Source organism: Thermothielavioides terrestris, chromosome 2, assembly GCF_000226115.1.
Source record: "Thermothielavioides terrestris NRRL 8126 chromosome 2, complete sequence".
Taxonomy (NCBI): Eukaryota; Fungi; Ascomycota; class Sordariomycetes; order Sordariales; family Chaetomiaceae; genus Thermothielavioides; species Thermothielavioides terrestris.
In genome coordinates this window covers 7,327,402-7,580,978 of record NC_016458.1, presented here as the reverse complement: position 1 = coordinate 7,580,978, position 253,577 = coordinate 7,327,402, and the positions used below count along the sequence as shown (strand labels likewise).

At 51.3% G+C, this 253,577-nt stretch overlaps 55 protein-coding genes and 1 non-coding gene across 56 annotated transcripts; 28 read left to right on the top strand and 28 right to left on the bottom strand.

Moving 5' to 3' along the window:
• Positions 1 to 14,935: 14,935 nt before the first annotated feature.
• THITE_2115527 (uncharacterized protein) lies at positions 14,936 to 16,670 on the bottom strand. The gene has a single exon (XM_003653229.1). It carries the CDS (start codon positions 16,427 to 16,429, stop codon positions 15,026 to 15,028), a length of 1,404 nt encoding a protein of 467 aa, XP_003653277.1. The 5' UTR covers positions 16,430 to 16,670; the 3' UTR covers positions 14,936 to 15,025.
• Positions 16,671 to 16,831: 161 nt separating this feature from the next.
• On the top strand, positions 16,832 to 18,222 carry THITE_110219 (uncharacterized protein; the record flags this gene model as incomplete). The annotated part of the gene is made up of 6 exons (XM_003653228.1): positions 16,832 to 16,896; positions 17,173 to 17,323; positions 17,423 to 17,446; positions 17,515 to 17,745; positions 17,855 to 17,979; positions 18,084 to 18,222. The coding sequence occupies 6 exons, from the start codon at positions 16,832 to 16,834 to the stop codon at positions 18,220 to 18,222; spliced, it is 735 nt and encodes a 244-aa protein (XP_003653276.1).
• Positions 18,223 to 48,901: 30,679 nt separating this feature from the next.
• THITE_2115525 (uncharacterized protein) lies at positions 48,902 to 52,272 on the top strand. Its single transcript, XM_003653227.1, has 4 exons — positions 48,902 to 49,068; positions 49,126 to 49,377; positions 49,443 to 50,845; positions 50,905 to 52,272. Exons 2-4 carry the CDS (start codon positions 49,217 to 49,219, stop codon positions 52,014 to 52,016), a joined length of 2,676 nt encoding a protein of 891 aa, XP_003653275.1. The 5' UTR covers positions 48,902 to 49,068; positions 49,126 to 49,216; the 3' UTR covers positions 52,017 to 52,272.
• Positions 52,273 to 53,189: 917 nt separating this feature from the next.
• On the bottom strand, positions 53,190 to 55,771 carry THITE_2115523 (uncharacterized protein). The gene has a single exon (XM_003653226.1). It carries the CDS (start codon positions 55,666 to 55,668, stop codon positions 53,320 to 53,322), a length of 2,349 nt encoding a protein of 782 aa, XP_003653274.1. The 5' UTR covers positions 55,669 to 55,771; the 3' UTR covers positions 53,190 to 53,319.
• A 392-nt stretch (positions 55,772 to 56,163) lies between these two features.
• Positions 56,164 to 57,812, top strand: THITE_2115522 (uncharacterized protein). The gene has a single exon (XM_003653225.1). It carries the CDS (start codon positions 56,808 to 56,810, stop codon positions 57,708 to 57,710), a length of 903 nt encoding a protein of 300 aa, XP_003653273.1. The 5' UTR covers positions 56,164 to 56,807; the 3' UTR covers positions 57,711 to 57,812.
• Positions 57,813 to 58,141: 329 nt separating this feature from the next.
• THITE_2115520 (uncharacterized protein) lies at positions 58,142 to 61,634 on the bottom strand. Its single transcript, XM_003653224.1, has 2 exons — positions 61,035 to 61,634; positions 58,142 to 60,822 (listed from the first exon to the last, which is right to left on the bottom strand). Exon 2 carries the CDS (start codon positions 60,304 to 60,306, stop codon positions 58,171 to 58,173), a length of 2,136 nt encoding a protein of 711 aa, XP_003653272.1. The 5' UTR covers positions 60,307 to 60,822; positions 61,035 to 61,634; the 3' UTR covers positions 58,142 to 58,170.
• A 2,963-nt stretch (positions 61,635 to 64,597) lies between these two features.
• Positions 64,598 to 65,925, top strand: THITE_2115513 (uncharacterized protein). Its single transcript, XM_003653223.1, has 6 exons — positions 64,598 to 64,802; positions 64,885 to 64,900; positions 64,982 to 65,066; positions 65,179 to 65,337; positions 65,419 to 65,751; positions 65,815 to 65,925. Exons 1-5 carry the CDS (start codon positions 64,790 to 64,792, stop codon positions 65,551 to 65,553), a joined length of 408 nt encoding a protein of 135 aa, XP_003653271.1. The 5' UTR covers positions 64,598 to 64,789; the 3' UTR covers positions 65,554 to 65,751; positions 65,815 to 65,925.
• Positions 65,926 to 66,294: 369 nt separating this feature from the next.
• THITE_37801 (uncharacterized protein) lies at positions 66,295 to 67,086 on the bottom strand (the record flags this gene model as incomplete). Its single annotated transcript, XM_003653222.1, has 4 exons — positions 66,295 to 66,594; positions 66,735 to 66,799; positions 66,913 to 66,939; positions 67,056 to 67,086. The coding sequence occupies 4 exons, from the start codon at positions 67,084 to 67,086 to the stop codon at positions 66,295 to 66,297; spliced, it is 423 nt and encodes a 140-aa protein (XP_003653270.1).
• A 250-nt stretch (positions 67,087 to 67,336) lies between these two features.
• On the bottom strand, positions 67,337 to 68,701 carry THITE_2115510 (uncharacterized protein). The gene has a single exon (XM_003653221.1). The coding sequence runs from the start codon at positions 68,599 to 68,601 to the stop codon at positions 68,401 to 68,403; it is 201 nt and encodes a 66-aa protein (XP_003653269.1). The 5' UTR covers positions 68,602 to 68,701; the 3' UTR covers positions 67,337 to 68,400.
• THITE_2115508 (uncharacterized protein) lies at positions 68,702 to 69,820 on the bottom strand. The gene has a single exon (XM_003653220.1). It carries the CDS (start codon positions 69,677 to 69,679, stop codon positions 69,068 to 69,070), a length of 612 nt encoding a protein of 203 aa, XP_003653268.1. The 5' UTR covers positions 69,680 to 69,820; the 3' UTR covers positions 68,702 to 69,067.
• A 4-nt stretch (positions 69,821 to 69,824) lies between these two features.
• Positions 69,825 to 70,476, top strand: THITE_2115503 (uncharacterized protein). Its single transcript, XM_003653219.1, has 5 exons — positions 69,825 to 70,000; positions 70,063 to 70,119; positions 70,189 to 70,233; positions 70,291 to 70,375; positions 70,440 to 70,476. The coding sequence occupies exons 1-5, from the start codon at positions 69,998 to 70,000 to the stop codon at positions 70,466 to 70,468; spliced, it is 219 nt and encodes a 72-aa protein (XP_003653267.1). The 5' UTR covers positions 69,825 to 69,997; the 3' UTR covers positions 70,469 to 70,476.
• Positions 70,477 to 70,653: 177 nt separating this feature from the next.
• On the top strand, positions 70,654 to 73,698 carry THITE_2115499 (ARP5-like protein). Its single transcript, XM_003653218.1, has 4 exons — positions 70,654 to 71,113; positions 71,200 to 71,520; positions 71,576 to 73,338; positions 73,490 to 73,698. Exons 1-4 carry the CDS (start codon positions 70,933 to 70,935, stop codon positions 73,517 to 73,519), a joined length of 2,295 nt encoding a protein of 764 aa, XP_003653266.1. The 5' UTR covers positions 70,654 to 70,932; the 3' UTR covers positions 73,520 to 73,698.
• Positions 73,699 to 74,257: 559 nt separating this feature from the next.
• Positions 74,258 to 76,928, bottom strand: THITE_2115495 (uncharacterized protein). Its single transcript, XM_003653217.1, has 3 exons — positions 76,706 to 76,928; positions 75,005 to 75,432; positions 74,258 to 74,935 (listed from the first exon to the last, which is right to left on the bottom strand). Exons 2-3 carry the CDS (start codon positions 75,134 to 75,136, stop codon positions 74,465 to 74,467), a joined length of 603 nt encoding a protein of 200 aa, XP_003653265.1. The 5' UTR covers positions 75,137 to 75,432; positions 76,706 to 76,928; the 3' UTR covers positions 74,258 to 74,464.
• A 1,416-nt stretch (positions 76,929 to 78,344) lies between these two features.
• On the top strand, positions 78,345 to 79,860 carry THITE_2115493 (uncharacterized protein). Its single transcript, XM_003653216.1, has 3 exons — positions 78,345 to 78,886; positions 79,091 to 79,153; positions 79,412 to 79,860. Exons 1-3 carry the CDS (start codon positions 78,722 to 78,724, stop codon positions 79,727 to 79,729), a joined length of 546 nt encoding a protein of 181 aa, XP_003653264.1. The 5' UTR covers positions 78,345 to 78,721; the 3' UTR covers positions 79,730 to 79,860.
• Positions 79,861 to 79,904: 44 nt separating this feature from the next.
• Positions 79,905 to 81,578, bottom strand: THITE_125790 (methylsterol monooxygenase). The gene is made up of 4 exons (XM_003653215.1): positions 81,390 to 81,578; positions 81,213 to 81,318; positions 81,011 to 81,154; positions 79,905 to 80,951 (listed from the first exon to the last, which is right to left on the bottom strand). Exons 1-4 carry the CDS (start codon positions 81,404 to 81,406, stop codon positions 80,298 to 80,300), a joined length of 921 nt encoding a protein of 306 aa, XP_003653263.1. The 5' UTR covers positions 81,407 to 81,578; the 3' UTR covers positions 79,905 to 80,297.
• Positions 81,579 to 82,621: 1,043 nt separating this feature from the next.
• THITE_2150534 (uncharacterized protein) lies at positions 82,622 to 87,493 on the top strand (the record flags this gene model as incomplete). The annotated part of the gene is made up of 9 exons (XM_003653214.1): positions 82,622 to 82,638; positions 82,728 to 84,421; positions 84,486 to 84,834; positions 85,175 to 85,196; positions 85,261 to 85,305; positions 85,559 to 85,646; positions 85,899 to 86,112; positions 86,221 to 86,488; positions 86,587 to 87,493. 7 exons carry the CDS (start codon positions 82,622 to 82,624, stop codon positions 85,958 to 85,960), a joined length of 2,277 nt encoding a protein of 758 aa, XP_003653262.1. The 3' UTR covers positions 85,961 to 86,112; positions 86,221 to 86,488; positions 86,587 to 87,493.
• Positions 87,494 to 87,682: 189 nt separating this feature from the next.
• THITE_2115485 (uncharacterized protein) lies at positions 87,683 to 94,715 on the top strand. The gene is made up of 2 exons (XM_003653213.1): positions 87,683 to 87,782; positions 87,858 to 94,715. Exon 2 carries the CDS (start codon positions 88,000 to 88,002, stop codon positions 94,192 to 94,194), a length of 6,195 nt encoding a protein of 2,064 aa, XP_003653261.1. The 5' UTR covers positions 87,683 to 87,782; positions 87,858 to 87,999; the 3' UTR covers positions 94,195 to 94,715.
• A 242-nt stretch (positions 94,716 to 94,957) lies between these two features.
• On the bottom strand, positions 94,958 to 95,644 carry THITE_31960 (uncharacterized protein; the record flags this gene model as incomplete). The annotated part of the gene is made up of 1 exon (XM_003653212.1): positions 94,958 to 95,644. A coding segment is annotated over one exon (687 nt), but the record flags the coding sequence as incomplete, so codon positions are not given.
• Positions 95,645 to 95,807: 163 nt separating this feature from the next.
• THITE_2154729 (uncharacterized protein) lies at positions 95,808 to 98,234 on the top strand (the record flags this gene model as incomplete). Its single annotated transcript, XM_003653211.1, has 2 exons — positions 95,808 to 97,395; positions 98,072 to 98,234. Exons 1-2 carry the CDS (start codon positions 96,089 to 96,091, stop codon positions 98,232 to 98,234), a joined length of 1,470 nt encoding a protein of 489 aa, XP_003653259.1. The 5' UTR covers positions 95,808 to 96,088.
• A 38-nt stretch (positions 98,235 to 98,272) lies between these two features.
• On the bottom strand, positions 98,273 to 99,685 carry THITE_2115482 (uncharacterized protein). Its single transcript, XM_003653210.1, has 2 exons — positions 99,400 to 99,685; positions 98,273 to 99,339 (listed from the first exon to the last, which is right to left on the bottom strand). The coding sequence occupies exons 1-2, from the start codon at positions 99,435 to 99,437 to the stop codon at positions 98,604 to 98,606; spliced, it is 774 nt and encodes a 257-aa protein (XP_003653258.1). The 5' UTR covers positions 99,438 to 99,685; the 3' UTR covers positions 98,273 to 98,603.
• A 31-nt stretch (positions 99,686 to 99,716) lies between these two features.
• On the top strand, positions 99,717 to 102,479 carry THITE_2115480 (uncharacterized protein). The gene has a single exon (XM_003653209.1). The coding sequence runs from the start codon at positions 100,131 to 100,133 to the stop codon at positions 102,306 to 102,308; it is 2,178 nt and encodes a 725-aa protein (XP_003653257.1). The 5' UTR covers positions 99,717 to 100,130; the 3' UTR covers positions 102,309 to 102,479.
• Positions 102,480 to 103,471: 992 nt separating this feature from the next.
• Positions 103,472 to 105,191, top strand: THITE_2045895 (uncharacterized protein; the record flags this gene model as incomplete). The annotated part of the gene is given in 4 exon segments (XM_003653208.1): positions 103,472 to 103,732; positions 103,839 to 104,052; positions 104,066 to 104,630; positions 104,711 to 105,191. 4 exon segments carry the CDS (start codon positions 103,472 to 103,474, stop codon positions 105,189 to 105,191), a joined length of 1,521 nt encoding a protein of 506 aa, XP_003653256.1.
• A 1,656-nt stretch (positions 105,192 to 106,847) lies between these two features.
• Positions 106,848 to 108,207, top strand: THITE_2115477 (uncharacterized protein). The gene is made up of 2 exons (XM_003653207.1): positions 106,848 to 108,077; positions 108,155 to 108,207. The coding sequence occupies exon 1, from the start codon at positions 107,013 to 107,015 to the stop codon at positions 107,892 to 107,894; it is 882 nt and encodes a 293-aa protein (XP_003653255.1). The 5' UTR covers positions 106,848 to 107,012; the 3' UTR covers positions 107,895 to 108,077; positions 108,155 to 108,207.
• Positions 108,208 to 108,982: 775 nt separating this feature from the next.
• On the top strand, positions 108,983 to 110,173 carry THITE_2115476 (uncharacterized protein). Its single transcript, XM_003653206.1, has one exon. It carries the CDS (start codon positions 109,164 to 109,166, stop codon positions 109,914 to 109,916), a length of 753 nt encoding a protein of 250 aa, XP_003653254.1. The 5' UTR covers positions 108,983 to 109,163; the 3' UTR covers positions 109,917 to 110,173.
• On the bottom strand, positions 110,174 to 113,429 carry THITE_2115474 (uncharacterized protein). The gene is made up of 3 exons (XM_003653205.1): positions 113,184 to 113,429; positions 111,761 to 113,128; positions 110,174 to 111,707 (listed from the first exon to the last, which is right to left on the bottom strand). Exons 1-3 carry the CDS (start codon positions 113,293 to 113,295, stop codon positions 110,431 to 110,433), a joined length of 2,757 nt encoding a protein of 918 aa, XP_003653253.1. The 5' UTR covers positions 113,296 to 113,429; the 3' UTR covers positions 110,174 to 110,430.
• A 2,843-nt stretch (positions 113,430 to 116,272) lies between these two features.
• Positions 116,273 to 121,246, bottom strand: THITE_2048914 (uncharacterized protein; the record flags this gene model as incomplete). Its single annotated transcript, XM_003653204.1, has 4 exons — positions 116,273 to 117,919; positions 117,976 to 119,553; positions 119,634 to 120,706; positions 120,769 to 121,246. 4 exons carry the CDS (start codon positions 121,244 to 121,246, stop codon positions 116,273 to 116,275), a joined length of 4,776 nt encoding a protein of 1,591 aa, XP_003653252.1.
• Positions 121,247 to 121,593: 347 nt separating this feature from the next.
• Positions 121,594 to 122,954, bottom strand: THITE_2115469 (uncharacterized protein). Its single transcript, XM_003653203.1, has 3 exons — positions 122,858 to 122,954; positions 122,715 to 122,780; positions 121,594 to 122,589 (listed from the first exon to the last, which is right to left on the bottom strand). Exons 2-3 carry the CDS (start codon positions 122,752 to 122,754, stop codon positions 121,823 to 121,825), a joined length of 807 nt encoding a protein of 268 aa, XP_003653251.1. The 5' UTR covers positions 122,755 to 122,780; positions 122,858 to 122,954; the 3' UTR covers positions 121,594 to 121,822.
• Positions 122,955 to 123,303: 349 nt separating this feature from the next.
• THITE_2115467 (uncharacterized protein) lies at positions 123,304 to 124,675 on the top strand. The gene has a single exon (XM_003653202.1). The coding sequence runs from the start codon at positions 123,458 to 123,460 to the stop codon at positions 124,574 to 124,576; it is 1,119 nt and encodes a 372-aa protein (XP_003653250.1). The 5' UTR covers positions 123,304 to 123,457; the 3' UTR covers positions 124,577 to 124,675.
• Positions 124,676 to 125,053: 378 nt separating this feature from the next.
• THITE_2045585 (uncharacterized protein) lies at positions 125,054 to 127,668 on the bottom strand (the record flags this gene model as incomplete). Its single annotated transcript, XM_003653201.1, has 5 exons — positions 125,054 to 125,146; positions 125,189 to 125,431; positions 125,486 to 126,759; positions 126,815 to 127,051; positions 127,110 to 127,668. 5 exons carry the CDS (start codon positions 127,666 to 127,668, stop codon positions 125,054 to 125,056), a joined length of 2,406 nt encoding a protein of 801 aa, XP_003653249.1.
• A 1,364-nt stretch (positions 127,669 to 129,032) lies between these two features.
• On the bottom strand, positions 129,033 to 129,994 carry THITE_110245 (uncharacterized protein; the record flags this gene model as incomplete). Its single annotated transcript, XM_003653200.1, has 3 exons — positions 129,033 to 129,120; positions 129,295 to 129,811; positions 129,934 to 129,994. 3 exons carry the CDS (start codon positions 129,992 to 129,994, stop codon positions 129,033 to 129,035), a joined length of 666 nt encoding a protein of 221 aa, XP_003653248.1.
• A 404-nt stretch (positions 129,995 to 130,398) lies between these two features.
• On the top strand, positions 130,399 to 132,704 carry THITE_2128899 (uncharacterized protein; the record flags this gene model as incomplete). Its single annotated transcript, XM_003653199.1, has 4 exons — positions 130,399 to 131,029; positions 131,180 to 131,786; positions 131,843 to 132,605; positions 132,681 to 132,704. 4 exons carry the CDS (start codon positions 130,399 to 130,401, stop codon positions 132,702 to 132,704), a joined length of 2,025 nt encoding a protein of 674 aa, XP_003653247.1.
• A 7,549-nt stretch (positions 132,705 to 140,253) lies between these two features.
• On the top strand, positions 140,254 to 141,136 carry THITE_2115466 (uncharacterized protein). The gene is made up of 2 exons (XM_003653198.1): positions 140,254 to 140,515; positions 140,772 to 141,136. The coding sequence occupies exons 1-2, from the start codon at positions 140,451 to 140,453 to the stop codon at positions 140,929 to 140,931; spliced, it is 225 nt and encodes a 74-aa protein (XP_003653246.1). The 5' UTR covers positions 140,254 to 140,450; the 3' UTR covers positions 140,932 to 141,136.
• Positions 141,137 to 141,614: 478 nt separating this feature from the next.
• THITE_2115461 (uncharacterized protein) lies at positions 141,615 to 145,846 on the bottom strand. The gene is made up of 5 exons (XM_003653197.1): positions 145,488 to 145,846; positions 144,117 to 145,401; positions 143,990 to 144,061; positions 143,863 to 143,931; positions 141,615 to 143,811 (listed from the first exon to the last, which is right to left on the bottom strand). Exons 1-5 carry the CDS (start codon positions 145,762 to 145,764, stop codon positions 141,720 to 141,722), a joined length of 3,795 nt encoding a protein of 1,264 aa, XP_003653245.1. The 5' UTR covers positions 145,765 to 145,846; the 3' UTR covers positions 141,615 to 141,719.
• Position 145,847: 1 nt separating this feature from the next.
• On the bottom strand, positions 145,848 to 146,957 carry THITE_2115459 (uncharacterized protein). The gene has a single exon (XM_003653196.1). It carries the CDS (start codon positions 146,637 to 146,639, stop codon positions 145,995 to 145,997), a length of 645 nt encoding a protein of 214 aa, XP_003653244.1. The 5' UTR covers positions 146,640 to 146,957; the 3' UTR covers positions 145,848 to 145,994.
• Positions 146,958 to 149,153: 2,196 nt separating this feature from the next.
• THITE_t66 lies at positions 149,154 to 149,232 on the top strand. Its single transcript has one exon. It is a non-coding gene; the product is annotated as a tRNA-Arg (tRNA).
• A 405-nt stretch (positions 149,233 to 149,637) lies between these two features.
• Positions 149,638 to 157,231, top strand: THITE_2115457 (uncharacterized protein). The gene is made up of 4 exons (XM_003653195.1): positions 149,638 to 150,643; positions 150,709 to 153,167; positions 153,269 to 156,847; positions 156,998 to 157,231. The coding sequence occupies exons 1-4, from the start codon at positions 150,007 to 150,009 to the stop codon at positions 157,049 to 157,051; spliced, it is 6,729 nt and encodes a 2,242-aa protein (XP_003653243.1). The 5' UTR covers positions 149,638 to 150,006; the 3' UTR covers positions 157,052 to 157,231.
• A 272-nt stretch (positions 157,232 to 157,503) lies between these two features.
• Positions 157,504 to 157,861, bottom strand: THITE_2088386 (uncharacterized protein; the record flags this gene model as incomplete). The annotated part of the gene is made up of 2 exons (XM_003653194.1): positions 157,504 to 157,644; positions 157,778 to 157,861. 2 exons carry the CDS (start codon positions 157,859 to 157,861, stop codon positions 157,504 to 157,506), a joined length of 225 nt encoding a protein of 74 aa, XP_003653242.1.
• Positions 157,862 to 158,263: 402 nt separating this feature from the next.
• Positions 158,264 to 159,008, top strand: THITE_2115456 (uncharacterized protein; the record flags this gene model as incomplete). Its single annotated transcript, XM_003653193.1, has 1 exon — positions 158,264 to 159,008. A coding segment is annotated over exon 1 (482 nt), but the record flags the coding sequence as incomplete, so codon positions are not given.
• Positions 159,009 to 160,350: 1,342 nt separating this feature from the next.
• Positions 160,351 to 161,687, top strand: THITE_2115455 (uncharacterized protein). The gene is made up of 2 exons (XM_003653192.1): positions 160,351 to 160,705; positions 160,766 to 161,687. The coding sequence occupies exons 1-2, from the start codon at positions 160,528 to 160,530 to the stop codon at positions 161,461 to 161,463; spliced, it is 876 nt and encodes a 291-aa protein (XP_003653240.1). The 5' UTR covers positions 160,351 to 160,527; the 3' UTR covers positions 161,464 to 161,687.
• Positions 161,688 to 163,165, bottom strand: THITE_2115452 (uncharacterized protein). Its single transcript, XM_003653191.1, has 2 exons — positions 162,752 to 163,165; positions 161,688 to 162,672 (listed from the first exon to the last, which is right to left on the bottom strand). The coding sequence occupies exons 1-2, from the start codon at positions 162,933 to 162,935 to the stop codon at positions 161,912 to 161,914; spliced, it is 945 nt and encodes a 314-aa protein (XP_003653239.1). The 5' UTR covers positions 162,936 to 163,165; the 3' UTR covers positions 161,688 to 161,911.
• An 11,702-nt stretch (positions 163,166 to 174,867) lies between these two features.
• THITE_2115447 (uncharacterized protein) lies at positions 174,868 to 175,484 on the bottom strand. The gene has a single exon (XM_003653190.1). It carries the CDS (start codon positions 175,365 to 175,367, stop codon positions 174,900 to 174,902), a length of 468 nt encoding a protein of 155 aa, XP_003653238.1. The 5' UTR covers positions 175,368 to 175,484; the 3' UTR covers positions 174,868 to 174,899.
• Positions 175,485 to 177,423: 1,939 nt separating this feature from the next.
• THITE_2115445 (uncharacterized protein) lies at positions 177,424 to 178,684 on the bottom strand. The gene is made up of 2 exons (XM_003653189.1): positions 178,181 to 178,684; positions 177,424 to 178,110 (listed from the first exon to the last, which is right to left on the bottom strand). The coding sequence occupies exons 1-2, from the start codon at positions 178,368 to 178,370 to the stop codon at positions 177,593 to 177,595; spliced, it is 708 nt and encodes a 235-aa protein (XP_003653237.1). The 5' UTR covers positions 178,371 to 178,684; the 3' UTR covers positions 177,424 to 177,592.
• A 585-nt stretch (positions 178,685 to 179,269) lies between these two features.
• Positions 179,270 to 181,036, top strand: THITE_66464 (uncharacterized protein; the record flags this gene model as incomplete). The annotated part of the gene is made up of 4 exons (XM_003653188.1): positions 179,270 to 179,407; positions 179,489 to 179,579; positions 179,663 to 179,886; positions 180,118 to 181,036. 4 exons carry the CDS (start codon positions 179,270 to 179,272, stop codon positions 180,784 to 180,786), a joined length of 1,122 nt encoding a protein of 373 aa, XP_003653236.1. The 3' UTR covers positions 180,787 to 181,036.
• A 628-nt stretch (positions 181,037 to 181,664) lies between these two features.
• THITE_2088378 (uncharacterized protein) lies at positions 181,665 to 182,348 on the bottom strand (the record flags this gene model as incomplete). Its single annotated transcript, XM_003653187.1, has 1 exon — positions 181,665 to 182,348. The coding sequence occupies one exon, from the start codon at positions 182,346 to 182,348 to the stop codon at positions 181,665 to 181,667; it is 684 nt and encodes a 227-aa protein (XP_003653235.1).
• Positions 182,349 to 182,375: 27 nt separating this feature from the next.
• On the bottom strand, positions 182,376 to 183,386 carry THITE_2115440 (uncharacterized protein). The gene is made up of 4 exons (XM_003653186.1): positions 183,262 to 183,386; positions 183,180 to 183,199; positions 182,891 to 183,073; positions 182,376 to 182,831 (listed from the first exon to the last, which is right to left on the bottom strand). The coding sequence occupies exons 1-4, from the start codon at positions 183,262 to 183,264 to the stop codon at positions 182,741 to 182,743; spliced, it is 297 nt and encodes a 98-aa protein (XP_003653234.1). The 5' UTR covers positions 183,265 to 183,386; the 3' UTR covers positions 182,376 to 182,740.
• Positions 183,387 to 183,504: 118 nt separating this feature from the next.
• On the top strand, positions 183,505 to 185,426 carry THITE_2115439 (mitochondrial 54S ribosomal protein YmL3). The gene has a single exon (XM_003653185.1). It carries the CDS (start codon positions 183,786 to 183,788, stop codon positions 185,025 to 185,027), a length of 1,242 nt encoding a protein of 413 aa, XP_003653233.1. The 5' UTR covers positions 183,505 to 183,785; the 3' UTR covers positions 185,028 to 185,426.
• Position 185,427: 1 nt separating this feature from the next.
• On the bottom strand, positions 185,428 to 188,411 carry THITE_2115438 (uncharacterized protein). Its single transcript, XM_003653184.1, has one exon. The coding sequence runs from the start codon at positions 188,048 to 188,050 to the stop codon at positions 185,636 to 185,638; it is 2,415 nt and encodes an 804-aa protein (XP_003653232.1). The 5' UTR covers positions 188,051 to 188,411; the 3' UTR covers positions 185,428 to 185,635.
• Positions 188,412 to 190,374: 1,963 nt separating this feature from the next.
• Positions 190,375 to 194,235, top strand: THITE_54464 (uncharacterized protein). Its single transcript, XM_003653183.1, has 6 exons — positions 190,375 to 190,544; positions 190,848 to 190,920; positions 191,711 to 191,719; positions 191,834 to 191,968; positions 192,038 to 192,504; positions 192,568 to 194,235. The coding sequence occupies exons 2-6, from the start codon at positions 190,917 to 190,919 to the stop codon at positions 193,201 to 193,203; spliced, it is 1,251 nt and encodes a 416-aa protein (XP_003653231.1). The 5' UTR covers positions 190,375 to 190,544; positions 190,848 to 190,916; the 3' UTR covers positions 193,204 to 194,235.
• Positions 194,236 to 194,699: 464 nt separating this feature from the next.
• On the bottom strand, positions 194,700 to 196,589 carry THITE_2115426 (uncharacterized protein). Its single transcript, XM_003653182.1, has 3 exons — positions 196,200 to 196,589; positions 195,686 to 196,126; positions 194,700 to 195,611 (listed from the first exon to the last, which is right to left on the bottom strand). The coding sequence occupies exons 1-3, from the start codon at positions 196,242 to 196,244 to the stop codon at positions 194,802 to 194,804; spliced, it is 1,296 nt and encodes a 431-aa protein (XP_003653230.1). The 5' UTR covers positions 196,245 to 196,589; the 3' UTR covers positions 194,700 to 194,801.
• A 544-nt stretch (positions 196,590 to 197,133) lies between these two features.
• Positions 197,134 to 198,744, top strand: THITE_2075584 (uncharacterized protein; the record flags this gene model as incomplete). The annotated part of the gene is made up of 3 exons (XM_003653181.1): positions 197,134 to 197,616; positions 197,708 to 198,520; positions 198,655 to 198,744. The coding sequence occupies exons 1-3, from the start codon at positions 197,341 to 197,343 to the stop codon at positions 198,742 to 198,744; spliced, it is 1,179 nt and encodes a 392-aa protein (XP_003653229.1). The 5' UTR covers positions 197,134 to 197,340.
• Positions 198,745 to 199,359: 615 nt separating this feature from the next.
• THITE_2115422 (uncharacterized protein) lies at positions 199,360 to 203,438 on the bottom strand. The gene is made up of 3 exons (XM_003653180.1): positions 202,502 to 203,438; positions 201,493 to 202,448; positions 199,360 to 201,431 (listed from the first exon to the last, which is right to left on the bottom strand). Exons 1-3 carry the CDS (start codon positions 203,052 to 203,054, stop codon positions 199,461 to 199,463), a joined length of 3,480 nt encoding a protein of 1,159 aa, XP_003653228.1. The 5' UTR covers positions 203,055 to 203,438; the 3' UTR covers positions 199,360 to 199,460.
• Positions 203,439 to 204,120: 682 nt separating this feature from the next.
• Positions 204,121 to 206,557, bottom strand: THITE_2115421 (uncharacterized protein). Its single transcript, XM_003653179.1, has 3 exons — positions 206,350 to 206,557; positions 205,690 to 206,298; positions 204,121 to 205,631 (listed from the first exon to the last, which is right to left on the bottom strand). The coding sequence occupies exons 1-3, from the start codon at positions 206,416 to 206,418 to the stop codon at positions 204,372 to 204,374; spliced, it is 1,938 nt and encodes a 645-aa protein (XP_003653227.1). The 5' UTR covers positions 206,419 to 206,557; the 3' UTR covers positions 204,121 to 204,371.
• A 155-nt stretch (positions 206,558 to 206,712) lies between these two features.
• On the top strand, positions 206,713 to 208,508 carry THITE_2115418 (uncharacterized protein). The gene is made up of 3 exons (XM_003653178.1): positions 206,713 to 207,188; positions 207,262 to 207,844; positions 207,904 to 208,508. The coding sequence occupies exons 1-3, from the start codon at positions 206,985 to 206,987 to the stop codon at positions 208,347 to 208,349; spliced, it is 1,233 nt and encodes a 410-aa protein (XP_003653226.1). The 5' UTR covers positions 206,713 to 206,984; the 3' UTR covers positions 208,350 to 208,508.
• Positions 208,509 to 209,373: 865 nt separating this feature from the next.
• THITE_2115417 (uncharacterized protein) lies at positions 209,374 to 211,869 on the top strand. The gene is made up of 4 exons (XM_003653177.1): positions 209,374 to 209,789; positions 209,858 to 209,931; positions 209,988 to 211,420; positions 211,504 to 211,869. Exons 1-4 carry the CDS (start codon positions 209,544 to 209,546, stop codon positions 211,608 to 211,610), a joined length of 1,860 nt encoding a protein of 619 aa, XP_003653225.1. The 5' UTR covers positions 209,374 to 209,543; the 3' UTR covers positions 211,611 to 211,869.
• A 1-nt stretch (position 211,870) lies between these two features.
• THITE_2115414 (uncharacterized protein) lies at positions 211,871 to 213,402 on the bottom strand. The gene is made up of 3 exons (XM_003653176.1): positions 213,140 to 213,402; positions 212,685 to 213,027; positions 211,871 to 212,359 (listed from the first exon to the last, which is right to left on the bottom strand). Exons 1-3 carry the CDS (start codon positions 213,221 to 213,223, stop codon positions 211,941 to 211,943), a joined length of 846 nt encoding a protein of 281 aa, XP_003653224.1. The 5' UTR covers positions 213,224 to 213,402; the 3' UTR covers positions 211,871 to 211,940.
• A 26,747-nt stretch (positions 213,403 to 240,149) lies between these two features.
• THITE_2088364 (uncharacterized protein) lies at positions 240,150 to 241,942 on the top strand (the record flags this gene model as incomplete). Its single annotated transcript, XM_003653175.1, has 3 exons — positions 240,150 to 240,268; positions 240,336 to 240,559; positions 241,899 to 241,942. The coding sequence occupies 3 exons, from the start codon at positions 240,150 to 240,152 to the stop codon at positions 241,940 to 241,942; spliced, it is 387 nt and encodes a 128-aa protein (XP_003653223.1).
• Positions 241,943 to 253,577: the final 11,635 nt, after the last annotated feature.

The following is a 253,577-nucleotide window of genomic DNA, read 5'->3' as shown; positions in this document are numbered from 1 at the left end:
GGTCCTGGATCTGGATCGCGGTCGACCATGGTACTATGCGGGCAAGAGGCAGGAAAATGCGACCTCAGACCTCATAGTGCACAAGTAGTGGAGGTAGTTCGCAATCGAAAGCATCGGATCAATGACACGGTAGCATCCTGCGGCGCTGTGATCCCTAACCGCTGGTTATTTCACACGATAACTGTGTCTGCAGCGAGTGGGGGGCCATGGTATACTGATTGAGATGCGTGCAGGGAGTGCCTCACAGACTTCGTTGGATCATCCGTGCTCGTCCTGTGAGGTGAGCTGAGCATCGATATTGGTACCGTGTATTCCGGACGGAAGACAAAGTACGGATGAAATACAACTTCTCCTCTCTTGCCAAGCAGACTGCGCCGGCCCATCCAATTTCTCGGCGTATCAGGTATTAATGACACGACAAGTCCCTTGCGGATGCCCAGGCTGCACCTCGCCATCCTTTTTGGGTAGACCTTCGCGAGGTTTCTGAGCCACGCGGCGGATGCCTCCCCAAGCTGACTGGCCCAGGCCTCCAATCGCCTGCTCGGCCTTGGGATTTCGAGCATTGAGAAAGGAACGGAACTTAGAGTCACACCCGCAAAGCGTTTCTGAGAGTAACCTGAGATTTCTCTTAATGAGCTTTGCGATGCCACACCATTCCCGTTAGCGTAGTAAGTGCCTATGTACCTGAGTTAAAATATTTAGCTCGTCCACCTGGCGGTGATGGTTCCAAGGAGAAGACAAACAGGACGGTGGAGACAGCCGCCGTTGATGTTTGGCAATCTGAGCGGGCTAGACAGCGATGTGTACCGCACAGTATGGCTGGATCCATCCGTCCGTTCGTCAATCCCTGGCTTGCTGAGCCCATCCTTGGCTATCGCAGTAAGTGCGGAATAGTGGTATGTGCTTATGATGCAACCCAAAGAGTTCTTACACGGGACGGAATAGACGTGCTCACGGCCTCTGCGATAAGTTCCCAGTCGGAGGCTTAGTCGGAAGGTTTGTAAAACAAAACCCAGCCTTTCACGTATGTGTACAGTACGGAATACATACATCCACGGCACTCAGACCTAAGCCCTGTAATTTACGGCCTGCCCACTGCCCACTCTGAAACTTAAGCGTAAGGTACCAGCCCTTTCAGGGTTCAAGGGTTGACCTTTGTCGCTTCCAAACACCAGGCGAAAGTGGGTCCAAGTGCCTGTAACACACCCCAATTTGAACAACAGTAGCCAACAGTGGGCAACCATCGCCATCGAATTTGAAGCTGTAGATACTGCAAAAAACGGCCTAAATAGCCATTTTCTGGTGTTTTTGTATGCTTGTTGATATCCGCAGCTTAGTCAGCATAGCTATCGAGCCTCTAAACCCAGCTATCGAAGCCCGCCTTCGAACCGCCCGGGAGCCCGCCTTCGAACTGCCCGAGTGTGCGCCTTCGAACTGCCTGGGAGCCCGCCTTTGAACTGCCCGAGTGCGCGCCTTCGAACTGCCTGGGAGCCCGCCTTCGAACTGCCCAAGTGCGCGTCTTCGAACCGCCTAGGAGCCCGCCTTCGAACTGTCCGAGTGCGCGCCTTCGAACCGCCTAGGAGCCCGCCTTCTAAGCACTATAGTTCGATATATCAATAAGCGCTAGAGGCGGTTGATCGCAGTTATACTATACGCTAAAGAACCGCTATAGGTTATTGCGCACGAGGTAGAGGTTAGCCTTGTGTAGGTATATCAATATAAGCGGCTGTTCGACCTTATTAGTGACCCTTTTCCGAAGCTAAAGACGCTATAGAACGCCTATATACTATAGCCCTAGGCTATAGAGGTTTATATCTTATTAATATACTATTGTTAATGCTCTTTAGTAGTTAGTTAACTTACTATAACTTCTAGGAACTCCTTAACTACCTTATAAGCAAGTCCGACCTTTACTTTAACGAGATATAGACCTTCCTTTTCGAAGAATACTATATATTTATAGCTATTAATACGATATTCTACTATCTATATATAGTCGATTAGAAGAAGAAAGTAGCTATATAGAGAGGTATATAGTAGAACTATATCCTTTAGGTAAATTATATCTATAAGGTAGCAATGTTTATTACTAAGATGTTTATATTTTACAACGAATTGGGCCTAGATCGAAGAGATAGTGTTCGTTGTATTAGCTAAGCGCTATTAGGCATTATTCCTATTGTCGACGACGTTGTTAAGCAAGGTAAACGCTATTATATCCTCTCTACTATTATAGTTAATAGTGTTTTTAATCTGTTGGTCTAATAGGGTTATAGCAATTAGGAAGGCTTTGTTATATAGCTTAAGGACTACGTTCTATCTAAGATAAGGCTATTCCTAGACCGCTATAGCATTCTTATTATAGATAATGTATCGTAGTATTAGATCTATACCGTTAAACAACTTTGCTAGGAGGCTAGCGTTCTACTATAGTATTTACCGCTATATTTGCCTAATTTGAACCTGATCGAGGCAACGTTCTATAATATAAAGGCTTATATCTATTGTAACTATTAGAAAGCGCTTCTATAGGACTATTTAGAAGAGGACTTTAAGGAGTTCCTTTATAGTGCCTATACTATTGTTGGTAATAACCTTCTAGCGGTATATAGGTACTTTAAGAAGGCGATAATATCGTTTTAGGAGGAGGACGAAGCAGTAGATTATATAGTATTGTACTTAGAGTAGTTCTATAAGTTCTAGAGTACTAGAACTATTGGTTGAACACTATATCTCGTAGATAGATTCCTAGTTATAGTTCGCTATTATTATTATCTATGTATAAAGCCGTTGTCGAGCTATCTTCTACCTCTTGTATTATATTTTCCTAGTATTCTAGCGCTATATTATCTAGATCCAATAGCCCGAACCTAGGTATATAATAGATCGAGGAGTTGAAGAGGGAATTGTATAGTAGATTAGTCGACGAGTCGGTAATTAAAGAAGCTAGTATACAATTAAATAAACATTAGTTATATAATTATAATATCGTAGAAAGAATATACTATCCTGCTCTATACTCTATATAGTATATTTAGTGCGCTATACAACCTGCTTTATATATTCTATAGCCTATTCAGCGCGCTATACGATATATTCAGTGCCCTATATAGTGTATTAGGTCTAGCGAGTTAGGTTCTTATCAAAGCTAGCCAGCTTTACTTCTTCCTTTAGAAAGCCTTTTATAGCGCTATAGAACGTAGCGACAAGGTGCTATAGGAAGCCGTTGTTAGAAAACTATATATCTGGAAGCTAACGAATATCGCGAACCCTTTTACCCTTGATATATAGAGACCTACTAACTTGGTAGAGAGCTATTATTATATCCTTCTAACCTAATAGGCTATATTGGCGAGCGAAGGTTTTAATAAAGTCATTGACTATATTGGAGGGATCCTTTCCTTCTAGTTTAGGCGGTGGCGACGAAGAATATAGTAGTAGGATAATCTCCTATAGGTTTACGATACTAGCAATAGATAGAGGCTTTCCTAGGCTAACGGCGCCTATATTTGAATAAGGGGGTAGGAATCCTATTGGCTAAGGTAGCTTAGGTACATCGTTCCTTGCTATATTCGAAGGTACTATAGGATATAGCTAATACAGAGGATAGTATAGTAGTATACTATAGAACTACGGTAGTAGGTAAGGTAGTGCTATTATTTTATTCGGATTATTCAAGTTGTTGCTATTGACGTTGTTAATAAACTAGATTCCTCCGCCTAGTAGTCGCTTAGTTATAACCTCGCTATTAGGGCCTATCTAAATGCTTTAATCAGCCTTATTCTTTATAGAACTGATCTATTTCTTGACTAGGGTACCTAGGGCGCTATTAACAGTGGCCTTCTAACGTTCAATCTATATAGCCTACTCTAATATCTCTCGAATAGTAATAGGATAGCGGGTACTATCGCTATTTATCTAGTAATAGAACTAGAACCGGATATCTATATCTTTGCGGTAGTTCTAATAGGCTATACCTAGGTTATAGCGCTATTTATCCACTAGGAGATAGAAATACGCCTTGTTTAGCTCCTAAGCGTTATAATCTTCTACCTTTTGCAACATTATATTCGTAGGCGTCTTACGCTTAGCTGCCGATCTCTAGCCTTCGCTAGCGAGCGTAGCTGGCTCGGCTAGCTATATAGATCGACTAGTGTTGGCTAGTACTATAGCAGTACGATCGAACAGTTAGCGAGTAGGCGTTGACATAGGAGGTAAAGGTATAGAAGTGTTATAGACTAGGCTATACCTAGGCTAGGTATATAGGGCTACGCCTAGGATCCACAGCGGTCCTATACTAGACTCGACACAGGCCCGTAGTAGGCTTATCTCGCACTTGGAATAACGTCGGTCCAAGCCCCCTATACACAAGCCCCTAAAAACTCTATACGCGAAGGCCGCTACCTATACTTCTCCTTTTCTCTCCTTAAGGTAGTTGAATAGAACATTGTACACTTATCTGCAAACGCTATAAGGCTAGTACATTATATTTCAACTACCTTTACGCTAATAGAGCGACTTCTGCTTCTAGACGTAGACGAGAACAGTATACTAGGGGTATCAACGTCGGCAACGAGTAGACTAGACGCTAATATAAACAACCCTAGCGCCTTATAGGTCCCGAACCTAGATTAGGTCTACAAATACCTCTAGCTCCTATAGAAGACGATAGCCCATTAAAACACAACTATCGAAGAGCTTTATATAGCCTAGACTATTATAGCTTATACTACGAACGTCCCTATAGTAGCTAACACCCTAGCTCTGATAGCTAACGCTATAGTCCTAGCAGCCCCTAGGACATAGTAGAAGCGCCTCCTAGTAGGACAGCTCTTTAATAGTAAAAAGGAGCTCTTCGCTATCTAGAGAGCTACAATAGTATATATTCTAGAGGTAGACTAGGACTTTATTGGAGGTCCCTATAAATAGTAGATATTCGTTTAAAGGAACCTTAGCTAAGGGGTCTAGTCTAAAGTCGTAGCCTACTACAAGTTTAAGGGCCCTTTTAATAATTATAACTTATATACGTTCCTTAGGTACCTTAGGACGATCTATATAGACCTATATAAGTAAGTTATAGCCCTAATGAAGTTAGACTTATTTCGTTAAGGAGACAATGAGCTATTCTCCTCTTTCTTCGTTTACTTTAAAGTGAAGTTGTCGAAGGCTAGGGGGCTTAAGTAGACTAATAAGCTATAGCTTACTAAGCTACAACGATACCTCTCTCTAAAGTTAAGATATATTGTAGTTAAGCGAGGAGGTCTTATAAAATAACTATACTATAGTAGTCGAAAGGTACTATAAGATCGCTATCGACTTAAAGGCCTTCTATCTAGAGGAAAAATAGTAGTAGCTTAGAGGTAAGTGGCCTAGGCCTAATATAGATATAGAGAAGGACGTAGAAGGAGATATACTAATGACTAAGATCAATACAACCTATATTGCCTCTACCTAGGGGGGAGCTAACTAAGGTTATAGAGGGAAGTAGTAGCGGAAAGGAGGGAAATACAATATAGACACGTTATAGGCGAAGTAGATAAGCAACGAGGTATATATAATACATTAATAGGCTAGAGTCTATATTTATTATAGGCGCTAAGGTCACTTTATAGCTACCTATCTCTTCGCCCTAGCTAAAAGGCTAGCTCCTTAGGTCGATATTAACAAGTTGGAGGCTAAGGACTAGGTAGAGGAGGACCCTTCCTCTAAGGAGGAGGAGGGAAAAGAGTAGCCCCTATATAAAGTCTTATATAGGGGTTAAAAGGACCTAACTACTTATAGAACAAGTTTATAGAGATTAGAGAGAGAATAGACAAGCTACCCTTTCTTATCCTAGTTTTCCTAAACTCCTCTAGTTTTATAAACGTATAAGTAGATAATAGGTACTAAAGCTATAAAGCTATTAGCGAAAGAGTATATTAGAGGTTAAGGATTAAGTAGATGAGCCTATTAACTCTCTATATCCTAGGCGTTGTCGTCAAAGGGGTATAAATTACAAAGAAGATTATATATATTACCTATATTACAATGGATATTAATAGATAGATAAGCGTTGCTATATTCTATATAGTCCTAGAGCTAGCCTATAACGTTATATTAAGGCTCCTTTAAATAAACTACTATAAGATTATACTAGACCCTACTAATAGAGTCTTTACTATTAATTTATAAAAGGGGCTATAGATATATAAATACTCTTTATATTAGAAGGAAACTAATACTACTCTAATTATAGGCGCAATGTTTATAGGCCTAGCCTATAGAGTATAGAGGAAGAAGTCTAAAGGGGCCTAGGATACGTTCTTTATTACTAGTATTCGTAAGATAACTACTATCCTAGGAGCGACTATCTCCTAGCCCAAGGACAAACTAGACTTGAAAGTTGCTCTGCTAAAAGAGCTACGTAACTTCGCCGACCTCTTCAACAAGGAAAAGGCGAATGGCCTACCTTCCTATTAGGGGGAAGCCAACTATTATATCCGCCTTAAGATAGGCCTAGACGGAAAGCCTCCTAAGCTCCTTTAAAGCCCCTTATACAATATACTAAGGGACTACCTCCTAGAGATTCGAAAATAGGTTATAGACCTAATAGATAAGGAGTAGATTTAAGTAAATTCCTTATTAGCAGCTACCCTAGTCCTCCTTACAAAGAAGCTAGAAGAAGGATAAAGGTTCTATATAGACTACTAAGCCCTAAATAAGATTACTAAGTAGGACTAGTATCTACTCCCCCTAATTAAGGAGACTCTTTGGTCCTTAGCTAAGGCTAAATAGCTTATAAAGCTAGATATTAGGGCTATATTCTACTATATCTAAATAGCTAAAGGGGATAAGCACCTTATAGCGTTTTATATAAGGTTTAGACTATTCGAGTAGCTAGTTTGCCCCTTTAGGCTTGTAGATGCCCCTATAATATTTTAGAGATATATTAACAACGCCCTTAGTCTAACGCTAAAAGACTATATAATAGTATACCTCGACAACGTCTTAGTATACTTTGATAGGAGCTAGAAGGACTATATAAAGAAGGTGCGTAAGGTTCTCCGAAGACTAAGAGACGTAGGTCTCAACCTAGACCTTAAGAAATATATATTTGTAATAAAAGAAGTTAAGTACCTAGTGTTACACGAACAAAGTGGGTTGCTGCCCAGCCTCGTCAGCCAAAGCAGCGGCGCACTCAAACTAAGCAGGAGTTTTGGAAGAGTGCAAGATCGTCTATTTTTTGCAAGAGTGTGAGATGCGGGCAAGTGCCCTCCTAAATACAGGAGTGTAGTGGCCTGTGCGTAAAGTGGCCTATGCACTGTTGCGGGGCCCAGTGCTGTTGTAGGGCCTAGTGCTGTTGTGGGGCCCAGTGGGCCCACACTTGCACAGTTGGCCACAGGTGGCCACAGGTGTCCTACAACTGCGTGTAACACCTAGGGTATATTGTAGAGGTAGGAGTCTATGTCTATCCCGACCCTAAGAAGATTAAGGCTATCTACGAGTAGGAGGCACCTTATAGGGTTCGAGGAGTATAGAGCTTCCTTAAATTTATAAATTTCTACTACGACTTTATCCCCAACTTCTCTAAGAAGGCGGCCCTATTAATACGCCTTACTTATAAGAATATTCTATTCCACTAGGGCAAAGAGGAATAGGAGGCCTTCAATACACTTAAGACTACGTTTATATCGGAGCTAATCCTTGTTTAGTAGGATCTAGAGAGGGAGACGATTATAAAAGCGGACTATTCTAGTATAGTGCTTAGAGGATACTTGTCCTAGTAGGGAGAGGACAAGGTCCTCTATCCTATAGCCTACTACTCTATAAAACTAAGCCCTACTAAACGTAACTATACTATCTACAATAAGGAGCTATTAGCTATTATCTCCTACCTTAAAGTATAGTCGACAGAGCTCTAGAGCGTAGTAGCTCCCTTTACTATTCTAACCGATTATAAGAACCTTAAGTACTTCTCCTAGCTATATCCGATTAGCGAACAATAGGCCTAATAGGCGGAGACGCTTTTCCTATTTAACTTCGAGCTAAAATACCGACTAGGGTCCTAGGCCTTACGCTCTAATATACTCTCTTAGTATAAATAGGACAAGCCTAAGGATAGCTAGCGTATCGCCTAGCTACTCCCCCCAATTAAAGTATACTAGACTAGCGTATAGGAGGAGGCTAGGCTATCTATAGGGGAGACGCTCTTCGAGGACAAGTAGCTAGCTGCCCTATAGGACGAGGGTATCGTTGAGGATAAGCACTACGTTTACTAGCTCTAGGCCATTTATAATAGAGCCTAGAAGTTCCTAAAGGAGGTAAATACAGTATAGACCTAGATCGTAAACTACTCCCTCAATATATAAAGCGCGCTCTTATTCTATAGCTAGCTCTAGCTCCCTATATAGGAGCCCCTAACTACTACGATCATTTAACGAATCTATAACTCGACTATATTAGGGTACCTAGGCTATAATAGGCTATTTAAAATGCTCTAGAGGGATTACTATTAAGACCTTATATCGTCTAATACAAAGTAGTTTATTAGGAATTGCAACTAGTACTACTAGAGTAAGATCTCTAGACAGTTGTAACAAAGGCTCTTATAGCCCTTGCCTATTCCTAACCAATTCTAGAAACAGATCTTTATTAACTTTATAATCGACCTCTCTATAAGGAATAAGGAAGCGCTCTACTACCTTATAGTAATCACCGACCACCTTTCTAAATATATATAGCTCAAGGCTATATATTCGATAGAGGCGGAGAAGTATACTCTACAGTTCTATAACGTTTAGTAGCGCTTTTATAGGTTTTTAACCTAGATTATAACCAACTATAGATCAGACTAGCTAAATAGGTTCTAGACTATACTTTATAAAGTAGTAGGGGTAGAACAGCTCTTGTTGACCTTCTACTACCCCTAGATAGACAGGGGTATAGAGTAGGTTAACTAGGAAGTATAGGCAATCTTCTAGATCTTCGTCTCCTTTATATAGTATAACTAGCCTAAATACCTCCTAGCCTACTAGTTCGCGCTTAATAATAGGGACTTGTCTATAACTAGGGTAAGCTTGAACTACCTTCTCTATAGGTTTAATATAAGTCCTATACAGCTTATTACAATCCTAATAGCGCCTATAGCGTCCCTAGAGGGTCGCGCCGCCCAGTTTCTACACTACCTAAAGGAGGGAATAGAGTAGATATAGGCCGCTATCGTATATATATAGCAACGGTAGTAGACGGATATAAACCGCTCCTACTACCTAGCTAAACGGTTTAAGGTAGGGGACAAGATATAGCTCTCTCTATATAATATAAAGACGAACCGCCCTAGTAAGAAGCTCGACTAATTGAACGCCAAGTATAAGATAGTCGTAGTACCTACTCCTTTGACAATGACGCTTAATATACTATATAGCCTATATTCGACCTTCTATATTAACCTAGTTAAATAAATAGCCTTCAACTTACTCCCTTTATAAAAGGTTATAGATAAGCGGCTAGACCCTATATAGGTTATATTAGAAAAGGGTATTCCCTAGTAGGAATATAGGGTAGAAGCGATTCTTAAGGCTTAGAACATATAGAGGAAGGGGAAGAACTACAACGTATACGTTAAGTAGATAGGTTATAACAAACTAATATAGGAGCCCTTAGAGAACTTCCTTAATATAGTTACGCTTAACGAATTTAAATAGGAGTAGGGAGACGTACAATACAACGACAGGCCTATATTGAATAGGAAGAGAGTAGGAAAATGCAATGTTTATATATAGACTACCCTATAAGAACTGCCTATTTAGACAAATGTAAGCACTTAGGCGTAGAGAAACTATAATACACCTAAGTCCAACTACTCTCCTAAATCTAGATAGAACGTAACTATATATAAAAGGACAATAAGATATATAAGCGGTATTGACTACTCTAGTTCTATAACAGACTCTACATCTAGTAGATCCTCTTCCTTATCCTCGAATAGATATATAGGTAGAGCGGGCACGTATAGGGCTAGAACAGGCGTATAGGGGGTATAGAGCAAAGGCGGTATATACACTTAATAGGCGTACAAGACGTCCTCTATAGGGGAGGATAGGCGTCGCCTATAGTGTAGGTCGAAGGAGGGTATATACATATAAGGTGAGAAGCAGGGGCGGGACCTCTAAAGAGTATATATAGGCGAGGGGGTAGTAAACGCAATTATATAATCCGCTAGGTGTAAGTTCGTCTCGAGGACAGTGGCCTAAGACTATACTATTGTATAAATAGCGTTTACAATACGACGGTTCTCCCTATAGGAGGATTCGAAGTGCTTTATAATATACTTAACTAAGCGGCTATTTTACTGTAAGGCAAGGCTGTCCTAAGGAGCCTAGTATAGAACTAGGGCTCTATAGCAACCTAGAGTCGAAGGTATAGAGGGGGTAGCCAGAGGCGTATTAGAGGCGAAGGCTAAACGTACTAGAGATTGGTACTATAGAGCTATGCCAATTACATTATAAAAGTTGTATATAAATACAACGAACAGTGCCTTTAAAATAGTGTAGTGAGCTAGCTCGGTTTTAGTCTTCTTTTAGGTAAGCTCTACAACGACTTAATTATTAGTATAGAGTTTAACTAAGCGTTTTAAGCCTAAGTATAGGGAGGCGTTAGTAGCCTAGAGTGCTAAATCCTAACGGCACTTAGTATATAACTTTGTATACTCTATATAGCTCTCTCTATAGCTTTAGACGTAATTAACGAAGTTGTTATATAGAAGCTACTTAATATAGTTTAGGTAGACGTCCCCCTCCTCTTTAGGAAGGGCGTTGTCCTTGTTATTAGAATCGCCCTTAACAATATAGCCGCTAATAGCGTAGTAAAAGGAGTTACTATAATTGTTATAGTTCTGTCTAAGACACTGTTAGCTTCTAGTTTAGGGCTAAGGTAGGCCTAATATAGAGTGATATATATTATAGTCCTCGTTGTTATCCCCTCTAGGATAGCGCCCCTTGCTACTACTACTAAGCAAAGCGGTTATAACCGACATTTTAGTGGATATAGATATAAATGAAATAAACGATCTTTAGGAATACATTGCTATTGCGAAGGGAATAGGGAGCTATTATAGAGGCTAAAGGCGAGTAATCGCAGTATATATAGGGTATATATATAAAGAAGCGATAGAAAGTCGAGTATATATAAGTAGGAAAAGTTGTAGGGATAAACTAGGTATATAGCGGGTTTTTACTAGGTCTACAATAGGGTCGAAACAGTATTATCGTAGATATAAAAGGGTTATACAAAAGATAGGGGCATTGCTAGTAGGATATAGCGTAAACGTATAATAGAAGTAGTAAGGGCGACATAGGCGTTGCTATATATAGAAAGGTTGAGAGACGTATATAGAGTAAGAGTATAGTGGACAAAGAGCATATACGAAACGAGATTAAAGTAGGAAGAGCCTATATATAGAGAGGATAGAAAAGGAACTACGAGGGAGGGATAAGAGCGTACGGTAGTAGCGGGGAGTAAATATAGAGCGTAAGGTTCGTAGGAGGAGGAGGAGTTTTAGTGGGTAAGAGGGGCCTAGGTCGTATACAACTGGTAGGTAAGCCTTGTATAGTGTAGCTACTATAAGAGAAAGCGTAGTTAGGGAAGAGGCTAATTAGCGTCCTACTAAAGCGATATAAATAAATAGTTGGCAAGTACCTAGTAAGCAACTACGCTAGACTACTCTAATTCAGCTCCCTATCTAGAAGGGGGGGGTATATTATAGACCGGGCTATACCTAGGCTAGGTATATAGGGCTATGCCTAGGATCTATAGCGGTCCTATACTAGACCCGACACAGGCCTGTGGCGGGCCTATCTCGCGCCTAGAATAACGTTGGTCCGAGCCCCCTATACGCGAGCCCCTGAAAACTCTATGTACGAAGGCCGCCACCTGTACTTCTCCTTTTCTCTCCTTAAGGTAGTTGAATAGAACATTGTGCGCTTATCTACAGACGCTATAAGGCTAGCACGTTACAAGAAGTAGCTAGGGATACTACTCAAAGTATATTGGTTAGCTCGAATTTATACTCGATACTAATAAAATAGTCCTTCGTAGGTTGGCTTAATAGCGCCTTTATTAGTTTGTCGATGCCGCTAATATATATTAGGTATATTTATAAAGAATGTACCCTCTTCGAATTTGACTAGACTGTTAGGTTAGCTTTTACGTTTATATAGGCAACTATACTTATAGAAGTAGCTATATATTTGAGATCTAATGTAATACTACTTCGTTAAACGTTATTGACCACTTCGTTGTATAGGCTAGATATAATATCCTCGATCTTTATACCTAAACTATTGCTAATAGCTAAATCGTTAACCTTATTGCCCTGTTTAATGTATTCTACCTAAACTTTATAGCGATAGGTCCGCTCCTATAGAAGTGGTAGCGGTATTCGAAGGCTTCGGTAGAACGTATTTAGGAAAAACACAGTAGTATAGGTAATGTTGACGATAATCGCGTTTAGTAGGGTAGGCTATTCTACTAACGTATTGTTGGCTCAACAACAAGGGGAACGTAGTATATAAGCTAGTAGCGTAGTATCTAGCGTAGACGATTAGGAGCAGTCTTAGGTTTAGGCCTATAATTGTACCAATAGTGGCGAGGCATCTAGCGTAGGCGATTAAGGGCGGTCTTAGGTTCAGGCCTACAATTATACTAATAGCGGCAAGGTATCTAGCAATTGAGAAGACTAGTACGATAAGCGTAATACATTGAACCATTGTAATAGCTATAGTAGCAAAGATAATAGCTTATTATATATATAGATATTAATATCCTCCTTTTATAAGCGGCTTTACAAAGTATCTACTATATTAAAACCTTCCTTTAAATCAAGTATTTTAATTAGTTTAGAGGGCGGTAGTCGAGACCGTTGCAACTAGCGATCTAAACGCCCCTAGGATATAGAACGTAATTTCGAATATACTTAGGGCTTTAAATAAGACGTAGGCTTCGACTATAAACGTAAACAAGTAGTAGATCCACTACTATTATATAGCTTCAATATATTATAAGCTTAGCGACGCTAGATCAGTTCTATAGCAGTAGCAGCTTTAGTAGTATAGTGTAAAACGACCCTAATCCGCTTATTGCTAGTAGGCGTTATATCGGCTAGGGCCTTAGTAGTAGGGGTAGCGGTAGCTTTAGATATAGTAGCTTTAGCAGCTTTAGCGGTATAACACGAGACAACTCTAATCTACTTATTGCTAATAGGCGTTATATCGGCTAGGGCTTTAGTAGTATAGCATAAGACAATTTTGATCTGACTAGCGGTACTAGCAGCAGGCTTAGAGGGGTTAGGAGGTTTAAGAGGTTTAGGAGCTAGGTAGGCACTATAGCAAGATAGCTTAGGCGCCTCACTCCGTTGCGAAGGTATACGACTACGCTTTAAAGGCGCTATCGAGAACCGTATTAGGGCGCAAAGAGGGCGAGATCGAAGGATTATACGCGGTAGATCGCCTAGGCGCCTAAGCATAGAGTTAGGAGGTCGCTAGGCAAGCTAGGCAATGCTAGGAGGTATAGAGGGCGCAATACTACGGAATTCTATACAGTGCCTTTAAATAAGGCATTATCTATAGCTTCAAAAAGGCCAGAAGATAGCGATAAGCTATCAAAGTATACTGAACGCCTAAGAATAAGTCGGTAGCTAGGAAGCAGGGGTTTAGGGGTAAGTATTCGGCATTGCGCCCAGTATTCGATTGATCGCTAGCTAACTAAGCTAGAATAAACCGTAGAGCCATCAACAAGCACGTAAAAACACTAGAAAATGGCTATTTAGGCCGTTTTTTGCAGTATCTACAGCTTCAAATTCGATGGCGATGGTTGCCCACTGTTAGCTACTGTTGTTCAAATTGGGGTATATTGCAGGCACTTGGACCCACTTTCGCCTGGTGTTTGGAAGCGACAACTCTCAACTCAGAGCGGTTGTTGCCGTCTGTCGTTTCCAGTGTACCATGACTTGTCAAAATCAGGCTCAGCTCTGACCGCACTGGAGAACAAAAGGTCCGAGCAACAGACAGTTGAGCGGAAACCCGTCCTGGAAGAGGGAGTCTTATCTGGTACCTATCCAATGGAGCTATCATGCTCGCTTCGGAACCAACCAAGCCAAGCAGACGACGGGAACCAAGTCCTGTCATGGTGAGAAGAAGTGGGAACAATCCGCCCCCAACACAAGGCGGTGCGTCATCCCAGGCCAACAGACGACGCACACAACCGTCACGACCGGGATCAATTGGCTGGGTTACGGAAGCCCGGCAGCTCTTGCAAGTACGGTTCCCTGGCTCGGGACACGGCAGGCATGCAAGCGTAGCGGTGAGGTCGCCGGCGAGGCAAGAAAAAAAAAGGCGCCATCTGCGCTACTGCAGAGGACTGCAGGAAGGATGACCCAGCAGGTTGGGTCGAAAACAGAACAGTACAGATTGATAATCTGCAGTCAGCATTGGGAACTCATTGCATCAAAAAGGCCCGCATGCACGGGTCCTGTGTCGTGATCATTATCGGCTGCCAGCTATTGACAAATGAACTCGGTGCAAGATAGCACCATAGTGTGAAAGGCAAGCCAGGGAGGCAGGCGACTCTGCTGGTCCCTTCTCAAACGGGTCCCGCCCAGAAATGGCTCCAGCTGATAACCAAAAAGGGCCTCCACAAAAGTCTGAGAGTCCATCGCAAGCCTAACATGTTCCAGGCACCGTCCCTCCAGCCCAATTCTAACTGCCCAAGACCAAATAACACTAAAGCCAGTCCGCAGAAGAGAGATCCCAAAATGTTTTAATGCCATATCATAGAGAAAGCCACGGTGAAATAACCAAGAACGCTTCATAATCCAGAAATGACCAACGCCAGATTAGTGATAGTCAAACGCAGATGATGCTGATTCCCTGCGCGGGCCGGACTTGAAACAAAGGAGATGACAGGCAGACAAGACAGAGTGTCTTAAGTGACGATGCGTCCTAGCAAAAAAAGGGTACCTGCCCAGGCGGATATGGCCAGAAATCCATGCTCAGACGGCCACGGCAGTGCTCTTGCTGTTCCTTAGCGACCAGCGGTTCTTCTTCACCAGCTTCCCGTTCACCGCTGCGGGGCCCTTGGAGAGCTTGCCAGGTTTGGAAGTGGGCAGAGCAATCTCCTTGGGCGTGGACAGGGCGCTTTCGTCAAAGCTCGTCGGAAGGGCCGTGGCTGTCGACGTAGGTCGTCTCTTCTGCTCTTTCTCTTTTGTCGCCTGCTCCGGCAGGGGCGTGGTCGGCTCGAGGGTCACCGTTGTGTTGGATTTGATCGGCTCGAGTTCGGCGAACCTGGCTATCTTCGATGTTCTCCGTGCCTTTTTCGGGGAGCCGACCACCGCCGTCGGGACGCTCGAAGCAGCCGGGGTAGCGGGCGCAACCTCTTCCTCGCCCGAGGATTCTCCCGTGACAAGCTCCGCCTGCCGGGGCGCCTCCACTTCCTCCGTCTGGAGCACAGTTGGAGTTGCAATCGCTGGCACAATCTTGGCGGAAAGCGACGCACTCGATCCAACGGGCGCCGTAGTGACCGAACTGGCGCTGGAAGTGGCCGATGAGAACGCCTCCGGCGTGGTGATGGCGGTGCCGAACTCTATGGGTGGAAGCGCCGGAACAGGAGGGATATCGTCAGCAAGTGGGCGTCGGGGTGCCGCGGCGGACTGGGTCGGGTCGGATACTCTGCGCGAACGACCAGGATGCAGTCTGTGGATGTGTTCGGTGCCGCTCGTAAGTCTGGCAGGCTGGGCAACACTGGAGGGCGGGGGAGGGACCGGGAGACTGTGCCTAACCACCGGCTTCATCTCCAAGTCGTCCTGCGAGCTGGTCGAGTTGCCCGAGCTTTCGACGGGTGACGGTGAGCCATCGACACTTCCCAACTGCCCACTGGGCGGGAGCGGGATCCGGCCAGCTGACACCTTGCTGGAGGACCGGCTTGTGCGCGACGAGTCGATGATCCTCTCAACCTCCTTGCCCTTTGGCGAGGTGGTCGCCATGTCGATGGGGCTGTAGCTGAACTCCCTCGAATGTAGGGCCCAGCCCGGCGGCATGCTGCTGTAGCTGTAATTCCGGGGCACATGCACGACGGGCGTCGCGTAGGCTGACGGGTATGAGACGTTGGAAAGAGCGCTGTGCACGCGAGGCATGCCCGCATGCATAGGCGTCGAGACGCCGCTCATGCCGATGCCGCTAGCCGTCATGGCGCTGCGTCTCCGGTTCTGCTCAAGTATCCTTGCTCTGTCGTTTTCCCTCCAGCCGGCTGGCCCGCCTGACAGGGCGTCGATGGCAGCATGCGTGGGTATGTGCTTGTAGGGAGGCTTTTGTGCTTCATCCTTCTCCTTCTTGGCCAGCTCCGCACGATGCTCCTTGGCAGCCTGGCGGCCTTTCTTGATCATAGAGAACACCGACATGGTGTTGACTGTGCCCACACCTGGTGCTCTGGAGGGCGGCTGATATGTCGGAGTCCGTCAGGCGGCGGAGTCAAGTCGAGGCTCTCTTCGACCTTGCGCACTTCCAGGTTGGATCGGGGTAGCAGGGAAGGCCACGAGAACAACTGAACAAGGTAAGGGTTCGCGGGGTGCAGGATGCGTTTGGAGAAATCAAGTCATCATCGGCTGCATAAATCGGGCGGGATGGAGCGTGGCGGCAGGCGTCAGAGTTGCTATCTTGAAGCTCGTTGTTAGGGTCCAGCAAAAGGCCGACAACAAGGCGGCAGCCGGAAGCAGTGAAACAACGGCCTGCGAAGGGATGGAAACAAAAGCTCGGGACGAGAAAGCCGTTGCGGTCCTCGGGCGAGTTGATCGAGTCAACAGATGGGCTGGCAGGCACAAACACTCAGCCGGCCCAGCCAAGCTCGGGCTTTGATTGTCGAACTAACGTAAGTAGTGGGGGGATGGATCGTGGGAGAAAACGACAGGACAAAGACGCCCACTCCAGTACCGTCAACTGTCAATGCGGAAGAGTGCGGCTGGCAGCAATGAGAGAGAGGCAGAAACAGCAAAGTGGTAGGGAAGACCGAGAAGTAATAGCCCGAGCGAGAAGTTGGCGTTGCCTCACAACGGGAAGAGGAGGGCCGAAGTAGCAAGAGCAATTTTTAAAGAGTCGCCTCGCAGAAACGAGCATGCACTATTCGTTGGTCTAATGCAGCTTTCAGCCCTCAACTGTCGAGGGCGCGCTGCAACAGCCCGAGTGTCATCTGCGGCAGCGAGCAGGGGGAAGAAGCAGCCACGCGGGGGCTCGGGCGGATACCGCACGCATCCTTGACAGCCTCGACCTCTGCGGTGTATCCCTGGGATAATGGGAAGGTAATATGTGGCTTACAGGGTAGCACTCCGTAGGTACTGCAGTGGACGGAACGATAGTGTGCCAGCGGGGTTGTCAGAGTATAACCGTATCTCTGCTAGCTTCACCACCGCCAGCAGAGGCAGGTGCGTTTGCAGGATCGCCAATTGCTCACTCGCCAATGTGAACCAATCAAAACGGTGCTTCTCGGCAGCAGCGGGCAGCGACGATGCCGCTGGAAACCCAGGTCCAAGACATGACGACAGCAAGCGCGCGCTGTGTGTGGGAACCGCGCAATGTGAGATCCAAGACGGAGGCCTGTCTCATCAACATGACAGAAGCACACAGGGACTCGCATCCGTGGCTGTCCATTCCCTGCTTTGCTTGGAGCCACGCACACAAGAGGGCCCAAAGGAAAAGCGGGCCCTCGTATTGCTGGATCGATGTGTGTAGCGTACCCTAGTGTACACTACACTTGCGGAGTTGTCCGTACACTTACGGATTACCTGACTGGTGGGGAATATACTAGTGTAGTATACTTCCCGATACGATAGCACGCCTTACCGCCAGAGCGGCTCGCGATGGACCAGGGACCTGGAATGATCGACGACCAGGCGGGATTCGCTAGTGTATCTCAGCCGCACATGGTTGCCGGTGTGTCACTCGATACCTTCGAGGGGTTAGTTATTGCAAGCCCGTTGTCGCACACGGGCCTGGACAAATTTAGAAAGAAAAGAAAGTCTCGAAACAGCACCAGACGCAGGACACAGTACACTACCTTAGGTACCTGCATGGATTTCAAGCCCCCAAAAAGCCGAGAGTCTTCTTGGCCGACTCGGCGCACACCGAAACAAACCCGGATGCTAGCCCACCTAGGCAAGTCCAGCCGTACACCTGGCAGCCGTTTCCGAGCGCCTCCTGACACGCTATAGCGAGCTACAAGGCGTGGATGCAACGGTGGGATCGTAGCAGAGCATCGGAATACAAAGAGAGTGCGTTGTTCTAGTACAAAGGAAAGCTAAAGACTGAACAGAGCGTGGTATATATACATCCAGGAGTAGGGAAACTATGGCCAATGCGCTATACCAAGCTCTAAGCCCCTTACCCCTGACGTGACATACCCCCTAATTGTTCAATAGAGCGCCTAAGTATATATAGTTGAATAACTGTACTACGAAAAACTAGAATATAGGAAATCCTTATAAACAGTAGATTGTATAGGAGTAGGTTATATAAAGCTATAAGAAATTCTAAAACGTAATTCTAGCCAATTAGAGCGCCTAGATCTAGGAGGAGGTATAAATTCCTGCCTATAGGAGCTTAGGCTTCCTTCTTCCTATATATATCCTTTTGTTTATATATATGGTAGCTACTACTACTATTATTATTCCTAGCTCCCTAGAGTATATAAGACTACTATACCTCTATACTTTGATATCTTTTTAGACGAATCGCCTATACCTTCGCCTACTCCTTTAGAGGAGGGTAATAGCGCTGAAGAGCTTATAGTAGAGCCTACTACCCTATATACCGTTTTTAAAGAGCCCGCTATACCTTCTTCTAATTAGCGTTATAGTCCCTTAGTCGAGTAAGTTATATACTCTTTCTTCTAGCTCACTACTATATCGCTCTAATATACCCTCTAGTTATACTTTATAAATGACTATAGAGTGTAAGATCCTATATCTAAGTTATATATATATTTGTTATAGACTAGGCTATACCTGGGCTAGGTATGTGGGGCTGCGCCTAGGATCCGCAGCGGCCCTGAGACGGACCTGTGGTGGGCCCGCCTCGCGCCTAGAATAACGTCGGTCCGAACCTACTTCGCGAGCCCTTGAAAAACTCTGCGCGCAGGGACCACAGCCTATACTTCTCCTTTTTCCTTCTTTAAGGTAGTTGAATAGAACATCGTGCGCTTATCTGCAGACGCTATAAGGCTAGCATGTTACAATATTGTTCTTATAGGCTCCTACGATAGAACCTACTATAACTATAATAGCTATAGTATATATTGCTAGTACTATAAACGCTTTAACTATAGCTATAAGCCGATTCTATATACTACTATAGAGAAGGTACAAGCTCTAACTATAGCTATTAACGACCTTGACTAGAAGGTAAGTCCCAATTATTCACTACTCTATATCTACTATCTAATAGCCGAGTAGGCTATAAAGAAGATTCGCCCTACGCTTTATATACTTTTGAACGATCCTTAGGAGGTTAAGGAAGAAGGAGAGTAGTAGAATATAGAGATAGTAGAGCCGGAGGAGTAGTAGCCTTAGTAGTAGGTATAGGTATAGGAGTAGGCGTAGGAGGTTCCTATAGTCGCCTAGGGTAGAGCCTTAGATAACCCCCTTGGTTTTATACCTATAGCGTTGATAGAAAGTGAGGTATAGAAGGTGCTTTCTAAGTAGATAGAGAGCAATAAACTAGTTGATAATTAGGAGCTAGAGCGGGTTATTATATATATAATAGAACTAGCAAAGCAGTTAGAGATATAGGCGAAGATCTTTCAGCTTTAAGGAAAGGTAGCGATGATAAAGCTTATTAATCGCTAGAATATATAAAGCAAGAGCGTAGAATAGTAGTAGTAGATAGTCTTTAAAAAGAAGATAGTTAACTCCCTTGCTCTTTTCTTACCTAACGTATATTTTAAAGGTTCAATAGAGTATAGAAGTGCTCGAACTTCTATCTTAAGAGTTGCTTTGTTAAACTGTCTGTAACAGGAGTCTTCGAGTGCTACTGGTAAGATGCCTCAAGGTGGAGAGTTACAGTGATCAGGACGAGCAGCTATAGTTTCTAAGGCGACACTGTCTACGTATATCTCCTATTATAATTAGAGGCTAATCCTTAGAGGATTAGGAATCTTCTCCCGCCTTAGTAGGCAACTGCCTACCCTTTTAGCTACGGTTCCTAGGCTCCGAGTATATACGTTATATTGTATATTATAAATACAAGCTTCTAGGTTCTAGGTGCTCACTCCGTCTTAGAGCTATGCTAGCTCCTACTCGATAGCGGTTTATATATATGCTATAACAGTTTATCCTCCCCTCTATAGAACCTGTCCTTAGGTTCAGACTTCGTAGTCGATAGTATACCGCATTGCCTAATCTTTAGAAAAGGTCTATCTACCTATATAGACTTGTCGACCAATGGCGTAAAGGGTAATAGGTTGTCTACCTAACTATAAGCTTCGCCTAGGATTTAGTAGAGTGTCCTTGTAGGGTTAGACTAGTTACTAAGGCAATATATATAGCGTACTTTACCCTTTTTATAACAATTTGTATTTTACTATTGTATATAGACTACCTACGCCCTACTTTAAATTCGTATTGTAGTAGCTATACTTTGCGTTTTATATTTTCTTTTCTTTATATATTATCAATCTTTTAGTTGTAGCGCCCTCTTTCTCTTCGCTTTCTTGCCTTACGTTCCTATCTTCATTACTACCTATATATTGTTGTTTCTCCTTATCTCGTCTTTACTACCTACTCTTTGTCAACTCGCTATAGATTTAAAGGAGTTTCTTATACTTCTAGCTTATAAAAAGTCGCCCTACCTTAAATGTTTATATACTATATACGAGAACCTCTTATATAATTCGCTAATACCTATTATTCCTAAATACGTTATTACTAAGTCGTTGTTAAATTGTTGTAACCAGTATATAAAGAGAAAGGATATTTGTATATTAGTAAGTAGCTTAGGACTGGTGTTTAGTAGTAGCTCGCCTATTAACTTAGTTAGACTATTAGTATAATATCTAGAGATTTGACTAATCTAATGATCGGTTTATATATTATACAACTCCTCTACGAAGCTAAGGAGAGTTAAGTTTTATCTGATTAGAAGTCCTTTAGCAGTTAGAAGGACAACGAAGAGTACACCCTTTTAGACGATATTTACTATAGCATTGTACATCTATCGAAGAAGTTAGTTGATACTTTCTATACTATAGACGAGGCTTACCACTATATCTATAGTATTACACTGAATAAACGCCTTATAACCGACTAGCAACTAGCCTTTAAGGCTATAGTTATTAAGTGTATAGAACTTAACGTTTCCCTCTTTCTACAGCCTATATACTTAGATGATATATCTTCGTTGGCGGTAGGTCGCTCCTATCTATCCCTTAGGTTGGTTACTAGGAATATTGATAGCGATTTAGTATCGATATAAGCTAGAAGTGTAGGACTTGAAGAGGGCTTGTTGCCTTTGCCCTAACAACGTAGACTACTTTACTTAGATATAGATGAAATACGATTTTACTAAGGAATTGATCTTGTTATTTACCAATGAAATTAGCGATTATAAAAATGCCCTAGACCTAATAGAGCAGGTCTACCTACTCTATAAGTCGCTAACCTAGCGTTCTCTTATAGTTTAATCGGGGTTTTAGAGAAGGGGTTTAGCCGTTTTATCTATATATAACTATATAAATTAATTTATATATATTAGTCTCTGGCTACAACTAAGCCAACTTAATATCGCTATATTGTATATTACTTAACGCGCTTTAGGCGTCCTCCCCTTACTTCCTTTTAGTAGTAGCTTTATATATCTATTAAAACTAGTAGATTATCCACTATATATTCGCTATATTGTCTTTATAGACCTACTAGTTATACTCTAATAGCTAACTTACCTACTTTACTTAAAAGAATATTTTACCTTCGATTCGCTATTTAGCCTATACTTCTTCGACTTCCTATTCTTCATTATCCTCTAGGTCTAGTATTAACATCTAGGTTTCTTTAGCTATAGTTCATATATACTAGGGCTCTAATAAAGCTACTAGGAATATATTGTACAGCTTTACATACTTATATAGCAGGGCTAACCAATATACTAGCGATCCTACTTAGTCTAATACTTAGAACGGCCTAACGAACTAGGGCTTTAGCTTTTTACTAGTCTTAAGTTTTAGATTTTAAGTAGACAACTTAACTAGGGCTCCTTTCTAGAACTCTATTAGCTTATATTTTTCGTTATAGTACCGTTTCTAACTTGCTATAGCGTTGGCCTAGTGTTGCTCTAGCTATTGGTGCAACTCCTTAAGCTTCTTAATCCGTTCTACTACGTTGGGGTATAGTACCCTCCTCTATCGAGCATTGTCCTCGATATAGTGGGAAATTGTAGGGTTGTAACCTATAAGTACTTGAAAAGGGGTAATACTAGTAGTTACATTGACGGAATTGTTATAAATGAATTCAGCTTTAAAGAGGAGTGTTACTTAAATAATGGGATTTAAAGAGGTGAAATATTAAAGGTATTAGATAAGGGTTTAGTTCATTTGTTTAGTCTAGTTATCGGTTTAGGGGTAAAATGCTGTTGAAAGTCTATAGTTTACTCGGTTTAAGTAGCAAAGATCACTCTAGAATTAGAAGGTGAAGACTAAGCCTCGATCGCTAAGGTATTTATAAGGTACTTTATACTTAAGCTTAATCTCTCGGTAGAGGAGTTCTACTAACTCTTAGCTACGAATAGAGGTCGAGATAGGGAAGAATCGACTTATCTTTATATACTAGTCGACTACAATTAGGATTATATCTTTTTCACTATCTAGTTGCTCTACTATAGGAAAACCTATAATAAAATCTATAGCGATCTTACCCTAAGGTTATATTGATATTAGTAGTAATTGAAGGTTACTATAAGGTCGATACTTTAATAGTTTCTAGTATTAATATACTAGGTAGGTATTATAGTATTTGTTTACTTCTCTATCGATATTTAGCTAATAGTACTTCCGTTATATTAACTCCTTAGTTTAGTTATAACCAAAGTGTCCTACTAGGGGATTATTATAGTATCGTCTAAGGAGCTTTTACTTTATAGCCTCCTTAGTAGGGATATAAAGCTTAGCTTGATATAGCAACTTATTATTAGGTCCTAACTCCTACTTAGGGGTAATGTTAGTTCTTTACTATAGAGTCTATAGGTGGTCTTTAATTCTTTACGTTATTAGATCTAAGTTCTACAACTCTAGGATTAACTCTCTTATTGTTTTAGAAAGTACTAAGTTATATAGGGCTTCGCCTTATATATAAGTAGCTACGACCTTTCTAGGTACAATTTGCTCCTAACCGAGCAATTCTTCGAGTTCGTCTATACTAGGGGGCTTTTAAGTACTCTACTTTACTAGCTAGGTAGTGACTATCTAACGTTTTATAGCTATCTTAGGGCTAATATATAGTTAGCTCTCTATACTATTAGGCATCTAATATCCTATGCCTATTTATATAATGGATTAAATATATAGAAGCCTCTCTTTAGCGAACATTTACTAAAGTCCGACCATCTTGTTCTATAAAGTTGGTAACTACGTTATATATTCTAAAGCTAACCCTTCTTCGTAGTTAGGTCTCCTCGATAGCCTATCGGCTAGGTTTCGTTTACTCGCCTAGTATTTAATAACAAAATTGTACTCTACGAGGTATATATACTATCTAGCTTAGCGCCTATTTAGGTGTATCTACTTTATAAAGCTCTATAGATTATTGTAGTTAGAAAGGACAGTAACTAGAAAGTTACTCCTTTTAATGTAATAGCGTTAATGTTTAAAGGCCTTGATAATCGCTATTATTTCCTTGTTAGGTATCCTATAATTCTTAGGCGATTTAGAGAACTTGGTTAACTAAAAGGCTATAGGTCGTTTTATCCTATCGTCTTCTTCTTAAGATAGGACTGCTCCTATAGCGAAGTTGGAGGTATCGGTCTCGATAGTTACCTTCCTCTATAGGTTATAGTAGTATAATGTTAATACTTCTATAAAAGCTCGCTTAAGTTGTTTAAAAGCCATTTATTCCTTACTAGTAAATTGGAGGGACCCTAGTTTCCTCCCCTTTTCTAATCCCTTTAGTAGGGCAGTTAGAGGTAGTACTAATTCTAAATAGTAGGAGATAAACCGTTAGTAAAAATTATAAAACCTAAAGAAGACTTGAATGTCCTAATAAGTAGTAGGCTCTAGCTATTCCTAAATGGTTTAAACTTAGGTCGGATCTATAGTAATTCCTTTAGGAGTTACTAAGTATCTAAGAAACTCGACTTTACATTAGTAAAACTGATATTTACTTAGCTTATAGTATAACTATATAGCTTATAGCTTTTTAAGGACTTACTGAATATAAGAAGTGTAAATATTATAGTCCTTTGAAAAGATTAGAACGTTATTAAGGAAAGCTATATAGAAATTGTCTATAAGTCGCCCTAGTGCCTAATAGATGTAACTTTAGAAGGTTGCTAGGGCGTTAGTTAACCTAAAGGGTATAACCAAGTATTTGAATAGGCTATATTAGGTATAAAAGGCGGTTTTCTATTTGTCCCCCTCCTTGATGTAGATTTGGTAGTAGGCCTCTTTAATATCTAACTTGCTAAAGTACTTAGTATCAATTATATAGTCTAAGATCTCTAAGATTAAAGGCAATAGGTAACGGTTCTTCCTTATAATTTTATTAAGCCCTTAGTAATCGATATAAAGTTGGAGGGTACTATCCTTTTTAGGTATAAACAAAACTAGGCTTGTAGCTAGGCTCTAAGATTCTTAGATACGCCTCTTTGCTAGGTTTTTACGAAGGTATTCCTTAAGAATATTCAACTCTTTTCAAGCCAATAGGTAAATGGGCTCTACTAGCGGTATCGTACTTAGCAATAGCTTAATAGTATAATTAGTCTTACGATATAGTGGTAGAATATTGGCCTTAGTAGGGTCTAATACGTTGGCAAAGTCTTAGAGCCCCTTAGGGATTTCGTCCTTGCTTTAAGACAGTTTTACCTATATCTCTTCGTCCTCTTCCTCTTTAGAGAACAGAGTTTACAGTATATTAGGATATATAAATAGAGTATAAACGTAGGGCTTTTAGTACAACGTTTTAGCGAACCGCTTTAAGCGTTTAAAACGAACTTTGGTAGTCTTAGGTATAAACTACTATTCTTTAGCTACTAGAAATAGCAAGATATATTCTTCTACTATTATAGGTATCCCTAGAATAATAGCTAACCCTCCTTCGATTAAGGGGTAGTCAATAGCTATATAGGAGACGTTGAGCCTCTATATTACGTCTCTTCCGTCTAATAGCTCTAGGGGTATAGAGAACATTCTATACAACTAGGACACCTAAGCGTTTACTATATAAGTCTATAGTAAAAAGGGCTTTACTATAGGAAGATAATACTACTTTGTAAACTCGAGGCTAACTATATTAATCTCAGTATAGGTATCTAAATCTACTATAACCTCCTAGGGTTTCTTAGTATATAGGGTAGTAGTAGCTTAGAAGTATTCTATAACTTAGTCCCTATATAGGAAGAGTACGCTAGTAGTACTAGGGTCTACTACTAGGTATAAGCTTTTCCCTCCTTTTCACTATTGTTTTACAAGTAACTAGAGCTCGTTTTATACTTGGTTTTTAGAGTATGACGAGTACCTCTATAGTCTCGACGTCTTACACCTCTAACCTTGCCTACGCCCTTAGGCTTCTTAGAGCAATTGTAGGAGAAGTGACCTATCTTACTATAGGTCTAATAGGTAAAGAAATTGTTACTCCTATCCTTTACCTCCTTGTTGTTATAGCTCTACTTTTCTTTCCCTACTACATTGTTAGAGTAGGGCCGACTATAACGATCCTAATATATAGATTGCCCTCGACCTCGCTATTTACAATTAGAGAGCCGCCTAGATCCTCGATTGACTTTCAAAGGTCTTTAGCGAATGTTATACTATTTAACGTTCTAGATCTAGGTTGCTAGCTAAACTATAGCCTTATAAATCTTAGGTTTTTTAAAGAAATATTGGTCGATATACAACTAAATCTATAGCGATAATTTAGAGTAGAATAGGAGAGCTCGTTTCTTATTGTCTTAGCGCTTAGTTTAGGCTTCTAAGGAATTAAGGTATTGATAAAAGTTCAAAGGGCTCTAGCCCTCTTGTTACTTCGTCTAGTTAATAGCTTTAGCAATTTCTAACTGACTATTAGTAAGGTCTTTAATATATAAAGTGGTCTAGTCTTTAAAGACCCTCTACATCGACTCTACTATTACTTGTTCTTCTTTTAGCAAATTGTCGTAGTAGCTATACTAGTAGGTATATAGTATTTACTTTATCTTATTGATAGTAAAGAGGATCTAATTCTTTTCTATTTTAAAGCGTTTAAAGTTACTTTCAAAGGCTTAATAAAGATCTTAGAGCTAAATCCAATGTTTTTAAAAGGTAATATTCTCTTCTAATAGTATAATGTTCTTAACCTTAATAGCTTAGCGATCCTACCCTCTGTCTTTGCTATCGTCGGTTAATCGAGTACTGTTCCTCTTCCATTTACTAAGTAGCTCGCCTATTTTTAACGACTAAAGTAATTTCTACTCCTAGTCTTTAAGCTCCTTTAGAGCCTAAAGCTAAGTAATATAGGCCTATACCCTTTGTAGTAGGTCCTTTATAGAGAGCGTCTCTCTTTATAGTAGAACACTAGGAAGTAAAGGAGATAGGTAGCGAGAGCTAGGAGGAGACTCTATTTTAGAATTATAAAGTTGCACTAGATTTATAGGCGAATTGACAGTAACTAATAGCGATAAGCGGGACGAGGATATAGGTATCTAAGTTAGAGTACTATAAATAGATAGCATTTTAACTAATAGAGGAAGAAGGATTAGAATCTGTAATAGGAGTCTTCGAGTACTACCAGTAAGATGCCTTAAGGTAGAGAGTTATAGTGATTAGGACGAGTAGCTATAGTTTCTAAGGCGACACTGTCTATATATATCTCCTATTGTGATTAGAGGCTAATCCTTAGAGGATTAGGAATCTTCCCCCACCTTGGTAGGCGACTGCCTACCCTTTTAGCTACGGTTCCTAGGCTCTAAGTATATACGTTATATCGTACGTTATAAATACAAGCTTCTAGGTTCTAGGTGCTCACTCTGTCTTGGAGCTATGCTAGCTCCTACTCGACAGCGGTTCGCGTACGTGCCGTGACACTGTCTATAGGCATCTACGCTATAGGAAAGTAGAGTACGTTGAACTACTTATTCTAATACTTTTAACGAAGCTATATATTGTAAATATCTATATAGCGTAGACGAGTATTAATCTTTATATACTCTCTTACTATAAGGCGAATTGTTTATCGATTATTATAGAAGATCTTTTAAGGCTCTTTAGTCTTGAACGTAAGGTCCTTAAATAAGCGTTTCAAAGTAATTGTCTTAGCTATAGTAAATAATAGAGCTTTCAACTCCACTTTAATAAAAGATATAGTAATAGTATTTTGCTATATAGCCTTCTAAGAGATTAACCTACTAAAGAGTATTATAATATAGCTTTACAAAGAGTATTGTATATCTAGATCGTTAGTATATAATACGTTAGATATAATCTAGAGCACCTAGTAAACGGCTCTACCTTTGTATTATATATTAAAGAAGTATATAGTATATAGGTACTAGATAACTCGTTTCGCTATTTTAATATACTTTGGTCCTAGATTCGTTAGAAACTAAGAGAGCTTTATAACTATAAACGTAACGTTGGGCTAGATTATAACTATAGAGTAGAGGATTAAGCCTATAAGCTTTTAGTATAGTTTGACCTATTTAGGAGTCGCCTCTCCTTCGAACTTACAAAGCTCTTTAGTAAAGAGAGGAATAGCTAGAGCGTTTACGATATTAGAGAGACTATACTTCTTTACAATCTTCTCGATATACTAGTTGTATATAAGCTAGATTTTATATACTCTATAGTTATAGATAATCTTAATCCTAAAGAAGTATTCGACATTACCCTACTTATATACCTTATATTTCGCTTTAATACCCTTTATAATACACTCTATAGCTATAGCGTTATCTCGATAGTAAACTACTAAGAAGTCGTCGATATAGAAGATGAAGATTATCTTCTTCTTAGGGTCGAGGAATAGGTAGGGTTCTTCTATAGAGGGCTATATACTAAGCTCTTTAAGAGCATTATAGAACTTATTGTACTATAGAAGTAGTAAGTCCTTTAGCCTATAGAGAGCCTTTAGGAGCTCTATGTAGATCCTTAGTTTCTTAAATCCCTTTAGAAGCTTATAAGTCACCTGCTTTATATCTAGCCTCCTCGCGTTTAGGAACGCCTACTTGACATTGAACTGCTTTACCTCGAGGTCGAAGTATACTATAAGTGCTATAATAGTACGAAAAGAGCGTATAGCGAGGGTAGCTATATATATATTTACGATATTAGTAGTATCTTATAGATCGCCTTATATATAGATATATACTTTGCACTTCTTAAGGTTGCTATTCTTATCGAACTTATAGTCGAACACCTATTTTAAAGGTAGAGGCCTCGTTTTTATATACTCTTGCTTAATCTCTTACTACGTTCCTTTATATATAAGATTATAGATCTCCTTATATATAGCTGCCTTAAACTCTTTCCTATATAGGTAGTTCTCTAAGTCTTTCTAGCTCTTTAAAAGAAGGGGGAGCTCGGTATTATAATATATCATTGACATCTAGCTAGTAGTAGTAGTAAATATCGTATATAGAGTTTGAAACGACTTTGGGAAAAGCGTTTTAATACCCTTCTAAGATATAGAGAAGAGCGTCTTATTATTATTATAGTATTCTTAGGGAGTAGGATCTAGGTAATTAGTCTAGAACCTTAGCCCTAGGTTCTCCTATATTTCTAACGACCTAATAAAGAAAATATATATACACTCTAAAGCTATACTTAGAGCTATATTTTTATACGCTTTTATAGAAGGCTTTCAAATCTATATACTCCTCTTTATAGGTATAAGATACTCCCTAGGCTTACGTTATAGTTTTAGTATACTTGTTCCTAGCTTATTAGTCGAAGGTTATATTTATAGAGCTTTAGGCTCTATAAGCTAAGTATTTTACTTCGCTATATATTCTATCGTATTATAGAATATATCCTCTTCCTTACTTTATAGAGCTATAGGCTCTATAGACAGAGACGCCTCTTTATACTTGCTTTATAGAGCTAGGGGCTCTATAGGCGGAGAAGCCCTATATTTGCTCCTAGGGGCGACGCCTTGTAGGATAGCTATAGCTAGCCTAAAATCCCTAGGTACTTTACTAGTCTTTAGAAGAGTACTAGAATTATCGACTAGACCCCTATTTCCATTATTATCTCTATTTATAAGCTCTTTCTATAGCTAAGCCTATAGTTCTAGTAATATCTTAGAGGTCAAGAGTCTACTTTATATATACGCTTCCCCTACCCCTAAGTCTTAACCTAGTAGTATACTTTTATATTTAGGAACTACAATAGTAATAGACTTAAACGTTAGTCCTTTATACTTAAGTTTATAGAGCGCTTAAAGAATTGACCTAGCGTCCTAGGTCTCTTTAACCCCCTCGTCTAGGTGCTCTGCTATCTCTTTGACAATAGTAACTTCTCGAGCTAGAAGCTCTTCCTTACCTAGACGGTAAAAGGTCCTTTCGTCGAACGTTACATGTCAAAGAGATAGATTGTTATTGTGCTAGAGGAGAGGGTCGGCACAGGAGGGCAGGATTGGAGGTATACACCGAAAGTGTAGGGTAAGTCGATCGGGAGGTATTGGAAGGTTCGAAGGTTTAGGAGGATGCCCTGCAGATGTAGGGTAAATAGCTCGGTAGGAGGGTTCGGAGGATGGTTCGGAAGGTTGGGAGCAGGATAGCTAATCGCAAGCATATAAGGTCTTTAGACCCCAATGCTATTGTGCTTCGTCACAGAGAGTACGTAGCGCAAGTGGTGGATATAGCATATACAAAAATAGATTAAGTAAACAGAGGCTACGAGTTCAACTCGCAAAAGGATCTATTTAGTTCAAGGTTCTATCTTCTAGAACTAGGAGGCATTGTAGTATTTATAGTTCTAGAGCTACAGTACGTACCTTAGCTAATTTGGCTAAGGTTTAGCTAATCGGAATGTTCTAACGGAGCTACACTAGCTGTATTTAGCTAAGTTATCAAAGTATAACGTATAGAACCAATTAGAGCTGCATTGAACGTTCTAACGGAGCTGTACTAGCTGTATTCGGCTAAGTTATCAAAGTATAACGTTCAATATCTATATACTCGAATCTGAATAGCTCCGATCCGACAGTTCGAATTAGATACATCAGTTCCAACAGCTCGGATCCAATGACTTAGATCCACTTATCTAGATTCTATCTTAGCCATTGTCAACTATCAAGGTTAATAGCCGTTAGCAGTTGTTATCGAAAGCTAATAGCTATTACCAACTGTTAGTAACTGCTAAGGTATAAGTTATAGTACTATAGTAGTTATAACGTTATAGAACCTTTAGAGGAAGCTTTGTTATAGAGAATGCTTAGTATTAGTTATTTATATTGTTATATATTAACACTCCCCTATAATCTTAGCTCTCGCTTAGATTAGTTATTTATATTGTTATTTGTTATAGCTCCCCTATAATAGGTATACTGAGAAGAGGAAAAATTGTAAAAACCTCTTTAGATTATAGGGAGAAAACTCAGTGTAAGAAAATCCTTTATTAGTTATTTAGGGAAAACTTATATAGGAAAAACCCTATTGTCTTATTAAAGGAAACCTTATATAGAGAAAACCCTTTTATCTTTTATATTATTAAAGGAAACCTTATTTAGAGAAAAACCCTTTTATTGTATTGAGGGAAATCGTATATAGAGAAAAACCCTTATTATACAAACTAAATATTTTTCTTCTACTATTCTAGCTGTGTAATAGGTATTGTTTTTATAAGAGAATCTATAAGATTTTCCTTTAAAGGAATATATTTTATTTGAATCTCGTTATTTTCTAGTAGTTCTCGAACAAAGTGATATCGAATATTAATATACTTAGTTCTTTTATAAAATTCAGGGTTATTAGCAAGTTTTATAGCGCTAGTGTTATCAACTAGTATAAGAGGAAGTTGTTTTAGAACAGGTATAGAAAGCTCTTTTGTTATATAGTTAAAACTGTTATATATATATAATGCCTCTTTACAAGCATCGGCCAAAGCTATATATTCTGCCTCTATAGTTGAGGTTGCAACAGTTTTCTAAAGAGTACTACTCCAACTTATAGTGTTATTAGCGAGCATTGTTATATAGCCAGTTACTAATCGTCTAGTATTAGGGCAGCTTACCCAATCGGAGTCATAGTATATTTTTAATATTAACTCTTTTATATTGGAGCAGTTATAGAGTATTCCTTCCTTTAGGCAGTTATAAAGGTATATAAAGATATTATCAACGGCTAGGAAGTGTTCCTTTGCTAGATTTAAAGCGTATTTAGCACACCTTTGTATAGGATAAGCAATATTAGGGCGCGTTTTAACTGCTAAGTATAATATTAAACCAACGTATCGTTGATACTCAACAGTCTCTTTATAGGTGGCTTGCCCATTATTTTTATACAGCTTTATATTTCGAGTTGGACTCTTTCTCAATGGAAGTTCCTCCTTATTATACTTCTTTATTATATTTCTAGTATATTTTTCTTAGTGAAAGAGGAGGGTTTTATTCTTCTTGTTTATCTTCATTTATATACTAAGAAAAGTATTTACTTCGCCAATGTATTTGAGCTCTATATCTATAGAAATCTTTTCTAATATCTCCTTTATCTGTTTATAATTTAGGCTAGTTATTATTAGATCATCTACGTAGCAAAGCAGTATCATCTTATAGTTATAATTTATAAAGGCTCCTTTATTATATAGTATTGCTTTGAAGCTAAGTTTATTTAGGATATTAGAGAGGTATTTATACTAAAGTCTTAGTGATTGTTTTAGACTATATAAGGCCTTTTTCAGTTTAAGGCACTTTTTATTTTTATCGAGGTCGTTATAAAAACCTTGTAGCAGAGCAATATATATATTAGTATCAATATCTATATATACAAAGGTATTTTTAACATTAAATTAGTGAAGTATCTAACCTAGGGCAGTGGCTAAGACAAAGGTTATACAATATATCTCTAGACAGTATATTGTAGAGAAAGTTTCTAAGTAATCTAGTCCTTCTATTTGTTTAAAGCCTTAAACTACCTATCTAGCCTTATATTTTATTATATTGTTATTCTGATCGGTCTTTAACCTATATACCCAACGGGCACCAAGTGGTTGTCTATCTTTAGGAATATCAACAATATCTTAAATATCCTTGTCGACGAGCTCAGATATCTTAAGCTTCATTGCCTTAGACCAGTTATTAGTATAGGGACTAGTTGTTGCTTAGTTATAGCTATTTAGCTCGTTATTCCCTTCTTTTATTAGAAATATATCTAGATATTTATCTATTATCTGTGCATAGTGGTGTATCTTTTAGAATTGTTTATAGTATTAGTCTTCTTTACAAGAGATTTCAACGACAAGTTCTTTATCGTTATTATTATCATTATCTTATATTACTATAGTAGAGGAGTTTATACTTATAGTCATTGATCTCGTTATTATCCTTAGATTTCTCTCAACTATATTATCCTCTTCTATTTAAGGCTAAGACTGAGCTAAAGTCTTATTCTAAGAGTTATTTAGAGAGTTATTAGGTATTTCTATATCCAAATCTGCAAGTTGGTTATTTATCTCTTTATTTTTATTATTAAGCTCTTTATTAGGGAATTGGCCTTCAAGTATTTTAATATTACAGATCTAGAAAGCCCGTTGTTTATTTGTGTTAAAGACTTTATAGATATAACTATCTTGCCCAAATCCTATTAATATACCTTCCGCAGCTTGTTTAACGAGCTTATTATTGCTATTTAGTCCCTTTATCTTATAGTAAGCTTTAGATCCCTAGATTCTTATATTATTAATATTTGGTTTTATTTTATATTTTATCTCAAAAGGAGTTTTATATTTAAGACTCGAATAGGGAGTTTTATTATAGATATTGGTAGTAGCTAATAGAGCTTCTCCCTAAAGGTATTTCAGAGCTCTCGAATCTATTAACATTGCCCTCACTCTTATAAGCAACGTCTAATTTATACGCTCTAGAAAGCCGTTTAGCTCTTTGGTATCGGCTAGTGAACGTTGATGTATTATACCCTCTCTAAGAAGGAAGTCTTCGAATATCTTAGATATATATTCACTACCGTTATTACTTTGAAAAATGCGTATCCTTTTATTATCTTCATTATTTTCTGACCTTACTTTGAATTTGACAAAGGCATTATAGACTTCGTCTTTAGTACAAAGCAGTTCTACCTCTAGGAATCTAGTTCCTTTATCTAGAAAGGTTATAAAATATCTATATCTATTATAGGTAGGCGTTTTGAAAGGGCTATAGAGGTCACTACTTATTTTATCAAGGTATTCGTATACTATGTTATTAGTTGATGCTTGGTACACCTTATTTTTAAAGAAAGCCTTAAGATAGACTTTACAATAGTTATCTTTATCCTTATTCTTCTTCTTTATATAGGTGTTATTAGAAGAAGTATTTTTTATTAGGTTATCTATATTTCTTTTATTTAGGTGACCGAAATGCCTATATAGTGTCTCAATATCTACTGCCCTTTTAACGTAATTTATTAGAGGTAGATTTTTATTCTAGTTATTGATTATTGGGATATAGAATAATTCGTCTCTCTTTTCTCCTTAGGCTATAGTTCTAAAGTCTAAGGTCCTTACTAAGTATAAATATCTATTTGTAGTTATTGTCAACAACTGTGGTAAGGCAGAGACACTTATTATATTTATTCCTATCTTAGGGATATAATAGCAGTTCTTCTAAGTGACTATAGTTATTTTATTTATTATTGGATTAAAGAGAGCTATTTTGATATTCCCAATTCCAGTTATATTTATAGTTGTTACCTTACCTTAAGCAACTTATTTCTTTATAGGTTTAAATAAGGAGAAGAGTCTTCTATTAGCTATTACACTTATCTAGGTACTAGTATTAGCTATAAAGCTATCTAAGTATACCTTTGGAGCTAAAGACTTTCCCTCCTTTTCCAATCTCTTAAATATCACTTAGAGGAGTCGATCTAGGTTATTGTTATTAGTATCTATTGCTAAAGAGGTATTATTTATTAAAATATTAGAGTTATTTACCTCGAAGTGATCCTTCTTATTATCTAAATCTATCTTGCCGATATTAAGGCAATCTTCGAATTCTAAATCGGCATTCGAATCGTCATTGGTATCTATCTTAGTATTGGGATTTATAGCAGGGGAGGCTAATGAAGAAGAGGCCGAGGGAGGTTTATTAGTATTGAGGATTTACAGAGAGCTAGAACTGGTGTTCGACTCTGTGTTCGTATTATCTAACAAGGCCTAACTAAAAGGAGCTTCTTCGCACTTAAACGCCGATTGCGAAGGAACCGTTGAGCTAAAATTGAATCCGACAATGCGAACGTACTTAGCGCACCTGATTACCCCTATCTACGATGCCGCAGAGGGGGCGTAGTAGCCGAGCGGGTCGCAGTGGCGATAGCGGTAGTCTAATAGCGGGCGCTACGAATCGCGATACTGCGGTTAACGCGTATAAGCACCCTGACCGACGCGATTGAAGACTTAGGCTCCCTCCTACAGGAGCTATAAACGATCGGAATATATATACTAAGGGCGCTAGCGACAAGAGATCAAGGCTTTTATAAAAATTCTATGCCTTAGTGTCGCTAAAGATATAGCTATATGTATAGGCTACTATATATATATACTACCGCGAGGTATTCTAAGACGAGCTAAACTGTCTCTATAATACGTATAAGCTATATAAAAACGTCGACTATATAAAAGAGGACGTTATATAGATTAAAAACAAGGTTAGGCTATAGATAGGCGCTAGGGGTATATAAACGAGGACCTAGGCCTAGGTAGTAGAGCAGGGTATAGCTGCGACGTCGGCGTCCTAGCTACTCGAGAGCTATATATAGTATATACTAAAGAAGCTGTTTTATAAGCTTATAGTCGACCTAGGGCAAGTACCTATAGATATTGTCAATAGGAGCGTAGAGGATATAGTCTAGGCGATAAATATAGCTATAGCTACAACGGAAGCGACTATAGAGGGCGGTAGAAACGACGCTATTGTAGTATAGAAGCTACCGAAAAGTAGGAACGTAGTAGTTATATTTAAAGAAGATCGCTAAGCGTAGTTCGCTAACAAGGACAATAAGGCGTAGGTCACTACTATATTCAAGGTAACTACGATATTTAAACGCTATATATTCACGGTATTAGCGAAGAGTATATAGCTAGCCGCTCTAACGAGGTATAGGGATGACCTTAGCCGCTTAGTAGCAGACTTAGCAAAAGAGAATAAAGTCTAGATCGTATATACGAGGCTATATACGCTATAGGGTAGTACCAAGGGCGATTAGGGGCTATAGACAATATATATATTAGTCGAGCTTTATATAGTTGAGGAAGTAGCGAGGCTTATCGATTAGGGTATTCTGCTCGACTATATAGTCTACCTTTATAAGCACTTCAAAGGCGCAATATATACAATCCTATACTTCAAATATAGGAAATAAGGACATAAGACGGTATTCTATAAAGAGGAGGAGGTACGCTATCTAGTTTACATCCATATAGCGTATAGCGATAGCAATACTACAAAGGAGCAAGAGGCGTAGTACCTAATAAAGACTAACCTAGCTAGGCACTAGCCAAAGTACATTAACTATAGGGGTATCTATATAGCCTTCGATATAAGCTACAAAGTTGCGTAGAAGTAGCGTAGACGTATAAGAGAGCAGTTCCTTAACTACCTACTCACATTCTATATACCCCAACCTTGAGCAATAGCGATAACGAGGGCAAATATATAGTATAGAAGCTAGGAAGACGAGTTAGGGAAGCAACGCCTAAGGAAGCGCTTTACCAAGGTAAGCTAGCCCACCGACATCCAGAGGGTAGAGCGCTCTAATAGTATAGACCTATTCTAGTTTAGGGTACTCTTACAAACGTTCTAAGGGGCTAAGGCGTAGAATAGAAGCGCTACTTATATAGCGCCCCTATATAATATAAGTATAGAGCTAGCTTTATAGTCTAACGTAGTTATAACCAAAGGCCCCTACTCTACACTAAGTATATCGCTATAACGCTAAGGGTACTCTACTAGAATACCGATAGTAGTAGACACTGCCTTAACTAGGCACTAGAGGGGAAAGAGGAGTTTGACCTAATAGCAATTTAAAAGCCGCTAATCTATCTAACTACAACCTCGCCTACTCCGCTCTATAAGCGAGGTAGGCGATATAAGATAATATATAGTACTAGTAGGGTAGCGCTATATATAAGTAAGTACTTCGACTATATAACGTAGTCTACCGAGGCTAAGAAAGACTAGGTAGCGATAACGTTTAAGAAGGAAGGGTTGGACCCCTTTACAATATAGTCTATCTATTCATTTAACTAGGAGCTAGGATAGTAATCGCTACTCTATACCCTAGTAGAGTAGGAGCTAAGAGGGCGCAATATACTTATAGGCGACTTTAACGCCTACTACCTAATATAGGACAAGTATAATAGAATCTCTTAATCGGTAGGTATACTACTCTAAATTATAATAGAATAGGAGCTCGAGCTCTATATACCTTGTAGTATACCTACTTAGGTTCGATAGGGCAATAGAGACGATATAATTAACTATATCTAGGCAACGTAGGGCAATGGTGCCTAGTAGCTAGGGCTACTCGACTTAGTAGGCTTGGACTATATACCCTAGATAGCTAAAGTACTACTAAAGGAGAATAACGATAGAGCTACTATACTACTAGGCTATAGCTAGGCGCTACTAGACTATAAGAGGTATAAAGCTAAGGCGTAGTTCCTTACTCTACTAAAGGAGGTTAGTACAGTAGAGTAGCTTAAGGATATAGTAGATACTCTAATATATAAGCTGACTAGTATTATAGATATAGCGGCACTGCGCTATAAGCTTAACCAAGGGTCCTATACACTATAGTAGAACCTCGAAGTTGACGAAGCAATATAAGAAGCGAAGAGGGCCAAATACGCCTAGCGGTTAAGCTGTACAACGAGCTCCTAAGCGCATTATTATAAAGCAATATAGCGTTTCGAATGCTACGCCTGTTGGTCGTAGACGCTATACTAGCGCTACTCGCTCGCTAAAGCGTCGAAGGAGCAGAAGCTAATATAGGATATCGAGAGATAGATATAGCTTTATAGCTACCAACGCCCTAAGCCACTAGCGCTACTAGCGCTCTAGCTAGGACCTAGCGAGCCCTAGAGCGCTATAACGTATACCTAGAAGGCGGAAACGCTAGTAGGGCGCTTCTTCCCTGCCCTATAGGCACAGTATAACAATATACCTAACTAAGATTAGCCTAAAGAGTCTTTCTACAACACTATACCTATCAACTAGGAGGTCTACGATACTAAAATTATAGAGATCATAAGCTATATAAGATTAAACAAGGCGCTTAGCGAAGACCTCTTTACTAACAAGTTCCTTAAGGCCTATAACAAGGAGGGCAAGCTATCAAAGGTGCTTATAGCAATTATATATACCTATTTTAAGCTAGAGCACTTCCTATATAGATTCTACGCTATATAGGTAGTCGTCCTTAGAAAGCTAGGGAAGTCTCTAGAACAGCTTACAAAGGTAGGGGTGTACTACCTAATATTGCTACTTAGTATAGTAGGTAAGATTATTAAGGTGGCTATTATAGACTAAGTAATATATATAGCTAAGGCGTATAAACTGCTTCTAGAGATATAGATAGGCTTCTAATAACATAGGTCTATAAAGGTAGTAATCTAGGTAGTAATTGATATAGTGAAGACAACGTAGGTATATAGCGCCTACGCTTCGCTATTGTAACTAGACTTAAAGGGCGCCTTCGACTAGGTCGACTAGATCTAGCTACTATATATACTCTACGAGCTAGGCTTCGAGAGGAAGTTGATTATACTCCTAAAAAGCTACTTCGAGGATTATACAACGCACCTACAGTTCGATAGGATTATAGCCAAGCCTACAACTCTATAGCAAGGTACACTACAAGGCTCGCTATTATCGCCAACGCTATTTATCCTCTTTATCACTCCCCTATTCTATACCCTCGAGGTATATATTGGGCTCCTAACGGTTAAGTATACAGATAATACTAACCTCCTTATATTCAGATAGGATATACTAGCGTACTACTATATACTAGAGAGGGGGTTTACCAAATACGAGAAATAGGCTATAGAATAGGGGATATAGTTCAAGTCGACGAAGAGCAAGCTTATCCACTTTACAAGGATATAGCGGCTATATATAGAGGTCGTCAATATCTTTAGCGAAGGTTAGTTGGGGCTCGTACCTATAGAGTTAGTGAGGTTCCTAGGTGTATAGCTAGACCGTAAGCTCTCGTTTTAAACGTATAAGAAGGCAATTAAAGCTAAGATAGCTATATAGAAGTTTACCTTTATAAGACTTATAGCAAAGACATATAGGATATATATCGTATAAGCTTAGGAGATCTATATAAAAGTCATTAGAAACGTCCTTTCGTATAGGGCAGTGGTATAGTATACTTTAACGCCAATTAGAGGGACTCCCTATAGGATCATATATAGCTTTAACGTAATATAGTCGGACTACCTCTAGGTAGTTGCTAGTATATACAAGGCTATGCTAGTCTACAACCTAGAAAGTAAGACCTAGGTGCCCCCTATCGATCTATACCTCAACCACTAAGCAGCATATACCGAACAAAGGCTCTAGAAAACTAGGCTTACATAGCTTCTATACAATGTCTATACGAAGGTAGCGTTAAGGTTAAAGAAGCAACGCTATATACGCTACGCCCTAGCAGTGGGACTAGCTATAAAGAAGTCTCCTATAGAACAGAGGCAACTATAGGCCAAGGACTAGCTCTTTATACATTGCCTAGCGATAGTAGTAGAGGTATAGGATAAGAGCGACGAGGACGACGATTAGAGGCCTTAGAAGCTATAGCTATATACCAACGTAAATATAGCTATAGTAAAGGAGTAGAAGGTACGTAGAGAGATATAGATATATCGTATAGACGCTAGGAGGCTAGAGAGGACGCGCTACAGAGAAGTAGCAGACCTATATAACTTAGAGCCCCCTACCTAGGTACTATAGGTATATAAGGATCTTAACAAGGTATAGAGCTCCCTCCTTATATAGGTATATACTAGGGCTATTAGCCTTAGGCAATTCCTATTCCAAAGGGGGGTACCAAATACGCCTATACTACTTTGTTACTATAGCGAAGCACTTAAGACTATCGCCTACCTTATAATATACTATAGGGATCCTATAGTTACTATAGAAAAGCTTTATATCTAGGATCAATATACACTACTTACACTACTTAGGAGTAGGAGAGGCGCCTAGAGGCTTATAAGATGGCTAATATATACTAGGCGCCTATAGGAGTACTAGCTAGCGCTTAAGCTAAACGTCGAGGGCAAGGCGAGATATAGGGGATTAGCGGAAAGCTCTGCGAATACGCAGTAGGAGCGTAGTAGCTAGGACAGCGTAGTAGAGGAGCCGCTAGCGGCTAGTTATAAGAACTGGGGTATAGGCGAGAAGCGTAAGAGGAAGAGGAAGAGGCGTAGAAAGGTCGGCCTCTAGCCACTCCCCTCGAATATATAGCGCGCCTAGCGGCTACAGCACTTACGCTAGGAGTGTATCGTATACGTAAGTAGCGTGCAACGGGCTGTGTAGGCCGCTATATCTCCGTCGCCACTAGGCTAGAAAGGTGAGTTCTAGCGAGTTAGAGAGAAGGACTTAGGAAGGCCCGCCCTACGTAGCGGGAACATAGCGTAGGCGCTATATATAAGTGGTGTATATAGAGGTGGAGGGACCGCTTACCCTCAGTGGCGAGGCACTAAGTGCCTCTTCGGTGTAAGATTAATAATAATAATAATAATCTAACAAAGCCTATTTTGCTATAGCTAAGTGGATTTTCTTCTCCCTCTCTTCTTTCCTTTTATTTGGTTTTTAGATAGCCTTCGAAGTAGGAGAGGATTTATATTTCTAGCCCTTAGGAGCTTTCTCTAGGTGTAGAAAGGCATAGTTATCTATAGTATGCCTAAGGAGCTTATAGTAACTGTACTTTATTTTCTTCCCCTTTCTCTTTACAACACTAAAGACTTAGCTATCCTTATTTATATTATAAGAGATACTAAGCCTCCTAGATTTATCTAAAAGGCTAGTGGAGAGAGAATTAAAGGTGTAGGCATTAGGATTTTTCTAGAGGGTCTAAATTATTAAACTAGCAAACCCTTCGAATTCCTCCGTTAAACTAAACAACATTTAAGCGATATTCACTTCCTTAGGGAGTTCAACGTCCTATGATTTTAGATCGTTAATACTCTCCTTTACCTTGTTGAGGTATTTTTCTACTAAATCGAAGTTTTCTAATTGGTAGTTGAAATACTCTTTTAGTAGGAGGTATTTAGAGGTAAAGCCTTTAGAGTAATATAGCTCCTTATACTGCTCCTAAACTTGGAAAGCGGTTTCAATGCCCTTTATTTGGTAGAGAGGGCTATCTTCTACCTAGAGCTTTATCTCGGCTAGTGCTTTCTTTTAACACTTTTTAGTATCGTTATTAGTACTCTTAAGGGCATCTTTAAAGCTGAGTTTTATTAGGCAAGCCTCTATTCGAAGGGCCTATATAATATAGTTCTTTGCTCCCTTGAGTTTTTCGAAGGTATAGATCTTTTATAAGAAAGCTATTGCCTTATTTGGAATCTCCTAGTTAAAGGAAAGACTAAGGGAGGTTATTGTTTCTAATAGAATTTCCTAGGAAAAACTAAAGGAGATAGGATCTTATAGTGAAGGAAATCCTTATTCCTAGATATAGCTCTAGGCTTATAACCTATTAAAGAGACAGATTGTTATTGTGCTAGAGGAGAGGGTCGGTATAGGAGGGTAGGATCAGAGGTATATACCGAAAGTGTAGAGTAGGTCGATTAGGAGGTATTAGAAGGTTCGAAGGTTTAGGAGGATGCCCTATAGGTGTAGGGTAAATGGCTCGGTAGGAGGGTTCGGAGGATAGTTTGGAAGGTTGGGAGTAGGATAGCTAATTGTAAGCATATAAGGTCTTTGGACCCTAATGCTGTTGTGCTTCGTTATAGAGAGTACGTAGCGTAGGTGGTAGATATAGTACGTGTAAAAATAGATTAAGTAAATAGAGGCTGCGAGTTTAACTCGCAAAAGGATCTATTTAGTTTAAGGTTCTATCTTCTAGAGCTGGGAGGCACTGTGGTATTTATAGTTCTAGAGCTACGGTACGTACCTTAGCTGATTTAGCCAAGGTTCAGCTGATCGGAATGTTCTAACGGAGCTGCACTAGCTGTATTTAGCTAGGTTATTAAAGTATAACGTACAGAACCAATCAGAGCTGTACTGAACGTTCTAACGAAGCTGCACTAGCCGCATTTAGCTAAGTTATCAAAGTATGACGTTCAATATCTATATACTCGGATCTAAACAGCTCTGATTCGACGGTTCGGATTAGATGCATCAGTTCCGACAGCTCGGATCCAATGACTTGGATCCACTTATCTAGATTCTATCTTAGCCATTGTCAACTGTCAAGGTTAATAGCCGTTGGCAGTTGTTATCGAAAGCTAACAGCTGTTACCAACTGTTAGTAACTGCCAAGGTATAAGTTATAGTACTATAGTAGTTATAACGTTATAGAACCTTTAAAGGGAGCTTTGTTATAGAGAATGCTTAGTATTAGTTATTTATATTGTTATATATTAACATTACGTTCCTTATTATAATGACTTTATCGAGCTTAGGCACCTAGATATAGTAAATATTAGATGCTCTATACCTAACTAGGTACCTGATTCGCCTATATAGCTATACTTTGAATTCTCTCTTCTAATACCTAGCCTTATACTCTTTATCTAAAGGGTATACTCTATAGCTGTATATAAAGATCCTAGACTAGTTGGGGCGTAGATCCGCCGTTAGCGCTTAGTAGAAGGTCGGCTCCTATTAGTAAAAGTAGTTCTTAAACTAGGAGTAGAGTACCTCGTTAGGGCTCTAAAGACTATAAGTATAGCTAGGCGAAATAGAATATAAAAAGGCTACTGCCTTTACTCCCTTCGGCTAGAGCTTTGTAGGTAAGTTTATAATAATAAGTATCTTTATACTTTTAAGCTATAAGACTTATCCTACCTACTCTAAAGCTTCGTTTAGCTATAGAGTATATATTAGTGTAAGCTCTAAGTCGATACTTTCGTTATATACCTAGAGCTAGTAAGCTGTTGGTCGACGATCTTCTAGTACAATAACTCTTATATCGTTGTTTTAGTAGATCTTATAGATATTAAGTCCCTACTGCCGTTTGACCTAGCGTTCGAAAGCTCTAACGGTATTAAAGAGCTCGGTTTAACCTTTGTTAGAGAGTATAAAAGCCTAGATCCTTCTACTGAATTCGTCTTTAATCGTAAGGAGGTACTAGGATCCGTTAAACCTAGAAGAGAATAAGAAGAGGTCCTAGGAAATACACTAAAATAGGCGTAGAGCGCAATGCTTTATCTTATAAAGTGTATTGTACTCCCTAGTATATAATAGAGTGTATATTTTATATTCAATTGTTGGTGTTCCTTAGATCTTAACGTTCTTAGCGCTCTATATCAATACCTAAAGAGCTCTCTAACTTAGATATCTAGATCTCTTATACTAGAGCTCCTTAGTATCTTCTCTCTCTTAAGATATATATAATATATATAACCTTGTATTATCCTTATAAACAACTGTATTTATTGTTACTAGGCCTATAAAGCTCTATAAAGGTTAGAGAGTATAAAAGTAAAAGGAAAGGTTCTTCGATTTAAAGAAAACTATATTAAATTTACGAACTAACTATTTGACCTTTATACTCTTTTTAAACGTTCTACGCTATAGAGAGTAGTCTAGACCCGAATATTAGATACTAGCTATATATAAAGCGGTTTCTAATATAATATTAGTGTAAAAGCCCTCTACTATAGCGACGTTCTTTAAATAGAGGTTTATAGTTCCTTTCCCTTGCTCTCTATCTAGTACCCCCTTTATAATACACTCTCCTCTTCTTAAAATAGAGAAAGTGGTAGTACCTACTTCTATATAATTACTGTCTCCCAATAGTACAAAGGTACTAGGAACTAAGAGCTTCTTATCGTTGACGATATATAGAGTAGTATAGTTGTCGAGGAGAGTACTTTAAAAGAGCTAGTAAATAATAGCGGTTAAGAATATAAGTAGGTAGTAAGCTCCTTTACTAAAAAGGCTTAGGTCAATAACAGTATAGACGATCTTATTAGGAAGAGCTAAGTTAGAGTTTTCCTATTCTATAGAGCTAGAGCTATACTACTTTTAGAGGCTCTTTTAAAGGGAATGCTACTTTAGTTTGTTAAAGTACTCCCTAATTTCGGTAATCTATACTTCTAAGAGCTTATAACAGCTCTTCTCTACCTTAGTAATTACCGTCTAGAGAAACTAGTACTCTATTAGCTTCTACTTATACTTGCTATTAGCCTTATAGAGGTATAGGTAGAGCTTTAAGCTATAAAAGTCTATACTATCTAAAGAACTATTGCTTTAAGCTATTCCTAGAGAGGTAAATACGCTATAGCTAAGTCCCTTAGAGTAGGTATTGTCGATCTAAATACTAAGGTGAACGCCTAGCTTATCGAGAATAGAAATTAAGCGCCCTTTAGCTTTAAATACCTCGATCTTAGAGAGCTAGTAGCGAGCCTAGTCTAGGGCAATCTAGTGACTAACTACCTTAATAAGATGCTTAGAAGCTCTAGGTCCAACAACCTCTAGGATATCGAAGCTTTTTGTATATAAGTATACTTCGTTCTAAGAATAGTACTATTTATATAGATTAATATCTACTTTATAAGCTTCTTATAGGACTATTATATATTAGTAAGCGGCTATATCCTCTATAAGAGCGTTAGTAGGTATAAGCTATTTACGAAGCTTATAAATAAGGGCCTAGGGGCTACTAAGGCTAGCGTTCAAGATAATAATATATATAGTATTAAATAGAGGCTAGTAGATAGAATATATAATCTACTAGTTGATAAACGAATATAATTTAACCCTACTCTCCTAAATAATAAAGATTATAAAATAGTCTTTATATATAGCTTTGAGCTTAGTAGCAATCTCTTGTTCAATAGAAGTTTAAACTTACTTTAGAAGAATATTTAATACCTTAGTACACTTTTTATAAAGCTCTTTAATTACATTTTCCTTTATAGGGACTTTTGGTCGTTTATTCTAAGGCTTATTAAAAGTATCTAGATCGCATTTATCTTAGATACTATTACTTAAAGCTAAGATTTTAAGCTCTATAAACCACTTAGTCCAATCTATATAGGACTAGAGTATAACGGTTAAGTTGCTCTCAGTAGTCGCTATATTAAGATATAGAGTATAAGAAAAAGAGAGAGAGAAAGCTTACTATAGGTTACTTGCTATATACAATTATAGAGCGCCTAGGCTTATAACTAATACGCTATAGCGAGCTATAAGGCATAGATGTAACGGTAGGATCGTAGTAGAGTATCGGAATATAAAGAGAGTGCGTTGTTCTAGTATAAAGGAAAGCTAAAGATTGAACAGAGCGTGGTATATATACATCTAGGAGTAGGGAAACTATGGCCAGTGCGCTATGCCAAGCTCTGAGCCCCTTACCCCTGACGTGACACCTCCCGAAAGGGCAGTGGTGCCTGACGGCACGCCTGGCAATTCCCATCTCACGTGAAAATCGCATTACGCCTGTCAACACACCGCGATCTGTTGTGCTCGCCCAAACGCCACGGTCTCGCATGTTCGACAGACGACAGATTACACAGGTATGCGATCCCCTTCCAGGCCCTCTTCATGGCCTCTCTCCTTTCCATGACCAGCACCCCTTCAGATTATTACGACTCCCGAACAAAGGCCCGGCAGGCGGTTAGCGGGCTCACCTGCGGGCACCGTTGGATGCCCGAGACTTTGCAATCATCCGGATTCAACGGTCGCTGCTTGCTCTGCCACGGCAGAATATCCCAATGCCCGCCTATGCTCTCATGGTGGATTCAATAACTAAGGTACCTAGCTAGCGCCAGCTGTCTTGGTCTTGGTGACCTGGCCCTTATCGGTCCCGGAACGGGACGTGGCGAAAATCATCCACAGCGCTAAGCTGAATCGAGGCGGCTTCCTGTGCCGCGAGTGTTCCCCTGAATCGCCTGAAAAGTTCGGAGCGCCACGACGACAGAGAGTGTCCCTTGGAAACGCGTGGCAATGACCGTCGCTGCGGAGACGGTTGGATCTTAAGGTCCACAAAGATCGCGGGTCGCCGCATCTGGGAATTCGCTTTGGTTGTTTCTCTTTGGTGTACAAAACTTGCGAAGACGTCCAGTGCCGGCAGGCTGGACACAAGCATGCCGGTAAGGTTACACTACCCGAGGGCTGAAGGAAAAGTGGGGATTTTCGCAGCCCTTCCCCTTTGAAGGGAAGGGCTGCGAAAATCCCCACTTTTCCTTCAGCCCTCGGGTATAAGTCGCTACAGTAATCGACTTTTTTAAAACGACAACCCCCTTTTTTTTAGAATGACAACCCCAAGGGGCGGTCCGTGCGTCTCCCACCAAATTTTGCAGCGCACGTCACCCACACACCCTAGCAATGCGTCGCTATAAGAAATGCTGCAAATCCGTCGGACGATGTTGCTAGCCTTGTTGAAGAGGCTGGAAAATGCAGATTTGGTGGAAAACGCAGAATTGGCTACAAATCTTAGAATTGCAGCAGATTCAGCTTTGCACAGCACGGTACAAGATACTGGAATACTGCCGGTCTTGACCGCCTTCCCTATCTAGTGAAGACTGCAAGTCACGTGATCATTCCTTATCGATAAGATGTTGCATTGAGCTTCGACCCGAGTATAAGGTACTTTGCAACTTTGCATCCGTCTCTGTAAGTGCCCTCTTTGTCAAATAAGATAGCGATTGAATACTGGGATCTTTCGACAATTCAAATCGCGATTACTGTAGCGACATCTTAGCTAGGCCGTGTGGTGACGTGCGCTGCAAGATTTTGGTGGGAGACGTACGGGCCGCCCCTTGGGGTTGTCATTCTAAAAAAAAAGGGGGTTGTCATTTTAAAAAAGTCGCTACAGTAATCCGTACACTGGTGTAAAGAAATGAAGCCATACTGTGTAAGAACGAAAGCAGCAAAGGCCGCCCTGCCGATTATGCGGCTCTTGCGCTGATGGAACCCTGTCTTACTGGCTCGGATGATATTGAGTGGATCCGCCCGATAACTCGAAAACTCGCTGGTATTCGTACAGTGTTTGATAGCACTCGATGAATTCAACTGACCGCAATGAGACTTCCCACTCCGACATCAACCGTGACATTGCTGAGATCCTTCTTATCTACGAGCGCCAACAGACCAATCTCATCAGAGCGACGTATCGGAAGATATCTTCACAGACGCGCGCAGTATGGAAGGCGATGCGCTCGCATTGCTGTCCGAAGAACGGATTCACGCGATGCACCAAGCAAAGAGCTGAACTGACAAACGCCCTGTTTGGGTGCCGGCGTGGCCGATGTCTCAGTTAGAGTCCGTGGCTTGGGACATCCAGAAGCAATTGTCGCTTGCATGCCGCCTCGAAAGTGTCAAACGCACTTCACGTTGTCTCAAGGCTCGAGTTTCGGGCACTCGCATTTCCGACAAGCAGGGTTGGCCTCCACCATCAAAGCAGCGATAAAAGCAACGCAGCTGCAAGCGGCAATTGCATGCGAGATGACCAGCTCATTAAACGGTCAGCCACAGATGTTGATAGTGTCGGTCCGCTTTCGGACTAACTATCAAGGTGGCTGTGCTGGACGAGCAAAAGTCGAGTTCACGGCCGACGCCCCATCTTGTCCATACGCCTTCAGCCGCATGGGCCAGTACTGATCCGGCTTGGAGAGCTAGTACCATTCCTTGTCTGGTCGCGGCGTATCCAGGGTTGGCCATCACCATGTTGACACGTCCCTCCCTTTCTGCACCGCCTCTAGCCGTAGAACATATATTCTCCGCGGTCCCCTGGCCTGAGCTCTCGCCGTGATTGAGTCCGGGTCGCGTTAATTGGCTTCCATGGCCTTGGGCCCTGTAGTCACCCGGCGTAACTCTATATCAGCGAACGCACCAGCGCACGCACAAGTTCCCGTTTGATTCATGGTGCGGCAGAGAATTGTTGGCAACAAGACCGAGCTTGTCCCATGCTGGCAGACCTGCATCAGCGCATAGAGCACCTCGGCGCATGAGAACTGAGTTGTTGTTACTCTTGACCTTCGAATCGCCTGAGAGGTTGTCAAGGGGCCATGAGCAGGGAGCTCGCTCACCTTGACTCTGAGAAGGGTGGGCGGTATGAAGCCTCTCCGGGCTCGCCGGCCAGCACCCAGCGCAGCCTTGGTGAAGGCTGAGGTGCAAAGGTCACCATGATCGAATAGTTAGAGGTGCTACACTCCTGCAATGCTCCCGCCGTTTACTGCTGGGGACGGTAGTTTTCATGTCTGAGAGGGGGCAGAGAGCAGCGGACCTGCCTCCAAGCTACGACATCCACAATCATGGACCATGATCTAGGGACTTTTTACAGCAGCGCCTTAAGCGAGCGAAGAGCCGAACAAGCATCAAGTACACATTATGCAAGTGACTTTTGAGATGCAGAAGAAGCCGAGGGCCAAATGTGGCGTTCCATTCTGACGAAATGGCGACCAGAGAAAGCCGGGACGGCGACGGAACAAGCAGTTCGGATGCCGCGCCGCTGCCACGGCCCGATCCGAGGTGAAGCGGAACTTCGGCTCTTGCCAAACCAGGCACTCTGGTTTCGAAGCAGGCGCGGGAAGGCTCTTTCGTCCACAAACAGTTCAGATTCGTTGGACGGGCGGACGGTGGTGGGGGAGGCGAGCGGCGTGGGGTGGCGCTGGGTCGGACGAGCAGGGAAAGGGTGATGTCAGTGTCAGTGCGCGCTTATTTCTGCTTGGCTTAGCGCCTGAAAAGCCGGGGGCGATGGCTTGCCGCTAGCGTAGGCTGCTTCTGGACCCACTTGAGCCCCAGCGATCACGCACTCCTCCCGCTCTCTCTCCATCGCAACCTTGCGCCTGCAGCATCGGGCCCTGGGTTGAACAATTTCGTTCGCGCCATTTGGCTGTCGTCCAGTCCAGTCGTCCGAAAAGAGCAAGAAGCCCATCGCGAAAGTCGCCGCTGCGCCCCGCATCCCGGCGCACCCGAATCGAACTCACCGCCGCCGACTTGAAATTTCGGTCGGTTACGCAATTGTGAGCCGCGCTGCAAAACCCGAGCTGCGCCCGTTGTGCCCGATCGCTTGCTTCGCGCGCCTCCCGAAAACCTTTGCGAACCCCGCCGGGCCGTTGAGGACATCCGCTATCCTTTGTTCTGAGCTCGACGTCATACCGTCATACCGTGCCCCAGGGTCTTCCTAGACTCCGAGCTAGACACCAAGACACCGGCAACCGGCCCCACAGGTCATCGCACACTCTCTCCGCACCTTACTGAAGGAACGCGCTCCCTCGGGGATCGCGCAACCGTCCGAGACCGTGGCGGCCCTTGTTCTTCTCAGCCCAGCCGAACCCGATCTGTCGTTTTCGACCCATCAACTCGACGCTGCACCACCGCACCTGCCCATCGACACCTGCGTCGTCCAGGAGGCGGCGCCCGAACCGTTGATGATGGCACAAGCCGTGCCTCATCAGACGTCGGATAAGAGGCGCGTCAAGGTCTACGAGCTCCGCCACAATGACTGGTTCGACCGCGGCACTGGTTTTTGCTGCGCCTACTTCGTGCAGGTATGCTCGGCGCTCACCCGCTCAGCTAATGCCCTTGCTGACCTGCGTCATTCTCAGGCCGAAGAAGGCCAGCCCAAAGAGCCCCGCGTAATCGTCGAGTCCGAAGACCACCCCAACCGGCGGCTCCTCGACACTAAGATAGTCAAGGATGATGGCTTCCAAAAACAGCAAGGCATGCGCTACCCTGCCGTCATCGCGCGCTGACATCTCGTTTCTGACACCCTCAGCAGAGACCCTCATCGTATGGACCGACAATGGTGTTGACATGGCGCTAAGCTTCCAAGAAGCCGAAGGCTGCGCCGCCATCTGGTTTGTGCACTCGGACATGGTCAAGCGCATGCGGGGGGCGTCTTCTAACTGTGTCTCCCATGCAGGAAATTCATCGACGGCGTTCAGCAGACGTTTCAAGGAGGCATGCTCGGTCCAGACGACAGCTTGTCTGACGACCTAACCATGGACATGCCCGCTTCGATCCAGCTCCCGCCCGCCGACTTAGGGTCCTTGCACGAACTGGACATAGCTGTTCGAAACCTGTCACAGTCACCCGCCGGCCGCGACGTCCTCGCAAAAACGATCATGAATGAAGAGTACATTGACAAATTGGTTCCCCTCGTGGAGCTGGCCGAGGACCTGGAGAGCCTGCCGGATCTTCACCGGTTATGCAACATCATGAAGACGATTTTGCTGCTCAACGACACGGCCATCATTGAGTACGCCGTCTCGGACAAGTGTGTCATGGGAGTGGTGGGCGCGCTGGAGTACGACCCCGATTTTCCAACACACAAGGCGAACCACCGGCAGTGGTTGAACAACCAGGGCCGCTACAAGGAGGTCGTCAAGATCCAGGACGAGCAGATCCGCCGCAAGATTCACATGACATACCGGTTGCAATACCTCAAAGATGTCGTCCTGGCTCGCATCCTCGACGATCCGACCTTCTCGGTGCTGAACTCGCTCATTTTCTTCAACCAGGTGGACATCGTTCAGCATCTTCATACCACCCCAGGGTTCATGCAGGAGCTTTTCGCCATCTTCCCTAATCCCCACGAGCCGGCATTGCGGAAAAAGGAGGCGGTCCTCTTCATCCAGCAATGCTGTGCTATTGCGAAGAATCTCCAGCCACCAGCCCGGCAAGGCTTATACGTGCATTTCCTAAAGGAGGGCCTTCTCCCGGCCATCAACTATGGGATGCGCCATCGTGACGTCTCGGTGAGGGTCGGAGCGACTGACATCTTGGTCTCTATGATCGACCACGATCCGTCGCTCGTTCGGCAAACGATCTATGACCAGATACACAAACGTTCGCCGCCGCTAACCGACACCCTAATCGACCTCCTCCTCGTCGAGGTCGACCTGGGCGTCAAGTCGCAAATATCGGAGGCCCTCAAGGTTCTCCTCGACCCATGCCCGTCTCCCATGCAGCAGCAACAGCAACAGCAACAACAACAGCAGCAGCAGCAACAAGACGCCCGGGGCGAGTTTATGGCTGGCCAGAGGCTCCGGGCTCATCCGGTCATTGACCCGCAGCAGGACGTGTTTTTAACGCACTTCTACGAGCAATCGGCGACCAGGCTGTTCAAGCCACTTCTCGACCTCGAGAAGCGAGCCGAGATGAATTTTAGCCCGTCGGAGGAGGGGGTGTTCAGCTACCTGAATGATATTCTCTGCTTCTATATCCAGCGACATCAGCACCGCAGCAAATTCTTCGTCTTGACGCACAACATAGCCTCGCGCTTCGTTCAGTTGCTGGCTTGCAAAGCGAAGCATTTGCAGCTCGGTATGTTGCAGGCGCGAGCCCGAGGGTTCATACTTCCTTGCGCTAACTCTTGTGTGCAGTTGCGGTGCGCTTCTTCCGGAACCTCGTGGCCATGAAGGACGAGTTCTACATCAAGCAGATGACAGACAAGCAGGTGCTCGGGCCGATCCTCGACGTGCTGCTGCGGACGCTGCCACGGGACAACCTGCTCTGCTCTGCCTGCCTCGATCTCTTCTTGGTGATCAATAAGGAAAACATCAAGGAGTTGATCAAGCAATTGGTCGAGAACTACCGCGAAAAGATCATGGCCCTCGCCTACATCGACACCTTCAACGAGATTCTGAACCGGTACGATCAGACGCAGGGCTTCACGATCGTCGACCCGTACTTCGAGTCGGAGGACGAGCTGGGCAGGCCGCCGCCAAACGGCGCCGCACGTGGCATGATGGAGCACCTCGTCGTAGACCAGGCGCAGGAAGAGTACTGGAACAGCATGTCCGACGAGGAGGACGAGCTCCCGAGCACCCAGGAAGCTGGCCACGAGGGAATCCGCCTGCGGCTCACTAACGGCAACGCCGCCGGCTCAAAACCCCTTGTCGAGTACGACTCAGATGACTCCGACGACTCCGACGATGCAGCAGGCGAAGACGCACTCATGACGCCGGCCGACTCAACCGCCGCAGAGGACGACACCGCCAAGGACGCCGCCGTCCCGGCAAACAACAGCGGCGGCAGCACCAAGAACGACAAGAGCCGCGCCCCCGCACCCTCCGCATCCGCAGCCACAGCAGCCGCGGCCGCGGCCAATACGGCCCCGCCGCCTGAGCGACTCTCCGAGAAGCGCCGCCGCGAGGAGGACGAGGAGGATGTGCTCGACAAGCTGACAAAGAACAAAAGACGGAACAGCAGCAGCGTGGCCGGCAACGCGGCGGCCACTGTCGCTTCTGTGCCGTCGTCGTCGTCGGTGGCGGCAACAGGGGTGTTGCGAAAGGGGCGGAGCGTTTCGGCGGGGAGCCACGGCAGTGCCGCTGGTGGTGCAGCAGCAGCTGGTGCTGGTGGTGGCGGCGGGGTGAAGAAGATCGCGATTAGCATCTCGCCCGGCGCGGTGAAGAATGCTGTTGCTCCTGCTGCTCCTCCTGCAGCCGCCGCTGTGAATGATGAGGGCGGTGGTGGCGGGGCAGGCGGCGAGTAGATGGGTTCGCTCGGCTGGGTCTGGGGGTTTGGGTTTGTTTGGGTTTGAGTTGGGGCCTGTCTGGTCTCCGGTTCCTCACCCACCTCACCCACCTCACCCACCTCACCCACCTCACCCATCTCAGCCCATCACTCTCCTACCCCCGCGCCTCGGTTTATATCCGTCTCGTTTTTCTATTCCCAACGGGCAGAGATACCCCTTCCTTCTTCCTGCTTGGTCGGCTATGCCTTGCTTACTCGACCTTGCTCATGGGTTGTCTGGTCTTCTTCACATGACGGGTTAATGTTCCCCCCCTTCCACGGAAGGGTCTCACATTCTCGGAATGGCGTTTCCAACTCTGGGGAAAGGGCGTTGATTTTACCACCCTTGTTCTTCGGTCTTCGGCTTTGGCTTTTTGCTACACTCGGTCGGTTGGGTTGGTTGATCGGTTGGACGGTCGGACGGGCGGACGGCGACGGGGTTCGGGCTCGGTTTTGGTTGCGGGTGGCGGCGGCGGTTCCCTCATAACCTTATGCGCTTTATCTTCATTCTTCGTCTTTACACTCGTCTTCGGTTATCTGTGTTTTTTTTTTTTTTTTTCTTTTTGCCTATGACTCTGTCTACTCCTACCAGGTTCTCCCCTCGGCCTTGCTTGTCCCTCGTTGACCCTGCCTTGGTCTGGCCAGGTTTTGGGGGAGGGAGGGGATCCGAGATGGGGCAATGCGCTTGGAGGGCGGGTAAGGGACGATGGGGCCCTGGGCGAAGAGGATTGGCGCGCTCTGTTTCAAAGTTCTACCTCTTCCCCCCCTTCTCCCCCCCTTCCTTGGAGCGGGACGGGGAGGGTCACTGCTTAGGGCGACTTCTTCACATCCCGTTGACCCGGCGGATCATGATGACCTGCTTGGTCCCTCTGCTCGCGCGGACTCCCTGGAGGCAACCCGTGTGGTGTTGGCGGGGTCTTGCCGAATTGCGGAGGAGAGGCAATGGCCGAGGTGGAAGAGGACCGGTAGGCCCCTTCGGGCCGTGTTTGTTGTGGGGTAGTTGGGGGTTACGACCCGTGTAGTATAGCAAATTGGCCTTCGCCGCGCTGGGTGTTGGGCGCAGATTGAGGCCGGGAAACGAAGCCCAGTCAAAGGAGGCTTGGCTCCTCCTTGCGTAATGGGTTGAGCATGTCCTCGAATACGAAATTCGGGTTCGGCGATCATGCGAACAAATGGGTGCCGGTAACCGGTGCAAATGAATGGGTGTATCTCCGTCAACATCAGATTTTCTCTCCTTATAATCCTGCCTTCCTCTATATCCAACATGTTGAGACAAAGACTCATTAGTACTTCCTAAACTGCCGCTCCCACTCCTCATACCCGTTCAGCATCTCCTTCGTGATCTGCTTCTTCTGATTCCGAATGGCGCTCTCCAGGTCGTGCATGGTGATGACCAGCTCGCCGCCGGCCTCGTAGCGTTCGTAGGCGGCGGCGCCGGCGGCGGCGCAGATGCCCATGATCTCGGCGCCCGAGTAGCCGTCGGTGTCGCGGGCGAGCCGGTCGACGTCCACGTCCGGGTGCATGCGGCGGCGGGCGGCGACCTTGGCGAAGATGGCGCGGCGCGCGGCCGCGTCCGGCGGGCTGACGTAGATCAGCTCGTCGAAGCGGCCCGGCCGCAGCAGGGCCGGGTCCAGCGCCTGCGGCCGGTTGGTCGCCGCCAGCACGACCACCCCGTGCAGCGCCTCGAAGCCGTCCATCTCGTTGAGCAGCGTGGTCAGCACGTTGACGCCGTGGCTGCTGCCGCCGCCGGGGCCGCTTGGGGAGGAAGACGAGGAGGAGGAGGAGGGCGAGGAGCCGAAGCCGCTGCGCTGGCCGGCGATGCTGTCGATCTCGTCGAAGAAGATCATGCTCGGGCTGACCTCGCGGGCGCGCTGGAAGAGGCGGCGCACGGCGCGCTCCGTCTCGCCCACGTACATGTTCAGCAGCTCGGCGCCCTTGACGGCGAAGAAGTTGAGCCCGGACTCGGTCGCCATGGCTTGCGCGGCCATGGTCTTGGAGCAGCCGGGCGGGCCGTACAGCAGGAAGCCCTTGGGCGGGCGGTCGAAGACGCGCGAGAGGATTTCGGGGGGCTCGCTCGAGAGGCGCACGGCGCGGCGGAGGGACTTCTTGACGGATTCCTGTCCGCCAATGTCGTCCCATCTGACGGGCGGCGGCTTCAGGTTGATGTCGTGCATTGCCGATGGGCGGACCAGACGGAGGGCTTCATGGTAGTCGGCAGGAAGGCAGGTGAAAGGTGCTGGCGTCGAGGTCGCCCCGTCCTCGACCTGATCACCATCATGTGAAGACACCCCGTTCATTTGGGGCTCGTCCGGGGGTGCCGCGGATGTCCCTCTGCTGCGGATGCAGGCTATTTGATGTGCCTCGCCGACCAGGCGGCGGAGGTCTTTGCCGTTGTAGGCGTGGGTGCGCTCGCTTAGGTGGCGGAGGAGGTCCTGCTCCTGGTCAGGGGTAACGCGGAGGTCGAACGAGGCGAGGATCTCCCTGCGGCTGTCTACATCCGGCAGTGGAAGATAGATCTCGCTGGTGAAGCGGCCAGGGTCCTTCAGATCTTTAGGCACGTCGGTGGTGTAGTCGAGACAGGTGGCGACGACGACGACTTGAGGGATCCCCCAGCCGGTTGCTGCGTCTGTTGCGAGTGCGTCGAGGGCTTGGCAGAGGGCGCGGATAACAGCGGCGCGGTTGCTGCGGTCCTTGTCGATCAGGCGCTCCAGCTGGTCGATGAGCACGATGCTCGGCTGCTGCAGCATGGCTCTCTGGAAGATCTCTTGGATCTCGGAGAGCTTTTCATGGTACTCGATGCGGAAGACGGTGCCCCAGCCGGTGCGGGCGATGCTGTTCAGTAGCATCGTCTTGCCCGTGCCGTTGCCGCCGTGGATGACGATGCCCGGGTACAGCAGCTTCGCCCGGGAAGCGCTGCTTTCGTCGAAGCAGCCCAGGATCTCATTGAGACGCTTGATCTGCGCGTCCAGGCCGCGGATGCCCGTCACTGCGAGTCTCCGCGCGGAGGAGGAAACACCGTCTGTCGGGCGGCCAGCCTGGGCAGCAGTGGCGACGGTGAGCCTAGTCTTCCTATCCAGATAGCGGGCATTGCCAGTCCTCCTTCGGTTCACCGAGGCCACGACGAACGACCTCTCGGGTCCCCTGAGGAACAGGTTCTTGAAGGCCAGGCCGCCGTGCACGTGCTCAACTTGGGAGAGCCGGCCGGCCAAGAAGACCTCCCAGCCGGGCAGATCTTCGAGCGGGAGCGGATCTGGAGGAGTGCCTTCCTTGGTCGGGATCTGCTCCAGGACGACGTCTTCGGCGTCCGGCAGGGATCCCCCTAGCGCAGTGATGCGGACCGTGTCTCCCAGGCGGAGGTCGCATGCGTCGCGGAACGCATCGTACATCTGGGTGACGGACTTGTCCAGCTTCTCCGGGGCCTTCCAAAGCGTAGCCTCGTGGCGCACCGGCGGCTCGTCGGGCGATGCAGAGACCTTCTCGACGTAGACCGGGTGGCCGCCATCGGCCGAGGCCGTCAACTCGATCAGAGCGTCGAGGTTGACATAGATGCGGGAGGGCTGCCGCTTTTGCAGCCGCTTGTCGGCGTCCGTGTTGACGTGGAGTTTGCGAATGCGGAATTCGAGTGACTTCATTGCGTTTCCGTTTTGGGGAGGTGTGATCTGGGCCTGGGTGGTTTGCTATTTTTTTTTTTTTTTTTTTTTTTTTTTTTTTTTTTCTCCCTTTTTTGCCCTTTTTCGCTCTACTGTTCCTCCGCCCCGTTTTTCGCTGGGCAAAGGAAAGTGGCACAACTTGTAAATCTGAGTTGAGGCTGGAACAGCAGGAGCATCCCAATTTGCTTTACGAATCCGGGTTCAACCATCCGTCCAGCGTGCTGCGATAGACGGGCGCATTGGCATCAAACCTCGGAGAGTGTGCTAACCTGAAAAATACTGCCCAACAGGTCATTGGCACACCCCTTGACAGGACATAGATTTTTGCTGCGAAGGCAGGATTGACAAAAGAAGGCACAGCCCTGCGGGGCACCCGCTCAGCTGTACACTAGCAGCCTCTAACGTTACGTTACAGGCCCCTCCACAGCACAGGGGCCCCTCCACAGAACTGCCTACCTAGGTCGGGTGTGGGCTTGACTGCCCGTTCATGTCCTTGACCCACCAACCCGTGGACGCCCTGCACTACAACAGTACCGCAGTACCTATATCAACGTGAGGAACCAACGACAGGCCCCAGAACCAAGACTCCCACGCTGGTCGCCCGTGGTCTCGCCCATCTCATCACGCCGACCTGACAGATGCTGGCGAGGCGGTTACGACTGCCGCAGCTACCAGCCCGGCAATGTTGCTCTTGCTGTCACGAATGCCGCCGCAGCGGCGCCGTCGCATGGTTTTCTGCCCTGCGCGGCGATGGATCTGCAACTGGAACAGGAGCGCGTGGCGAAGAATCTGTTGGAGCAAGCGAGGCGAGCGAACCAGGCCGAGATTCACGCTCATCGCAGCCCACGCTTTTTGAGCAGTTGAATCTCGGCGCAGCACCTCCGCAAGCCTCCGTTCGCTCCGCAAAACGCTCCGCTGCCCGCCTACGGGCTGGTCTACGTCGTGCGCAGGCCAGGGAGCATCGCGACGACTATCAGGCGGTCCCGGACTGGGACGTCTCGGCGTCGAGCGACCAGCTCCGGGCTTGGCTCGAAGGTGCCGCGTATGGCGTCAGCGAACAACCGAAGCCTATCCGCAGGCCTCAGGAAGTCGACGGCAGGGCCGTGCTCGTTCTCAGTAGCATGCCCCGCTCGCTCGTCGAGTCGGATTTCTACCGCTTGGCTCCCCAAGGCCGACACCTCGCCGGCTGGGCCGGCGGCATCAACAAAGTCGTGCAGTCCATATCCGGCGCCACTAGAGAGCTGCGCGGCCAGTACTTTCTGTTCTTCGACAACGCCGCTGCCGCCGCTGCCTACAAGGAAAACCTCCGCAACCTGTTCTTCGAGCAGGCAAAGCACACCGGGAGCCACCCTCCAGCTTCGGATCCGAACATGGTCCCAGGAACCAAGGCCTCGGCCCCGACCTGCTTCAGCCTCCTCCCGCCGGACGCCAAACTGAGCCCGGTGCAGCTGTCCATACCCCAGCTCGCCGGCGCCATCGCCGCGAACCAGGCCAAGGACAAGGAGGAAGGCTTCCTCGTGCGGGGCAAGCCCGGGGCCCCGAACCGGTCATCCCAGCAGCCATCCTACAGCACCACGGTGCCGTACCAGCTGCCGCTCGAGATGGCGCCCGACGGCGAGCCCACGCTCGTCGAGCGCAGCCGGCGCGTGCTGGTGCGCCTGGCCGGCAGCAAGATCACCGCGGCGGCCATGGCGCGGTTCATCGAGGCCGACGGCGCCGAGCGCAACCTGCCGTGGCGGCTGATCGAGGAGCGGCCGGGCGTGCGGAACTGGCCGCGCCCGCTGCAGGCGCTGCAGGCGGGCAGCGGGCCGATCGCGTGGGGCGCCGAGGGCGCGTCCGAGGGATCCAGGCAGGAGGAGGGAGGCGAGAATCCGCCGCCGCGGACCCGCGGGTATACGAGGTTCGTCGTCACGTTTGCCGATGCCGCCGAGGCGAAGCGGTTCGCGCGCACCTGGCATCGCCGAGAGCTGCTGGACGAGCGGACCGCGCGGACCATGGTCGTGAATGCCCACGCGCTGTGGTAGCAGGCTGGTTCAGAGCTGGGTTGGAGATGGCGTGTGAAATTTGATCGTATCGTGTGTATTATACATATATGTTCGGGGGACGTGTACAACTACAGGGTCCATGGCGCACTGGAAGATGGGATGAAGCGAGATTTGCTGCGAATAGAAGGGACTCGGGCGAGATTGGTTTGATTTATCTGGAGTTCTGTATAACCATCTCGCACTATGACGAACCAATTCTCATTACGCCACAGCTATATAACCCAGACCGCAATCCTAGTCGGTATCTCGAGCAGAAACAGAGAGGTATCACACGACGCCGTCAAGGCCGTCTTCTATAGCAACAGAAAGAGTCACGCACCAAGGAAACGCCCCGCTCAAGGAGAGGAAACACCAGGTGACAAAAGGAAAAGAACAGAATAAGGAGCCAAAAATGGGCCAAACAGCGTCAAGAGGAGGTAGGCAAGGCAGGCAGACAGGGTCAGCGAACAACGTCCAGCACGACCCTCTCGCTCCTCCGATCCCCCGCGCCGCCGCCGCCCACCATCACAGGCGTGACCCGCCCCTTGATAACCCCGACCGTGACCTGTCCCTGTGCCTGTCCCTGCCCCTGCCCTTGTCCATGTCCCTGTCTCTGCCCATTGCCATACCCATTCTCCCACCCGCCCAAGCCCAAGCCCACGCCGGCTCCCTTCCCCTTCCCATTTTTACCACCAGCAACACCGCCACTAGCACCACCAGTCTTACCACCAGCACCACTAGCACTACTAGCAGCAGAACCAGCACTGAGCGCACCCTGCCCCGGCCCAAAAGGCCTCATCAGCAGCTGCCGCTGCTGCCGCGAGATGCTGATCTGCCGCGCGATCGAGCTCTCGACGGCCGCTTTCAGCGCCGCGTCCTGCTCGTCGACCGAGACGCGCGGGAGCGCCGCGGCGGCGGTGCTGTCGTCGTCGGTGGAGGGGCGGGAGGCGCGCACAGAGCCGGAGGCGGAGGCGGAGGTGGAGGTGGAGGTGGATGCGGAGACGGTGGCTGATCTGGAGCGCTTGGCGGCTGGTGTGGTTGCTGATGTTGTTGAGGCGGCGGTGGTGGTGGTAGTGGTAGTAGCGGTGCTGGCATTGCTGGCAGTGCTGGCGGAGCCGGCGGAGGAGGTGGAGGAGGGCGGGGTGAGGATCTGCCATTCGGGTTCGGGGATGGTGGGCCTGAGGGAGGGGATGACCGCGGGGCCGGGTTTGGCGCGCTGCGGGGAGGAGGCGGAGTCGTAGCCTGAGGAGGCAGGGGAGGAGAAGGGTGAGGAGATGCTCTCGGGGGAGTCGAGAATCAGGGCGGATTCGTCGGGGTCGAAGTGGAAGGTGGCGGTTGTGGATGCCATTGCGGGCTGCGGGTGAGACCGCAGTGGATGCTGTTGGTGTGCTTGCTGTCGCTGTTGCTGCTGCTGCTGCTCGCGCAGCTTCTCTACCTTGGCCGCGCGGTCGCGCTCGTCCATGGTCCGAGGCGAGACGATGGTGACCGTCTTCCTCTCCTTCCGGGCGAGGTGCTCTGGTGCGCTGGGCTGCTGTCCAGCCTCAAATGTTGCTCTCGCCGGCGACGGGAGATAGGCCGGTGATGTGTTCGAGCGCGTGAGCCCACGCGGCGGCGGCGCCAAAGATGTCGATACCGCCTCCACCCCCGACTGCCGGGTCGGCGTCTGCGGGAAGAGTGAGAAAGCGGGTGACTTGCCTGGCTGCGGTGAGGTCGCCCTGCGCGGTCTCGTCCTCTCTTCCACCATCTCGTCTTCTCTGCCGTCGCTGATGGTCTTTAGCTTTTCCAGGGTGGCCTGCCGCCTTTCGAGCAGGGACGACTTTGTCCCATTGGCATTCAATACGCCGCTGAACATGACGCTGTATCGCTCCAGCCTGATATCAGGGATCTCAACATCGAGCAACCCGGGCTTGTTTGTGGAAAGAGAAGAAGAGGTTCCCGAAATACTCGGCCAACTTTCTTGCGGGACTGCGGCGTCCGGAAATGGCTCCGTGTTTGACCTGATAACGATGGGCTTGTGCTTCGGCGTCTTCCTGACAGTGTTGCTTCTAGCCGGAGCAGCGTCGTTGTTGGCACCCGGGGCCCAAGTCGACGAGACGCTGCGGTTCACATCGCTGGCTTCCGTAGCCTTGGGTGGTTCTGCCTGCTTCCTCCCGAACAGCGAGCCAAACAGCCTCCGCTTCTGCGTCTTCGTCCTCTGAATCGGGGGCTCTGGAGTCTGCGCTGGGGATGGCGACGAGCTGATCTGGACTGATACCTGTGACTGCGGCTGCCACCCAAAGTACGGGCGGCTGGTGGGGGGACTCGGGGGGTATTGTGCTGAATCCCGCGTCGGACTTCCCAGCGCCTTCCCGATCTGGATCTCCCCAGAGGTCGACGATTGCGGCGTCAAGAGTCTGGCCGGAGGCGACAGGACGGCCGGCGGAGATGGCATGCGCCTCGGGTAAGGGCTGGGCTCGGGTGTAAGTAGCCCGGGACCCTTCGCACCAGTCATGTATGGCTGTAGACCCCTTTCCCTGCCCTTGCCCATGCCCATGCCCATCAGGGCCAAGTCATCTTTAGACATCCGCTTGTCGAAGTTGGGCCGCGTGCCAGCCATTTTGCTCGACCCGGGGCCCGAAGACGTGCTTGGTCTCCCCGTCGTTTTCATGGCGGGTCTCGTTGTGCTGGCAGTCGCCGCGAAGTTGCTCTTGGATGGCGGGGGAGGAAGAGGGCGATCGAGATAAGGGTTTCTTCCTCCGGGAAACGTGACGGGGGGGATGCCAGCATTATGAAGGGGCCGTCTAGCGTGCTGGCTTGCATCTTGCGGACGCTGGGCAGCATCTGATACAGAACCTTGTCCTTGGTCCAGGGGGCCTGCTGCCGGACCATGCACCCCTCCCCCCCCATTCTGAGCCCGGGTAGGCTCTCCGCCTTCCCAAACCATGCCCCCCAGCCCGGACCCCGGCGCTGTCCCCGCCCACGGGGGGCTGTAGAGCCTAACCGCTTTCATCATGGCTGCTCGCTGCAGGCCGAATGGACTGCAGCCATTCAGCGGGCTGCCAGGGGTTGTTGCTGTTCCTTGCCCCCGATGGAAGCCTGCGGCAATGGGCTTTTGATATTCCGTTGGTGGTTTCTGAAGTGTGGCCTAATCTCAGAGGAGTTCCGTTGGACGAATCGAGAAGGCGAATCGACTCTGGGCGCAGCGGACGCCGCAGAGATGCAAGTAATGCAAAAGAAATTAAAATGAGAGCTGGCAGCCCCGTGGAAGGCTCGCCGCCAAACGGCGCGAAAGGACTGGGGAAGGATCCCAAGCGGGAAGAGAACGGGAGATTATCGCTTACATACCCTCCTGTGCCTGCTGACATTTCATCTCCCTCGCGGCGAAGTTGAGCCTGAAGTCATTTCACGTCTCATAGCATTTCCGCGCGATCGGAAAGCCATGAGAAGCGCGGCGGTTATGTTGAGCCTGGTTGATCGCCAGCAGGGTTCGGGACACAACCGCCCAGCGACGGGACGGCCGTCATGCTGGCAAACTGCACGCCACGCCGGCAGGCCTGCCCTTTCCAACGGGCCATCGTGAAGGGTGCCGCAAGCCCTGTTCGCGATTCGCGATCTCCGGGGCTAACGCAGCGTTAGCGTGGATAGGTACTGTACACTATGTACCCGTAATTACCGGGGTGCTCCCCTGGATGGCGTCTCAGAAAATCAGGCGACATTGCACAGCTGGCCCGTTGCAGGAGCGGAGAGGAGCACTACCGGTCTGAGACGGCGTGGTTGTGAATAGGCTCAATATTGGTGGAATGCGATCGTTTGCTGAAGATTGGTCCGACCAGAGTCAGACAATCCGCGGGCCCGGTCCAGAGCGGAAGAGGCATCTCGGCGTGGATCCGTGACGCAACAACACCACAGGGACCCCTCGTCACGGCGGGCGAAGATACCCTTGAACAGAGGCGGGTTTTGGGAGTTTGAAATCGAATGACGGGGCAATCGCGCTAGCATGGGACAACGTCAAGCTAGTATAGTACACGTATATTCTGCCGAGGTAGGCAACTCAGGTAGCTTGCCTGTCGTTTCCGGTTGTCAGTTTGAGGCCAAAATCGCCAAGGTCGGCAATGTTCCGAGAGACCTGGAAGATCGATCGTTGTTGCGACCACGTCAAGGAAGCCCTTCTCAGCAGCTGCGACGTTGTCGAAATGAGAGGACTCTCTATGGAGTAGCGCAGCCGAGCGATGATGTGCGGCTATCTACCGTATGCACCCCGCAGTCTGTCGGTTGGTTTTCAAAGCCGCCACAGAAGTCGTGTCCCCAGTTTCCATGCTCGGCCAGATGCGGGTGTTGGTATTTTTTGGTTGCCATCGCGTGAAGTTGCCAGCCGGGAAGTGGATGGCAGAGTGACATTCGTCACCGGTACCGAGAACGAGCAGGGGCATCGAGCCGCGAGGCTATGTCTCAGAAATACAAATCCCCACCGGCCCGCTGATGCACCCCCGTCCACTGTTTGGTTCCGCCGCGATCTCAGGACGGGTACACGAAAGGGATGAAGTTAATAACAACCAGACCGGCACGTGGCGACGGCCGGAAACGCAGTCTGGCGAGAATGAGTTGCTGCAAGTCCGCGTCCCAGTGGGACGAAGCAATTAGTTAACGCCACCCGCTTGGACGGGTTCATCGGGGGCTCCTTTCTACACTCCCTATGTACATGCAGTTACACTGGTGTAGGTTAACTTAAGGTAACCTTCTAGTATAGAACGTGTTTGAGCAATGTGCCCACTCAGAGAGCGTGATTTGCGTGATCTGCCTCTGCTTGTCTCGGGCTCGTGCCATCCCCACGAGCCTGCAAGGGGCACCGTTAAGGTATAGTTACTAGCTTCCTCGGCCTGTGCCTGCGCATCATTCTGGCGGGTAGTTATCTACATGGCAAGTCAAATCGGCAACACCGAGATGATTCGGTAGAAAGCCCCTGGAATATCGGGTAAAATCTAAGCTTGGTGTGCAGTGTGTCCCTCGATGACGACGCACCCAACCCGTCGTGAAGTCAACACAACCGTCAGCTGGTTGTCAGGCCATCAGCCGTTCCTGCTTGTTTCGGGCTTTGGAAGGCCCCGCAAGACAGCAGCTGCTGTCCGACAACCAGGCATTGCCAAGTGTGGACAGTTGTCGTTGTTGGCCTGTAATTTGCCAGTTCGACGACTGTTGCGACAAACAACATTGAGCAGCGTGCGCTTTTGCTTCCTCCTCGCAGACGTAGAACTTCATCACCTCAAGAACTGGAATGGACACGGCCATGGGTGGCCATGGCCATCTTGGGCTTTATCCCTGGCATCTGCCTACACGGATCTGAAACTCCGGCGCGAAAGAGTAGCCGTATGTTTGCGAAATAGTCAGGCATCTCCCCGATCGTTTCTCGTCTGCCCAACACGAAGGCACGCCGCCCTCGCAGTCTTCGGAGACGCGGACTCGACCTCTTTTGGTGGCCATACTCGGCCATCTGCCTTGCCTCAGCTCGGCAATCCCATTACTAGGGTCGGTGCTATTCGCCGTGTCGCCGTCCCGACTGCCACCACTGCGCGGCCTCGCCCGAGTTCATTCCCGTGCATTACGACTTCTTTGGCGTCTTCAAGCAACGTTGTCCAGCCCCCGGATGCTTTGCACCGCCTCTGGATTTTGGCCATTTGGAGAAGCCCGTGGCGCCGAGCCTGGCCAATGCATGTCCCGAGCCTGGCGGTGGATAGGACGGTCGTGAGGGCGATTTCTCAATCTTATGGTATATCGCTCCTGTTTACACTGCCGCAAGGAGCTCCTTGAGATGATTCGCCGACATTCTCAACATTTACTCCTTTGGAGGTGCATTTCAACACTTCGACTAGCCGACTATGTCTCGGCCACGGCCCCCGAGCCTCTTCTCACCCTTCCCCCCAGGATCTCCATCTCTGGGAGCGCAGTGGGAGGCTTCAGCATGTGACGAAATTTCAGTCGCCGCTCCCGATACTAAGGTTAACCGTGGACTCTGCCGGTATCAGCAAAGTTGAACGCCTTCCTGACTGGCCACAGAGATATAGGTGAGTGGACTAGTCGATTTGCCTTCATGGTTGTGCAACACGAATGCACGTCGGGAGTTCTGGTACAGCTCGAGGAACCCAGCTGAGCGGCGTTTCCTCAGCAACGTTCTTCTACGATGAGAGCAGGATGGGGCTTGCAGAGGCATCCGACTCCGCTAGTTGCCAGAACGGGGTTGCCCGAGCCGTGGGCGAGTGCCGCCTCCAGGTCGACCCCGCAGAGGAAGTCGCCCAACCGGTTCGGTTCTGTTTCCGAGGAGACTCGCGTCCTTCCACCTCCGGCCGCATTCGTTGCGCGCTGCATATGAAATTCAAGCAGATCCCCCGAGCAAGCGGGAGAGTGGAAGACGAGGGATGGCAGTCGCACGATATGGAGGGTATGCTGAAATGCTGGTTTATCATGGAACCCTGCTTTGTGCTCGTGGAGGCCTGAGTAGGGTTCTCGGATGAGGTGACGGTGTGCCGATGGCAAGATCCAAACCACCCAGCAAGGCGGTCAGTCACTTCATACCCAGGTGTTCAGCCACTCAGACGCCCAACTGTGCAGATGGACACCTTTAACCGTAGGAAAGGCATGCCGCATGCCAAAAACCTCGAGGGAAGCTGGCTGGGACAAAACCAAAACCGATCTGTATTGTGTAACGTGCAAAAGAGGATTGTTGTCTTAGTTAAGGTTGTAACGGGCATAAATGTAACCATGGTTTCGAACGAGTTTGAGCTCGAGACTGGTGCAGATCGCCGCGCTCACGATGGCAGCGATGGCAGCGGGGCATCAAAGGATGGCGTTCAGCGGGGCAGAGGGAACCGCGGGGGTTGCTTACATAATACCTAGCTACAAGCTCTCTTTCCCCGCTAAGAATCCCCTTCGATCTGGCGGGGTCACTGAGAACCAAACAACCAAAACTGACCGTCTTCCGGGACACTTTCGTCAACACCGCCAGATAGGCCCTCCGACCCGGTCGCTGCCCAACATATCTGTTCTGTTGCCACCAACATCTTTCCATACCTTGGCTTCTTTGGATTTGCGAGGATAATACCGCCATCATGTCCTGGCAAGGTGCGCGCTTCTGCCGTCGTTTGCTGCACGAAACCCCACCTTCTGCTCAGGATCGGGAGCTAACACTGAGCTTACCACACAGCTTATGTTGACTCGAGGTACGCCATCTCTACCCGCCGCCACGGAATGGGGATGTCTTCGATGACGCCGGAGCCAAATGACTAACGCGCCGAACCCAGCTTGGTTGGCTCCGGCCACATCGACAAGGCCGTCATCGTCAGCGCCGCAGGTGACAGCACCTGGGCCGCGTCCCCAGGTTTCACAGTAAGCTGGAACTCCCAAAACTCCGCCCACGCCATCCGACCTCCCTATCGTCGCTCTCCTGTATCTCTGGTCATGGGCTAGGAAGCAGGGCCTAACATCCAGCGTTTGGCAGGTCGGCGCCGACGAGCTCCAGAACATCGTGAAGATCCTGAACGAGGAAAACAAGGAGACGGGTCCCGCCGTTTCCAAGGCCTACTCGGACGGCATCCACGTCGCGGGCGAGCGCTATGTGGCCACGAGAATCGAGGACCGCCATGTGTACGGTCGTCAGGTACACCGCCCTTCCTCCCCACCCACCTCCTCCGATTGACGCAACAGCTCGCTGAGACTGCCGCACCTTTCAACACCACAGGGCAGGACAGGGATTTGCATCGTCAAGACGAAACAGGCCATTCTCATCGGCCACTACGGCGAGAATGTCCAGGCCGGCAACGCCACAGCCACCGTCGAGTCGCTCGCCGACTATCTGATCAACCTCGGCTACTAAGGGCGAAACCGTTTCTGTCGTGCACGGCGAGTGGAGGCGGCTTCTTTTTTCAGCGGGGGTGTTCAGATGGATAAGTTTGGGAATTTGACGCACGCCCATGTTTGTTTTTTTCAACCAGAATTTGCTGGGAGGAACTCTCGGCACGCAATAGACTCGAGTCAAGGGGTTGCGGATATGACCGCCGACACGACACGCTAGGTGACGACCCTGCTGGAAGGACGCACTGATTGTGGACGGGGGAATCTTAATCTGATGTTGCAGGCTGCTTCGCACAGCTGATCTGGGCCAGAGGCCCAGAGGCTCTCCCGCGACCCGCGTTTTCGCATGTCCGATCCCCTTGTGGTCCGCCTTTTCCTTGCAGCTTCTGAAGACCCAGCTTCCGCCGTGGCCAAAATGTTGTGTGATTAGAAGCACTGCGCTCGAGGCGCTGCCGTCATCCCCGTCTATCCCAGCTCTTTTTATACAGTATAAGCCCCATCATCGAATGCCAAATACCTCCTTATTATAGCACGGGTATAACGTTGCCCCAAACGCCGGCCATTATTACCCTTTTACCGTGGGGGAAACCAGCCGCCGAGTTGTATGGAAACCGCCCGATCTCTTTTCACCCGGCCAGTCCTCCCAACAACCAGCCGACCTCACTCGAGACACTCGTTCTTCCGTTTTCCCTTTTTGCCCCTCCTCCCCCCCCAGCATGCTTCTTTATTATTACTTCTCCCGGGGCCCTTTTCCCTTTATTTTTCAAACAGGCAACTCGGCGTTCCGCCTGGCGCCGAGGCCGGCGCGGTCGACGGCCAGGCCGATGTACGGCCCGACGACGGGCAGGTTGCGGGCGAAGGCGGCGATGGTGCCGAGGAAGTCGCCGAAGAGCACCAGGATGCCGTACAGCTCGACCAGGAAGCCGACGAAGGGCCAGCGCAGCAGGATCAGCGCCAGCCCGCCGAAGAAGGCCGCGCTGCCCTTGAGCTTCTGCCGCCGCGCGAAGAAGACCGCCGTCTTGGCCGGCCCGATGATGATCGCCAGGCCGATGAGGAAGAGGATCTGTTGTTCGTGGTGGTGGTAAGCAAGCGGGGGAAAGAGAAAGGCGCGGGGGTGGTGGCTACTTGAGTGGGGGGCAAAAGGGGGGGAAGTGAGGGAAAGGGGGAAAACGGGGAAGAAGGGGGGGGAGAGGGGGGGCTTACGTTGCCCATTGCTAACATGGCGCGGTCGAAGAAGAGGAGGACGCCGCCTATGAGGAAGAACCCGCCTGTTCGACACCGGTTTGTTAATGGGCTTGTTTTTCTGTGGGCAAGCTGAGTTCTGTCGAGGGAAAGCTGGTGGTTGTTTTGCGGATTCAGGGAATCAGGGGGTCCCGCGTACCCCCAGAGCAAAAGGCGACTCCGATTTCTGTGGGAAGGCCATGTCAGCTTTGCACTTGGAGAGAGCCCTGCAATGCGCCGAGAGGATGGTGCTCTTGGTCGAGGCGGGCCCTGTCCAGGACATACAAGGCGCTCTGCACGCACTTTGTGAGTCTGATAGCCACATGGTGGGCATCTTGTCTATGATGAACTGCGACGGTCGGAGGATATATCTCGAGGTCGGCGCTAGGGTCGGACGGCGGGCGGCGGGCGGCGGCAGACGGCGTCAAATTGTTGTCTGGGAGGGCGAAATGCTTCGTTGTACTGTTCTTCCTTTGCCTGCTCTGCGCGGCGCAATTGAGACACTGCAAAGGGGTTGACACGCAGCGCTGCCAAGCCAAGGCTGGCCTCAAGGGTCCCCGGCCCGGCAGGCAACTGCCTGGTGTCAGGTAACGTTAGCTTGTCTCCACTGTGAGTGATAGTGACCGATAACAAGCGGACGTTAAACAGGCCCAGTTGTTGGGGCTGGAGCCCCTTTGGGACTGGCTGAACATTTTTCCGGCGCAGAATTCTCGCGTTCAGCTTCACCTTGCAACAGGCTCTGCCTTTGGTTCTGATATGCGAGTCCGCGAAGACAGAGCGCCTCGTAGCCGGATGAGATGCGATAACCACACAGACCAGGAATTTGAGGAATATGCTCTTTGAAAGCAAACGTGCAAACAGTTACCCTAGCTTTCGCACGAGATGCCGGGCTCTTTCGTTCCTGGGCGATGTACTTCCGTAGACCTTCCTGAACACTGCCCGTTGAGACGGTAGGTCTGTGTTTGTTTCCACCTTTCTAACCCCCTAATTCCAAAACTTGCCGCGACGGCTGCAGCACCTGCTGGAGCAACTGGGTTTGGGTCTCTTCATCCCTTCTCGGTGGTCTGTCGAAACAAAACATCAAGGCATATAGCAACCTGATCACGATTAAGCCGGAGCGTCGACTGCCATCTTGCTGCCGAGAGGCCGCGAGTGCATAGTCGGGGCTTGACTTTGTTGGTCACACACGTATGTTTACACGTATGTTTACGTATACGCCTATCCATGAACTGTATTTCTGTGCTTGTTCTCATCGTAGTGGCAGCACCGATCCCAATGATTCAACTTCACAAACGCCCACCCAAAACGCCACGCCAGCGCCGTCCTCACTGCACCTCCAGACCCCCTAAGCCAAACATGACGCCAACGTCCTTGCGCCTGATACCCGTAGCGGAGAGTCGTTCACCCGTCAACGCGTGACATGCCTCAGATATTCCCAGATCGGCAAGGGCGGCCAACCAAAGATGCTCGAGCATGTCACGACCAGGGCGGCAACGACGGAGAGCAGACTGGCATACCAGTACACCGACGCCTTTTCCTTCCCTAGCATGCACTCGTTGACCACCGAGAAGAAGCGCCGCCATCCGGTCCGCTTGCTAACCGAAGGCTGGGTCAGTGACGAAACCGGAACCATCGGGGAGAGCTTATCTCACCCCTTGTGTATGCTGCTCGGCGTGGGAGGGACCGGGTTATTTGTCGGCAGCAGCGGTCCGTCTGTCTGAGCACTCGGGGTCGGCGTGACGGTTCCATTCGGCGTGTACGGGTTGTACGGGGCGAAATCACGGATCTGAGAAGCCGACGAGATTTCTTGCATTGACTGCCGCGGCGTCACGGGCGCCAGGACCGCCATTGTTGCCGGGCAACGGGCTTTGCCGGGAGAAGCTCGAAACTCGGCGTGCCGGATGCTTTGCGTGGTGGGAGAACCAAGAGAGGCGCAGGCGTAACGGCCAGACGCGCAGCGGGGTGGTCAATAGCGCTTTGTTCTCTCGGTTTCCGTGGGCTGATGATGATGATGGCCAGACGGGAGACAGCGCAATAGCCTGGGCTAGTCCGACTCCGTGACACCAAGGGCTCGCTCTCCGAAACTGGCACTCGCTGGGGTCCAGGAAGGCACGAGTCTTGACGAAGACAAGACACGGAAAGCGCAACTCGGGAGTGATGTCATATTTTGGGCGGCGATTGGGGGTGTCGAGGGTGGTTCCCTCCCCGCTTCAGAAGTGCTCCTGCCCAAGACCGCAGATAGCTACGAAGCCCCAACCCAATGAACGGCGGCGTCCCGATCTGGCTGGCACGATGCGCGTAGATCAAGCATTCTTTTATTTTAGCACCGTATGGGCACCTCTCGCTTCGAGAAACTGCTCAGCGACGCCCTGCGGCAGACTCCTGATCATGGCAAACACCTCGCGGTTGTGATATCGCATCCTCGTCTTGGGATCCAGGTAGGGCGCTGGCAGGCCCGTCACGTCGCAGTAGTGCTTCAGTGGCGCCAAGCTCGGCGCGCTCTCGATGTTGGTGTAGGTGGCCGTGGGCGCGGACGGAGGGGCGCCATTCGGTGGTTTAGCGGAAGGCGCAGACAGCGACTTCTCGAGCACGAGTTTGGACAGGCTGCGCGATGCTTGCGCAAGATTCGGCTGCAAACTGGCGGTGCCGCTCGCAGAGGGAACGGCTGGAGTTGAAGTGCCACTCGTGGAGAGGCCGTCGTTGTCTTGCACCGCCGGAGTCGCGGCGCCGCTGTCATCTTGCGGCGTTGCGATGACGGAGGCTTCCTTGCGCGAGGCGTCGCCCAGGATGGTCTTGATGTTCTTGTTGCGGCGCTGGTTGGGCCGCCAGTGCGGGTTGCGGAACGTCTTGTGGATCGAATGGATGTCGAGCAGCTCCATGAGCTCCTGGTGCGCTGCCTGCGCGGCCTGGGCTTCCGGGTTGGACATGTTGGGCAATTGGCGGATGCTTGCTTGCCTTGAGCTTGATGGTAATGGGGAGCGGGCGGTTCGAGGCGCGCAGTTGTCCCCGGGGTTGCAGGCAGCGATAGGTCAGCTGGAGTGTTGGAAAGATATTGCCGTGTCCCTCCGCCTTTGATATTCGCACTGTCCCCTGTCGCGGTGGCTGGTGATGCGGGTGATGTGTGTTTGGTGGGGTAACTGCGCTATCCGTCTTGAGGTACTGATCCATATCCGTCCTCTTTAATCCGTTGTTTACGGTCTTTTGAACAAGAACAACAACAGAGGCATCGCCGTTGCGTCGCTGCAATGGTATGGACCTTTAGAGCTCAAGTACAATCTGTGCCAAGGCATCCTATTAACATTCCGAGCAGGAGAGTCCCCACGAACATCAACAGAACTTGCTTCTGTCGCGCATCATCACCAACGTGGTATGTATGCTTAACGTGTTGGCCAGGCTCAGCAGTTACCCCGCCATGCTGATCGGTCTGGAATCCCAGGAGAAACTGAACGAAGCCATCGTGGTGATGAACAAGACGCTGCAGGTAAAAGCTGCTGCAATCTCAAATGCCGTGCGGCTCCCACTGACATGACGTTTCCAGGAGATCAACATCCAAAACATGAATATCGAGCTGGTTGCCCAGATGTTCAAGAACTACCAGTCGAACGTGCTATTCCACCTGGAGGGTAAGCATCCTGTCCATTTGACCAGCAACATGCCTACCTACTGATACGGAGCCACATCAAATAGCAACTGAGAACCTTAAGGACCCGGCATGAAGGCGTTGTTGGCCGCTATGGTTTGTTCTTGGTCTGCGCTTTCGACTGGGGAATGCGAAGGATGTACGAGAAGTCGCGTATTTTACGGTAATTGAAGTGTAACACACCAGCGATACTGTGCGCTGTGGACGGCGCTGTGAGGCCTGGGGTCTTGTAATTCGTTCTCATTGCAGCACGGAATACACCGTGCATCGTATCAACACTGTACCCGAGACCGTGAGACGCGATCCCTTAGTTCCCGTCTCCCGACACCAATTACAAGCTCAAGGCGGCGCCAGCTTCCAGGGAGCTCGGCTGCATGCGAGTCTTGGGTCATAGCAACGCAAGCGCCACCGCAGCCGGGAAATCCCAGGAGCAGGATGCGCCCTTCAACGCCCCAGTGCTAGAACCGTCCATCGCTTGTTCCACACGCCACCATCGCTCTCGACCTGCGGCCCTCGACTCGCAGCGAACAATCACTAGCGATGGCGCCCTCCGCGACAGACGAGACGGTCAGCCAACGGGACGCCTGGAAGAACCTGCCCCCGCCAACTGTGTATCCGGTCAAGGAAGCCAAATTCGAGAAGTACCTGCCGCCGCAGTTGGATGGCCGAGAACGTGCTCTCGCCCGGCCTGAAGGACAGGCCGCCATCGTGATCGACAATGGTGCGCGCCGCCTCAGGTCTCCTCCCCGCACTGCCGAGCTTGCTTCCGGTGATACTCTTGCTAACGTGTGCCACTGCGCTCTGTAGGCTCGTCTACCGTCCGCGCGGGCTGGTCATTCGAGACCAAGCCGCGCCTGGCGATTCCTCCCATCATGTCCAAGTACCGCGATCGGAAATTCGGCAAGACCTTCTCGTTCGCCGGCCAAGACTGCTACGCCGACACCACCGCCCGTGGTCACATCCGTAACGCCTTCGAAGCAGGCACTGGCATCGTCAGCAACTGGGACGTGATGGAGCACGTCCTCGACCATGTCTTCATCAAGCTCGGCATGAATGGGGTGGAGGGGGGCATTGACATGCCCATTGTCATGACCGAGGCTGTCGCAAACCTCCCATACTCGAGGAAAAGTGAGCCGGTGTCCACGTCTCGCCTGTCGCTGCCGCTTCGCTGACTGTCATCCAGTGATGAGCGAGATAATCTTCGAGTGCTACAGCGCGCCCAGCGTCGTCTACGGGATTGACTCGCTCTTCTCATACCGCCACAACCAGGGCAAGACCGGCCTGGTTGTGTCTTCCTCGTACAGCGCCACCCATCTCATCCCGGTCTACAACTCCAAAGCCTTGCTGTCCCAGACAATAAGGCTGAACTGGGGTGGCTGGCATGCCGCCGAATACCTCCTCAAGCTCATCCGGCTCAAATACCACACCGGGTTTCCGGGGAAGCTCAACTCCTCACAAGCCGAGCACATGATCCGTGATTTCTGCTACGTCTCGCTGGACTACGACAACGAAGCTGCGCGGTTCATGGACTGGGCGGGGCTCGAGGACAGGGAGCGCATTATTCAATACCCCTATACGGAAGAGGTGGTTGTGCAAAAAAGTGAAGAGGAGCTGGCGCGAATCGCCGAGAGGAAAAAGGAGAGTGGCCGCAGGCTGCAGGAACAAGCAGCCAAGATGCGCTTGGAGAGGTTGATGAAAAAGGAGCAGGAACTCGAGTACTACAGGGACGTACAGCGCCGGCTAGCCGACCAGAACAAGAAGGAGGCGAAACGGCTGCTGGACGAAGCCGAACTGAAGGACGAGGCCGCCCTGGAGCGAGTGATCCGCGATCTCGAACGCTCCATCAAGAAAGCCCGGACGAAAGACCTCGGCGGCGAGCAGGAGGAGGAGCAGGAAGCTCCCGATTTCAGCCTGCTGGACGTGCCAGACGAGCAGCTCGACGAGGCGGGTTTGAAGCAGAAACGCCAGCAACGGCTGCTCAAGTCGAACCACGACGCCCGGGCACGGGCGAAAGCCGAGAAGGAAGCCGAAAAGGCCAGGATAGCAGAAGAGGCCCGGCTCGACGAGGAACGGCGCATCAACGACCTGGAGGGCTGGCTCGAAGAAAAGCGCCAGGCGCGCCTCGCCAAGCTGGCCCAGATCAAAGAGCGCGAGCGCCTCAAGGCCGACCTCGGCAACCGCAAGTCCCTCGCCAGCCAGATCCGCATGAAGAACATCGCCAACCTCGCGTCGGACGCGCCCACGGGCGCCGCGGGGAGCCGCAAGCGCCGCCGCGGGGGCGACGACGACGACTTTGGCGCCGACGACGCCGACTGGGGCGTCTACCGCAGCGTCGCCATCGGCGCTAACAGGGGCGACAGCGACGACGAGGAAGAGGGCGAGGAGGACCTCGAGGCCGCCGTGCGCGCGCTCGAGGCCGACCTGCTCACCTACGACAAGGACTTCACCTACGAGCAGACGCTCGACGCGCAGAAGGACTGGTCCAAGTCCCTCCTGCACGCGTTCCGGTACGGGCCGCGGCCCTTCGACCCGTCCTCCCCGGCCGAGACCCACCGGCTGCACCTCAACGTGGAGCGCATCCGCGTGCCCGAGGTGCTCTTCCAGCCCGCCGCCATCGCGGGCGTCGACCAGGCCGGCGTCGTCGAGATCGCCGGCGACATCCTCACCCAGCGGCTGCCCCCGCTCCTCGGCCGCGACGCCGCCGGCGACTTCCTGCGCGACGTCTTCCTCACCGGCGGCGTCACGCTCTTCCAGAACTTCGACGAGCGCCTGCGCCAGGGGCTGACCGCGCTGCTGCCCGCCGGCGCGCCGCTCGCCATCCGCCGCGCCCAGGACCCCGTGCTGGACGCCTGGCGCGGCGCCGCCGGCTGGGCGTGCACCGACGAGGCGAAAAAGGCCTGGATCACGCGCGAGGAGTACCTCGAGAAGGGCGGCGAGTATATCAAGGTGTGTTTCTTTTCTCTTTTTCTTTGCCCTCGATCCACACACTTTCTGTTTTTATTTCATTCTGCCTTGCCTCGCTTTCCCTGCCCTACCCTTTACCCTTCAGGCCTTCGTGGGTATGTATCTGTGGATGTCTGACATGTCTTCTCGGCAGGAACACGACCTGGGCAACGCCTTCCCTTGACCGGCTGGGCAGGAGGAGTGACATAATAAGGACGGACGATCGATGGCACTCGAGTGGAGATAAGACGGGTCGAGGTTGGGAAGTGATTGATTATCCGGGGCGTTGGTTGGTTTTTGCCGTTTGGCCTGCGTTCTTTCGGTTTCCTCACGCTAGCAATCGGAGTTATGAAAGTTACAGGCCATAAAAAGAAACGGAGGGGCGCGTGATAACGCTTACGGATGTTTTTGCCATACGGTTGTTGTAAAACAGCAGATAGACGCCGATTCGATGTCCTGTTCTGGTGGCGTTTCTTGTCTAGTCCACCCGTTCTCAGACAAGTTCTGCGCCTCCCCTCCCGACGTCGAAAACTAAGGCACAGCTATCCCTGGGACACCGAAGAGCTCTGACGCCCTTTTGCCTCTCCGCTTTCAGCTACAGCGCCCTGTTGGGCCGTGAGAAATAAGACGGCCAACTGTAGGTATGTACGATGCACTGGCAGATGTCTCGTCCGTAGGGACCGATTCGAGATTCTCGAGCCACCACAACCATCCATGTGCGCGCGATGTGGCAACGAACCAGTCTCATAACATGCCCTAACATACACCGACACAGGAGCTAGAAAAGACTGAAAAAATGCAATAAATACCTAGCAAAACAGGGCGATAGCCCGCCGCTATCGCCAGCGCCAACCTTCCACTGGCTAAACTCAACGGAACGCCAAGGCAACAGACACAACAGCACCCCTCTTTACTCCTAGAGAACGGGACGTCTCTCCACCGCGAGAAAAGCGAGAAAAGTGACCACCCCTTCAGCAGGTTGCCCGCCTCGAGATGCGCACCAAGTCGTCAACGCCTTCCTTTCCTTTTTCCGCCTTAACAAAAAAAGAGGGAGTGGGAAGCGACCACAGGCAGACCGCGTCGTGGCGCAGGCGACCCAAGCTTCCAGGATTGAGGCGAGCCAGGTCTCTCACATTGGTGCGGTGGGCAGCCCGTCGGGGTTTGGCTCGGCCTGCAGCTGCCGGGTGATCGCCTCGGCCGTCCTCGCGTCGTCGTCGTTGCGGACAGGCGGGTAGGCGTCGCGAGCGGCCAGGTGCTCGCCGCGGGTGAGGCCGGCGACAGCCTGGGCGGCCACCTCGAGCGAGTTCACGGCGGGGACCGCTCCGGCCGCTCCCGCCGCAGCGGTCTCGGGCGCGTCGGCGTCGGGGCGTATCGGGGGTGGTTGCGCGTGCGGGTTGAGCTGGGCTGGGTCGATGCCCGGGGGCGGCGGCGGATACTCGCCTTGGGTTTCGAGCAGGCGGGCCTGCAATGCCATGACGTACTGTCGCAGCGCGTAGTTTTCGGACTGGAGCGCCTTGAAGCTGATCTCCATTTCGCCATAGTCACGCACTTGCTGCTCCAGTTTCTTTATGTATCCCTCTTTCCGTTGGCGGAATGCCCTCTGTGGTGCGCAGATCGGGGCGGCTGGGTCAGCGTTGTCACAGGAGCCAAAGGGGGGCTGCTTACTAACCTGTGCAGCCCTGTTCTGCGCAGCGCGCTTAGATTGAGACAGCTCGCGCTTGGCCTTCCGGCCATCCGTCGCACCCTCTCCAGCGGGCATTGCGCCGGCCGCCGGGGCGACCGGCGCAGAAGGCCCGGACATGGCAACCGCTTGATCCGGAGGCGCCACGCCAGGCGGAATCATATTAGGCACGGGAGGGTAGGCGGAAACTGCCGCAGGCGGCTCGTGACTGGATCGCAGTTCTGGATGGATGTCGACCTCGTTGGATGGGGGTTGCGGATCACTATATCCATGTGGCAGTGGCTGGGAGTTGTTGGATCCGGACCCTCCGGGGGCCGGCTGCGAGTGGTTTCCAAAGCTGGGGCTTGCGTACGCGGCGTGCTGTGGTTGAGCAGCAATGGGCGCGACTCCCACAGGTTGCTGGTGAGCACCCTGCTCTGATCCTCGGAAGGCCCGTTAGTACAGCGAGAATAAGAATGCGTGATGTAAGAGTATGTGCAGGTCAAGCCGCCGCGGGAAGTATATGCGGATACTCGAAGGTGGATCAGCCAGGGACGAAACGGGGCGAACCGTCCGTCAAGTCCGATGAGTAAGTGGTGTTGATTGAACAGGATCCAGGCTGCAGCTTGAAATCCGAATGCACAGGGGTGGCATTGAAATCTGAACCGGAGAAAAGAATGAGGGGCGCTGCCAGGTCCGGGCCGTGCAAGAAGATGGGTCTTTGGGGGAGGGGGGGGATTGTGTTCTGCAGATTATAAATCCAGGCGCTGTCGCCAGCTCGAGCAGGGCCTCGAGAGACGGCAACAGAAGCGAGCTTCTTCCAAAAAGCGGAGTCCTCTTTGCTGCCTCGGGAACCAGCCAGCGAGCAGTTCTCTGGAGTTGGGGAAAACATTTGAAGGTATCACAAAAACGGCGCGAGGAGGGAGATGCACGGAACGGCACTGGCCGGTTTGACTTACAAGATGCGCTATAGGAGGTAACTTGAGGAAAGTTAATTGGTAAATGGGGGAATTAGGTAAGATGTCGGGGCCAGGGAAGGGATGCGCCGTTCTTGTAGCTCATGGGAGCAGCAATGAGATGGGTTATGCGCGCCGCGGTGCCGTGAGCGTAGCGAAGAGCGGGGGTGCTTGTGTGAAGTGTAGCGAGGTAGGGGACGGCAATCCGGGATCACTGGGGAGGTTGAGGGTGACGTTTAAGTGCCAAATCGGCAACTTAACAACCTGAGGGACCAGTGACCGATCTTGCCCGCGACTGAGAAAGCATGAAGTAATAATAACTTCCACTTGGAACAGCTGGGCCGTCGGGGTACTGTTACTGTACGCAGGACACGGTGCACAAGGTACCTTGGTGGTGATTTGGAAGGCGGAAGCAAAAAGTGTGAAGCGAGGCGTGTAGATGATTGCAGATGGACTCCAAGCGGGCCTTGCCCATCTCGGTCGGGGTGTCCGGGGACTGTCCAGCCACTGCGTAGGCAGGCAGAAACGCCAGGATGGTATGAGGCGAAATCCGAAATCCGTGCTGTCTAGGTAGGCATCGCACGTGCCTGTCCGACTTTGATGTGCGATGCGCGGGATGTTGGCACCGCGCCGCGGCCAGGGTGAACGACTGCAAGGAAGGTGAAGGTGGGAGGGTGGCGCGCAAGGGAAGTCGGGGAAAAGCATAGCCGCATGGGCGGGTGTGCTGATCACAAAGGGAAAACCGACCACTCACCGAGTTTGACGTTGCTAGCCATGTTTGCGGCCAGCTTCCTGACTCAGCACGCAGCCTTAGCACGTCGCAGATGACCGCCAGAATGACAAAACAGCTTCAGGAGTTGTCGCCAGCTCGGCGGGGATTAGGTAAGAGACCGACCGAGCTTGGGTTGGCTGCTCAAGAGAGTTAGGTAACGCCAAGTTATGTCAGCACCGGTGGATGAGCTCGGGTCAAAACAAACCTGCTGGGCGATTCGTCGAGTTGCTCTTCTTTTGTTGCTGACCCCGATTGTGGCGGAACAATCCGAGTGGCTGGGCAGCCTCTGTCGAGTTCGGCGAAAGAAGGCGCGAGTTGGGTAACGTTATATCCGTATGAAGTGGAGTGGAGGTGCGGAATAGTTCCACACACTTGGCCGTTCCTTCGCGTTGCGCGTCGTCGAAGGAATGGAAGAATTTGCGCTGAAAAGCCTCTCTTGCCGTGGATTCGCGCAGGGGACGGACGCACTGCGACGCGGCTCAACCCTTTGCAAGTTATCCGCACATCAACAAGCCCCCTGTTCACTGCCGGGGAGGGATCTTTGTCAGATGTCGGTTGGGCTGCTTTGTCAGCAATTGCGATGCCTGCGCGATAAGTTACTCCGGCCGGGTGGCGGTGCGAACAGCGCCAGCTCGCGGCGGGCGAGGAATGCTGGGCATTCCGATGGAATCAACAAGGCCGCCTCCGCCACCAGACTTTTTCCGAATGCCGAGGCGGCATGCATACCTGATTCCGTACGGAATACGGAATACGGAATACACCACATGGATACCTAATGTACGGAGTACTTGCCTTACATATTCGGGCATGAGTGTAACTCAGGTTCAACTGGGTAGCCATGATTGTTCGCTTTTCGGTTCAGATCATCAGGCGCAAATCTCAGTTTTCTTTACGCTTTCTTTCTCGAAATCGGGCTGAGTTCATGCCAAATAAGGGATATCAGCTCTTTCAGTAAGTCCATATCACTTCTAGCTTGCATACTACAGGCATGTACTTGGTCTGCAGGGCCGGGACCGAGGAGATCAGTAATCCTTCCAATCTTATACGAACAAAGCTGTGGTTGCCGGAGATGAGCGTGTTAGTCCACCCGGCTACAGAAGACTTCCCCTTGAGGCCGCCAGCACGAGCAGAGGCTTTGAGAAAACGCGCCGTGATACAGGGACGGACGTGCTGCTCCCATGCACTTGGCATCTCGGAAGCCCATTGTTGGCAACGACTCGCCTCCCCGCCGACCTCCAACCCCGTTTGAACGTTACTGTGGTGGAATGCCTAAGACTACCCTCCCAACATCGCCGGATCTTCTCCTACGGAGTGCGAGTTACATGCGTAGTATGAAGAATGTTTTATCTATCTGCCGTGGGCTGGTGCACTCGCGGGTTCTCCCACCGGGGTTTGAATCAGCAATGGCCGTGTCCAAGGGAGCTATAATCTTGAATATTGCTGTGATAGGACGTTTGCGGCTGCCGGGCCTGAGCAAGCTCGCTCCGCGATCCCTTGGGGAACGGTCCGTTCATCAGGCGGATGTGACAAAGAAAGCAGTAGCATAGTCTCGTCCAGGAACAGTGACCAGTGAGTCCTTCTGCTGCTTCGGAGTATAGTGATGGGAATCAAGAATTGTAAAATAACCAACAATACTCCATAGGTACGATACACAACACGTTTCAAGCCTCCACATCAGCTTCGGGCTTTGGATACATTACACGTAATTACGACTCTTGCTTGCTGTCTGCTGCGGTATTGAGATGTATTCCATACTCCGTGCGTCTGGTGAGCGCACAGTTAAACGAATCGTCTGAATCGCGAGCCCATCCAGATCCAACAATGCGGCCATCTCTCCTTCCCAGGCGGAAGCTAGCTTCATTAACCACTCTTTGCCCGAAGCAGCCAACCAGACATTTTGTCCCCATACCCAACATCCACCGCCGCCAACATCAGTGTCAGCCATATACCCGCCTTCTCACGACAACGACGACGACCACTCCCCTGCGAAGCATCAACATGAGCAGCAGCCCACAGCCCCGGTTCTCAGCCGGCTCCGACCCAGCCGCCCTGGAAGCCTCGCTCTCTCCGCTGCTCACAAGCAACGGTGGGCGCTGGACACTGGCCGCCGGCGGCGAGGCGCTTGAGCGCGAGTTCAAGTTCAAGACGTTTGCCAAGACGTGGGTAGGTAGCAGACATCATCACATTGTCGCCCCGTTGGCGATCTGTGGAAATCATCGCCCTCTGGCACTCTTTCAGCTTTACCGAGTCTGCACCTGACAGTCCCGACCTCACCCTTGTACCTTTGTTGGACAACCCCGTCGTTGCGCCGTCTTCCTCAAGCCAAACGCGAGGTCGGGCCCCGTACTGACAGCCCATGCTTGGCAGGACTTTATGACGGCGGTCTCTTTGCAGTGCAAGCTGAAGAACCACCACCCGGAGTGGTCGAACGTATGCCTCGCCGCTTACTCTCCTTCCCAAGCCCTGTAACTGTAAACACAAGACATCCCCCCTTCCGTTCCAACCTACCTCCTAAGTTGTCTCCCGGACATATCGAAAACAACAGCAGCCCCCACCTCCCTTCCTCCCCTTCCTCCTACCGCCTACCTCCCTATCCCTCCCTATCCCCTCTCCCTCCTCCCCCCCCCACACTTTCACCAACCAACAAAACCACGTCACCCACTCGTTAACCCCCATGGGAACGCTCAGGTATTCAACACCACCTTCATCCGCTGGACGACCCACCAGCCCAGGGGGCTCTCGGCCAAGGACGTCGAGCTGGCAGCGGTGTGCGACGCGCTGGCCGCCGACTTTGGCGAGGTGGTCGATCAGCCGCAGCAGCCACAGCCACAGCAGCAGGAGAAGAAGCAGCAGCAGAAGCAGCAGGAGGGAGAAAAGGGAGAACAACAGCAGCATCAGCAAGGAGCGCAGCAGACAGCCGCCCCTTCCTCGTCGTCGTGTGCGATGGCCGGGCTGGCTGACCGGGCGGCGGGTTCCGCGGGTGAGTGTTGCGTGCCGAGGAAGTGAATTCTCAAAAGGGGGGCAGACACATGCGAAAGATGAAATGGGTGGGGCTTTTGAGGCAGTTGATCAGGGCCGGAGGCAAAAGAGTAATAACCAAGCTAAGGATGAGGAGGAGGCGCAGGAGTGTATGCAAAAGCCATGGGTCCTATGGGGGGACAACACATGTACGAATAGGGGTCGTTTCTTTGATTCTCTAGGTTGTATTAAAGACTGGTAAGGTAATGCCGTTATGTACACTTTTGAAAGCAGGGGAAATGATTAAGGATGAAGGATGAAGGCATCGCCAGTCCAACTCAACGCCGTTCATTACGACTGCGCCGTTTTCCTCACCCGTTGTATATATGGTGTTCCCCCCCGGTTCTCGTGCGTTGCTGGTTCGTCAGACGTCATGTCCACTTGTCTTTCCAAGCGCTCTCTCTCTCGCGCATCAGACACTCAGAGCTTCATTTAGAAAACCCCAGCGGTACCAATTCTCAGCCCGCGGTCTGGCTCGCGCCCTTTCTCGCTCCTCCTTGCCGCAAGGCAATATCCTAACCTGCCCATATTGACCCGCAGAAGCGAAGCTTGCAGCTCACTGGGCCTTCTTGGCCCGGATCTCGGCCAGCTTCCTCTCGCGGCGCTTCTTGCTGGCCGCCTCGCCGGCCTCGGTGTCGAGGAAGTAGTCCCACCAGCGGAAGCTCGACGCGTAGTTGCCGATGAAGCGCTCGTGGTGCAGGTCGTGGTGGTCAGCGCCGGCCCAGAAGGGCAGGATGTGGCGCAGGCTCCATGGGAAGTCGTAGCCGCTGTGGGCGTCGATGGCCTGGAAGAGGCGGAGGATGATCCACAGGTACATGGTCAACAGGTGCATGTCGCCCGTCAGCGAGACCCAGACGATCGGGGACCCGACAATACCGAAGCCCAGAAGCATGACCTCGATCGGGGATGCGTACTCGGCCGCGAGGCCGAAGGGCGCGCTGTACGTGTGGTGCATCTTGTGGATCGCCTTGTAGAGCGGGCCGTAGTGCAGCGCACGGTGGAACCAGTAGTGCCAGGCATCCTCGATGACGAAGAAGATGGTGATCTGCATAGCCATCTTCCACGCCGGCGGGAACGGGACGCCGTACTCCATGCCGAAGTAGGTCGCTAACGGGTGGAACAGCCAGATCTGCGGGAGCTCAACCGTGCAGTGGCTGAACAGGACGAGCGCGGCGCACTCAAACTGCTCCTTCCATGTTGGCACCTTCGTCTGCACGCCTTGTTAGCGATGGTTGAGAGCATCGGCCGGGCAGGGGCGCTGGCACTGACATTCTGCAGTTTGTACTTGTTGAAGTACGGGATCGCGTCGATGATCATCCAGGGCAGGCACCTGCCGAAGTAAACAATCTCGTGCATCACAAAGCTCATGATGCCCGTCGCGATCGTGTCGTTCTGCATCCAGAGATACCAGGACTGTGGCGCGAGTTAGGACACTTGTGTACACGGCAGGCGAGAGTCGGATTACACGTACGACCCAGAGGCGCTCGAAGACATTCAGGTGGACATTGTACTTGGAAACCTCCTCGAAGACGGTCGTGAGGGTGGCTGTTGAGCCTAGGTCCGCGATTGTCGAATTCCTGGACACGCCCGATCAGTACCAAACCTCGCGTAACACGGAGTTGACGAGTTCGAGAAGTCAGAGCCATACAGGACTGCAGACGCCATCTTGGGCGATGCTTGTGGGGGAGGGGCGCGCGACGACGGCGCAGACGGGAGATTGGGACGGCAACAAATGAAGAAAGCCCGAGGGGCGCACCAGAGCTGGCAGAAGTGAGGGAGGAAGAGGAGGAGTGATCGCCTCACAAGGTTGATAGCCCGCTGCGATGGAGTGCTTGCGATGAGTACCGAGTAAAGGAGGACAGCAGAGTTGCCATCAGGGGTGAATTGGATTTTTATCGGCCTCCAATCTGGGGGCCCAATTCCAAGGATCCCACCAACCAATCGAACCAGACTCAGAGAATCGGCCCATGCTCGAGGACGGCAGTTCCGTCTTCCGAAGACGCCATGTGGGGCGGTCGGAAGCTGGTCATTGGCTGCCAGAGCTCAGTTGAACCAGCAAGCTCGTGCCTGCCAAGCTTGGAGCAACCGGTGGGTGCATGTATGCAAGAAACCGTCTATTTGAGATGGGGGCTGAGCTGGCTGGAGGTGCTTCCGGAAGACCTTCGCCCAGAGGTTGACATGGCATGAAGGAGCGTAGTTTCTGCCAGTGAACATTGGCCTCGGTGGAGAATTGGTTCTTCTGGCCAACGAGTTTGTGATACCCAACTTCCTCTAGCATAGTAGGTACAGTATTGTGCAAGGACTGCTTTCTTGGCCACCTGTTGCTTCCAGGTTATGCAAATAAGCGAGAGTTTTTACCCAATACCCACAAGGACAGCCGGGACGTGCCGCAAAAGCTTGGAAGCTGAGAAACCTATGAAATCATAGCCCAGTTCTTCCCTTCCACTTGAGCACCTTAACGCTGTTGCTTCCATGCCCCCCCGGGGGACTGTCGCAGTTGATTTCCCAGCAATTGCATTTCCCATCCGTTAGTTGCGACTACTTGAGTTCTGCAGGGTCAGTTTCGGCTCCGGGTTAGATCCGGTGGTGTGATCTCATCATCCCCTAATCACAGAACCTCCCGTCTGGCCAGAACCCACAACACCAAACGGAATTCCCTTGCCCAAGAACCACCCTCCACTTCGTGGGTTTAATCCAGTCTTGCGCCCCCCTCTCCCCCGCCCTCGGAATTCGCAGCATCCGGAACCACACTGGATGGGCTGATCGGCCATTCGCCATTTGTGGGAGTGTTGTCAGCTCAACTCGCCACCCTTTCACACTCGTGCGCGTCTTCTTGGCCCCTGACTCCGAGGCGGACCGGCCCACGATTGGAGCATCACAATGTCGATTGTGGCCGAGTTAGTACACCTATTACGGGCCCAGTCCCTCTCACACCAGTAGCCAAGCGCAGACCGTTAACTTTTTGGGCACCTTCGCTTTCTTGTAGTCAGGTCCGCTGTCTGGATGCACGGATCGACCGGTTTTCTTTGGTGCCGCTGACACACGGCCCGGATCACGATGCCGAGCTGCAGCCCGTGGAGGGCGTCGCGGCCTCTGCGCTCGCGTCGCCGCGCATCGACGAGCTGCTGCGCATCGTGAAGGCTCTGTCCTCCGGCTCGGTCTCGGGGGCGCATCTGTCGTCCGCACGCATCCAGCGGTTGCTCCAGCAATCCGGCCTGGCAGGAGAAGTGCCGCCGGCCGAGCTGCTTGAGGCGAAGAGCCAGTATGAGATTGACGTCGAGTGGCTCCTGGTAGGCAAGGCGACCGTGCAGACGTACGGCCTCCTGATGAGCACCCTTCTGGACCAGATCATCCCGCTCAGCGACGATATATGGTACTGGGATGAGGTGCTGGGGTCCTACCCGCACAGCTTGGTCTATACCGTGCAGACGTCGCCCCTGCGGATGTGGAAATGGACGCGGGAAGTCTACTCGGAGAGCGTCGACCGCTTCCAGCGCCTGTATCGGGAGGAAATTTTCGGCCAATCGTCGGAAGCGGATGACTCGCCGTCTACGCAACGGAATGGTAGTGGCCACGGCCCCAAGGCGAGAACGAAGGGCTTTGCATCTTTATATCCTCAACTATCCAAGCATTGGCGCCAGTTCTATGGCATTGTAAGGCAAAGCGTCGCAGAGAGATCCATCGCGGACATCCAACGCAAGATCCTCTCCCGCGTGGACATTGGCCGCTCAGAAGCGCGTTACAAGCAGGCACGGCTGCGGAAGCTGCGAGAAATGACCGCCACAGGGTTGGGAATCCTGTTGGACGAAGGGCTCAACTTCGGGGGAGCGGACGAGACGCAAAGCGAGGAGTGGAAGGGCATGCTGGAGCGCAGCGTGGCGCTGATGGACATGATCCTGCAGAACGTCCTTCACTTGGACATCAGTGTCTCGGAGTTTGAGGACAAGGTCTTCACGGGGGTCGAGGAAGACCCGGAGCTATCAATCCACATCGAGGAGTCGCATCCGGCCGAGAGACCCGCCGTCCTGGCGCGGCGGCTGCTTGGGCTCCTCCAAGCCGAATTACCTAATCACCGCGCCGCTATGGGAGAGGTGGCACGGCAGAACGGACGGCCGTCGAGGCTCGTCAGATACTGGCTCCCCGCAGCGGCGCTGCTTGTCTCGTCCTCGACGATTCTGCGCATCCTGGTCAACCGACAAGACGACATCATCAACTGGATCCGGGACTTCGGCGCCACGACACGCGACTTCTGGCTCAACTGGGTCGTCGAACCCGTCCGCAAGATCATCGGCACGATCCGGCACGACGCCAACAGCGAGATTGCCATCATGAGCCGGGACAGCCTCAAGGCGGACCGAGACAGCCTGGAGCGGATGGTGGTCGAGTTCGCCATGGACAAGCCCGACATTGCCGTGGGGAACGCGTCCATCACCGACAGCCAGATCCTCGAGATCCGGTCGAAGGTTAAGGAGGGCGATGTCACGCCCGTTTTAAAAGCGTACGAGAAAGACCTGAGGCGGCCGATCGTGGGCGCCATCAGGGGCGATCTCGTCCGGTCGTTGCTCATCCAGGTGCAAAAGACCAAGGTCGACCTAGAGGTGGCGATAAGCGGGATCGATGCGCTGCTGAAAAGTCAGGAGTTGGTCTTTGGCTTCGTCGGGCTGACTCCTGGCATCCTTGGTGAGCCTATATTCCCGTGTGATTGTTATTTTCCTGTGCTTTTGCTAACATAGCTGTCCGCCAGTTTCAATTGGGGTCTTCCAATATCTGAGGACTCTCTTTGGCAGCCGCAAAGGCCTGCGCCAGGGCCGGAGAGTCAGACGCAGCGTCCGGGTGCTGCGGAAGATTGACCGGATCCTGTCCGAGGCGACGACTTCTCAGAATAACGTCATCTCCTACCGCGATCACGGTCTCCTGGTGTGCGAGGTCCACGTGCTGCGCGGCCTAGCTCACGGCGTCCTCCCTGGCGATGTTGAGAAGGAATTCATCGAGGATCTCGATGAGCTGGCAAACCTCAAGGGGATCCAAGTGCAGATGAAGGCGCTGGAAAGGATTCGCTGGGCTTATGCGGAGTGGTTGAGCAGGATGAGGTAGTGAGTGGCCTGCTGTCTATTCTTGATGCGGGAGATCTGTGCCAGCGCAAGAGCATTCTGGGAGCATCTTGAGACATAGATCAACGTAGCATCTCCGGCGTCCTGGCGAGCGTAGAGTGTACAATGAGCAATTCATGAGGGCGACACTCGACGTGCCACTGATGATCGACTTCCATTCGTGATCAGCATGCAGCTGATGTGAGGTCGGCAGAACATCGCACGGTGCCTCTAGCCGCAGCGCCGTATGATGCGGACGTCGAAGTCTAGCATACCTGTCATCCCGGTCATCTGGTTGGGAAAAGAATCGTCTGGCTTTGTTGCACTTTGAAGCGTAGTACAGTGTCGAGGCAGCTCTCGGTAAGGTATGTTTTCGAGTACAGTACGCAGGGTATGCAGTAACGTAATTTACACAAGGACACGTTGTAGCGTGCAGGTACCGAGGGCGGGGCAACCTCAGTGGACCCTGGCCGAGTGCGTTTCCTGGGGCCGTGTCTCATCCAACCCCAGAGGCTCGTGGCAGGCACGCCAAGACTCTGCGACGCTTCTCCATCTGACACGACCTGTTGCGGCTCACCTCCTGAGTCGACGACGATTCGACACAGGCTGCTTGCCTTCTTGAGCTTGGAGCTTGCACGTTTGGTTTCTTTCCCTCGGCCGTCTGATACAGCATCAACAGAGAGTGCTAATTCCGGCAGAAACGGAGAACACCGGCAATTCACAACAGCTAGGCAGCGTTCCCGTCACGTCGACGACGGAACCCAGGGCGCTTGGGAAAGCAACCGGCTGCTTGGTTCCACGCGTGGTTTCTGCAGGTGCGTCAGCCCTCCATGGCCCCGGCCGATCAACCCCGTTCCCGTTGTCCCGACTCTGGCCTTGCCCCGACACCGCGCACTGCCTGGTTTTCGGTTCCAACCTGTCCCGATCCCTGGTCAGCTTGGTTGCTTGCGCGGGCCGTGTTTTGTCGCACTGCAGCAGTAGCCGCCAGATTGAGCGACTTAGCCAGCACCGGACACGCACGACCGAACGACCGAACCGTCAGCGCTAACTTGATTTCTGCTGCCTAGTTCGGCCTGCATACGTTCTCGGATCGCTTCTGGGCTTTGCATATCCGGCAGGCACGCCCTAATAACTACTCCATTCGACGTGATTTCGCGCCTCTCTCGACCGAGCCGTCCTCCTGAATATCCCTCCTGAATATCGAAGCGAGCTGCCCCGAACGCGGCGCTCCGCCTTCTCACCTTCACCATGTCGTCGAGTACCAGAAACTACGACTTCTTGGTAATTGCACCCTCTGTGATGCCGTCACCCCTCGTCGCACACACACAAGTACCCTGCAATGCCGTCGATGGATGCGGTCGTGCGTGCTGACACGGGCCGTTGGTGCAGATCAAGCTGCTGCTGATCGGAGACTCGGGCGTGGGCAAATCATGCTGCCTGCTACGCTTTAGTGAAGACTCGTTCACACCATCCTTCATCACGACGATCGGCATCGACTTCAAGATCCGGACGATCGAGCTCGATGGCAAGCGGGTAAAGCTCCAGATCTGGGACACGGCCGGGCAGGAACGGTTCCGCACCATCACCACCGCATACTACAGGGGCGCGATGGGGATCCTGTTGGTCTACGACGTGACAGACGAGCGGTCGTTTAATAGTGCGTTGCACACTCCTTTTTGCGCCGCCCCTCCTCCCTACTCTGCGTCGAGTACCACCTGGGACTGAGACTGACCTGGAGAAACAAAAACCAAACAGACATCCGCACGTGGTTCGCCAACGTGGAGCAGCACGCGACAGAGGGCGTCAACAAGATCCTGATCGGCAACAAGTGCGACTGGGAGGAGAAGCGGGTGGTGTCGACGGAGCGCGGGCAGCAGCTGGCCGATGAGCTGGGCATCCCGTTCCTCGAGGTCTCGGCCAAGACCAACACCAACATCGACAAGGCGTTCTACAGCCTCGCAGCCGACATCAAGAAGCGCATCATCGACACGTCCAAGCCGGAGCAGGCGGGCGCCGGGTCCGCCGTCGCCGTCGGCGAGCAGGCCGGGGCCGGGGCCGGGGCGAAGTGTTGCTGAGCAAGCAGAGAAGCCGGAAAGAGTTGAGGGAAAGTTGTGTGGCAGTTTTACGTGGCGGGCTCTGACGGGACATCGAAAGCGCCGGCTGGGCACATTGTGCTGCTTTGAATTTTGTTGCACCACCCACCCTGCGGTCTCAACCGGTCCCGACCGACGGCTTCGATCTTAAGATCCCGATTCTGGCACCCACCCGACGAATATTCCTATGCTGCGGAGGCGGGACTAGGCACTAGAGAAAGGGGGAGCTAGTTACTGGTGGAAGCGGACCTCGACGGAGGGACGGGAGGGACAGGGAGACAGAGCGGCGGAGGGTCAGCCGCTCTTGCCTGCCCGCCCGCCCCTGCAACCTGACTCCTTGCAAGATGCTTTGTTTTGCTTTTCTGGCTGCTTTGCTGTTTGTAGAAAGCGGGGTTCCTTGTCTGGCAGGCGAGCGGGTAGATGGGCTGGCAGGCAACCACTCTCGGGGGGTAGGCAGGCAGCAGAGCCAAGGGGGGGAGTGCTGGGGCAATATCTATCTGGTCTGGTCACGGAGTTTGGGGCCCTTCTCTTGTATTGACGTTTTGGCACTAATATATTTACCTCCTGAATCTTGTGCTGTGCAGTGCATTTTCATCGGCGATTCCTGGAGTGGGGAGGCTCAAGGGGTTGCGACACGGCGACGGCCAGCCAGTCGTAACGGTGTGTAAGATGCGTAAGATACCAGTACAATACCAAGGATACAAGTGCGGCCTTCCTTTGCAATGAAGTGAACTTCTGGTTCTGTCCAAGTCAAGAATTGCTGGCCCCTGGACCGCCCTGGATTGACTGCACTACTCCAAATCGAACGTCTTCCAGTTTGTCTAAGGAGGAGATACTCCTGTGAAATCAGTTGCGCCTCTGTGGTTTTAGCACCGGATTAGTGGGCCGCCCAAGCATGAGCACAACCCGCAGCTTAGTGCAAGTGCCACTCACATCGTTCCTTCACCGGGCTGACTCAAACGGGTCGATTCTCTTTTAGCAGCGTTCGCCAGAAACAGAGAACGTCCCGCGCGGCTCTGAGCTTTCCGGTGTATGAAAGAACGCCGGATAGCAAGATTACAAGCAGAAACCAACGATGGCGGGACCATCCGTATCAGCATCGCCCGGGAACTGCTTGACTTTCGAGGAATGGCGGGCACAGGCGGAGGCCATGAAGACGGCTGTTGCAGGGCTGCCGACGACTGCACGGAGGCCAGAAAGCGCAGATGAACTGGATGCGTCGGGTGCATCGGACTGGGACGACGACGAGATCGACCGGGTCTGGGAGCCGCGGGACGGGCCGCGCGATGTCTGGGACTTCATCTCGGACGACGAGCTGGAGGGTATTGAGTTTGACAGCGGCGACCTGTTTGACGGCGTTGTCGACGGCGAGCCCGCTGCGGGCGCCTTTGACGTGCACTGGCTGGCCGCGAAATGCGCCGAGGTCTCGTCGCGGAAGGCCGGCCTCTCCCCGGCTGCCCTGCGCGAGCAGATTACGGATATCCTCAGCGCCAACCGGCCCGAGGGCGAACTCCAGTCCCTGCTGACGGACCTGGTGGGGTTTGACGACCTGGACTTCATTGTCGACCTGGTTTCCCACAGGTCCGAGATTGTTGCCTCCATTGCTTTGGAGAAGCTCCGCGACGGGCAGACTGGCCAGGGGCCGGTTCTGTTGACCAAGTCTCAGCGGCAGGAGGCCCTCCGGCGCCGAGACCTCGAGCACAAGGCCACGCCCCTGGCTGCCGCGCGGGAGAAGGAGGAGGACTATCCGCACGTCTACAGGACGTACAGCGCCGGCAACACGCTGAGCCACACTGGGGCCAGGTACAAGCTGCCCGTGGGCAGCCAGCGGCTGGAATTCGAGAAGTACGAGGAGTATGTTATCCCCGCAGGGAAGCCGGGCACGCTCTGGCCGGGCCAGAAGCTCGTGAAGATCTCGGACCTGGACGGGCTGTGCAGGAACACCTTCCGGGGATACAAGACGCTCAACCGCATGCAGAGCCTGGTGTACCCCGTGGCCTACAAGACGAGCGAGAACATGCTGATCTGCGCCCCGACGGGTGCCGGCAAGACGGACGCCGCCATGCTGACCATCCTGCACACCGTCGGCCAGTACCTCACGCCGAGCCCGTTCGAAGACCATCTGGCCACCGACTTCGCCGTGCAGGCCGAGGACTTCAAGATCGTCTATGTCGCGCCCATGAAGGCGCTAGCCGCCGAGATTACCGAGAAGCTCGGCAAGCGGTTGGCCTGGCTGGGGCTGCGCTGCCGCGAGTACACGGGCGACATGCACCTGACCAAGTCCGAGATCGTCCAAACGCAGGTGATCGTGACGACACCCGAGAAGTGGGACGTGGTGACGAGAAAGGGTACGGGCGACACGGAGCTGGTGCAGAAGGTGCGGCTACTAATTATCGATGAGGTGCACATGCTCCACGACGAGCGAGGCGCCGTGCTCGAGTCGCTGGTGGCCAGGACGCAGCGGCAGGTCGAGAGCACGCAGTCGCTGATCCGCATCGTCGGCCTCAGCGCCACGCTCCCCAACTACGTCGACGTGGCCGAGTTCTTGGGCGTCAACAAACGAGCCGGCCTGTTCTACTTCGACGCCTCCTTCCGCCCCGTCCCGCTCGAGCAGCACTTCGTCGGCGTCAAGGGCAAGCCCAACAGCAAGCAGTCGCGCGACAACCTCGACCAGGTGGCCTTCGAGAAGGTGCGCGAGATGCTGGAGCAGGACCACCAGGTCATGGTCTTTGTGCACTCCCGCCGGGACACGCAAGCGACAGCCAAGATGCTCTACGAGAAGGCCACCGACGAGGCCTGCGTCGGCCTGTTCGACCCGAGCGGGCACGAGAAGTACGAGATGGCCATGAAGGACGTCAAGTCCACCAAGGCGCGCGAGATCCGGGACCTGGTGCCCAAGGGCCTCGGCATCCACCACGCCGGCATGGCCCGCTCGGACCGGAACCTCATGGAGCGCCTGTTTGCCGAGGGCGTCATCAAGGTTCTCTGCTGCACGGCCACGCTGGCCTGGGGTGTCAATCTGCCCGCCGCTGCCGTGGTGATCAAGGGCACGCAGGTGTACAGCGCCCAGGACGGCAAGTTTGTCGACCTCGGCATCCTCGACGTGCTGCAGATCTTCGGCCGCGCCGGTCGTCCTCAGTTCGAGGACGTCGGCATCGGCATGATCTGCACGACGCACGACAAGCTGGCCCACTACCTCACGGCCGTGACGGACCAGCTGCCCATCGAGTCCCGCTTCTCGGCCAAGCTCGTCGACAACCTGAACGCCGAGATCGCGCTGGGCACTGTCAACTCCATCTCCGACGCCGTCAAGTGGATCGGCTACTCGTACCTGTTCGTCCGCATGAAGAGAAACCCGATGGCGTACGGCATCGAGTGGGCCGAGTTCGACAGCGACCGCAACCTAGTGCAGCGGCGGCGCAAGCTGGCCATCCAGGCCGCGCGGACGCTGCAGCAGAGTCAGATGATCATCTTCAACGAGCGGACCGAGGAGCTCCGTAGCAAGGACATCGGCCGCATCGCCAGCCAGTACTACATCCAGCACACAAGCATCCAGATCTTCAACTCGCTGATGAAGCCCGACGCTGCCGAGCGGGACATCCTGATGATGATCGCCATGAGCGGCGAGTTCGACAACATCCAGTCCCGGAACAACGAGGCCAACGAGCTGATCAGCATGCGCAAGAACGAGCACTTGGTGCCGTACGAGGTCAACGGCGGCATCGACCAGCCGCAGACAAAGACCAACATCTTGCTACAGACCTACATCTCGCGGGGGCAGCCCGACGACTTCGCGCTGACCAACGACCTGAACTATGTCGCCCAGCAGGCCGGCCGCATCTGCAGGGCCCTGTTCATGATCGCCCTGAACCGGCGCTGGGGCTACCAGTGTCTCGTCCTGCTGACCATGGCCAAGGCCATCGAGAAGCGCATCTGGGCGTTCCAGCATCCCTTCCACCAATTCGATCTCCCAAAGCCCGTCCTCAATAACCTGGACGCCAAGGACTCGCTGTCCATCGAGTCCTTGCGCGAGATGGAGCCCGCCGAGATCGGGAACCTCGTCAACAACTACCGCATGGGAGCCAAGATCAAGAAGCTGCTGGACAATTTCCCGACGCTGAGCGTCGAGGCCGAGATCGCGCCCCTGAACCGCGACGTTCTACGCATCAAGCTCTACGTGACGCCCGACTTCCGGTGGAACGACCACCTCCACGGCACGTCCGAGTCGTACTACATCTGGGTGGAGAACTCGGACACATCCGAGATCTACCACCACGAGTTCTTCATTCTCAACAGGAGAAAGCTGCACGACGACCACGAGCTCAACTTCACCATCCCCCTGGCGGACCCGCTGCCGAACCAGATCTACGTGAGGGCCGTCTCGGACCGCTGGCTCGGCGCCGAGACGGTCACGGCCGTCTCATTCCAGCACCTCATCCGCCCCGACACCGAGAGCGTCTACACAGACCTCCTGAACCTGCAGCCGCTGCCCATCTCGGCGCTCAAGAACCAGGCGCTGGAGGAGATCTACGCGCAGCGTTTCCAGTTCTTCAACCCGATGCAGACCCAGCTGTTCCACACGCTGTACCACCGGCCTGTGAACGTCCTGCTCGGCTCGCCGACGGGGAGCGGCAAGACGGTTGCCGCCGAGCTGGCCATGTGGTGGGCCTTCCGCGAGCGGCCCGGCTCCAAGGTGGTGTACATCGCGCCCATGAAGGCGCTGGTGCGCGAGCGGGTCAAGGACTGGGGCGCGCGTCTCGCCCGGCCGCTGGGCCTGAAGCTGGTCGAGCTGACGGGCGACAACACGCCGGACACGCGGACGATCCAGGACGCCGACATCATCATCACGACGCCCGAGAAGTGGGACAGCATCTCGCGCAGCTGGCAGACGAGAAGCTACGTGCGCAAGGTCAGCCTCGTCATCATCGACGAGATCCACCTGCTGGCCGGCGACCGCGGCCCGATTCTCGAGATCATCGTCTCCCGCATGAACTACATCGCCTCGTCGACGAAGAACGCTGTGCGTCTCCTGGGCATGTCGACGGCGTGCGCCAACGCCACGGACCTGGCCAACTGGCTGGGCGTCAAGGATGGGGAGGGCCTGTTCAACTTCCGCCACTCGGTGCGCCCCGTCCCGCTGGAGCTCTACATCGACGGCTTCCCCGAGGTCCGGGGCTTCTGCCCCCTGATGCAGTCGATGAACCGCCCCACGTTCCTGGCCATCCTGAACCACAGCCCCGACAAGCCGGTCATCGTGTTCGTCCCGTCGCGCCGGCAGACCCGGCTGACGGCCAAGGACCTGATCAACCTCTGCGGCATGGAAGACAACCCCAGGCGGTTCCTGCACATGGACGAGGACGACCTGCAGCTGAACCTGGCACGGGTCAAGGACGAGGCGCTCAAAGAGGCCATCAGCTTTGGCATCGGGCTGCACCACGCCGGCCTGGTCGAGTCGGACCGCCAGCTGGCCGAGGAGCTCTTCCTGAACAACAAGATCCAAATCCTCGTGGCCACCAGCACGCTGGCCTGGGGCGTCAACCTGCCGGCGCACCTTGTCGTCGTCAAGGGCACGCAGTTCTACGACGCCAAGATCGAGGCGTACAAGGACATGGACCTGACCGACGTGCTGCAGATGCTGGGCCGCGCGGGCCGGCCGCAGTTCGACGACTCGGGCGTCGCCCGCATCTTCACGCAGGACGCCAAGAAGGACTTCTACAAGCACTTCCTGCACACGGGCTTCCCGGTCGAGTCGTCGCTGCACACGGTGCTCGACAACCACCTGTGCGCCGAGATCTGCGCCGAGACCATCGTCACGAAGCAGGACGCGCTTGACTACCTGACGTGGACCTTCTTCTTCCGCCGCCTGCACAAGAACCCGTCCTACTACGGGCTCGAGATCTCGGCCGAGGAGCACAACTCGACGGCGGCCCAGCAGCTGGCCAACGAGTTCATGATCTCCATGGTCGATGCCTCGCTGGCCGAGCTGGTCGAGTCCAAGTGCGTCGAGGTGTACCCCAACGGCGACGTCGACCCGACGCCGCTCGGCAAGATCATGAGCTACTACTACCTCTCGCACAAGACGATCCGCTACCTGGTGCGGCACGCCAAGCCGCAGGCCTCCTTCCTGGACGCGCTCTCGTGGATGTGCCACGCCAGCGAGTACGACGAGCTGCCCGTGCGCCACAACGAGGACCTCATCAACGCCGAGCTCTCGCGCAACCTCCCCTTCCCGGCCACCGCCTTCGGGCTGCCCATGTGGGACCCGCACGTCAAGGCGTTCCTCCTCCTGCAGGCGCACATGGCGCGCATCGCTCTGCCCATCACCGACTACGTCGGCGACCAGACCAGCGTGCTCGACCAGGCCATCCGCATCATCCAGGCCGCCATCGACGTCATGGCCGAGCTGGGCTACCTCAGCTCCATGCTCGCCTTCGTCACCCTGCTGCAGTGCGTCAAGAGCGCCCGCTGGCCCGACGACTGCCCGGCCTCCATCCTGCCGGGCGTCGCCCCATCAAACCCTCCTCCCACCACCACCACCAGCGGCACGAAACCGCCGCCCACCTCCCTCAAAGAGATCGCCCACCAACTCACCACCACGTCCCGCGCATCCCAGAAGCCCCACCAGCTCCTCCAAGCCCTCGCCATCCCGCCCCCGCTCCAGCCCGCCTTCCTCAAGGCCGCGGCCTGCCTGCCCGACCTGCACGTCAGCGTGGCCGACCCCCCCGCCACCACGGCCGCCTCGCTGACCGTCGTGCTGCGGCGCAACAACGCCGTCGCCGAGCGCGGCGCCCGCATGTACGCGCCCCGCTTCCCCAAGCCGCAGACCGAGGGCTGGTTTGTCGTCGTCGCGGACCTGGCGAGGGACGAGGTCTGGGCTGTGAAGAGGGTTGCGTGGCGGCCTGGTGCTGCTGCTGCTGGTGGTGGTGGTGGTAATAATGGTAATGGTAACGGGAATGGGAAGGGTGCGAGTGCCGGTGAGAAGAGCGTGGTTGTGGAGGTCGGGGAGCGGCCGGTCGCGAGGGCGGTGGTTAAGATTCCTCCTGCTTTTGGCGCTGCTGGGGGCGCTACTTCGGATGAAGGCGCGGTGGGCAGGACGGTGGATGTGCTCGTGCTGAGTGACGGGTATGTGGGCATGGAGTGGCGGGTCGAGGGCGTGCGGTTGCCTGCCCCGCCGAGCGTGGCGCTCGGAGTGGTGGAGAAGATGAAAGAGGAGGGCGGCGGTGGAAGTGGTGGTGGATGGGCAGGTGAAGGCGGGGCTGGGGGTGTGTGAATGGGTAGAGAGCCACAGTTCGTGAGGGTTACTATGCATAGATGGCTGGCTGGTTATCTGGCTGGGTTAGAGCGAGTGGCGGATACACTAGGATACAGCACTCAATTGTTCTGAGATATCTCAGGGGGTATGCCGCAATGACTACTGCTGGATAGAGAACATATAGAGAAATCTATGTTCATCCGTCAAAAAACATAGTCCTTGCCGTTGAAGACCCAAACGCCATTTTCATCACCCGTCGAATCTCGCAGACCGCTTCCGTGGTGGGCTAGGCCATTGATTTCCCCGACAGACCACGCCATCATTCCCAACGGGGCCAACGTCGAGGTATGCAGGATATAATCAAGCCCGGGGCTCTCGTCTCGCAGAGCCCTACGCAGCTATGGGTTTGGGTGGGTAGGAGTGGAAAGCGACTTGACTGTGAGACATGCCTGGGAACCCGGATAAGAAGGTAGACTCCCGTAACCAAGCTCGTTCTTGCCGGCTTCCAAGATAGTTAGAGGGAGAGAATGGGTCTCTCACCAACCGATATCCGGGGAGGGGGTTGGGGTGGGGGGAAGAAGATACTGTCTGTATCACTTAAAGGGTGCTCCTTGGCTGAGGGAGCACCTCGGTTTAGGGACAGCCGTAGTCCAGTTGAATTCGAAGAGGAGGCGTGGATGTGTCACAAGTCCAGGCACTGCTGGCAGGCACAACGGATTCCCGCCCAACTGACGCACGAATGTGTGCGCGGCGAGTAGCAGTGGCAGGCAGCTCGTCACAGCGCGCCCGGGCCGAGGTACTTCTCCAGCCTGCCGTCGCCAAACAGCTCCTCCCGGATCCGGGCCGCCCGCTTCTTCTCGTCGAGCGCCATCTTCCGGACCTTCTTGGCGTCCAGCAGCTGCTCCTTCTTCTTGGGCGGCGGCGGCGGCGGCTGCCCCTTGGGCACGTGCATGCCGACGCCGAGGTTGTCGTCCTTCGGCCTGGGCTTGATCGGGTACTGGATGCCCTGCTGCGCGGCGCCGAGCCCCTTCCGCGCGTCGGGGTCCCAGCCGTAGGCGGCCAGGTAGGCGAGCCCCATGCGGGAGCGGTCCAGGGCGGACGGCGGCTGCGAGTGCGGCAGGCAGACCTGGTGCGCGAAAGACTGCTCGTGCGATGCCCGGTCCGCGCCGACGGGCAGGTTGCAGACGGCGCATGTTTCTTCTGACGGCGGCGGTTGGCCGTCGTCTTCTCTGGTGCGGCTTGCGGCCGGCGGCGCTGATTTGGACCGCGCGCTGTCCTCGGGCAGGACCATGCTGAGGTACAGGTCTGCCACATCTGTCTTGGGCTTGTCCGCGGGCGCGTTGTCGTCGACTGACTTGAGCTGGCTCTCGCCAGTCGCCGAGACGAAGGCTATGGGTTTCCTATGCAGCCCAGCTCCAAACGGCCGCTGGTGCTGCAGCGGCACGTCGTCGAAGTCATCGTCCTCGTCCGCGTGGCCATCGTCTTGTTTCCTCCTGCCTCGGGGCAAGCTCATCTGTTTTGAAGTTTCAAGATTGACTTTCCGTCTGGGTTTTCCTTTTCTGTTGTCTCTCGAGTGAAACAGTGGTGTATCGGGCTTAGTTTATCTCAATGAAACTCAACAGAAGCAAAGTGAGTTGCTCATCAGTCACTTCAGCCAGGTCACTCCAGGGCCACCCCCCCATACCGTGTGGCGCTAGCAGCTAACACGGACCCCAGTCGCCGTTAGGCCCGCCTAAATGGCCTGGCCCACACCCCGTCAGGGGGTTTGAAGCACCTCCTACGTCAGCGCCCCAATTGAACATCATCCTGGCGAGGCTTCTTTCGTGTTCAATTTTTCTTGCAACAACCTGACCCAAGCTTCCATATCTTTCCGACATGCCCAGAATATAGCAGCTCCGTAAGACTGCCGACGATGCCCATTCAGCTCATCGCGTCGCTCTTCCTCGACGGCCCGCCGCCGTGGTTCCCGGACCCGTACCGGCTGCTCAAGGTCGGCGCGGCGGTGGGCGCCGTCGCGCTGACCAAGTGGTACGCGTCCGGGCGGCGCAACCCGTCGGAGCGCAACATGCACGGCCGCGTGGTGCTCGTGACGGGCGGCACGTCGGGCGTCGGCGCGCAGACCGCCTTCGAGCTGGCCCGCCGCGGCGCCCAGATCGTGCTGCTGACGCGCCAGCCACCGTCGGACCCCTTCCTGGCCGACTTCGTCGGCGACCTGCGCGCCCGCTCCGGTAACCAGCTCATCTACGCCGAGCAGGTCGACCTCGCCGACCTGCACAGCGTCCGCCAGTTCGCGACGCGCTGGATCGACAACGCGCCGCCCCGCCGGCTGGACATGATCGTGCTGTGCGCCGCCACGCTGACGCCGCCCGGCCGGCCGAGGGTCGAGACGGCCGAGGGCGTCGAGATGACGTGGATGGTGAACTACCTGGCCAATTTCCACCTGCTAGGCATCCTCAGCCCGGCGATCCGCGCGCAGCAGTTCGACCGGGACGTGAGAATCGTGGTGCCCACCTGCTCGAGCTACATCTCGGCGCCGAAGCTGGATGCGGACGAAGTGATCAGGGGCGGGGACGACAAGGACTGGACGCCGAGCAAGGCGTATGCGCGGAGCAAGTTCGCGCTGATGGTGTTTGCCAAGGCATATCAGAAGCACCTGGATGCGCACAAGAGGCCGGACGGGCTGCCCACGAACACGCGGGTCGTGCTGGTCGACCCGGGGTATGCGCGCACGCCGGGCATGACGCGGTGGCTGACGCGGGGTTCGCTCTGGGGCTTGCTGCTCTACGTCTTGCTTTACCCGCTGGTATGGGTCCTGCTGAAGAGTGCTAACTCGGCCGCGCAGTCGCTGCTCTATGCGGCGATGGACGGGAGTCTGGGGCGGGGAGCCGGGGGCCGGTTGATCAAGGAGTGCATGGAGGTGGACTGCGCACGCAGGGATGTTGACGACGAGGAGGTGGCCAAGAAGCTGTGGGAGGAGAGCGACAAGCTGATCGAGCGCGTCGAGAAGCAGCAGGCGGTCAAGAGGGCCAAGGCAAAGAAAGAACAGGAGAAAAGGGATGAGGAAGCAAAGCAGGCTGCCCAGATCGAGGAGATTGAGGCCCTGGTCGGGGCCATCAAGAAGGGCAAGGCCAGGGAGGCCAAGGCCAAGGAGGCCAAGGAGGCCAGAACACCGCCGAAGAAGAACGGGAAGAAAACCAAATCTGGCGGGGATAATGCCAGGTAATTCCGTGATCTTGACAGGTTATATCCTCATATTCTTGTCTATCCCCTGGAGCTACCCCACCACATCGGCGTACTCGGTGAGAGCAATTCCGGAGCTACCTAGGTAGCTCCCTGTATTGCGTAGCTGGACACTGACCCACATGAGACCCGGCAAAGCGGGACTGCATCGGCAGTCGCAGTAGTGTAATCCGTACACTAGCAAGTACCACCTGAAGGCGGGACGTCATCGATGGGACCGACACCTCGCATCGCAACCCAGCAGCTTCCGACACCAATTCAGGATCAGGCATGTATAGCGCCCAATTGACTGGACCCTAGAGAGCCTCTTGTTAATCGTTTTCCCAACCCACTTACGTCGGTGGGACAGGTTCAGCAGATTCCGTTTTGAACCCCTCGTCTCACCAACCTCGGCAATCAAATCAGTCCCCCGGAATCATTGTGGTAGTCCTCAGGTTCCATTCCCGGCCTGCCACCGCAGGACCCAAGCACGCGACAAGACACAGTCAACCTTCACCATGGCAACCGCCCTTCAACCACACGCCGCACCATCACCGCTATCACCACCACCAGCATCAACACCACAATCACCAGCACACACGGGCTTCACCGTTCCCTGTCAAGCAGTCTGGGCCAGACAACCCCCGCCGCAGTCGCTGCCGTCGCCGCCCCGCAGCTCGTCGCACTGCCACCCCGTCTTCTTCACAGACAAGCTCCGCCGGCAGCCGCCGTTCCGCGTCTCGGCCAATCCGCACCCGCACGCGAGTCCGGTCGCGCACGGCTACGTCTATCAGGATGCGCCGCGGGGCAGTGCGAAGTCGGCTGGGCCGCGGTTATGAAGGACGGATGAATGGCGATTGGGGGGGGGGGGGGGGGGGGGGCAGCTGTATGAATTATTGAGGGGGGTGAAAGCGGGTGGGATGGCATTGTTTGATAGTTAATTTCAAGAGTTGTTGGCGTCGAGCCTTCCTGCGCCCTCTGCTTGAACAAACTACGGAGGATTTGGTGTGCGGACTGAGAGGGATGCTGTCTTGCGTATGTTCAAATTCAAGAGAAGTCGAGGCTCTGGGATAGTGTGCAATACAGGAACGGAAACCAAAACTCCAACCGTTACGCTTAACGGATATACAGCATATTCCTGGGTAGTCCCATCAACAGTCCTAGAACGCCAGAAACCAATCAAAGCAAGCCCAAGATGCCGCGCCCCCCTACACGCTGCTCTTCACCGACACCACAATCGTCACCAAGATCAACACCACGACAAACACCAACAAGCTCATGAGCTTGACATTCTTCCACCACATCCTCCTCTTCAGCCCCCTACTGCGCACCCGAAACTCCCTCGCGCTGCCCCCCAACCGATCCGTCTTGTCGACGAGCAGATCAATCCTGTCGCCCCGCTCGAGCAGGCCCTCGATGTTGCGGGTCATGATGCCGCGCACGTCGTCGATCTCGCGGCGGACGTGGCCGAAGGCGTCGTCGCGTCCGCCGCGCCCCGCCGCCGTGCCGCCGTACTCGACCATCAGCGCGCGCAGCTCGGCGTTGAACGCGGCCGCGCCGTAGTGCGGCAGGTCGGCGAAGTCGGTGGTCGCGGTGGGGAAGTGGGCCGCGCCCGCGCCCGCGCCCGCGCGCGAGGGCGTCGGCGACGGCTCGTGGAAGCGCCGCCGCAGCTCCACCAGGAAGCTAAACGCCACGTGCCGGCTCACGGCCGCCGCGTCGCAGATCACCAGGTACGTCAGCCCGCCGGCGCTGGCCTCGGCCGGCGGGTGCTCCGACGGCGCCGAGGCGATGTAGTGGATGTGGTGGCTGCCGTGGGTGTAGGTGAGTTTTTGCGGGCTGGAGTGGTCAATCTTCGGGAGGATGAGGGACGCGAGGGAGGAGGCCTGCGAGGCGGCCGAGGTGGTGCATTCCGTGAGGATGGTCGTGTTGTGCGCTATGCAGGCGCTGGAAGGGGGGGGGGGCTTGTTAGTGACCAGCAGCAGCGGGGAGTCTTGAAAGCCTTACTAGAGCAGCGGCGTCGCTGGCGTAGAGGAGGACGCCATGCTGAATATCGAGTGGGCTGCAAAATTCCTGGAACTGCGGCGATGCAGATGACGCCGATGTGGCTACCGTGTAGATGGCTTCGACGAGGTTGTTTGAAGACGACGATATTCGGGGTTGGGGCTGCATGATGACGGAGTCAGCCAACTCCACCACCGTTTTCGATGGTGGAAGAGTGGGGCAACGCCAAGATTTGGACTGGTTAGCCGATGGACCCTGGCTCGCCCCTGGGCAGGGCGGCAGGGAGACGTGCAGCTGATAAGATAACGAAGTTGCGCAGACGAAGAATTTCGACTTCGAATTGGGAAACGTGGGTTAGCCGTCATCAAGAAGTCTAAATCTCTCTGTTCCCGAACAGGATCAAACCGAACAGGATCAAACCGAACAGGATCAAACGCTCCCGCCTCGCAGACTCTCCGCGTCGTACCACACGAGACCAGCATGGTGCTGCCGTCCGCCCCCTCGACGCGGCCATGATTTCACTGCTTGGGGCCAGATGGAAACCTCCGAAGCGCGCAGGATACGTCGTGCGCCGATGGCGCAGCAAGAAGCCCAGCCAACCGCCGCCCAAGCGACCATTCAAGCCTGTTGAAGTGAGTGCGCGTTCGGCTTCGGCTTCGGCTTCGGCTTCGACTCCCATCTCTCTTCAGTTTCCCCAGTCACCCGCCCAGACACTTCCCCAGCCACCCGACATCATGCACAAGGCGCTGCGCCACGGCCTTGAAAATGAGCATGGGTCTCCCACGATAAGGCGGCCGGCCTTCATGATCACGCGCAATTACCAGGTTCTCGAGAAGCTCGTCGAGTCCCGCTTGCAACATGTCATCGCGTCCATGGGCGACTGGGCCAAGAACCAGGCCGAATGGCGCTCGTTCGGCCTCACCAGCCAAGCGCAGCTGGATCGCGAGGTCGGCCTGTTCCGGATGGTGCTGGGCAAGTCCTTCGCCCTCGCCGTGGAGGAGGGCAAGACCAGGCGCGCCGAGAACCCGCTCTTCTGGAACCTGCGGAACGCCTTCATCCGCTCCGACAGTATCGGCCTGGACCGGGAGCTCAAGTACGCCTTCCAGACCTTCCTGATGCGCTCGCGCTTCCCCAAGGCCGTCAACGAGCTGCACATGGCCCTCGCCGACCTGCGCTTCCCTTACGAGTGGTACCCGGCCACCCGCATGCTGCAGCGCACCATCCACCTGCACGTCGGCCCCACCAACTCGGGCAAGACGTACAACGCGCTGCAGGCGCTCGAGAAGGCCCGCACCGGCATCTACGCCGGCCCGCTGCGCCTGCTGGCCCACGAGATCTGGAACCGCTTCACGGCCAAGAAGAAGCCGTGTGCCCTGGTCACGGGCGAGGAGGTGCGCATCCCCACCGACGCCGACACGTGGTTCCACAGCTGCACCGTCGAGATGACGCCCATGAACGCGCGCGTCGACGTCGCCGTCATCGACGAGATCCAGATGATCGCCAGCGAAGATCGCGGCTGGGCCTGGACCCAGGCCTTCCTCGGCGTCCAGGCCAAGGAGGTGCATCTCTGCGGCGAAGAGAGGGTGGTGCCGCTCATCCAGGACCTGTGCGCCCGCATCGGCGAGGAGTGCATCGTGCACCGCTACCAGCGGCTCAACCCTCTCAACGTCATGGACGAGAGCCTGAAGGGCAAGTTCAGCAACCTCCAGAAGGGCGACGCCGTGGTCGCCTTCTCCCGCGTCAGCCTCCACCAGCTGAAGGCCGGTATCGAGAAGGAGACGGGCCGCAGGTGCGCCATCGTGTACGGCAACCTGCCGCCCGAGACGCGCGCCAGCCAGGCGGCGCTGTTCAACAACCCCAACAACGAGTACGACTACCTGGTTGCCAGCGACGCCATCGGCATGGGGCTCAACCTCGAGATCAAGCGCGTCGTCTTCGAGGCGAGCTACAAGTTCGACGGCGTCACCTTCCGCCCGCTCACGGTGCCCGAGATCAAGCAGATCGGCGGCCGCGCCGGCCGCTTCCGGACCGCCACGCGGGAGACGGCGGGTGACACGTCCCAACCGTCCCCGGGACTGGTCACCACGCTCGACGAGGAGGATCTCGACCTCATCCGGGCCGCCTTTGGCAAGGAGGCCCCGCCGATCCCGACCGCGGGCCTCTTCCCGCCGCCCGCCGTCATCGAGCGCTTCCACTCGTACTTCCCGCCGCGCACGCCCATCAGCTTCGTGCTCGCCCGGCTGCGCGAGATGAGCCGGCTCTCGCCCCGGTTCCACATGTGCGACTTCACGAACGCCATGGACATCGCCGAGATCATCAAGCAGTACGACCTGAGCGTCTCGGACCGGTGCGTCTTCCTCAACGTGCCCATGAACCTGCGCGACCCGAGGCAGGTCGAGGCGCTGCGCGCCTTCGCCAAGTGCGTCGCCGAGATGGGCAGCGGCCACCTGCTCGACTTCCCCGAGATCGACCTCGAGGTGCTCGACCTGGCCCGCCCCACCGCGCCGTCCCAGCAGGTCGAGTACCTGCACCGGCTCGAGTCGCTGCACCAGGCCATCACCATGTACCTCTGGCTCAGCTACCGCTACCAGGGCGTCTTCCAGAGCCAGGGCCTCGCCTTCAAGGTCAAGGAGCTGGTCGAGGCCAAGATCGCCGACCACCTCGAGAAGCTCAGCTTCGTCGAGGAGCAGCAGCGGTCCAAGCGCCGGCGCATGCGCAAGCTGGCCGCCCGCAGCGAGCGCAAGGAGCGCAACCTGCTGGCCATCGACGAGGAGCTGCTGCCGCCCCACGATGAGGGCGCCGGCCAGTGGGCCGAGGAGGGCCACGAGGAGCCGCTCTTCGATGGCGAAGTTGCTGCCGAGAGGCCGCCGGCTGCTGCTGCTGCTGCTACTGCTGCTGACGCCAAGGTGTGAGGTCCGGGGGCAGTGAGCAATACATCGTGTGTATGTTTGGGGGGTGTATGATACGATATACCGTCGCCTAGCGCGGCCGGTTGTATTTATTTATGACGCAGAAGCGCCGAGTTGCCATGGTCAGGTGTGTATAATAGAAGGTACTCTCCTGTTGGGACGCGTCCCGCATATGGCGGAGGCGCTGGTAGAAGGGACCGGCGTATATATAGGGGTCCCGGAGTTGGCATACACAAATCTCAAGCGATTGGCAAGTTATGTTATTGGCGGGGCTGCACGTTGAGGACTCTGCTCTGGCCTGGCGGGATGTAGAGTTGTGCTAGCTCGGAAGCCACAGGATTACGTTACTGCCACAATAGACGCTTTGGAAACCTGGAGACCCGGGGTGGCATTGGCAGGTGCAAAGAGTATAGCAGCCAGCAACGCCATTTGCACTTAGCTAGCATATAGCCTGTGAACCTGCTCAGTTGCCACACCTTTACCTCGGCCCTCTTTAATACATCCCTCTCTTTTCTTTCTTTCTTTCTTTTTTTGGCCCCTCCTTTCCATTTCCTGTGCGGCCGCCCCCTCTCGCGGGTTGGGTCCCCCACCTTTCTCTCCCCTCTTCCTTCTTCTTGCCCCTGTTTCGCCCTTTGCATTCACATGCTTTCCCGTCTCTCTCCTACCTTATCCTCTATCGTTTTTCTCTTCGGCTGGCTGAGACGCGCGACAGCTGGGGCGAGGGACGTAGCCGCTGCCGAATGAGACTCGATTCTGCTCATCGCAGGATGGCTACACAGCACGGAATAACTGTCTGTCCATCCACCATTCAGCTTGTGTTTCAGACTTGGACCCCAACTCAGCCTCCCTTCTTCTCCCCCCCCCCCCCTCCTCTTCCCCCCCAACAGCTCATGAAATGCGGCCTAGTTTCCAGTTGATTCGGAGATACCTTATGACGGCAAAGCATCTTTACTACACTAAATACACCCTTCGCGCGTCTTTGCGCTCTCCTACTGTGTGCCCTGCAGTCATCCATGCATACGTCTCTATCTGCTGACGTAGAGACTCGTTACCTTAAGTACCTTGCTCCCGGCCCAACAGGGCTTCTCCCTCCTTGAGCGTTTCCTTTCCCTCAGTCCACCACCACAATCATCGCAATCCACCTTGGCAGTCGTCACATCCTCAAGATGGCGAGTCCCGGCAGCGATCCAGTTCAGCTCCTAGACGCGCTGACCACGGTCCTCGGGGACGACCCCAAGGCGCTCTCACAGCGTGGCAGCGACGAATATGACAAGGCCAACGGCTCCTACTTCAGCGCCTTTGAGAACGAAGTCAAACCTCTGTACATTGCCAAGCCTGCTACCGTGGAGCAGGTCCAGCGTCTTGTCGAGGCGCTCCGTCCGCATGTCATCGCGGGTTCGTGCCGCATTGCCATCCGCGGCGAGGGCGTAAGTTCAGGAAGGAATTCAAATAGACGTTGCTTATTCTCCCTCTTCCAGAAGCTCATTGTGCCTCCGGGCGACGGACTTCTATGGCTGACACTGATTTGGCTAGCACGCGCCGTTTGCGGGCAGCGCGAACGTGCAGGACGGTGTGACCATCGACATGAGACGCCTCAAGGGAATCACTTTGAGCGCGGACCGGTCTACGGTGGAGATAGCGGTTGGAGAGACGTGGACGACGGTGTATACCGAGCTGGAAAAACACGGCCTGACTGTTGCAGGCGCCCGGGTTGGCGGCATCGGCGTGGCCGGCTTTATCTTGGGAGGTGGGTTTCCAAGTGGTTCTACATGGACACGATGCGATGCCGTCTGCTGACTCGGATTTCCCATCATATACCACACATGCAGGCGGATTATCCATGTTCTCCACGCGTACTGGATTCGCCTGCGACTCGGTGGTTGAGTTCAAGGTGGTCTTGGCCTCGGGACAGCTTGTCCGCGCGTCCGCGGATGAGAATGCAGATCTGTGGATTGCCCTCAGAGGAGGGCTGAACAACTTTGGCATCGTCACCTCAATCACCATGACGACGTTCAAGGCCGGAGACATCTGGGGCGGCATCACATACTACCTTCCCGGTGCCTTCCCGCAGCTCCTCCGGGCCGTGTGCGACTTCGTGCATAATGAGGACGACCAGGACGTCCACGTCATGTGCGGCACTGGCTACGGCTTTGGCCACCAGGCCGCGAGCTGTTGCATGTACCACACAGCCGGCAAGGTGAACGCGCCGTCCCTGCAGCGCTTCACTGCGGTCCAGCCGCAGATCGAGCCAATGGGGACCATGAGAACAGCGACGCACCTCGAATTCTGCGACGAAATGGGCAAGTATAGCACCAACGGCTTGCGGTATGCATTCATTCAGCAGAGCTTGTGTGGGATGGGTGGCGGAGATGATGGCGCGTGCTAACTGTTTTCGCAAACCATAGGCAATTCTGGGCTACTCTAACTATCAAACCGGACGTTGCCCTGATGGAGATGTTCCACGACGAGTGGCAGAAGACGCTCGACAGCATCAAGGACGCCGAAGGGTTCATCGTCTCCTTCGTGTACCATCCCCTTACCAAAGCACTGCTGGAGAACTCGGCCAAAGCGGGCGGAAACGCCATGGACATCCCACCGGCAGACGGGCCGCTGTTTGTCGTCATGCTCAGACCGACGTGGACACGAGCAGAGGACGATGAGCGCATCTTTGCCGCCGTGGAGGCGCTTGTGGAAACCCTCAAACGGCTCGCGGCGGAGAGGGGACTTCTCCACCGCTACATCTTCACCAACTACGGTTACCCGAAGCACAACGTCATGGCCGGGTACGGGGATCGTAGTCTCGCCAGGCTCGCGGCGACGAGCGAGAAATACGATCCCGAGGGCATCTTCCAGAAAGGCGTCCCCGGCGGCTTCAAGCTGCCGTGACGGGGTTTTGGCGTCAACCGCGAGGTTTGAAAGAAGGGATCTCATGCCATGATGTGATGATTATTTTCCGCCTCTGTTATTTCATGCTCCCAAGTCGCAGTAAGCAGTTGACTACCAACTGCCGAGCCTTGCTCATCCCTATACTCACATGAACCACCTTACACGTTCCGACCCGGGTGATCCCGCATGCGCGAAGACGTTTTTGCACAGCACCTAACTCGACCATCTTGCGAATTACGCGGGGCCGTTACGGATGATATTACGTCCATACCGGCAAGCAGAATCCTACATAGACATTCCAATCCGTCTCCCACACCGTGCGCGGCTGCCAACAGCATCGTATATGCGTGACGCCGACGTGGCAAAGGCTCGGCGAACCAAAACCAGATACGACCAACAGACCAAGGCGTCCATAGTGAGACATCAGATTGGGGGCCAAACGGTCACCCAACCGATGATTAGCTTACATACCCTTATCCAGGACAGGAAAGACATCTCTCCGAGAACACCAACAGGCTACACAGTAAGCTGCCGCCGAAGCATCCGTGTGTGCGGAGTCGTGTCTCGTTTTCTCGTAACGCTAGCCAACCGTCGTGGGCATTGCGTGGCTGCCGAACCCGCCGGTGCAACTGTTGGGTGAGTGTGATGCAGGATGCCGCAGTAACTATGCACTCAGCTGACGGAGTCCGGGGTGCTCCTGGGCATCTTGTGGGATTCGTGGGTGGGACACGCGTTTAGTGGTGTACTCCTTCACTTGCAAACAGGAGAATCAAGGCCGCATGTTGTCAGGTGGGACCCTCGTCTGGACCACAGCGTCTTCATTGGGCAAAGAGCACTCTCCTAGCTAACGATGAACAAGGCTGATACACCGAAAGCTGCTGCGGATCGCCCGAGTAGCCGAATGGCCCGGGTGTCTCCCCTGAGCTCATCGGAGACGTTAAGAATGGCACCAACGAGCAGTTGTCTCTTCACGCCGCCACCAAAAAAGTTGCCGATTTCTGTCCTGTTTGAATTGCGCATCGACAGACATAGCTGAGCCTGACGGGCGTCGAGTCTGAAACCGGAATACACGATGAACGGCTTCAACCGGCACGATCGGAGAAGCATCGAAGGAGTCGGCTTTGTTCGTGTCGCGATGTGCTCTATTAGATCAAAGGCGACTCTATCTGGGCATCGACGACGCTGCGCGACAACGCTGCTGCGCGACAACGCTGACCAAAATCAAATTCAAGTATAATCGGCAAGAGTGAGTGATCTCGATGATTGCAGCAAAGTTCAGGTGCCAAATCAACCACACCACAGTGTCGCACTCGTCCTGCCAATAACGTACGCATATGTTAAGTATATCTATCCATTTGACAGATGCGATCCAACAGCGGTAAGAAGCTAGTCGGTGTCAGTGGTGTAAGTCGAGCGCTAGCCACAGAAACACAATAGATCAGAGCATGCGACTCCCCGTGGCTTGTTAGCAAGAAAAACCACATAGAACTGTTCATGGTTGAGATTCAGATAGCATTGAAGCACCAACATAGTCTGCAAGCCAATCAGGCAGTTGCGACAGGCCACGGGCGCTGAGGTGTGATGGATGTTGGCCGCTGCTGACGCTCGGTGTTGCTGCAGCAACGCCGAGGTTGGCAAGAACATCAGCAGATCAGAGCATGCTGCATAGCAACCCAAAGATCGGAAACCGCAACTTCCCATACCCAATGAATGCCGAAAACACCAGGGACCTTTCCAATCGGGCGTCAATGACTGTGATATTATTGACACGATAAATGAATCACCGCCTCGCATGAACCCTCCCTCCGCCAAGCAAATACCATGTCCGCCCCCGAGCCCCAACACCCGGGCGAGCGACTCGCATCCTACTTCTCCGCCTTCTTCTCCACGATTGTCGGCATCTCCACGCTGGGCGCCTCGATCTCCTTTTCCAAGGTCGTCCAGACGCCGGTGAAGCCGTGGGTCGACTACGGGGTGGCGGCCGAGACCATCCAGAACCACCTGTCCGTCGCCTTCGTCCTCTTCCTCATCGACCTCGCCCTGACGTCGACCGCCGCGTCCGCGCTCTCGCTGTACCGGCCGCAGGCCGTCAGCTACTTCGGCCGCCGCGACAGCCACCAGCGGCGCGTCGTCATGTGGTGGGCCACCCTGGTCAGCGTCGTCCTGTTCGGCCTCCTGTTCGCCGCCTTTGTGTTCCTCGGCCTCGTCGTCGCCGCCTACGCGGGGCCCATCGGCTGGGTCGCGGTGGGCTTCTTGTGTCTGTTCGGCCTCACTATTCTGGGTGTTATCGTCTGGCAGAGCCCGATCGGATCCCCGAGCCCGGAGGAGGTGCTCAGGCGGCAGCGCGAGCGTGACATGCTTGATCAGGATGGCTCGCCGTCTCATGTCTCTTCCCCAGAGAAGAGTCCCGTCCGCAGACCCGCCTATCCTCCTGGCCCCGGGTACGACGACGTGGACGACGGCGGGGAGCCAGGACCGCTAGGTCACTACAAGGATGACGCAATATCGGCCACTCCAAGGGTGCCGGCCGATCCCATCCCGGGCTACGACCCTCTCGTCCCACCATACATGGCGGACCTGCGGAGACTGAGATCGCTCCGGGCCGAGAAGGAGGAGAGGTCGCAGGCGAGGAGAGATTCGTGGCGTGACAGTGGGAGGCCAGGGTCAGATGTCTACACTTATACATATGCAACGAGGCATTAGCGGTGTTATACGGCAGGCAGCGGAGGGAGTCACAGCGGGAATGGGCGTTTTTGCTGAGACGGGGATCATTCAGTTGGGACTCTTCCCTTGCTAACTAAATCTAACAATACTCGGACGTCCAGGGCCAATGCATGGCCCTCTGAGATGCCTGTCCCATGTGTGGACCCGCTGAGCTAGATGCATGTGAGAGAATCCCTCCCCCTGTGCCATCCAATACAGCTACTCTAGCTCAGAGGGTACCCTAACACGCCAGAGACTAGGCAATGAAGCACCGTTACTCAACGTTTGAATTTGATGCAGTATTGAAAGTCCCTAACATCCCAGCTGTTTCATTGCTCCCTGGAATCCACGCGCACATAGTGTTTCCACTGATTTACACTACGACACTGCTGCGTTAAACTCACCGCCGCTGTTGGTTTGGGCAGGACAATGAGACCGCAGTTTAGTCCGCCTTGATAAAAAAGGGAAAAGATAAGTTCAACTCTCTGAGTTTTACTGCGTTTTTAAGCGACTCAACTGACAGAGAACTAGGGAGCTAGGGATCTAGACTGCGGAAGTACGGAAGAAAAGATAGGAGAGGAGCCAAGGTTGGGGTTATGTGTAGGTCAGTTCATGTAGTTACAGTATGTCAGGTCCTGTAGGGGGAGAACAGTCTAAATGCCTTCACTTCTTTCTTTGGACAGGGAAATGTGAGGCAACCGATTCTTCACGGGGCACAGACTATGTCGACAACCCCCTGTGGCGCGCGATGGTATGTAGGTGCTTGGTGCATAATGCGCCCCACCTTCGTGTCGATTTAAGCCTGAAGCAGTCGCCAAAGTCTTGAATATATCAGCCGACATGTTTCGATCTTCTCCACGATGAAGGTCCCTCTCGTATAAATTCCTGTGAAGCACAGACTCCGTTAGCTCGTCAACTTACTACTTTGAAGTAAGCAATAGGTGGAATTCGAGCCTCATCTGGTTGTTCCTCCTACGAAGGTATGGTAACGTACCTACTGATAAGGTCATGCTGGTAAATTACGGCCGTACGTGGTGACAATGTAACTAATGCATTCTGTGACCCACCTTCACGTCACCACCCCCAGTGTTCAACCCCACCACCACCTCTCCAGTCATCAGCTCGGTTGTTGCTCCGCGACTCACCACGATCCAAGCCGCTCCACATAGGAGAAGAACATCCCCGATCTCTCAGACAATTTCAACTTGCCCCAGCAACCAAAGACACTGACCAGTGGTACTGGACATACACATACCCACCAAAAAAAAAATGTCCACCACCGACGACCCCCCCGCCGACCCCCCCACCACAGCGCCATCCTTCATCCCGCTCGAAGCCAACCCGGAGCTGCTCACCAGCCTGCTGCACAAGCTGGGCCTCTCGCCGGCGCTGGCCATGCACGACGTGTACTCGCTGACCGACGCGTCGCTGCTGTCCTTCATCCCGCGCCCGGCGCTGGCGCTGCTGCTGGTCTTCCCCCTCACCGCGGCGTACGAGTCGCACCGGCTGGCCGAGGACGCGCTGCAGCCGGCGTACGAGGGCGCGGGCCCCGCCGAGCCGGTCACCTGGTTCAAGCAGACAATCCGCAACGCCTGCGGCCTGGTCGGCCTGCTGCACGCGGCCGCCAACGGGCCCGCGCGCGGGTTCGTCGGCGAGGGCACGCCGCTGGACGCGCTGCTGCGGGAGGCCGAGCCGCTGGGCCCCGCGGAGCGCGCGGCGCTGGTGGAGCGCGACGGGGCGCTGGCGCGCGCCCACGGCGAGGTGGCCCGCCGCGGGGACACGGCGGCGCCCGACGCCGCCGATGATGTCGATCTGCACTATGTGTGTTTCGTCAAGGGCCGCGATGGCGGGTTGTGGGAGATGGATGGCCGGCGGAAGGGCCCGCTGCGGAGGGGGGATCTCGAGGAGGCGGAGGACGTGCTGAGCGAGAAGGCGCTCGCGCTGGGGCCGCTCAAGTTTTTGGAGCGGGAGGCGGCGGATCTGAGGTTCAGCTGTGTCGCGCTGGCGGGGAGCTTGGACTAGGGTAGGGGCCGGGAAAGGGGTGAGTGGGTAGGAGTTCGAGCGGCAGGATACTGGAACGGTTGTGTATGGGTCGGGGATAAGGACAACGGGATTGGAAGCGGGTTCTCATCGGCTTAGCCGGAGTAGAAGAAATCTTCTGGCCATAGGCTGCCATACCATGAATTTGGTGCACCATAGAGGGTAGCCGGGATTTTGATTCTCATACGGAGTAAACAATTAGATTTATATCTCGGTCGAGTGAGCGACTACTGTACATGTACGTCTAAGCCACCTCCAATAGATAGTTGTATGTATCACCGGGGTATCAAGTCCATGTGCCGTCGCCTATTGACCCCTTTTGCGCCCCTGACGGCTGCCATCCAAATGCCCCAGTTCAGATCCAATTACCGCCCGCATTGTACCCAGAACGCCACAGGAGAGCACAACTCATCCCAGCGCCATCCATCACCGACCATCGACAAAAAAAACATCCCATCCACCTCTAAAAGAGTGTCCTTGACCGCAACCCCGCCGCTCACACCTCTCCCTCCACCCGCAGAACCGGCAGCGACATCCTCGTTCTCGCCCGTCGCACCCTGGCCGACGACACCCCCCCGGCCAACCTTTGGGCCCTCTTCACCTCCTTTCTCAGCCTCACCGCGGCCACAACATCGGTCTGAGCCTCGCGCTTCTCGTCGGCCGTCTCGCGCTGCGGCGGCAGCTCCTCCTGCTGTTGCTCTTGCCGCCCCTCCTGTTGCTGACCCTGCTCCTCCTCCGCGCACTTCTCGGAACACAGAGCTGATAAAACCCTCGTCCGCTTCTTCGTCGTCCGGCGGCGCGAGGTCGTCTGCTCCTCATCCTCCACAAAATCCGCCTCGTACCCATCATCGTCATCGTCATCCACCCTTCCACCCATCTCCTGGTCACCGGCGCGCTCTGGACGCCAGTTAACAGTATTCCAGTATCCCTCTCCTTCCGACGCACTCTCCTCATCGGCCGCGGTATCAAGCACAAAACGCCTCTTTTCCCTGCCCTCCAGCACCCGACCCAACTTCTTCGGCGGTACCCCTCTCGCAACCCGGGTACCCATGCTATCATCCCAGCACATTGCGCCAACCAGCTCGGGGTCCAGTGTCGCTTTCAGCAGCACCGGACTGGATCTCCCGCGCCGCAGCGCTTTAGCTCGCGGTGCGGCAGCGGGAGAAGAAGGAGAAGGGAACGAATCCGGCAGCCCAGGCAACTGCATCCCGCCGAGGCCATAGCCGGCCTCATTGAACAGGAGCTCCTCCTCGCCCTCGGCAGTGGGGCGGCGGCTGGGCGTGGTAACCGAGTCGGCGTCCGACGAGAGGTAGTCGTCTATGTTGAAGGCGTCCGACGGCGGCGGCGGGTTCAGGTTATCGCCATGCTCGGGTTCCGAGTGAATGTCGCCGGTGTCATGTAGAGAGTCCGAATGAGCAGGACCGGGGCTTGCGTGTTTCAACGCGGGGGAGGCTGGGCCGGCGTCGAGGTCTACAGAGGTACCTGCCGTGTGAAGAGAAGGGGGGCGGTGGAAGGGGCGGGAGCTGGCGGTGGTGAAACTGGCGGTAACTGTGCTTTCGGAAGCGCTGTGGGTGCCCGAGGACGCGGACCATCCGCGCATACTGCGCGTGCGAATGGGCGGCGGGTACTCCAGAATATCGTCCGGCAGGGCAACGCTGGTGGTATTGGCCATCATCTCCTGGGGTGGCATCACGGGGAGGCTTCGAGAGGGTGGACGGGGTGTGGTCGTGCCCTCCTCATCAAGTTTCCTGGTCTTGGGACGAGCTTCGACAGCTGGGAGGGGGCTGTCAGCTGGGTCTGAAACGAGGGAACCGAAATCTACTTACAAGGCGATGCTACAGACATAAATGGCATCGAGGTATCGTCATTTTGCAAACCCGATGGGTCCAAGTCGGCGGCGGGACCCCCATGTATCTCTCGACCTTGGGGCTGAAGGGGCGTTCTGCGGGGATGAGACAACGCAGTAGCATGAAGAATCGTGTCTCGGCTGGCGATAGACGACGAGACAGATGACCGTAACGTGTGCAAACTTTGGTGCTTGCGAGAGAGGGAAGCCGTAGATGCCATTGTTGATGATCGGCACGAGCGAGTGGCTGAATGAAGGGACGAGGCCCTCGAGGTCGAGTCATTGACGACATGCTCGGGGGTTGGCATTTCGACTCTCGTTTTTGCAAGCTCCACTGAGTCGCGCGGAACCCTTGTAGTGCGGACTGTAGGGGCCGGCGCAGTCTCGGCGGCGTAAGGAGTGCTTGGTGAGGCCGGCCCAAGGGCCGAGAAGCAGACACCAGAATCTTCACTATTTTGAGCGAGAGGTCGCTGCAGCACGCTGCCAAGGCTGACTGGTGACCGATCTGGGTACGAAAAGCCCCCCAGATTTTCGGAGTCGCACGGAACATAGGCGTTCACAGACCGTCGGCGACCGGAGTCCCGCATCTTCAAGTCCTGATGAATACCCGATGGCGGCGTGTTGGATTGCGGCAGATTGCTCGGCGCCATGGGTCTCGCAAGCGGCCTTTGGCTCGAAGAATGAAGCAACCTTTGCCGCGCAACCGTTTGGCATGTACCTAGCTTCGAGTTGACTGCGGGAAAGGGCTCCGTTGTGTCTCGTGATGTGACTTCTTGGGACTGGCCGTAGGAAGGCTGGACATGGGCCGGCCGGGGCTTGGAATGATTCGTCGCCATGTTTCTCTCCGCAACATCCTCGCCATATTCTCTGGCACCGGATGCCTTGATCCTTTCCCTGAAATCGGTGGGGTAAATCTCGGACTGGGCGTCGAGGATGTCCTTGAACGCTTTGCCAACACCACTCCGGATGGAACTGGAGCGGGACTGGCCGCGAGCTCGGTGCAACACACCCGTGAGCGAGCTTATGGAACCCCGCGAGCCCGGCCGGGAGCCTGCAGTCGCAGTCTCGGATCGAGGCGTGCGAAAGGAGAGGGGAGGCGGCCTTCTCGGACCGCTCCCTTTCAACCGCGGGCCTACAGCAGGAAACGATGCGCTTGAGGGATGACCATGGGGGGCAGTGCTCGGTCTCTCAACGCTCTCTTCACGATATCGGGGTACTCCAGGGGCGGCAGCTGGCAGCTCATTCTCTGAGGCGCTATCCAATGGGAGCTGTGACTGGGTGAACTGTGGTCGTCCCCTGGTGAGAGGATCAGGGAGATCTAGACCGTCGCGGCCCTTGGAATATTCCTCTGCACGGCGTAAGCTTACACCCTCTCCAGTCCTGTCTTGCGAAGACCCCCTTACCTTGTGCAGCAAGCGATGCAAAGTAGGAAGTGTGGGAGACAGGCGGTTTCAGCCTGGTGCCACTTTTGGCTTTGTTGCCATTCGTCTTCGAAAGAAAGTTGAAGAGGCCCATCGCGATGAACAAGCGGCCATGGGCTCATGGGCAAGAGCCACACCCGGCCTGAGGATGGTATCTCAGTCTCGGTCTCGGTGCTGGTTGCCTGCTTGGGTTAGATCCGCCGTGATGCGGCTCCAGGACAACTCGGCATGAGGTCGAGAGTACAAGTTGGGGAAAAGTTAAGGAAGAAGTAGTGAGGTTTAAGGTGCTATGGGGAGGATGGGGAAGAAGAAGAGAGGTCGGCGGGGTCAACCAAAGTTTGGCTGGCAAGGATAGCCAGCTCAATGACAACAGAGACTGGGACGGGACTCCGACGGTGTGGTCCATCTGGCTGCGCCCGGCTGGGGCTCCAAGGTGGGACAAAGCCGAGACCCCTGGAACGGGAGGCGCACCTCCCCTGTCAAGTCTGCTGGGATGTGACAACCAGTCGCAGCCTGGAGCCACACGTGGAGGTCTGCTGCAAAGGCCGTCGCTGCTTTGAGTCGCAGCCACCCCTGTTCTCTATATTCGTCGCAGCAAGCAGTTATCCGTCCGGCAGAGGAGGTCGGTACGGCAGCAAGCAGCTGAGCAGAGAAGGCAACCGAATTATCTGAGCGGCTCGTTGCTGCGCCCGAGCAGAGCTCTCCCACCTACTACGAGTCGCCTTACCCGCATGGGCGTCTGCAGACTCGAGGCCAGGGACAGGTACTACTAGGTGACTACCTCAATGCACAGACGGATCGGCAGCGTGCGGACGGGGCGGCTCTGAGGGTCCCCGGGGTGGCAGCAGGGCCGTTTGCCCGGGAAGCAACAGCGACGGCGTGTTCTCGACGACTCTAGCGTTGCAGCAACGGCCCAAACAGCCATTGACCTCGTGCTCGTGAGAGCCTGGGCCGTCCGTGCGCCTGCATCTCCTGTCTGTCGCAGGAGGGGTCGAGCCGCATTTGGCAGGTCTGATCGTGTTTCGTTAGTAACGGTAGTCCCCAGGTGTCACCATACAGCCTGGCAGGTTGGAGTGCGGTTGACGACCTCGACAGCGTGCAGGTGCAAGCGCGGTGGCTGCCGATTAGCTGTGATGAGACATTTCGCCTGTCCCGCAATTCGTCAGTCCGTTTGGTGTACCACAGTTGCGTTGGCACCGCAGCCGGTGACGCCAGGACTGGAGGTTGAAGAACATGGAGGGGGGCCCGAATGAGCATGATTCAGGAATCATGCACAACACATCGAGATCGATCGGGAATCGACCCTTGCACGAGGAAGAAGGATGGCGGGTCTTTCAGCTTTGCTTTTTTTTTTTCCCTCCCCCAGATTGCGCAACAGGAACAGTAAAGGGATCAGCCTGCCCCACGGATCCGCATGCCCTGGTCGTAGTGTAGATCCCGGGGATATGATTTGCTTCTGGCGATCCGACTGGCCAGGCTGACCAGGGGTCGAGCCGATAACGATCTCTCTCGAAAGGCAGGATTTTGGTCATTCCCATCCCGTGGCAAAGTCGGCCTGGCTGGCTCACCACCAGCGGAATTGCGATAGTCGTGTCAGTTGATGCGCTGGTTCTCTTGAGTGGAGCTGTTGTTGAGGTGTAGGAACCGTGAGACATCGACAAAATCATGCGGCAGACCGGGGACACCATGGTTCCGCCTTCGGCGATGGTACAGTACGCGGCAATGAGCATTTCCATGTTGCCACCGCGCTGAAGACGGCGATCAGCGAGTCAAACAATCAGTGACAATATGGGCGTGCCCGGCGTGGTGCGTTTGGAGCCTGGCTGGTCTTCCATTGGTGCCAATGACCGGGGTCAACGGAGCAGTTGTCCAGTGGCTCAGTTGCCGAGTGCATCCAAACGAGAGAATGTCCCAGACGACGGCACCCGACGGGAAGGGTTCGATTCGAGACGGGATCGCTACCGAGCCACCTAATCAATTCCATCCCAGATGGAAGGTACTCACCAAACAACGTTCACTATTCGCAGATGCTGGTCATCGGGCTGAGGCAAAGAATGGGGTGGGAGGGTCTGAGATGAGGAAGGCACAACCGTCACGCAAGACCACGCGAGTTGCTGCCTGCGAGAGCAGAGCAGGCTTTCGGATGCATAGTGGAAGTACATCTGCTAGCATCTCCCGTTTTCCGAGACATCGATGCTCCCTCCCTTGTGTTGTCCAACCCTGTGTTGTCCCGGCGTCGGCGCCCATTCAGGTCCCTTGCCCACGTGCTGAGCAACCATTTCACAACCCCTGCCTGACCGAGTGGGACAAACTGTCGTGTACTGTAATTTGACGTTAATACTCCAAGATTTGCCGACCACAGCCTCGGGTCCGACCCGATATTTTCTGTCCGGCTTTGCCACCAAGCCGCATATTGCGATGCCCGAGTAATGCATCATCAAAAACGCGCCGTTTGTTGAGCTGCTGTTTGCTGAACTCTCATTCCAGCCGGGTATCCATTCGCCCCGACAACGGCAACAGATCGAGGCTGGATTTTCAGGATTTCTCATTGCGCGTGTAGCACAGTCCCTGCAGGGCTGAATGGTGCTAGCACTTACTAGCGTGTGCAGGTATGATGTGGGAATCCTTCCTGGCACAACCTCGTATGCTTCGTGGGGGTTTCCTTGCGTATGCAGTACGCAACGCACCGCCATCGCTCATCTTACACGACCACTTGTTCAATGAAGCTCCCCACTTCGGAGATCCGGCATCGCTCCCGTCGGCACGGGCACTGTCAGTGTCGGGTCAGTCGGCTGCAATACGGACATATCCTCAGGCATTCTGTAGTCGTTAACTTCCCAGGTATTGGCACCGGCGTCCCAAGCCGGGCAAGTTGGCGGGAGATGGGAAACAGGGCAAAGCCATGTCCTGTATGCTGTCTGCGCGGAAATCAGTGTCCAGATGTCTGGCTTGTATTTGTGTCTACATTACAATGATCTCCCCCTCTCAAGGGATGCAGAACAATCCAGGACAAGAGGCAACGAGATTGAAGCCGAATCGGCGGTGAACCAGAGTCCAAACCTCAAGGCCCCTTAAATCGCCGTGCCATGCGCACCCTCCTCCTCCTCAAGGATCTCCCCATCCAGAGCACACGCGCACCCATACCGCTTCCGGAACTCGTCCGCCTCCAGCTCCTCCAGCACCTTCAGCGCCTTTTTGGCCGCCGCGGTCTTGGCGTACCGACTGCTCGCCGCGACCGCATGCGCGAGCGTCTGCCCGTGCACGCGCACCGCACACACAACCTGCGGCGTGCCCATCAGGTCCATCGCCGCGGCCCCAGCATCAGCACCAGCACCATGACCCTCTCCGACCCCTACGGCAGGCGGCAGCTCCTTGGCCAGCAACCGCCAGTCGCCGCACCGCAGCCGCTGCTGCATGACGCCGGCGAGGAAGGTAACGGGGTGCTTGTTGGCGAACGTGTCGTACAGCCGCATGTCCTCGAAGAAGGGGCGGACGTGGCGGGCGAAGAAGTCGCGCACGCGGCCAAAGTCGTACTCGCTGTCGACGAACACGGCGCCGACGTACGCCTCGACTGTGTCCGGCAGGCACTTGGGCGGGCGCGAGCAGTCTACCCAGTAGTCGCGCGAGTATTCGTCCTCGCGCCGGCCGTGCCGCGCTGCGTCCTCGCGAGCGCTCTGCAGCGCCTCCTCCATCTCGGCGACGTACTCGCCGATCTCGCGCTGCAGCGCGGGCGAGCAGTAGGTCAGCGCGCGGTGGAAGCCGAGCTCGACGGCGAGGCAGCCGAGGAACTGGTTCGAGACCATGGCCATCTTGTGCTCGGTCAGCCACTGCGGGTCGGCCCCCGGGAACCGGTGGAACAGGAACTCAACGCTGGCCATGTCGAGCAGCGCGTCGCCGAGGAACTCGAGCCGCTGGTACGACGGCAGCCGCTCGTACATGGACGGGTAGGTCGGGTGCTGGAACGCCGACCGCAGCAGCCGCGGGTGCTTAAAGGCGTAGCCCATGCGCGCGTGGAAGCGGGCGGCCATGTCGAGCTGCGTCGAGTTGGCGGGCGCGGTCTGCCAATCGGGCTTGACGTATGCGGCGTAGTAGTCCCGGTAGCTGGTCATGGTGTGGTTCTTGTCCTTGACCAGGGCGGTGACGGCCTGGACGGCGAGGTCAAAGTTGTTAGGGTCCTTCTCCTGCGCGGTGAGGTAGGCCGCGCCGATGAGCGCTTCGCAGACGTCGGCGATGGTCTTGTCGGCGAGCATGTGCTGCCGGGTGATGTCCTTGCGCTTGCCCTTTCTCAGCACCAGACCCTCGGGGTACCAACTGCGGCGGTCAAAGGCCATGGAGCGGATGTATTCCTCCAGCTTGACGTTCAGCGCGTTATTGAAGAGGTTGCGATTGCAGACCATCAGCATGCGCTCGACGTGGTAGTCGAATTCGGCCTTGTCCGGGATGAGCGTGAAGATGGAGATGGTGGTGGCCATCTTGAGGAAGCAGTCGCCCAGGAACTCCAGTCTCTCGTAGTTGTTGCCCATGCCGCCCTGGAAGTTGACCTGCTCGGCGTCGCGCTCCTCCGTGTTGTCGCTGTCCTTGGTGAAGGCCTCCAGCGCGAGGTCCGGTCTGATGTCTAAGCCAAGCATTTTGCAGGCATCGAGCGCCACAAGGTTCGAGTCGATGCGGTGAATGATCGCTGGAAAGTTGTAGGCCATGGCCACGACATCCACTGGCAGCTGTGTGTTCTGTTAGCACTCCGCTGCCATCGGACTTAGAGCTCCACGAGGCTTACCGGTGAGATTCTTAAAGGTTCTAGGGCGAGGAAGCACGGCTTCGGCTCAAGGTCTTCATCCCCAACGTCGTCATCCAAGAGGTTGCGGCGAATGGGCAGCAGCTCTGCCTCCACAACCGGCTGGTCCTCCCGCAAGCGCATTCGACCCCGTGAGCTAGACCACGCGCTGAGACTGTAGTTCAGGATATCGTGGTTTCTGCATGTCACACGCCAGGCCCTATGGCGCGGCGGGACGATGCCGTCTGGCACGGGGTCCGTCGGCTTCATGCCGTGGCAGCGGCCCAGAAGGAAGAATTTCCGTGACCCGTCAAACGGGTCAGTGACGTACTTGTCCTTGTAGAAGTCGTCAGGCTCGTCGAAGGTGCAGACAATGTGCTCATTTGCCTGGACAAACTTCACCGTGGCCCAGTCAATGATGTGACAGGGATCGGCCACTGACCCGAAGTCGAAGTGGTGGTCCTTCCTTGTCGGGGCGAGAAAGTATGGAAGCTGAGATGCTGTAGCTTCGTACTCCTTGCTGAAGACGTCCTTGAAGATCATCAGGGTGAAAGCTGCAAGTCCCTGGATGAGGCTGTCGTCATTGAACTTCACTGTTCCAAGAGCCGGGACGCAGCTGACAGCGGATGAGCGGTCCGGCCCAAAGAAGAGAGCGAACGGAGCAACCCGTGGAATCGGCTGCCGACTCAGCAGCAGGAGCGGGGAGGAAGCGTGACCCAGCGCAGCCGGGTCGGCGAGAGTAAGAGCCATGACATGGAGCTCTGTGGGCTCGCCCAGGTGGGACCAAATCTCGGGCTTAATGCGCATTTTGTATTGCTCTTTCTTCTTGGAGCTTACGGCGAGCCGGGCGTTGCGCATGGCGGGAAGCTGCTTTGTGAAGACGGGCCGGAGGTGCTGGTCGAGATATTTGCCCTTGATCAGCAGGAGGCACATCTCAAAGGCAGCCGAGCACTTGGCCACCACCTTGCTCAGGTGGACTCTCCCGGTCACGCTTCTGATCGGAGACGATTCAGGCAGCGTCACCTCGCACTGGAAGCCCCCGGGAACAGGCAGGACGAGGTAGTCGGCCGTCAGGCTGACCTCGGGCGGGTGGGGCAGCGAGGCCACGAATGTCGCTAAACAGGCCATGCTCTGCTTGTAATTGAGCTTTGCTCCGGTCTCGGGGACCGTGTACTGCCGCTGATCTTTCTCCTTGCGCAGGAAGTAGTCCATGTCGAAGGTGTTTGCATTCAGCTTTCTGTCTTCCGGCATGGCCTCGCAAAACTTTCGCAAGACGTCTTCGCCCTGTTTGTTGAGCGACAACAGCCTAGAGTGATCCGCGTTGCCTTTCTCGGCCATGTGTATATATACAGAACCCGCCTGTCGTGCTCTCCCGCGGGACTGGATGTACTGGATCAAGGTGTCGTTGAGGTCGTATCGTATGATGACGTTGCAATCCGGGATGTCAAGGCCTTCCTCGGCGACGGACGTGGCGAAGATGCAGTTGAGCTCGCCCTTTTTGAACTTGATAATGGTCAAGACCTGGTCGCGGTAGGTCACCTTTTCGTTGTCCCAGCTCGCCTCGGGCCGGCCGCCCCCGACCTTTTTTTCCTCCATTAGCATGCGCATACTCGCCAGGCTGTTGAAGAATTACTCCGACACGTGAGGAGACTGCATCTTACCAGTACTCCAGGTTTGAGGCCTGGGATCTTCATCTCCGGCTGTTGCAGCAGGTCAACTAACAACGTAGCGACATTTCGCTGCCTGACGAAGACAATACACCGCCGGTTGGTATCGCCGCCGTTGAATTGATCCCAAAGGATCCTAACAAGCAGTATAACCTTGGAAGACAGCAGGTGCGGACTGAGACCGGGGCGGGGAAAGCGGTGCTGATTCACCAGCTGATATGCCTGTTTCACCTTGCCGATGTGCTCGTCCATGCTTTGGTGATAGGCGAACTCGCGAAGCAGCTCTCTCTCGGTCCTGGATTCCAGCTTTACCGCGTTGTCTTCTCTAAAGAACAGTTGCCAGTAACGGTCAGCGCACCAGGGGCCAAGCTCTGCGGCTGCGGTGTCGGTAAAGGCGAAGGGCTTCTTGAAGATGCGGTGGCCGCCGACGAGTTCCTTCAGAGCTCGGTTCAGATCCGTTTCCCAGTCTGGAGGCCTCCGCTCGTACTCAACCAGGAATTCGTGCTCTGGCTTGGCGGCGGTGTGCTGCAGGACGGCGGTGTCAGCAACCGTGGCGATCTGGCTGTGGAGGAGTGCTTCGAGCTCCGCCGCGGCAACCACAGGGTCGATCTGGGCGTCGACAGGGGAGGCAGTCATGCCAAAAATGCGCGGCCGTTGGCCCTCGTCCTTGACTTCGATGTAAAAGTCCTTGATGATGCGGGCATACGGGTGGTTCTTCTTGGTGTGGTGGGCCTCATCGAAGACCAGCAGGTTGATCTGATCCATACGGATGTAGGAATGATGGAGGCACTGGTAGAGGATTTCGGCGGTGAGGACGATGGCCATGTTTTCGTCAAACGTCTTATCCCAGAACTCCTTGGACGAGACTTCATCGACCATGTCGCCGCAGAACTTCTCGATGGGGTAGTCCAAGTTGCAGGCCAGCACGGCGTGTTGCTGAAACACGAGCGCAACCTTGTCGACGAGGAAGAAGGCGACGCGCTTGGGCAGCCCCTTGGACCGGTTCTCCAGTTCGTTTTGGATGGTCCATCGCAAGAGCAGCGCAGCAATCAGCGTCTTGCCAGAGCCTACGACGAAGATGTCAGTAGATGGACCGAATGTATGGTCTAGCTCATTCTAAGAGTCTTACCGGTGTCGAGTACAGCAATGGTATTCTGCGCCTTGGCCCGCTCGAAGAGTTCAAGTTGGTAGTCGCGGGGGCTTGCAATGATGCGCTTGTTCTCAAAGTCCCTGACGAGAGCCTGAAGAGACTTGTCGTCGTCGATAACCAATCTGTCCGGATGCCTGGAGAGAGTCTCTTGGTTCTCCTCAATCCACAGGTCGAAAGCGGCGTTGTCTGCGCGCTTCCTCTCGGAGATCTTGCGCCGCTTGCGCGGAGCGTTGACCTCCAATCTCTCTCCTCCGTCTTCTACCTCGTCTGATTCTGCGTCCGCGTCCGCGTGGTCGGTATCTTCCTCTTCGGCCGCATCGTGACCAGCGGCAGCGGTGGGTGACTGCCCAGACGGCTCAAACACTGCCGGCTCATCGAGGTCCACGAGGTCGCCGTCGATCAGTGGAGGCCGGCATGCCGGTGGCACGCGCAAGGACGTCGTTCCAGTCACTTCCATCGTGGCGTGCTGCAGTGATGGAGCCGAGTGTGGATGGGAAGTTCAAGTCGGGTGAGGGAGGCGGAGTAGATAAACCAGTAAGAACCCTTCACGATGTAAAACGAATTTTGTGTTGCTCAGCCGACCTGAGCGTTTTGAGTGTAATCGTGTTTTCCAAAGGGAAGGAGCGACGAGGAGACAAACCACGCAGTATCGCTGGAAGGTAAGTTTGGTTGGTTTGACTGTCGGGTTGGTTTGTGTTTGCGTTCCGGGGAAGCGGTAGCAACTTCCTGACAATGGGAGTGGAGGGCGTTCTTCACCGCAGCTTATTCGTGGCAGTTGAATTGATGAATCGAGAAAGCGATTGTACCTGGAGCGCCGGTGGGAGATGCAATATATAAGGTACTTCTTTTGGTTGCCCAGTTGCGGTTGTTTTCATTCATGGCGGCAGCTGACACGAATTCAGATGATTCCGGAGGGGTGCGCAGCCAGGTGACCCAGGAAAGTAAGGTAACGCTCCTTGCAGAGGAGCTCCGTTGGCAATATTCCTTTCCAGAATCTGCGATGGAAGATATATATCACTCGCCGAGTCCCTTGTCATGGGCTCAATCTCTCCAACGTCCAGGTATCCCGACCGGCCTCTTCACCAGCACGGTCGTAGACAAACCGATCATGCAACCGGTTCGCTCGCCCCTGCCAGAATTCGAACCGCTCCGGCACGATCCTCAGGCCACCCCAGAACTCGGGCACAGGGATATTGTCGACGCCTTCGAACCTGGCCTCGGTCTCCTTGACCCAGTTATCCAGCATGGCGCGGCCGTCGTCGCCCTCGATACCCTCATCCGGCCGCAGCACTGCGCTCTGCCGGCTTGCCCACGCCCCTATGCGGCTCCCACGGACTCGCGTGTCGAAGTAGACCTGGCTCTCCGCGGCCGGGAGCCGCGATGCCCGCCCTTCCACCCGGACCTGCCTCTCCAACGCCTCCCACCAAAACACCAACGACGCCCACGGGTTCCCCGTGCTCGTGCCGTCCGCGGTGCCGAACAAGTCGCGCGCCTTGCCGCTCGTGCCGAAGTTGCTGTAGATGACGAAGCCCTTGGCGTCGAGCTCCTTCATGTACACCATGCGCGCCGAGACCCGGCCTGAGGGCAGTTGCGCGGTGGCCAGCGTGCACGTCTCGGGGTGCGGGACGCCAGACCCGGGCAGGGACGCCTCGCGGAACCAGGCATGGAACTGCGCGATGGGGTCTTGCGGGTCCAGATCGCTCCGTTTCAGGCCACCGAGATGCTCTGTTTTGAGGAACTGCCCTGCCTGGCCGGGGCCGGTAGGGATTTCAAGGTGCTGAGAGGTGCCCGCGGGCGCGACTGGGTGCGACGAGCAAAGTTCGGTTAGTCAGAGGCAAACGATAAGCTTAAACTGACGAGCCAGCGGAATGTTTGACCCTAACTCCAAGTGTTTGTGATCGGACTCACTCACTCCTCTCACTTACAGATCAGCTTGGCGCCGTCCTGGGTTGGGTAGAGCGCCATCCTGCCTGGTCTCAGGGGCCGGGATGCTAGGGCGCAAGCAGGGGTTAAACGCAAAGCCCGCAGGCCAGAGCTCATGCAAATGTGGGAGGCACAGGCAAGTTACCTTGGCTATGGAGACATCAGATGAGACGAAAATCACGGAGACCAAACTGCTGGCCTTCTGCTTCACACACTTGCGTGGAAATCAGTCATCTGGCGGCGGCCAATAACAATTTGGAAGGGGAATGAGTGAGCCCCGCTTTAAGCCTGCTTGGCCAATTGGGCTAAGGACCCACAGGGCTGGCCCCACGGACACCTTGTTGTGACGACTTTGACAGCAACTCGAGACTCCCAGTCTTCGGAATTGAGAATGCACAGGGAGGTATTGTCCTGGTCGTGCAAGTGATTGGGAGATGCTCAAAACTACCTATACAAGGATAAAGATGGGGGGATGTTGACAAGCAGGGAAAGGGGCTACCCAAGCTACTGTAGCACTTATTCCGGGCCGTCTTACCCCACATCAGGTAGCTACCCCGCCAGATGTTGCGATAAGATAAGCTCGCGCTGAGAGCTTGATTCGCGTCTCCAGCTCCAACTCCAACTCCAAGGAAATTAGAGATCCCCGTCCACATCGGAGCTCCCTGTCGAGTCAAGGTATTATAGACCTACCTAACTCCTGATTGGACTTCCCAATATTGCCCAACCAAAGCAACCCACAAAAGCCATGGACGACGAAACCCGCTCGCTCAAGGCCATGTTCGCCGACGCTGAGTCCAAGCGGCTTGCGATCGAGAACGCCACGTTCAGTCCCAATTCCTCAGAATACGCCGACGCGGTGTCATCAGCAATAAAACTCTATCAGACCTGCCTCGGCATGATCAGCGTGCTCGCCATCTTCAGTCCAAACGAGTCCCTCGAGGACCTCTCGACCACCGACCTGCCCTTCCTCCTCATCCACTTCCACCTCGCCGAACTAACGCAGAGGCTACCCTCCTCGTCCCCGCAAGAGCGCAAGCGCATCCTCTCAGCCGCCCGCGACGCCTACGAGCAGTACCTCCACCAACTAGACTCCTATGGCCTGCTGTCGCCAAGGTACCAGAAACTCCTCGAGCAATACACCGACTCGCCGACCACCTTCAGCATGATATCCACCTCAGACCCCGCCGCCCGCCGCGACGCCAAGATCGCAATCTTCAAGGCCGAAAAGGAGCTCCGCGCCAAGCTCGACTACCTCCGTCAGCGGCCAGAGTACGGGACCGAGGACGGGGGCGGAGACGAAGGCGCCGTCCGGCAGGCGCACCTGGCCCACCTCGACTACAGCACCCACATGGCCTTCCAAGCGCTCGAAAGCCTCAACCGGGAGTGGGAGATCCTCGCGCTGGCGCCGTCCGAGGAGTCGCCCTCGCCCGCGGGGCCCAACGCGCAGGAGCAGGAAGACGCGCGGCGGCGACAGCGCGGGACAGCCGGCGGGTTGGGCGACAACTACAGCGACCGCCTTGATGCGCCGCTGCGCCCCGTCCGCAACCTGCCCGGCGGGCCGCTGCTCTCGCAGGAGGGCAAGCCGCTGCAGCCGTTCACGCTGCTCAACACGCGGCAGGAGCTCGCCCGGGGCGTCTTCCGGCCGGGGCACAACCTGCCGACCATGACCATCGACGAGTACCTGGAGGAGGAGAGGCGGCGCGGCGGGATTATCGAGGGCGGCGGCGAGGCGAGCTTGCAGCAGCCGGAGCCGGACGAGGATGACATCGAGAAGGCCGACGCCGAGACGATGAAGGCGCGGGCGTGGGACGAGTTCGTCGAGGCGAATCCGCGCGGCAGTGGGAATACCCTGAATAGAGGATAGATTGTGAGGCCTGGTTGTCGATGAGTACCGGTAAATGCGACCGCAGGATGGCATGTACGTCGTCGAATACACTCGACTTGATGCTTGTATAATTGCGGTCCCACTTCAGTGCTATGAAAGCATATTCCGAGAGTCTATCTGCTGACTTAGCTGCTTTCCATCCCAAATCATAAATTGTAAACCACAACAGCAGCTGATCATATCCTTTGCAAAGCCCCCCTTTTGTCGACAACTCCAAGAATATACCACAAGAGAGCCGAGGTGGGTAAGAGATAGAGACCGGGAAAACGACAAGAAAAATGACATACCAGGTTATCAACCCTCAACGAGTCCACGCCCAAGCGCCATTCAGCCGTCGTACATTCCCTTGTCCCACCCTTTGCCCAAACATCCCAAAGACCCAGACAGCGCCTCAGACCACGACCCTTACCCTTACCCAACGCGAGAACCAAACAGACCGAATCAAAGCCCAAAAAGTCATAACGCCTCGCCCACATCGACCTCCTCAAACCCGTACAGCGTCGAGCTCCCGTCGTCCGAGTCGTCCCACTCCATTTCCACACCCTCGTCCTCATCCCCGTCTTCGTCCCCGTCCAGGTCCATATCCTCAACCCCATACCCGCCCCCAGCCCCCGGCCCGCCGACCGCGCTGCCCTCCTCATCCGCCTCGGCCACATACTGCTCGATCGCCTGCCCCTGCGGCTGATGCGCCGCCGGCTGCGCGAACCGCGCGGCGGCGTACATGTCCTCGACGTCCCCGTCCTCCGCCGTGAACGCCTCCGACGGCGCCACGCCGCCGCCGCTTCGGCCCGTCGTATCGGTCACGGACAGCCCGCTCCGCTGCACATCCAAGCTCTCCGCACCCGGCACCCGACCCACACCCTTGCCCTTGCCCTTGCCCCCGACCACAACACCCCGCTCGGCAACGGCAGCGGCAGCGGCAGTGCCGCTGCCACCGGCATCGCTGCCCAGCGCGAGCGCGCCGATGCCCAGATCGGACGGCGCCACCGTCGACGCGGCATAGCGCGTCACGGTCGCGGCGGCCTCCGACGCGGTCTCGCCGTCGGCGTCCGTCGCGACCGTCAGGCCGGTGTGGTAACCCGGCCCCGGCTCGCTGGGGCCCATGTCGGCCTCGGGTATGGCGTCCTGGAAGACGCCGCCGGAGCCGTCGTCGAGGCCGTCGGCCCAGATGGGCAGGTAGTTGAGCTCGTGCTCGTCGAGCGAGAGGAGCAGGTGGTCGGACAGGAAGAAGGGGATGCCCTGCTGCTGGTCCGGGTCCGGGTCGCGGACGTGGTGCAGGTGGGCGGTGCAGAGCTGCTTGAGGGCGGCGCAGAGCTGGGTGTGGAATTCAGCGAGGTGGAAGCTGGGGAGCATGTCGGGGAAAGGTAGGGTGGGGGAGTTGGCGGCGGCGACGAGGGTGGGGTGGGTGAGGTCTACGTTGAGGAGGGGCGGAACGGAAGTGAGGGCATCGCGAAGGTGACGCTTGAAGTTCCTGTCGTAAATGGAGAGTCGATGGCCGGCGTGGAAGGTGGCGGCGAAGCTGTCGAAGGATTCCGTGAACAAGAGGCGGTCCCAGAAAAAGGGGGTAAGGACCTTCTGGGACGGGTTGAGCTGCCGGTAGAGGTCGATGAGCGGTTTGCGCTCGGACTCCGGGATGTAGTGCGCGCGCTGAGCAGCTGTCAAGTCTTGGATCCGGCCGGAAAAGTAGTGAGTGTTGAGCGCTCTGTCGATCCATCCGTGAAAAACGGCAAGCAAAGCAGCTGTCAGGGCTTCGTAAGCATCGAGAAGAGGGCCGGGACCGAGCGATGTAATGAGAGTCCCGAGATACTGCAGCTTATCCCACTCGGGAATCCGCGCGGGAAGGCGAACAAACACTTCGTCGGATAGGAGCATCTTGAGCTGGTTATTCATGCGCTCTGCGAACGCGCGGCTGGCGTACTCGACCGGGTCGGAGGGGTAGTCCCCGTAGTCATCCCGGCGGCGTTGGCTCCACGTAAGCTGGGGCCGACCAGGCGAAGGGTCCGAGGAGGCGTAGTCGATAGCGAGCTCGTTGACGAGAATCTTGAAGGCCGCGATCAAGACGCTCGGAATCTTGAGTTCGTAGGCCAGCTGGAAGGCCTTCTCCGGGCAGATCTCAATGAACTTGGTGTTCGGCGGCGCCACGAGCCATTGGGCGACAGGGTCTCGCTGGAGTGTGTGTTAACCAGCGGCCTTCCACAGACAAAAGACATGGAGAACTTACCACGACTTGCGGCACGTCGAGGGATATGGCCACCTGAGCGACGGTCCACAGGCGCACGGCCGAGTTGAGGAGAAGGCTGTCGCCGTTGATGGCCCTGAGAACTCGGATAATGGCCACACGGTGCCGAATGGGGCAATAGTCTTCCACCCTGCGCCATGCGGGCACGTGGTCATTTTCGTCGGTGATTCCAGACACGGCTTCTTTGGTCTGCCACTCCCCAAAGTTCGTGAGACCTAGAGTAGCCGGTCAGCAGCAATAACTCTACAAGGACAGGCACGGGTCTGTACCCACATGAGACGCCCTTGCAAACGTCGTCGTGGCCGAGAGCGAGGATCGCACCGACCGCCTTGTCAGCCAGCGGCCGCGTGTGAACGCCGGGACCGGCCTCGAGAACGTGGTCGGGCACAAAGTGGCCAGCCAGGAACCAGAGCTTGGCGACCCGGGGCAGCCAAAGGGCCGCTGTGAGGTCGGCCAGCTCCGGGCCTTCCGGGGGAGGGGTGAAGTCGACTACGTACTTGATGCCGGTCGGGAGCTGGTGCGGCTGCTCGAGCCCCAGCCGTCGACGGAAGCGGGCCTGGGCTCGTGGGGTCAACATGTCCTGGATCTTCCCGGAGCCCAGACTGACGAGTTTCTCGTAGCTCATGCGGATATGAACATCTTGCCATGGGCTCCCATCACAGGCGCAAGCTGAAGAGCTGTCCTTGGGAAACGTCACGACGGCCAACACTGAGCCGTCGGTCGTGTCGTCGGCTTCCGCCATGGGCCGCCGGAGCGAGGCGATTTCTACCACATGCGCATCGATGGCATTGAGGGTGGATCCATTGAGGCTCGCAACGTTGGGCGGCTCCATGGCGTCTGCCGGCGAGCTGATCGTCGCCTTGAATCTTTGAAGCTTGGACTTGGACACGAGCCGAGTCGACGAGGGTGACAATGGTTAAAGGGCTGATTGAGGAAAGAATGGAGGAGCTTGGTCCAGCAGCGCGGTAGGCCTCCGGAGGCACTCGATCTCAAGCCGCCAGTGGTCCCGATTGGATGCCTACCTCGAGGTCCGCGCACCGGGAACCCAAGGCAAACAGGAATGGTCGAGCCTGAGCTGAGATTACCCCAGAGGACGGGAGGTCATCAGCGGTCCGGATCTCGGAGCCTTGCCAGAAGGAAGTCAAAAAGGCAACAAGAAGAGTTGTTCGGAGGAAGGGGGCTTCATCAACAGAAGGGGAGGCCGTTAGGCAGAATCCTCGTGATCGGCCTAACGCTGCGTTCTCCCCAGGACGGGAACGCTGGAACTGCTCTCTCAAATCGCGGGGCTCTCAAGGAGGAGGGGTTCAGGTTGCGGCTTGGTGGTTCTTGCACCCCCTGCGCATCCAATAGCACCTGCGCCAGAGCTGCTGCCTGATCCAACGGCTGGTTAAGGAGTACGCGACGGAGCACTGAGTCACAGCCTTTACCTCGTTGTCACCTGCCAATGGGCCGAACCGATTGAAAGTGAGTAAATGCTGGCTTACAAGACCCAATCAATCAACGGCGGCAAACCTACACCAATATAGCATGAAACCTATCCATTTGTGACAACCCGCAGCAGTGTCCCAGCTAGCGCGCGGGAGAAGCTACACTAGTGAGGCCACTATCACACAATAATACCTTTGAAAGATGACGGGATGCCTGATGCAGATAGGTAGAGGTAAGTAGTTGCTTTTGTTTTACGGTCTTCATCGCCGATTCATGAAATACTTAGCCACAAAGCTGAGTAAACCCTTCGACTTTGTGGGCTGAGAATTGGAGGGCCACGGAAGTACTTGGGGGATCCTTGAGGGTTGCAAAACAGTGTTTAAAAAAAAAAAAAAAGAAAAAAGAAAAAAAAGGAAAAGACCGGTTCCAATGCCGCGCTTGGGAGGCTATTGAGACATCTCCTCATCAGCAAGTGCCTAATAGAAGCGCTCGTACGGTACATTGTGGACAGGCCCGTGAAACACAATTCCCCCTATGAGGAGGGTCTAGTTCCTAGTTCTCAGAGTAAGACAATGCCCATGAGTTTAATTTCGGTTTCTGCGGCTTGATGGCTGGTTCTCCCAACCGTCACGCTCCTATTCCAACCTGTGTGAACAGGAAATTACGAAGGAGACAGCCCGGCGAGCATTCAGGCCAGCTCGGCATCGGAGTCGCAGATAATGATGGAAAGTCATTGTGAGTACCTAATTATTGTCCTATGGTGTCGGCTTATGAGACCACGGAGGTGTAGGTATCTCTCCACGCCGCACCCGAGTACTCGAAGAAGGCGCCAGTCGGACCAGGTGGAAGAATCAAACTACCTAGCTAGGCGCACAGGGACAGGTTTGCGCGAGGGGGGTTATGCGAGGGTGCATGGTGTGTAAATAATGCGGATCTGCTGACCGCTCGAGATAGTCACCGTGGGTACCACTCCACTATATACAACCATACATCTTCCGCCTGCTCTTCCCGATGAAGAGACTGCGCATACCTGATCAGGTCTCGATCCGGGACCTGTAAGTCCCGCACCGCTGTCCCCTGCGCGAGCGCTCGGCGAGACTCCAGATCCGCGAGCATGCGCTGGCCAGGCGCGATCAGGACGAACACGTCGATATCCTGATAAAGAGAGAGATGGCTGCTCTTGCTCACGCTCGGCACCATCCACGCGGTCTGAAGCCCTCCTCCAGTGGTAACCTGGTATCGAACGTCGGCGTCGGGCCGGAATGTCAGCAGCGTGCGCTTCCTCGAGTCGAGCCGGAGGCGCGTTGTAACGAAGTTGCGCGGGCCAATGCTGACCTCGCGGCTGGACACGACGAAGGCTTTGCCGGCGGCTGCCACGCCCAAGGAAAGGAGCTGGTTCCTTTCAAACTCGCTGACTCCCTTCGAGCGGTAAAGCCGGGAGGTGATCGAGGCCGAGGCCTCGAACGGGACGGACGGGTAGCACACTGCTTTGTGGGACACGTCCTCTTCTCTGCATTTTGCTGAGCAGTAGAAGGCCACTTTGCAGTCTAGGTCTCAGGTTAGTCTACTTCATGGCAGTTCGAGCCATCAATCCGAGCTCAAGCCTTGGGCATGATGCGCTCTGCCCAGACAAGCCCCTGAGACTAGGGACCCAAAACTGCATACGTACCCATGCAAACGAGGTTGGGGATTGTGCGCTCATGGCAACCGGCACAATCCCACGTCGGCATGGCCGCTGGAGTCGCTGTTTGAAGTGCTATTACACAACGCAACGGGCTTGACTGGGATCGGGTGTGCTTGATCTCAGTGACCATCCACTTATGTACGGGAAGTGTGCACCCTGCGGCAGCCTGTCCTCAGCTGAATGCCTCGCCCCCCGCGCCTTTTGCCGTTTCGAGCAGGCTGCATGTGGCTATGTAAGGACCAGACTGGATGGGAAACCTCACCGAGCCTCGTTAACCCAACCCCTTCTTTCATACACATTGTGAAGCAGCCTATGCCCGCTCGACGTTTGCTTCGCACGAGAAACTCCCTTTCTTCTCGATTCCTACTATTTCGAGCTGCAGTTACCTGGAAGGAGAACTGAGAGGTATTAGCGGACCTAGACCTCGCCGTCACTAGCCACGCAAACAACATGGATGCACAACGGAACAAGCTTTGCAAATGCTGCCAGGGAATTCCCTTCGACAGCTTGCCCTTCGAGAGCGAGCCGGGCATTCCTCACCAACATAGCCTTGCCGCCCTCAGGGACTCGGCGTCGAGCTGCCCCCTCTGCCACCTCATCCTCAGAGCCGTCAACCTCACCAGGAAAAAAATTGAGCGGGGGCGGAAGAATAGGTTGAACGAGATTGGGGGGATCCGCGCATTCCACCCCGACGGTGAGGTTTCGTATATCGGCATGTACAATCCTGGGACGTGTATAAGCTCGTTTCCAGAGCAAGGACGCGACGACGAGGAAGAGTCCCAATCCTCGGAAGCAAACCCAACAGGCTTTGCAGATGACCGCTCTGTCAGACCTTGGCTGTTTGGCAACTGGTGGAAAAACAGCCGCCAGCAAACTGAGGTGACTAGGGTTGCTGCTCCGTCAACCACTGCATCTTCGGGTCTTGCTCAGACCAGCGGTTCCCGCGTTCGCAAAGACGAGCGTCTCCTGCTCATCGGGCTGGGCGTGCGCCTTGCTCCTACGCCACAGATTCGCGACGCAGAGGGAAACGAGACCACCGTGCACCACCGGGGCACTTTTCTCCGCCTTCGAACCGATGACGGTAGGTAAGGCTGGTCGGCAAGTGGCAGTTTGAGCCTACAACGAGGACGCACAGCCAGGCGAACTAGGGGCTGACCGAGAACACAAGATACACCCATTGCCTCCATAGTGCCGGGAAGACTCCGGACGGCCAACCCATGGTCCCCCCTAGGCATACGGCGGATTCGACGCTGGGCACGGGCCGCGGACAGCCTGCCTGTCGGTTTCCTGCCCTCGCGCGTTCTGGATGTCGAAACCCACACCGACGGCGAATTCGACGGCGTCAAGCTCGTCGAGACCGGGGGCCGACAGCGCGGGAGGTACATCGCGCTGAGCCACTGCTGGGGCAGCTCGCAATCGCTCACAACCACCCGCTCGACGATCGCGGCACGGCGCGCGGGTGTTGTACTGGCGGCGCTGCCCAAGACGTACCGCGACGCGGTCGCCATCACGAGGGCGCTCGGCGTGCGCTACCTGTGGATCGACTCTCTGTGCATCGTGCAGGACGACCCGGCCGACTGGGAGCGCGAGGCAGCCCGGATGGCGTCGGTCTACGGCGACTGCTACCTGACTATCGCGGCATCGTGCTCGACTGGCGACGACAGCGGGTGCTTCCCGGACTTTCGTGACCGCATCCAGACCGCGCATCCGTCCCCGGACGAGAGGTCGGTAGGGATGGTGATCCAGCAGGACGCCGCGCCGTACGTCGTCAACGACTCGGCCGACCCGAACGACGTACACTGGATCGGGCGGCCCCCGTTCGTGTACATGGACGCGCAGTACGGAGGTGGAAAGTGCCGGATCTATGTACGCTGGAGTGGATGCCCACGTGGAGGAAGGGCGAGCTGAAGGAGTACCTGATCCCGGAATTCGGCTGTCCCCTGGACCCCATTGCGGAAAATCCGCTCAATACGAGGGCGTGGACGCTGCAAGAAAGACTGCTGTCGCCCTGCACCTTGCACCTGTGCCGCGACCAGATGTACTGGGAATCCGAGCTCGAGGGCTGCATCTCAGCTGAGGACGGCTCGAGGATCCGGAACACCTGGTTCCATTCGACGTGTCTGATGGTTCGCGAAAGCCAGTCATGGCCCAAGCACGGACTCCCGAGGGATGGGGGCCTGTCGCTGATCGAAGGCTACCCGGCCCATGTCGACCCCCAGGGACATGGGCGCTGGAACGCCGGATGGCTCGGGTTGATTGAAAATTATTCCAAGAGAAAGATGACGAGGCCGGAAGACAAGCTTCCCGCGCTCTCCGGCGTTGCCAGCCTCGTCGCCCGGGAGACAAAGGACACTTACTACGCGGGGTTGTGGAAGAGCCACATGCTTGAAGACCTGGCCTGGCGCGTGTGTACTCGCCGAGAGGTCAGGGTCCAGGTGTCCGACGGCTTTGACCACGAGTATCGCGAGAAGCTGTGTGACGTTGTTGTGCCCGCAGGGTACCGCGCTCCGTCCTGGTCCTGGGCGTCGCTAGACGCGCACATACAATTCGTCCCTCTGGATTTCGCACGACTCGTTGCCGAGTTCCTATACTGCCATGTCGAACTAGCCGGGCAGGATCCGTACGGGAAGGTCTGCGGCGGCCGGATTAGGCTCTGGGTAAGTTCTTTCTCGAGGACGTCCCCAATCACCCAACCTTCCCTTCTCGAGATTGACTTCTGCTTCGACCTTTAGGCACCGCTCGTAGAGGTGTTGTGAGCCTTCATTCCGGCCCAGCAAGCTGGATCCGCTCGGCTTCGGCGTCCTGGTTCAGTTCACGCTTTCCCACGCCGTCTCGGCGGACGGGACGGTGTACTCCGGCGTCTCATATGGAGAGGCCGTCTTTGATGTGGAACCACGCTTCCCTTGCTTCGCCCTGTTTCTGGATTCATCAAACGCCCTGTTATTGCAAAACACGGACAACGGATCACGGGATGTTTTCAAGCGCGTGGGACTCGCAAAATCTAATATATATACTACACAACTAGGCAGGTAGTACGATCCTCCTTTTTGCTATAAAACAGGGGTCTTCCTTAACTAATTGTTACTGCTCTCCACCTCTTTGGCCTTGCACTCCTCCTCTTTAGCCTTAACAAATAACAGATGCAGGGTACAGAGCTGTTAATGATTTTTCCTTGCCCTTCTATTGGCTTACGGCTAAATCGTCATTTCCTTTCCCCGTTGTTTTGTTTTCCTTTTTCCTCCTTTTCTCTACGCGCCTGTATCGTAGGCTACGCGCCTGCACCGTCGAACTAGGGGAGCCGTACGTAGGAGCCCGGGCAACTGGGCCAGCCGTAGGCAGGTGGGCATCTGGGGGAGCCGCGGCCAGGTGGGCAACCGGGGGAGCCGTACGCAGGGTATACCATGGGCGGCACTAGGGCTACAACGCGGGCACCGGGGCCACAACGCGGGCACCGGGGGCATACCGTGGGCACCAGGGCCACAACGCGGGCACCGGGGGTATACCGTGGGTACCGGGGCTAGAACACAGGCACTAGGGCCACAACGCAGGCACCGGGGGCATGCCGTAGGCACCGGGGGCATGCCGTAGGCACCGGGGGCACAGCGCGGGCACCGGGGGTATAACGCGGGCACAACGTAGGTAGGTAGGCAACTGTGGGAGCCGTAGGCCGGGAGGCAAGCCGTGGGCCAGCAGTTCGCAGGTAATGCAGGTAGCTAGTAGTAACAGTAAGCAAGTCATGTGATGTAAAAATGCAGATAAAAAACCCACGAGCCCGCGAAGCGGGCTCCAAACCCCTAGTTCCTACGCACCAGCGCTCAGCGGGAGATGGAGCCAATGATGGGCCATGGCCACAAACCACAGGGGGTCCCTTACTGAAGTGGTGCAAAACCTCCACACCAACCTACCCCACCACACCCAGAACCAGGCGTGCAAGATAGCTTCCAAAGGAATACAGTGTCCCTCTGGACGGATGAAGATAGTGCGTATCGAGTGGTGGGAAGGCTGTCTTCCGAGAGGAAGACACGTAGCTCAGGTACATCTAGTAGGATGTAGCGGAAATACAAGAAAGGACAACAAGAATGCGGTCAGAGCTCAACAGCTCGAATGCCCATCGTCTAGACAGAGGTAGAACAATAGAAGGAGAGGCTCAACAGTTTTCCTAGAAGAAGGGGGACCACCAACGTAGTATCAACGAACGTATATTGACAACTACTTGATGTCTTGCCTCCTAATAAAGAAGATAGGCTTAGCCTACTTAAATATATATGACTAGAGGGTCAGACCTCCCCTAGCAACGAATGCAATGCTCTGAGACAAATAGAAAAATAGAAAAACTAGGTCCTCTATGTCTAGGTAGTCCATTACCCTAATTCACACTTCCCTTTCGAGCTTGCTATACGCTCCTATGGGCAAGCTCGTACCTCAAAAGCTCTCTGATATACGCCTCTCATCGTCGCTACTCCTTGAGTTGCTCTCTATATATAGCTCTCTCGGCTTACGAAGGTCCGGCTAGCTATAGTAGTTGATTATACTGTCTCTCGTACTCCTCTATCTCCTTAATATATATATTCTAGCCTTGCTACTATACTAGATACTTATACTTGTAGGCAAAGGTACGGTTGTATAGGTCGTATAGTAGTAGGCGAAGTAGACGTCTAGGTTTCGTTAGCTCCTTGTAAAGGCACTTGCTATAGTACTATACTAAGGGTGACGTTCGGCTAGATAACGTAGATAATCCTTGCGCCTAAAGATGCTTCTATACTAGAATATAAGGCATCTCGAGGTAGTCTAGCCTCCTTATAAGCGTATAGACGAGCGTCTCCTCTTCCTAAAGGTAGGGATCGAATACTATCTTTTTAAAGGCTATTCGTACCAGTGCCCCGAGGTTCTTGACTAGGTTACTGCCGAGAAGGCGCTTATAGTCCATCTTGTCCACGGGGGTATCGACAAGCCTTTGTATCGTGGTCGCTTATAGCGTAGTAATCTCTATAATCTTAGCTTCAATATTCCACTAAGTCGATATATTGTTAAGATCCTCTACGAGTGCCGTTAGTGGACCTGAAGCAACTGGCTAGTCCTCTAGTCGGAGGGGTGGAACGGCGCTAGGTGCTAGAAACGTGCCTTATAGCTGTCGTCCAAGGTCGCCTATAGGGTCTTACAAGGGTAGTACGCCACTAAACTGTCCGTCTAGTAGGAGTCCTACGACCCTACGATAGTATGCCTAGTACGTTACGTCCTTCTTTGACTAGGGCGCGAAGATGATTTGGGTAGTAGCGATTACTCCTTCCTCGCTCTAGCTAGGGAGCTAGGCTTCCTTGAACGCTACTAAGTACATAGCTAGGATCCTAAGTTCTACGTCACTAAAGTGGTCGCGGAGATACGTAGGTAGGTTATCGAATTCGGGGGTATTAGGTGTAAACACGTCGTTGGCTTAGAGGACTTCGATCACCTTGTCTTCGTTGTACTCTGAGAGTATAGGCTATATAGGTTCTTAGGTCGGAGACAACAGGTCTAGAGGGAGCTTGTACGTCTTCCCTTTCGTCCTTAGTGAACCGACGCTTAGTAGGTGGTATACGTTGAAGTATAGTCTCCGCTTCCTCGTCCGCTTCCTCCTTAGCTTCCCCCTTAGCTTCCCCCTCGGTCTGGCCAGAGAGAGGAAGAGGTAGTCGACGAAATTCGTTAGCCTTCAGCGTAGGTCGTAGGACAACCTTCTAAGTCAAGATACAACCTCCTTCTAATGGGACTATATAAAACGACAACTGATTAGACGCTATATAATAGAAGGTGGAGATAAGCTTAGACTCCCCTTCGTATATAAGACGATTGATCGTCGTCTAGACGGTCGTAGGCTCCTAATATAGCTTAGGCTACTGGAGATAGTACTTGTTTAGTACTAGGGATATATCTAGCTTAAATAGGCGACTATTTAGACGCTTGTACTCGTAATAGTACACTTAGTACGTAGGGTAGCTATTATATCGTAGGCAATAGGCTATATACGTAAGAACGAGCTAGCCAATCTTACCGACCTCTTGTACACTGTCAATATCCGCCTTCGTAAGGGTGATCGTCTCGGCTAGTATATAGCCCTTCTTACTCCCATCACCAAGATAGTAATCCGTACCTTTACAATATATTAGACCTATAGCTATAGCTTTTGTAGCCTCTATATACTCGAGAACTATATAGTTAGAGTCACTGTAGTAGTAGCAATAGCTAGAACTTATAGGTCTACTATAGCTAGGGGGACGACTGTCAATATATAGACCAGTGACGAAGCCAACGTGTCTCTCCTATAAGCGACTCCGCTACTACTGGAAATACGTTTAGAGAACCTCGATCTTATTAGAAATAGGATCGATTCTATGTAAACGGAGGGCCTCGATCTTCCACTCGAACTGCTTGACAATCTTTTGCTTTTAGATATATAGACGCTAGAGCTAATTAGCTAGATCGTCGATATCGTTGGGCATAGGTATAAGAGCTCTCTTCAGCTCCTCTTCTTCCTACTTCTATAACTTAGGAGTCGTCTTGATAGTAGACGTAGCTAGAGGCGAGTAGTACTTCTATAGATCGATCTTACGCTCGTAGGTCTTAAGGAAGAGGTCTTCTACGTTAAGACCCTTCTAAAGAGTATCCTAAACGAACTCAAGGAAGTCTATCCACTTTATAGTATAGATAAAGTCCTTATCGTCCTTCTTTAGGGTATACCAACGGTCCTTAAGAGCTACCTAGATCTGCTAATCAAGTGTATACTATACCGTTAGAACGATTATATACTATAGCTCTTTACGAACTTTGGTAAGGGCGATAGTATATATATAGTCAATCAACTCGAAGTAGTCGTAGATAACCTTACTGACCGGCTAGCATCTCCCTTCGATTAGATTACAAAGGTAACCTCCGTTACTATATTGCTTAGGATCGTCGCTCTTCTAGCACTTTAGGAACTTAGCCTTGAAAGTAGCCTAGGTGTCTTAGTCCTTTTTCTCCTAGTAACGGATGATAGGCCAGATCGTAGTATTGTACTAAAGCTCGAACAGGTATATATAGGTCTTGTTATTGGTGACCTAATAAGCTTCGTACATCTCCTCGAAGGTCTCGATCTATTATATGGTATTCTGACCAGAGAAGCGGCCCTAAAGGCTAGCCTTCGCTAGGGTCAGAAAGGTTGCGCTAAGCGCGATAGTAAGAATGTACTTAGCTATCTTCTTTAGAGCTTCGGCTTTGGATTGACTAGAAGGTGTTACTATAGGTACCTCTATATAGATAGGCGGAGTAGAGGTATTTAGCGAAGACGGAAGGGGTATCTACGTTGCTTTGGCTAGGTCTTCTTCGCTTAGTATACCTTGGAAAGGCTATAAGATAGATACGTCCTCGGACTCTCCCTCGGAGGTTGGCGTTAGGATTAACGGTGTTGTAGAGGTCGATAGAATTCCTAGAGCTTCTATGGACAGTGTACGTATATATCGCTAGAGTCTAGTTATCAGGCGCTTAGCTATCGTCTTCGAGAAAGGCAACAACTATATCGATAGACTATAAAAAGACTAATGTATATACTTCTATAGGAATGTCGACTCCTTCGACGTCTATCTAAAGGAAGAAAACCTCTTAAGTAGCCGGATTCCTTTGGAATATACGGTCTAAAGGCCCTAAAGGATGACTATAGGTTCCTTATAGATCACCTAGACATCCCTGGCAACCAATATACTAAACCTAACTAGTATAATAGCGGTAAGAGTATAGCTCTTAAGAAGAAAAGTAAACGTCTATGCTAAGACCTTATATCCGATATAAAACAGTACTAGATATACTGTTAAAAGGAGCTAAGTATTATAAAGGTGTAGCCCTAAGCTTAGAAGCTTATAAGTAGCTACTACACTTGATCGCTTTTATAACTAGTTTGGCTAGACTAAAGAAGAAAATGACGATCGATGAAAATTTTGCCTTTGTCTCTGCTTAGGAGGACAGGACTATCGTCTTTCGATTAGGTTAGCGTTTTACAACTGCTACGTCGATAATGACGAAGCCTCAACAGGTCTTCAAAGTGTTAAGGATAACAGGATATCTTTTCAATGCCCTATACCGTCTAGGCAAAGGAAGGTCTCCTAGGACAAGGTCTCAATAGACCCCTGGAACGTATACGCCTCAATAGGCCTCTACGCCTCTTAGAGATGCCGGTATCGGTATACTAGAGCCTCAATAGGTCGGCTATATCGTCGTTGTATAGCCATCAATATAGTATTGTATAGCTCTGCGATCTTAGAAAACTTCGTAGTCTATACTATCCCGTTTAGATATAGAGCTAAGCTTCTCCCCGATTGAGCCCCCATTTAAAGTGGTGTAAAACCTCTATACTAACCTACCCTACTATACCTAGAACTAGGCGTGTAAGATAGCTTCTAAAGGAATATAGTGTCCCTCTAGACGGATGAAGATAGTGTATATCAAGTAGTAGGAAGGCTATCTTCCGAGAGGAAGATATGTAGCTTAGATACGTCTAGTAGGATATAGCGGAAACATAAGAAAGGACAATAAGAATACGGTTAGAGCTCAATAGCTCGAATGCCTATCGTCTAGACAAAGGTAGAACAATAGAAGGAGAGGCTTAATAGCCTTCCTAGAAGAAGGGGGACCACCAACGTAGTATCAACGAACGTATATTGACAACTGCTTAATGTCTTGCCTCCTAATGAAGAAGATGGGCTTAGCCCACTTAAATATATATGACTAGAGGGTCAGACCTCCCCTAGTAACGAATGCAACGCTCTGAGACAAATAGAAAAACAGAAAAACTAGGTCCCCCATGTCCAGGTAGTCCATCACCCCAATTTATTACAGCCCTATCACCGACTTGTATCCGTGCCGCTCTATGACCATTGTCTGACTAGAGCTCTGACAAAGGGCTGGTGACCCGAGACTGCTAATGATCTGAACATGGCAACAGCGGGTCAAGGGTAGACGTTAAAGAGGTCCCGCCAAGACTAATTTCGGCCAATTGTCGGCTATGTTTTTACAACGTTTTTATATAACCCCGATCACCAAGGCGTTTGCTCTATCGCTAAGGGTTAGTTCGCCGAGGGTACAGGAGCGGCGCTAGCCCCCCGCTAGTTAGGGTTTAGGTTAAGGTTAGGATACAGGTTATAGTTAGGGTATAGGTTATCCTCGTTTTCTTTTTTTTCGATTTGGTTAAGTTTTTATAGAGTTGTTACGACGAGTCTTTACGATTGTTGTTGTTGATGTTGCTCGAAGTCGTCGTAGCCTGCTCACCCCTTGGCGATTTGTAATTACTTATACGCGGTAAAATCCGAAATTAGTCTTGGCGGAACCTCTTTAACGACGACCCGTTAGGAGCTTTGGCTACTAAGCAATTAGTTAGGTCTCCACTTATTCTAGGCAGGCGAGCACCTGATTGGTGAAATAGTGCTACTAACTGCACTAAGTGTACACTTAATCCGGGTAGACGTTAAAGAGGTCCCGCCAAGACTAATTTCGGCCAATTGTCGGCAATGTTTTTATAGCGTCAGTACCCCGCCAAGACCGCCAAGGGGTTTGCACTATCGCCAAGGGTTAGTTCGCTAGGGGTACAGGGGGCAGCGCTAGCCCCCCGCTAGTTAGGGTTTAGGTTAATAGTTAGGATTCGGGTTAAAGTTAGGGTGTGGGTTAACCTCGTTTTCTTTTTTTTCGATTTGGTTGAGGTTTCGCAAAGTTGTTGCGACGAGTCTTTGCAATTCTTCGTTGTTGATGTTGCTCTAAGTCGTCGAGGCCCCGCTTACCCCGTGGCGATTGTAAATACTTGTAAGCGGCAGTCTCCGAAATTAGTCTTGGCGGGACCTCTTTAACGACGACCTCCCAACGGTCTAGGCCTCACACGACGCAGCACAGTTCGTCCCACCCAAGCTGCTTGCCCCTCAGTGCTTGGCGCAAGTGACAGCCGAACCGAAGCCGCCCCTGCCCTGATCTGGCCGGGTCAGGACCTGGGATTCCTGCAGGTGTCGCGTGCCACTCACCCCCAACCTTATTTCGAGAAGCTACAAGGGGCAAGGCAGCAAGGAAGGGGCTTGGTGGCTCGACGATGGCGGCGAGACTCCTGTTGACCACCGGACTTCTCGTCTCTTGGCCTTATCGACTTCTTCCCAGACAAATTCCGAGTTCGCTAGTGCCGTCAAGCGCTTGAGGATTCTCGTTGCAAGGTTGAACTTTAGCTAGTTAGTCATTGCCATTGGGAGAGCTCCGTCGGTTCGGTCTCGGCCCTCATCTGCACACCGCCACGGGTTGCCTGAGCTCTCCAGCCCAAATACCGAGCTCATACATTCATCACTCTTCTCCGTCACCACACCGCCGGCCTGGCCTTACCTCCGGCCTTATCTCCCACGCAAACCACACACAAACTGCCTACCTACCTAGGTAGCCTACCTTCGCTTTTCACAAATCAAGGGCGTTTCCATCCATCATTCCACCAAATCGTATCTGTCGAACTCGCACAACTCGCGGCATCCATCATGAAGCCTACCCGTGGCACGACATTCACTCCCTCCGCACCGCTCTCCGCTCTGCGCGTGTTCCGGTAAGTATCCAGAGAACTTAGCCTGTCGTTCATCCCTCGAGAACAACCAGCATGTTTCCCAACGCCGAGCCCGACTCCGTCACTCACCCACCCACTCCCCCCCACCCAATATTGTGATCCTCTTCCAACCAGCCCCCCGGAGACGAAGCTCCATCACGCCTCCTCATCGAGATCCCCACGTCGTGTTTGCCCTTTATACGCTGGGTAGCTGGCTAGTAGCTGACGAGACCACCACCACCCCCACCCCCCACACCAGCCGGCACCCGATCCTGACCGCCACCGGCGTGTTCGTCGCCAGCGCCTGCCTCGGCTTCCGACACATGGCGGCGCGGTACCGCGCGAACCAGGAGAAGTACGCCAGCGACCCGGACAACCACTGTTTCGTCCCTGTCGAGCGCAGCGGCGGGGGCATCTGAGTCTCTCTTTTTCCATGGTTCCTTCCGGCCGGGCCGTCTTTCTGTTTTGACAATTATTGCGCGAGTTGGAGTGCTATGATGATGACGCAGCTGCTACCTGGGGGTTTGTTTTGTTGAGGGTGGACACGGATTTCCCAAGGCATGGGTCTATGCACGATTATGATACCAAACGGCTGTGTTCCTTGGGCGGAGAACTGGGGTCAGAAATGGGACTGGAGTTCACGTTGTCCGTCTCGCGATACCATTAGATGTCGTTGCTGGGATTAAATGGGAAATTCATTCAGCACGGTAAGCTCACCACGCTGAGTGTCAGGCTCGCAGACGAACCACACTGGGAAGGTTTCCATGAAGCAAAAATTGGGTGGGCAATGAAGTAGGTGGGCACTGAAGCACACGGAGAGAAAACAGGTACGTCACAGAAACGAAGTCAGAAACGGAGTCACAGAAACGAAAAGCTTGTGAATCACAAGCACGCCGAAAGCCACCGCATTACATGTGCGGGCTGATAAGCAGACCGTTCCAGACGGTGTCCGTCCACACCCAGCCCTCCCCAGATAGTGCCGCGCAATCCCAGGCATCCAGATATGCCTTGCTATCGTACATCAGAATGCTGCCACACCATTATCCAAACCAGGAAGAGTAGAGAAACCAACAAATGCACCCGAAACGCCGCCCAATGAATGCAGCCCGTGCCATGCGCCGGGAATCAACCGCAACTGGGAAACCCCGTCTCCCACAACGCAACCTGTCTGAGTAGAGCGGAGGTGCAACAACTCTGCACACCCGCCTCACAGAGACAGCCGCTTCGCCAAGACCACCAACTCTTCTTTCCCAGGGGACATGCTTGGACGGACGCCCTCCTCACCGCCCGCTCCCGCAGCCCGTTCCCGTTCCTTCCACTTCGCCCTACTGTCACCACCACCGCCGCCGCCAATAGTGTCCGTAATCCCCAAACCTGACGCACCAGCGGTTCCTTCCCTGTCCTCGCGCGGACTCCGCCAGACCCCCGGTCTCCTCCCCGGTACTATGACCCTCCTCGGCGTAGCCGCGGTCGCCGCTCGCGACTTCCTCGGCCCGGCGACGCCACCAATCCCAGATGCGCTGGCCCGGTCCCGGTCCCGGTCGCGGTCCCTGCTTTGCGCAACAGCGACTTCAATCATCGCCTGCGCACCCGGTCCGGGTCCTGGTCCCGAAACGGACGTTGGATCCGACCCGGGTGAGATACGTGTCCGGTGATGCAGCTGGTGCCGATCCTGATGCTGGTGGTGGTGGTGGTGGTGGTGGTGGTAATGTTGGTGGTGCTGGTGCCTACCCCAAACCTTCGTCGCCGCAACATCGTCACTGCCACGGCCATCGCCGGTAACAACGGCGGCTCTGTCCAAAACATCGTGCGCCGACCGCCGGCGGCGCAGCGTGCGCATCTCGCGCGCCATGTCGCCCAGGCTGTCCTCGAGCGTCTTCATCTTGGCGAGCATCAGCTTGGTGATGCGGCTGCTGCTGCCGCTGCCGCTGCTGTCGCCGTTGTTCCTGTTGTGGTTATGAGCGGTGATGCTGGGCGGTGCGCTTAGGGCGTTGGTGTCGTCATCGAGCGCTCCGAGCATGTCGTCGTCGAGGAGGTGGTGGGCTAGAGAGCGCCGGCGGGCTTGGGGGTTAGAGCTGGCGTTCGTGGGGATCTCCAAGGTCAAGCTTGCCCGGTTGGACGACGGCGCTGTGCGGGGTGCCGTGATGTCGCCTGGCTCGATCATCGAGCGCGGACGGGAGGCGAGGTAGAGCGAGCGGCGCGGGGAACGGCGGCCGTCGGCTCGCGTGGGCGTTGCGACGGGGGTGGGGCGGGTGCTGATGGGGCGGGAAAAGGGTCGAGACACAGGCCAGGCCGAAGCGGACGACGAGCTGCCCGGCCGGGTGTCCTCCTTCGGCGCGTAGAGGATCGTGTTGGTGGACAAGGTTCGGGTGTGAAGCGGCACCCGTCGAGACGTGGCTGGTCGAGGGGAGTCGGTGGCGAGTTCGGCACTACTCGTGAATCGAGCCGTGATCGGGGTAGTGAAGTAGTCCTCGTCGATAGCCGCTTCCCCAGCCACTCCACTCTCATCTAATGTGTTGGTCGCATTGTCCTCCTCTTCGTCGTTCGTGACTAGTTCGTCGTCCCCATCCGCATCCCCATCCGTGTTGATATCCTTTGTATCGAAGGCATAGTCGCTCCGTGCAATCCCATCATTGTACAAGTCCGTTGCCATCGGAAGAGGAGGGAAAGGGGCATCCAAGATCAAGTCTGCAGGATCGCTGGCCGCGGACCTGACGTCGGAGTAGTGCTTCGAGAACCTGGAGGGCCCCCCGCGATTCATACTCGGCCTCCTGTACCAGTGGCTTCCTACCCTGCTGTCAACGGTCGAGTAGTTCTTGGGAGAGTTAAATCCGGCATCGTGCTGATCCATCCGAGTCCGAATCGCGGTCTGGGTTGTTCGGCGATCATTCCGCCGCTGCGTCCGCATGTCAGGGGCGAGTCGGAAGACCTCCTCCAGAGCCCGGTCTTTATGGTATCCAAGCACCGATTGTTCACGAACGCGAATACTAGGACCGATAAAGACCGACCTGCTGGCCGGGTCTGCAAACGGATGCTGGCGACCACGGTGAGGTTTATCAACCAGGTCCGTCGGTTCATACATGTCGGGCGCCAGGAAATATCTCTCGTACAGGTAGATGCACAAAAGCAGCGGGAAATGGGTGACCTTGATTGCTGCACGGTTGAGCCGGACATACCGCTCTTGCGAGATGCAGAATTTCAGGGGCATGAGAGCCCACGCGAAGATGTTTCCCGGAGCGACGTACGAGAAGAGAGCGTCGTTCTTCGCCATCGATATGGTATTGATAGCAAACGTAAACCTAATGCCTGTCAGCTCCCGACTGGCGATGGCGTTTCCGCAAAGCGCTCACTGGTACTCCTGGCAAGCTCTCGGGGCAATCGACATGAACGAGTTGGTCAAGACCGTGATGAACATGGTACTAATTCATGAGTCAGCTCGACCTGTGGTAGCATCATAACTCGGTTGGCAGTTCTCACAGAATGATGAAATGGCTGATGACGAGGAACAAGCCCATGAGGATTTTGCCCATCCAGTTGTACGACGGCCACCTAGGGGCGCGGTAAGTCTCCCGTGTTCACTATTGGCGCACCAAGCTGCACTTACATCTCCCAGGCAAACGGCGTAAAGCCAACGAAGATCTGAAACATCCTGTATGCCAGCGCGAAAGGGTCGTCGGGGCTATTAGAGAATACGAAGAAAACGAAAAAGCCGCTACAGCAGATCAAGCTGAGAGCGAACACGGCCGCCAGGTCTACTGCTAGCAGTCGGAGAGCGATCAGCAGCCGGGAGAAGTAGCGGCAATGGTCCAGGACGCTGAATATCCTGGGCAGCAGGAGGATGGCGTTGACGGCCAGGACATCGTAGGCGTTCTGGTTCCACCGGTGAGGGTCGAGAAGGAACACGCCATAAATGCGCATACAGTAGTAGACGATCAGCAGCAGCAAGATACCCAGGTCGAAGATGTTCCACAAGTTCATCACGTAGAACGAGACGCCCTGCTCGCTGAAGCCGACGATCTCATCCAGCATGCAGCCGGCGCTCCAGAACCAGAACAGCAGCTCCAGCGAGGTGATCCTGGTCGACCTCTGGCCGAGAACGGCGAGGAACAGGAAGATCAAGACAGCCAAAGAGCAAATAGAGATGATCCGCCGGTAGCGGGGAACCCTTAGCCGGGACAGCTTGAACGGTGAGGCGGTGCGCGGGTCGTAAAGGACCACAGAACGCCGGCCAGGGGGCGCCGAGAAGCGGGCAGGCTCCTCTTTTGTCCGCTGTTCACCTAGCAGCGGCGTACGAACAGTGCTCTGGCGGCGAGATTGGTTGCTCCCGGCAGCGCCCGAGGCGGAGGCACGGCTCGGGGGATCCTCCCGGTTGGGAAGGAAGCTGATGGCGCCGTTCCAGATGGCCTCGAGTTGCAGTACCACGAGAGGGTGAGACAGAAAATGCTTGGCGGCAGCCCGGACGGCGAGTTCCAAGGTCGAGGTCCGGAGAGCGGCCGCCTCGGGCCGGCTCCCTGGGATGAGGGGTGTCTGTGAACCTGGAATGCCCTGGAGGGGGTAGAAGTCATAGCAGAGCGCATCGACGAGCTCCCGCGTGGTATACTCCTTGAGCAACTTGATGGCCAGCAGCTCGCAGACCCTTGCTCTGGTGCCACTCGTGCCCGCGGTTCCGGGATACGTCTGGCCCTCCTTCTTAAACTGTAGGCAATTCGCCAGCAAGGCGTAGAGGGTGGCGGGCGAGAAGTGCTGGGCTCGAATCTGTTGCAACATCGGCTTGATCAGGAACTGAAACACCTGCAGAGACCTCAACTGTTCCAAAGATAACGTGGCCTCGGTCCTCGCTTGGACAATGCTGCGAATCGCGTGGGTCAGGCTGTAGACAGGTAGTGAATCTGCGGAATCCAGAGTCAGCAATCCTATTCATTTGAGGACCACGAATTACGTGGGGTCAACCCTACGAACAACGGCGGACGCTCACCTAGATGATCAGCGGTGAACAGAGGCAGGAGGCCGGCAGACCGAGCGAGGCCATCCTCGTCCTCCTCGGTGCGGGTCCCTCGCGCGGGGCGGGACTGTTCACCGTCAACAGATTCCTCGTCATCGTCGTCTGCCTCGGTAAAATCGGCCGTGGCGTGAAGGTGCCGGTGGTATTCTGCAATCGATGGTCGGAAGACAATGTCCTGTTCGAGGTCGGCGTGGTCCTCAGCTCGCGAGCTGCTGCCCTTGAAGAAGGGTCGCAGGAGGGCAGATAACATCCTCTGGTCGGGCTGAGCGTGCCCCAGCGCGTCAGTTCAGGCCGTGCGGCAGCGCGTCAGTTCAGAAGTCTAGACGCCATGGGAGTGGACAGAGAATGAGGAGGGTCGGCGTCCCTGGAGGGGGCGGGAGGAGGGGTTCAAGAGCAGAGGCGGATGGTCACACAGTAGAACGCGGTCTGCCGCGCCCTAGATAGGCACCACTGCGCTGTCCGACAGCAGCAATTGGCGTGTTAGCAGGACATCTTGCCTTCCTCCAGGCCTCTCCAATTCCGTCGACGGGCCTCCCGAGTAGAAGGGAAAACAGGGGGCGCGTAAAGCGCGATTGGGAGTGCCAGGAGGTCGGCGACGGAGAGTGCGGGCGGCAGGCCGGGGCTAATAAGGCCCGTTGCCTCGACTGCCTGCCTTAACTGAACGCCTGAGACAGGCCAGGGGTCGATAAAGGGGGGGTCAGCTGTGGAATCCCTGCGCGGCGCTAACGCAGCCAGATAGCCTCCCACCCTGCCAATACCCCACCCAGAAAAAGGCCTGGGGATGGGATCTTGAGCTTCCAGTCTCCGTCGTACTTTCTTGTCCTCTACCTTGTACTTGTAGAGCTCACCGCCAGACCGCCGACCTTTCGCTTTGTGCATCTTGGCGAATGGGGGACCGATGCTGCGCGGGCGTGGCGACAAATCGCGGGGTAGAGGATGGGCGCGCTGCCAAGACGGCTTGCCTTGCCGAGTGCGTCGAGGGTTCCACTGCATTGCAACTGGCGGCTCCAGACGGAACGCGGCATGCTGTGCTGCGCAGTCTGCCCTTCCAGCGGATAGGTGGTCAATAACGCTCGCTATCCCTACCCCGCGGTGGTCTGACTTGGGATCAGATGATGCCGCCATTGTCAAGTCCAGCCAGATCGTCGTGAAGCGGCCCCATGACCGGAGGCTCGGTGGACGGTGGATGGTGGACGGAAGGAGGAGCTGCGAGTCGCTGCACGGCTTGCAGCATCGCCTATCAGGCCACAAACCAACCCTCCACGTTCTGTGTTCCGTGCCGCATGGATGTGTCGAGCCTGCACGTCGATCCAGTTTTGCTTCCTGTGCAACTTGCCTCACCGACCGGGCGGAAAGAAATAGGTAGAGCATGATGGAGGCAGCAGAAAATCTTTAAGGAAGCAGGAAGCGCGGTAGGCGAGTCGAACAAGATGGTCACTCACTGCAGGAGGCAAGAACGACCTACAGGTAGAGACCATAGCGGGTTATGCTGGAAGTTATAGAGGTCCCGCCAAGACTAATTTCGGCCAATTGTCGGCAATGTTTTTACAGCGTCAGTACCCCGCCAAGACCGCCAAGGGGTTTGCACTATCGCCATAGGTTAGCCACAGGTTAGTTCGCCGGGGGTACGGGGGGCGGCGCTAGCCCCCCGCTAGTTAGGTTTCGGGTTAAGGTTAGAGTAAGGATCAAGGTTAGGGTACGGGTTAACTTCGTTTTCTTTTTTTTTTGATTTGGTTAAGGTTTAGTAAAGTTGTTGCTATAAGTCTTTGCGATTGTACATTGTCAATGTTACTATTGTCGATGTTACTTTAAGTCGTCGCGGCCCCGCTTACCCTATGGCAATTGTAAATACTTATAAGCAGCAACCTCTGAAATTAGTCTTGGCGGGACCTTTATAACCACAACCTGGGTTATTCTTAAAGAGATCCTGCTAAGACTAATTTTAGAACCTACTGCTTACAAGTATTTACAAATGGCTACGAAGGGAGCAGGGTCGCTACGACTTTGAGCAATATCAACAACGAAGAATTGTAAAGACTTGTAGCAACAACTTTGCGAAACCTTAACCAAATCGAAAAAAAAAAAAAAAAAAAAAAACGAAGTTAACCTATACCCTAACCTTGACCTATACCCTAACTATAACCCGAACCCTAACCAGTGGGGGGCTAGCGCTACCCTCTATACCTTTAGCGAACTAACCCTTGGCGATAGTGTAAATCCTATAGTGGTCTTGGCGGGGTATTGACGTTGTAAAAATATTGCCGACAATTGGCCGAAATTAGTCTTTTCAGGACCTCTTTAAGATCTAGCCTATAGCGAGCAGTTGCTGAAATAGTCCAAGGGCCTGTCTCCTTGTCTCCTTAGCTAGGGACCGTCCGACAGATCGAAATATTTCCCCTTAAAGAAGAACGTACGTTGATCCCTCCTTCCGTAAATAACCTTCAACCTAAAATATTTTCTCTTAAAAATGATCCCTTCTCTTAAAGATGTTCTCTTACGTTGAGAGATATTCTCTCAAGTATATCGTGCTCTAAGAGGTAAGAGAATTTCGTTTAGGCGACTTTCATAGTGATGATCTTAGAAAATTGGACATCCTCCTACGACTATATAATCTAGTTCGTGCTCCAAGATGGTAGTGGAGACCATGTCGACAACCCCCCGTGGCGCGCTATGGGAGGTACCTACTTGAGGTACGCAGGACACAAGACCATAGCGCTCGGCACAGGAAAGCGCGACACTGTGAGGGAGATGGCTGATTCCCTGTCCGAGTCATACTTCGGCGGTCAGCAGGTGTGTAGCTCACCCCCACGTCGCCCAGGTGTGCCACTGACTAGCGTAGCGTCTCTTCGTCGGCTCCAATCCCGCGGCGGGCGACGAAGCGGTGCTCCCTTAGGTAACTGCAACTTCGGTAACCGCCTAGGAACAATCTCGCAGGAGGGAGTAGGTGAAAGAGGACATCAGCGCGCATCTCCAAGGCGGACATACAACCTACTCTTGCACGACTTCTGCCGTGAAATTCGAACTGTTGAGTGCGGATGCTAATACTACATAGGTGCCGTACTCAACACCTGATGAAGGAAGGTTGGAAGCCGATGACAGGCCGAGTTCCCAGCGCGACAGCGTGGGCCCTAACTTTATCTGTCAATCTACCCGGACGCGAGTAGAGTAGCTGCAGTACCTCTGACCCGCCGCAAGGGGGCGCTCAGAGGTGGATTTCGTGTCTGCTTCGAGCAGCCGCGAGTTCACGAACATCGGCAGTAGACAGAGCAACCGGAGTGAGCGCCAGACCCAGTCCGGTCGGGCCGGCACCGCAGGGCCGGCGCCGCACCGCACCGCCGGGCTCCACAATGCCCAGAAGCCGATTCGGATTCTCAGCGGCATGAGAGACTCGCTGCTAGTACTCGTGGCACCCCCCCACCGCCCCACTTATCTCGACCGCAGCCTCGAACCGCGGGGCAGGTTGGTGCCACGAGTATATCTAGGTGGTGGGCCGTGCGTCTCAGCCCCACCTCGAATCACGGGCCACCATCTGATCCTACCCATGCCTCAGTCAGACCCACTCCGAACGCGACGCTGTCGTCGAAACAAGCTTCTTTAAGCCCCGGATATCTCTGCGTTTTCCAACAAAGCTGAATGGCGGGTCCGCTGGCTCAATGGCAGAGCGTCTGACTACGAAGGTGTAATCAGGAGGTTCCAGGTTCGACCCCTGGGTGGATCGCAAGGGGAAGGCATGAGTCTTTCCATTTGTTTATTTATTTCCAGACTCGACAACAGGCGTGTTTGGATTCATCGGATGCGGAAGAGACTCCTTTTTCCAAGAGACCACCGTCCGCAAAAGTTGGGTGAGCCATGGGGGATTGACGGCGCACCAAAGGTGCGAGGAGTGGGCGATCTCAGGTGAAAAATCCGATCTCAGAGGCGGTCACAGAATCGAAGTGTGCTGCAGCAGAACCCTGCCTGCCACGGCCGAGAGCCCCACGCGAGCGTCTCCGCCCACAGCTGCCCCGGCGCGCTGATTGGCCGGTGGCAGAAAAACTTGACGGACTCGGTAACTCACAGCCAAGCTGTTCAACGCTCAATTCCCACACCCTGGAAAAAGTTTTGGTGAGGAGCCCATTCTGCCTGTGGCGGGGCAACCTCCGAAGTCGATACAAATTTGGTGTCACGGCCAACTTACTCGCCACCCCCTTCGCTCTGCTTTTTTGTCTCTTTGTCCATGCAGAAGAAGTGCTGGAGAGGCTGGATCATGACGGTTTATGAGTGGTGAAGATTGATCTCGCTCTCTCTTCTGCTGGCATCACCAAGCCGACCCGGAGCTCCACGCTCGCTCGTCACACCCCTTCCACGACCCCCGCCTCGCGCACTCGCATCTCTCACGCGACGTGCAATTGCTAATTTGTGGCTGCAAACGAGAGCCACGCAGTTCTCAGCCGCATTCTCCCTCCATCTTTGCCGGCCCTCTTCTTCCTAATTTCGTTCAATTCCGGCCGCAATGACTGTTGCGGCGGCTGCGCTCTACCGGCCGGCCACGGCGCGCGTCGCCCACGCCGAGTCCCAGGGGCTGGTCACCCTTGAGCTCGAGGACGGCTCGGCCTACCAGGGTTACAGCTTCGGCGCGCCCAAGAGCATCGCTGGCGAGCTAGTCTTCCAGACCGGCATGGTGGGGTACCCGGAGGCCATCACCGACCCCTCATATCGCGGCCAGATCCTCGTCATCACCTTCCCGCTCGTCGGCAACTACGGCGTCCCGCCAAGGGACGCGCTCGATGAGCTCCTCGGCGACCTGCCCGCCCACTTCGAGTCGTCGCAAATCCACATCGCCGGCCTCGTGACGGCCACCTACGCGGGCGAGGACTACTCACACTTCCTCGCCACTTCGTCCCTCGGAACATGGCTGAAGGAGCAGGGCATCCCAGCCATGTATGGCGTCGACACCCGCGCACTGACGAAGCGCATCAGCGAGAAAGGCAGCATGCTTGGCCGCATGCTACTGGAGAAACAGGACCTGGTCGACGGTGTCAATGGCGACGCTGAGGGTTTGGCGCTGCCTGGCAAGATGGGCGACTGGAGGCCATTCTTCGAGTCGATCGACTGGGTCAACCCCAACGAGAAGAACCTTGTAGCAGAGGGTGAGTCACAGTAGGATGTGGTGGAAAAACCTGGGCCTGGTGGTTGTGCTGACTACCCTGCCCAGTTTCCATCAAGGCGCCGAAGCTGTACCGGCCGCCCCAGGCCTCCGCCCTGAAGCACCCATCGGGACGCCCGCTCCGCATTCTATGTCTCGACGTTGGTATGAAATACAACCAGCTGAGGTGCTTCCTCAAGCGCGGCGTCGAAGTCCTGGTCTGCCCCTGGGACTACGACTTCCGCGCCGAGACCTACGACGGCTTGTTCATCTCCAACGGGCCCGGCGACCCGGCCATCGTGGAGACGACGGTCAACCGTGTCGCCGCAGCCCTGTCGGAGAACCGGACGCCGATCTTCGGCATCTGCCTAGGCCACCAGCTGCTCGCTCGCGCCGCGGGAGCCCAGACCATCAAGCTCAAATTCGGTAACCGTGGCCACAACATCCCGTGCACCAGCATGGTGACGGGCAAGTGTCACATCACTTCTCAGAACCACGGCTACGCCGTCGACGCCGCCACCCTGCCCACCGGGTGGCAGGAGCTGTTCGTCAACGCCAACGACGGCAGCAACGAGGGTATCATGCACGTCGATCGGCCGCACTTCAGCGTCCAGTTCCACCCGGAGAGCACCCCCGGCCCGCGAGACACCGAGTTCCTCTTTGACGTCTTCATCCAGACCGTCTTGGGGTGCGCTGCTGACAGCACCCTGCTGCAGAAAGCCGTCCAGTTCCCCGGCGGCACCGTCGAGGAGAACAACCGGCTGCACCCCCGCGTTTCCGTCAAGAAGGTCCTCGTTCTCGGCAGCGGTGGTCTCAGCATTGGCCAGGCCGGCGAGTTCGACTACTCCGGCAGTCAGGCGATCAAGGCGCTGAAGGAAGAGGGCATCTACACCGTCCTCATCAACCCCAACATCGCCACCATCCAGACCTCCAAGGGCCTCGCCGACAAGGTTTACTTCCTCCCCGTCAACGCCGAGTTCGTGCGCAAAGTCATCGTCTACGAAAAGCCGGATGCCATCTACTGCACCTTTGGCGGCCAGACCGCCCTGCAGGTGGGCATCCAGCTCAGGGACGAATTTGAGAAACTCGGTGTCAAGGTCCTCGGCACGCCGATCGACACCATCATCACCACCGAGGACCGCGAGCTCTTCGCTCGCAGCATGGACTCGATAGGCGAAAAGTGCGCTAAGTCGGCCTCGGCCTGCAACGTTGACGAGGCCCTGCGGGTCGTGAAGGACATCGGCTTCCCCGTCATCGTTCGTGCCGCGTATGCCCTTGGTGGTCTCGGCAGCGGCTTCGCCAACAACGAAGCCGAGCTGCTAGATCTGTGCAACAAGGCCTTTGCCGCCAGCCCCCAGGTTCTGATCGAGCGCAGCATGAAGGGCTGGAAAGAGATCGAGTACGAGGTGGTCAGGGATTGCCAGGACAACTGCATCACCGTGTGCAACATGGAGAATTTCGATCCCCTCGGCATCCACACTGGCGATTCGATCGTCGTCGCCCCCTCCCAGACGCTCTCGGACGAGGACTACAACATGCTCCGTACCACGGCCGTCAACGTCATCCGCCACTTGGGCGTCGTCGGCGAGTGCAACATCCAGTACGCCCTGAACCCCTTCTCGAAGGAGTACTGCATCATCGAGGTCAACGCCAGACTGTCCCGGTCCTCCGCCTTGGCCTCCAAGGCCACCGGCTACCCTCTCGCATTCATCGCTGCCAAGCTCGGTCTCGGAATTCCCCTGAAGGAGATCAAGAACTCCGTCACCAAGGTGACGTGCGCCTGCTTCGAGCCCTCGCTCGACTACGTCGTCGTCAAGATGCCCCGCTGGGACCTGAAGAAGTTCACCCGCGTCTCCACCCAGCTTGGGTCTTCCATGAAGAGCGTCGGCGAGGTTATGAGCATTGGCAGGACCTTCGAGGAGGCGATTCAGAAGGCCATCCGGGCCATCGACTACCGCAACCTCGGCTTCAACGAGACACCGGCTCTAATGTCAATCGACGACGAGCTCCAGACCCCGTCGGACCAGCGCCTTTTTGCCATTGCCAACGCCATGGCCGCTGGCTATTCGGTCGAGCGGATCTGGGATCTGACCAAAATCGACAAGTGGTTCCTCGACCGGTTGAAGGGCCTGAACGATTTCGCCGAGAAGATGAAGGAGCTCAAGGCCGCCGGCGGCGCCCTGCGGCCTGGCATGCTCCTCCACGCCAAGCAGCTCGGGTTCTGCGACCGCCAGATCGCCAAGTTCTGGGGCTCTACCGAGCTCGCCGTGCGCGGCATGCGTCTCGAAGCCGGCATCACCCCCTTCGTGAAGCAGGTCGACACCGTCGCCGCCGAGTTCCCCGCTTACACCAACTACCTGTACCTCACCTACAACGCCAGTGAGCACGACGTCTCCTTCGACGACCACGGCGTCATGGTGCTCGGCTCCGGCGTGTACCGCATCGGCTCCTCCGTCGAGTTCGACTGGTGCTCCGTCCGGGCGATCCGCACGCTTCGCGAGACCGGCCACAAGACCATCATGGTGAATGTACGTGTGCCACGTCACCGTTCCTCTTTTCGAGCAACATCTCTCGTTCTGGCATAAGATTTTTTGGACACAAGAGATTGCTAACCACGTCTCTCTTTCAGGTAAACCCCGAGACCGTGAGCACCGATTACGACGAAGCCGACAAGCTCTACTTCGACAACCTCGACCTCGAGACGGTGCTGGACATCTACGAGGCTGAGTCTTCTAGCGGAGTCCTGGGAGCCATGGGCGGACAGACGCCCAACAACATCGCTCTTCCGCTGCTGCGTGCTGGCGTTCGCGTTCTGGGCACTTCGCCCGAGATGATCGACACGGCCGAGAACCGGTACAAGTTCTCGCGCATGTTGGATCGGATTGGCGTTGACCAGCCGACCTGGAAGGAGCTAACGAGCTTCGAGGACGCCAGGGCCTTCTGCCAGAAGGTCTCGTATCCCGTGCTGGTGCGGCCGTCGTACGTGCTGTCGGGTGCCGCCATGAACACGGTCTACTCGGAGGGCGACCTGCAGAGTTACCTGCAACAAGCCGCCGACGTGTCTCCCGAGCATCCCGTCGTCATTACCAAGTACATCGAGAATGCCAAGGAGATTGAGATGGACGCCGTGGCCAAGGACGGCAAGGTCGTGTGCCACTTCATTTCGGAGCACGTCGAGAACGCCGGTGTCCACTCGGGTGATGCCACGCTCATCTTGCCACCGCAGGACTTGGAGCAGACGACCATCCAGCGCATCGAGGACGCGACCCGCAAGATCGGCGACGCGCTTAACGTCACCGGTCCCTTCAACATCCAGTTCATCGCCAAGGACAACGACATCAAGGTGATCGAGTGCAATGTGCGCGCCTCGCGATCCTTCCCGTTCGTTTCCAAGGTCATGGGTGTGGACCTGATCGAGATGGCTACCAAGGCGATCATGAACATTCCTTTCGAGGAATATCCGAAGATCGACCGCCCTACCAACGCCGTCGGCGTCAAAGTGCCCCAGTTCAGCTTCGCGCGTCTGTCTGGCGCCGACCCCGTACTCGGCGTCGAGATGGCGTCGACGGGCGAGGTCGCTTCGTTCGGCGCCGACAAGTACGAGGCGTACCTCAAGGCTCTGCTGTCGACGGGCTTCAAGATTCCCAAGAACAACATCCTGCTCTCCATCGGCTCCTACAAGGACAAGGAGGAGATGCTGCCCTCGGTCAAGAAGCTGCAGGAGATGGGCTACAAGCTCTTCGCGACGGCCGGAACCGCCGACTTCCTCGGCAGCCACGGCGTGCAGGTGCAGTACCTCGAGGTGCTCGGCAAGGAAGAGGATGACCAGAAGTCCGAGTACTCGCTCACGCAGCACCTGGCCAATAACATGATCGACCTGTATATCAACCTGCCCTCCAACAACAAGTACAGGCGCCCGGCCAACTACGTGAGCAAGGGTTACCGGACTCGCCGCATGGCCGTCGATTACCAGATCCCTCTCGTCACCAACGTCAAGAACGCCAAGATTCTGGTGGAAGCCCTTGCCAGGCACTTCGAGCTCGACGTCGGCTTGCGCGATTACCAGACGAGCCACCGCGCGATCCAGCTGCCAGGCTTGGTCAATATTGCCGCGTTCGTGCCCGGTCTCGTCTCCAGAGATAGCGACGATCTCGAGCGCGTGACCAAGGCTTCAGCCGCTAGCGGCTTCAGCATGATCCGCGTCATGCCGGTTGCCAAGGACGGCTCCATCTCGGATGTGAAGTCGCTCAAGATCGCCCAGCAGAACGGCAAGCGAGGCGCGTATTGCGACTTCAACCTATCCATCACGGCCACCTCGGACAACGCCCACCAGATCAGCCATGCCGCCGGCGAGGTCGGATCGCTGTTCATCCCGTTCAATCACCTCTCGGACAACATCAGCAAGGTCGCTGCCGTGCAGGCGCACTTCGAGGCTTGGCCAACGCACAAGCCCATCATTACGGACGCGAGGACCACGGACCTGGCCTCGATCCTCCTGCTTGCCAGCCTGCACAACCGCCGGATCCACGTCACGGCGGTGACGATCAAGGAGGACATCAAACTCATCGCACTGGGCAAGCAGAAGGGGATGAAGGTTACCTGCGATGTCTGCATCTACTCGCTGTACCTGTCGCAGAAGGACTACCCCGGCTGCCAGTTCCTACCGACGGCCGAGGACCAGGCCGCCCTGTGGGAGCACCTGGAGACGATCGATGTCTTCTCCATCGGCAGCCTGCCCTACCAGCTCGCCCACTTCCTGAAGCAGCCGACCGGTGTGGCCGTTGGCATTGCCGATGCCCTGCCGCTCCTCCTCACTTCGGTCGCCGACGGCAAGCTGACGATTGAGGATGTCAAGACCCGTCTGCACGACAACCCGAGGGAGATCTTCGAGCTGCATGACCAGGTCGGTGCGTACCTCGAGGCGGAGATTGACCGCCCATACACGCTGAAGGTCGCCGACGCTTGGTCGCCTTTTGCGGGCAAGGTCATGAAGGCCGCGGTTCAGCGGGTAACCTTCCAGGACCAGGTCGTCTGCCTCGATGGCTCCATGCTCGCGGTTCCGCCCAGGGGCAACGACATGTCCACGCACGGGGCAGCGCCTCCGACGGTTGCCATGACGTCGCCGGCAGTCCGACCCATCCACCACCCCATGTCGCCGGTGGTGGATGAGCGTCGCCAGAGCCTGGCCGGCGTTCGGTCGGTGTCTGGCAGGTCGAAGGCCGCTGAGAGCGCCGCAGCGGCCCTTGCCGCCGCGGCTCGGGTGCCTGTCGTGGAGGATGTCACTCTTCCGTTGACCACGCAGCCAACCATCTCACCGCTGCAGGAGATGCTTTCTGCGCCGTCCTCCTTCAAGAAGTCTCACGTGCTGTCCGTCACGCAGTACACGCGTGCGGACCTGCACCTGCTCTTCAACATTGCGCAGGAGATGCGCCTCGGCGTCCAGAGGGAGGGTGTCCTCGACATCCTCAAGGGCCGCGTGCTGTGCACCCTGTTCTACGAGCCGTCGACCAGGACTTCGGCCTCGTTTGATGCGGCCATGCAGCGCCTAGGCGGCAGGACCATCGCCGTCACGACATCGACCTCGTCCGTCCAGAAGGGCGAGACGCTCCAGGACACGCTGCGGACGCTCGCCTGCTACGGCGACGCGGTGGTGCTCCGCCACCCGGACGAGAAGTGCGTCGACATCGCCAAGAAGTACAGCCCCGTCCCCGTCATCAACGGCGGCAACGGCAGCAAGGAGCACCCGACGCAGGCCTTCCTCGACCTCTTCACGATCCGCGAGGAGCTCGGAACGATGCAGGGCCTGACCATCACCTTCGTGGGCGACCTGCTGTACGGGCGGCCGGTGCACTCGCTCGTGGCGCTGCTGCGTCACTACCAGGTCAAGGTGCAGCTGGTGGCGCCGCAGGCGCTCGCGCTTCCCGCCTCGGTGCGCCAGCAGCTCGTCGACGCCGGCCAGCTCATCGGCGAGTCGGAGACGCTGACGCCCGCCATCCTCGGCCGCACCGACGTGCTGTACTGCACGCGCATCCAGCGCGAGCGCTTCCCCTCCCTCGCCGCCTACGAGGCCGTCAAGCACGCGTACCGCGTCGACTACGGCACCCTCAAGCACGCCAAGAGCTCCATGATCGTGCTGCACCCGCTGCCGCGCAACGAGGAGGTCGCCGAGGAGGTCGATTTTGACCAGCGCGCCGCCTATTTCAGACAGGTGAGTTCTCGTTCCCCGCTTTAACCCCCCTTCCCCCCGCCCCCCTTTTCCCTCCCCTCCATCTCTCTCTCCCCTGACGGGGTGAGGGGGATGAGTGAGTGGTGTCTGCCAGATGAAGTGGCCTGGTTGTTGCTGACAGGCGTGTTGCAGATGAGATATGGTCTCTACTGTCGCATGGCTCTGCTTGCGCTGGTCATGTCGTGAGATATTCAGTTTTGCAAACCGTTCTTGTGCTTGCCGATTTTCCCATGCTGTTGTCTGATCTTTTTCTCATATATACGGAACGGAAAATATGTGTGGCATGGGTCATCACCGATGCTCGCTTTTTAGCTAGACTAAAGGATTTGTATCTGTCGTACTAGACCGTAACGGCTCGCGCCGCTGGATCATGATGATGATGTTTGTGATACGTTTAGTGGGCGGTGGCGTACGGGTGGTATATGTATTTGTTTTTCGTTGGGTTGATGTTTGGTTAGATAGATTGTGTATGTTTTGAACGCTGTATGTATGTATACATATGTGTATAATAGTATGTTCTAGATTCATCCCAGTGGTTGCAACTACTTACCTCCTCTCATCGTGAGTGTGTTTCGTCTCAACACAACCCGGCAGGCAGCTCAGATCCGAGCTGCACCACGCCCCGCGCATGCACGTAACTATTCCAGACCGGCGGCAACATCCCAGGCCATCTGCAGACACACGGCTTCGGGAAGCGCCGTAATCGCCCGAATAAATTGCCGCACGTTGCCCAGCGGTGTGAGCGCCAGGCGCGGCGAGTGGATGCCAGAATGGATCTCCTGGAGACCAAGACCGAAACATCGGAGGACGCGTGGGTGGTCACCAAGATGTTTTGTAGATGATAGCTTCAGTAGCCAAGGATTCCTCGCAGCTCTCTTCTCAATACGCCCGCCGCCTCCCGCTTTCCCATACCTCGTAGCCTTTCAGTACGGTTGCGTTGTCAGTGGAGAACGCGAAGCGCGAGCCGCCGATGCCGATGATGGACAGCCACGGCATTGTGGAGACTCGCTGTGGAGACTCCAACACACATCCGGGAGGCTCCGATTCCTCCGCTGGAGTCTCCCCAAGCACAGTACACTGGACAGGAATTACACTATGCGCGCACTGTGTTAAGCATCTTTTGCAGATGCTCCTACCTCGGGTACAGATGAGAGTATTCACACCACCTACCCCGAGCTCCCTGCCAACCACGAACACGACGGCGACCTCGTTCAAGGCCGAGCACATGGTTGCCATGGTTTAATGCATGCTTTGCCGGAGCATTGGTATGTTCCACCCACCCAATTGATCCCTTCCGCATTGTTCCCGGTGTATGCAGGCGCAAGTTACTGATCAATTCTCGCAGCTTGCCTGGTTTCTCGATCCACCACGCCACTACCGACCGACCGACCACAACCTGGAACGCCAGTTCTCACCCTCTCACCTAGCCCGTCCCCCCCTTCTCCCGTCCCACTCTCCAAAACAAAAAAGTGGTTCTCCCGACCCGACCCGATCCTCTTCGCAACCCGTGAATCCCCAACTCGACCGTGGTGATCCAGGCGGCCCGAGAGCCAGCCAGCCATGCCGACGCCGCACCTGCACCCGCGGTCGCGCATGACCTCGTCGCTGTTCGCGACCACCCTGCTCGCGAGCTTCGTCGTCGTCGCGCTGCCGCACGTGCTGCCGTGTCCCGCGCCGCGGCGGGCGTTTGCCGACGACGGCGGCGGCGGGATGTCTTCTTCTGCTGCTGGGGCGTCGGCAGCGGGAGTGGGCGCGGACCGGGATGCGCCGCCGCCGCCGCCGCCGCGGAGGATGAGGAGGAGGACGACGAGGCGCGGGTTGGACGATGGGGCGGGCGCCGGCGAGGAGGGCGTGGCGGTTGTGGAGTTCCAGCCGGGGAGGACTTCTTCTTCTTCTTCTGGCGGAGAGGATGAGAGGGCGACGCGGCGGGGGCGGCGTGCGAGGGAGTGTCCGGTGCCGAAGCCTGGGGGGATCTTAGGGGAGTGGTTGGGGTTTACCGGCGGTGAGAGGAGGGAGGCGGGGGACAAGACCAGGCCGGATAGGTGACGGGAGGGTGGGAAGGAAGGATGGGCTGGAGAGGATGTTTCAGAAACGGGGGTTATGATCTGGAATAGGAGAGGTTGTACGATTTTAAGAGGCGGAGGACGGCCAAGATGCGACTACAGCAACTGGTTTTGGGCGGATATACCCTCGGATGGCCATCTAGTGGTTGCCAAATCAACCCAGAAGCTCACCCTCGATGTACCCAGCACCCGCCACGCAAAGCTCCGGTTCACGGCTTCGGTGCCCAAAGGAGCGAAGAACACACAGCGGAAAAAAAGAGAGAACAAAATGCGAGTTAGTTGGGCCTTGCTCGCCAACAGGGAGGCATCCTGCACCTGTAGCCAGCGATCGAGGGAGGAGGATTCATTGACCCGCTCATAAAAAATTGAATATAGTAAATAATAATAATAATAATAATAATAATAATAATATTAAAAACCTGATCAGTTCTTCTATACGCTTATCGTCTCTTTTGTCTTAGGGGCTGATCCTCGAAGCAGCACGCAATGAATAAGCGCGTTGCAGGCCTGGCTACGAGGCTAGGCGGGAGAGCTGCACGGCTGAGGCGCGCAATGACGACAAATGATGACAATGGGAATCCTACGCAGTAAGTGTGGCTCAATGCTACGCAACGCGTAGGATGCGAATGATGGATTGATTGATTTGAGGATGACGATGATGGTGGGATCTCCACCTCTGTGTCTATCTGGTCGTTGTTAAAGAGGTCCCGCCAAGACTAATTTCGGATTTTACCGCGTACAAGTAATTACAAATCGCCAAGGGGTGAGCAGGCCACGACGACTTCGAACAACATCAACAACAACAATCGCAAAGACTCGTCGCAACAACTCTATGAAAACTCAACCAAATCGAAAAAAAAGAAAACGAGGATAACCTATACCCTAACTATAACCTGTATCCTAACCTTAACCTAAACCCTAACTAGCGGGGGGCTAGCGCCGCCCCCCGTACCCTCGGCGAACTAACCCTTAGCGATAGAGCAAACGCCTTGGTGATCGGGGTTACGTAAAAACGTTGTAAAAACATAGCCGACAATTGGCCGAAATTAGTCTTGGCGGGACCTCTTTAACGTCTACCGTCTATCTTGCATAAGTACAGTACCATGTCTGCGCCACTCTGGGCTGTGGGGCTGTAACGGATGCCCCTGCCCTGGTAATGATGCCTGAGATGCCTTGTGGGAAGTGCTTCCCACAGTAAGTTCACTGCTTGCCCTCCAGAGCTCGGGCATGTGGGAAGGTGCAGTGGGCCGTAAGTGGGTACCTACCTAGGTATTTGAGGGCACTCGCACTGGGCTTTGGGAGTTGGAAAACCATCCCCCAACCAACCCACCAACTCGTTCCCGTCAAGCCTTTCTGCCGCTGTTCTTCAGGCGTCTCAGCCAGCTCCAACTCTCAACAGCTCCAAATCCGACAAGATCAAGCCCGAGCGTGACGGGCCGCTAACTTTGGCCGCCTTTGGTGGCGTTGCGTTTCTGCCACTTTTCGTCAAACCGAAGATGGAGATCCATTCTGGCCTGCACGACCAGCCACATGCTCGCAGTCTTGCGCTCGAGAAACCCGAGACACTCATTGCCTACACCTCCCGCCAGAACAACAATCATGTCTACTCCCACAAGCGCTGAATTGGCGTCGGCTACGCCATCGTCGCCAGCGTCAATGAATCCAACGCCCGCAGGACCAGAGCAAGCTGGCGAAACGCCGACCATCAAATTCACCCATGTCGAAGATGTCTTTCGGGTGATCGATTCTATTTCGACGGACTACCTCACCATTACAAGTACTTTACTGCTTATATTCTTTTCTGATTAATGCTACCTACATACTAACGTTTATTTAGATGTTTCCTCGAGTGATCTCGATCAACTTGACCACGAAAGAGAGAAACAAGGACGCAAGTTCCGAGTCCGTCGATATCATAGCGATTCCGGGATCCTTATCATCTCGATCCCATCGGCAGTTCACGAAGCTCTTCACCGCGAGCTCGAGGTTTGCTTTCATCGCCAACTTTTTCGGCAGGGTCTAGACCGAAGCTGGCGGTCAATGGGCTCTCGGAGACTCCACGCAAGCGGCCAGCCAAACCGGGATGGCGGAGAAGGTGATTCTGCTGGTGGGCCGTCTGCAGCACGTCGTGGCCCCGGGAGTTGGCCAACTTTGGTCATAGAAGCAGGGGCTTCCGAGACTCTACCTCAGCTCCGGGCTGATATGAGATGGTGGTTCTCAGCATCGGCGCACGAGGTGAAGATTGTGCTTCTTGCTAAATTTGATCAACAACAGCAAGTCATCATCATTGAGAGATGGGAAGAGGAACAGGGCGGCAACGCGCTACTTGAGCCTGTGCGGCGGCAGGAGATCACCATTCGACGGGACGGGACGGCTCGTCCAGCATCGTACCAAGTCACTAGAGGGGCCTTGGTACTCAGCTTCCAGCTTCTGTTCCTTCGAACCCCCGATCCCCAGCAGGGCGAGGGAGATTTCGTCATCGACGTTCCCGACCTGCAATGGTATGCAACGCAAGTCTGGGACAGCGCTCCATAACCACCTGAGGATGAGACTTGCGATACCACATCTGGAAAACAGCAATGACACCGTTGCATCCTGTATTAGATTATACTCGCTTGACCAAGTCTCTCAAACATGGGCATCTGACAGCCCGGCTCCAGTATCCTCCAGCAACAAGCTAATGATGCCAAGTGTTGATGTAGTTGTTGTGCTTCGCCGAACGCCGTGCTCCTTGTCCCAGTTTCCGTTTCGGTACCATGTGTTGCTGCCGAGAAATAACCCCAGTGCGCCGAGCCAAAAGCCGTAGGGCCGGTTGCCATATTCGTGTTCGTATCCCATGCTGTTCTTGATTCCCATTCCCTGCCCCTTTTGTCTGGCGATGCCGCCCAATCCCTTCCAAGCTCGCCCGTAAACCCAAAGGTGTGTTCCGAATTCGCGGAAAGCGATGTCATTGCTCCATGCCCATCCGAGACAGCCAATCTTCTCAATCGGCTGCAGGGATCGTCTTCCGCTTCGCGCATTGTTGCGAGTCCAGCATCGAGGCATCGACCGGGACAAGACCTTCGCCGCCGAATCCAGCCCCCGCAGCTTCACGCACAGGGGTAAGCGTCGGGCCGTCCTCCAACACAGGCGTTTCTGCCGGCGTCAAGGGGAGACAGGGACCCGAGAGCACCACGGCCGAGCTCGCGGACCGCTTGTGCGCCTCCCCACTTCTGGGCTGCGGCCGGCGTGCCGCCTGCTTTGCCGCACGTTGCATGTCGTTGACGGCGTCGGCGATCAGCACCGGATCCCACAGCGGCAGAATCCGATAGCCCAGGCTCTCCATGATGCACCTCTCCGTCACGTTGATCTGGTCGCATGTCCACATATTCTGCCCCCACGCCGACCGGTAGTAGTTGGTCGGCTCCTGGCAGTCCGCCAGGAACTTGGAGGCGATGATGAGCGCAGCGAGGATGATCACCTCCGGGTTGACCGAGTCGATGTGAAGCTGGGTGGTGCCCGCGGGCCTGGCTTGGATCGTGTGCCGCTTGGTGATCTCGTTTACGGGCTCGTGCTGCGCCAGAGGGCAGAGCAGCCGCCAGTTTAGCGAGAACTTGGAGTTCAGCGAGTCCAAGATGCACACGGCCAAGGCAATGGCGTCCATGGAGAGATTCGAGCGGACGAGCATCTCGTGGACAAGCGGAACAGACGGCACTGCGAGAGATGCCGCAGGAGGGACGAGATTGACCAGGTGGATAGCTGGGCCTGTAGCAAGAGCGCTCGTCAGCAGGGAAAAAAAAATCCAAACACAGCGGATCGAGCCCGGGAGCGGTCTCTCACGAACCCAGCAGGGCCGAGTCTAGCAGCCCTCCATCTTCCAGAAGGGCATGCGGGCTCTGGTCGGCCAACGATTCTCGCGACGAGGGCGGCGGGGTTGGCAGATTCGAGAGCGGCTGATACGTGCGAGAGAAGTATTCCTCGTCAAAGTCGAACTCGTCGTCCGAGTACTCTGGGGAGTGGGAAGCCATGGCTTCGGATCGATGGTTCAATGGGTGCTTCGTTCCGTTCAGGGCGCCAGAGTTCGAGGCCGTCGGTTGCCGGTGCGACCAAAAAGCAACAGTTCAGGGGAGCAGCAGACCGGCGAACTGCTCATATCGATGGGACAGCGGCCGAAGTAGGCTCTAAATCAAGAAATTACGCGGCGAGCCGCAACCAAGTCCGCAGTGTCCCGCGGACTGTCCGAGGAAAAAGAGGCCGACACAACAAGCCCAACAAGGTTTGGATGCGGGATCCGCAGACACGAGAAGTCGAGTAACACAGAAGGACAGGCGGTACGCAGGTACCGGTATCTACGGAGACTTGTCGTGGCAGCGTGGATGTGACGCCAGAAGGAAGGTGGAAAGCAGGTGGACGGCGTTCTGCCGTGGAAGAAGGAAGCCAACTAACGAAGCCCTCAGCAGCTCTGACAATTATATACCGAGTTTCCGCATGGAACAGCCAGTGCCCAAAGGGGTGAGGAAGAGGCTATGTCTCGGCGGTGGCCCGGTTGTGGGTGCGAAGTGGATCGCCAAACGCTCAGTGACTGGGGTCCAGATCAGATGGATTTGCGGTGACGATACGGCGTCGTGTTGTCGAGGACGCCCCTGTCGGTTGTGGCTCCGCCTGTTGTGTATGCGATCCCCGGTTGGGTCGGATGCGAAATGGAGTAAGCACGAACCTGGAAGAACAAGCACGCTTGGAAAAGTTGGCCGCAAGAGAGATCAACCTCCCGGGCAAGGGCTGCTCTTGCCATTTATAAATGCACAGGAGAGCAGGCACGCGATCAGAATCAATGGTTTGTCCCAATGGGCAGGCGGTGGGAGCTCGCAATGCAGCACCAAACGGCAGCACCAGTGCGGCGAGTGCGGCTGCGGGGGCCATGCGACTCCTCCCGGCCGGAACCAGTCACCTTGCTGGCCTGAGCCCTGGCGCCCACTGCTGGCGTGCAAGCCACCTCAAGCAACGGAGCCAGTGGGCGTTTGACCCGCGGCCGGGTAGAGGGTCTTGGCCCAAACTGGTAGTCCTGCTCTCGGGGCGGGGATCTTGCGCGCCTCACCGTCGATGCGTATGTCCTGGGTCCGGGTGCAGAGAGGGCCGGCTGCGGAGATTTACCAAGTAGATGAGAATGACATATGACGGGGACACGGCAGCAACACTACCGGCTTCGAGACCGATATGCAGACATTGGCTGAAGCTCGGAGCTGCGACTGCGCAATCTGGATGAAAGCGCTGCGTTGTCGCTTCACCGTTCGTGCATCGGCATTGTTACACCTCCAGTGTAGGTCCACGAGAGGCATAGCGTCCTCCCTACTGGTGGGGCCAACAAGGATGGCAACCCTGCAGTTCCAGGTTGGGCCGCCTGGACAAGGGCCATCCAGGCTTTTTGCACAGAGAGTACACTCGGTGTCTGCTTTCCCATCCGCTGTGCGCTGCGGAAGGAAGAACACTGAGGTGGTCTCTCTCGCACATTGGCCAGGCGGATGAGAGGCAGGCAATTCATCCATGGATCCCTCTATCCGTACCTCGTACGATGGGAAATACCTGTCTGTAGGTACCTCTAAATAGATTAAAGTCCTTACCCTCATCGGACAATTCTTGGATGATGTTGCACAGTGGGACTTGGAAGCACATAAGAATTGCACTCGGTATTGACTTCACAAAAGGAAACAGTTGCGGGGACAGGCTAGAACAACGCCACAAACAGCTAGTGAATGTTGGCGGAGCTGCCAGGTTTGTTCTGCAAACCCCTTTTTCTGGCCGCACTAACTTTGTTATAGAGGATGATTTCCAGCGTGCTGTATGTCTACACTCCAAGTTCGGTTAGGACGTGCCATGAGCATGTTAGCAGTGGATTACTCCTTGTTGTCCAGTGTCCTGTGTCGAGTAAGCAACCTCAACGCAGCTGTCCCACTGAGAATATTCCGTACCTCGAGCTGTTTATGCAGCCGGATTCCAATTCGGAGTTTTTTGTTCGTATTTGCCCCACGTCGACGGCCGGCCGTTCCGCGGCCGGGTGCGACCCAGGCCAGGCGCGAACACGCGGCGCTGGAGCCATGATCTGCGTGCTGCAGGAACAAAACAGGCCACTGGCCGCAACCAAGATCTGGCCGCTTCCACCCACCGCCTCCCTCCCTGCAGTCACGAGCCGGCTTCGCAGTTCGCACAACACAACGCTCCTATGGATCTCCTGCTGTGATCGCAACGCGCACGCCCAACGAACGAACGCGATCCTATCCATCCCGATGAGATGATGAGATGACGTGTCGTCTGAATAACCCGGATTCTTTCAATATCGCTACCACATTCAGGACGGCCGCACCCGCTTCTCGGTAGCTCTGCATTTTTATCCAGATTGCCCCCGGAGACGGCGCGGGGAATAACTTAGCTACTCACCTGCTCTCATCGTGCTCGGGAGTCGAGCTTGCGCAAGCTGTGGCTTGCCATTGCGTGCCATTGCGTGCCAGTCGTTCGTCTACCGATCCAAGCTCCCTACAGCGCCGATGTATGCAGTGCATTTCCGGGGTTGCCCCAGCTCATCTGCCGAAGTGTTGTACCGCTGCGTTGGACGGCTGGTGGCTGACCTCTCGGCAGCTCTCGGGCCATTAACTTGTGTTGTTGCTGTGCAAGTAAACTATTCCGGACGTATGCCGTGCCAATGAACACTGGATCGAAGGGTTGGTGTAGGACTGTTCGTGCGTTCACGTTAGCAGTCGACGCGGGCTCCAGAATCGGCGACAAGATCGTCAGCATCGGCGCTGAGCCGTCAGGGTTTGAGCAGCTTCACATGACGGACAAAATCACTCTCGGATGGAGACATGCATCTCAGTTCCAGAATCTCTGATTCCGTCTTTCGCTGCACTTCGACCGTGTTCCTCCTGTAGCCACTGTTACGGAGGCTTCGAGCTCGGACTCTTCGAAAACCTAAACCACTCAACCAATTTGCAAGAATCTACCTACCAACCCCGCCCCCGCCCCAAAATTTTCTCTAGCCAGCATAGAAAACAAATTCCCTCCACCTACTAGCCACCTTGCCCCATTTTCTTCCCGCGCTGCCAAGCCCTCTAGCCGACAGAGCGATTTAGCTACGTGCTTCCTAGCCTCAATTACACTCGATCGAGTTCAATTGTAAGTGTCTAATATTAATTCCCTACCATTAGAATATTCTAAGTGTAGGTTGCTAATAGTTTTTATAGTCGTTTATTATCTCCCTTTGTCGCCTTTGAGTCACTGTCTATTAGAATATCCAACCTCGATCAACTGTTACTATAGCGCCTTAGCTTAGCGACTTTACATTTTCTAGTACGCCCTTTACCTTAACGTAGACTGAGTATAAGAACTGTAAAATAGCCCTAGAGCTTACGATATAGATTATAAATGAGCTACGTCAGTCTAAATAGAACAATGTCTAGGCGTTACTAAAGAAGTATTAGGTAGAGGATCCTAAATTATTAATAATTTTGTAGAACTGTTTTCTAATTTATTTCTAAGATATTAAACACCTTTTTATCGTTAGAAAATACTTTAAAGGCAAAGAAGAAGTTGAATATAAATAGGACTTATATCAACTTAAGTATATCTTTATAATAATAATATTTATTTTTCTCGACCGTCGTAACCTAACTGTCAACTACCAATAATATAGTAAAGATCGGAGCCTATAACCTACTTATATCTATTATCTATCGTCTATTGAGTATAGTAAAAACTTATATACTAACTACTTCTATTCTAGCTATAGCCCTAAGTATTTGTTTGTTAAGAGTAGATTTCCTTTATATTTTATAGCTCTAGAGCAATGCTAACTAAACAATAGAGGCGAAGAAGTTTAAAGAGCAATAAGAGTATAAAAAGACTAGTAATTCCTAGCTATTTACATTTGCTATAGCTATAGCAACGACGTTAGTCCAACGTAAGATATAGAAGAAGATTTTAGAGGAGACTATTAAAGCGTATATAATAGAGGTTATATCGAGCTAAGTAACAGTATCGATAAACAATAATAATAAGCTAGAGGACAATACTATAGATAGAAAGCTAGAATCGATCCTTTAAAGATAGATATATTAGGTATAGGGATATAGGCTTAGATTTAGAGCAAAGACAATAGATCAAGATAATAGATATACAATTGTCAAAGGGTTATCTCAACGCTAATATAATATACCTTAGATACCGACGATAACTATCAACAACCTACAATAACCATCTCTACTCTCTAATGACTATCGACCCCCTAGAATAACTATCTCTACCCTAAGATAAATGTCCCTACCCTATAATGACTATTGACCCTCTACAATAACTATCTCTACCCTATAAGCACCCTCTCTATCTAGTGATCACCCTCCCTACCTTATAATCACCCTCTCTACCTAGCGAGTACCCTCCCTACCTAGCGAGTACCCTCCCTACCTAACGATCACCCTTCTTACCTAGTAAGTACCCTCCCTACCTAGCGATCACCCTCCTTACCTAGCGAGCACCCTCTCTACCTAGCGAGCACCCTCCCTACTTAGCGACGTCTACCCCTACTATATAGTACCTAGCGACACTCTACGACGCCTACCTCTACTACATAGCACCTAGCAACACCCTATAACGCCTACCTCTACTACATAGTACCCAACGACACTCTACGACGCCTACCTCTACTACGCAATGACTACTAAAAGCCCCTAATAATAGGTATATCCCTAGAATACCTAGGCAATATATAGGTATACCTATATATACCTAAGAACTTTATAGACCAAATGTAATCGAGGCCAATTATATATAATCGAGTTTGCTAAAGGTAGGACAAGGCAAAGTTATATTAGTCTAATAACATTTTCAACCCTATATAAGTTTAAAATATAAATTATAAACCTTATATATATTCTTCTTTACTATTGTAAATATCTTTTTTATTATACTCTATTTCCTCTATTTACTAATATATTCTACTAATTTAATAGGATATCCTCGAATTGACCTTAAGCCCTATAAGGATTTTATCCTTTAGCAATATCAAGCTAGGCTTACCTATACCTAGATCCTTTTAAATTTTTACTCTAAATATAGGGTTCAAGTTGGTATAACTATGTTCTACTCTTGCCTAAAGCGTTAGGGCGTTGCTACTTGCTAACAACGTATAAGGGATTCTAACGCCCTTTAAGAAACCATTAAAGATAAGTTCTTTATAGTTGATTCCTCTAATGAACAAATCTTCTAATATTGTCGATCCCTTGGTTTTATAGTATTAAAAGAGGGTTTAATCAAACTTTATAAAGTACTTAGGATTTTCCAACGTTAAACTATAGATCAATTTACTCTTCGAGAATCTAAAGTCCTAGAGTAGATTTAGCAAACTCTAAATATAGCTATCTTGATCCCTTAGCTTAGTCGTCGTAGTCTATAGAAGTTTGTCCTTTAGAACGTAAAGATTAGTATTCTAATAAGAAACCTTGCTCTTCTTTCTTAGAACCTCTATCCTAATTATATCTTTGAACGAGTACAAAGAATGTAGATACGTCGAAGGGGATTTACTTTGCCTAGTCTAAACTATACCTAGAGTGTCAATAGCTATTACAAATTAATGGACTATAGCATTGAGATCTATATAAGGATCGACGCCTATTCGTAGTTTATTCTATAGTACTACGTTAGAATTTCTATATTTACTAAACACTCTGTTTTCCTTCAATATCTCAAGGTTGTCAAGGAGCTTAATTTTATTCTAATAATAATTCGGTTAGACTAAGGAGTTGAGACTTTGATAATAATGGCTACTTATATTTAGCTTTCTTTAGATATAAAGGACTATCGTCGATTTAAACTAAGGAGGAATAAAGATAGAGGCATTAGATAGTATACGCTTAGGGGAAGAGGTGAAGTAGATTTCCCTATTCTTCTAAGAGAGGTGGATATCTCCCAACTTCCTAAACGACCCTTCTTATTTAAAGATTACTATACCTTTAGGAAGAGTATTAAGAACTAGCGGATTAAATTATAGTGGAACTAGCTTTATAAAGGTCGTTTAGGTTTTTAGTAAGTAAGTTACTATAGTTTATATTCGATCGTATATAATTAAGTCCAATTATACTTAGTTACTTAAGTTAATCTATTATTAGGATCTCTTTAGAAGGCTTCGCCGCGAAGACGGTTAGAATAGCGACCATTTATTCGATCGTATTGCTCTGCTCTATATCTATATACCTATTATCTGGTTTGAAGTCACCAACTTCGTTAATTACTAGAATAACTATACTATTCACAAATAGAAGAACCGGCGATATATTTATACTAGAACCCCTTAGAAGATGTTTACCTATATATAGCCAAGGATAGATATAGTCGACTATCGTCTACCGCTATTATATGACCGTTAGGAGTTCCTTAACAAACTTATAAAGATTAACAATATCGAGGTCGACCAATATCTCCTTGACGATATACTAACCCTTTATAAGTCACTTATAACGATATTCAACGAATCGGTTAGCAATTAGCTAGACTCGCCCTACCTCAATAAGTATATATACCTTTAGAATCGCTTTACGCTTTATAAGTCTTAGGGGCACTAACCTTAGTTGTACTTACTTAGGAAGCCTACTAGTGGATAAATATAGTTCAAGCTTAATCTTAAATATCAAGGTATTTTTCTTAATAAGTTTTAGAGTAGGGAGGACGATTCTATAGCTATAGTAATTAATGAATTATAATAGGGTTCAAATCTTACTAAAGGAAGTAGCGAAGGATAGGATAATAACGATGAGATTGAAAAGGAAGAGGATAAACCTAAATAAGATAGGGCAGAGAATATAGAATAAGGGCCTCCAATAACCAATATAATATCGTTAATCGACGTTAGTTAAATCAAAAGGCTTGCTAAAAGAGGTATTTTCAACAATGTCTACCGCTTTTACTAGCTAATTTAGATGCTCTATATCGTAAGAAGGAACACTATTTATAGATAGCTATATACTCTTATCTTCGAACTTAGCTAGCTCCTCTAGTATATACTCAATCTTAGAGCCTAGGTCAAGGTTAGGATAAGCTACCTCCTAGCACTTCTTTATATAACCCTCTTAGTTTTATATAGCCTTAGAATAGGCCCTCCACTTTGAGCTATATACGACTTTAGTCGCTACCTCCTTCTTCGCCTTCGCCTAAGTTACGACGCCTAGCTCTAACTTAACGATATCTAGCTCTAATTTAACGATACTATACTCCAACTTGATACTTAGCTCCGATTTAATAACGCCTAGCTCCGATTTAATGGCGTTAGGCTTAGACTTGATGCTCTACTCCAACTTAGTATAATCCGCCTTCGACTTAACAAATAGGTCGTTATTAGAGTTAAAACTAAAGTGTTCTCCTTTATCTCCTAACTCTACCTAGGGCTTGACAGAGCTCTCCTTCGACTTTAGCTAAGAAGCCTTTTTCGAATATAATTAAGCTTACTTAGCCTTAGGCAAAGGAATATTCTTTTTATCTATAGCTACTAGCTCCTAACTTGTCAATAAGTTGAGGTATATCACTTTATTAAGACTAAACTTCGACTTATTAGCCATTATAGCCCAAAGCTCCTACAAGGTCATTGGCTTATTAGGTTTTAGACTAGAGAGCTCAGTAATTAGGACCTATACCTTTAGAGCAACTTAATTGACAAAGCGAAAGTTCAATGGCTTATAGACTTCGTTGATATAGGCTAGTTCGAAAAGCCCTTCGATAAGCTTATAGTAATTAACCTAGCGTTTTAAAAGTAAGTAGGGCTACAACCTATATTTACTAAACGATATAACTTTGGTCTATTATTAGTGTATATAGCCTACAACTGTCAAAGTAGTATACTCTTCTATCTAGAGTTCAAAAGCGATGTTAGTAATAAGATTTTACTATATACTATAGCCGTCTTTGGCGATGCTCTTAGTATAATTGAACTCTACTACTCGATAAACGGAGCTTAGGCTTACTATACTCGATATACTCTAAGAGGCTATTGAACTTATTGAGCTTAGGCTTATCTTAGAGAGTAAAGGGGAGCTAAACGAAGGGGTAGAACAATAGGTATAGGCAACTAGAAGTACCTATAGGGTTTAGCTACGTTTAGGCTTCTCTAAAGAATCCTCAATTATAATAGGAACAATCTAAGATCGGTAGAAGGGATATAAGTAATAAGTTGGATACTCTATATAAATATCATTATAAGAGCGACCTAATATAGGGTAGAAGCGATATTTCTAAAAGTTGTTATATAACATTGTTGGTAGGTAATAGTGCTCGATCATATACAATTAAATTCAAGTTTAAGCGATTTAATTGACTTTAGGGAAAGGACAAATAAATAGGAGGGATTTTAGCCACTTTTTATATTCGTTTTCGATACTAAAGATATTAGGGATAATTATCTTCTATTGTCCTAAGCGATAGGTATATTGCATTTTCTATCAGAGGTTAGACATAGTCCTAAATAAGGGTTTTCGAGTAAAGCCATTTTAACTTCACCAACTTTGTAGAATATAGCTTTATTATATAATCTCTCGCCTATTATATATTATTTATATCCCTCGTTAGTATCTATACCCTATACTCAATCCCTCTCCCTAAGACCTAATCCCCTCTATCTATCGCCTAGACCCTATAACTATATCCCTTTACATTTCCTTGTCTATTATCATTTATTGACGTACCTGTTTCTTAGGGCTTTTCCTCTTAGCTTAGAGTTCCTCTATATCCTTAATCCATTTCTTAAAAGTCTTAAGCTCCTTCGTCGTCGACTTCTATAGGTACTTAGATATAAAACCTTTAAAGTCTCTAAGCTCCTTCTTACCCCTTTAGATAAGCTTTTTATATTCTTTATCTACTCCTATTAGCATTATACCAATACTAAGGAATAGAATTAAAATATACCTAGATATAGTGAGCACTAGGTATTTAAGCCAAAGTAGTAACAGTTGGTATATACTCCTTCGCTATATCTATTGGCTAGCTAGTAATATATCTTGTAAAGGCTATAGAAATAGGGGTTACTACAATTTTTATAGTCTATATTCTATTTTCCACCCTTATTAAAAAGAAATAGTGCTATTGCTATAGTATAGGTTTGTCTATCGAGGTCGAAGGTCACTAGTTTCTTTTTACCCTTTACCTAGACTATCTTCAACTCTAAAGGCCACTAGATAGTCTATAAAATAATTAGAAAACATTTTTATACGATCAAGAATAATCAAGGATAATCGACTAGCTTCTAGGTAAGTAGCTTCTAAACGTTGCTATACTTAGACTCCTTAAGCTACTTTATAGTCGCTATTGTAAAGTCTTAGGGTACCGAGGCCAATTAACGCTCCTCTAGCGTCTATTCAAAGGTCTATATCTAAAGGCCATCGTCGCTAGGGGAAGACGCTATAGTGACTACTAATCGAGGTTAGAGATTCTAACCGATAGTAACTCAAGGGCGACTAAAGGCGACTATAAAAACTATCAATAACCTACACTTAGAAACTTCTAATAGTAAAGAATCAATACTAGACGCTTATAATTGAACTTAATTAAACGTAATTAAGGCTAGGAACTATATAGCTAAATCAGTCTATTAGCTAGAGGGCTTGGTAGCTCGGGAAAAAAATGGGCCTAGGTGGCTAGTAGGTAGAAGGGATTTGTTTTCTATAGCGGCTAGAGAAAACTTTTGGGGCGGGGGCGGGGTAAGTTGGTGGCCAGGGTCTGGTTACGCCAAATTTGCTAGGTGGTTTGGGTTTTCGAAGAGTCCGAGCTCGAAGCCTCCGTAACTGTGGCCACTAGGCGGTGAGTGTAATCCGTACATAGCCAGAATACAAAGCACGACAACACTATGACAGAGAGCCACACGAGTCCAGACTCAGTATCTGTAAACATGCCACATTAGTTTTGGCAGTGATCGTCAAAACATCACTTCACTACAATGTATCCGCACTCGGCCTGGGTCAGGGGCGTACAGGTGCCGAGACGGATCACCACACATCGCGAGCTGCCGAGTCGGTGAAGGCTCTCAGAATCCCTGGTCTCCAGTGAAGGTGCACATCTCAAGGTAATGAACCAGTGCGCGACCGACGAGAGATGCTCCGTGTAGACAATCCTCATCAACTTGCTCCATCAACAGCACGATTGAGACCGAGCTTACCCCCTGGTGCTTCCGTTCTTCCACAGAGATGGGGAGGTGACTCCAGCATACAACTCCCTTCCCTCAATCGACCGTGCAAATACACCGTCGACACCCCAAAATGGGCATTCTCACGGACAAAGAATGCACCTCACCAGAGCGAGGACTCTGAGAAATCCTGATATTCCAAACAACCTCGAGCCTCTGCAGATGCAGCCGCCCTCCAACCACAAGCAACACACCATGACGGGGCTCACACACATGAATAATGTTTCAACGTTGCACTCCCACGGTACCCAAGGAGAAAAAAAAAAAGCTATATCATCCCAGCTATAACCATCGGCTCCCCGACACCCCTTACATTGCCGATCCGACACTCCACGTCTGTGGGTCCCCGGATACGGTACAAGCCGGCCCATCCCCCCCTGACATGCTGTCTTCCATCCCATTGTTGTCGTATCACGTCTTCATCCAACCCTCTCTCTCACTCAACCCGCTGACTGGCCGGCTGGCTGACTGACTGACTGACTGCATAGCTGGCTACGGCGTCAGCCAAGCGCAGGTTCACTCCCGCGCTGCACCTACGATGTTGACAACTGATGTTCAACCTCCAGAACTGTTGTCTACAAAAAGGGAGAAGAGAAAAGAAATAAACAAGTCAATTCTGTATCGAGATAGAGTAGCGAGACATCCCAGGAAAACCACCCGGTTGAGTATCCACTCCCACGCAATCCCCCGTGCCCGAAGTCCCCCATCAGCCAGTCATCCGTTGTACATACTTGCTGCTGGCTCGCTTGCTCGCTCACCTTCCACCCCCCAGCAAAGTATCAAAGGAAAAAAGTGACAACTATCAGTTAAGCAAGGAAAACCCCATTCCACGCTACATGGTCCTGGTCTGCTCTTGTCTAGCTAGCTACAAATACCGCGTCGACAGGGACAAAAAAGAAATAAAAGGAAATGCGGCCTACTGAGGAATAGGGAAAGGGAAAAAAGGGGCGATGCGACCGAGAGGCTGGTGCAGAAAACAGGGGATAGATAAGGTATCATCAAGTCCGTGAGATCGCGGAGTACATTGTAGACAAAGAATCTCCCCGCGCGATTTGCCAATATCTCTCTAGCTTCCCGCCGACCGGCCTTTCACTGCGCCGAGCGCGTGTTTCGGATGCAGGTTGTGGCACAGAAGAGAGAACCAGTCGACGTTTGCACTAGCGTTTTGCGACCATCCCCGTTTCCCACATCAGCTCGTTCTTGTCGTCGTTCTCGTCGCTACCCAGCCACCAGCTACCCGTGGGGGAGGGAAAACAAATGGGACGCCGGGGCAGACGGCGGCCTCGAGTTGCCGTGCTTGTTTTTTGGCGGGCGAGTAAATCAGGGAGGTGTTTACTCCTTCGCGACCGGGATGACTTGAGCAGAGAAACCCTCAGCATTAGCCACTTCGAGATCGAAAAACGCTGCCGCCAGGGCAGCAGGCGAGTGTTCGTCGGAAATCGCTGGGCTCTGAAAACCCCAAACTCCTGGCTCCTACTCGAGCGAGCCGTGCCCCTCCTGAGCGTTCTGCTGGGCGTCGGTGACCACGTCCGAACTAGCGCCGCTGCTGGGAGCAGAAGCAACTGGGCTCGGGGACGCGGCGATGCTGGTAGAGGGTGCAGGAGGAGCAGCAGATGCAGGAGGAGCAGTAGACGCAGGAGCAGGAGCAGGGGAAGAAGCAGGGAGGCCAGGCCCGAATGAAATTGGGACTGGGGTCTCGTGTGAATACACACGCCTTGCCGCAGGGGGGAGGGAAGGGAAATTTTGAGGGGGCAAGAGAGGCGCTGGGAAGCCGAGCGAGACAATTTCACTCACCCTGAGCGGCTATCGTCTGGACCTGGGTGACGACGTCGGGGGAGATGAACTGCTGGAGGTCGACCAAGCCAACATTGTTGATGAGACCGAGATTGAGCTGCTGCAGCTGGAGCGACGACAGATCAAAGCCGCTGAGGACACCGAGCTGGTTGATCTGCAGGAAGGTCTGCAGAGCCTGAAGCTGAAGCAGGGCCTGGACGTCAAAGACGGTCTGGGAGAACAGGGATTGGAACTGCTGGATGTTGAAGTTGTTGATGCTGGCCAGGTCGCCAAGGAGCTGGAGCTGCAGGGAGTTGATGCTGAGCAGGTAGTTCAGGTTGATCTGCTGGAAGCCTTGGAGGTTGTTGAAGGCGCTGAGATCGAAGGAAACACCGCGCCCATCGAGTTCAGCGAAGGGCGCCGTGGGGGCAGCGGCGGCCAGGGTGGCGAGAGCAGAAACGAAGAAGGCGACAGGCTTCATCTTTGCTAATGTGCGGAGAGTGAACGACTCGGCGTAAATCGCAGATTAAAGGATTAGAGTTTAAGAGCACAGCTGTTCGTTGTGAAAGTCAGCAACTGATCCGTTTTGAAGTTTTAGGAACGTGTCTTCATCAACATACCTCAAGGATGTTCAAGAAACAGAAGGAGTGGAAGCGAACAGCGAGCACAGCTGTGATCCATACGCTGTCAGTGTCTCGAATGCTCATTGCTGAGAGCCGTGATGGTCGAGCTTACCTCTGAATGAACGACTGAAGGTGATTGACCGAGGGCTTAGGAGGCTAGAGTGGGGAGTGGGATGAAGAAACAAATACCCTGAACCACGGGCAGTCCGGTCAGCTTATATGTCGAGTTCTCACAGGACGGATGCCGGGCGTCTGTCGAACGGTCAATGGTACGGCATGAGCGGGAGCCGCGCGCCAAGAATTCAGGAGTGGCACGTATATTTCGGAAGGCAGGGCGAACAGCCATCCGGCGCGTGTCAGGTGTCAGGCGTCACTAGACGGAGGCTGCCGGGTAAAACACCATGGCCAGGGTCCTCATGATGTGCCGGGATGGGCGGATGACGCAGGGCCACGAGAGGCTAGAGTGTGTCTAGACCAAGGAGTCTCGTCCGGGACAAAACAAGCATGGGGGTTTCCAATAAATGTACGCTGGCCAGGAGGGTGGGTAATCGAGAAGCACTCGAGACTACTGCAACATCATGGCACGGAACGGTGCACGGCCGAGCCCATGCTAGGATGACGCCAAGAGAAACACGACAGCCCGGCGTTCATGAGATGATCCGAAGTCAGCTGTACACTAGGCAGCGGGAGTCCTCGAGACGTTGGACCACACGGTATACACCTGTCACGGAGGGTGTGCGGCGGCGGCCGGGGAGCTTGGGGGTGAGGACGGGATACACCTCGTCCGGCCAGGGGCGTCTATGGGGAGAGGCCTAGATCCCGTCGGAAGCCGAAGGTACGGTTGCAGAGCAGCTGTATCTCGGCTTGGGCGAGGGACTCGGCGAGCTCACCCTGATCGACGTCGAGGATGGGCAGGTACCCAGTTTCGAAGTGTTTCGACGGAGCGACGGAGCAAAGCGCTCGAGAGGCTTAGATTGAGGACCAAACTTGGGTAGAGAGAGGGGAAGTCGCCGGACAGTCCGGGTCAGGGTATGGATGGAAACGGGCAGAGAGCTGCGGAGGTAAGGTAGCTCGAGTCCAAGATCTGCTGGCTTTCTGGCCCCAGACAACGCCATTTCTGCCTGCTTGCACACTCACAGTTGTGCCTTCCCTTCTGGATAAGCAGCCGGGGCTTTCGGTCATAATCGCACCTTGATTGGAAGGTTCCAGCTCCATAGAGACGTCATCATCCATGGCATCCCACGTTGAATGAGATGCTGGATTAAGCTTAGTTCAGGTAGTCTGCCATCCGATTGCCGAGTTGATGCAGCCCTGTTTCAACCCTCCTGAACGCAACATCCCACGCTTGGCACCTTGCAGGATGCCAAGAAAAGTCGGGGCAGACAGACGTGTCTTTTGATTGGTCCATTTCGACTTCTGACCGTTTGCCGTGCAGCTGCAACACGGATCTTTGCGCTCGGGCACATGTGAAGCAGTTCCTGTCAATGGCATTGTGCAGTGGTGAACATCCGGTGCCTCGGGTGCCTCGCTTAAGTGGGAAGGCCAAATGGGGATTGGTGGTCTACCGGAACGTCGCTGATTCCGGACTGAGGGGGACTGATATCTCGCAGAAATGGGCAGTTAGAAGGAGGGTCTGTGAGCTCACCTCGAACTTTAGACCACTGCACCAGTTGACCAGCAATCCCAAAATAGGGTCACGCTTCTTGATATCGGCCGCAAAAACGAGTGCTCGGATGAGTAACTAAGTGTCATGCCCAAAATTAGCAACTCCTGGTTCTGGATTTCATCCCAACCTTGGAAGCTTTAATTCATCCTCACCTGTCGCAAAACAGCAACACCAAGCCCATCCGAGGCTGGAAGCAAATGGTGAAAGCAGAATAAATGAAATTACCGGATATCACGTCAGCCTAAAGTCAAGTACACTACATCTTTTCCCAAGTAACGACTTCCCAGTGAAGCTGAAGGCCACTCAAAACGGAACGCGCACAGGTCTAAGGCACTGTGTAAAACACTCCACAGCCCACAATTCCCTTAACTACTGGACAAATCCCCACAGCAACCGATCAGATCCCAAGTAACCCCCTCAGCGCGTGAGATCGGACAGGCTGTCGGCACCACCGACAGCTGTAGCTGCCGTAGAAGTAGCCGCTGCGGCAGGGGCGGAAGCGGCAGAGCCAACAACCGAAGCAGCAGCAGCAGGAACAGAAGCGGCCTCTGTAGCAGGGGCGGCGACCGCGGCAGAAGTCGCGCTGGTAGCAGCATCGGAAGCCGAGGAAACGTCCGCTGAGGCGCTAGCAGCAGCAACAGCAGTCGACGTCGCCGCGCTGGCAGCGGACGTCACGGACGCGGCGTTCCCGGCGGCAACGGGCGACGTTGCAACCGAGGTAACCGACGCCGCAGCAGTTGAGGTAGTTGAAGTAGCGGAAACGCCCAGGTTGGGTGCCGTGGCGATGGTGACGGATGCTTGTCCTTGCTGGCCGGAGGCCCCAGAGTTGACCGAGCCCGTCCCGACGGCACACTGCCGCTTGACCTTCTGCTCGCGCCGCAGTTTGGTGCGCTTCATGGTCTTCCTGGCCTCAGAGACCTCGCGCTTGAAGACGCCTGTCGGGAAGGGCACGTCAGTCATCCGGGCAGGGACGTGGCGAGAGCAAACCAATAAACAACAACCTACCCAGATTGAAGCTTCCGAGGACCAGGCCCGAGTTGAACAGCGACTGGATGCCTCCCAGATTCAAAAATCCAAGCTGCTCCAGCTCCATCAGCTGCGCGAGCTGGAGGAACATCTCCACATCGTTGTCGAGGCCGAGGCTGAGGATGCTGTTCAGACTAAGGGCATTGGCCAGGCACAGGCTCTCGAGCATTGCCAGGATGGCCTGAGCGACGGCATCCTGGTTTCCGAGGTCGACGCTGCCGAGATTGAGACCGCCGACAACCAGGCCGTTCAGGTTCAGGTTGCCGAAGCCTACCCCGTTGAATCCCTGCGAACGGAGCGCTACTACGCCGCCTTCGAGTGGCTGATGCGCGACCTGGGCGGCCGGCCGCACTGGGCCAAGACGTTCACCGTGTCGCCGGACGAGTTCGCCTCCTGGTACGGCGACGACTGGAGGGCGTTCCGCCAGGTGCGAGACGCGGTGGACCCGGAGGGCATGTTTGTCGGGCCGTGGCACCGCAGATATCTCCTGGGCGAGTGTTCTTCCGCGGGCGGCGAGGGGGAGGAGATCGAGAGGCTGCCGTTGGAGGAGGTTGGGTTCTTCGCGCGCGAGCCTGCGAAGGGAGGCTGAAGACGGCTTGGGGTTAGGGTCGTATCCCCATTTCGTGCGATGAGCCGCCTGTGCACGGGCCACATCTTGTGTGCCTCGGGGCTGCGACCTGCGAGATGCAATGCATGCGGGCGGCAAAACTGCCTGCGGCAAAGGTATAGTCAACAGGCACAAACATCAACGATGCCTTCTTCAACGTCGGGTCGTTGAGTTTGTGATTTAAGACGCTCTATGCCGCAGGACAGGGCGTCGCGCAACATCCGCAAAATGACACCTCGGTGAAGTTGTTTTTTATGGGTTTTTTTATCCACTCTGTAGTTCTTAGGCTTTTTATTTCCCAACCAGCCTGCCTCTGTTGCACCCGGATCGCCGATAGCCGTCCGCCACTTGCGCGGGAACCGGCAAGCGCCCTCATCATGAGCGACCTCGACAGGTAAGTAGTATACACACATTCGCCTCGATCGCAAAAGCTCCTCGGATATTAGGATGACTAATGCTGGATGTTGGTCGCCAGGGCGATTGCCCAACTGCGAGCATGCCGGCCGATACCCGAAGCCGAAGTTCGCGAGCTCTGCCACAAGGCGAGGGAGCTGCTGATCGAGGAGGGGAACGTCGTCACGGTCAACGCGCCAGTAACAGTATGCAAAGTTTCCCCTCCCCCTTTGCGCTGCTTGCGGGGAGTTGTGTGTGCCCGGATCGAGGTCTAACTGCATGCGCAGATATGCGGCGACATCCACGGCCAGTTCCACGACCTGATGGAGCTGTTCCGCGTGGGCGGTGACGTTCCCGACACAAATTATCTTTTCATGGGTACGCATCGCAAGTCATGGCTCTTGGTGGTCTTTCTGTTTGCCTTTTCTTTCAACATCTGACAGTTGCATGTCTGCAACCAGGCGACTTCGTCGATCGCGGCTTCTACTCGCTCGAGACCTTCCTCCTCCTCCTCTGCCTCAAAGTCCGCTATCCCGACCGCATGACGCTCATCCGCGGCAACCATGAGTCGCGGCAGATCACCACCGTCTACGGCTTCTACGACGAGTGCCTGCGCAAGTACGGCAGCGCCAACGTCTGGCGCTATTGCTGCGACGTCTTCGACTACCTCGCGCTGGGCGCCATCGTGCTCGGCGCCTCCAACACCCTCCCCAGAAGCGACGGCCAGCCCGCGGCGGCAGACGGCGAGGACATCGAGATCGAGGTGCACAGCTCCGACGGGCAGGTCATCTCCCGCTTTCTCCGGCAAAAGAACGGCGCGCAAGGCCGGGCCGCCCCACCCAACGGCGGCGCGTCGGCGGCGTCCATGAGCAACGGAACCAACAGCACCTCCCCAATCCCGTCCCCGCCAACCAAGACCGGCCCGCCGGGCTCCGGCGCGTCCGGCTCCAGCTCCGGCTCGATCGGCAACCCGGCGGGGGCGGTGCTCTGCGTGCACGGCGGGCTCAGCCCGCTGATCGACAAGGTGGATAAGATCCGCCTGCTGGACCGCAAGCAGGAGGTGCCGCACGAGGGCGCCATGTGCGACCTGCTGTGGTCGGACCCGGACGAGATCGACGGGTGGGGGCTGTCGCCGCGCGGCGCCGGCTTCCTGTTCGGCGCCGACATCGTCAAGGTCTTCAACCACCGCAACGACCTCAGCCTGATCGCCCGCGCCCACCAGCTCGTCATGGAGGGCTTCAAGGAGATGTTCGACGCCAGCATCGTCACCGTCTGGTCCGCCCCCAACTACTGCTACCGCTGCGGCAACGTCGCCGCCCTGCTCGAGCTGTGCGAGGACGAGTCCGGCCTGGGCGTGCTGGCCAGGAGTAATGGCGATGTGGGTCGCAGCGATGGAGGCGCTGCTGCTGCCGCCGCCGCCGCCGCCGGTGGTGCGGGAGGGGGGCTTAGGCAACCGCTGATGGACGGCGGCGATTGGTTTGCTCAGAGGGCTGGCCCGGCCAGGAGGTACCGCGTCTTCCAGGCGGCGCCGCAGGACTCGCGCGGGATGCCGGCGAAGAAGCCGGTGGCGGACTACTTCTTGTGAGGTTGCTGGGAGAGCGAACTGGTTGGGTTGCTACGCCTCCCACCGAGCGAGGGCAATGCAGTGCAATGCGATGCGATGCGATGCGATGTATGTGGGATGATGAGGCAGGCCGGGTCACAGACAGCAGGCGTACTTTATATCGGGTTTGGTTGGGCAGGGAATCGGGCCGGGAGCATATGTTTTCCTGTATCATAGCTTGCTTTTGCGGTTGGGACACTTTATACCCGCGAAATGGATTGCGTTGCCAAAACACAGGCTGTCATGCCACATTGAACTAACTTGCTTGTCTGGCTCGGCTGCCCATTCCATCCAGTCCGTGCCGGGCGCACGTGTAGCTTAGCGAAGTATGTGGACAGCTCGTTCGTTGGGCGGGTTGCCGCCTATCATTGTTCGTTGTTGATATATACTTGGATCCGGGAGGTTAGTTGGCCTGTAAAAGATCAGGGTTACATGATCAACAACTCGGACCTGACGGTTGTGTTTGTTGGGTCAAGAGTTGAGAAGGCAGAGCAACATAGCAGCCAGATGGAGGCTCGGCGGCTAAACGAGGGCTGATGTTCTCGTCGGGCATGTGTCATGAATTTTCTCAGTTCGGTTTATTGCGTCGCTTCAAGAGTCACTTCAAGAGTCCTAGCCGAGAGTAGGTCCTGCATGGCACGACGACATCTCTGCAGGCTTTTGTGTTGTATGAATGTGGCTACCTACTGTGCTAGGTACCTAGGTAGTTATGTTGCTTGTGAGCTGCGGTCAACTGGATGGATCCAGACCCCTTACCTACCTCTTATTTTCTGAAAAACTCCGTTCACCACTTACGCGCACACCTACCTAGCGACGTTGGCCCTTTCGACTGGCAACCGATTCACATCATCATTGGGTACTCACCACGTCCCCTCCTCCTTCGGGACGAGCCCATCCAGCACTTCATCCATCGCCGCCTCCAGCAGCTCCAGCTGGACACTCTTCTCCCCTTCCTCCTTCAGCTGGTAGTATTTCTGCGCCAGCGGCATCAACAGCTCCCTCGCGACGGTGAGGTTCGTCTCGCGCCGGCACGGCACGCATTGCGGCGGCACTAATAGCCCCCCCGCCGCCGCTTTCCCGTTCCCGTTCCCATCACCATTGCCTCCTCCTCCTCCTCCTCCTGCTGCTGCTGCAGCAGATCGCGACAAGGGCGTCACGAACAGGACGTTCTCGCGCGTCAGCCGCCGCGGCGCCATCGCGTGCCCGCACAGCTCGTAGCGCAGCGTGAAGCGGCAGGCCGGGCACGTGTCGTGGTCGCGCAGCCACTCCAGCAGGCAGAGCGTGCCGAAGACGTGGCCGCACGGGAGCATCGTCGGGTCGCTGTCTTCGATGACGCGGATGGCCGTCGACGGGTTCTGGCTGCTGCTGCTGCTGCTGCTGCTGCTGCTGCTGCTGCTGCTGCTGCTGCTGCTGCTGCTTGGGAGTGTTAGCACGGACTCGGTGCAGATTGCACAGATGATGGCCGGTTGGGAAGGGGGCGCGAAGAGGAAGGTGTACTTCGGGTCCGGGACGTAGCAGCCCGTCTGCTGGGTTTGGTCAGCCATTGTTGGGAGAGGAGGTTTGGGGTTGTGTTGCTCTGAATAGAAGGTGGGTGGAGGGAGGGGAGGGGGGTTGCGGATGGAGTTATGAGACCAAAGACAGGGACGAGCTGGACCGGGTCTGGATTGAGACAGAGTTAATATAGAAATGCGAAATGTCGCCGCGACCGTTGGAGAAGAGTCGCGTTGAACTGTGAAGAAAGCTCAAGGTGGCACAAGCTAATTGTCTCGAAGATGAACAAAGAGGGCGGGAGACGGCGCGAGAACAGCTCGCTGGTAAGGAACAACACATCCAGGTTGGGCCGGCTTGATCCCAGTGTTTCTCTATGCAGCACACGTGAGAAATCTTCATGTATACTACAGGAAAAAGAGAACCACGTGGGCCAGACACGACAACATCATGACTCGTTCTGGTTTGCGGCCTTCGCCTTCTCCTTCTCCATCTTCTCCTTCTGCGCCCGCTCGTACTCGATGATCTGTTTGCTCCAGCTGTTGCAGACACGCAATTAGCCTTGCCAGTCCACAGAGAGGCATTCCAGATAACCTACTATCTGCTCGGGAAGAAGCGGTCGGGCTCCGGCATGTGGTGGCGGTATTCAAGCTCGGCGCTCAGCTTCCACAACCAGGCCGTGATGCCGAAAATGACGAGGCTAAAAGCGGCTGTGTTGGCCTTCCAGTTCGCCGGCTGCGAGTACCAGCCACCGGCCGGTGACCAGACGTGTTTGGGATAGCTGCGAAGCGCGTGGAGGTTAGCATTCGGAGGGGGCGATCTCGAAGTGGTCGGGTCGCGCCGGTCGATGGTTCTTCGGGTGCGGAACACCGGCGGAGGAAACTCACGGGATCTTGCGACCGCCGCCCTGTAGCGCAACAGCGCGGTTAGCAAGCCGCATAGAGGGTCAATTGCGCGGAGCAGACATACCATTGTGACTGGCTTGATGGGAAAGACCTAGATGGATTTGGGCCGGATGTTGTTTGAAGCTCAACCAGCGTCAATTGCGGTGCGAGAATGAAGGGTTGGTTGCTTCGTTACCTCCAGCAGTTACGAGCCAGCGGGAATTGCGTAACGAACCGTAACAGAATGGTTAGATACCGAGTGCCAAGCGCAGTTATGTCAGCCGAGTTGGCTGCAGACCCCCTGTCGCCCAGTGGGCCCCATCCGGCCGGGAGCTTGGGCTTTGGGTGGGAGAACTTTTTTTCGTCTCCGTGTTTGACGGCGACCGATTTTGGGAGGAAGGCACTGGACAAGACGCGACCCGGGACCCGGCGGATCACCACCACCACCCGTCCGCCATTGCAATCGATCTTCATCCCGCCGTCTACGATCCACGACCGGGTTTCTGTAACAACCCTCCGAATTGCCCGCTCCATTCCCCCAACCCCGGTCCCCTCCACAAAACATATCCGCCCATGAAGAGGTTACGGCTCGACCGATGGACGGGCCAAATGCTCCTGGCTCGCCCGGGCGCCCCCTCGGCCCCGACTCGGCGGGCCGCTCTCCGGCCGGCAGCAGCGTCTAGGTGCGCCGCCGTGCGGAATCAGTCAACAACCGCTGCCGTGCCCCAGATACCCCCGGTAGAAGACGACGCCGACGACTACGATGGGACAGACCACGTGCGCTTTCCCCCTCTCGAGAAACTCCCGCCGCGAGCGACCAGCCTACCATCACCGCCGCCCCAAAGGGCCCTGGAGTCGGCCAAGCTGGCCGCCCTGCATGCCCGTCTCTCCCTCCCCGAAAAGCTGCCGCTCCAGACGCTCGCCCGGGCGCTGGTCGACTCCTCCGCCGACGAAAACCCGCAGTTCAACAACACAAACCTCGCTTTTGTCGGCCAGGCCCTCATCAACTACCAGGTCAGCGAGTGGCTCATGTGCCGGTACCCGCGCCTGCCCATGAACGTCCTGTTCGCCGCCATGAAAGGCTACGCCGGCCAGCAGTCGCTCCACCAAGTGGCGCGCTCGTGGGGCATCGAGCACGCCGCCGCGCCGGGCGGCGAGGTCGACCCGGGCCTCCTGCAGTTCTCGCTGCACAAGCCGGGCGACGCCATCGTCGGGTTCGGGTACACGCGCGCCGAGCACGAGAACGTGCTGAAGCGCAACTGGCGGCACGGAATCGCCAGCCGCGTGGTGTTCGACGACGACTTCGGCGAGCTGGTCCACACGGACGAGGAGCTGGCCCAGATGAGCCGCCGCGCCGACACCGAGTACGGCAACAAGCTGACACGCGCCCTGGCGGAGCGCGCCTACGCCAACTGCGCGCGCGCCGTCGTGGGCGCCCTCTACGCGCACGCCGGCCGCGAGCCGGCCCGCGCCTTCGTCCGCGCGCACGTGCTCTCGCGCACGCTCGACGTGGCGCGCCTGTTCGGCTTCAAAAACCCGACGCGCGAGCTGCGCATGCTGTGCGCGCGCGAGGACTTCGAGCCGCCGGTGGCGCGCCTGCTGTCCGAGACGGGCCGCGCCTCGCGCACCCCCGTCTTCGTCGTCGGCATCTTCTCGGGCCGCGACAAGCTCGGCGAGGCCGCCGGCCCGAGCCTCGAGCACGCCCGCACCAAGGCCGCCATGAACGCCCTCAAGGCCTGGTACCTCTACAGCCCCGGCGAGCACGTCCGCGTGCCCAGCGACATGCTCGCCGAGGACGCCCGCCCCTGGGAGCCCGCCTACATCGACATCGGCGAGATCATCGGGCGGTAGAATACCTTGTACTGATTTGAAAGACCAGGCTTTGAGAGAGAAGTAGAAGAGAGAGTGTGAAGTGTGCGGGGAAAGGGAATGGGGCTACGGCCTCCTTGGGCGAGGCACTGAGAGAGGAAAGGACATTTCCGCTCTCCGTTTTTTTCCCCCCTTGCAGAACGGGGTCGAGGGATATGTATTGTACCAGTACAAAGCCGCATCACAACCTCCCCGTTCAGATCGGCAAGCGAGGCACGGCTTCCGGTCGGTGGTGAGTGGCACGAGTTGGACAGGAGACAAAGGAGATGGGAAGAGGTGGCAACTCGGCCGTGTCAATGTAGTAGTGTATGTATAAGTATCTTGCCGGGTTCAGGCTTCAATGTAGACAACCATATTCACGTCTTGGGTTGAGCGGAGTGGGTTGGTACCGAGAAGGGACCGGGCCCTCTTTTCAGCTTTGGTATTTTGGTCAATAGGGGAAGGCCCTGTGCTCATTGTTCATGTTCTCGCTTTCTGTACAGCGTCAACAGTAAGATATTTTGTACAAACGGGTATCAACAGCGACAACAATAACCACCACCACACACCGCCGTCGGCGTCCCTCTTTCTTGAGCTAACCTCAGCTCAGCTCAGCTAAAGTGATCGCCCTCCCCCAACCCACCCACAACGCCGCGCCTGACCAGCCTCCGAAACGCCTGCTCCTCCTCGCGCGCCTCCCTCTCGAGCCGCCTCTTCCTCTTGCGCTCGAAGACCGCCCGCACGGTCGCGCGGATCCGCGCCCTGCCCTCGGCGTAGTTGGCGCGGGCGAGGCCGACGACGGCGTCGACCTGGCGCGGCGTGTACACAAAATTCCACGTGCTGAGGTAGTCGCTGGCGGCGACGTCGACGCCCGGGGCCGCGCGCTCGTTGGCCAGCAGCGGCAGGTACACGACCGTGATGCCGGCGTCGGGCGCCGTCAGCCGCCACGTGCTCGCGTCGTCGACCGGCGGCGGCGGCGGGTGCTCCGACGCGCGCTCCTCCGTCGTGCCGACCCACACCGTGCAGTAGCCCAGCTCGGAGGCGGCGGCGGTCTGGCGCTGCGCTTCGGGCTTGAGGGGCTTCGTGCCGGGGCTGGGTTTGGGGAGGTCGGCGTGGCGGGCTGCTTGGTCGGTTTTGGCTTGCGTGACTTTGCCCTCGGCTTCGGCGGCCGAGTGGGCTTGGGCTTCTTCGAGCTCGGTGGCGGCGAGGGATGGAGATTCGGTGGGCTTCGGCCAGCCGATCCCCACGGGCCAGCCCTTGACGCCTCGCTGGCGGGCGTAGCCTTCGACGACGGAGAGCCAGTTGTCCGTCTTGATGTCGGCCGAGGCGTCGAAGGCCACGACGATGTCGACGTCCCGGCCGGGCCGGAGCAGTGGGTAGATGGGAAGGTTGTTGGACATGCCGGCGTCCATGAGTTGGATGTGTTCGTTGTCGTAAACGGCCTGAGGAACCGCCTGGGGGAGCTGACCGTACATGCCGTGCACGAAATTCGGGATGCTGGCCGGTTCGATGGGATGAACTTTGCTGAGGTCCTTGTTATGACCCCAGATCAGCTCGTCGACCGACTGCAAGCCGGTAAGGCTCTTGACGAGGGGTCTGATCTCGCGGTAGTAGTGGCTCAGCGTCGCACAGAAGGCACTCCCCCATATGCCCAGGAGCAAGGGCATCCGGATCTCGGGAAGACGCAAGCCTGACGGGGACGCCAAGTCGGTGCCGTTCTTGAACTTACGGCCCAGGGCCCAGGTGGGGATGCCGGCGGAGAATTCCTCGCAGAAGAATTCGTAGGGGGTGATCTCGAACCACTGGAACCATGCCTCCCTCTTAGCTCGGTCCTTCGCCTCCTCCGAGATGGAGCCTGGACCGCCGTAGTCTGGCGAGTCTAGCTCCGGTATTTCGTGCCGCACAGCAGTGTAGATGGGCAGAGGATTCTGCCCGTACTTGACATATTCGCGCTGGTTCGATAGTTTAAAGTCCTTCTCGTTGACCCCAAGTTCTCCCTTGGGAATCAACAACCTTGCTGCCAGAAGCATGCCGTAGACATCGACGAGGCCAAACTGAGCGCCGGGATCGCCCTTGAGCTTCTCCACCACGCCGCTCAAGAGGTATTTGTTTGTGGGCGACGACGTCAACGACGCGAACGCCACGGGCGGGTAGGCAATGTGGGTGCCGAGGCGTGCCTTCAGATGGTCGATGGCACGGTGGAAGTTCGCGCCCGTTACGGAGGAGTAGTAGAGGGACTGGAGCCAGCAGGACCCGCTGACCCCTGAGACGTAGGTAACGCAGTCGAAGAGCCCGTCCTCTGCCGTGGCCAGGAAAGAGCCGGTGCCCGCGACCAGTGCCCTCAGGCCGCCGCCGGAACCGCACATAGCAATGGTAGGGACGTCGTCCGGATGGATATCCCCCTCTTCAATCCCCAAATACCGCGCAAGCGCGGGGACGATCATCTTCCTTCTCCTCTCCAGGAAGGTCTTCTCTTCGTCGCACAGCTCCCCAGACACGCGGACCTTTGCGGAGTAGTGGATTTCCGGGTGGACGAGCGGGTCGCTCGCCTCCTGCCAGATCTCGGCGGCCAGCGACCCCGGCGCCATGTTCAGCTCGCGCTGCAGCTTCCTGACGTAGCCAGGCATGAGCTTGAACCAGTCCGGCATCAAGCCGGCCACCCGCTCAGACAGCACATCTGTCGATGGCACGAGCGAGATGCCCGCGAAGTTCCGGGTGAACTTGCTCCAGGCACTCTGGTCCACGTCGTCCGGGGCAGCTGGATCTCCGCAATCCCCGGGGTCGGCGCCGGGGGCGACCTTCGCCGGGTAGTCGGTATGCTGCGGCGCATCAGCCGGGTACAGCCAGAAGGCAAGCAAGACGCTGGTGATCGTCACCGATATCAGCTTGGAAGTGTGCACCCGCAACCGGGGCTGCTGGCGCGCGGAAAAGAAGCACCGCCTCGAGTCGTGGTAGCGGAAACCGGGACTGGGGCCATGACAACGAAGTCCAATCCACGGCCTGCATCCTCGCGCGATGAAGGCCATGGACCTGGACCACTCGCAACGGACCGACAGCCTCAATGGGCATGGGAACAGGGAGAGGCGCACAAGCCGTTTTGTGTGCGGCTCTCTCGTCGGTCTCATCGGTATCATGATGGTGGCGGTCGGCCAGCGGTCGGCCAAAGGCGGCCTGCGGGACGCTCACACGGAACCACAGGTTATCGGTATTCAAGCATCGCCTGGGTATTCGCGCCTGCGTTGGCTGTCATGGTGGACCGCCGATGTTGAGCAGTCACCAATGGCTTCTTGTTCTCTTGTCTAAGGTCGTAGTGTAGGTGTCAATGGAGGATTGCCTACACTAGCATCACCGTGATTCGTTACATCATCGGGCTTAATTGAAAAGCATGAGTTAACGTAAGGGGTGTGAAGCCCGCTTCGGGCTAGTTGGCTGTTGGATTTTGCTCCGTTCTGGCATCACATGACCTGATCCCGTATGTGACTGCACAGTGACCAAGATGGCCACCAGTGCCGACGATGACGACGATGCCCACGATTCTTGTGATAGGGAGTTACAACAGAAGTGAAAAGTCAAAATAACAATCGAAAAACGAAACAATGGCAAAGGAAAGCAACATTTGAAAACAAAAGAACAGTAAAGGAAAATAACAGTTGGAACAATCGAGGCAGATGTAGTCTAACTACCTATGTATCAGAGATTAGAGACTGATTATCCTTAAATCCGCACTGAACTACTGCGAGTAAGGTACCTGAGTTACCTTAGCGGGGTAACCTGCTAAATTGTAAGCCAAGAGCATGCCTTACCTGGGTGTAAGCCTGGCTCCGTTTCTATGGCATAGAATCAGGATAAGCCTGATCCTGGGCATAAGCCTGACGGTCCCTGACGACCCTGACAACTTTTGGCCCTGTACCTCAGTGGGCCCTGTGGGTGCCCTGGACGGATGCCTAATAGCTTGTATGGACCACTAACTGGATACGCTGGAATTGGTGGAATGCGCATTGGATACTATGCACCTATTGCAAAGCTAAATACAGTGTATCCTCCGCCGAACTTTCTGCATTTTTCCAACTGCCTATGCCAAGCCTTGAACCTATGTCCTAACCTCCATAGTGGAAGCAGTGGAAGTGCAGTGGAAGCAGTGGAAGTGTAGTGGAAGCAGTGGAAGTGCAGTGGAAGCAGTGGAAGTGCAGTGGAAGCAGTGGAAGTGCAGTGGAAGCTGTGGAAGTTGGGTGTGGTGGAAGATCTGGATTGTGGTGGAAGATCCGGTTGTGTGGTGGAAGCTGTGGAAGTGTGGTGGAAGATCCAGCTGTGTGGTGGAAGCTGTGGAAGTGTGGTGGAAGATCCGGATTGTGGTGGAAGATCCGGCTGTGTGGTGGAAGCTGTGGAAGTGTGGTGGAAGATCTGGATTGTGGTGGAAGATCCGGCTGTGTGGTGGAAGCTATAGAAGTGTGGTGGAAGATCTGGCTGTGTGGTGGAAGATCGAAGATGCGGATGGAAGAGTGGAAGATGCCTCTTCTCTAGTGTACTTTCTATATTCGGTATACTATTTACAAAGATGGAAGTTGCAACCTGTTGGAAGTGCCGTTGTGATGATTGGAATGGAGAGGTTGTGGTGTTGATACCTGTAAGACCTTCTGAAGCTTCTGAAGGACGTGGTGTGGATATGGAAAATTTTTGCGATGTATCTTCCACCTAAATTTGTATGTGTGTGACATCCGTGGCTGCAAGTGTTGTCAGGGACCGTCAGGCTTATGCTCAGCGTCAGGGTTAGAAGCCTGTGCCAGGCTTAGGACCCTGTGCCAGGCTTACAATTTGCTACAGTTTCCCGCTAAGGTAAGTGAAGTAGGAAGCTCGGTATTTGGACTCTGCTCAACGTGGTCAAGAGAATGTGTTGCTCGTATCCGGCTAGTTAAATGCATGTGCCTTGAACCGTCTTGCATGTGCCTTGATGCGATTTGCTTTGACCGTCTGCGATTTCTCGTATCCACTGCGCGATTGGCTGCACTGCGACCTCGCGGGCAGCACAATCCCAATCCCATCCGAGTTTCGACGTGGGTGAAGGACGCAACCTGGAAGTTGAGCACCGGCATTTACGTTGTTGCGATTTGCGTCCTCAGGCCGAGCTTCTTCTGATCATGCCCAAGTCTGGGGATTCGGCAGCCCACTCGCACCCTCTCCAGCGAATCACAGGCTGCGGCCGCCCTGCTCCCCTGTCGTTAATCTGGCTTAAGCTGGCCCCTGCGCTGGACTCTCGCAGCTGGGTGCCCAGCACTGCAACCCCCTTTTGCGAAAGCACCTGAACCAGAACCAGAAAGCTAATCTCCCTGCCCGTCTACCGACCTAAATTTTTCCCTTTGACGACCGTGACACGTCCGCACGCCGTCATCCCCTCTTCGCCATTTCGTCCTTCTCAACACTCTTTTTCTCGCCATATTTCTTACGCGGGCCAGCGTTACCCTTCAGAGCCATTCGCCCATTGTCCCTCGTAGCCCGCCGCAGACACGCGACTATACCGACCCGGTACGTGATGCATTCCCAAGCTCCGACTTTCTGCCGTGGGCAATCGGGCCATCAGCACAGTCCCAGTCCCGGGCTCCTTCTGGTTGTCAAGACCTGCCGGCTCTTGCTGTCTGCTGCCTGCTGCCTGCTGTCCTGTGCTTCAGGCGCGGTCGCATCCCGGCGCGCTCAGTCCCCCATAGCTCCTGCTTGCCGCTGCCCTGATCTTCGGGATCTCCACTGTTTCGTCTGATGAGCAGGAACACGCGCACTCGTGGCAGAGCGCCGCGGACCTTAGACCCTTGACTGACGTTCTTGCCTTCGCAGACCTTGCACCTTCCCATCTCTTTCCTCTACAACTCGTGACCCGTGATCGCTCGCTACAGTTCTATCGCAATGGGTAAGCACTTGCTTTTGTGTTTCTCCGCTGAAAGTTGCCTGCGTCGGGGCCTGTGTCGGGCGACCAAACTGCAGGAACCATCGCCGCCTCGGGAGAAGCCAGTCGCCCTCAATACCTTCCTTCGATCGAGCCTGTCCAGCATAGGCATCCTTTGGTCCGGGTGTCGTTGTGGTCGCCATCGTCCTCGGCCGGCCTCCCGCTCCTCATCACAAACCCGCAATAGCTGCCCATGCTCTTAAGTCCGTTCGCCAAGCTCCCTTTCAGCCACCTGCAATCTGTTGGGGACAGCAATTTCTGCGCAACAATCCTTTCACGCCGAAATACGAGCGGCACGCACGCCTCAATATGCACTTTGCGACCATGGTGCTGCATGCTACTGCCAAAGTTCGCTCGAAGAGCATGCAGTTTGAGGAGAGTCCTCGGAGTTTAAACACCAGCGCCCACCATGCTCGCTGCGCCAGGCCTTGGGATGCATCCGCACGCCAACCAGCTCCCGCCAATCGGACCAGCAGTTTGCCCCTGCCCATTCGCAACAAACCCGCCAACTCGGCCGTTCGCACCAGTCGGATCGAGTTCAGCGTCCAGGACGCACCAAAGCTCCCCAAGGCCAAGCCGCTCTCCTACGGCGAGCTGTATCCCCGTGGCCCCGAGCCTGTTGCGGATCAGAAGCCGCCGTCGAGCGTCCCCACTCACAGTCTGGCTCCGCATGGCCCCGGCGCAGGATCTTCCAGCATTTCTTAGCCGACCACGTGTTTCAGTAACGAGTTGCTAACACATGCTCTTCCTACAGCTGCAAACGGTATGCCCACCAGTTCCCCTCCCCCCGTGGTGGCGGCCCCGGTGCCCCATGGTCTGCCTTCTTCGTCTGGATCTGAGCTTCCTCGCCAAGCTCTGTCTGACTCTCTGGCCGCAGCTCCTCAAGCTACGAGTGACAACCGGAACATTGTCCGCAGGAAGCTGACGGGCTACGTCGGCTTCGCCAACCTGCCCAACCAATGGCATCGCAAGAGCGTCCGCAAGGGCTTCAACTTCAATGTCATGGTTGTTGGTGAGTAGTTCCACCCTCCTTGGAAGCCGTGATCAAGCCGCCGTTCTAACGGCACATCTCCCTTTGCAGGTGAATCTGGTCTGGGAAAGTCGACTCTCGTCAACACTCTCTTCAACACTTCCCTCTACCCTCCGAAGGAGCGCAAGGGGCCCAGCCTCGACATCATTCCCAAGACGGTTACGATCCAGTCTATCAGCGCTGATATCGAGGAGGCCGGCGTGCGTCTGCGCCTGACGGTGGTCGACACTCCTGGCTTTGGCGACTTCGTCAACAACGACGAGTCTTGGCGGCCGATCGTCGACAACATCGAGCAGCGTTTCGACGCCTACCTCGACGCCGAGAACAAGGTGAACCGCATGAACATCGTCGACAACCGGATCCATGCCTGCGTCTTCTTCATCCAGCCCACCGGCCACTCGCTGAAGCCTCTGGATATCGAGGTCATGAAGCGCCTTCATACCAAGGTCAACCTGATCCCGGTCATTGCCAAGGCCGACACCCTCAGCGATGAGGAGGTTGCTGCCTTCAAGGCCAGAGTAAGTTCTAGTTCCTCACGGGTGTTTTATGTTGATCGAGTTGGCGCTGACCGCCTCCTGTAGATTCTCGCCGACATCAAGTACCACAAGGTCCAGATCTTCGAGGGCCCCCGCTACGAGCTCGATGACGAGGAGACGATTGCGGAAAACAACGAGATCATGTCCAAGGTTCCGTTCGCCGTTGTCGGCGCGAACAACGAGGTTACCAACGCCGATGGCCGCCGGGTCCGCGGCCGTGCCTATCCTTGGGGCGTCATCGAGGTGGACAACGAGGAGCACTGCGACTTTGTCAAGCTGCGCCAGATGCTGATCCGCACCCACATGGAGGAGCTCAAGGAGCACACCAACAACGTCCTCTACGAGAACTACCGGACCGACAAGCTGATCGCTATGGGCGTTTCCCAAGACCCGAGCGTCTTCAAGGAGGTCAACCCTGCCGTCAAGCAGGAGGAGGAACGCGCTCTCCACGAGCAGAAGCTTGCCAAGATGGAAGCCGAGATGAAGATGGTCTTCCAGCAAAAGGTTGCTGAGAAGGAAGCCAAGCTGAAGCAGAGCGAGGAGGAGCTGTACACCCGTCACCGGGAGATGAAGGAGCAGCTGGAGCGGCAACGGCTCGAGCTTGAGGAGAAGAAGGCGAGGCTCGAGAGCGGACGGCCGCTGGAGAAGGAGCCCAAGAGGAAGGGCTTCTCTCTCCGATAATCGGCGCAGCTGCCGCCCCGTCTGTCTCATTTACTTCCACGACCTGTCTCAGTATCATGATGCCCCCCAACAATACCAGCTGGCCGCCTTGTTTTCCTTATACGTCTTTTTTTGTTTTCTCACACTGTCCTTTTTTTATTTTCTTCCACTTAATCGCAGCCCCTTAATACTTAACGCAATTGGTCATCCGGGAAGCGGTCAGGGGTTCTTTTGCAACGGCGTCTTCCGGGGTGTTTTTGGGGATGTGCTTCGCCGTCGGCAAACAAAAGTAACGTCTAGATCGGGTTCGGGAGACCAAGGATCTAGCTTGTCGTCATGGGATGGCGGGCCAGCCGGACTCTTCTTGAAAATCCTTCGACCTGATTCGCCAAGTCGGGTGGGCGCGGGCGGCTGGGAGGGCGAAGAGGAGGGCTTGCTTGAAGGGTTGGACACCAGCCGGTCGGACTTGCTGGATGGCTGCGAGCACCAAGCGGGGGCGGGCCAGACTCGTCCTCCTGCTGGTCAACCACAAGACAAGGCAGTCGCACCGGACAGCCTCGACTGCCATCCCGCCGGCACCGACCCCCATCCCAAAGAAGCTGGAGACTTCCTGGTTATGGGAGCCTTTGGACGGGGACCTGGGAGGATGGAACGCGTCATGGATGGAAGGGAGGTTACTGAACGGCGGCGGGGAACAACCGTCAGGGAGAAGGGGAGAGAGGATTGCTTGGATGAGAGGGTGTTTGCTTTCTTTCCTGTTCCCCTTGCCCTGCTTACCTACCTATTATACCCCCCTCCTCGACTGGCCTTTCCCCTCCTGCGTTCAGACGTTTCTCGCTTCTCTCAGGTTTTCTGTCGAATCAGACTTGGGGCTGTCGCCATAAGCCCCCTTTTTTCTGTCTTGTCTTTCCCCCCTTTCCTAGCAACTTACTTCTTGAGCCTCGCCTCACCTCGGCTTACTCAGCGCCTCCCTTTTGTTGTAGCTGTCGTTACCGTTGTTGTTGCTGCTTTCTAGCTTAAGTGTCTGTCTGAAATAAAAATGGATCCTCTTAGTGTCTGCTTTGCCAACCTGGGCTCACCCGTGTCTCTGTGTGTGCCGCCTTGCAGGTAAGGTAAAGTAGTTAGTCTGGCAAACCCCAGGGTGGCCATCGAGGACTATTCACTTGCATCGAGGAAATCACTTGTGCTGTGGCTGCTTGCTACCCCCGACAACTCACCCGCTCAAACGAGACGATTCGTGTCTGACTCGAAAAGGGCAGAATCAAAAGGCCTTTCAACACCCAAACCCAAGCGAAAGGGGAAATAGCAGCATAGTTGTACAAGTACATCTATAGAATACAGGCAGTGCCCGAACCGGCTTGGCGAGCTGGAGATAGCAAAGCCCCCTTGCACTATGATATACATTTCGCAGCTCATCGCACGAGGCCTCTATGAATTCATTCCTTCTCCCCTGCCTCTCTTCTGCTTCAAGAAAATAACCATCACTCACCCGGCCATCCTAGCTGTCTCCCCCTTTCCAAACCACTACCCCATGTTTATTACAACAACGGAGCGCGCGTTTTCCCGCCATCATCACCTCTCTCTCTCTCATCGCCCGGCCCTGCTTTGCTATTTTCTTTTTACCTCCTCCGCAGATACCAGTTGAAGGCCAGCTGGGAGATGCTAGGCGGGAAGGGGGTGGGCACCTCGGAGCGGCCGGGGCGGGCGACGGGGTGGCGCAGGTAGACGGCGGCGCAGATGCGCTGGTTGACCTCGAGGTAGCGCGGGATGAAGGCGAAGGGGGCCATCCAATCGCGCGGCCTCCAGGGGGTCGCGTAGGGCTTGGACGGGTCGTGCGGGTTCTCGAGCTCGAGGCAGATCATGTGCTCGAGCACGCGGCGCTGCTGCGGGGTGAGCAGGCCCTCCTCCGCGGCGGCCCGGTCCTTGTGCCGTTGTCGCCGCTGATTCCGCCTCTTGCGCGCTTCCACGGGCGAGAGCGACAGGCCCTCCAGCAGCGTGGCCAGCTCGTACTCGGCGTCGCTCATCTCGGACGCCGAGGCCGATTTCCGGCTGCGGTTCATGGTGTGCTTGACGCTCAGGAGCAGTCTGCGCAGCTGTAGCTTGCGCTTGGCGCGAAGGTATACGCTCCGGGCCTCCAAGACGCCCTGCGCGCGCCGCTGGAGCAGTTTGAGCGTGGCCATGTGCCTGTCCTCGCCGTCTTCTATGTCTTCTGCCTCCGCAGCGTCTTCAGAGGCTTCGCTGGCTGCTTCTTCGGCTTCGGCGGCGTCGGCCTCGTCGGCCTCGTCGGAGGCGGGCTCGCTAGCGGTTGAGGTGGTCGAGTCGGCCTTTTTCTGGGCCGGGCGTTTCGGTTTCCCCGTCGCCGTCATGACGCGCTCGATGTCAACTTGGAACATGTCGCCTGGGTTGAGGAGATAGCCGGGGTGGGTCATCTAAATTGTTCAGCGCTGGTCAGTTAACTCGGCGCGGCACGGCAGCGGTCCTCCTGGGCGAGAGAGAGGTGTACCTTCTTCCCGTTCACGGTAACGGCGCCATGGACGACGAACTGGCGGGCCTGCCTCGCGCTGCTGGCAAAGAGGGCCCTGAAGATGGCGATGTCGAGGCGGCGCTCCATGGGGGCGAAGGTCATCTGCATGTACGGGGTCGGCCCTCGCAGATTGCCCTTGTTCTGTATTGACCGGGCGCCAATCAGGCCGGAACCGCGGCCGGCAGCCTGTTCACTGCCGTTGTAACGAGCCATGTAGGCGGGGTCCATATTGACGGCGGAGAGCAGGCGGCGGCTGAACATGCGCTCCCACTGGTACTCCTTGATGTGCTCGCCGTGATAGCCGCGGGTCAGGGACTTGGCAATCCATTTCTGCTGGAAGAAGGTCTTGGGGGCGAGGAACGGTTCGCGCAGCGTCGCGATATTGAACAGGTTGTACTTGTTCCATGTTTGGCGCAGACGCTGCAGGGGAGGGGGACAAGAGAGGTCAGCCGCGAGCGAGAAGGTGGAGAGGAGCAACGACGGGAGAACGCACTGGACGCCTGAGACCATGGAACCTCAACAACCTGCGCTGCCGCATCGTGGAGGTGGAGGTGGAGGTGTCTGTGGGTATGGGTGTCTGTGTCGGATGCTCTCTCGAGTTGGTCGGGGCTGGCACTGCTGGCCCTGCACGGTGCGAAACAACGCGATTGCCGCCCAATTGGCGCGCCCCTGATGCGGTTCCCGGCTGGCCCTGCCCTGCTGTGTGATGTGCTCGGTCGCCAGACTATGCACGGAGGATGGGGCCACTGGGAAGGGCGAGGTAGAGGGGGGAAGTGAGCGGTTGGGTTGGCAGCGTCGCTCGCTGTCGTCCACTGCTTGGGCACTCTGGCGCTCTGGCGCTCAGCCAAAAAAGTTTCCAGGCCCCATCGGCCCGCCTCGGTCGCTCACGTGAGGGTTCAGCGCGAGTGAAAGCTGCATGAAATTACGCGATAATACCTGATTCTGAATGCGGTATTTTACCCCCTACACTAGTGTACGCAGGCCCACCGCACGGCTTCTGCCGCTGTGGGGACGAATTGCAACTCCGGCGGGCGGTGAGCAGGCGGGGCACGGAAAATCTCCAATTGAGAGGGTACTGTACAGCTCGGTGGAGGTTGAGGACAGCGGACGCGCCATTGAAGAAAAGACTTCATCATTGTGAAAAGAGGAAAAATAAATAAAAAAAATAAGAATAAGGCAAAAGAGAAGAAAAAAAAAGGAGAGAAGAAAAGAAACAAAATATCTTTGCTTCAGAAACCTTAGTTGCAATTGAAGGTCCCTCAAATATGTCGCCTCCCCAGCCTCGAATTTCTGCTTGGTGACTCGCCCGGGGAGCTGGTGCCTCCCTGTGACTCGTCTCCCGCTTGCTGATAGCGGGCGCCAATGCACTTGACTTCGACCGTTGCTACCCCACCAAGAATTTTGTGCAGCTGCTTCTCGAGGGGTACCACTTTCTTCCAGTCGCAAACTTTTGCTTTGGCTCAGGCCTCCTGACGACTACTCCTCGCTGCTGCCTATCAACTAGCTGTCTTGTCGAGGACTTCTTGCGGCCTTGCTCTTTGGTCCGTCGTTTGTTTGGCCGATCCTCTCAAATTGCATTCCCTTCCACCGCGCCGCGCTCTGCTCTGGCGCCTCGCCCCTCGTCGCCGAACGATATGAGCGACGCTGTCGTGAAGGACCAGCCCGAGGTGGCCGCCGAGGCCACTGAGGTGCAGGCTGCCCAGGATGCAACCCCTGCTGTCGAGAACACCGACGAGACCGCCGACAAGCAGACGGATGCTGCCGCCGAGGGCCAGAACGGTGCCGTCAAGGCCCCCGAAAACATGCTGAAGACGACCGCCAAGCCCGACCCTAAGGACCACAGGAGAAATCGCAAATACGATCCGACCACCCAGCCGGTGACGGACGATCCTGTCAAGATCCGCAACCAGGTAAGTTCTCCCCGCCTCGCCCTTCCCCCAAAAGCCCCGACCCGGCATTGGCTGGGAGACTGGAACTCCAGACTGACCCCCTTGCTCGCAGGTCGAGTTCTACTTCAGCGACAGCAACCTGCCGACCGACAAGTTCATGTGGGAGAGCACGGGGGGCGAGGAGAACAAGCCGATGCCGCTCAAGACCATCTGCAGCTTCAAGCGGATGCGCCAGTTCCAGCCCTACAGCGCCGTCGTGGCCGCCCTGCGCGAGAGCACCTTCCTCGAAATCTCGGGCGAGGAGGGCCAGGAGGTCGTGCGACGCAAGAAGGCGTACGTGTCGTCGACCGAGGCGCAGCGCGCCCGCATGAACGCCTCCATCTACGCCAAGGGCTTCGGCGACGAGGAGCCGTCGACCCAGTTCGACATCGAGGCCTTCTTCGCCAAGCACGGCCACGTCAAGCTCGTCAAGCTGCGCCGGACCAACGAGGACCTCTTCAAGGGCTCCGTCTTCGTCGAGTTCGCCACCGCCGAGGAGGCCGACGCCTTCGTCAAGCTCGACCCCAAGCCGACCTGGAAGGGCCACGAGCTGCTGGTCATGAAGAAGAAGGACTACCTGGAGATGAAGAACCAGCAGATCAAGGAGGGCAAGATCGAGCCCAACAGCAGCCGACGCGTCGGCTTTTTCGAGGGCAAGACGCGCGGCGGCGCGCGCGGCGGGCGCGGCCACGGCCAGGGTCGCGACGACAAGGGCCAGAACGGCAAGGCAGGGCGTGACGAGAACCAGAAGAACGGCTCCAAGGGCGGGCGTGGCCGGGGTAGGGGCAGGGGCGGTCGTGGTGGCCGCGGCGGTCGCGGCGGGCGCGACAACCGCGGCCGCGACGAGAAGAAGAGCGAGGAGACCCGGCAGAACACCAACGAGTATGTTGTGCTCCTCTCCCCTCACCCAGCGATTTATCCAGCTGCCGTTCTTCCCATGCTAATACTAACAACTTGCGCAGTGTCCAGGTGCCCACCATCCAATCCACCGCGGGCAAGAACGGCGAAGCCAACGGCAAGCGGGCTCGCGAGGACGACGGCGCCGGCGCCGGCGCGCCCCCGGCGAAGAAGGTCGATACCAAGGCAGACGCTGTCGCGGCGGCGCAATAAGAGCACGGAAAGTCCTTTTTGTTTCTGGCCTGGGGCCGTTTTGAGACGGACGGGCGGCAACCGAGGACCGAAACAGTTTCCTGGGGGGGTTGTTTCGATCTGGTTTGCTGTGTTCCCTCCCGCCCCCTTGACATGGCCGTGCTTGTAGATTATATCTATTACCTTGACATCTGGATGGCGTTCTCGGCTGGGTTCGTTCTGGTATGTTTCTTATTAGATGGGACGGGGCCTTTTGCTTTCCATTCTAGATACTCGACAGACAACCGCACCTTGAACTCGAACATCTATAAGCATCTGAGCACCTCCCATGGGACTCCTGATTTAGGTCGCACCATTGTTGCGGGGGTATAATTGTCTGTCGACACCTGGCTGTCAACACCGACGAGTTGGATCGGCGCAGTCCCATTCCGCGACCTTCTGCCGTCTCGTGTCTCACAAACGTATACACTCCGAGGGGTACCTATTACAACAGACATACATGACAAAACCGACCCTGACACCCTGCCTCCATCCATTTCTGCACCAACCAGATGTGGGAATCCCCAGAGAATGCCGGCAATGCAGCCCTCGTTGAACTGAGTGCTGGCAAGATACCGATGAATTCCGTCCGCGCAAAGGAAAAGAAGAAGAGCCAGGAAAAACCAAAAACAACGGTACCAAGCAAAACCGAACGATACCCGAACCCGACCTCCAAGAAGAAGAAGCAGGAGCAGCTCCTACCCGGTCGGGTTGTTCCTAAGCAGGTCGTACAGCGCCTGGTCGCTGTCCATGCTGCTGTACGTGTGGCTTGACAGGTTCATTGACCTGTGGTGCTGGGTCGGGTGGCCGTGGCCGTGGCCGTGGCCGTGGCCGTGGCCGTGGCCGCTGCGCGCGTACCCGAGCCCTCCTTGTCCATGCGACGTCCCGGTCCCGCCGGCAGCAGCAGCGGCGGCGGCGGTCGAGCTGTACGCAGTGACGGAAGGGCTACTATTCGCTGCCGCGCCGAAGCTGTACCAGTTCTGGTGGCTGGTGCCTCTGGCGTGCTGCTGCTGCTGCTGTTGCTGCTGTGGCAGTGGTTGCTGCTGGGCCATGTTATTGTTCATGTACCCGTTGTAGCTCTGCTGCTGCCTCTGCTGGTGCTGCTGGTGCTGTTGTGGTTGCTGTGGCTGTTGCTGGCCGTAGATGCTCGACGAGCTCTTGGCTTGAGTCGGTGGCTGAGGCCGCACATTGAACCCTTGCAGCGACTGCGACTGCGGGGTGGTCGAGGAGGGCATGTTGTAAGACGGGTTACTGCCGGGCGTCGACTGTGCGGCGTTGTAAACGCGGGCACTTCTTGCTTGGGAGGTTGAGCTCGAAGCTCCCCACTGCGCCGTGCCGGGAGCTGTGGCTGAGTTCGAGGGATAGGACGGCGCGACATTGTGAGACCCGGGCGTTGAGAGGGTAGATGATGGAGCGTTGCGGGCATTGTAGTTGTCATAAGAGGCGTACGACGCCGATTGGGTAGTTTGATTGTTGGAATATGGCTGGTATGCGACGCGATCACTAGACGAATCTCCTTGAGTGTTGGCACTCTGATATTGGTTGTAGCTGTAGTTCGTCGAGTTCGCCGGCTGAGTGACGGCGGCGGATCCGTACGCAGAGTTGCCTGAGAGGGATTCCCCTCCTTGGGGCTGAACAGACCGGGTTGCAGACATGCTATTCACCGGGGTATGGCTCTGGCCCCGGTTGCTCTGCCGTGATTTGGCCCGGGCCGGCTGCGCGACAGTCTGGCGAGGCGAGTTCTGCACAGGCTGGCTTGTCAAAGTAACCGGCTGCCCCGCATTCGGCCAGCTCGAGGCTTGCTGCTGCGGCACATTATCATACGTCTGAGAAACCGGCGCGGGCTTCTTAGGCCTGGACTGTCTCGGTGACGTTCTGCCCGCGGACGCTGTTTGCGCTGAGGCGCCAGGCATTGACTGCCAACTGTGCTGAGCGTCCATGGTGTTGCCGCCTGTCCCATTTTCGGGAGCAGCCTGGCCGGCCGGGAGGCTGTGTCCCGCCATCGACTTGTGGCCTCCTGAGCTCCCACACCGGCCGTGCTCAACAGCTGAGGTGGGGGTTTTCTCCGCGTAAGCCACTGTGGCTTCGTGGGCAGCCGGGGGTTGGGGGTAGCTTAAGTTGTGCAATGGAGTCTCGGGAGTCTCCGAGGCTGGGTTCGCCGCGTACTCGACCAGGGTGGACTCCATGGTAGACAATGGGATACCTGACTGGGTGAGTTCCCCGGTGGTGACTGTGCTGACATTGGGAAAGCTCAATCCAGAAGAATGCTGGTAGAAGCCACGGGTCTGGTGGAAAGCATCCGTGGGTGGCTCCATTTGGTGAGACACTTGTTCTGAAGCTGGCGCGTTGACCGTCCCCTGGACATGTCCGCCGAACTGGTCTTGGATTTGTTCATTCGCAGATTGTCCGTCCATCGGTCCATGGACGGGCTGGTCGACGGGCTGGTTATGGAATCCTGGCGAGCCGAGATCCTCGGGCTCGTCGTTCGGCACCTCCACGCTCACTGGTGGGGGAAGCTCCGCCGCTGGTTGCGCTGGTTCCGCTGGTTCTGCTGGTTCCGCCGGTTCCGCTGGTTCGGCAGCATTGCTCTGCCGTGACTTCGCAAGCGAGTAGACGCATTCAACGCCATCCGCAACGCACATCGAGCAAGACGGACGTGCTTTGTCACACTACGCGGAAACTTGTCAGTCCCAATCTCCACACCGCGAGGCGGACCGGATCCACACGAACCTTGCCCTTGTACTTCTTGACACGGCAGTTGTCGCATATGCGTCTACTTTGCTTCCCTTGCGCGGCCTCCGCGTCCTGTGCCAGATCTGCACCCGCGCCAGCAACATCCGACTTCTTCTTCCGCGGCTTCTTGGGCTTGGCTGACTGAGGAGTGCTGCCCCCTGCTGAGGAAGCAGACTGGCCAGAGTTCGACTCGTACTGACTGGGATGAACGATGCGCAGACGCGCCGCGCCGTACTTGATCAACATGGCCAGGGAGTCCTGTTGCAATTCCGGCGATTGGTTGGCGAAGATACTGAATTGTTCGGCAGACAGTGTCGTCGGATCGATGTTGTTTTCGTTTAGGAGCTTGATCGCAACTTGTCTTCGCCTTTCCTCCTCGCCTGGAGGGAGGTTGAGGATAGTATACACGGGTGCATCGCTAGTGGTGGCGGGCGCTCCGTCGCTGGCAGCGGCAACACCCACAAGGCCTTCGGGATAATTGCTCGAGCCTCCAGGTTGCACATCCCCAGCAGTTCCCGCTTCGGTATTGTACATCGGTCTCGTTGAGGGATCGCGCACGGGCAGCGCGCCGGGCATTTCCGGAGGGAGCACAGTGCCGTCCGGGCCGGCTGGGGCGCCAGACTCCTTCTTCTTACGTCTCCTCTTCGGCTGAGAGCCCTCCCCGTCCGGCATACCATCTTCGGGTGCCCTCTTCTTTGAGAATCTAGGAGTCTTTGGCTTTGGCTCTTTCGGTGGCTTGGGCTCCTTGGGCGGCCGCGGCGTCTTTGGCTCCTTCGGTTTTCTCGCTGGGGTATTTACGACGGGGGCTGGCGGTGGTGGCGTTGGCGCAAGAAGTTCAATCAGCTGGGCCACTGTCTTGTGCATCGGCGTGTGTTCGTATTTCACGTCGATGGTTTTGGTTGACTTGACAAAGGCGATCTTAACGGACCCTCGGCAATCGAAGGCCGGTCGAGCTGGATTCACCGGTCAGCCACGGCAAACAACAGCTCCTAAGGACGCAACCTACCCAGATGAACCGGGTCTTGGCCACTCTTGTCGCTCCACTCGGCGATGGCCAGCTTCGCAGGGTTTTTCGAGACCTGCCGACTCCACACCTGCCAGGAATCTTTGCAGAGGTAGGTAAAGGTCCAGCTCTGCTCGCTTTTCGAGACTTGGCGCACCGTCCAGTTGCTCCCGTCCACCTGACCGAGGCACGCGATGATATGCCTCGCGATAGAAGTCTGCAACACGGGGTCGTCCACGGGCTGGTTGATCAGAGCGTCAATCGCATTGACTCTGCGCGTCGCCTGCACTCCATTCCCATTCACGGCAGGAGCGGCGCTCGGCCGCTCTCCGCCCAGCAGCGGATCGATATTGGCCGCAGTCTCCAGCGTCTCATTCTCATTGTCGGAGACCGGGATATCAAAGACCGCGGTCGCTCGGATCTCAAACGTGACCGAGACGTGTTCGGCGCGCGTTTCGGTCACCCTGCTGGCGAGGAGGTCGCGCAGTTGGGCCTGCAGATCGGCGATTGACGCGCACGATGGGTTCGACTGGCCGGCGCCGAGCAGCACCTCCATGGTCGGTCGGCGCTCGCAAAAATCAGAATGCCGCGGGCGCGTTCATAGAAGAAGACGAAATGCCGTCAGGAATCAGTCAGCCAGCCGAAATTTCTTGAAAACCTCGAATGCCAGCGGCTTGCGCTGCGGGAGAAGGACAACACTGGCGTTAGCGAAAACCGAGCTTCGCCTTGTCGACGCGGTGGGTTGCTTGGCTTGGGATTGAAGTCGCGGCAGACGGGAGTTCAGATAAGATAATTAGTGGGGGTGTGAATAACGCGACAAGCACAGCTCGACAAGAGCCGTTACAATACATGTAAATACCGTATCTCGCAACGTGCAGATTACACAGCACAGCAGGTACTCCGTACACCAAAAGTGGAGGTTCGTCGCAGGGCAGTCCACCAAAGCGTCTTCTAATCTTCTAATAAAAATATATATACTACACAACTGCCCAGATTTTTCCGGTTACTGCGATGGTCCTTTTGGCTGCAAAACAGGGGTCTTCCTTAACTAATTGTTATTACACTCCACCTACTAAGCCGTTAACAAATAACAGGTGCAGGGTATATGACTGTTAGCGATTTTTCTTTCCCCTTCCGTTGGCTTACGGCTAAATCGTCATTTCCTTTCCCCATTGTTTTGTTTTCCTTTTTCCTCCTTTTCTCTACGCGCCTGCATCGTGGGCTACGCGCCCGCACCATGAAACCGAGGGAGCCGTACGCAGGTGCCTAGGCAACTGGGCCAGCCGTAGGCAGGCGGGCATCTGGGGGAGCCGTACGGAACTGTGGGAGCCGTACGCAGGTGGGCATCTGGGGGAGCCGTGGCCAGGTAGGCAACTGGGGGAGCCGTACACAGGTGGGCACCCGGGCCAGCCGTACGCAGGGCATACCGCGGGCGGCACCGGGGCCACAACGCGGGCACCGGGGGCACAACGCGGGCACCGGGGGCACAACGCGGGCACCGGGGGCATGCCGTAGGCACCGGGGGCACAGCGCGGGCACCGGGGGTATAACGCGGGCACAACGTAGGTAGGTAGGCAACTGTGGGAGCCGTAGGCCGGGAGGCAAGCCGTGGGCCAGCAGTTCGCAGGTAATGCAGGTAGCCAGTAGTAACAGTAAGCAAGTCATGTGATGTAAAAATGCAGACAAAAAATCCACAAGCCCGCGAAGCGGGCTCCAAACCCCTAGTAGATATCTGCAACGGAACAGAAAGAGAAGTGATCCATCATCACACTACACTAATCCCTTGAAAGCGCGCATGTTTCCCCTTGCCAACCCATTCTTTCGCCAAGACCAGTAACTGACCGCCGTACGCCGAAAACCGCTCCAAGCTGCATCAGATATTCTCCTCGATCCACTGCTCCAACTTTTCCACCAGCTCCGCCTTCTTGCCCACGGCACTCACGCCCTTGCTAGCCAGCACGTCCTTCAGTTCGGCAACCGTCATCTTCTTGAGGGTGCCCTGCTCAAAGGCAGCTTTCAACTGCGCGTTGCTCAGGTGGCCCCCGGCGGCCTTTTTCGCGGCAGGTTTCGCGCGCTTCGCCGCCGGGCGCCCCTCGTCCTCGTCTTCGACCTCGCGCTTCATAGCCCTGCTCTTCATCAACGCGCCCGCCTTCTCGGCAAGCATCTGTTTCCACTCGGCGAGGTATCCGCCGACCCTTTTGTCGATCTGTCTGTATTTGGGGATGGTAGCGTCGTCCAGACCCTCAGGGACGTCCTCCTCCAGTGCCATGGCCTGTAGGATTTTGTAATGCCACTGGAGGGAGGGGTTAGGGTATTTGAGGGGATTGTACATGGCCTTTGGCAACTGGAGGTTCTGCACGATCTCGCGCATCTTGTCGGTGAGCTCATCAGCAGGCCTCGGCGGCGCCGACAACTCCACGTTCCTGACGTCGTCTGCGAACGGAAGCGGGTACAGCCACAGTCCGGCTGGCAAATACGGCGTCCCCGATGTCTCCTCATCGGGGTTCCTGGACGGGATAATGGCCACCATGATGGGGTTGGCATTTTGCCGGGCGACGAACCATGCCAAGCCAACCTTGTCGGCGTCGAGCAGCTTCTGCCACAGAGCGGAGAATACCCTCGTGGAACCGACATAGTCTTCCTCGCTGGGAAAGATGAAGATGGATTTCTTCACCGAGGCCCACGTGGGAATCGAGGAGCGCGGCTTGAATCCGATGACGCGAAGGACCTTGCCGCCCAAGTTCTTCAGAGACGCCAATTCCTCTGGCTTGAAGTAGATGTACTCGCCGCCGAACTTGTACGCTTTCTTCACTTCGGACTTGTCAACGGTCCTCGTATCGGAGTCGACTTTGATGGTCTCCCCTTGCGCGAGCTGCGCCTGTTCGCCGCCAAGCCAGACGTAGCATGTCCGCGCAGGCTGTTGCCGATGAAGAGGCATGTAGCCTTTCACAGATATCGTAATGCCCGGTGCAAGTTCGAAAGGAAGGTTGGAGAAATACGCCCGCTTGGGCGTTTGTTTGGAGTTGATGTTGGATATCAGCGAGTTCAAAAGCGAGAGTCCGTCGCCTGATTTTGAGGTTTTGACCTCGTCCGGGGAGCCGAGCTCGGCTGCTGGGTCACGGTAGATGATATCCTTTCTTTACGTTAGAGCACGTCCAAGGAAATGGCTAGGAAAAGGGGGCATTTCCCACATCGTAGAACTTGGACACGTCGAAGCTCGAACCCCCCTGGCTGATGGGAAAGAGCTCGATGACAACGCCCAAATCGTAAAGATCCTTGGCACGAACTGCCGCTGATGACTTCGCGGCCTTGTCCTTCCCGTGCGGGCTATCATTGTCTGTGATGATAAACAGCCGCCGAGAGCCAAAGTTCGCTGCGTTGGTGGTGAACACTTGGTTGGCGCAGAAGAGCACGTTGGCCATGGAAGCGGGCTCATTTGAAGGAACAAGCACTTCGTCAGCGTCCTCTCCCTCCTCCACCAACGCCTTCAGTTTCTTGACGTCCTCGGCGGCCGGCACGTCGAGATCGGTGAAGAGGTAGCAGTGCGGATACCCAGTCCCACTCCGCCCGCCCGCCTCGTCCCGAAACTTGGACTTCTCTGTGCCGAAGAGCAGAATGCCCATCATGTCCTTCGGCTGCGCAATGATCCGCTGCTGCATGAACTGGTAGGCGCACTTCAGAGCCGCCGCAACGGCCGAGTCCTTTTCTCCTTTCTTCTTATCGGTGGCCGGAGGCTGCTGAAGCATCGATTTGCTGACGTCAATTGCAAACAACACGGCATCTTTTTGCGTCTTGTAATCCTACTACACGTTCAGCGGAGATCGGGAGAGCGAGCTGGGAGAACTGCTCACGGTCTCATCCAGCTCCTCCTCGCCCTCGTCCTGCTCCGGGCGTCTGTCATCGTCTTCTCCCCAAGCCATTGCTCAAAGATTGCTAATCCAGAGCCTCAATACAGATTTCTTTGGTCCTGTGCGCAATTGGGGCGATTGTGGCGATGAAAAACGAAAACAAGTGCGAAAGGAAGGTTGGTAGGCGGCTCGTGTAAGTGGCAAACGGGGCAGCGACATGCATGCGACGCGATGGCATGTTAGGCTGACGCGCCTGCCTAAACGCCAGTGCACGTGACGAGACCAGGCAGGATTGCAATTCCTCGACTGTGATTTGCTCAAATCTCCGACCGATCTGTCACGTCACACGACAGATGCCAAGATGGAAAGCAAGGGTCGGGTCCTCGCATCCGACGCCGCCGAGTGCTCGGGGCAGACAGTGCGGGCGATCTGGCCTTCCCTACCAGACCATTCGCCACTGTTTCCAGAGGTGTCAACCGTGGATTAGAGACGCACCTTGGAGGTCAATTGATTATTTCGCACATACTTGCGCAAGCGCAAAATCCCATTTTTCGTTCCTCTTCAGAGTAGGGGTGAAGTTCCCAATTGCGCAGCTTGACTGGTCTTGCGTCTTTCGTCCCGTCTCCGAGAGTCCCCGTATGGCCCTCCGACTCCCTGCCGCGGTACGCCCGCTCCGGCCGCTGGCTCTCGCGAAGCCTTCGGCACAACAAGTACGATGGCTGGCATCGCCAGTACCTCCAGTCACACAGAACTCGTCGCGGGGCCCGACCGCTATGGTTTTCCTCAACATGGGCGGTCCGTCAACCGTGGACGAAGTGGGCGACTTTCTTAGCAGACTATTCGTCAGTACTCCCCCCACGGTCCGGTATCACACACACACACTAGATGCGCTCGCTAACGCTCAATTTACTCTAGGCCGACGGCGACCTCATCCCGCTCGGGCGGCTGCAGGGTTACCTCGGCCCGCTCATCTCCAAACGGCGCACGCCCAAGATCCAGAAACAGTACGCGGCCATCGGCGGCGGCTCGCCGATCCGCAAGTGGTCCGAGTACCAGTGCGCCGAGATGTGCAAGATCCTCGACAAGATCTCACCCGAGACGGCGCCGCACAAGCCGTACGTGGCCTTCCGGTACGCGAACCCGCTGACCGAGGACACGTACCGGCGGATGCTGGCCGACGGGTTCGGCAATGGGCGCGGCGGGCGCGCCGTCGCGTTCACGCAGTACCCGCAGTATTCGTGCTCGACGACGGGCAGCAGCCTGAACGAGCTGTGGAAGTGGCGGCAGAGGCTGGAGGGCAAGGCCAGGCCGCTGCAGGACGGGGCGGACGGGACGATCAAGTGGAGCGTCATTGACCGGTGGCCGGTGCATCCGGGGTTGGTGGAGGCGTTCGCGCAGAACATCGAGGCCAAGCTGGCTGAGTACCCCGAGGAGAGGAGGGACAAGGTTGTGCTGCTCTTCTCGGCGCACAGCTTACCCATGACCGTGGTGAACAGGGGTGGGTTTATGGTTCCGTGTCTGGATATCCGGCGTTACGGTGCGCTAACACAGCTGTAGGTGATCCCTACCCCACCGAAGTTGCTGCCACGGTGCAGGCCGTGATGCAGCGGCTCAAGTTCGTCAACCCGTACCGGCTGTGCTGGCAATCCCAGGTCGGCCCTCAGCCCTGGCTCGGCCCACAGACGTCTAGCACGGTGGAGAATTACATCGCGCAGGGCCAAAAGGACCTGCTGCTCATCCCGATCGCGTTTACGTCGGACCACATCGAGACGCTATTTGAGCTCGACGAGGAGGTCATAGGAGGCTCGAGCCACGCCGACACGGTGAAGCGTGTCGAGAGCCTGAACGGCAGCCCGGTGTTTATCAATGCGCTTGCGGACCTGGCCAAGAGCCATCTGGCCAGCGGCATCGCCTGTTCGACGCAGATGGGCCTCAGGTGTCCAGGCTGCAAGAGCGAGAGATGTGCCGCGTCGAAGAAGTTCTTTGCGGGGCAGCAGTTATAGGCAGTGGTCATATGTATATATACCTTACGTGTATGATGAGCACGGTTCACGGTGAACTACCTGTCCTGGTCGGCGCGTGTTCCGGCGTTGTAGATAAGAGCACGCGATCGCCAAGGTCAATTGGCTTGTGATCGGAAAGCGAGATCGGTTCCAAACGGCTGCTCGAGTCCCTTGCGCAGGGGATTCGCGAAAGCAGGAAAGTGCCGCGAGTGGCAGTTTCGTCATTTGTCAGCCGGGCGCTGCAAGCCCCTGCCGACAACGCACCGCAGCAGGTGTGCGTCATGACTTCCAAATCCTCGTGTCCATGCCTGGCCCAACCAGCTGGCTAAGCGTTAGTTCCTTTGCACCCAATGGGTGGGTAAGGCAGGTATCTCCACTCAGGGGCATTGTAAACCGCAGTAGTGGATGTTTTCTGGAGCTTTCACTGACGAATCGAAGACGAAAGTGACCTGAGTGCAACGGGCACCTCAAGTTGCTCAGGACTTCCAACTTGCTGGTTCTTGGGCCGGGGTCTAGCGGGACCATGGAGTGCCCAAACTGGCTGAGCCACGTGTGGGATGCCCCCAACCTGATAACTAGTATAGTGCAGTGTAACGTCGCTGGCATTGCTCGGAGCATATCCAACATTTTTGGCTGCCGAGAGGGGAGATAGGGGTGGACCCGACCAAACAACCAGTCCAACTTGTGCCAGCGCCGGCCACCTCTTGTCGTTATCGTCACTCTTACTCTCCCCGACACATACCCCTTCAGCACGTGGTCAATCACAATTCGTCCTCTTTACAAGAGGAATGGCTTCGAGACACGGCCGGCTTTGCACTGGAAAGCATTGTGTCCCGCTCGTAGCGCGACAGTGAATTCGTGGCCCCCTTGGCGCTTACCTACCCTTCAACCAACAGCTGCTGCTTGTGCACCCCGAGGATTCTGTGCTGCCCAAGTCAGAAAGTCAGACAGTCTGGGTCACTAACTCCTGCACATGCTCTGGAGTCCGGTCCCAGCTTCGCACCTGACCTTGATCGCAATGACCGCAGTCAATTGACCCCCAAGTATTTTATTTTGAAGCGGTGGCGCTTCTCCTCCGCCACAGCCCATTATCCACCTCCGAGTTCAAGCCCGACACACAGCGGGATACTGTGTAAGTGAGGGGCCACAAATAACAACAGGACGAGACGAGGGTTCTGCAGCGCCGTATAAGACATGACGTTCGCGAGGGGCAGCGACGAATTTAACTCGTCTCGAAACTGGACTACGGCCGAGGACTCCATCAATGGCATGCACCCGGCGCGTTCACTACGCCATGAGGCCGACAACGACTCGAGCGAGACGACCGGGTTATTAGGCGCGGCCGCCGCCCCCGGCCACGGGACGTGTGAACCGGATCACGCCGACCGCTGGACGAGGGATGCCGAGTTCAGCGGCCTTCCGTGGTGGAAAAGGCCATCCGTATGTATTGGTCGCAGAGCCCAGCGTCGGGGCGACGGCGACGGCAACGGCGACTGACCGCGACACAGGTCTGGTTCCTACTAGGTCCATACGCGCTTTTCACTCTGGCCTTTGGCGGCGCAGTGGTGCCAAGGCTGAATCTGTATGGGCCAGACGCTGCGTCCACCCAGGCAGTTGTTGCTGCTAACCGCATCCCAGAATCATCGATCTCGTGTGCAAGCGCTACTTTGCCGACCGGAGGGCCGCAGATCCAGGCTTCACCTTTAGTCCAGTTATCCCAGGGGGCAACAACCGCCAGTGCTTCATTCCGGAGGTGCAGAAGTCGGTGGCCACCTTCTCGCTCGTCCTCAACGTCCTCACGGGGACCCTGAGCTCTCTCACAGCACCCAAGCTCGGCGCCCTGTCGGATCGCTACGGCCGCAAGCGCCTGATGGTCGTCTGCTCCATTGGCGGCATCCTTGCTGAGATCATCACCATCTTTGCTGCCAGGTTTCCCGAAACGGTGCCCTACCAGGTCTTGCTGCTCGGCGCCTTCTTCGACGGCCTGACGGGGTCCTTCACTGCCGGAAGCGTCCTCAGCCATGCGTACACGAGCGACTGCACGCCGCCGTCGAGACGAGGAGTTGCCATCGGCTACCTCCACTCGTGCCTGTTCACCGGGCTCGCCATTGGCCCGCTCATTGCCGGCTACCTGGTTGAGTGGACGGGCTCCCTGCTGTCCATCTTCTACATCCTGCTCGGCTGCCATGTCTTCTTCATCTCCTTCATGACGCTCATCACGCCCGAATCTCTGTCCAGGAAGCAGCAGCTTCTCGCGCGCGAGAAGTACGCCATCGAACAGGCCGCCATGGAGCCCGCACCGGGATGCTCGAACACTTTCCTCTCGAGAATTCCGCTCGGAACGCAAATCAGCAGGCTGGTCCACCGCGTGCGGACCGCAAACCCGCTGGCGCCGCTCGACATCCTCTTCCCCACCGGCCCCGGCAGCGCGCGGCTGCGGCGAAACTTCCTCGTGCTGGCCTTCACCGACATGGTCACGCTCGGCGCCGCCATGGGTGCCAGCTCCGTGATCGTCATGTACGTCGAGTACATGTTTGAGTGGGGCAACCTCGAGAGCTCGCGCTTCATCTCGATGACGTCCATGGTACGCGTCGTCACCCTCGTCGGCATCCTGCCGCTCATCAACTACTTCTTCCGCACGCGGCCGGCCGCGCGGCGGCGGCGGGGCGGGGCCGAGCCGAGCGCGCCGGTGGTCGAGGAGAACCGCGGCGCAGACGAGGTCGACATCTGGGTCCTGCGCGTCGCGCTGCTCTCTGACACCGTCGGCGTCGTCGGCTACATCTTTGCGCGCTCCGGCCCGGTCTTCGTCGCCTGCGCCGCCGTCACCTCCCTCGGCGGCCTGGCCTCCGCCACGATCCAGGCTGCCGTCACCAAGCACGTGCCGGCCGAGCGCGTCGGCCAGATGCTCGGCGCCATCGGGCTGCTGCACTCGCTCGCGAGGATCCTGGCGCCCATCATCTTCAACGAGCTGTACGCAGCCACCGTGGAGTCGTTCCCCCAGGCGTTCTTCGTCCTGCTGAGCGCCCTGCTGGCGTTGACCGTGGTTGCATCCTTCTTCCTCACGCCGCATGGTATGTCCCAACAACCCTCTACCCCCCCCCCCCCCCCCGCGGGCAACCAATCATCTCGGAACACTGACTGACTGCTGCGCCAGTCTATCTGAGAGACGAGGACGAACCGGCTCCGCACACCAACAGCGCCGCAGACCGCGCGCGGCAGGACGCGCTAGAGGACGAGGAGCTGTTGCCCGGGTTGTCGTAGTCTCTCGTGTTTTGCGCATGCCAGCTTAGATTTCCCACGTGCGAGGTTCGGTAGAACACTCATCCCGAGTGGGCAATCGGGCGACGATGCGGACGGCGGCCGGTGTTCTGATCTAATGAGCTTGCATATTGCAAAGTGTAAATACTAGCCCAGGCAAAAGATTAGAGAAAAGCCCGCAGCGTTCGCTGAGCGCCCGAGCTCTCACCACCCCTCTAATCCGCCGACGCCACAACAAGCGCCCAAATGAATCGGCGGCCGCTCTGCCAGTTAACACCAATCGTGCAAGACATGACAAAAGCGACCCATCCATCCCCGTCCCGTCCCCGCTAACTATGCCCCTTCCCCATCCCCAACCTCCTCCCTCCCCATAGCCGCCAACACCGCGCGATACACCGCCGCCTCCGCCTCCATGTCCGCCATCCCGCGCGGCAACCGCGCCGCGTCCTCAATGCTGGGAAAACTGCCCCCCGGCCGCGGTCGCCCGGCCATCATCGCCCCCATCCCCTCCCCGGCTGCAGCCTGGCGAGCCTCTGCGGCGTCGGCGGAGGACTGCTGGTGCTGCTGTTGCGGCTGGTGGTGCTGCTGCTGTTGGTGCTGCTCCTCCTCCTGCTCCTGCTGCTGCTGCTGCTGGTGGCGGTCCCACAGCGCGCCGCCCACGTTGCCCGCCTCGTCGGCCATCTGCTCGTAGATGCGGTCTGATGGCGTGTCGGCTGGCTTGGCGGTCGTGCCGCGGATGCGGGGGATGATGTCTGTGGTTTTGTTTTTGCATTTGTATTGTATTAGTCTGTCTGGTACTCACACATTTTCTTGTTTACCTTCTTGGGGGGAAGGTAGTAACGGTGTAAAAACCTGCATCCCTTTTAGGTGCTGGGGGAGGGGGTGGGATTGTGGTGAACAGGGCAAATGCTACAAAGTACGTCTTGGACTGGATGAAGCGGTGGAGAAGGGAGTCGACGTGGACTTGGGAAACAGATAGTGAGGCGGATATAGTGATGGAGAGGCAGACAAACGTGGCGGTGGAAAGGGGGAAAATAATTTAATGATAAAAAAATAAATAAAAAAGATGATACATACGGACGTGCACATGGGGAACGGTCTGGCCTGCCTCAGGCCCGTCCTGCAGGGCGATATTGAAGGAGCCAAGCTCAAGCTCGGGCTCGGGCGCTGGTTGCGGCGCGCTCTCCCTCCCCTTCTCGATATTGGAACTGGAGGAGGATGAGGAGGAGGCGGAGGGCAGGAAGTAATGGCGGGCCAGCATGCGCTGGACGCGCTGCACGGCCTGGAACAGGTCGGTGATTTCGGCCGGCGAGAGGTCAGTCAGGCGCCGGTGTGGGCGCAGCGGGCAGACGAGGACGTGGCCCGGCAGCAGCGGCTTGAGGTTGACGAGGGCGAACGAGTGGGGTGTTGTGAGGAAGACCTGGCGAGATGTCAGTACACAATGTGTGTGGGGCCTCCTGGTCATAGAACCGGGAGGGACAATGTTGACGGTGGAGAGGAACGGCGTGGATGGGATCAGAGAGCTGGCTGACTTGGTTTGTGACGTCAAAGGGACCGAAGTAGATGGGCTTTTGCGCGGATGCCGGGCCGGACGGCGAGGAGCTGCTCATCCTCATTGCGATTCGAGGTTGGTAAGCGAATGTCGTTGTTGACGGGAATGCGCCGAGTAGTCTATTCCAAGGTCTTTTGGTTGTGATCATGTTAATGACATCCACATGCGGTACCAATGACCGGGAGCGCAGGTAAGCTGCAGTGTCTGGAGTGGTAGGTTCCAGGTGACATTCAATGCTAACTGAATGAGCGCTTGAGTTTCGAGCTTGCTGGTGCGCTCTCTGATTCGTCCACGATTGCTCAAAAGGAAGCCCACCCAAACTGTCGGCGACAACTCCGTTCACAACCTGGAAGCTCCGGTAAAGCGGCACCGTGTTCCTACCAAGTCGGCAGATACACTGCTGGGCTGAGAAGACAGTTTAATTTTGTGCAGTGTCTTCGAAGTCATTGGGCACGCGTACACATGCAACGCCTTCTTGAGGGCGCCGTCCTCCGTGGCCCCGCCCCCCCCACTCCTTACACGGGAGACAATGGGTTCAATTTTGAGAGGATGGTCCATATAGACCAAGACTCCGAACAACTCAAACAACTCAAATATATAGCTCCATTTGGATTGAATTGTGTGCATAGTGGTGAAATTTGAGTTAGTTTGAAAATTGTCAAATCGACGCAAATAATTGCAAATCGCTATATATATCTCTAACCCTGACGGCCGCCTTCTACTTTTCTTATGTCGCCTGCACTCCTGTAGTATGCCCTGCTTGACTCTCTGGCTCTTTGGCTTTTGATGGCACTCGCAATGGCTGAATCGCTCAAAAACGCACTAAAATCAAGAGTGGCCAGTTTTGTTTCTTTCTGACTAAGCTAGTTCCTTACCTAATCGCCTACGCTATGCCCAGATCGCCTATAGCACTTGCTAGGTAAGTCGGTTTGTAACAGGAGTCTTCGAGTGCTACTAGTGAGATGCCTTAAGGCAGAGAAGTACAATAGTATCACAGTAGTGACCAAGGCGAGTAATTGCAGTTTCTAAGACGACACTGTCTAAATACGTCTCCTATTGTAATTAGAGGCTAATTCTTAGAGGATTAGAAATCTTCCTTCGCCTTAGTAGGCGACTATCTACCTTTTTAGCTATAGTTCCTAGGCTTTAAGTATATATGTTATATCGTATATTATAGATATAAGCTTCTAGGTTCTAGGTACTTACTTCGTCTTAGAACTATGCTAGCTCTTATTTAATAGCGGTTTATATATATACTATAACAGTTTATCCTCCCCTCTATAGAACCTATTTTTAGGTTCAGACTTTGTAGTCGATAGCGTACTATATTGTCTAATCTCTAGAAAAGGTCTATCTATCTATATAGACTCGCTGATTAGTGGTATAAAGAGTAATAAGTTGTTTGCCTAACTATAAGCTTTATCTAGAATTCGGTAGAGTGTCTCTATAAGGTTAGACTAGTTGCTAGGGCAATGTATATAGTATACTTTGCTCTTTTTATAACAATTTGCATTTTACTATTGTATATAGACTATCTACTCTTTGCTTTTAAATTTGTATTATTGTAGCTATACTTTATATTTTCTTTTCTTTATATATTATTATCTTATTAATCGTAGTGCCCTCTTCTTCTCTATTTACTCGCCTTATATTCTTATATTCATTACTATCTATATATTATCGTTTCTCCTCGTTTTATACTTACCGCCTTCTTTCTACTAATTTATTATAGATCTTAAGGAGTTCCTTATACTTCCTATCTATAAGAAGTCGCTATACCTTAAATGTCTATATATAGTATATAAAAATCTTCTATCTAACTCATTAATACTCGTTATTCCTAAGTACATTATTATACTAAGTTCTCCTTAAGTCGTTGTGATCAGTACATTAAAAAGAAGAATATTTATATATCGGTAGGTAGCTTAGGACCGATACTTAGCGGTAGTTCGCCTATTAACTCTATTAGGCTATCGGTATAATATTCAGTGATTTGACTGATCTAATAATCGGTTTATATATCGCTCGTCTCCTCTATAAGGCTAAGGAAAGTTAGGTTCTATCTAATTGTAAGTCCTTTAATAGTTAGAAGGACAACGAAGAATTTACTCTTTTAGACGATATTCACTATAGTATTATATATTTATTAAAAAAGTTAGTTAATATATTCTATACTATAGACAAGGTTTATTGCTATGTCTATAGTATTATACTAAATAAATAGCTTACTATCGACTAGCAATTAGCTTTTAAAGCTATAGTAGTTAAATATATAGAGCTTAATATCTTTCTCTTTCTATATCTTAAGCGCTTAGCCAATATATCCTAGTTGTTGGTAAGTCGCTTTCGTTTGTCCTTTAGGTTAAGTAACTAAAATGTTAATAGCAATTTAGTACTAATATAATTTATAAGTCTAGGACTTAAAAAGAGCTTATCGCCTATATCTTAACAACGCTAGCTACCTCGCCTAGACTTAGGCGAAATACAACTTCGCTAAAGCCTTAATCCTACAAATTGCTAACGATATTAACGACTATAATAACGCTTTGGACCTAATAGAATAGATTTGCCTACTCTATAAGTCGTTGACCTAGCGTTCTCTAATTGTTTAATTAGGGTTTTAGGGGAAGGGTCTAGTTGTTTTATCTATATATAACTATATAAATTAATTTGTATATATTGGTCTTTGGCTACGACTAAGCTAACTTAATATCGCTATATTGTATATTGCTTAACGTGTTTTAAGCGTCCTCCCTTTGCTTCCTTTTAATAGTAGCTTTATATATCCATTAAAACTAGTAGATTATCTACTATACGTTTATTATATCGTCTTCGTAGACCTACTAGTTGTACTCTAATAGCTAATCTGCCTATTTTACCTAAAAGAATGTTTCACCTTCGATTCACTATTTAGCCTATACTTTTTCGACTTCCTATTCTTTATTATCCTCTAGGTCTAGCATTAGTATCTAGGTTTCTTCGACTATAGTTTATATATACTAGAGCTCTAATAGAGCTATTAGAAATATATTATATAGCTTTATATACTTATATAGCAAAGCTAACTAATATACTAGCAATCCTACTTAGTCTAATACTTAGAATAGCCCAACGAACTAAGGCTTTAGCTTTTTACTAGTCTTAAATTTTAGATTCTAAGTAGACAACTTAACTAGAGCTCCCTTTTAGAACTCTATTAGCTTATATTTTTTATTGTAGTACCGTTTCTAACTCGCTATAGCGTTGGCTTAGTATTGCTCTAGCTATTAGCGCAACTCTTTAAGCTTCTTAATCCGTTCTACTACGTTGGAGTATAGTACCCTCCTCTATCGAGCATTATTCTCGATATAATAGGAAATCGAAGAGTTATAACCTATAAATTCTCGAAAAGGGGTAATGCCAATAGTTATATTAATAGAATTGTTATAAACGAATTTAGCTTTAGAGAAGAGTATTGCCTAAATGATAGGATTTAAAGAGGCGAAATATTAGAGATATTAGATAAAGGTTTAGTTTATTTGTTCGGTCTAGCTATTGGTTTAAAGGTAAAATGCTATTAAAAGTCTATAGTTTACTTAGTTTAAATAGCAAAGATCGCTCTAGAATTAGGAGGTAAAGACTAAGCCTCGATCGCTAAAGTATCTATAAAGTACTTTATACTTAAGCTTAATCTCTCGATAGAGGAGTTCTACTAACTCTTAGCTATAAATAGAGGTCAAGATAAGGAAGAATCGACTTATCTTTATATATTAGTCGACTACAACTAAGATTATATCCTTTTCGCTATCTAGTTATTCTACTATAGGAAAACCTATAATAAAATCTATAGCAATCTCGCTCTAAAGTCACGTTAGTATTAGTAGCGATTAAAGATTACTATAAGGTCGATATCTCAGCGGTTTTTAATACTAATATATTAAGTAGATATTATAGTATTCGTTTACTTCTCTATCGATATCTAGCTAGTAGTACTTCCGTTACACTAACTCCTTAGTTTAGTTATAACCAAAGTGTCCTATTAGGGGATTATTATAGTATCGCCTAAGAAGCTTTTGCTTTATAGCCTTCTCGACAAGGATATAAAGCTTAGCTTGATATAATAGCTCGTTATTAGGTCCCAACTCCTATTTAGGAGTAACGTTAGTTCTTTATTGTAGAGTCTATAGGCAGTCTTTAATTCTTTATATCACTAGATCCGAGTTCTACAACTCTAGAATCAACTCTCTTATTTTTTTAAAAGGTACTAAGTTATATAAGGCTTCGCCTTATATATAAGTAGCTACGACCTTTCTAGGTATAATTTACTCTTAACTAAATAATTCTTTAAGTTTATCTATACTAGAGGGCTCTTAAGTACCTTGCTTTACCGGCTAAGTAGTGACTATCTAACGTTTTATAGCTATCTTAGGGCTAATATATAATTAGCTCTCTACGCTATTAGATATCTAGTATCCTATACCTATCTATATAATAGATTGAATATATAGAAGCCTCTCTTTAGTAAACACTTGCTAGAGTCCGACTATCTTATTATATAGAGTCGGCAACTATACTATACGTTTTCAAGCTAACCCTCCTTTATAGTTGGGTCTCCTTAATAGCCTATTAGCTAGGTTTCGCTTACCTACTTAGTGCTTAATAATAAAATTATACCTTATAAGGTATATATACTATCTAGCTTAACGTCTATTTAGATATATCTACTTTATAAAGCTCTATAGATTATTATAGTTAAAGGAGACAATGACTAAAAAGTTACTCTCTTCAATATAATAGCGCTAATGTTTAAAGGCCTCGATAATCGTTATTATTTCTTTGTCGAATATCCTATAATTCTTAGGCGATCTAGAGAACTTAGTTGACTAAAAGGCTATAGGTCGTCTTATCTTATTATCTTCTTCTTAAGATAGGACTACTCCTATAGCGAAGTCAGAGGTATCGGTCTTAATAGTTACTTTCTTCTATAGGTTTTAGTAGCGTAATATTGGCGTTTCTATAAAAGCTCACTTAAGTTGCTTAAAAGCTGTTTATTCCTCGCTAGTGAATTAGAGGGATCTCGGTTTCCTCCCCTTTTCTAGTCCTTTTAGTAGAGTAATTAGAGGCAGTGCCAATTCTAAATAGTAGAAGATAAACCGCTAGTAAAAATTATAGAACCTAAGGAAGATTTGAATATCCTAGTAAATAGTAGGCTCTAACTATTTCTATAGTTTGAACTTAGGTTAAATCTATAGTAATTCCCTTAGAAGTCACTAGGTATCTAAGGAACTTAACTTTATATTAGTAAAACTAATATTTAATTAGCTTACAATATAACTATATAGCTTATAGCTTTTTAAGGACTTGCTAAATATAGGAAGTATAAATGTTATAGTCCTTTAAAAAGATTAGGACATTATTAAGGAAAGCTATATAGAAATCATCTATAAGTCGCCCTAATGCCTAATAGATATAACTTTAGAAGGTTACTAGGGCGTTGGTTAATCTAAAGGGTATAACCAAGTATTTGAATAGGCTATATCAAGTATAAAAGGCTATCTTCTATTCGTCCCCCTCTTTGATATAGATTCGATAGTAGGCCTCCTTGATATCTAACTTGCTAAAGTACTTAGTACTAATTATATAGTCCAAGATCTCTAAGATCAAGGGCAATAGGTAGCGGTTCTTCCTTATAATTTTATTAAGCTCTTAGTAATCGATATAAAGTTAGAAGGTACTATCCTTTTTAGGTATAAACAAAACTAGGCTTATAGCTAGGCTCTAAGATTCTCAGATATACCCTTTTACTAGGTTTTTATAAAGGTATTCCTTAAAAATATTCAACTCTTTTTAAGCTAATAGATAAATAGGCCCTATTGGCGATATCGTGCCTAGCAATAGCTTAATAGTTTAATTGGTCTTACAATATAGTAGTAGAATATTGGCCTTAGTAGGGTCTAATACGTTGGCGAAGTCTTAAAGCTCTTTAGGGATTTCGTCCTTGCCTTAAGACAGTTTCGCCTATATCTCCTTGTCCTCCTCCTCCTTAGAGAATAAAGCTTATAGTATATTGGGGTATATAAATAGAGTGTAAATGTAGGGCTTTTAGTATAACGTTTTAATAAACCGCTTTAGGCGTTTAAAACGAACTTTAATAGTCTTAGGTATAAACTACTATTCTTTAGCTACTAGAAATAGCAAGATATATTCTTCTACTATTGTAAATATCCCTAGAATAACAGCTAACCCTCCCTCGATTAAAGGGTGGTCAATAGCTATATAGGAGACGTTGAGCCTCTGTATTATACCTCTTCTGTCTAATAGCTCTAGGGGTATAGAGAACACTCAATACAACTAGGACACCTAAGCATTTACTATATAAGTCTATAGCAAAGAGAGCTTTACTATAGGAAGATAATACCGCTTTATAAACTCGAAGCTAACTACATTAATTTTAATATAAATATCTAAATCTATTGTAACCTCCTAGGGTTTTTTAGTATATAGGGTAGTAGTAGCTTAGAAATATTCTATAACTCAGTCCCTATATAGGAAGAGTACACTAATAGTACTAGGGTTTACTACTAGGTATAAGCTTTTCCCTTCTTTTTACTATTGTCTTACGAATAACTAGAGCTCGTTTTATTGAAATAGTGCAAAACCTCTACACTAACCTACTCCACCACACCTAGGACCAGGCGCGCGAGATAGCTCCCAGAGGAATGTAGTGCCCCTCTAGACGGATAAAGATAGTACGTATTAAATAGTGAGAAGGATGTCTCCTAAGAGGAAGATATATAGCTCAGGTACGTCTAGTGGGATACAGCAGAAAAGACAGAAGACAACGAGAATATAGTCAGAGCTCAATAGCTCGAATACTTATTATCTAGGTAGAGGTAGGATAACAAAAGGAGAGGCTCAATAGCCTTTCTAGAAGAAGGAGAACCACCAACGTAGTGTCTACGAATATATATTGACAACTACTTGATATTTTACTTTATAACGAAGAAGATGGGCTTAGCCTACATAAATATATATAATTAGAGGGCTAGATCCCCTTAGCAACGAATACAATATACTGAAACAAATAGAAAAACTAGGTCCTTATATCTAGGTAGTCTATTACTCTAATTTATACTTCTCTTTCGAGCTTACTATATACTCCTATAGGTAAGCTTGTACCTTAAAAGCTCCTTAGCGTACATCTCTTATCGTCGCTACTCCTTAAGCTGCTCTCTACGTATAGCTCTCTCGGCTTATAAAGGTTTAGCTAGCTACGGTAGTTGATTACACTATCTTTTATACTCTTCTACCTCCTTAATATATACGTCCTATCCTTACTACTATACTAGATACTTATATTTATAGGCGAAGGCACAGTTGTATATGTTAAACCTACTATAGCAGTAGGCTATGTAAATAGAGTTGGAGAACTGCTATAGTGGTGGTTGTGGTAAGGTGGTTACCCTGAGCCACCTACCCTGCACCTCCGGCGCAGTGGTGGTTGTCTCCCGAGGGACCTACCCTGCACTGTCTCCCAACCGACCTACCTTGTACCTCTCCTACGCGACCTACCCTATACCTCCTACCTACTTTATACCTACTATGTTTGAACGGCTATATCTAAACTAAACCTTTACTAAAATGGGACTAGGTTATATATATCAATAGCTTAGTCAAAGGACTATATATCTATATATATACTATTTAGGGTTAGGGTTGGTAAGGCTTTCAAATTTGGGGTTAAAGTAGGTAGGGCTGTAGAGGCAGTGGGATCGGTGATTGGTTAGAGCCAGTTCGCGAGCTCGCGAGCCGATTTTTAGGAAAACCTAGCTAAATGAGTTTTGCGGGTGTGGGAAATCCGCCCCACAGCCCGCTGGCTCGTGTAGAACACTGTATCTAGGCCGGTGGGTATATGAGTAGGAGAGGAGATACCCGCTCAGTAGTGGAATATAAACAACTGTTCAATGTAACGCAAGCCTATATTAGTCCTTTATCTAGCCCATGCCGCACTGCCACTATAGAAGGCTACAGGCCTATTAGGCCCTGTAAGCTCTTCTAAGTTCTCCTGCCCGATTCTAAGCTATAGTGCCGCAAAGCTTCTGGAATAACCTAATCTCAACAGTATAGGTCGTATAGTAGTAGGCGAAGTAGCTGCTTAGGCTTAGTAGGCTCTTTGCAAGGGCGCTTACTACAGTGTTATACTGAGGGTAATGTATAGCTAAATGACGTAGGCGAACCCTAAGCCTATAAATGCTTCGATATTAGCGAGTGAGGCATCTTAAGGTAGTTTAGCCTCCTTATAAGCATATAGACAGGCGTTTCCTCCTCCTAGAGATAGGGATCGAGTACTATTATCCGGAGTGCCGCCTATACTAGGGCTATAAGCTTTTTGACCTACGTACTACTAAGGAGGTGCTTCTGGTTAAACTTGTCTATAGGGGTGTCGACGAGTCTTTAGGTTGTAGTCGCCTATATCGTAGTAATCTCTATAATCTTAACCTTAACGTTCGCCTAGGTCGATATATTGTTAAGATTCTCTACTAGTATAGCCGATAGTCCTAAAGTAGTATTCTAATCCTTTAGCTAGAGTAGTAGAATAGCTCTAGGTACTAAAAACATAGTCTATAACTATTGTCTAAGGTTAGCTATAGGGTCTTACAAAGATGGCCTACTACTTAGCTGTCTGTTTAGTGGAAGCTCTATAATCTTATAGTAGTACGCTTGGTATACTACCTCTTACTTTGATTAGGGTATAAGGATTAGCTATATAGTAGCGATTAGTCCCTTCTCGCTCTAGTTAAGGATCTAGGCTTACTTAAATGCCACTGAGTATATAGCTGAAATCCTAAGTTCTACGTTACTAAAGTGGTCGCGGATATATATAGGTAGGTTATCGAGCCTAGAAATGTCTAGCTTATTAGGTATAAACACGTCGTTGCCTTAGAGGACTTTGATCACCTTGTCTTCGTTGTACTCTGAGAGTATAGGCTATATAGGTTCTTAGGTTGGAGACAATAGGTCTAGAGGGAGCTTATACATCTTACCTTTGTTCTACTATAGCAAAAGGATTCCTTTGGTATAGAGTAGGTAATCCTTAAAGGTACTAAGAGCATTCCTATAAGCTCCTAACTATAAGTGTAATATATACTACTATACAACCTTCTTATTATCTCCCTAATATAGTCGGAGCTAGGGCATCTTAAATTATATTAGTCTATCTAGAAGGTAGGGCTAGAGGTTTTAAAGAAAAGCCTATATAAACTCTAGGGCAAATGATCTATACTCCTAACCTATACTTTGCTAAGGATAGCAGATAATTACCTCCTTATATAGCTACGACTAAAGGAACCTATAGATAGACTAGAAGGTGATCTAGACCTTTAATAAGATATTAGTATATATCTCTATACTCTTAAGTATAGAGTCGAAGTAGTAAAGCTAGCCTATAACTTAGTCGAAGATTATAATAGCCTAATACCTTCCGTCGACAAAGTAAAGGAAGACCTAGAAACGACAATAGTTAGCAATGACCTTTTAGTTAGACTAGTAGAACTCCTTTGGTATAGGACTAGTATCTAAGACGAGCTATAGGTAAAACTAGAGATAGTCCTTATAAAGACGAAAGAAAAACTATATAACGTCTAGGATCATCTAGCCCTCTAGCTATTCCTTAGTAAGTAGTATATCTTCTATATCGAAGAGCGAAATACCTATATCTATAAAACTGATTTTAAAAAACCGATCTATTATATACTTTCCCTCTAGCTAGCCTAGGAACAGGTAGCTTATAGTCTTAGGGTTTACGCTAAGCTGAGGGCTCTGAATCCAGTTAGGCTGCTAGTTAATTATATCTTATAGATACTTCTTTAGGCTTAATAGAAATAGAAAAAGCTTAGGACTAGTCTCCCTAAGGTAACTTAGTATCTTTAAGTCTAGCTTTTGCCCTATAAGGGAGGTATAATGCCTTACTTAATTGCTATCTTTGGCAAGCCTCTACGAACCTAGTGGTATATGAAACTTAAGTTCTCTAAGCAGCTGCTTCTATCCTAGGGCAACGGTTATATTAGCCTAAGATTATATAGGCTCTACGAAATTAGGAATCCTATAACAACCTATAGCGATGTTTGCAATAGTGTATAAAAATTTAGCTTAATAGAAAAGTCGCTCTTTAGGTAGAAAGATCTAGATTGGTTAAAGCGATTATAAGAAAATCTAAGGTGTAGTAGGCGAGGCGAAAGCAATGGTTGACTATAAGAGTGTAGGTAGGAGGATCGAGAAAAGGGGTAAGCAAGCCTTTAAAGGTAGGAGGGCTGTTTAGCTCTTTCCTAATCTAGGCGAAAGAAAATAGATAAGGCCTATAGCAGCCGCTAATTGGCTAGAGATAGGCTAGAAAAGAGCGTTCGCCTCTTGAATTCTTAAGGCCTTCCTCTCCTCCTTGCTATCCTAGAACCATTTCCTTCCTCTAACCTTCTCGCCACCTTATTCTAGTGCCCTCGTCTCTCTAGGCAGATCAGGTTCTTAGTGGTCGGGTCTTCTACTTCCTTTATCTTAATCACCTTTGCTTCCTTGGGAAGGCGCCCGTTAGGTATACAAAGATAACTAAGTAAGACCGCTTTTAGCTACGCCCACTTCGACTTTACTATAGCGATAGTCGTACCTACTAGCTCCGCGTTTAGCAACACTGTATCGATGTTTTTAAGATGCTTGACAACAAATTTGCAACGTCCCCCTCTGTCTAGATAGCTATTATAATCAGATCGAGGACCTTTTACTGTAATATTGTCTAGATAGACTCGATAGATATCTGGGATAAGGTTCCTAAAGATCGTTGTTATAGCCCGCTAGAATTGGGCAATGGAATTTATACCCCCTATTAGCAATGTATATATATAGAAGAGACTAATTGGCGTCGAAAAGGTCGTTAAATTGTAGCTCCGCTTACCAAGATTGACCTAGTTATAACTAGAGAAGAGATCTAAGAGAGATATTAGTTTATAGCTACCAAAGTCTTCACTAAATTTGTTATACGCCAATGGTCCTCGGTGACTATTTGACGGTAAACGTATAATAGTAAAAGAGATCAATGCCTCTTAGCCTCGTCAGCTAATAAGGCGGCACTCCTAAACACTAGTATATGTTACAAAAGTATATTAATGCAGTCTCGTTCTCTACAAAGGGGTTATAGGCAAGGTCCCTCTTTTAAGAGAACACTCGTCACCTCTAACCGTAGTACAGTTATAGGTGCCCTTGTCACAGTTGTATATAACAAGTGCCTAGGAATAAGAAGAAAATATAGCGTCCTCGCTATTATTATAGAACTTAATATAGGGTGAAGGAAAGTATAGAAGGAAAGAAACTAGTCTATATTATACCCTATATAGGATTCCTATATTCGTTATCCTAGCCTATAGCTAAGTCCTTTATTACAATATATTTATTTATTTGTTCTACTTGTTGAGATCGACTATACTATCGCTAGTATATAGGTTGTCTTTGCTAGGCCTAGACGTTTTTATAGCTATTTTATACTTAGTGGATATTAGCGCCTTTCTAGTCCTCTTAGTAGGGCGCGTTGGCGTCTCCTACTCTTTATCGTCGCTAGTGACCTTACACTAGCGCTTAGTAATAGTGGCTCTAGTCGGTTTAGCTCCTAAAGTAAAGTAGGTGCTTTCATTACACTAAATCTATAACGTCTTAGCTAACGTTGTTAGAGCGACTATCAACATAGTTTTAACGACGTGTACTTTAGTAGGCGTTTTTTATATAGGTAGCTATATAGTCTTAATAAAATGCACTATTATTATAGTTATAGTTTAGCTACCTTTAGGTTCTAGTTCTTAGCGTTTAATAGATTGGATAATCGTAGTAGTCTGCTTTATATTTTCTACTATACTAGAAGTTGTGCCTAGTATGACTATATAGGCCTCGAGGATTGTTATATAGCGTTTAAGGTCTTATATATACTTCGATAAACTTATATAGATAATATCTTATATATCGCTAGTTATATATATAATTGTATTGATGTCTTTACAGAGCTCGTTATCTATATAATAGAGTTCTATTATAGTCTTGTTATAGGCTTGCTATATATCGCTAATCTTCTTAATCCAATGATAGTGCATTTTATCTAGATTGCCCTAGAAGACAAAGGTGTTTAGCTCTATATAATCGACGTTCCTATTTACATCTATAGCGCTAATACATCTTATAGATTCTATAACGACGTTCTCAACTTCCTTGATATACGCTTAATACTTCTATATAAAATGCAACAAGTCTTTGATAAGCACTTATATAGTCTTTATATTGGCCTAGAGGGATTTAATAGTAGCGTTGTTTATAGTAACTATATAACTAGTACCATTTGCTATATCTATAGCTTTAGCGTTGTTGTAGTGTGCTAGGCCAAGCTCTGCTAATATTACGTTGATAGATAGGTTGCTTTCCCCTTTAGGCGATATATATTGTAAGGCGAGGATCTTAATAGCAGTTAGTATATAGCTTACAATTACTATTCTAGTCTCCTAGAACTTCTTAAGGGCCTTTTTGACTATGCCTTTAATCCTATAGATATATAAGTTGTAAACGAAGCCAACTAGTTTATCACTAAGATCTTTTTTCAGGACTATACAATAGAATTTAGCGAACTACATTACGAGCTTAGCTATATATTCTTCGTTATAGCAAAAGTCTATATATATATAGGCGAGTACCTTACTTATAGTAGTAATATACTTGTTTATAGCTTTTGTAGGGCAATAGGAATAACCGTAGGACATATAGGTCTCTTATAGCTCTAGAATGCAATATAGCTCTATAGCTACGTTCTCTTCGTCGCTTGCGTAATTAGCCTTGTTGTCGTCCAAAGCATCCTAGTTATTATCGCTTACGACTACTTCGTTATTAGATACGATGTATATAGCTTGCTAAAGCTCTTTACATTGTACGTAGACGGTTGCAACGTTATTGATAGTAGGATACTAGATCCTAGGTATATGTTAGAGGGGTTGTTCTCTTTCTATATACTTATAAGTAAAAAGAGCGTTGAGGTGCTCTTATACTACGTCGTTGTCTAGCGTTTCCTTGTAGTCCTCAGTGACTTTAGGCTCGTTGTCTAGAATGACAATAGAGCCTAAGATAGTAGCTTGCTCCTATTCCTTATATATAGTTTCTAAACTGTTCTAGATCGCTTTGGCTATATTAGCTTTCTTAGCGGCTATTATTTTATTGTTATAGGCAGCTTTAGTAGCGACGTCCTTAGTTGTAGCTTAGTAAGACGTATATACTTCTATAGTGTATAAGGGGATATCGACTATATTAGTGACTTTCTTTATAGTACCTCCTACTTACTTTATAGTAAGGCAAACGCTCTCTCTTTTTTAGATACTAATAGTATAGGTTTTAGCAAAAGTCTTTCTTCTACGAAGAGGCATTCGATATATAATGAAAGCTAGTTATATATCTCTTTCTATATTATTAATACGGTTGTCTTTAAGTGCCTTACTGCTTAAGGACGTTAGGGAGTTAGAGGAGTCGACTATATAGTTGGTCTTATCGTTATTATAGGTACTATAAGGACATATAGCGAATTGTTCTAAGTTATAAATATAGCGTAAGTATATACTAATAGATAGTAGCTTGTATAAAAGTATATAGTTTAGTAGTAAGAATATACGACAATTGATTATATAACGAATGTAATAAATTACAATATAGAAGTGTTGTAGGAGATAGATATAGTGAGGGTGATATATAAAGAGAAAGAGAACTGCGATAGCTTACGTTAAGCCGTTCTAAAAGTAAACAAAAATAATAATATAGCGACTATAGCTAGCGAACAGTGTTACTATCTAGCGATAGCTAGAGAATGGAACATTGTACTCTCGAGGCTTAAAGCCCTATACCTTTATAGCAATAGGATAGCTTTCTTTAACTATTTATAAATTAAGGCTAATAGCAAATCTAGATATAGGAAAACTAGAATAAGCAAAGTATTTAATGAACTAAATAACTGTAGTTTTATAACTAAAAGCGTTAGTAATATCTAAATAAGGGGTAAAGAGAAGAAAATTAGGGGATTTATAAGATAGAGGATAGCGCTTATATATCTAATGGCAGTATAGTAGTAATAGATATACTAAAGCGAATATGTTCTAACAAAGAAAGTGTAATTAAATAAAAGGAAGAGAGGGAAATAAGAAAGAAGGAAGAAGAAAGTCAATAATAGTACAACTGTTAGTAGTCGCTACCCTTCCTCTATAGCAGCTCGACAACAATTTGGTTCTAGGATCGAGGAATCTTTTTCACTTCCTTCTATTCCTTGATAGTAATGCCTTTGTTATAGTGTTCCTTCTTGTTACACGCCGATGGTCCTCGGTGACTATCTGACGGTAAACGTGTGAGGGTGAGAAAGATCAATGCCTCTCAGCCTCGTCAGCTAATGAGGCGGCACTCCTAAACACTAGTATATATCACAAAAGTATATTAATGCAGTCTCTTCCTACGAAGGGGTTCCGGGTGAGGTTCCCCTTTTTAAAGGAACGCTCGTCACCCCTGACCGCGGTGCGGTTATAGGTGCCCTTGCCACAGTTGCGTATAACACTTCTCCTAGTCGATAGGGTACGCCTTTTTATACTCCTTAACAAGTTCCTTAGCACTATTAACAAGCTGGATATATAGGATCTACTAGTCGTCTTTAGCAGTAAATCCTTTTTATTATACTAGATACTCGACTTTGGGTCTTTGGTTCCTCCAAGTAATACGCCGTTGTACAATTCTCTCGACTTCCTAGTGCTTATCTCCGTCAACGATTATAGGGCTAGGGGGTTCTACGTCATAGTCAAAGGGGTCTTTCCCCTAATCTAGCTTCTATAACTAGGAAACTAAAACTATAGGATAGACTTTCTAACTAGCTAGGAAGTCAAGCTTCTAGACATTCCTATCAATTTTATAGATAATCTTAAACAGTCTTGCCTACTATAGTGACCACTTTCGTTTAGGCTTTCCTAGGAGATAGTATCTATTGTATAGTCGTAGGTAAACGGTGTCTTCTATTTCAAACTCAGTAGGTATATACTTGTCGTTGTAATATATCTTTATAATAGCGCCTATATAATCGATCTATTCCACTACTTCCTTCTAATACTATTGTCTAAGGATACTAATAGCTTTAGTAGAGGTAACGATGCCCTTCTTATAGTAAAGTATATCTAGGATAGAGCGTAGTTTAAAGCTATATACCAACTTGTTTAGTGATCTTCTAATAGTGACTATGAGCATATTGTTAAGGTTATACTATAATATAGAGAGAAGTAGAGGCTATAGCATTCCTAGTTTTTCTATAGCTTCTATACGAATAGCAATTTCTACTATCTAGTTCATCCTTTCTAACTAACTGTCCATTTAAGGATAATAGGCTATCGAGAAAAGGAGGCTAACGCCTAGGATACAAAAGATTTCTTTCTATAGGTCAGAGGTGAACTTAGTATCTTAGTCGCTAATGATTTACGCTAGAAGTCCCTAATCTATATACGTTAATGCTCTAAGGATTATAATAGCCTATTCTTCTACTAACATTTTGTCATTTCTAGTTATAAGAAGCTTCTTTTTACTAAATTTATAAGTAATAGTGTATATAGCGTTAAGAATTAGATACTTCTTTATTAACTATAGTGTCCCTTTAGAGAGTATAATGGGTAAACCAACAATAAAATCTATAATAATGGTATAGAAAGGCTATAGCGATATCCGAATTAGCTAAAGGTCTCTAAGCTTCAGTTCTCTCAAAGTCTAGTTCTCTTTATATATAGGGCAATGCTAAATATACTTATATACTATCTAGCGCTTTCAGTTAAACGCGAATACTAAGAGGTTTACTATTATATTATCTATACCAAAGTAGTAAGTGTTATTATATATAACGGCAAGAATGTCTTTGATATAGCTACTAGGGATACAAAGCTTCTTCGCTCCTTTGTAGTCGACGTAGTAGAGAAGACCGTCCTTTAGTTTATAGAGTCTAAGCTATAGCTTTTAGTGCTACTTTCTTTATAGCTCTCCTTCTTACTCTTCGTATTCTCTCTACTTAGCAATCTTCTTAGCTCGTTCTTCTATATTGTAGAGACTTCTAATAATCTTATTATACTAGTAGTCGTTGAGGTAAACTATAGTTAGCTTAGCTTTAAACTTGTTATTAATAACTAGCTCGAAGGTACTAGTGTCTATAGTATAGCATTCCTTAGTGTCGATCTAGGTAGTAGACTAAATGTCCTCTAGCTCGTTAATAGCGTTTTAAGTTTCGTTAGAGGCGTCTTCCTCGAAGGTCAGTAGACGTAACAAGGCGTCTAGTACAACGTTGAGCTTTCCTAGTATATAGAAGATATTGAGGTTAAACTAGGATAACTAGTTTATAGCGTTGGTAAGCTTTAGGTTGGCCTTTATAAGGTCTATAGTAGTAAGAGAGATATACTTTATAATGCCTCTAGTCGCTACGTAGTCTATTAGGATATTTACAAAGTGTTGGTTTGACTATACTATTTTTTAAAGCTTCTTAACTGCCTATACAATAGTAGCGACTTCTACTTCTATACTCTTATACTTCCTTTCTATATTAGAAGTTAGGCAAGACAAAAATATAATAGGCTAGATCTTACTATTTAGAATGTCTTAGCTAGGGATACTAGTATTGTCCTATTCGCTATAGAGTTGAAAGACGATTGCTCTATATCCTTTGCTACTTATATCGAGCTTAATAAATAGCGGCTTATTAGGACGATAATGATATAGGAAGTACTACTCGTATAGATGTTTCTATAGCAGCTTAAAGGACTTTAGTTCCACTAGTATAGGCTAGAATTTAGCGTTTAAAGTAAATAATTTCCTAGCGTTCTTCGACTTAGCGACTAGAAGGTCTCCGCTTACTCTCCTTTAGGCAAGGAGTTTAGTTTTATAGTCCTATAGAGGCTACGCTTTCACTATATACTATAGGATGCCTTTATATAGCTATCTAGCTATACTAAGGTATTGTTCTAAGGTCTTAAAGGTATCGAGGAACTTGAGTTTTAAAAATATAGTAATCCTATATCTATCTTAGCTACTCCTTTGCTATTAACTATATAGCTAAGAAGTCTTACTAATGGATAGGCTATAAAGGATTTTTCTACTAAAATGTAAACGTATACCTTGTCAAAGATATTGAGAACTGTCTCAATGTACTTAAGGTACTCCTCTATATTCTTGCTAACGATAATAATGTCGTCGATATAGACGTAGACAAAGTGTTTATACTTATAGAATAAACGGTCTATAAAGCGCTATATAAAAGCTAGTAAGTTTTTAAATCCTATTAGTACAATATTTAAGCGTTCTAAACCTTTAGGACTAATGACTACTATATAGTTATAGTGTTCTTCTACGACTAGAAGCTAGAAGAAAAATCTAGAGGCGTCGAATACTATAAAGATTGTATTGCCTATTATTATATTTATAATGTTGTCTTAGTTAGGTAACAGGTATACATCTAGTACTACCAATGTATTTAGAGGCTAGAGGTCCACTATAGCTCTACCTTTCGTTTTTCTAGCAACTATATAATAGACTACGAAGACTAGGTAAGCGACAGAGGTTGGCTAGTCTATAAAGTCCATCTTTCTTTATATATATAGTTTATTGTATTCTTCGTCGACAATCGCTTAGTCTTTAGCGCTTAGTAGGTAAACCTAAACGGGCTTAAGCTAATTCTACTATCCGTCGATAAGCGAAATTCTTATCTTCTAATCCTCTAATATAGGGACAATACTATAGTTATAAAAGATATTATACTTATCTAGCAATGCCTTTATTTCTTCTATATATCGTTTGTCCTTGCTATAGATGCTTACCTCTACTACTAACTTGACGTATAGGATATTATCTAGTTTCTCGATACTATAGGATAGTATATAGAACTCTTACTTAGTAGGTGGCTTATATTTATTCTCTGTCAATGTCTCCGTTATTGGTTCCTTATCGCTAGGCTCCTATTATATAGTTATTGTTATCTATACGTATTTGTCGTCTACAACGTTATCTTAGGTCTATTGTATAAGGTTCTATACTATTACCTAGATGTCCTCCTCTAGGCTATACTAAAGAAGGTGTCTAATACGCTATCCTTTGACAATAGTAATTGGGCAAGCAGTATTGTTCCTTATAATAGCCTAATGTACGCTCTTCGTATCTATAATAGCGTCTAGTATACCCTCGATATATAAAGCGAAGTAGAGTTTATGTTTCTAGCTACCTAGATTATCGTTATCAGTGTCTATAGGCTCGAACGTAGTCTTAATTAGGTGTTCCGTTATAGGTATAACCATTGTAGTGTTTATAGCTTTCACTTTCTAGATTGTTCTTTTCTATTCTATATATACTCTTACCTTTATATTGTAAATGGACTAGAAGTAATAGATAGATATATTAAGGTCAATCTTTACTCTATTATAGAGTATAAAGTTAGTTCTAATCAATAGTTTTGCTCCTAAGCCTTTAATAACGTTGGCTATTATAGTAAAGTGACTATCTACGTTAGTACTATAGACGATTCCTTGGATATAGAAGTTAAACTCGACTTACTTTTTGACTTTGGTATAGGCTCCAATGCCTTTGACAAAGTATAGCTTTATATCGATCTAGTGTAGGTTCTTAGCCTACTTGGAGATAAACTCCTTATCGACAAGGTTAGCGTTGCTACCTATATCGAAGTAAACCTCAGTGCTTAGCTTACCTAGGTTTATACTAATATTGATTATAAGGTATATAGCTTGCTTATCTAATGCTTTTAATAGTGGTATATATAGCTATACTTTTATAATCTGTCCTTTAGTCAATATAAAGTTTATATCTTTATTATTAAGCTTATCTACGTTGTTACTAAGGTTGTACTAGCGGTTCGTCTAAGGTTATATAGGTCTACATTTGTCTTTGTCGCTATTGTCAGCTATATATTTGAAAAGCTTACAATGTATTGCGAAGACTCTGCTATAAGCAATATATTACTAAATCTCTAGAAGCTATTATAGTAGTTTATTCTAACTTAGTCTAGGCTAACAAAAGGTATAATATAAGTAGTAAGAACTATCAGCTTCCTCGTCTTCTAACTCCTTGTCCTTAGCTTTAATGTTATATTCGTCGATAAGAATATACCTAGTCTTCTCTAGTATTTTACAATAAAGGTTAGTGTCTTTATCGTCTTCTATTACTATGATCTTATTATAATATAAGAAGGTACTATCTTCGAAATGCTTCTTATATATATATATCTAAATCCATTGAAGTTATTGAGGTCGAGGTAGTCTTTCCTAGTTGCTATTGTCGCCTCTTCTCTAGCTATTGAACAGTCTAACTCCTCTTCTATAATCGTTAAACGGTTAGTATCCTCTTTTATATCTAGGTATACTATAGAAGTTTTAGTCACTAAATAGCTATACTTAGTTACTATCTCTATATCAATTGTTTCTAAGTCGCTAAGGTTTATCTCTATCTCTTCTCTAAGGATCGTAGTATCCTTTTCTACCTCTTCTTATCTAGAAGGCTCTACTATCCTCCTAGTCGTCTCTTTATCCTTCGTCGTTGTACTCTATATCTACGTTGTTGGCAATAGGACTATAGCCAATAATATACCCCTTAGCAGTATCCTAGTAGAGCTTGTCTCTAACGATATATACTTTAGTATCGAGGATACTAAGGAACGTACCTATCTCTATAGTTACGTCTAGTTTAGGGTATAGCTAGCGAAGCTCTAGATAGAGGCAGTTGTATAGGCGTATTAGACGTTGCTCCTTAGTAGTATCTCCCTAAATATATATATATTTAAAGTATTCTATAGTAAATTTCTAGACTAGCTTATCTTTATAGTTGTCCTTTATAGTATACTAGTTTTCGTTTAGCCATTTCTCTACTTTATATCTTTTAATGCTAAACTCCTTTTTTAAGCGTTTAGTCTATACTTTTATAGATATAGTCAATGCTACCTTTTCTATAGCAAAGAGCTACTATTTATACTATTATAGCGCTAATCTTTAAAGTAAGGTCTATATCTCTATATATAGGGTCTCTTCTTTTACTAAATAGTATCTAACAACCTAATCTACCTACTTAACCTAAAGGTTGATATCCCTATAATATAGCTGCTATTTATTATACTATAGGTCCTAGGGTTCTTTAGCCTTATTCTCTATATCTAGCTAAAAGAGACTAGTGTCTTAAATCTTTTATTTCAACGTAGGTATAGACAGCTATAAAGATATAGTGCTTCCGTCCTCGGTTTCAAGCTAACGGTCTTCTATACCTATAGCCCTATTCGCCCTTTCGATTATAATGTTTAGGTTCTCTATTATTCTAGTTATCTAGGTAAGAAAGTCCTATATAGCAAAAGTGGCTTAGATGTCTACGGCTTTGGCTATTTGTCTAGAGGGTCTAGCTCCTTATCTAGAGGGTCTAGCTACTTGTCTACATAGTAGGCTTAGTATCTCTTAGAATAGTAAAGAGACATTGAAATCGACTAAACTATTTATATATTTTGTTCTAGGGTTCTAGATAACTATATCTAGTCTAGGAAGCTTAGATAGGTACTAGGATAGTTAGCTAGGCGTCTATAGCGGTAGCTAGGGAACTTAGTTAAAAGCACTAATTAGCTAAGCTATTGAAGATAATAGGTCTTCCTCTCTAGGTTGTTAGTTCTAAAGTAGCGGATTCTACAATTCTCTTAGCAGTACTTAGTAGTGTCTACTAAGATTATAGCTACTAACAGTATAGGTTTTATATCTCTGTTAAAGAATAGTTGACGTATTTTAAAGTTCTAGTTGCTTCTAGAAGGTTAAGCTTAGTAGAGTTACTAGCTAGTTCTTAGTCAAATTATATCTAGTTCTTACTAATATTTCTAATAGTATAGCTAGTCCTAGTTGCTAATTGTTAGTCCCCTAAGGCTTTAAGGTCTCTAACGGTCCTTAACTCTCTAGTACTAAGGTCTCTAGCGTTTCTTAGGTCGAGTCCTCAGTCTTTAAAGCGATATCTTTGATCCTAGGGTCTAGGATAAGGTTTTTACTAATAGCTACTTAGACTTTGTACTTAATAGTTGCAAAGTAGGTGTAAAGAATATAATTGTTAAGTATCTAAGAGGGAGAGTACTCTATAATATATAGTGTTCTAGTATACCATTGGGCGTAGGCATCTCCTTCTAGTGCCTCTTTAAGTAATATAGTGGCTTCTAGGTATTAGAGGTCTTAGAGATTAATAGCAGTTACCTACTAGACGTTGTAGATAACCTCAAAGTCCTTAATAAACTTAAGTATCTACTATATATCTCTATAGACATTAGCGTTTATAAAGCTTAAATATATCTAGTTTCTAACCCTTTGTAAGTACTTAGTACTAGAATAATAGTGTCTAGGTTATAAACTAGTTCGTTATAAATCGTATACTTCGAAGCTTGCTCCTTTATAAAGGAGCATTATCTGCCTTAGGTACTACTCTATACAACTTGCTAAGCATAACTTATAATGTCTTCCGAGCTGAACTTAGCTCCCCTTAATAAGAAGTAGATAAGTTCAAATCGTTAGTAGGCACCACTTGTTATATACCGATAGTTTCTCGGTAACTATCTAACAGTAAACGTATAATAGTAAAGGAGATTAATGCCTCTTAGCCTTATTAACTGATAAGGCGGTACTCCTAAACACTAGTATATATTACAAAAGTATATTAATATAGTCTCGTTCTCTACGAAGGGGTTGCGGGCGAGGTCCCTCTTTTAAGGGAACACTCGTCACCCCTGACCGCGGTGCGGTCATAGGTGCCCTTGTCACAGTTGCGTGTGACAAAATTCCTTTATAGTAGGTGGGATAAAAGCGTTATAAATCGTTATAGCATTGGCCTTTTAAATATCATTGATAAGCTATAATCTATTATCCTTCTTAAGAACAAGGAACTAGTTATTATAGTAATTTATATAGCTATACTTAATAATCCTATATATCTACCTCTCTCTAAGTAGATCAATGACCTTCTATATTAGCGGCTTTGGAATTAGAATAGACTTGCTCTACTAGGCCTTGTATAGGATAGTTGTTACACGCAGTTGTAGGTCACCTGTGGCCACCTGTAGCCAACTGCGTAAGTGTGGGTCCACTGGGCCCACTGGGCCCTACAATAGCACTGGGCCCCGCAACAGTGCATAGGCCACCTTACATACAGGCCACCACACTCTTATATTTAGGTAGGCACTTGCCCGTATCTTACGCTCTTGTAAAAACATCTATCTTGCACTCCTCCAAAGTTCCGACTTGGTCTAAGTGCTCCGCTGCTTTGGCTAACGAGGTCAAGCAGCACCCACTTTGTTCGTATAACAAGTGGTGCCTACTACTGGACTCGAACCTGTACGACGAACCGCGGTAAGCCTCCTTTTAAAGGAGCTCGTGTTCATCGATAGTGTGCTCGAGCAGTACTGCGTTATATGGCTTAGGCAACTATATGCGGGCGTAGGTGCCCCGAGTGCCCTACTAGGAAGCACTTGTGGTTTTGCTTACTTGGGTGGTCTCCAAGTATTGCGAAGCCCTCGAGCTCCTGAGGGTAGCTGCCCAAAGAGTATGACCTAACTTGGAGGTCGGTATCCAGGGCAACAACGTCAATCGCGACCTTCAACATCTCGTCGCCCCGGCTTAGCTCCTAAAGACCATGTCAATTGTAACCACTTTCTAAGACCTCGTCGCCCCAGCCTGGCTCCTATCCTTCTAACCGTTAATTGCGACTACTTTTTCCAAGACCTCGTTGCCCTGGCCCAGCTCCTATCCTTCTGACCGTCAATCGCGACTACTTTTTCCAAAGACCTCGTCGCCCTGGCCTAGCTCCTATCCTTCCGACTGCTCTAACCTCCGATTGATCGATCGCTCTAATCAATCGCCTCGACCAGTCGCCCTGATTAAAGAACCCAACCGGCTAGTCGCCCCAATCAAGGAACCTAATAGGTGGATTGAATGGATTGAATAGTTAGATGGTTGAGGTGCAAGATACAATGGATTTGCAAGCTGAGGACAGCTTTTCTGTTTGTTTGTAGGGGGGGCAATTGTTATACGTAGTTGTAGGTCACCTGTGGCCACCTATAGCCAACTGCGTAAGTGTAGGTCCACTGGGCCCACTGGGCCCCACAACAGCACTGGGCCCCGCAACAGTGTATAGGCCACCTTACGCACAGGCTACTATACTCCTATATTTAGGTGGGCACTTGCCTATATCTCACGCTCTTGTAAAAACATCTATCTTGCACTCCTCCAAAGTTCTGACTTGGTCTAAGTGCTCTGCTACTTTAACTGACGAGGTTGGGTAGCACCCACTTTGTTCGTGTAACAATAGTCTTAATATATTAGGGTAGGACAATATCCTTATAGATGTACCTATACTCAGTGAAATCTTATATAAATGTAGCTTCCTAGTTTTATAAGATCTTAGTAAATATCTTCTTTTCTAGCTTATTAAAGAACCTATCTATAGTAGCGAGTATTGTTTAAAGGCGCTCCTTAGTAAGTCTTAAGCTTAGCTTAAGATCTAAGAAACAGGGGACTATAAGATCGTTCTATTCCTTCTTAAACGGTATCTTTGCTTTAGCCTTTGTAAGCTGCTTCTCTTGCTATAACGGGTCTCTCTCTAGCGTAGAGCTATCTAATAGTGCTAAATCGACTAGTTGAACCTTATTTATAATATTCTTTTGAAGTATAAACGTCTTTAAGGTGTGTCTAACTTTACGTTCGAATCCCCGCCTTAGCCTCTAGTTAGAAAAGGGGTTTCCAACTAGGGTCCTCCTCTTCCCTTTTAAGTAGGACAACAATTTGATCTTCGTCCATCTAGACAAAGAAGATAAAGAATAAGAACGTATAACGTGAAAAAGAGTATTAAAGAGTAGTATATAGGACTTCTATAAAACGAAATAAAAACTGCTTTACCTATATCACTGTCGAGAAAATCGAGGGCAGTCTTATCTTCCTTTATCTCTACCTAGTTAAAGATTCTTTTAAAACTCTTCGTTAATCCCTAAAATTGCTCTTAAATAGCTAGTTATATTAGAGATAGTAGGCAGTTCTGCTAGGTAATGTTATAGACTAGGCTATACCTAGGCTAGGTATATAGGGCTGCGCTTAGGATCTGCGGTAGCTCTGGGACGGACCTATGGCGGGCCCGCCTTGCGCCTAGAATAACGTTGGTCCGAACCCACTTTGCGAGCCCTTGAAAAACTCTGTACGTAGGGACTATAGCCTATACTTCTCCTTTTTCCTTCCTTAAGGTAGTTGAATAGAATATCGTACGCTTATCTATAGACGCTATAAGGCTAGTACGTTATAGTTCAACTACCTTTATATAAATAGAGTAGCTATTACTTCTAAGTATAGACGAGAGTAGTATGCTAAGCGTTTCAACGCTAGTACCAAGTAGACTAGACGCTACTATAAATAACCTAGGCGTCCTATAGGTCCTAGACCTAGATTAGGTCTATAAATACTTCCAACTCTTGTAAAAGACGATTATATATTAGAACGCAACTGTTGAGATTAGGTTATTCTAGAAGCTTTGCGACACTATAGCTTAGAACTAGGCAGGAGAACTTAGAAGGGCTTACAGGGCCTAATAGGCCTATAGCCTTCTATAGTGGCAGTGCGGCATAGGCTAGATAAAGGACTAATATAGGCTTGCATTGCGTTGAACAGTTGTTTATATTCCACTACTGAGCGGGCATCTCCTCTCCCGATTATATACCTACCGGCCTAGGTGCAGTGTTCTGCACAAGCTAGCGGGCTGTGGGGCGGATTTCCCACACCTGCAAAACTCATTTAGCTAGGTTTTCCTAAAAATCGGCTCGCGAGCTCGCGAACTGGCTCTAACCAATCACCGGTCCTACTGCCTCTGTAGCCCTACCTACTTTAACCCCAAATTTGAAGGCCTTACCAACCCTAACCCTAAATAGTATATATATAGATATATAGTCCTTTGACTAAGCTATCGATATATATAAGCTAGTCCCATTTTGGTAAAAGTTTGGTTTAGATGCAGCCGTTCAAACATAGTAGGTATAAAGTAGGTAGGAGGTGCAGGGTAGGTCGCGTGGGAGAGGTGCAGGGTAGGTCAGTTGGGAGACAGTGCAGGGTAGGTCCCTCGGGAGACAACCACCACTGCGCCAGAGGTGCAGGGTAGGTGGCTCGGGGTAACCACCTTACTACAACCACTACTATAGCAGTTCTCCAACTCTATTTACATAGCCTACTGCTATAGTAAGTTTAACAGCAACTATTAAGGAACTTTATATAACCTAGATTACTATAGCTTAGACTATAAACGCCCCTACACTAGCCAATGCCTAGGCTTCGACAACTAACGCTATAGCTCTAGCAGCTCCCTAGACGTAGTAGAAGCGCCTCTCTATAAGACAACCCTTCGATAATAAAAAGGAGCTCTTTACTGTCTAGAGGGCTACAATAGTATACATCTTAGTAGTAGACTAGGACTTTATTAGAGGTCTCTACAACTAGTAGATATTTATTTAGGGGAACCTTAGCTAGGGAGTTTAGGCCAAGGTCGTAGCCTTCTATAAGTTAGGAGGACCTAGCTACAACTACGACCTAGGAGCGTTTCTTAAGTATTTTACAATAGTCTATATAGACTCCTATAAATAGGTTATAGCCTTAACGGAGCTAGATATACTCCGCTAAGGAGATAACGAGCCATTTTCCTCTTTTATTATTCGCTTTAAGGCAAAGCTATCGAAGGCTAGAGGACTTAATTAGAGTAACAAGGTACAACTTATTAGACTATAACGATACCTCTCTTTAAAGTTGAAGTACATTGTAGTAGGATAGGGGGTCCTATAGAATAACTATATTATAGCTATTGCAAGGTACTATAAGATTACTACCGACTTAGAGGCTCTTTGCCTAGAGGAACGACACTAGCGGTCCTAGGGTAAGCGACCTAGGCCTAATACAGATATAGAGAAGGATATAGATAGAGATATACTAATAACTAGGATTAATATAACCTATATTGCCCTAGCCTAGGGGGGAGCTAATAGGGGTCGTAGAGGAAAGTAGCAATAGAATAGAGGAAAACAAAGTATAAACACGTGAGGAGAGCAGCGAAGTGGGGCTATACAGGATGCAGAGACATGTGTATTGAGGGAGGTACCCCTCTTATGCAGGGTGGGAGGAGCACCGAGGTCTATATATATGTGTAGGCAGAGCTGATATATACCTCCTGAGCGTAGGGAGCCTAGCAAGTAGAGTCACGTATATATTAGTACGCGATATACCCCCTAGATAGGCTCGTAAGAGGCTATCTATAGAATATATATACTAGGCACTGACTCTAGAGCTCGCTTTGCTAGGCGTATTAAACAGTAGCCTCTAGTATTGATCCTACTATTGTATATAATCGTAGCTATTGTGCAAGTGTTGCTACGCTATTGTGTAAGCATTGTCTAGCTACCTACGTTGGCGAACTATGTAGTACGTTGTATATAGTTAGATTTAGGGGTTCCATTGTTGACATTTAGGGGCGCTATTGTTGACATTTAGGGGCGCTATTGTTGACATTAATGCGAGCGCTATTGATCGTATTATATGTATTTCCCAATTGCGCTATATAGTCTATTCCTATCCCTTATTTAGGCGTGCTATTGACTTGTATTTCGAATTGCGTCGCCTTGATTGTAGGTTTATATTATATAATTGAGCGTTGCAATCATTTGGGTATACGCCATTGTAGCTATTATTGCCCAACGTCTTGAATATACGCCTACTATTGTCGCCCATTGTTGTATTCGCACTATGTAGACAATACTGCAGTGTCGTAGGCCAGTCGATAGCTATACTCCTAGAAGTATATAATCGTAGTGAGTACGCCTTAAACCTTCTCTTAAACTCTTCCTTTATAGACTACGAGCAATAGTAGTAGCATTAGCAACAACAATAATATCAATAACAACAATAGTAGCTATGCCGTCCGTTATACGCCTCGCCGCCCTTGAGAAGGCCTACGCCGCTAAGGCGGCTAAGAACAAGCCTGCCCTGCTCTTGGCCACCCCCTCCAAGTCTAGCGTTGGCGCTAGTAAGAAGTGAGTATACCGTAGATTGCCTGGCCAATGCGATGTGTATATCTGTGTGTCTAACACTTTGTAGCAGGACCCCCGCCACGCCCAAGACCCCCGCCGCGCCGAAGACCCCCTCCAAGCGTGTAGCGCCCCCTAAGAAGGCTAAGAAGGCTAAGAAGGTGGAGAGTGAGGAGGAGGACAAGGATGAGGATAAGGATGAGGAGGAGGCTGCTTTGGGCTTTGACCTAGATGCGCTAGCGCGTAGTGTAGCTATGGCGGTGCTCGCTATGCTTACCCCTAAGAAGAAGAAGGGCGGTAAGTAGTTTTATGTTTTTGTTTGTTGTTTTATAGGTGTAGGCACCCCCTAGTCTATTTTATACTAGTGTACGCTCCTGTTTTTAGTTCGTTTTTATTTATACTTTGCGTTCCTGTCCCCCTAATCGTCTCCTTGAACTATATAACGTATATCCTATAGGTTGAGGAGCTCTCTAAAGTGTTTAAACTTCTAGCGAGTCAATACCTTTGTAAGCCTATCTATAGGTATCTCTATAGTTAGTAAGTATACAACCTTAAAAGATCCTTTCGTATATTCTTAACGTAGCTATATGTTGTAGATGTCAATATAACGTAGGCAAGTGCTAATATATTCGTTCTCGCCTACTATAAGGCGAATAGTCTACGTATTATTATAGAATATAGTCTAAGGTACACCTAACTCAAGTTGTAAATTGCTAAGGAAGCGCTTAAACGCTATCGTTTCCTATATTGTAGTAGATAGAGCGAGGAGCTCTGCCTCTATAGACGAAGTAGTGACTATATCCTAGTGTATAGCCTTCCAATGAATAAGCCTACTAAACAGAGAGATAAGGTAGCTATACAACGATTTATATATATTAGGGTTATCTATATACGATATATCCCTTATAATAAGTAGGATCTGTATAGGAGTAATATCCTATAGTATACCCTTGAACTAAATAGCGAGGAAGCGTATACCAAAGAGGTAGGAGATTATATACTTTGCAACATCGATGTGTGTTATATAAACAAGGGGTTGCTGCTTGACCTCGTTAGCCAAAGCAGCGGAGCACTCAAACCAAGCAGGAGCTTTGGAGGAGTGCAAGATAGATGTATTGCAAGAGTGTAGAATGTAGGCAAGTGCCTGCCTAAATATAGGAGTGTAGTAGCCTATGCGCAAGGTGGCCTGTACACTGTTGCAGGGCCTAGTGCTATTGTAGGGCCCAGTGGGCCCAGTGGACCCACACTTGTATAGTTGGCTACAGGTGGCCACAGGTGACCTACAACTATATATAACAATTGCCCCCCCTACAAACAAATAGAAAAGCTGTCCTCAGCTTGCAAGTCCATTGTATCTTGCACCTCAACCATCCAACCATTCAATCTACCTATCGGGTTCTTTAATCAGGGCGACTAGTCGGTCAGGTTCCTTGATCAGGGCGACTAGTCGAGGCGATTGATTGGAGCGATTGATCGGTTGGAGGTTGGAGCGGTCGGAAGGATGGGAGCTGGGCCAGGGCGACGAGGTCTTGGAAAGTGGTCGCAATTGACATAGTCTTAGGGAGCCGAGCCGGGGCGACGAAGTGTTGAAGGTCGCGATTAACGTTGTTGCCCTAGATACTGACCTCTAAGTTAGGTCTCAGGAGCTCGAGGGCTTCGCAATACTTGGAGACCACCTAAGTAAGCAAAACCACAAGTGCTTCCTAGCAGGGCACTTGGGGCACCTACGCCCACGTATAGTTGCCTAAGCTATACGACGCGGTACTGCTTAGGCACGCTATTAATGAACACTGGCTCCCTTAAAAAGGAGTCTTATCGCGGTTTATCGTATAGGTTCGAGTCCAGTAGTAGGCACCACTTATTATACGAACAAGTAGGTGCTGCTTAACCTCGTTAGCCAAAGCAGCGGAGCACTTAAACTAAGTAGGAGCTTCGGAGGAGTGTAAGATAGATATATTGCAAGAGTGTAGAATGTAGGCAAGTGCTTGCCTAAATATAGGAGTGTAGTGGCCTGTGCGCAAGGTGGCCTGTGCACTGTTGTGGGGCCCAGTGCTGTTGTAGGGCCCAGTGGGCCCAGTGGACCTACACTTGCGCAGTTGGCTATAGGTGGCCACAGGTGACCTACAACTGCGTGTAACAATGTGTGTTCCTAAGGGGTTCGTTAGAAAGTACAAGAGCAACGAAGCTAGAAACGCAACTTCTATATATAGTACAACTATAGTATAGAGCAGTGATCTAACAAGCTCTTAGTATAGTTTGATCTATACTCGAGTAGCTATGCCAATGAACTTACGAAGCTCTATTATAGGGAGAGGGATGCTTAGAAAGGTGATTTGATCTACAAGACTAAAACGCTTTGCAATCTTCTTAATATACTGGTCAAGGTAGAGCTAGATCTTACATTGTATATAGTCGCGGATTACCCTAATACCTAGGAACTAAGCTACGTCCCCCTTCTTATATACTTTGTACTTCGCTTTTAAAGTATTGATAATCCTCTAAGCCTCTTCTATATAGTCTTTGTAGTAGAAGACTAGATAGTCATCTATATAGAATAGTATAAGTATATACCGTTGATAGTCGAAGAACAAGTATAGTTCCTTAGGCGAAGCTATAAGGCTAAGCTTCCAAAGTACATCGGAGAACTCTTAGTACTAGAGCAATAGAGACTCTTATAAGCTATATAGAGCTCTCTACAGTTCTATAAGAAATCTAGGCTCTTTGAACCCCTTAGGCATCTTATAGATAATACCCTTAGGTAGATCAGCGTTCAAGAACGCTTATACTACGTTGAATTGCTTAACCTTAAGATCAAACTACATAGCGATAGCTATTATTATATAGAACAAGCGTACTATAAGTATAGCTATATAAGTGCTTTGTAGAGTAGTGAGCTCCTAAAGATCCTTATAAATGTAGATATACGATTTACACTTTTTAAGGTTGCTATCTTAATCGAACTTATAGATAAAAACCTACTTTAGAGGTAGTAGTTTCCCCTTAAAGGTCTTACACTATATTTTACGCTATATCTTTTTATTGACGAGATTGTAAATCTCTTCCTTAGCCACTTTTATAAACTTACGCCTTTGAGAGTGGTTAATAAGATCCTTCTAGCACTTAGGAAGCTTAGCAAGGTCGTCGAAATGTACTTTAGGCCTACTTAGCGTTGCTCTAGGATATATATTACAATATTAGCTAACTACCGCTATAAAAACTATATATAGTATACAATGCTAGATACTATTGTCCTCCTATAAAGCGTTTATAGAGTTATCTAAAAATATATAGCTAAACGAATGCTATATATACTAATCTAGTATATCAATGCCCTCCTTGTAGTATATAAGGGCTACGAAGTATACTAGACCGCCACTTCCACCTATACCGCCGCTAGGAAACTATTTACAGATTTGTCTTAACTGACAAGTAGGTGGTCTATAAGTCTTATATATATACTTACGCTTCTCCTTCGCTAGCTAGGCTATAAGTGTTCTAGAATTAGGCTAAGAACTATAGTTTAAAGCGTCTTCCTAGTCGTCTAGAGCCTCTAGCTAATCGCTAAGGCGATCGACCTCTTTATCACTACTAGGAGTATCGACTATAGTAGTACTTGCTATTATACTACCTTAGCTAGTACTCTTAGCTATACTGCTAGCGACGTTGCTATTAGCGTCTCTAATAACTATATTAGGGGCCTTTAATAATATAGTTCCTACTGTTCTACTGTCACTGCTAGCATTGTAATTAGTAGGGGGGCCGCTCTCTTTAGATACGTCTAGGCGTTCCTAGCGTAGCTCTAGAGTTGGTTCTAGAGTATAAAGACTACTAGTAGGCTCCTTACCCGAACTTTGGCTATAATACTTAAGTACTTCTATACCCCTTAGACAAGATAGAGAGTAGGGAGGAGCCTGCCCTTCTAGTTCCTATTTAGCTATACCCCCTAGATGTCTTAGAGAGCTGGGAACCGTTATAGGGTCTTTATAGGCATCTATAACTCTGAACGGCATTGCCTTAGCGTTCTAGGGCTCTATAGGGAGTTTAATAAGCTTAACAACCTTTTTAGCGACTACTACTAATTGAATATTAAGCTACTCTTCGCTTTTCTAGTAGAATATATATTTATTAAAGGTTATATTGTACATTGTAATGATTTTCCTAAGTTTTAGTACCTAGATATAATAAATGTTGGACGCCTTATATTTAATAAGATACCCAATATATACTCTAGGTTTAACCTTCCTAGTATATCTCTCAATCCCCTTTTCGCGCTCCTTTATTAGTAGGTATACTTGGTAGCTATATATATAAATGCCGCTCTAGTTTAGGCGTAGGTCGGCAGTTAGCGTATATACTAGACTAGGCTAATACTAGTAGAACCAATGCTTAAACTAAGAGTCGAGCACCTCGTTTAGCGAGCAATAGTTGTAAGCGCGACTTAGGCTAATACTATATAAGTATATAGCTACAATTGTCGATTCTAGCTATAGATTCTAAGGAAGTCTAGCGCCTATAAGCATTGCGATACTCTTAGTAATAAGTTCCTTGCCTATACGTTCTAAACTACTATTGGGCTCTTTAGTATCCAAAGGTGTAACCTCTAAATCGATGCCCTACTTCTACGTCTAGAGCTTGTATATAATATATCTTTTGATACTAATAACACTAGTGTTCGCCGTTCTATCTAATCTTGTAAATGGGCAACCTAAATTGGCGTTTCACCTAGCATTCAAAGCGAATAAGCTTATTATATACATTGTTATATATCTTATATATAAGAAGAGTTGTAAAAAGCTTCCTACTATACTTGTCTTTAATAACTAGTAGCTAGTTTAAGCCGTTAAGCGCTCTTAGAAAATTGAATAGGTTCTAAGAGACCTTTTAAAATAGGTATAGTAACGGCCTTAATAGTAGGCGGCGTGAAATAACCTATTCTATATATGCCTATACGTATACCTTATATTCTAGCCTACAAGGCCTACGAATCTATATACCTCTAGTGTTTAAGACAAGATATTCTAGCGCCTCTGAACTTAGATAACTAGCTCTAATGTACTAGAGAGTAGCTAGGTCTTCTCTTTCTAGGAGTAGGTCCTTTAAAGGCCTGCCCCTCCTAAAGTTCTTTATAACTATAGCGTTTATAGTTATAAGTCTAGCAAAGCTTCTAGGGAGTACTCTAAGAGCATTAGAGTAGGAGGAAAGAGTATTGCATTATAAGAAGGTCAAGTTAAACTTCTCGACTAGTTGCTTAAGTACAATACTCTTTTCCAACGTTCCCTAACACAATATATAATCTAGACTATAGTACTAAGCGCCCTATACTTAGAGGTGTCTCTTAGAGACAATATTGACGTAAAAGCCCTCTACAATAGCAACGTTGTCTATAACAAGGTCCTTAGTTTTTAGGCTATATACGTCGTTTAAAACGTTTTTAATGATCTATTTGCTATAGCTAGAGATAGGGAAGGATATAGTACTAGCCTCAACAGTTTTACCGCTTGTCTTAATAAACGTACTAGGGACAAGGAGAGCCCTATTATTAATAAGATTGACCGCTCTACAGTTGTTAAATAGAATGTACTTACTAAGCAAATATAGGTTAAACTCAAGAGATACAAATATACTATATACTCCTTTGAGCTTGTTTATAATTACTAGATCGATAATAGTATATACCTAGAGCGCTCCTAGAAATAAAGGACCTATACTACTATTAGAACTAGTAGCCTTGACGTTTAACAATACATTTTAGATCTTCTAGCCAAGCTTTTAAAGCTCTATCTAAAGGTTGTTCTAGCGCTCTTTAGCGAACCGTTGGTATACTCTGTTCATTATATTACTTAAGAGCGTTATACTATTTAGGGATTCCCCTATTAGAGTATACCGAAGTTGCTAATACTCTAAGGGAAGCTATTAATAGCGATAAGTCTTTAGTATATATAGGCAGTCGCGGTTTTTCTTACGCTTCTAACTGCTTTTCTAACTATTCTATACTTTTAAAAGTATAGGGTAGGTTCTAAGCTTTAGGTAGACTACCGCTTTAGCCTAGAGGATCGCTTTAAGTAAGAGAGCTAAATTGAGGAGAGTTAGTCCTTTTCTATCGAGCTTCTTAGCTACGCTAATGTCCTTCAATGTATAGGTTGCCTACTTGGGATCTAGGCGCTTTTGCACAGTCTTAAAGAACGTAGTAACTACTATTGTATCGGTGACTATAGCGATATTGGCTACCTTCGTATAGTAGAGGACTAAAATATATTTGAGAATCTAAGTCCTAGGCTCGATACTACTCTAGCTACCTCTAGCGAGTATAGCTATATACTCTTTAGTAAGCGTAGTAAAGGTAGTGCTATTGGAGGGTACAATAATCTTATATAGTATTTAGATAAACCTATAGGTACTAGTAATGTTCTTAGCCTCTATAATATTATATATAGTATAGGCGTAGCGGTCGCTAACGGATATATTAATTATCTTATAGAGCTTGTTGACTATATAGAACACTATAGTATCGATAGTAGATTTCGAAAACGCCTTATATAGCTTAAGAAACTTATAGTAGATCTTCTCCTTAGTAGGCTCGATTGACTAAGGCTCCTAGCTATAGGTGTTAGGATCGGCTGCCTTCTAGGTTTATAGCGCAGTGTACTACGCCTAAAGATGGCGATCCTAGACCACTTAATAGGCAGTACCCTAGGTAGGCTATATAGGAAGGCTAAGTATCTTAGCTTCTATAGCGAGCTCAGTGTCTAGGTCGATAATATACTAAACTTATAAGTTGTTAGCCTCTTAGCGAACAGTAAAGATCTATCTTAGCTAGTCTTTAGGGCTATCGAGGGCTAGAAGCGCTACAACGGCAACGATAACGGTTTTTTTAGTTTCGAGAAGCATCTTAAAGTAAACTGAGAAGTACTACGTTGTTTAGACTAAACGATAGGGGTGATATAAACTTATAGGAGTTGTTGATGATTAAGAAGACTTAAAGTAGTTATTAAAGAAAAGAAGAAGGATAGCCCCAATTGGGCTATACTGCTGTTATAAGTGTTGTATACGAACTAGGCTTATAACTAAGGAGAGCAGTAAAGTGGGGCTATATAGGATGTAGAGACATATATATTAAGGGAGGTGCCCCTCTTATATAGGGTGGGAGGAGCACCGAGGTCTATATACATATATAGGCAGAGCTAATATATGCCTCCTAAGCGTAGGGAGCCTAGCAAGTGGAGTCACATGTGCACTAGCACGCGACAACACGCTATAGGCGAAGTAGATAAATAACAAGGTATATATAGTGCGCTAATAGGCTAGAGCCTATATCTATTATAGGCGCTAGGGCCACTTTATAGCTACCTATCTCTTTGCCCTAGCTAAGAGACTAGCTCCTTAGGTTAATATCAATAAGTTAAAAGCTAAGGAATAGATAGAAGAGGACTCCCTTTCTAAGGAGGAGGAGGGAAAAGAGTAGCCTTTATATAAAGTCTCGTATAGAGGCCAAAAGAACCTAGCTGCTTATAGAACGAATTTATAGAGATTAAAGAGAGAATAAATAAGCCCCCCTTTCTTATCCCTATTTTCCTAAACTTCTTTAGTTTTATAAATATATAAGTGGATAGTAGGTACTAGAGCTATAGAGCTATTAGCGAAAGAGTATATTAAAGGTTAGAGATTAAGTAGATAAGCCTATCGACTCTTTATACCCTAGGTATTATAGTCAAAGGGGTGTAAATTATAAAGAAAATTATATATATTGCCTATGTTACAATAGATATTAATAGGTAGATTAGTGCTACTATATTCTATATAGTACTAGAGCTAGCCTATAACGTTATATTAGAGCTCCCTTAGATAAACTACTGTAGGATCGTGCTAAACCTAGCTAATAGGGTCCTTACTATCAATTCGTAAAGCAGCCTATAGGTATACAAGTGCTTCTTATAATAGAAAGAAGCTAACGCTACCCTAATTATAGACGCAATGTTTATAGACTTAGCCTATAGGGTATAAAAGAAGAAGTTTAAAGGGGTATAAAATACGTTCCTCGTTACTAGTATCTACGAGATAACTATTATACTAGGAGTAGCTATCTCCTAGCTCGACGTCGACCTAGACCTAAAGGTCGCCCTATTAGAAGAGCTATATAACTTCGCTAACCTCTTTGATAAAGAGAAGGTGAACAACCTACCCCCCTATTAGGGGGAGGCCGACTATTATATCTGTCTTGAGATAGGCCTAGATAGAAAACCTCCTAAGCTTTTATAGGGACCCTTATATAATAAACTAAAGGACTATCTCTTAGAGATTTGAAAGTAGGTCGTAGACCTATTAGATAAGAGATAGATCTAAGTAAGCTCTTTATTAGTAGCCGCCCTAGTCCTCTTTATAAAGAAGCTAGAAGAAGTATAAAGGTTCTATATAAACTACTAAGCCTTAAATAAGATTATTAAGTAAGACTAGTACCTACTCTCCTTGATTAAAGAGACTCTTTAGTCCCTAGTTAGGGCTAAATAGCTTATAAAGCTAAACGTTAAGGCTATATTCTACTATATCTAAATAGCTAAGGGAGATAAGTACCTTATAGCGTTTTATATAAGGTTTAGACTATTTAAGTAGCTAGTCTACCCCTTTAGGCTTATAAGTATTCCTATAACGTTCTAAAGATATATTAACAACGCCCTTAGTCTAACGCTAGGAGACTATATAACGATATACCTTAACAATATCTTAGTATACTCGAATAAAAGCTAAAAGGACTATATAAAAAAGGTATATAAGGTTCTCTAAAGACTAAGGGATATAGGCCTTAACCTAGACCTTAAGAAATACGTATTCGTAGTAAAAGAAGTTAAATACCTAGGGTACATTATAGAAGTAGGGGTCTATATCCGCCCTAACCCTAAGAAGATTAAAGCTATTTATAAATAGGAGGTACTCTACAAGGTCTAAGGAGTATAGAGCTTCCTAGGATTTACTAATTTCTATCGCGACTTTATCTCTAACTTCTCTAAGAAGACGGCCCTATTAATATACCTTACCTATAAGAACGTCCCTTTCTACTAGGGCAAAGAAGAGTAGAACGCCTTTAATATACTTAAGGCTATATTTATATTAGAGCTAATCCTCGTCTAATAGGATTCTAAGAGAGAGACGATTATAGAAGTGGACTATTCTAATATAGCACTTAGTAGATACTTATCTTAGTAGGGAGAGAATAGGGTTCTTTACTCTATAGCCTACTACTCTATACTAAGCCCTACTAAGTACAACTACACTATTTATAATAAAGGGCTATTAGCTATTATCTTATATTTCAAAGCCTAGTTAGCGGAGCTTTAAAGTATAGTAGCCCCCTTTACTATCTTAACCAACTATAAGAACCTTAAATACTTTACTTAGCTATATCTAATTAATGAACAATAGGCCTAATAGGCAGAGACGCTCTCTCTATTTAACTTTGAGCTAAAGTACTAGCTAGGATCCTAGGCTTTACGCCCTAATATACTCTCTTAGTGCAAATAAGATAAGCCTAAAGATAGCTAGTATATCGCCTAGCTACTTCCTCTAATTAAGGTATACTAGACTAGCGTATAGGAGGAGGCTAGGTTGCCTATAGGAGAGACGCTCTTTAAGGATAAGCAGCTTATAGCTCTATAGGACAAGGGTATTGTCAGAGATAAGTACTATACTCACTAGCTCTAAGCTATTTACAACGGAGCTTAGAAGTTTCTAAAGGAGGCGAACGTAGTGTAAACCTAGATTGTAGACTACTCTCTTAACGTATAAAGTATACTCTAGTTCTATAGCTATCTCTAGCTCCCTATATAGGAGCCCCTAACTATTATAATTATCTAGCAGATCTATAACTTAGCTATATTAAGATACTTAAGGTATAATAGGCTATTTAAAATGCTCTAGAGAGATTACTACTAGGACCTTATATTGTCCAATGTAAAGTGGTTCATTAGGAACTATAACTAGTACTGCTAGAGCAAGATCTTCTAATAGCTATATCAAAGGCTTTTGCAACCCTTGCCTATCCCTAATCGCTTTTAAAAGTAGATCTCTATTAACTTTATAACCGACCTCCCTATAAGAGACAAGGGGGCGCCTAGCTACCTTATAATAATTACCAACCATCTCTCTAAATATATATAGCTTAAGGTGATATACTCGATAGGAGTGGAAGAGTATACCCTCTAGTTCTATAATATATAGTAGCACTTCTATAGGTTCCTAACTTAAATTATAACCGACTATAGGTCGGACTAGTTAAGTAGGTTCTAGACTACGCTATATAAGGTGGTAAAGGTAGAGCAGCTCCTATCAACTTCTTACTATCCCTAGACAGATAGGGGAATAGAGTAGGTTAACTAAAAGGTATAGGCTATCCTCTAAATCTTTATCTCCTTTATATAATACGACTAGCCTAAATATCTTCTAGCCTACTAGTTCGTACTTAATAATAAGGACTTGTCTATAACTAGGGTAAGCCTAAACTACCTCCTCTATAGGTTTAATATAAGCCTTATACAACTTATTACAATCTTAATAGCGTCTATAGCGACCTTAGAGGGCTACGTTACTAAGTTCCTCTACTATTTGAAAGAGGGAATAGAGTAAACCTAAGCAGCTATTATATATATATAGTAGTAGTAGTAGACGAATATAAACCGCTCTCGCCACCTAGCTAAGAGGTTTAAAGTAGAAGACGAGGTATAGCTCTCTCTATATAATATAAAGACGAACTACCCTAGTAAGAAACTCGACTAGCTAAATGCTAAATACAAGGTAGTTGTAGTATCTACCCCCTTAACGATAACGCTCAATATACTAAGTGGTCTATACTCAACCTTCTATATTGATCTAGTTGAGCGAGTAGCCTCCGATCTGCTCCCTTTATAGAAAGTTATAGATAAGTGGCTAGACCCTATATAGGTTATATTAGAGGAGGGTATTCTTTAGTAGAAGTATAGGGTAGAGGTAATCCTTAAAGCTTAGAATGCTAAGGGGAGGGGAAATAACTACGATATATATATTAAGTGGGTAGGTTACAATAAACCAACGTAGGAGCCTCTAGAGAACTTCTTAGATATTACTATACTCAATAAGTTTGAATGAGAATAGGGAGACGTACAATAAAACGATAGGCTAATGTTAAACTAGAGAAAGAAGGGAAAACGCAATGTTTATATATAGACTACCCTATAAGAGACGACAATGATAAAACGAATATAGCTTAGTAGTACTACCGAATATATAGTCACCCTAATATATCTAGTTATAGCCTTATTACAAAAGAACAATAAGAAAAATATAAGTATAGGGAGGCTCTAATACGTTAACTAAGTCTCCTTCCTTAAATATAGATAGTTCTCTAGCTTTACCTTAGCGTTAATCCTATAGTACTGTAGGATACCTAGGCGTAAGTTAAAGGAAGGCGGGGTTAGTAGCTAATATATCACCTATTCTAGGATCTCTAAGATAAGGTAAAGGTGGATATCAAAGTTATTGCAACTACTCTAGTTAGTAGGTTAGTTCAATAATAGGTCGAGGCATAGAATAAAGCGAGAGTAGGGCTATAGTAGGGGATAGAGCTATCTCTAGCCCTATTCTATAGCCTTTTTATCTCTAGATAGCACTATATCGCTAGTAGATAAGTACTCGACACCCTCGTTAGACGACGAGAGCACCTCTATAATCGGCTATCTATTGGACCTACTAAGGGTCTAGGGAAAGGGATTAGTATACTCTTAAAGGACGTAGGCAAGGTTCTCAAAGGGAGAGGATAGATAGTACTAGGGATATAGAACAAAGGGAACTAAGGCAATATTGCGCCTAGTAAGAGTTGTACTATAGCTGCCTTATAGAGAGGGGCTAGACTATAGTGAGCTTAAAACGTAGTCGATAAGACGGTTATTAATATTAACAACTATTGTAATAGCGTCGACCAAATAGTATATATTATATTAGTAGGCTTCCTTATTACTTATTAAGTAATAAATTAGGTAGGTAGCTAGCTAGGCAAAGCAGTCTAGGGAGGAAGTAGGTAGATTATAGGGCACTAAAGCCCTATAGTAGCTCGACGTAGTAGGGGAGGTGACTAGGGTCTAGAAGACAATATAAGTCAAGGTCTGCTTAATAGCGGATAGAGGGAGTAGTACTAGCTAAGTAGGGATACAATATATCTATATATTGTTAAAAGCAGTCTAGAAAGACTATATTAACTTCTAGAATTTACACTTAAGGACTATATAGCAAGTGGGCTATAAGCTTATCTTCCTCTAGGCTAGAGTCTCGATAGCCTAGCCTATATTATACGCTTTAACGATTTTCTTTAGACTAGACCAAAGGCAAAGGTTTATTGCCTATAATATAAAGTCCTATTTATATATAGTATAGGCTCTCTAATATTCCTTATAGGATTTGCTATAACTAGGGGTATATTCGACCTTTGTACTACTAAGAAGGTAAGCGATATACTATATATAGAACTCTCCTTTATTAGAGAGTAGTTCATTTTCTTTGTCGTTAGAGTCTCCTTCGATAACGAACTTACTAATCAATAGCTTATTATTCTTCTAGCGATTATTTTAGTTCTATAACATTATAGTTAATAAGTAACTTAGGTCTATAACGGAGTTGTCCTAGAAGCACTTATATTATAGTCTTTGTTATTATCGCTATTAGGATAGCGGCCTATACTACTATCTCTAAGAGCAATAGCGGCGACTAATATTTTAGTATTCCTATATATAAACGTAGTAGACGAGTTTTAGAACGATATTGCTATCGAAGGAAGGAACAAAGAGACTTTTATAGGAGCTGAGGCGAAAATAAGTAGTATACTCAAAGGTATAGGCAAACGTAAGGTAGGAGCATAAAAGAAAAGAAACGTATATAAGGCGGAATAAGGAGAACGATATCACTATATAAGAAGGAGGAAGAACAGATTATAAAGGAGGAAGAGGAGGTATACGTTAGGTATAGGAAGAAAATATAAGAAAGTCAAGTTATACAAGAGGAAGGGTTTAAATAACAGTTGGCAAGGTTGGATTATATATAATTAGTAGGTATACTTAGTACAACGTAGTTGCAATATATAAATATATAAAGCGAGGAAGGGCCAATTAGCGGTTTACTAGGCAATGTAAACAAATAACTCAAGCCTAGGCAATAGAACAGCTACAAGTAGCAAGGCCTTAGTAAGCAACTATATTAGACTACCCTAATGACGAGGTAGGCGCTATACAACTAGATAGTAGGTACTAGCGTCTATTACGACTAGCGCTACACTAGACCTAAACTGCGCTCAATGCAATAT

What these genes read in the sequence shown, in the direction of transcription:
- THITE_2115466 (XM_003653198.1), top strand. Translation starts at nt 140,451, where the DNA reads ATGAAGCCTACCCGTGGCACGACATTCACTCCCTCCGCACCGCTCTCC. An exon ending in TCCGCTCTGCGCGTGTTCCG is followed by an intron (nt 140,516 to 140,771) that starts GTAAGTATCCAG and finishes CCCCCACACCAG; the next exon opens with CCGGCACCCGATCCTGACCG.
- THITE_2115452 (XM_003653191.1), bottom strand. Translation starts at nt 162,935, where the DNA reads ATGGCTTCCCACTCCCCAGAGTACTCGGACGACGAGTTCGACTTTGAC. An exon ending in GCTAGACTCGGCCCTGCTGG is followed by an intron (nt 162,673 to 162,751) that starts GTTCGTGAGAGA and finishes CTCTTGCTACAG; the next exon opens with GCCCAGCTATCCACCTGGTC.
- THITE_2115503 (XM_003653219.1), top strand. An exon ending in TGATGAACAAGACGCTGCAG is followed by an intron (nt 70,234 to 70,290) that starts GTAAAAGCTGCT and finishes TGACGTTTCCAG; the next exon opens with GAGATCAACATCCAAAACAT. An exon ending in CGTGCTATTCCACCTGGAGG is followed by an intron (nt 70,376 to 70,439) that starts GTAAGCATCCTG and finishes CACATCAAATAG; the next exon opens with CAACTGAGAACCTTAAGGAC.
- THITE_2115520 (XM_003653224.1), bottom strand. Translation starts at nt 60,306, where the DNA reads ATGGCTGGCACGCGGCCCAACTTCGACAAGCGGATGTCTAAAGATGAC.
- THITE_2115527 (XM_003653229.1), bottom strand. Translation starts at nt 16,429, where the DNA reads ATGTCGGTGTTCTCTATGATCAAGAAAGGCCGCCAGGCTGCCAAGGAG.
- THITE_2115525 (XM_003653227.1), top strand. Translation starts at nt 49,217, where the DNA reads ATGATGGCTTCCAAAAACAGCAAGGCATGCGCTACCCTGCCGTCATCG. An exon ending in GAAGGCTGCGCCGCCATCTG is followed by an intron (nt 49,378 to 49,442) that starts GTTTGTGCACTC and finishes TCTCCCATGCAG; the next exon opens with GAAATTCATCGACGGCGTTC. An exon ending in AGCGAAGCATTTGCAGCTCG is followed by an intron (nt 50,846 to 50,904) that starts GTATGTTGCAGG and finishes TCTTGTGTGCAG; the next exon opens with TTGCGGTGCGCTTCTTCCGG.
- THITE_2115414 (XM_003653176.1), bottom strand. Translation starts at nt 213,223, where the DNA reads ATGAGGATGAGCAGCTCCTCGCCGTCCGGCCCGGCATCCGCGCAAAAG. An exon ending in CCTTTGACGTCACAAACCAA is followed by an intron (nt 213,028 to 213,139) that starts GTCAGCCAGCTC and finishes ACATCTCGCCAG; the next exon opens with GTCTTCCTCACAACACCCCA. An exon ending in CGTTCCCCATGTGCACGTCC is followed by an intron (nt 212,360 to 212,684) that starts GTATGTATCATC and finishes ACAAAACCACAG; the next exon opens with ACATCATCCCCCGCATCCGC.
- THITE_2115445 (XM_003653189.1), bottom strand. Translation starts at nt 178,370, where the DNA reads ATGCTCGAGAGCCTGTGCCTGGCCAATGCCCTTAGTCTGAACAGCATC. An exon ending in CCTCGGAAGCTTCAATCTGG is followed by an intron (nt 178,111 to 178,180) that starts GTAGGTTGTTGT and finishes CCTTCCCGACAG; the next exon opens with GCGTCTTCAAGCGCGAGGTC.
- THITE_2115461 (XM_003653197.1), bottom strand. Translation starts at nt 145,764, where the DNA reads ATGTTATCTGCCCTCCTGCGACCCTTCTTCAAGGGCAGCAGCTCGCGA. An exon ending in ATCAGCCATTTCATCATTCT is followed by an intron (nt 143,932 to 143,989) that starts GTGAGAACTGCC and finishes CTCATGAATTAG; the next exon opens with TACCATGTTCATCACGGTCT. An exon ending in AGAGCTTGCCAGGAGTACCA is followed by an intron (nt 143,812 to 143,862) that starts GTGAGCGCTTTG and finishes GACAGGCATTAG; the next exon opens with GTTTACGTTTGCTATCAATA.
- THITE_2115467 (XM_003653202.1), top strand. Translation starts at nt 123,458, where the DNA reads ATGGACGACGAAACCCGCTCGCTCAAGGCCATGTTCGCCGACGCTGAG.
- THITE_2115480 (XM_003653209.1), top strand. Translation starts at nt 100,131, where the DNA reads ATGCACAAGGCGCTGCGCCACGGCCTTGAAAATGAGCATGGGTCTCCC.
- THITE_2115422 (XM_003653180.1), bottom strand. Translation starts at nt 203,054, where the DNA reads ATGGAGGTGCTGCTCGGCGCCGGCCAGTCGAACCCATCGTGCGCGTCA. An exon ending in CCAAGACCCGGTTCATCTGG is followed by an intron (nt 202,449 to 202,501) that starts GTAGGTTGCGTC and finishes CGGTGAATCCAG; the next exon opens with CTCGACCGGCCTTCGATTGC. An exon ending in TCAAGAAGTACAAGGGCAAG is followed by an intron (nt 201,432 to 201,492) that starts GTTCGTGTGGAT and finishes GTTTCCGCGTAG; the next exon opens with TGTGACAAAGCACGTCCGTC.
- THITE_2115459 (XM_003653196.1), bottom strand. Translation starts at nt 146,639, where the DNA reads ATGGCGGCATCATCTGATCCCAAGTCAGACCACCGCGGGGTAGGGATA.
- THITE_2115522 (XM_003653225.1), top strand. Translation starts at nt 56,808, where the DNA reads ATGCCCCGCTCGCTCGTCGAGTCGGATTTCTACCGCTTGGCTCCCCAA.
- THITE_2115455 (XM_003653192.1), top strand. Translation starts at nt 160,528, where the DNA reads ATGTCTACTCCCACAAGCGCTGAATTGGCGTCGGCTACGCCATCGTCG. An exon ending in GGACTACCTCACCATTACAA is followed by an intron (nt 160,706 to 160,765) that starts GTACTTTACTGC and finishes ACGTTTATTTAG; the next exon opens with ATGTTTCCTCGAGTGATCTC.
- THITE_2115421 (XM_003653179.1), bottom strand. Translation starts at nt 206,418, where the DNA reads ATGGCTTGGGGAGAAGACGATGACAGACGCCCGGAGCAGGACGAGGGC. An exon ending in AGGAGGAGCTGGATGAGACC is followed by an intron (nt 206,299 to 206,349) that starts GTGAGCAGTTCT and finishes AACGTGTAGTAG; the next exon opens with GATTACAAGACGCAAAAAGA. An exon ending in ACGTGTCCAAGTTCTACGAT is followed by an intron (nt 205,632 to 205,689) that starts GTGGGAAATGCC and finishes ACGTAAAGAAAG; the next exon opens with GATATCATCTACCGTGACCC.
- THITE_2115510 (XM_003653221.1), bottom strand. Translation starts at nt 68,601, where the DNA reads ATGGCGGTCCTGGCGCCCGTGACGCCGCGGCAGTCAATGCAAGAAATC.
- THITE_2115426 (XM_003653182.1), bottom strand. Translation starts at nt 196,244, where the DNA reads ATGCGGCAGCGCAGGTTGTTGAGGTTCCATGGTCTCAGGCGTCCA. An exon ending in TCCATGGTCTCAGGCGTCCA is followed by an intron (nt 196,127 to 196,199) that starts GTGCGTTCTCCC and finishes CCTCCCCTGCAG; the next exon opens with CGTCTGCGCCAAACATGGAA. An exon ending in TTACCGTGAACGGGAAGAAG is followed by an intron (nt 195,612 to 195,685) that starts GTACACCTCTCT and finishes TGAACAATTTAG; the next exon opens with ATGACCCACCCCGGCTATCT.
- THITE_2115474 (XM_003653205.1), bottom strand. Translation starts at nt 113,295, where the DNA reads ATGGGCCTCTTCAACTTTCTTTCGAAGACGAATGGCAACAAAGCCAAA. An exon ending in TGCATCGCTTGCTGCACAAG is followed by an intron (nt 113,129 to 113,183) that starts GTAAGGGGGTCT and finishes TACGCCGTGCAG; the next exon opens with AGGAATATTCCAAGGGCCGC. An exon ending in TATGTCTGTAGCATCGCCTT is followed by an intron (nt 111,708 to 111,760) that starts GTAAGTAGATTT and finishes GCCCCCTCCCAG; the next exon opens with CTGTCGAAGCTCGTCCCAAG.
- THITE_2115485 (XM_003653213.1), top strand. Translation starts at nt 88,000, where the DNA reads ATGGCGGGACCATCCGTATCAGCATCGCCCGGGAACTGCTTGACTTTC.
- THITE_2115418 (XM_003653178.1), top strand. Translation starts at nt 206,985, where the DNA reads ATGGCCCTCCGACTCCCTGCCGCGGTACGCCCGCTCCGGCCGCTGGCT. An exon ending in ACTTTCTTAGCAGACTATTC is followed by an intron (nt 207,189 to 207,261) that starts GTCAGTACTCCC and finishes AATTTACTCTAG; the next exon opens with GCCGACGGCGACCTCATCCC. An exon ending in CATGACCGTGGTGAACAGGG is followed by an intron (nt 207,845 to 207,903) that starts GTGGGTTTATGG and finishes ACACAGCTGTAG; the next exon opens with GTGATCCCTACCCCACCGAA.
- THITE_2115438 (XM_003653184.1), bottom strand. Translation starts at nt 188,050, where the DNA reads ATGGCCTTCATCGCGCGAGGATGCAGGCCGTGGATTGGACTTCGTTGT.
- THITE_125790 (XM_003653215.1), bottom strand. An exon ending in TCTTCGAGCGCCTCTGGGTC is followed by an intron (nt 81,155 to 81,212) that starts GTACGTGTAATC and finishes CTCGCGCCACAG; the next exon opens with TCCTGGTATCTCTGGATGCA. An exon ending in ACAAGTACAAACTGCAGAAT is followed by an intron (nt 80,952 to 81,010) that starts GTCAGTGCCAGC and finishes CAAGGCGTGCAG; the next exon opens with ACGAAGGTGCCAACATGGAA.
- THITE_2115482 (XM_003653210.1), bottom strand. Translation starts at nt 99,437, where the DNA reads ATGGCGTCCTCCTCTACGCCAGCGACGCCGCTGCTCTA. An exon ending in CCAGCGACGCCGCTGCTCTA is followed by an intron (nt 99,340 to 99,399) that starts GTAAGGCTTTCA and finishes CCCCCCTTCCAG; the next exon opens with CGCCTGCATAGCGCACAACA.
- THITE_2115439 (XM_003653185.1), top strand. Translation starts at nt 183,786, where the DNA reads ATGCTCCTGGCTCGCCCGGGCGCCCCCTCGGCCCCGACTCGGCGGGCC.
- THITE_54464 (XM_003653183.1), top strand. An exon ending in CTTCAATGTCATGGTTGTTG is followed by an intron (nt 191,969 to 192,037) that starts GTGAGTAGTTCC and finishes CTCCCTTTGCAG; the next exon opens with GTGAATCTGGTCTGGGAAAG. An exon ending in TTGCTGCCTTCAAGGCCAGA is followed by an intron (nt 192,505 to 192,567) that starts GTAAGTTCTAGT and finishes CGCCTCCTGTAG; the next exon opens with ATTCTCGCCGACATCAAGTA.
- THITE_2115457 (XM_003653195.1), top strand. Translation starts at nt 150,007, where the DNA reads ATGACTGTTGCGGCGGCTGCGCTCTACCGGCCGGCCACGGCGCGCGTC. An exon ending in GAAGAACCTTGTAGCAGAGG is followed by an intron (nt 150,644 to 150,708) that starts GTGAGTCACAGT and finishes TACCCTGCCCAG; the next exon opens with TTTCCATCAAGGCGCCGAAG. An exon ending in GCGCCGCCTATTTCAGACAG is followed by an intron (nt 156,848 to 156,997) that starts GTGAGTTCTCGT and finishes GGCGTGTTGCAG; the next exon opens with ATGAGATATGGTCTCTACTG.
- THITE_2115477 (XM_003653207.1), top strand. Translation starts at nt 107,013, where the DNA reads ATGTCCGCCCCCGAGCCCCAACACCCGGGCGAGCGACTCGCATCCTAC.
- THITE_2115508 (XM_003653220.1), bottom strand. Translation starts at nt 69,679, where the DNA reads ATGTCCAACCCGGAAGCCCAGGCCGCGCAGGCAGCGCACCAGGAGCTC.
- THITE_2115493 (XM_003653216.1), top strand. Translation starts at nt 78,722, where the DNA reads ATGAGCAGCAGCCCACAGCCCCGGTTCTCAGCCGGCTCCGACCCAGCC. An exon ending in AGACGTTTGCCAAGACGTGG is followed by an intron (nt 78,887 to 79,090) that starts GTAGGTAGCAGA and finishes CATGCTTGGCAG; the next exon opens with GACTTTATGACGGCGGTCTC. An exon ending in ACCACCCGGAGTGGTCGAAC is followed by an intron (nt 79,154 to 79,411) that starts GTATGCCTCGCC and finishes GGGAACGCTCAG; the next exon opens with GTATTCAACACCACCTTCAT.
- THITE_2115469 (XM_003653203.1), bottom strand. Translation starts at nt 122,754, where the DNA reads ATGGCGCTCTACCCAACCCAGGACGGCGCCAAGCTGATCT. An exon ending in GGACGGCGCCAAGCTGATCT is followed by an intron (nt 122,590 to 122,714) that starts GTAAGTGAGAGG and finishes CGTCGCACCCAG; the next exon opens with TCGCGCCCGCGGGCACCTCT.
- THITE_2115513 (XM_003653223.1), top strand. An exon ending in CCGCGTCCCCAGGTTTCACA is followed by an intron (nt 65,067 to 65,178) that starts GTAAGCTGGAAC and finishes AGCGTTTGGCAG; the next exon opens with GTCGGCGCCGACGAGCTCCA. An exon ending in GCCATGTGTACGGTCGTCAG is followed by an intron (nt 65,338 to 65,418) that starts GTACACCGCCCT and finishes TCAACACCACAG; the next exon opens with GGCAGGACAGGGATTTGCAT.
- THITE_2115476 (XM_003653206.1), top strand. Translation starts at nt 109,164, where the DNA reads ATGTCCACCACCGACGACCCCCCCGCCGACCCCCCCACCACAGCGCCA.
- THITE_2115440 (XM_003653186.1), bottom strand. An exon ending in GGCGGCGGTCGCAAGATCCC is followed by an intron (nt 183,074 to 183,179) that starts GTGAGTTTCCTC and finishes CGCGCTTCGCAG; the next exon opens with CTATCCCAAACACGTCTGGT. An exon ending in CGCTTCTTCCCGAGCAGATA is followed by an intron (nt 182,832 to 182,890) that starts GTAGGTTATCTG and finishes TGTCTGCAACAG; the next exon opens with CTGGAGCAAACAGATCATCG.
- THITE_2115523 (XM_003653226.1), bottom strand. Translation starts at nt 55,668, where the DNA reads ATGAAGTCACTCGAATTCCGCATTCGCAAACTCCACGTCAACACGGAC.
- THITE_2115417 (XM_003653177.1), top strand. Translation starts at nt 209,544, where the DNA reads ATGACGTTCGCGAGGGGCAGCGACGAATTTAACTCGTCTCGAAACTGG. An exon ending in CGTGGTGGAAAAGGCCATCC is followed by an intron (nt 209,790 to 209,857) that starts GTATGTATTGGT and finishes ACCGCGACACAG; the next exon opens with GTCTGGTTCCTACTAGGTCC. An exon ending in CTTCTTCCTCACGCCGCATG is followed by an intron (nt 211,421 to 211,503) that starts GTATGTCCCAAC and finishes CTGCTGCGCCAG; the next exon opens with TCTATCTGAGAGACGAGGAC.
- THITE_2115499 (XM_003653218.1), top strand. Translation starts at nt 70,933, where the DNA reads ATGGCGCCCTCCGCGACAGACGAGACGGTCAGCCAACGGGACGCCTGG. An exon ending in CGCCATCGTGATCGACAATG is followed by an intron (nt 71,114 to 71,199) that starts GTGCGCGCCGCC and finishes TGCGCTCTGTAG; the next exon opens with GCTCGTCTACCGTCCGCGCG. An exon ending in AGGGCGGCGAGTATATCAAG is followed by an intron (nt 73,339 to 73,489) that starts GTGTGTTTCTTT and finishes TCTTCTCGGCAG; the next exon opens with GAACACGACCTGGGCAACGC.
- THITE_2115495 (XM_003653217.1), bottom strand. Translation starts at nt 75,136, where the DNA reads ATGTCCGGGCCTTCTGCGCCGGTCGCCCCGGCGGCCGGCGCAATGCCC. An exon ending in CGCAGAACAGGGCTGCACAG is followed by an intron (nt 74,936 to 75,004) that starts GTTAGTAAGCAG and finishes TGCGCACCACAG; the next exon opens with AGGGCATTCCGCCAACGGAA.
- THITE_2115447 (XM_003653190.1), bottom strand. Translation starts at nt 175,367, where the DNA reads ATGAAGCCTGTCGCCTTCTTCGTTTCTGCTCTCGCCACCCTGGCCGCC.